Below are 243,793 nucleotides of genomic sequence, written 5' to 3'. Positions count from 1 at the left end.
ACTCGTTATATAATGCAAATAAGGTTGCTTAAAAGTTGGTGGGGACAATTTGATCATCCTAAAAAGTTGGTAGTGTTATGTCCCTACCGTCCTTATACAAACCTAAGCCGTTGCATACGACATCTTTAAAGAGAGAAAGAAAAATATAGGCTGACAGGTGAAATTCAGCCTTTCAAATTCTGAGCTACGTCGTGAAACGACGTCACGACGCACGACAGGCCGACATCATAACATGACTATAATGACTAATTTAAAAGCGCTCATCCAATATTACCGCATTTTGTGTGTTTATCTGACGATGTCATTAAAAAAGCGAGTTTATACTTTTACTTTTGAACCAATCACGTCATAGCGTCGCGTGAATGAAAGACGCTTTCTTCAATAAGATGTTACCGCCACGAATTCAAAGCTGCACTCCTCCTTTAGTTCGTTACGTTACTGCGCACAAGGCATATGGACAGGCTGCAGGTATGATCTAACTTTTTCTGAAATATGGTAAATGGTGTTATACTTGTATAGCGCTTTTCCACAGAAGTTAGTACTTCAAGTGTTTTATTGGTGCCACAAAGGAGTCACGTATCGTAACGTGCAGTTCATTCGCTTGGAACATTATTATGCTGCGTTCAAGAATGCCATAAAATCAGAAATATGGAACTGTGACCTGACAAGCTCGAAAGGTGAGCAATTATTACACCAACCCTAATTTCATTTGACTACTGATGTCCTAACAACAATTTAAGCAGTTTTGTTTATGGGAAATTGGTTTCATGAAAACATATAAGAGTATTGAAATACATTTCAAGTCACTAAGGCTTCATACTGCAGGTCTTTAAGCACAAATCCGATTTTTTTTTTTTTTATATCTTTTTTTGGGGAGCGTGCCCGTTCAGACTGCCTTTTTCCATTGAGCCTGTTCAAGATTTACACATGCGCACTAAGCAAACTGACCCGCATAGGCAGAAGCATCAAAACAAACAACTACCGTATTTTTCGGACTATAAGTCGCTGATTTTTTCATAGTTTGGCAGAGGCTGCGTCTTATACTCTGGAGCGACTTATGTGTGATTATTTACGGTCGGGTCGGGCCGACTTCTCTATCGCTAACTTTTTAAAAAAGAATATATATTAATATATTTATACTAAAACTATGTTTGCCTGGCTCTGCCAGACTATTCTCCCTGTATTTTTCAAACACTGAGAGAAATAGTCTGGGAACCATCCCATTAACGGCCTTTTCGAGCAGGTACAAAATCAATCGACAAATCAGATTCGTTTATTTGCGTGACGTGTTCTTCACGAGCAACGTCACTCTTGAGCGCCGAAAGTCGTCTCCACAACACAGATGGTCAACGAGATAACCGAGAACATGTTCCAATCTGCGGTAAATTCTGTTTTAAATTACCAAAAACACATCGACACGAGTAATTGACAACAGTCTGTCTCGCGCTACACGTTGAATAAACTCCGCTCTCTTCGTATGTTTACTTCCGCGTGCAAGTCCCTCGTCCTTCCGTCGTCAGTTGATAACGTAACGTCTGCCCGTCGCTGATTGGTCCACTCCGCTGTCTGTTCGCTTTGGCTTGCTCCGCCCTGGAAATTGTATCCGTGGGAATGGTGGCCAGACTCAATAGCTGGAACAGCGTTGAGTCTGGTGTACCAGGCAAAAACTATGTATGGATGTTAAATAAAATTAATAATTTGGATAAAACAGAGAAGGCGCTGTGCATGACTGCGCATGTGAACGCAGTGGCCCCACTCTCTTTTCAATCTTCCCCTAACGCCGTGGTGCCTTCCGCGAGCATCCTGGTATTTCCTTTTTGATATGGAGCAGCATAGGAATGAAAAACAAACTAAATACAGGGGAATTGAAAAGCAAACAACTGCGGTAGGAGTGGGATATGGAAAGGATTCAAATTGCTATACAGAAACCTGAGTCGGCTTTGCTGAATGTAAACGAATGTGGCACTTTGGTCTCATACGAGAAATATATTTAACAAAACTTTCCGGCGTTATTTCGTTGTGTAAATGCATTTATAATGATCATAAAAATATGTAGACTATTTATACATTGAGAAAAAAATATTGAAATAAATGTAAAATCCACTATCCGCCTGTTAGAACAGACACGCAAATATAAAAGATATAAATGTTTATTGAATATCCATTTTACAGTCTTGTGTAACTGGGAGAATTCGTTACAAAATACAGGGTTTAATTTGTTATCCTTAATAATAATAATAATAATACATTTTATTTGTAGAGCGCTTTTACCAATGCTCAAAGACGCTTTACAGTAGGAACAAAAACAGGAAACAACGTGAACAGAACAAAACAAAGAAAATAATTATAAGTTAAAAGCTAGTTTAAAAAGGTGATTTTTAACAGTTTTTTGAATGTGGGAAGGTCTGAACAGGTACGGATGGGTTTTGGGAGTGAGTTCCAAAGGGAGGGGGCAGCAGCGGAGAAGGCTCTGTCCCCCCTAGTTCGGTGTGTTTTTTGTTTGGGCGGTGCGAGGATGTTTCCATTAGAAGAGCGGAGGTGACGGAAAGGGGTGTGGGGACAGAGAAGGTCTGTGAGGTAGGGCGGGGCCAAGTTATTGAGTGCTTTGTAAGTGAGAAGGATGATTTTGAACTGAATTCTGTATGAGATAGGAGGCCAGTGCAGTTTGTGGAGGACGGGGGTAATGTGGTTCCTATAGGGCAGGGGTCCCCATCTGCCGGGCCGCGGACCGGTACCGGTCCGTGGCGCATTTGCGACCGGGCCGCAAAGAAAAAAATAATTTAATAACGACCGCATTCTGGCCGAATTAACCCTGTGCCCCTGCTTAACGCACCAATATCTCTGTCTACTCTAGATATAATACTACGGGATGGATTACATTGTTGTCATAGAAGTCCATTGATTGGACTCCTAGCAGTACATCTTGTTTGTGTATCTAATATATCTATGTGCGCTTGTCCTCGATCATAGCGTATTACTAGGCCGCGGCGCAGCACATTTGTTCCCGGAAATAATTAGCCCCCACACGAGCGAAGATAACAGGAAAACAGACGTCTTTGGAAATATTTTTACGGCGAAAAGGATATTTTTACGGCGAAATGGGCACCTGACGAGCCTACAACCTCGAAGACCCACGAACTGCGAAGGAGTGGATTCGTGACCCGTTTGTGAATAAACAGAGAGATCGCAAATGACGGAGACCTTATTAAACGTACCTTTGAGACAACAACTCTACCGAGGTTCTGGATTAAAGTCATTCTGGAATATCCTGACATGGCGACAAGAGCGTTGAAAACCTTGCTACAATTTCTAACATCGTATCTTTGTGTAGCGGGCTTCTTAATTAATGTTTAACGACAAGGCGAAGTCGTTAATGGTGAGCGCGGTGTGCAGCTGTTGTGTGAAGCTTACATGGCAGGATGAATCTGAGGAGAACTTTTCTACAAGTCCTTCCATGATCAAACGTAAGTTAATATTCTTTTCTTTCAAGAAAGTTTGTAGTGTTTACTTTGGAATCGCTGCATTTGCGCATTTTGCGGCTATGTTTAACGTTACGCGCATGCGCAGAACCGCATCGTTGCAATTTTTGATGGGTTGCAAAATTTGTCAGAACACCGGTCCGTGAAAAAAAAGACCCAAATAACACCGGTCCGTGGTGCAAAAAAGGTTGGGGACCCCTGCTATAGGGGGTCCGGGTGAGAAGGCGTGCAGCAGAGTTTTGGATATATTGTAGTTTATTGATGAGTTTGGATGGAGAACCGATGAGAATGCTGTTGCAGTAGTCAAGTCTGGAGGTTATGAAGGCATGGATGAGGGTTTCAGCAGTAGAGAAGGTGAGGGAGGGCGAAGACGGGCTATGTTCTTGAGGTGGAAGAAGGCATTATGCATATATGCACCGGCATAGTCACAAACGTGATCACACAAAACGCAACCATGCATTGCATCCCCGCATTTCCTCCTTCTTCTGAGTCCTCACAAATAAAACATAAAATTTCGGGGTGGGTTTTCGGGCTCGTTCCTACAAATAAAACATAAAAATTCGTTTTTTTTTCGGGCTCTGGGAAGCAAATCAAGTTAATTGATCGGGCTCGGGCCTTTAATACCTGCGGGCCGGTTGGGTGGGCTGGATTTTTTAGGCCCGATCTAACTTCTAGGGTCATGTAATGTTAGCATACCGTACACCTATTCAGCCTGTTGTTCTCTATTGTATTTTAAATTGCGTTTCAAGACTACATATCTGTTCTTGGTGCTGGATTGCGACTTATACTCCAGTATGACTTATAAATGTTTTTTTCCTTTTCATTGCAAATTTTTTGGCGGGTTCGACTTATACTCAGGTGCGACTTATAGTCCGAAAAATACGGTACACATGCTTGCTGTATGTCATTCCAGAGTGATCATATATTGATTTTCTAAAAGAGGACACAAATAACAGACATTAATAATCCCCATTTAGTCTTATATTCAAAGTTTATATGGACTGATAGAACGCATACACGCACTGTGCGTGCATGACACTCGTAGGACAGCAGCAATGACCTACCTGCGCTCTCGCTCTTTGCTGTTGTAATTGCTGCATGAATTCCAATTGGGAGACTTGACAGTTCAGACTGCCGCCACATTCTGGAAAAATGGGGCCCAGATCAGATTTAAACCACATACAAAAGTGATCCAAATCGGATTTGAAATGGTCCACTTCTATGTGACTTGTCACGTTCAAACCGTCAGGTTAATGCCTCACCCAAGTCGGAAAAACACAAAAAAAATCGGGTTTGTGTACTTAAGACCTGCGGTATGAATCTAGCCTAAACTCACAAGTCACGCTGCACTGTTTTCCTAGTAGTTAAGAAATTTCCTACTCCTCTAGAACGTACTTAGGAACAGCAAAATCATTTATTAATTTTGAAAATATGTGTTGAAATATTGTACACTATTATTGAAGCTACATGGTTTCAACAACAAATTGTGCAGCTGATTATTTCTCTTGAGTACATGTTATTAAACTTGAACGACCAATCATACTGCAAGGTCTTTTCTTTCCAAAGAACCCTGTACCTGTGCCTCTACCTGTGTATGATTCCCCTCTTCATCTTCCTCCTCCTCACTGAGGCTTGGAGCCACGAGGCTCCCAGGGAAAAGGAGAATGTTTTTGGGGTAAAACCCTGCCCGGCCTTCCTGATTTTCTTCAACACAGCCTACCAGGCAGGAGCCACTGTGGAGTTGCCCTGCCGCTGCAAACCCGAAAAGGTGAGGCCTTTCAACTGAACACACCATTAGCATTCAATATGATTTACAGTGGGGCAAATAAGTATTTAGTCAACCACCAACTGTGCAAATTCTCCTATTTGAAAAGATTAGAGAGGCCTGTAATTATCAACATGGGTAAACCTCAACCATGAGAGACAGAATGTGGAAAAAAAACAGAAATTCACATTGTTTGATTTTTAGAGAATTTATTTCCAAATTAGACTGGAAAATAAGTATTTGGTCACCTACAAACAAGCAAGATTTCTGGCGGTCAAAGAGGTTTAACTTCTTTTAACGAGGTCTAACGAGGTCTAAAGAGGCTCCACTCGTTACCTGTATTAATGGCACCTGTTTTAACTCATTATCGGTATAAAAGACACCTGTCCACAAGCTCAGTCAGTCACACTACAAACTCCACTATGGCCTAGACCAAAGAGCTGTCAAAGGACACCAGAGACCAAATTGTAGACCTGCACCAGTCTGGGAAGACTTAATCTACAATAGGTAAAACGCTTGGTGTATTGAATTTAACTGTGGGAGCAATTATTAGAAAATGGAAGGCATACAAGACCACTGATAATCTTCCTCGATCTGGGGCTCCATGCAAGATCTCACCCCGTGGTGTCAAAATGATAACAAGAACGGAGAGCAAAAATCCCAGAACCACACGGGGGACCTAGTGAATGACCTACAGAGAGCCTGGACCACAGTAACAAAGGCTACTATCAGTAACACAATGCGCCGCCAGGGACTCAAATCCTGCACTGCCAGACGTGTCCCCCTGCTGAAGAAGTACACGTCTAGGCCCGTCTGCGGTTTGCTAGAGAGCTTTTGGATGATCCAGAAGAGGTCTGGGAGAATCTGTTATGGTCAGATGATACCAAAATAGAACTTTTTGGTAGAAACGCAGGTTCTCCTGTTTGGAGGAAAAAGAATACTGAATTGCGTCTGAAGAACACCATACCCACTGTGAAGCATGGGGGTGGAAACATCATGCTTTGGGGCTGTTTTTCTGCAAAGGGACCAGGACAACTGATCTGTGTGAAGGAAAGAATGAATGGGGCCATGTATCGAGAGATTTTGAGTGAAAATCTCCTTCCATCAGCAAGGGCATTGAAGATGAGACGTAGCTGGGTCTTTCAGCATGACAATGATCCCGAACACACATCCAGGGCAACAAAGGAATGGCTTCCTAAGAACCATTTCACGGTCTTGGAGTGGCCTAGCCAGTCTCCAGATCTCAACCCCATAGAAAATCTGTGAAGGGAGTTGAAAGTCCGTGTTGCCCAACGACAGCCCCAAAACATCACTGCTCTAGAGGAGATCTGCATGGAGGAATGGGCCAAAATACCAGCAACAGTGTGTGAAAAGCTTGTGAAGAGTTACAGAAAACATTTGGCCTCCGTTATTGCCAACCAAGGGTACATAACAAAGTATTGAGATGAACTTTTGGTATTGACCAAATACTTGTTTTCCACCATGATTTGTGATTTGTGTGTGATTTTCTGTCCCCACCCCCCCATTCTTTTTGGTTAAGGTTTACCCATGTTGACATTTACAGGCCTATCTAATATTTTCAAGTGGGAGAACTTGCACAATTAGTGGTTGACTAAATACTTATTTGTCCCGCATTAATTTACGCCATATTCGTGTTGACCATGTGGCAGCTATGCGCTCCTCCGTTGTCAGCCGGTTTGTCTGGCGGTATTCTCCTGCTGCTTCCCCGGCAAGCTCTCCTGTCTGTAGCAGGGGTTTGACGAGCGCCGGGCGGGTTGCCGATCAGTGAAGACAATTGACAACCCCGCCGCCGCGTGACATCATCTGGGCTAGTTTTTTGTGATTTTTTTGCCTCGAAAAGCGAAAATATGACTTTAAGACGTTACTCGATTCTGATTAGCATGTCGGCTAGCTGTCACGCCTCTTGGTTTGTTTACATTCTCCGAAGCCGGGGCAGGGAAATGACAAAAGCCTGTCTAACTATAGTGGCATTAAATATCGTTCGGGAGGTTGGACAGTAAAGGTGAAGTCGACAGTTTTGACCATTATGGAGTAGCCATTATGGAGTAGTTTTGTCATGTCGCACTGAATAAATGCATTTTTATTATTTTATATTCCATTTAGCACAAGACTGTTATTTGTCATGATGATACCAATTAGGTAGCAGTTGGGGAAAAAAAATACTTCGATAAAAAGAATATCCTGTAAAAATATTGGAGTAGAGAGACTGAAACAATGACATGTTGCGACTTTCTTCGTCGCATTTTCCTCTTTCTGAATAATTCCCCCTCAATGGGCTAAATTCTAAATCAGGTGAAACCATGACCCAGCCGAGGTCATCCTCCTGTTGGGGACACTAGAGCCCTATAATGGTAGGCGTGGCTAAACAGCAGATTAAAAAACTAATTTCTCATTATCTGCGCTTTGCCAAATTGTTGTATATAGTTGAATCGTCTCAAAATATAATTAATTCTAATTCACATAATAATCCTATTTAAGACTTTTTTTATAGTGTCGTACGCACTTTAAGCTATACTGCTCTAACTCTTATGCCAATCAAACATTTACGATTTTATGATGGCAGTAATGACACAAAATTAAATAGCTGTGGCAATTAAACGGTCATATTATAGGCTACACTGTTGGATTGTACTTTATGCTGAGCAGAAATACAAAATAGCGTGACATACTGATTGCTAGATGCAGTACGTGCCCAATCCACTCATTAAGTTAAAGTTCAGCTGCTTCAACAAGGTTAGCGCCGCTGTCGGTGGTGGCGACTTCACGTCCCACATAGAGAGCATTTGGTTCAGGCCCTGAGCAGTCATTTCACCCGTGTGGTCGTCTGACAAATGGGCTGTATCCTGCACCCGGGGTTCGCAGCTCCCACTTGTTGTTGATGAAATGGACTGTCAGACTGATGTAGGGCTCCATGGTTAGTCGTCCTTCTCGAATACAACCGACGTCGAGTTATTTTTTGGCACCAACACCACACTATGAGCGTCAACTAATGCTATACTCAAAATACCTGTGGCCTGGCTACCGGTAGCCATTTCACTATTATCCGACTCCATCATGTTCACATGTACTATAGCGTTAGCGTACTGGTTGATAGCAACACACTTGTTTGTTTGATTTCCTGATAGTCACGTAACTTCACTCGTAAGGACACTGGCTGCACTTAAAGACCAAATGTGAAGTAAGGTTGGCCAACCATGTTTTTGAATAATATCTAAACAATTTTTTTTTAATGAAATGGAAAAAAAAAAATCATTTCAGCTCGCTTTGACTATGTGTTGTAAACAAAATGTCTAAACAATTATAAGCATATTTTCGTTATTTTTTTTTAACGCAACCCTTCCAGATTCTTTGTTTAACCCATAGCAAAGTCTTTGACAACGAAAATGCTTTTCTTCGACAATCTTCGGAAATCTTCGGAAATGACGTCACACCGAGAACTGCGAGGAAAGTCCGCCATAGAACAGTATTGTTGCATCGCTTCTCGGTAAGATGCCACGGCAGTGTGTGGCGATATATTGTTTTCAATTTAAAGAAAAGTTGTATGAGTGGCCAAAGGAAAGCAGGGCATGTAAATGGACATCTTTCGTTCGCACGAAGCGAATTTCACACCATCATTGAGTAGTGTTCTCTGCTATAAACACTTGGAAGATTGCTTGCTTCCTCAACCGGTCTGCTTATGATCAAGGATTTGCAAAAAAAGTAAGTTTGATTTTTGGATAGATGATTGATGACTTTGTCAAAGCAGAGCTGCCAACTGTTGTGGAATGAACAGTAGAAGGTAGCGACGTTAGCAGAAAGGTAACTCGAGGCTAAACCCCGATCGTGTTGTGGAATGAACACTAGAAGCTAGCGACGTTAGCTGAAAGCTAACTCGTGGCAGTCCCCGATCATAGTTGTATTGACTTCATTTTGCCTACACTTATAAATTTGTCAAAACTTTTCTTTAATCCCAGGCAATAGTAGGTGGTTTATTTAACTGACATGTTTCGGCGAATACTTCCGCCTTTGTCAGAGGGTCCGAAGGCGGAAGTGTTCGTCGAAACACATCAGGTAAACAAAAGCTAACGTCGCTAGCTTCTACTGTTCATTCCACAACATGATCGGGGATTCGTCAAAACTTTTCTTTTTTCCCCAGGCAATCGTAGGTGGTTTATTTACCTGACATGTTTCTGTGAACACTTCCGCCTTCGTCAGAGGGTCCGAGGGCGGAAATGTTCACCGAAACATGTCAAGTAAATAAAAGCTAACGTTGCTAGCTTCTACTGTTCATTCCACAACTTGATCGGGGATTCGTCAAAACTTTTCTTTTATCCCAGGCAATAGTAGGTGGTTTATTTACGTGACATGCTTCAAATCATGAAAATAATAACAGCCTATATTTCACCAATCTTGTAATCCCGATCGGTCTTGTTTCCATTCCATGTCAGGTAGTCTGGGCACATTGTTTGTATCCTGATTAGTGTCTGGCTAATACATGTACGGTCCAACATAAAATTCCAACCTCCTCCTCTTCCTCCAACTGTTCAAAAACTTGGATCTCCTCACTTGCGCTCCATCTGTCGCTTATATCGCTGTTTGAATCCTTGTTTGAAGGGCTTTGTATGGCGGCCGTATGGAACACTGCCATCGCTGTTCTCGGTGTGACGTATCACTTCCGGGTTCGTCCCCTTTCAGGCTTTAACTTCGGAAACGCGATTATTTTGTCAAATATACAATATACAAATTATTTTTTTCATGCATTATTTCTTGGACAATGTTTAATTACTTTAATTGTGACCCTATTTGGCATTTTATGAAATTACTTCACATTTGGTCTTTAAAGGGGAATGAACATTGACGAACAACACATAGTCAAAGCGAGCTGAAAAGATTTTTTTTTTCCATTTCATTAAAAAAAAAAAGATGGTCAAAATTACGTCGGTTGTCATGAAACATTTCGGTAACGGTAAACTTTCGGTGATTGGCCCAGCTCTAGTTCCCTCAAGTAATTGTTGCACAATTTCACTATTGCTTGTGTTTCAGGTCCAGTCCATTGTTTGGTTTTACAGGGAGCATCATTCTAACCCTGAAGTGACTAGAGCTCTGACCGATGACGATGGAAACAAGCTGATAGACTCCAGTAGAATTCCACACAACGCTGACCTGCGGAGTCGTTTCTCAATTCGTCTCTTCAGCCTGATTATCTTTCAAACGTCAGTTGATGACTCAGGTCTCTACATCTGCGGGTCGACTCAGGGCGACTACTTCTACGCCTACGATCTGGACATCCAGGAGGTGCAGGAGCTTAGCTTCACGTCAAGGTTAAGGGTCATGCTAGAGATTGTCAATTCCAGGCTATAGTTTGTTTGCTGTTATAGTCCCAGAAAATAGTCTTGTTTCAGTAATGTGCTAAGTCAAAACAAATGATACTTTATTGATCGCGAGCGCTGAACAGAAATTTAGTTTTGCTAATTCATTCATCCATCTGTGCTTCTGTGACAATGCTCATCTCAGTTATTAGAATTTTTGAATTTCGTTGTCCAAAAATATCAGTTCGTCACCCTCATTGACGCAGGTTCCTTTTTTTATTCTAGGCCTTCTGAAAGCAAACACAAGACTATCAAAGAAGTAAAGCGACATACATCTGGTCAGCTCTACCAAGTCTTCACCTTTTTCCGTCCGTGGTCCCGTTGCGATCGCTGCGGCATTCAGGGTGAGCAGGTCCGTGTGGGGCTCTGCTACATCCGCTCCAGCTACCTACACGTGCGCTACAAGTGGACCGACAAGAATGTTGTGTCCTGCGGCTCAGGGGCGGTGCCTGAGGCTTTCAGCCACCTGAAGCAAAGAGGCACTGGAGCCAAGCTGGAGATCAGAAACTGTCATGTAACTTGTCGAGCAAAGGTGCCATCACCTTCAAAACTGCACGATAAAAAGAGGTTCGCACACTTGACAATTTTAAACCTTCAACAATTTTTGTGTTAAGCTTTTCAAAGATTCCAGAGCCGCAGTATGCCATATTAAGTCTGGGTGAATGCTTCATAGCCTGTGTGCAGGCTGCAGCCTTATCGATTCCAACTTTATTCCTCCTCTAGTCCGATTTTTAGGGCTGACTGTTTACACTTTTTAGAAAGTGTCAAAATCTGATCTAGTGCTGTTTTGACTGGGCCACGTTATTGACCCATCTGACAGGTTGCTGTGGCAACGAAGGCATCATCCAGCGTAAAGTGACGGCACAGACAATAAAAACGCATCTGAGCTCTTCAGACTGAAAAGCAACTTGTCCATATCAGATATGAAACTAATGTACAGTGGGGTGAACAAGTATTTGATACACTGCCGATTTTGCTGGTTTTCCCACTTGCAAAGCATGTAGAGGTCTGTAATTTGTAGAAGTTCTCTTCAACTGTGAGGGACGGAATCTAATGCAAAAAAAACAGAAAATCACGTTGTATGATTTTTAAATAATAAATTTGCATTTAATTGCATGAAATAAGTATTTGATACATCACAGAAATCGAACTTAATATTTTGGTACAGAAACCTTTGTTTGCTATTACAGATACCAAACGTTTCCTGTAGTCCTTGACAAGGTTTGCACACACTGCAGCAGGGATTTTGGCCCACTCCTCCATGCAGATCTTCTCCAGAGCCTTCAGGTTTTGGGGCTGCTGCCGGGCAACGCGGACTTTCAGCTCCCTCCATAGATTTTCTATCGGGTACAGATCTGGTGACTGGCTAGGCCACTCCAGGACCTTAAGATGCTTCTTACATAGCTACTCTTTAGTTGCCTTGGCTGTGTGCTTTGGGTCGTCATGCTGGAAGACCCGGCCACGACCCATCTTCAGGGCTCTCACTGAAGGAAAGAGGTTGCCAGCCAAGATCTGGCGATACATAGCCCCAGTCATCCTGTACCCTTGGCAGAGAAGCAGCCACAAAAAAAAGATGTTTCCTCCTCCATGTTTCACGGTTGGGATGGTGTTCTTGGGGTTGTACTCATCCTTCTTTTTCCCCCAAACACGACGAGCCAAGTTTAGACCAAAAAGTTCCATTTTGGTCTCATCCGACCACATGACCTTCTCCCATTGCTCCTCTGGATCATCCAGATGGTCAGTGGCAAACTTCAGACATGTCTGGACATGCACTGGCTTCAGCAGCGGGACCTTGCGTGCGCTGTAGGATTTTAATCCATGACGGCGTAATGTGTTTCCGATGGTTTTCTTCGAGACCGTCAACTTGAACTTCTTCCATTTTCTAATTATCACTCCAACAGTTGTTACCTTCTCACCAAGCTGCTTGCTTATTTTCCTGTAGCCCATCACAGCCTTGTGCAGGTCTATTATTTTATCCCTGATGTCCTTACACAGCTCTTTGGTCTTGGCCATTGTGGAGAGGTTGGAGTTTGTTTGTTTGAGCATGTGAACAGGTGTCTTTTATACAGGTAACAGTTCAAACAGGTGCAGTTACTTCCGGTACTGAGTGGAGAACAGGAGGGGATCTTAAAAAAAGAACTAAGAGCCGAAATATTTACTAGTTGGTAATGTATCAAGTACTTATTTCATAAAGTTAAATACAAATTTATTATTTAAAAATTATACAATGTGATTTTCTGGATTTTTGTATTAGATTCCGTCCCTCACAGTTGAAGAGAACTTATGATACAAATTACAGACCTCTACATGGCTTGCAAGTAGGAAAACCAGCAAAATCGGCAGTGTATCAAATACTTGTTCTCCCCACTGTATGTGGTTTCAATCCCTCTTGAGAAAATCTGATTTCTGTGCTTTGTCACTGTTCAAACTACAGAAGAGCAATATAGTTTCAATCTGGATGAGATAAAAATCCGATTTTGGCTGCTAGTCTGAACAAGACCATAGACACCCATAAGCGATTTTTATTGGTATTTGACTGCCGTTTTTCCCAACAATGCACACAAAACCGTCCGCTCTCTGTGTTGCAGTTCTGAATCCATTACAACACAGGACATGCAAGTTTCCTTTGTGAACCACCCAGCCAAGCAAATCCTGACCCTCACCTGTCCAGAGGCCCGGCCGTACATGGCGGTGGCGTGGGACAGAGGATCTAAGCCTATTTATCGATCGCAGACTCCTTTAGGTCAAAATACAAGCTTCACATCTCCGAGGATTCATATTGATGTTGGGAATCATCTGGTTTTCACCCCTGCTAAAGTTCAGGACTCGGGTACAGAATACTTTTGATTTTTTTTTCTTGAATTTTACTTTTGTGTGGTCTATGGTTTGGCCTTCTTGTGTAGAGTTTGCATTTTCACCACATACATGCACTTGCATGGGCTTACTCTGGGTATTCCCGTGCCAAGTAACATGCATGCTAGGGTGACTGAAGATTCTAATTTGTCCAGATGTGTGAGTTTTCAAATGTTAGTAATGAATGGTCTATAGCAGGGGTCCCAAACCTTTTTTGCACCACGGACCGGTGTGATTTGGGTCTTTTTTTCACGGACTGGTGTTCTGTCAGATTTTGCACCCTTATAAAATTTGGCTCCCAAAGCTTTTGAGGCGGTGAAAAAAGCCATCTTTTATATTCAATTGGACTCTCAATGCTATCCAATGGTGCTAAAAAACTCATCATAAACATCATCATACACATACATGTGCAACACGAAAATGCCGTAAATTAATGCTTAACGACACTGCGAAGTCATTAAGTGAGAGAGCTGCGTGCAGTTGTTGTGTGCAGCTAACATGGCAAACATAAGTTAATATTCCTTTCTTTAAAGAAAGTTTGTAGTGTGTACTTTGGAATCGCTGCATTCGCGGTCATTTTTAACGTTACGCGCATGTCAAATTTGTCATAACACTGGCAATGTGCGGCAGAAAAATACAGCAAATATAAAATAACATTTGTTTTTAGCACCGTCGTGTTAAGTGCAGGAAAATACAGCTCACCCTCTGAATCAGCGGGATGCCTGAGTTTGTTTCTTTGAGACGAGATGGTCCCATCAATGTGTGATGGGAGAGTGAGAGAGGCCCGCTTCACAAAGATACAATGTTGGAAATTGTAGCACGGTTTTCAGTGCTCTCCTAGTGATGTCAGAATATTCCGAAATGACTTGAATCCAGAACCTCGGTAGAGTTGTTCTCTCAAATGTACGTTTAAGGTCGCCGTGATTTGCGATCTCTACAAGCTGATATTCCTGCTGGACAGACATGCTCGAATCACTCGGTTTATTCACATACGGGTCACAAATCCACTCCTTCGCAGTTCGTAGGTCTTTAGTGATTGGGAAGTAGCGTAGATTTTGTTTTTTTCGAGGTTGTAGGCTCATCTTCTGGCTCGTCAGATTCCCTTTTCCCCGTAAAAAATATGACCAAAGACTTCCGTTTTTCAGTCATTCTAGTATGGGGCTAATTATTTCCAGGAGCAAATGTAATGGGCGAAGACCTACATCATACGTTATTATCGAGGCCAAGCACATAGATATACAAAACAAGATGTACTGCTAAGTCTAATCAATGCATTTCTGTGACTACCTCCTATCCTGTAGTTGTATATCTGGAGTAAGTTTGGTGTTAAGCGGCACAGGCCAAAGTCAATCGGCCAGAATGCAGTCGTTAATAAATTATTTATTATTTCTGCACGGCCCGGTACCAAATGCGCCACTGACCAGTACCGGTCCGCGGCCCGGTCATTAGGGACCCCTGGTCTATAGCATGTGCCTTGCGATTGGCTGGCAACCAGAAGCTTTTACTTACTTTTTTACTTTTCAGATGTATACTACTGCTGGCTAAAAGGACAACGTGTGGCTGAGATACACGTGCTCATCTACCCCCATTTTGGGCGTGGCATGTCCGCTACGTCACATCCGGACTTGTCATCGGCCATAGAGATAGTTTTTATAGCGTATACTGTCATGACGGCAGTGTTTTGCCTATACATCGTCATTCGGGTTTGCATAAGACACTGGAAGAGGGGCGCGCATCTGGACTGAATCTAATGGAGGTGAAACCTTTTTTGTTTGTATTTTATTTGTACTGAATAACTGACTTAAGTTTTGATAGTCATACTCATTACATACAGTAATATAACTAGGAGTTTGAATGGATTGGATTTATCTTGTGACCAAATGATTCCAATCCACAGCAGGTGGATAAAAAAAGCCAAATGCAGATCTGGCACCATGACTTGTTGGTGTCTACTATCGTCAATTGAAATGAAATATTTAAATTCTGTTTGTATAAAAATGTAACCTTTTTTTTCTTCTAGAAAAGCGCTTGGCTTATCTTCCCATTATGAAAATCAAAGATTTGCCCACCCCCGCTTTAAACACGGAGGTGATTAGTTCGACTGAAGAAGCAGGTGTGCAATGTAGTGAGTGTTTGGGCTCCTGCCACAAGTAGTATCTTTTCAGCAACTCAATCTGACGGCCATTAGCACTCCTAAAGGACTCGTGCTGTCGATTTAGAGGCGGCGAGATGGAGAGCCTAGGGTGAAGAGGGGACCAGCTGTGGAGGAACAAGTGTCGGACTCATGCTATATCTCTGGGTGGTGTGACATCTTAATGAGGACACATCAGAAGCTTAAATCCTGTTTTTTGTCCCCAATGGAGTATTGATTTTTGCTGATGTTTTTCCTCAATAGCACCAAAAATTTCTAGTCTTTCTAAAAGGCAAAGCCCTGGAAAGATCTACCTGTTAAGATTCAAGATGACATGATTTTTATTATTCGTTTTTTTTTTTTTACATAACTAAAGGTTATCTATTGAAAGCAAGTGGTCATAAAACCAAAGATTTACACTGCATATTTTATTTCCAGATGATATTTTTCATATTAAGGAGCATGATTAAATAGAAATCACCAATATCCTCCCATGTGTGTTGCTTTATCCAAGATAGAAAGGAAGAAACACAGGATCAAATGTGAGCACACTCACCAAATTAAACAATGGCCCTCCCAACTTGGCCTAAGAACGCAATTAAAGATGTTTCCCTGTGGAGCCTTCAGATAGAATTAAGAAAACCTGCGTGTATTTTTTCTAAGCGTGACCTTTACATGCCTAATTTAGCCAAGAATTCAGTTTAGGTCACTTTAGCTGATTAACCACATTCATATAAGGGTTATAAAACCTGCATTGCAGCCATACTGTATTTGAGGACTTGGAGGCTATCTGTATTATCAATTATTTTGTCTTTATTTTGATTGCAGATGACATTTTCATTTCCATCCTACCTGCAAATTATCATCTTGGTTTTTGTACCGAATTTTTTGGACTATAAGTGGCACCTGAGTATAAGTCGCACCAGCCATAAAATGCCCAAAGAAGAGGAAAAAAACATATAAGTCGCATTTTGGGGGGAAATTTACTTGATAAAATCCAACACATAGAATAGATATGTCATCTTGAAAGACAATTTAATATGAAAATAGAGAACAACATGCTGAATAAGTGTACAGTATGATGTTACTTGATGCATGAACAACAAAATGCAAATATACTGTCCTCACCAGGACACTACGGCTCGGTCCTGGCTATACAGTGAGCTACACTCCCAAATGACAATGCTGGGCGTCCGTATAATTTGCTGAATCAATTTCGTCCTCGATACCAAACAGGTTCGCATCAACGTAAATAAATGATAATTAGCTGCTATTACAGCAGTGACACAAACGGTTAGCATGCATTCACTAGCATTAGCACATCCTTCAATCAATCACACAACTGGCTCTAAGAGTCCGATCGCAGGTGAAAAACACACAACAACAACAGAAAAGATGATACACACAGGCATTGCCTCTGTAGAGATATTTTACAAGCATAAACAATGAACGTAGGTTCGTAGCCGTGTCTCTCGCCCACTCGCTTAAGGCCGAGTTATACTTCCGCGTCAGACCTACGCCGTCAAGGAAGAATCGAGTTACGACCCTACGCCGTAGCCTGACGCGCACCTCTCGATTTTTCTAACCTTCGCGTCGCGTAGACGCGTTGACGTAGCGAAAACGGACTGTGATTGGTCCGTTCAGACTGTTGTTTCCGGGCGAAAACACCGCCATTGTAGAATAGAATCAAACATTATTTTCTACACGCAAAAATGCACCGAGCCGACGGGAGTATCATCGAAGAGCAAGTCTCGTCAAGAAATTATTATTGTGACTGCCAAATGGCAAGGTTGGCGATCGAAAAAAATAAATAAATGGAAGAACCACCGAAACGTGGGTGGTCGGAATCGAGTGGCCACACGAAGCGGTGACACAGTCGGCCAAAAACTGCCAACTTTTTATCACTTTATGTCGTATTTTTGGTTGGTGCACTTCATCATTTACTGTGTACATATGTTTCAAGTATATGAAGAATAAAGCACAGATTTGGTGTCAAAAGAGTTGTTTTGATCTTTAATTTTCAATAACAGACAGTTCACACACACAATACATCATCACTGATTGAGAGTGTCTCGGTGCTTTTTATGATAACCTTAAAATCAAGCCTCCCAACGCAGTTTGGGAAGTTCCCTAGACGCCAGAAATCTGCTATGGCTACCCACTGGCTGGTTGTAGGACACGGCAAACAAATCAGGCTGGAGGGCTTTGCAGACCTTGAACGCAGTGCTCGACGCCAGTTTGAAGCTAGCCGCCACAGCTAGCTCTCTCCACCCGAGTCTAAAACTCTGTGCGGCATCAAAAGTCGGCCAGACCGCCTCGAAACCGTCTTCTGCGTCGCCTGCCCGTCAACATTTGTATGTTCAATATTTATTCAGTGTTGATGAGCAGAATATTTACTTTCAAGAGTTCCATCTTGCATTGTTTATTTTTTCTCCGACTAGCGGAAGTAGTCTACAATCATGCCCCAAAACCGTACAAACATAACGCCACATCCCTCTAGTGGCTTGGCGGTGAATTACAGAGCAACGCGTTCCCTCACCGCAGAACTATCGAATGTCGAATGACGCCGTAGTCGCTACGCCGTCACCGCAACGCGGGAGTATAACTCAGGCTTTAGAGACGCTGCGTAGCTGCCTTCTGGCCGTGGCGTGTGAGCGCTCTTCTTCGCGGAAAAAAGTGCAAGTGCGCCCCCACGTGGGCGTGGAAGCGCCACAAACTAAAAGCATGCATTTAAATATAAAAAAGTCAATTATACAATTGAACACACATTGCCAAAGGCAGAACGCGAACGTGGCCTTACCTATTAAGAGTTATTCAGATAACTATAGCATAAAGAACATGCTAACAAGTTTACCAAACCATCAGTGTCACTCCAAAACAGCAAAATAACATGTGAAATGATGTCATAATGTGTTAATAATTTCACACGTAAGTCGCTCCTGAGTACAAGTCACACCCACATCCAAACTATTAAAAAACTGTGACTTATAGTCCGAAAAATACGGTACTTGACTCAAAACTGAAGTTATGAGGAAAAAAAGCCAAAACTGTTGCTGCCAAAATCTTTTACCACATTTTGCTGCCAAGGTGATGTACTGTACTGCGTGACTGTTTATTCCTTCTGCTTTGTGACAATTTGCCTGTAGTTTCAGTCTGCAATGAGTTCTGGATTATGCTTGCTTGTTGACGATGCCTCTCTTTGAAGTAAAACTGCTCAATAGAGTTAAATTTTAAACTTTTTTGTCTTTGGATTAGTATGGAAGAACACACAGGCTAGTGCAAACAACTTGCTCAACAAGTATAGGCTAATAGTGATTTGTTAATACTGTGAGAATGCACTGTGCGTGTGATGAAATGTCTCCTTTTTATCGGCATTACCAAACGCATGAGTCAATTTAACAGAGTTTTGAATAAAGAATGCCCTGAAACATTGTAAAGCACTGTTAAGTCTTTTGAACTCATCCCGCATATGCACGGACACACACAGCATCCCCAAAAAATTGTGGGCCTTTTCAAAATTTAAAATACCTCACCGTTGATGGGGCATTGTGATTTTACAGGAATTTTGTAGAAGTTACGATATGAAGTGTAATCACAGTTGTTAATTCCCTGTATAAAAACTTATTTTTGTTGACATTTGCTCTTTCAAGCAAATACAGTGCAGGCCAAAAGTATTGGCACCCCTGCAATTCTCTCAGATAATGCTCAATTTCCCCAAAAATGATTGCAATTACAAACGCTTTGGTAGTAATATCTTCATTTATTTTGCTTGCAATGACGAAACACAAAAGAGAATGGGGGAAAAAATCATTATCATTTTTCACAAAACTCCAAAAAATGGGCCGCACAAAAGTATTGGCACCCTTTGAAAAATGATGTGACGCTTCTGTAATTTGTGTAATCAACAGCACCTGTTACTTACATGTGGCACATAACAGGTGTTGGCAATAACTAAATCACACTTGCACCCAGTTAAAATGGATTAAAGTTGACTCAACATCTGCCCTGTGTCCTTGTGTGTACCACATTGAGCATGGAGAAAAGAAAGAAGACCAAAGAACTGTCTGAGGACTTGAGGAAGCATCAGCAACCTCAAGGCTACAAGTCTGTCTCCAAAGACCTGAATGTTCCTGTGTCTACCGTGCGTAGTGTCATTAATAACTGTAAAGCCCATGGCACTGTGGCTAACTTCCCTAGATGTGGACGGATAAGAAAAATTGACAAGAGATTTCTATGAAAGATTGTGCGGATGGTGGATATAGAAAATTTACTAACATCCAAACGAGTTCAAGCCGTCCTGCAGTCCGACGGTACAACAGTGTCAACCCATAATATCCGTCGGCGTCTGACTGAAAAGGGACTCTATGGTACGATACTCAGGAAGACCCCACTTCTGACCCAGAGACAAAAAAGCCAGGCTGGAGTTTGCCAAAACTTACCTGAGAAAGCCGAAAATGTTTTGGAAGAATGTTCTCTGATCAGATAAGACGAAAGTAGAGCTTTTTGTAAAAAGGCACCAACATAGAGTTTACGGGAAAAAAACAAGGCCTTCAAAGAAAAGAACATGGTCCCCACAGTCAAACATGCCGGAGGTTCCCTGATGTTTTGGGGCTGCTTTGCTGCCTCTGGTACTGGACTACTTGACCGTGTGCGTGGCATTATGAAGTCTGAACACTACCAACAAATTTTGCCGCATAATGTAGGGCCCAGTGTGAGAAAGCTGGGTCTCCCTCAGAGGTAATAGGTCTTCCAGCAGGACAATGACCCAAAACACTTCAAAAAGCACAAGAAAATTAAAGAAAGCACTGGAGACTTCTAAAGTGGCCAGCAATGAGTCCAGACCTAAATCCCATAGAACACCTGCGGAGAGGTCTGAAAACGGCAGTTTGGAGAAAGCACCCTTCAAATCTCAGAGACCTGTAGAAGTTGGCCAAAAAGGAATGATCTAAAATTGCAGCAGTGCAAAATTATAAAAATGATAATGATTGAATTTTTTTCCATTCTCTTTTGTGTTTTTTTCATTGCAAGCAAAATAAATGAAGATATTACTACCAAAGCATTTGTAATTGCAATCATTTTGGGGGAAATTGAGCATTATCTGACAGAATTGCAGGGGTGCCAAATTGCCAATACTTTTGGCCAGCACTGTACATCAGCAAGCCTCATGTTTAATCGAAATATCAAAATGAGTAGGCCAGTAACATGACACCCATTGTTTCAATGTTGTTTTCTATTGTTATTTCATTTACCAACAATTCCACCGCCGCAGTGGCGACCATAACTTGCTTTTCAGAAATATGCCATTGGTGTAGACACTTGTCGCTGAAATATGTCTGGGACATCAATTTAGTTGTACAATTGTGCAATGACAATAAAGGCATTCATTCAATGGGGAAGCGCGATGTATGTGTCAAAATGATTCAATTATAGTGAAAGACTTCAAAACATTTTTCACTGAAAAAACAAACTTCAAATCGAAAAAAATATTTACAATTATAGAAGTAAGGGTTTTTTGATTGAAAAGATCTATCTGGATTGAAGCAATTTACACAGAAAGATATGAATTATTACAAATCTCGAGCTATCTTCTTTCATGTGCATCTGCCCTTGCAAATCCTACACAAAGGGTTTGAACAGCCTCTCGGGTATATTCACTGCTAGTCTGAAATCACAAAAGCATCGTCATTTGCGAGTTTAGCCCGCTGAATAGCCAGGACCGAGCCGTAGCGTCCTGGTGAGGACAGTATATTCGCATTTCGTTGTTCATGCGCTGTACACTTATTCAAAATGTTATTCTCTATTGTATTTTTTTATTAAGTTGCCTTTCAAGATGACATGTCTGTTCTATGTGTTGGATTTTATCAAGTAAATTTCCCCCCAAAATGCAACTTATACTCCGGTGTGACTTGTATATGTTTTTTTTCTCTTCGTTGGGCATTTTATGGCTGGTGCGACTTATACTCAGGTGCGACTTGTAGTCCAAAAAATACGGTACTTCCCCCAAAATGTAATTGTGTTAGTACCTCAGTTACCTGAATGTAAGAGTAATTAGTTACTTGGCAAAATAACTGGTGATAATTTTCATGCCTTCCCCCCCCCCCCCCAAAAAAAAAAGAAACGGGGCACACAATGTGAAGTTTAAAGGGTTTTTGGGACAATTGGTCCAAGCACAATTCTTTACCCTAAACTTAAATAGACACAGGGGTATTGCCAATATTGTGATAACTAGATGGTAACCTTTGCTATGTGTCATTTAATGTTGTGAATCAACCGTTAAACTTGTTCAAATTGCTCCCGTTATTGCATTGGTTCCCTTCTCTCTACTGTCGACGTGTAAATTTTAAAACTGTTTCATCATTTAAAGATAGATTTCAGTTAGGTTTTGCCAATTTAGGAACTTTTTAGATAAAAAGTTACTTAGGTTCGCTAGGAAGGTTCTCTACAACAGAGCATTCCTGAGAAGTCTACTGCTTTAAGATGATGGCTGTTTACTAATTCATCTAGTTCTTTGTAAATGTTGTTAATGCCGCCGTGTCTGTCATTTGCATCTAGTTCTGTATATATGTGATATCTACCGTAGCATTATGTGGGCATAGTTTGTAGGCTATCGGTTACAGTCAGGTATTCTTGGAGCCACCTATAGCATAGTAGCATCGCATTTGCAAAGGCGTCACAACTCCCTTGCATCCTCCCCACTCCTGCTCTGCTCTCTCGTCTCCGTGAGTCCATCTCTCTCAGGCTTTTCTCGCGTCTCAGTCAACCAACAGAGTAACGCATAGTAATGCACACCTTTCCCGCCTCAGTAACGCAGAGGTTGCGCTAGACTTTTTCGTTGTCTGTCATTTTGACTGACAGTGTCATAAAAATCCGGTCATAATCTATTTTTACCCGTCACTTACATTTTTAAAATGATAATAATGACATATTCAATAGTATTTAGTTTTCATTCATTTTTAATTAATATTCTGTCCGAACAAGCTTAACAAGAGGCAAACAGACAGCGGAGTGCACCAATCAGCGACGGGCAGACGTGCCGTTAGCAAAGCGATGAGGGCAGGACGAGGGACTTGCGCGCGGAAGTAAACATACGAGGAGAACGGAGTTTATTCAACATGGCTAGCGCGAGACAGACTGTTGTCAATGACTTGTGTCGATGTGTTTTAGCTCATTTAAAACTGAATTTACGGCGGATTGGAACATATTCTCGGCTCTCCCGTTCGCCATCCGTGTTATAGAAGAGACGACTTTCGGCGCGCAAGAGTGATGTTGCTCGTGAAGAACACGTCACACAAATAAACAAATCTGATTTGTCGATTGATTTTGTACCTACTCGAGAGGCTGTGTCCCAGACTTTTCTCTCAGTGTTTGAAAAATACAGGCAGAACAGTCTGGCCGTGCCAGGCAAACACTCAGTTGCCTTGACATTTTTCCGAGTAAGGCCAACGACGTCATGCATCAAGAGAGACAATAGCTAATTAATATGCTCACTCGCCACCCTGTGGTCTGGGGTGTGAATTGCAACCTGTCAAAATGACGGACGGACTTCAGTTTTGTCCGTCACCGTTTTAAAAAACCGGTCAACGACGGAAAATATTCGGTTAACGCGACCCCTGCAGTAACGGTAACGGCGTTGCCAAGATGAGAAAAGTAATTTATTAGATTGCTCACTACTGAAGAAAATAACGCCGTTAGTAACACCGTTATATTCTAACGCCGTTATTAACAACACTGGATTTGTCCACCTTGCCGCGTCATACCACACTTTGAATCTCTCTTTTAAGGTTGTCTAACAACCCATGACTAGTCTTCATCTGTTCATCTGTAGGTCCACCAGGTTTTTCCTAATGACAACAAGGTAGCGGTATATAAATAACTTCCCTTTTTTGCAAATTACAGCCTCAGAAATTACCCACTCAGCAAAGGGTCCGTTTGGAGATGCACTTTGAGTGCACCGCTACTCTCGGCCACTCGGAGCTTCGTCGAAATGAAATGGAACACTAACACCTCACCCTACATTACTGTCATAAATTTCTGCACAAATGAGCATTATTTATAGTAAAAATGAATTTTTATTTCCAGATCCATTAAGCAGCTGTTCTGTGGCACACCTGACAATCTATATTCACATTTAGTTTTGATCATGTTTTCCTGTACTGTTTAGATTGTGTAAACCATATGCTAGAAGAGCTTTGTTCTTTATAGCAATGATTTTAATGGGCCTGTTCTATCACGTCACACACATCTGAGCCTAGCACCATAGACCTTGAATCCATCCATCCATCCATCCATCCATCCATCCATCCATCCATCCATCCATCCATCCATCCATCCATCCATCCATCCATCCATCCATCCATCCATCCATCCATCCATCCATCCATCATTGCGTTCTGAATGGTGCTGATCTTTTATCAGACAAGGTGTCCTGTTCATTATTCCCCAGAGCTGATTAACTCACATTGCTTACACACAGGCATATGCACACACTGGCTGCGGTTATCCTTGTTAATTACCAAACCTTACAAAACTAACGAGAGCCGACTAATGTGTTTCCAGCTTGGCGATGTCACATCCTACGTACGGTGGTTATGCGTGTTGCTGTGGCAGCGTGCCAATGTCACGGCCATGTTTAAATTCAGCCCTCGTCACGCTGCAGCAAGGTCATTTGCGCTAAGGTAGCCAGACACTACGTCTCATTTTTTACAAAGAGCACATAGAAATCTATAAATCTAAAGGCTATACACCCAGAGACCACTTCATTAGGAACATGTCACATTTCATGCAGGAGCCGGTATTTATGGTAGTATCGTAGTAGTGAAGTGTAATAAGGATAATAATTTCAGTTTGGATTGGCAGGAAGAAATTTATGGATTTAAAATACACTACGGTGATATTTCAGGTGTTTACTCAACCAATGAAATTAATTCTGATTTTACAGCGTGTAAAAAAATAAAGGAAAAAAATGATAATGGAATTATATACATTGGAGTTAAATTAGCTACTTGTCAGATTATTCTGCTTCTCAGAATGTGGTGAGTACAAAGACTTTGCCAGGTCAAATCAGCTACTCGGTTGTCAGATCATTCTGCTTGTCTGAATGTGGTGAGTACAAAGACTTTGCCAGGTCTGCCACGCTCTTGTCACACGGCTGAGCGTGATAACAAGAAAAAGGCCTGCTAAGCACCAGAGAAGACACGTTGACATACGGAACGCCATCATTGGCAGGATGAGTGCCATGCTGACACGACCTGACTCTGGCCATGTGCTCAGCCGGCATCCTTTGATATCACCCACTTAGACACTGCTGGTGGTCACCAGCAATCCTTTGTCCCACACACATGCTGTTTGTCTGTGTATGTCGGGTATCAGTCATCATATGATTCCTCTTGTCCATCTGTGGTGACTTGCTGTAGAGGGATAAGATTTTTTCTTTTTTGATAAAAGTGAATTACACTTTTGGAGTGAATCCTTTCTAATTCAGAGATGGTCAAATTATTTTTTTGTCATTGGAAACAGGGATCTTGAGAAGGCCATTAGAATTTTGAAACCTTATAAAAAAATATAGAACCGCCTCATCGTATTAACATATAGACAAAAATTGAACAACCAGTTTGAAGTTAGGGAAATTAATACCATTAAATGAAAGTGGTCAGTTAATTTTAATGCTAAACTATAATGTGTGAGTGTCCATTGGCCAGTTTGCTTAAGTACTTTTTGCATCACCTCATAGCCAGCCGCACACCATCTCCACATTACTGAACACTAAATATGTGGCGAAAAGTGCGTACGACAGGAGAAAAAAAGTCTTAAATAGCATTATTATGTGAATTAGAATCATTTTGAAACGATTCGACTATATACGAAATACGACTATATATGAAATAATAAAAATGCATTTATTCAAGACGACATGGCAAAATGACTTCATAATGGTCAAAACTGTCGACTTCACTTTTACTGTGGCACCTACCGAACGATATTTCATGCCACCTAAATCGGGCTTATGTCATTTCCCTTCCCCGGCTTCAGAGAATGTAAACAAAACAAGGGGCGTGACAGCTAGCCGACATGCTAACCCGAACTGAGTGATGTTTCAAAGTCTTCGAAGCGGAAAATCATACATAACTAGCCCGGATAATTTCACATGACGACTGGGTTGTCGATTGTCTTCGCCGATCGGCAAACCGCCCGGCGGGGAGCAATTCACAGCTCGTTCCCCTGTTACTACGGACAGGAGAGCTCCCCGGGGAAGCAGTTGGACAATGACCGCCGAACAAACCGGCCGATGTCGGAGGAGCGTGTAGCTGCCAAATGGTCAACACGAATATGGCGTAAAATAATGCTTTACTACACAGCGAAGACGTAAGCAGCGACAGTCATACGAGGGCGGCTGCAGTTGTTGGGCAGCTAACACGTGCAGCTAATGTGTATGAGGAGCATTTTTTACATGCCCATCCATGATCAAATGTAAGTAGTTCTTTATTTAAAGAAAGTTTGTAGTGTTTACTTTGTTATCGCTGCATTCGCGGCTATTTTTAACACAAAGTTGCAATTTCTGATCGGTCGGAAAATTTGACAGAACACCGGGCACATGAAGAGGGCAATAAGCCGAGTATAGTGCTCGCCCGGCGGGGGGATGTGCGACAAGCCGCCGGTCGTCAGCCGAGGGGACAAGGAACATGTCAGCCACAAAATGCAAGCCATATTAAAATGATCCCAGTATTTGACATACCGTAATTTCCCAAATATAAGGTGCACCCGTGTATAATGCGCACCCCAAATTTACTTGTAAAATCTAGGGGAAATTATTGTACCCGTTTATAACGCGCACCCTAATTTTAGCACCAATAAATAGATTAATACAAGAAAACAGCTCGTGTACTGATACAGAAATGTCATTTTACTGACTGGTAAAACACAGCACAAGCATAGCACATTGGTAGTTTAAAACATTACCATTAACTGACAATATTTACGGTAATAATATGAATTGACAACTTCTCCAACTTACCAGAATCTAGGAGAAAACAAAACAGATGTGATCTTTCTTTTAAAGGCTGCTGTATAACTTGCTCGTTTCATCATGATGAATAAATATTTCTTCCATGGATTTATATGGTAAAATGAAAGTGAGAACGTAAGTCGGAAATCCGAGAGAGCTCATCGCTGTCGACACAACAGTAACAATAGGAACTATTGTTATTTGGGTTTGAGTTTCCCGAGGGAAAGATATAGTTGACGGACACACACAGGAAGTCTGTGTTGTTACGTTTGTTATGGTCCGAGTTGCAGAGCTGCAATAAACGTTGACTCAAATGAGTTCAAGAAACTAAATTCTGTGCTTTAGGAAGAGTGAAAAAAGCAGAATTTAACACAGACGAAATCATTCGGCCGATCAGAGTGAAGTGTTACCGAAACAAATTGGTGGCATCATGTATCGTAATGGTCGGCAACGGATCGCCGCATACGTTTCTTCAACACAATGTGGCCGTGTCAATAAAAAAAAAAAAATCACTTTATATAAATATATAATATATACTATATATTTCTGTCTCCATCCATGTACCCATTTATAATGCGCACCATGATTTTACAAGTTGATTTTGGGGAAAACAAGTGCGCGTTATATTCGGGAAATTACGGTAATACAAAACACGATGTTTACTCACCTCCTCATAAGTCCCATGGTCCCACAGTAGTAGGGCTTGTTTTGGCCAATATGCACCGGTGAATGGAAACTTTTTGAAACCCCTAGGGGCACACGCATCTCCCTCGTACAGCAAGATTTTTCTGCAGCCGTTTGGCTGGCGTGATGCGAAAAATAAACGTACTGATCCGCAAAATCAGTTGAATCCTTAGTCCTTCTCATACAACGGTACGGCTGTATAGTGAAGAGGACTCCTACCTCCGCATATGTCACAGCGCCCTCTTCCTCAATGCAAGACCGAAGCCAGAAGTCTTTCATTTTCGTAGCACGGGATTCAAAAAATTGAATATGTATATGTATCGATCGCTTCTTCACACATCCAAGTGGTCCATTTCATTCAGGAGCATAACATACCTTGTGTATTATGAAATTAACATGCTTTTTCGTGTCACAGGCACTTTAAACTTCAGCAGTGTTATTTGGTGTCTTGGCATAACCTCCATTCAAAACAGATTTGCGTCTGTAGTGGCCCTCTGGTCATTTCATTTCCCCTGCCTTGAAGTTAATCCTTTCGGGATCAGTGATTTCCACTTTCAGCTCCTGCAAGACTCTTCAGCCCCAAACACCTCATGTGCGCACATAAACTGAGGCTGTCCACGTGGAAAAGATGCACAATCAAGAGGGAGGGATAGACTGTTGGTTTTGTCAATAGGTTTTAAAGTGCTCACATCTCACCCATAGAGGCTCTTGCATGACAATTACCCTAGTGAGGATAAGTGGTATAGAAAATACAGTATATGGATGGTTTTGAAATACCAAAATATGGCATGTCTCTCTTTTTTGTAGAATGGAATAATCTTGAAAATTAGTTTAAATATTAAAAAGGACATAGCATGGAAAATGGACTGAATTGTTTGCACACCAAAGAATTGATTCTCTGCCGTGCCTTCCCATCCATGAAGTATGAAATTAAAAAACTAGTAAATATATACTCCAAATGGGTCTGCACGAGGACCCTGAAAAACGGGGACAAGAATACAATAAAATCTGTCAAGTATAGGACTTTTGGGGCATGATTATTATATTATTCTGGCAACCCTGTGTTCCAACCAGATGCACATCAAGCTATTCATGTGATGTGGTAAGTACATACAAAGTCACTGCAGTTCACATGTAGTATTTGCTGGGCTCTGTGTCATTAATAAAGATGATGTGATTGACAGCACCTAGTATAAATGATCTTCATATGGAAAAGGGGATGCACATAGCAGGCATGTCATTTCTTAGACCTCTGATAATGGACAAAATAATGTTTAAACACAAGAAAATTATACAGCTTGCTAGTGCAACCATTGTGTGATGAACTTGACGTCAGTAACACCACAATACATAAATGCTTATACACTTGAAATGGGTAAGAAGTAGCTCGGAAAATAAGCACACTCTTTACAGGTAATGTACCTGTTAAATATGTCGCTGTTTTTCTATATTAATGTCAGAGACTTCACTTCTTAGTCCGTTAAATCTTGTTTCCTTCATACACACGAGTACCACAGTGGGTAGCCAATGCGTGACGGGTATACGAGATAATCTGCAATACTCACAATCCATTGGTTTAAAGTGCCTGTGACAACATTAAAAAAAATCATGAATAGCATTTTAATGTGAATTCGAATCATATTTTGAGACGATTCGACTATATACAACAATTTGGCAAAGCGCAGATGACGAGAAATTAGTCTTTTAATCTGCTGTTTAGCCAGGCCTACCATTATAGGGCTCTAGCGTCCCCAGCTGGATGATGACGTCAGCAGGGTCACAATTTCATCTGATTTTGAATTCAGCCTATTGAGGGGGGAGATTCAGAACGAGGAAAATATGACACAGGGCAGCAAAATGTCATGATTGTTTCAATCTCTCTACTCCAATATTTTTACAGGATATTCTCTTTTTAAGTATTTTTCCCCAATTGCCAAATAAATGGTATGTTCATGACAAATAACAGTCTTGTGCTAAATGGAATATGAAATACTAAAAATGCATTTATTCAGTGTGACAGGGCAAAATTACTGCATGATGGTCAAAACTGCCGACTTCTTCCTCTCTCGAACGGTATTTTATGCCACTGGACTTTGTCCGGCTTTTGTCCTTTCCCTGCCCCGGCTTCGGAGACGGAGGAAAGAGCATAAACAAAACAGGAGGCATAACAGCTATAGCCAAAAAGCTAACCCAAACCGAGCAGCTTTTCCAAGACATATTCTTGCCTTTCAGACTCATGTCACACACGGCGGCAGGGTTGATTGTCTTCACCGATCGGCCAACCCGTGGCGGTGAGCAAGTTACGGCTCGTTGTTCCCCTGCTGCAGGCAGGAGTGCTCATTGCCGGGGACACAGCTGGAAAAGACCGCCGGACAAACCGTGCGACGTCGGAGCGGGCAGCTACTCGTGGCCAAGCCAAGGAAAGCGCATTCTAGGCGGGCACGCCTTTATTGGCCGGCGACCATGGTGTGCGACAAGCTGCCGGTCGTCGGCGGTGTGGCCTTCTTGGTGGACAGGGAGTATGTTCACCCACAAAATGCAGGCCACCTTCTTATTGAAACGTGTGCCATGATCCCAGTATTTGAGATAATATAAAACGCGTAGCTTAATCACCTCACAATGGTCCCACAATTGTTGGACTTGTTTTGGCCATTATTCGCGGTGAACGGGAACTCTCTGAAACCCAAAAAGGCTCACACGCCTCTCCCTGGTGCAGCAACAAAAGCCTGCAGCACATTGGGCTGGAGTGATGCATAAAATAAACGAAGTAATCCGCAAAATCAACTGAATCTGCAGTCATTCTGCATACTGTAGTATTGGCTGTATACAGAAGACGATTATCCTGCTGACGTCACATTCGCATTATTCGTCAAATCTAGAAAGTCACTCATTTTCGTGGTGTGGGATTAAAAAAAATAAGATTCTAAAATGCAAGTAGTTTCAGCTGCGGCCCGCAGTAGTCGCCCATGCTACCACGCCGCGTTATGGGCTAGTGCAGTGGTCTCCAAACTATTCCATATAGGGCCGCAGTGGGGGCAGGATTTCACTCCAATAAAACAAGACCACACCTTTTCACCAATCTGGTGTTTTATAAGTGTAATCATTTGATTGCAGTCAGTTGCTGCTTGTTTCAGTAAAAAAACAACATTGGTTAAAAGGTCTGTGCTTGATTGATATGAACAAAAACCAAGGACCCACAGCGGCCCTCGAGGACCGGTTTGGAGACCCCTGGGCTAGTGTGTCGCCATTCTCTATGACAAAAGGAACAACCCATTTTCATTGGTCCATTTGATTCTCAAATACAATATTCCATATCTAATTCCACTGGAATACATTGAATTGGTATTTAAATATACCATGTTCCAAGTCCCAACAACCACCTTCCAATCCCATGTCCCAATCTATTATGAAATTAGCTAGATATTAAATACATTTCCATCCATCCATCATCTAGATTTCATATTTTAGTACTGGGAAGTGCACGCCCGTATGACGCACATATTAAACTTTCATATGAATAGGACTCCAGCGAGATGATTTGGGATCAATCAGTCAAAAGATTGATCGATATCGATTTATAGCATATTCCCCCGTAATTTAGCTCGACTTGCAAAATTTGGGTTTAAAAATAAGCGTTCATCCTAATTAGGGTTAGTTTAAGGTTACGGTCATTGAAAGCAGGGGTCACGGTTGGCGGCTGACAAACGCTTGGTCTGATTGGTCGTTGAAATCAGGGGGCGTATTTGGCGGACGACGAAGCTTGATCTGATTACTCGTTAAAAGCAGAGACAGAGGGCGCGGTTGGCAAGTACTGCGGGCCGCAGCTGGTCCCTTCTCTTAAAATGAGAGCTCGCTTTGCTTGATATTGTGTTTTTTTCCTTTGGTGTACCTCTTGCTGTGGTTCTGGTAGATCAAACAAATCATGCTCTGTTGATCAAATATTCTTGAGTGACATTTAAAAAAATACATTCATATTGAACTTTTTACGACAATCATATATTATTATTAAATTACTATTAGTTTGTTACAACTGTATTTTCTGCTCATTTCCCCCTCAACTCAGGTTATGTCTACGACTGATACTGCAACAAAACACCACCAGTAGACTAATAATAAAATTAGACTTCTCATAATCACGGAAACAATGACATCTGTATTCAAAACAATATTTACTGGTCTGTTGTGGCACCTACGCCAAAAAAACAAAACAAAAAACTGCATCCTTAGCAAGGGTAGTCTAATTAAGAAAAATGTGGAAAAAGCCAGACGTTAACTCACATTCACATCCAAGAAGATTTCAAGAAGAGTCACAGTCATTGTTATATTTTCTAATTTCTCTGTTGGATCATTTCTTTTTACACACGCACATAAAAAATAAATGTAAATGTTGATTTACATTTGATCTACCAATCAATGATGTTTAAAAAGTGGATATTTTACAGAAAAGTGGTTAACCCTTTAACACCGAACGTGTCGGCAGCGACGCGTTTACCCATGTCGTCTTTGAAGCTTCGTCACGCTGTAATTACGTCACCCACGTGCCGCTGGTTGGTCTCATTTGAAAGTACGGAAGTTGATGTCCACACCAGTTTTTATTTGAAGTCAATCGACCAAGAAAAACGGGAGATATTGTCATTTGAGTTTTATCGTTTTATTGCACTCATAAATATGCATTAAAACGCGGCATGGACCATGCATCTATCTCCATATTTCCATCATTTCTTGTCCTTTTTCAAAACCAAAAGAAGCACAAAAGACTACATATCCCAAGAGTCGTTGTAATGTCAAGAAGGACGAACCGAATGTGGACATTTGTTGAAAAAAAAAATTAAATGCATTTCCGAGCGAGGCGCCAACTAAGGAAAAGGAGGCATGCTGAAGCATACAACGGCCAGTTTGAGCGAGCGACTTTGAAACGTGCAGAATGAATCTAAAACTAAATTTAGCGCAAGCTAATGCATTATTTCATTAACTCAAGGAAGAAGATGAGCCGTATTTGCCGTTGTTTTCCTGGGATGAGTCGGCGTTTCTACGCGAAGTGACAGGCTGACAGCAGCGCGCAAACGGGACGGAGTAGGCTGTGTGACGTTGTGTGTGACGCAGCTCCGTGACCTGTTCATGCAGAAGCTTTATTGAGCTCGCAAAAAAAAAAAAAAAAAAAAAAACAACAACAACAAAAAAAAAAACTTTATTGCGTCGTATGCCAGAAAAAATTTGAATTGAACTGAACTACTTGTCAATATTTTTTTAAATACTTTTTTTCAATGTTATATACATTTTTCTTCAAGAAAATTTTATAAAGATGAGTGTTCGAGAAGCTTGATTGCATGTACGTAAATACTTTAGATAAGGTGATGGGTATAATACCTAACTTCACAAAGTTCAAACCCTCCAAACCCTTTTTGTGTTAGATGATATATATATATTATATATTCTTTTCTCACTATTTTGCACTGTATATAACCCGTTTTGACCATAATATGTGTAAAGGCCAAAAGCGCCTATGACCATACTTGCTGTTTGTGTTGAATTGTCAGACATAAAACTATTCAATCTTATTTTTTTCAATTGAATGTTTATCCTAACAAGTAGAATAAATATTATCAAGCTTCAAAATGTTTGGTCGAGCATGTTTGGTTGTCAATGGGACATCAACATTACAAATTTTGAAAAAATATTTTGGATTTTTTTGTTTTTTTGGGTCCAAAATGTGGATTATAATTGGTCAGTGAAGAAAACAACAGTTTGGACATGAAGTTCAAGGTGTCCTTAAAAAAGGGACCCAACTTGGCCATTGTGAACAATTTTTTCTTTGAAATACAAAGGCAACATCAAATGCATGCAAATTCGGCCAAAATAGGCTTAGGTTTTAAAGGGTTAAAATACTCACACGACAGTCAAATCTAATGATTTTCACCTTGCACAATAACTCATTCCGAAATAACCTTGTGTATCTTTTGTGCCCTCATGTGGCGATACGTGGAATTGCATAGCTCATTCAACAGGTGCCTGCCCGTAATAACAATAAACTGTGACGCATGTTCTTGAACGGGGCTGGGATTGTTTCTTGTGCTCGTTTTCCCATCGTATCGGAGATAAAACATTAATCAAGCAACATGCTCACGTCACAGGATATTCATTCAGAATAATCTTCAAGGCGTAATTAGGTCTTTTTACACAACGTTGGAAAAATGCTTAAATGTGGCTTGATTGCATTAATTCGGACAAAAACAAAAACAAAAAAAAAACATGTAAAATATAAGGGGAAAAATTTACTTAAAGTTCAAGTTTCGGAGACAAAGAATCATTACTTTTTTTTTTTTTTTTTTTAAACGTTACGGAATATATATTCTAAAAAAGGGTAAGAGTCAGCACTGTCAACGCAGCACAGTCACATTCAAGCCTATTGATGAATTTAAACTATTCAGTTAAACCAACATGAATATTTTTGGAATGTGGATTGGTCGTAGTTACTCGGAGAAAAACAAAAATCCACACCGAAAAACAAATACGGCACTGTGAATTGCTGAGCTCTCAGTTGTACAGGAGGTCCATTTTCCAAGAGGGGGCGCCAGAGTTCAATGCAGAAATAAAACATGTTTTAGGAGTAAGTAATGTTAGTATTATTAATTTGGCGTTCAATATTAACGATGATAATGCAACACTATTACTATACATGAACGTAATCATTTAAAATACAATACGTAGAGGAAATTGTGTAGGTTGTGGCTCCTATGCTTGGAGGGACGGGAGACTTCTGCGCACGCGCAATAATCTCTCTCCCTCTCTATCTTTCTCTCTCTCTCCTGGTTGGGGAAAAACCCGAGCAGGAGGAGAACCGGTAGCGAGGAAGAGGGGGACTCCTTTCTCTTCTTCCGAAAACATACCTGTGACATTTACGGGAAGATATTAAGGAAAAGGGAACGGAATAAAAGTCCACTGGTGCCGCGGAAGAGAAGAAAAAGAAGGCGGATGTGCCTCCGAACGCGCCGCGGATGCCGCCCTCCGGACCTCCTTAATGCCAAGATTGTAAGTAGTCTATGTGGTCGGCTGAGAGGAGAGGAGGGCGAGCGGTGGGGGCTGCATGGGGTCTCCCAACCGGGGAGTTCGTGGCGGTATCGTATCGCTGCGGTGTGCGGCGCGTGGACGAAAAGGTCGCGTCCAAATTATTCCACGCCCACTTTTGCTTCCTTAATTCCTTCCGAGGAGGGACCCCACCTGGATTTTTTGTGTCCTTCTCCAGGTGTTGTCGTTGTCTGAAAGTGTACACTTTACTTGCACATACTTCGGAAATAATGAACGGTTTCTGAAGTTGTCACGCGAATAAAGTGAGGGTTTTAGGCAGATGTTCCAGTCAAACTCACGTGGAGGATTTTGTGTTACGCCAAACTTTACTTGGAATCTATGACGCTTATGTTTTTCATTGTTGGGATTCCTGAAACTGGCAAGGAAGTGTACAGTACTACAAAGGCATTTACTGTATACAAGTGAAGTAGTTCTCAAATGTTTTCGACAACTCCCACGTGAAAAAAAGTATAGGAGCACCATTTTGAACAGCATTAAAATAAAGTAGCTAGTAGGCCTAAATGTTAACTCACTGGCTGCCAATGATAATGATGGACATCAATCCTTTTTGACTATTCCAATGGATTGGACATTTGTCTCTGTCAATGGCATTGAAACATGATCAGTCACTGACATCCCTCCTACTTCAAATGGATTGGTCATGTATCGTCTTCACTGTCAATGAATGAGTAATAAAACTTTGGAGCAGATGTTCTAAATTCTAATTATTGTCAACCACTTAACAAAGTTAACAGTTTGAACATTAACCCAGTTATTCAAAATTTTACTATCATTAATCATAATTGTATTGTTTATTTAATTTGTTATTATTATTATTATTTTTTTTACATTTTTTCCCCCACTCGTTAAAAATACATTTATGAATTAATATAATTTTTTAATATAAAAACTAAATGAACAAAAACATAAATGCACACTGGTTACGGCCCCAAGTAACAATGCCATCATGCCAACTATTGATGCCAAATCTTTTAAGGTAGGATGACTGGCTGTGAATGGTGATGTTTCAGTACCATTGACTTCCAATCCATTTTGACTGGGAGGAGCAAATGAATTAATGCTAATTAGACCTACACATAGGCCTCCAGATCCAGAAGTACAGTTAGTCCCTGGGTTACGATGTACCCGACCTACGTGAGTTCCACTTTACAACGCTGTAGACTCGTCAGCAACTTTGTCTCGAGTGTTTTTTGTTTTTTTTTAATGTCGTGTAAACAGTACCGAGTTCCCGTTGCCGTTCTTCATGTCAGGATCCCCTCCTCCCCTAGCAGCGTCGCCGCCATTCTGCCGGGAAATCTGCCGCCTTCTTGTTCTCATGCTGCTGCTGCCTCTTCTCCCACGGAACCGACTCCTCTTACAAGCCCCGATCGGGCTTTTTTGTGTTCGAACGGCAGGCTCGCGTTGAGGGAGGCGACGCTGGCGACTTGAGCGGCCATGATATCCCCCCTCTGTTTCCTGCCTACTCTTTCTACAGTTCCCTTTACCCTCAGCAAGGCGACTCACTCGCGAGCAAAGCCCGAACTGTCATTGAATATAACGGCATTTAACACAATGTACCTACCTCACAGAATCGTATTTTTTACATAATTTTATTAATATGACATATAATGCGTGTTTTTGGATAGTTATGTTGATATTTAGAGGGCATTTGGGGGTACTTAAAGGGTTAATTCCGATACACGGGGAAATTTGGGTTACGTCATCAGCGTAGGAACGGAACTCGTTCGTAACCCCAGGGACTACCTGTATATTCTAGGAATGCATTAAGCATGGAATCTCAGAGCCTTAGCATTTGATCAGTTGTTATGCTGCATTAATGGAAAGTATTATATTCATGGAAACTATTATATTGGAAGATAGTTCAGCTTTTAGACACTCGAGTCTGATGTACTCTTCCTGTTAAAGCTTTAAAACTTATTTGTAAAGTCACAGGACTGTATTTGGTCAGAGGGCGACAGTGAGAAGAATGAGAACAAACAGCAATAGACTAGCAAAAGACAGGGAAATAATAACACCAGGACTCTAGGTGTTTTCAGATGGACTGATAGACAAAAGAAAAAAAAGAAACAAAACAAGCAATAACAAAAGACAAAATGCCCTAACACCTGTTGGCCTTTGGTTTGTGAGAGGACAGAATCAGAGAGGAGATGCCTCAAAGAAGTAACAATACCAAACCTGACATTTGTTCAACAAAGTTATGTTGAGGAGCCAACAATTCTCCTCGCATGGGTAATGTATTTCAGTTGCCTAAATTTCAAAGAAACTGAAAAAATTGGATAAAACTTTAAGACAGTGAAGATAGTAAACATGCCGTTGTGCTCTTTTTTCGAAGAATCGTTGCTTAATTCTTGTACATTTGACTTGATTAATTGTCTCCACTGAAATTTGAGCATCATTCCTTTCTAAAAATAGCACATCGGTCATCTTACTTTAAAAGAAAAACATCTTAACTAGTTAATCTGAGCTATTTCTGAAGGCCGACTCACTTTGAATTGGTACCTCGTGAGACAGCCTGACCACCCTCGCATCAGCATTTGAAACAAATGAGGCTTTCTCTTTCGGGTTTAGAAGTTGTAGCAGAGATCAGAACATGGTACATTGTGAATTACCGCAAACAAAGCTGACTAGCCTTGTAATAGAGCTTCACATTCTGTTTAATCGGTTTGGCTTTGCAGTTGACTATAAATACAGTGACACAAATGATACCTCTCATTGTATTCAACCAGAGAGTAGTTGGCATAGCTCCCAATCTTAAACTTAAATTGTGTGAACATAGGAAGAAAAGAAAATACATTTAAGCCATTTTCCATGGTTTGAAAGCTTAAAATAAATCGGAATGTCTTGAGTTTGTCCGGCCTCACTAAAAAGGGAAGGGTTGTTGTAAAAATAGATGTGCAATCTGAGTTTGTTTTCTCCTAATTTTGGAAATCTCACATGCATGGACCATCTGAATTTAAGTTCACAATATAGTTCATTTGATATACAGTATTTGTGTATCAAATAAGATCAAATGGTTCAATTTATAGTACCGTATTTTTTGGACTATAAGTCGCACCTGAGTATAAGTCGCACCAGCCCAAAAATGCGCAATGAAGAGAAAAAAAAAACATAATTTGGACTGGTGTTAGGGTTCTGGGTGAGCGGGGGACCCAAGCGCAGAGATGACAGGCAAAACCGGCAGTGACAACACTATTGACAGGTTTGGCGGAATGTGTTGAAATAGTCAGGTGCGTCTTGGCGGTGGATGAGCAGATGGGCAAGCAGGTATTCAGGAAGGCAAGTATTGCAGGATCTAGGGAATAAAAGAAAAATTAGCAAAGTAGTTTTTTTAAGGTTATCTGACAGGCTGGAGTCACCAACTCGTTGAGCTGAGTTGTTGATCTGGCGATGAGGTGAGGCCAGGGACTGGTTTAAAAACACACACATACAAGAGGAGGAGCAGGGCTCAGGGGGCAGGATTCCTAACAACTGGAGTAGAAGTAGCATTATGGGGGGAAATATACTTGATTAAATCCAACACATAGAACAGATACAGTATGCCATCTTGAAAGGCAATTTGAAATAAAAATACAATAGAGAACAATAAAGGCGTGAAAAATTTCCGATTCCTAGATTATTCGTGATTCGGCCGTGGAAGATTCGAGAACGATTCACAAATATCCAAATTCTGATTATTGAATTATACCAGGTAAAGCGGAAGTAAAACACAGTCAGCGCGGTCTTTGGGACGCAATGAGGAACTGACCGAGAGTAAATATCATGGTCAACTCATGCCGCTAGATAAAAAAAACAATCATCCCTGACTGTGGCTGACAGCTGCTACAAACAACGCCCGGTTGCTAGTTGCTACAAACATACGGCTACAGTAGATATCATATATATGTAGAACTAGATGCAAAATTACAGATGACGTCAGTGTTAGAACATGTATCATTGAACAGAGATGTTCAATGTTCATGTTCAAGAGACTTTCCGGCGTAAGTAAACAGCCGCCATCTTTAAGCAGTAGACCTCTCTAGAAGGCTTTGTTGTAGCGAACCTAACTTTTTATCTTAAATACTCCTAAATTGGCAGAATCTTGTCTTGAATCTATCTTTAAATGATGAAATAGTTTTAAAACTTTGACAAAAGTAGACAGAAGGGAAATTATGGAATAACGGGAGCAATTTTAACAACTGTAACAGTTGATTCACAACATTAAATTAATTGAATGTAGTTTAAAGCTGCTGATACAGAATGGGGACTGGAGTTTTTTATTTACTGTTATTTTTGTATATTTGTTTACTGTTATATGTTAACTTGATACTGAAATAGTAGTTTGGTTTAGCCTGAGAGGAATTTTGAACAATTTTGGAACTAATGTACAAAACATTAATTAAAAAACAAAACAAAAAAAGGAGGGAGGTGCATCAATAATCGTTTTATAATCGAATCGGAGCCTCTGAATCGTAATCGAATAGTTAGGTGCCCAAAGATTCCCTGCTCTAGAGAACAACGTGTTGAATGAGTCTACAGTATGATAATGTTACATGATGCATGAACAACCGAATGCGAACGTGGCCGGTATGTTAACGTAACATAGTTATTAGGAGTTATTTAGATAACTATAGCATAAGGAACATGCTAACAAGTTTACCAAACCATCAGTGTCACTCCAAAACACCAAAATAACATGTGAAACGATATAATAATGTGTTAATAATTTCACACATTAGTCGCACCAGAGCACCCCCAGCCAAACTATGAAAAAAAACAGCGACTTATACAAGTAGTCCGAAAAATACGGTACTTATTTGATTTATTATGACCTGGTAAATACAAGCTAGTTTAATACAAGTTAAACTACGTGCAGAGAAATATATATATTTAATCACTGCTACTGTCTGATTGGTGATAGAAAAGTGACAGTTGAAAAAAAACCCAAGAACTATAATTGTAGTTTGTGGCTTTAGTAACCTTGCTGGTGGTTGATGGCATGTTTATGTATAAACTCACACTGAAGCTTGAAGCTGTGACCGTTTGAAGTAGAACTGCAACGTAGCCTTTGTTTTGGTGCACTTTAGAGCAAGAGAACTCATCAGCATGATATCAGCATGTTTTACTGGTGTTATTATGTAGTATACCAGTTACATTTGGAAAATAGAAAGGTTTAATGTTAAAGTATAAACTTAAAGTTGCAGCAAAACAAATCACCTGACCTCCTTGCTAGATTATTCCATGAATCCCACCATAGACTTAACTTGTACCACTGTAGAGATGATCATAACGTAACATTACACACATAACACTTGTATTATCGTAAACTAGGTCTTGAGAAAACTCCATCTGTACTCAAATGTTTAATTTAGTTAATTGTGTTGAATAAAAAAAAATAATTGCCCTAAACTTTTAAAAAACAAATTAGATGTACAAGATTAAATGTAAATGTTATGAACTCTGCTTAAAAGTCCATCTGATCTGCACTTAAAGTACTGTAATGTAATGTACAGTACTTGAAATTTAAAAATCTACTGTAAATGAAAAATAAACAATATGTTATATTTTTTTCAGATTATATGCATTCTCTTATTAATTTAATTACTTATTCCATATCTACTCGTATTAATTTGCAAAAACTCCAACAGCAGCAATTAGGGATTTTTACAATTCGATCACGTGATTGGAAATAAGGCCCGATCACGTCATGTTCAGAAAATCTGAATCCATCCATCCATCCATCCATCCATTATCTTCCACTTATTCCGGGGTCGGGTCGCGGGGGCAGCAGCTTCAGCAGGGAAGCCCAAACTTCCCTCTCCCCAGCCACTTCAGCCAGCTCCTCCGGCGGGATTCCAAGACGTTCCCAGGCAAGCCGAGCGACATAGTCTCTCCAGCGTGTCCTGGGTTGACCCCGGGGCCTCCCGCCGGTGGGACATGCCCGGAACACCTCTTCAGGGAGGCGTCCAGGAGGCATCCGAACCAGATGCCCGAGCCACCTCAACTGGCTCCTCTCAACGCAGAGGAGTAGCGGCTCGACACCAAGCCCCTCCCGGATGACCGAGCTTCTCACCCGATCTCTAAGGGAGAGCCCAGACACCCTGCGGAGGAAACTCATTTCGGCCGCTTGTATCCGGGATCTTGTTCTTTCGGTCACGACCCACAGCTCGTGACCATAGGTGAGGGTAGGAACGTAGATCGACCGGTAAATCGAGAGCTTCGCCTTTTGGCTCAGCTCCTTCTTCACCACAACGGACCAGTGCAGAGTCCGCATCACTGCAGACGCTGCACCGATCCGCCTGTCAATCTCCCGCTCCCTCCTACCCTCACTCGTGAACAAGACCCCAAGATAGTTGAACTCCTCCACTTGGGGCAGGGTCTCATCCCCGACCCGGAGAGGGCATGCCACCCTTTTCCGGCTGAGGAGCATGGTCTCGGATTTGGAGGTGCTGATCTTCATCCCAACCGCTTCACAATCGGCTTCAAACCGCCCCAGTGAGAGTTGGAGGTCACGGCTTGATGAAGCCAACAGCACCACATCATCTGCAAAAAGCAGAGATGCAATGCTGAGGCCACCAAACCGGACCCCCTCAACGCTTCGGCTGCGCCTAGAAATTCTGTCCATAAAAATTATGAACAGAATCGGTGACAAAGGGCAGCCTTGGCGGAGTCCAATCCTCACTGGGAACGAATTCGACTTACTGCCGGCAATGCGGACCAGACTCTGACACCGGTCGTACAGGGACCGAACAGCCCTTACCAAGGGGCTCGGTACCCCGTACTCCCGGAGCACCCTCCACAGGACTCCCCTAGGAACACGGTCGAACGCCTTCTCCAAATCCACAAAACACATGTAGACTGGTTGAGCGAACTCCCATGCACCCTCGAGGACCCTGCCGAGGGTGTAGAGCTGGTCCACTGTTCCACGGCCAGGACGAAAACCACACTGCTCCTCCTGAATCCGAGATTCGACTTCCCGACGGACCCTCCTCTCCAGCACCCCTGAATAGACTTTACCGGGGAGGCTGAGGAGTGTGATCCCTCTATAATTGGAACACACCCTCCGGCCCCCCTTTTTAAAAAGGGGGACCACCACCCCGGTCTGCCAATCCAGAGGCACTGTCCCCGATGTCCACGCGATGTTGTAGAGGCGTGTCAGCCATGAAAGCCCTACAACATCCAGAGCCTTTAGGAACTCCGGGCGGATCTCATCTACCCCCGGGGCCTTGCCACCGAGGAGCTTACCAACCACCTCAGTGACTTCAACCCCAGAGATTGAAGAGCCCACCTCAGAGTCCCCAGACTCTGCTTCCTCAAAGGAAGGCATGTCGGTGGAATTCAGGAGGGCTTCGAAGTATTCTCCCCACCGACTCACGACGTCCCGAGTCGAGGTCAGCAGTACACCATCTTCACTATACACAGTGTTAATGGTGCACTGCTTTCCTCTCTTCAGACGCCGGATGGTGGACCAGAATTTCCTCGAAGCCGTCCGGAAGTCGTTTTCCATGGCCTCACCGAACTCCTCCCATGTCCGAGTTTTTGCCTCGGCGACCGCCGAAGCCGCAGTCCGCTTGGCCAGTCGGTACCTGTCAGCTGCCTTCGGAGTCCCACAGGCCAAAAAGGCCCGATAGGCCTCCTTCTTCAGCTTGACGGCATCCCTTACTGCTGGTGTCCACCAGCGGGTTCGGGGATTGCCGCCACGACAGGCACCAACCACCTTACGGCCACAGCTCCGATCGGCCACCTCAACAATGGAGGTGCGGAACATGGTCCACTCGGACTCGATGTCCCCCACCTCCCCCGGGACAAGGGAGAAGTTCTGCCGGAGGTGGGTGTTGAAGCCCTTTCTGACAGGGGATTCTGCCAGACGTTCCCAGCAGACCCTCACAATACGTTTGGGCCTGCCAGGTCTGACCAGCATCTTCCCACACCATCGGAGCCAACACACCACCAGGTGGTGATCAGTTGACAGCTCCGCCCCTCTCTTCACCCGAGTGTCCAACACATGCGGCCGCAAGTCCGATGACACGATCACAAAGTCGATCATCGAACTGCGGCCTAGGGTGTCCTGGTGCCAAGTGCACATATGGACACCCTTATGTTTGAACATGGTGTTCGTTATGGACAATCCGTGACGAGCACAGAAGTCCAATAACAGAACACCACTCAGGTTCTGATCGGGGGGGCCGTTCCTCCCAATCACGCCCCTCCAGGTCTCACTGTCATTGCCCACGTGAGCGTTGAAGTCCCCCAGCAGAACGAGGGAGTCCCCAGAGGGGGCACTCTCCAGCACACCCTCCAAGGACTCCAAAAAGGGTGGGTACTCTGAACTGCCGTTTGGTGCATAAGCACAAACAACAGTCAGGACCCGTCCCCCCACCCGAAGGCGGAGGGAGGCTACCCTCTCGTCTACTGGGGTAAACCCCAGCGTACAGGCACCAAGCCGGGGGGCAATAAGTATGCCCACACCTGCTCGGCGCCTCTCACCGTGGGCAACTCCAGAGTGGAACAGGGTCCAACCCCTCTCGAGACGACTGGTATCAGAACCCAAACTGTGTGTGGAGGAGAGTCCAACTATATCTAGTTGTGACTTCTCTGCCTCACACACCAGCTCGGGCTCCTTCTCCGCCAGAGAGGTGACATTCCATGTCCCAAGAGTTAGCTTCTGTAGCCGGGGGTCGGACCGCCAAGGCCCCCGCCTTTGGCTGCCGCCCAAATTGCTACGCACCCGACTCCTTTGGCCCTTCCCACAGGTGGTGAGCCCATGGGAAGGCGGACCCATGTTGCCTTTTCGGGCTGTGCCCGGCCGGACCCCATGGGAAAAGGCCCGGCCACCAGACGCTCGCCTTCGAGCCCCACCCCCAGGCCTGGCTCCAGAGGAGGGCCCCGGTAACCCACGTCCGGGCAAGGGAAACTTAGATCCTGTAATTTTCTCCATCATAAGGGGTCTTGTGAGCCATTCTTTGTCTGGCCCCTCTTCTAGGACCTGTTTGCCATGGGTGACCCTGCCAGGGGCTTAAAGCCCCCAGACAACATAGCTCCTAGGATCATTGGGACACGCAAACCCCTCCACCACGATAAGGTGATGACTCAAGGAGGAGAAAAATCTGAATCAGATTTAAAAAAAATATATATATATTGGGCTTGGAGAAAAAAAAAAGTCCATTTTATCTTTATACAGGTACAGGTTATTTTAATTCTCTCAATGAACAGGAGATGACGACACACAATACGGGAACAAAATGGAAGCAATAATCACTTAAGCTACATACATTTAGACATTAATGAACAATTAAAAGCAGGCCGACCTGGACCTGAGCACCTAGAGTGCCTCAAGGTACCTTCCAGAAGATTACGTCTCGACCTTCCAACACATACCCTTTTTGTTATTTCAAAATGCAAATAGGCACGCTGATGCTAGCCGAAATATTAACCCTTTAAAGTGCGTACGACAGGAGAAAAAAAGTCTTAAATAGGATTACTATGTGAATTAGAATCATATTTTGAGACAATTCGACTATATACAAACACTTAGCAAAGCGCAGATGACGAGAAATTAGTATTTTAATCTGCCAGTTAGCCACGCCTACCATTATAGGGCTCTAGCGTCCCCAACAGGTGGATGACGTCAGCGGAGTCACGATTTCATCTGATTTAGTATGCTGCCCATTGAGGGGGAATTATTCACAACGAGGAAAACACGACGAAGAGAGCCGCAAAATTTCATTGTTTCAGTCTCTCTACTCCAATATTTTTACTGGATATTCTTTTTATCCAAGTATTTTCCCTAATAGCTAAATGTATGGCTTGAGAAGGACCATTCAGCCCGTTGAGGGGGAATTATTCAGAACGAGGAAAACACGACGAAGAGAGCCTCAAAATGTCATTGTTTCAGTCTCTCTACTCCAATATTTTTACAGGATATTTTGTTATCCAAGTATTTTTCACCAATTGCTAAATAAATGGCATGGGTATGACAAATAACAGTCTTGTGCTAAATTGAATATGAAATAATAAAAATCCATTTATTCAAGACGACATGGCAAAATTGCTCCGTAATGGTCAAAACTGTTGACTTCACCTTTACCGTCGCACCTCCCGAACAATATTTTATGCCACCTAAATCGGGCTTATGTCATTTCCCTTCCCCGGCTTCGGGGAATGTAAACAAACCAAGAGGCGTGACACCTACCTGACATGCTAACCCGAACCGAGTGATGTTTCAAAGTCTTCGGAGCGGAAAATCACACATAACTAGCGCGGATCATTTCACATGACGACTGGGTTGTCGATTGTCTTCGCCGATCGGCAGACCACCCGGCGGAGAGCAATTTACAGCTAGTTTATAGCTACTACGGACAGGGGAGCTTGCCGGGGAAGCAGCTGTACAATGGCCGCTGCCAATCAATGACAATGACATGCCAATCCATGATCAAAGATAAGTAGTCCTTTATTTAAAGAAAGTTTGTACTGTTTACTTTGTTAATCGCTGTATTCGCGGCTATTTAAGTTGCAATTTCTGATCGGTCGGAAAATTTGACAGAGCACCGGGCAATTGAATGAAGAGGGGAATATAGCCTAGTATGCTAGTAGTGCTCTCCCGGCAGGGGGATGTGCGACAAGCCGCTGGTCGTCGGCCAAGGGGACAAGGGGCATGTCACAAAATGCAGGCCACCTACATATTAAAATGATCCCAGTATTTGACATAATACAAAACACAATGTTTACTCACTTCCTCGTAAGTCCCATGGTCCCACAGTAGTAGGGCTTGTTTTGGCCAATATCCACCAATGAACGTTTTGAAACCCCAAAAAGGCGCACATGCCTCTCCCTCCTACAGCAAGATTTTTCTGCAGCCGTTTGGCTGCCGTGATGCGAAAAAGACACATATTAATCCGCAAAATCAGCTGAGTCCTTAGTCCTCATACAACAGTACGGCTGTATAGTGAAAATGACTCCTTCCTCCGTACACGTCACAGCGCCCTCTTTCTCAACTCGAGACTGTTGCCGGAAGTCACTCATTTTCATGGCGCTGGATTAAAAAAACTAAATAAATATAGCGATCGCTTCCACACACACCCAAGCGGTCCATTTTTTGTGTCACAGGCACTTTAAGTGGCTCACAAGAAAGTGGAAAGTTACTGGCAGCTGCTGTGTGTTATCTGCTTGCAATAACCTTGCGAGAAAAGCTCCCACTTCTTTCAGACACCGAGTGAAAAACACGATATGGAAATGAATAGACGAATATGATGAATAGATGAATAGAGAGTTAAATGAATAATTATCTATGATATATATTTTAAAATATATTCATTTCTATTTTTAAGTATTAACTGATTGGCTGCCATTAACGGCAATAGACATACAATCAATTTTAACTGGGTTGGCTAGCAGTGATCGTTCATTCGACCCAATCAATCTGGATTGGACGTGTATCATCATCAATGGCAATGTAAAATGGTCACTCAATGTCAGCCTTGCCAGTTCAAATGGATTTCATTTCTTTAACGGTCAATGGCAGTGAGTGAGTTAAGGGCTACAAGCAAGAAAATAATCCAGAGGTAGAACAGGGTTTATTTGGGTCATTGAAAAGAATAAGTAATTAAATGGATTTTGTCAAAATTCAGGCCTTAAAAAGCGTTAAACTAAATGCTCAGGCGTTAAAAATAATATAAGCCTGATGGTTAAATAAAGTTGTTTTCATAGTTTATTAGAGTTGTCCGATATTATTGGGTAGCTGATTATATCGGCCGATAAAAGCATCTTAAAATGATATCAGATAATATCGACATCGGTTTTTCATTATCGGTTTTGGGCCAATATTCGTGTTGCCTTCAAAGTGAATGTAGAAGCCTTCTGCCTTTGATCAAGGGCTGGTCACTGCTTAGCACAGCAGTTATGCTTATTGACCATTAGATCTCTCCAAACTAAAATGCTTAGGATTTGTTAAGTGAGCACACCATTTGGTGGAAAACACTCAGGTGGCTTGAAGTTCCACTCTGAGACCCTCAATTTGGCTGAATTTAAAAATTGTCCTACATGCATGTTATTGAAAAGGTTAAAATCTCTATTTTCTGGGGGAAGAAAGATTTTGAACAGGAGGGCATTTTTGACACCTTAAAAGTAGGTCAAATCAGGTGAGTTAAAAATACACATTTTTGAGACCGTAAAGAGCATACGACAGGAGAAAAAAAGTCTTAAATGGCATTATTATGTGAATTAGAATCATATTTTGAGACGATTCGACGATATACAACAATTTAGCAAAGCGCAGATGACGAGAAATTAGTCTTTTAATCTGCCGCTTAGCCACGCCTACCATTATAGGGCTGTAGAGTCCCCAACAGGTGGATGACGTCAGCGGTAGACTGGGCTCATCGGTTTTACTATTCAGCCCATTGAGGGGGAATTATTCAGAACGAGGAAAACGCGACGAAGAGAGCTGCAAAATGTCATTGTTTCAGTCTCTCTACTCCAATATTTTTACAGGATATTTTTTATCCAAGTATTTTTCCCCAATAGCTATATAAATGGCTTGAGAAGGACCAGTCAGCCCGTCGAGGGGGAACTATTCACAACGAGGAAAACGCGACGAAGAGAGTAGCAAAATGTCATTGTTTCTGTCTCTTTACTTCAATATTTTTACAGGATATTCTTTTTATCCAAGTATTTTCCCCAATTGCTAAATAAATGGCATGGTCATGACAAATAACAGTCTTGTGCTAAATGGAATATGAAATAATAAAAATGCATTTATTCAGGATGACATGGCAAAATTACTCCATAAGGGTCAAAACTGTCGACTTCACCTTTACTGTCGCACCTCCCGAACGATATTTTATGACACCTAAATCGGACATATGTCATTTCCCTTCCCCAGCTTCGGAGAATGTAAACAAACCTAAAGGCGTGACAGCTAGCCGACATGCTAACCCGAACCGAGTGACATTTCAAAGTCTTCGAAGCGTAAAATCACACATAACTAGTCTGGATTATTTGACATGACGACTGGGTTGTCGATTGTCCTTGCGGATCGGCAAACCGCCCGGCGGAGAGCAATTTACAGTTCGTTCCCCGGAGGAGGGTGGCTGCAGTTGTTGTGCAGCTAACGTGCTGCTTATGTGCATGAGGAGAGCTTTTTACATGCCTATCAATGATCAAACGTAAGTAGTCCTTTAAAGTAAGTTTGTAGTGTTTACTTTGTAATCGCTGTATTCGTATTTGACCTAATACAAAACAAGATGTTTACTCACGTCCTCGTGAGTCCAATGGTCCCACAGTAAATATCCACGGTGAATGGGAACCTTTTGAAACTCCACAAAGGCGTATACGCCTCTCCCTCATACAGAAATGATTTTTCTGCAGCCGTTTTGCTGGCGTGATGCGAAAAATAAACGTATTAATCCGCAAAATCAGCTGAATCCTTCGTCCTCATACACAACAGTCCGCTGTATAGTGAAGAGGACGTCTTCTACCGTACACGTCATAGCGTCCTCCTCCTCAATGCGAGACCGAAGCCGGAAGTCACTCATTTTCATGGTGCGGTATTCAAAAAACTAAATAAATATAGCGATCGCTTCCACACACATCCAAGCGGTCCATATCATTCAGGAGCATAAAATACCGCGTGTATTATGAAATAAACATGCTTTTTCGTGTCACATGCACTTTAAAAATTTTCTTAGTTTCTCCTTTCAAAAAAGGTTTTGGACTCCTATGCTGCTATACAGTAAAACAAATAACAAACACTTCAAGTAACAATTTGTAACAGAAACTTTAGCTATTTACATAGTCGTTGGGTGAAAGAACACATTGATTTGTATGAAAAAGAGATATAACCATTACCTTGGGGCCGTGCAATGCTTCACGGACAGGACTTAACCATGTCCTTGGCGTTGCGGAGGTCTTTTTATGGCTGGGTTGAAACAAAAGCAGTTGCGATGTGTCCAAAAACGGGGGTCTCAAGGGTAAAACAGACAAATTAAAAATAGTCCAGGGGCATATTGTGCCATGAAACTGCTGTGGCACCATGTAGACATATTGTTCTGTCAAACACAACAATTCTTTTGGCTTAAAATACAGTAGGTTATTTAAAAGAGGGCTGCACGACCAGAAACTGCTTTTTGAGCCTTGTGTGTGTTTTCTGGTATTTGCATTCATGGTTCAAAAATTTAAATTACAAGAAATGATTAAAAAAAAAAAAAAAAATTCAAAGTCATTACATACCTCATTCACTCTACTCAAGCTGTGTGCCTTTGTTGTTATTTTGAGCCAGAAGCACTGTGCGACCCATATGTGATATGGCAATGCCTAATTGGCACTTTGTACTTATACTTGATCCAAAAAACTGATGCTTGCACTATTTTTATTACAACAGTATAGTGGTGCAATATAGGCCCTTTTTCTATAACCTCAGTTGAAGTTATTCTTTTTTTTCACAGAATGTTAACCGGAATATCTTGAAGTTGTTACATTTATTATTATTAACGTATCCAGTGGGGCATCACAATACAACAAACCATAATATGTTAAGTACATGACCGCATATATCGGTATCGTTTTTTTTGGATTTGGATAATATCAGGAAATCGGTTATCGGTTAAAAAGTCATTATCGGACAACTCTACTTACAATTTGTGTGTGTGAAACTATCTGCAGTTAGGCATGGGCATTAAATTAGTTTAAAGTGACATTAAAATTGGCATTTAAAAACATTAAATGGGATTTGTTGATACCTGTAGAAAGCCTGTATAAGGACATTAGAATATATATATATACAGTATGTTTTAACCTACATTATATACATTGTATTTATATTTACACTACTGAGACAAACAGCAAAAAAAGAGAAAATGTCCAGCGATAGCTAAAAATGTAAGAAAATCACAACCAAAATACCTCAGTTTATTACATTGGATGACCATCTTTACTCTTCTTGTAGGTTTACACTGCTGGCCAAAAGTTTTGGCACCCCTGCAATTCTGTCAGATAATGCTCAATTTCTCCCAGAAAATGATAGCAATTACGAATGCTTTAGTAGTAAGATCTTCATTTTACTTGCAACGAAAAAAACCCAAAAGAGAACGGGGGAAAAAAATTAAATCATGATCATTTTATACAAAACTCTGGGCCGGACAAAAGTATTGGCGCCCTTTGAAAAATCATGTAATGCTTCTCTAATTTGTGTAATTAACAGCACCTGTTACTTACCTGTGGCACATAACAGGTGGTGGCAATAACTAAATCACACTTGCAGCCAGTTAAAATGGATTAAAGGACACTCAACCTGTGTCCTTATGTGTACCACATTGAGCATGGAGAAAAGAAAACTGTCAGCCAAAGAACTGTCTGAGGACTTGAGAAGTAAAATTGTGAGTAAGCATTGGCAATCTCAACGCTACAAGTCCATCTCCAAAGTAGGCATGTGTCGGTATGATATTTTGACGGTACGATAACCGTGAGCAAAAATACCGCGGTTTCACGGTATCACGGTATTGCAATTATAGCTCCAAAAAATTTTGAGATGTATGGGTTAAAAAAAAAAACTTTTTTCCATTGAACAGGATTTTTTTTTCAGACCATAGTTGCAAATTGGAACATGAATATATTGTTAAAATAAATAAATTATCAATAATAAAAAATATATTATAAATAAAATTAAACTAAATATAACTTAGTCTATACCCACAGCCACAGCTCAAGTTGCTCAAGATTAGAGCAAGAACAAAATAATTTCTATAAAAAAGTCAAAACACTTCTGAATAAAAATTTTTAAAAATTTATACTGCATGACGTTTTTTTTTTTTTTTTGAGGGTGGAAAAGCTTACGTGAAGTTTCGCCATTTTCAGCCACTGTGTCAACTCTAGTCTACATGATGTCATGCCTTTGTGTTAAAAAGAACATAAAGCATTCATAAGTTAGTTAAAAATGTATAAGTTAGTTAAAATGTCAATATTGTTGTGGAAAGGTTTCATCTAAAAAAAAAAAAAAAAAACATTGGGAGTGAGACCTCTCCTTGATCCAGCGAACGTGGATTTGTGCTTAGGGCAAGATCATCTTTCGCAATTAGCGATCTTTGACGCTATCACTTTTTCCCCTTCATTCAAGCGAATCAAGCTTGTTTTCTCACTCTGCGGCTGTCACACTCAACGAAGTTGCTCTCCCAGCTAAGCCTAGGCTAACGTTCATCTTTTAAGCTTTTAGTTAGTTTGTATATTGAATTTGAAAGGAAAATGTGTGTTTTGTTTTTGGCGAACTTTTTCCATGGTGCTAATCTGTTGAAGCTACTCACATGGAAAAATCTAATTATACAACATTTTAAATGTACTCATTTTATATATTACACTTACCACGATTTGAGAGCTCAATAAATTGAAGAACAGTACGCCTTATGTTTGGAGTATTTGTTTTTGGGTTAGCTGGCTGGCTAGCCGATAGCGTCACTTTCACACACAGCAACAAACGGGAGGGGGTGAGCGCTGCTGCGCCAAGCCGCTTCTGGCTGCATTTTTGACACAAGAAAAATAGCGAATACCGTACTACGGTCTGACGGAAATTTTTAGTGGTTTTGAAACCGCAACGTTTTCACACCACGGTAAACCATGCAACCGGTAACCGGCACATTCCTACTCCAAAGACCTGCATGTTCCTGTGTCTATTGTGCACAGTGTCAGCTTTGGGGTTGCTTTGCTTCCTCTGGCACTGGACTGCTTGACTGTGTGCATGGCATTATGAAGTCTGAAGACTACCAACAAATTTTGCAGCATAATGTACAATGAAAGCACTGGAGACTTATAAAATGGCCAGCAATGAGTCCAGACCTGAATCCCATAGAACACCTGTGGAGAGATCTGAAAATGGCAGTTTGGAGACCTGGAGCAGTTGGCCAAAGATGAATGGTGTAAAATTCCAGCAGAGCATTGTAAAAAACTCATTGATGGATACGGGAAGCGGTTGTTCGCAGTTATTTTGTCTAAAGGTCGTGTTACCAAGTATTACGCTGAGGGTGCCAATACTTTTGTCCTGCCTGTTTTTGGAGTTTTGTGTAATATGATAATGATTTAAATTTTTTTGTCATTGTCTTTTGTGTTTTTTCATTGCAAGCAAAATAAATGAAGATCTTACTACCAAAGCATTTGTAATTGCAATCATTTTCTGGGAGAAATTGAGCATTATCTGACAGAATTGCAGGGGTGCCAATAGTTTTGGCCTGCAGTGTATTTATGTAAAATCAAATATTTAAAAGTAATTTGTTTGCTATTTATTTTGTGCTGCTCAATTGAGTTGCAAAATCAAATAATTTGCCCCCCCAAAAAGTGATTTGCTATTTTTTTTTCCCCTTCATTGAAACCACTGCTGTACATAATAACCCTAACATATGGCTATAATGTTGGGATAGCTTCAATTTCTTCTTTTTTTTCTTTTCGAATCAGGCTCTGACTCTCATGTAAAAGTATGTGATCGGGACATCTAGCAACAATGCTTCCTGCTTAGCATCGCTATACATTCCCCCTCTTTGCCTAGTATCAGCCCTAAAAAGCAGCACCCAACGCTGTGCTCTCCTCTTCTGTCCACCTCATGGTAAATATCCCATAGACCCTGTGTTGTTGCTTAACCTGAGGTTCTTTTGTGTTGCCGCGACCCCTTACAAAAATCAAGTTGCACTTCTTGGGTGTTAGTGGAGTTGAAAAAGCTCCACACTTTTTAATTGTTCACTAAATGACTTGCTTATTGAGCAGTGTACTAGTTTTCATCTTATCCGCTATTTACAGTATTTATTGTGCACATTTTTCCTCAATAACTTATTCTCGCATATTGAGTGTGTTGTTTGGAATCAGATTTGTTTCCATTCATAACTTTTCCCCTCCGAACTGGATATCTAAAAATAATACTAATATGATCGAGTAACTGTAAAATACCTTGTGATGTTATAACACAGTGGTTATTATAAACCTAACTGCCGGGGAGTGACAGAACCCACAAGATGCAATGGATGGTGGATGGGAAATTTGGGGGGGGGTTAATTACAAAATTTAATTAAAAACTGAGAAATTAGTAACGACTTTCATCAATAAAATGTAAAACTGTTCAGACTTTTCAAAGTTTCATTAAAAGACAATTAGAGTTCGATGCGGTCCATTCTGTGCATAACAGGGATGTCAACTAGTGCTGCAGCTATCGATTATTTTAGTAGTCGATTAATCGATGAAGTAGTTATTCAAATAATTGAGTAATCGGATAAGAAACATGAAAATTTAAAATACCTGAGCTGAGCTTCAAACGGTATAAAAAAATAAATGAGGCTCTATGTACAACAAAAGAACAATTGAATAACTATCTTAAATGCTATAAAATGTTAACGTTTTTTTTTTTTTTTTTACAATGCTCTTAACAAATGGTTCAGACTCATATTCCAACAAAAAAACGGCTAAATATACCTATAAACTAAATTACGAATGCATTAAAAAGCATTAGCCCAAACAAAAACTTAGCTTACGTTGGTCTTAACAGGGAGTAGTTGGATTCAGCCATGCGAAATGAGGCAGACCAGAGGGCAGTGTATTCACCCTAAGCAATCAAACTAAATGTAAACACTTTCAAAATTAACTATTACAACGCCAATTGAATTAAACGAATACTCAAAGCAACAAACTTTAATTCTAATATTTGTTTCTAATCGAATACTCGAGTTCATCGATTAATCGTTGCAGCACTAATGTCCACCTCATTCATCGTACTTGGGGTTTCCTTCGGAGGCCCATTCTGTCTGCCAAAAATGGCTGCCACAATTAATTGAATTAATCGATGATCAAATGAATCAACAGCTTTCTTGGTAATTGATGCATCGTTTATTGACATTTTCGACCTCAAAATGGTCCAAATATTCTTTTTTTTAAAAGATGATTCATTGTAAATATTAACTTTTTTGTATTCTGTTAAATTACGTTGCTGTTTTTTTTTTTAATAAACAAAAAAAGGAAAAATAGTCAATATTAATTTTTTTTTTTTTTTTTTTTATAAAAGTACCAAAACATCTTGAAAAATCTCTTTTTGCTTATGTATTATTTTTTATTTTCTTTTTTCATTTTCATTTTTGCATTATTTTAATTACCGTACCAAAAAAAAAAAAAAAAAGTACTGGTATAAATTATCTTTTTATTATGTTCAGATTTATTTATTTTTTTAAAAGGAAAATTAGGAAATATTTTCTTCATATTTTTTTACATTTATTTTTTAGAATTTGTTTCTTTAGAATTAGAAAACATATCTAATTATTGTATTCGTTTGTCTGCGGACATATTTTAGTCACCAATATTTATCACCAGCTGTCGTTTCCCACACTGGTTAACCATGGTGGTTGCTAGCCTGTTTTCATATGAGTTGTTTAGTAGACTGTTTTTAAAGGGAATAAGAGACACAGCTTGGATTGACTGCGAATTGATTAGCCGCCCTCTATAAAATGCACCTGCCTGTGCGTGACTGCGAAAGTAACAACACCCGGTCTTACCCGCGGCCTCACACAGGACATCACTGTATCAGTCCAAATTCATGCTGGACATGAAAATAGAGCTCCATGTGTTCACAAGTCCACCAGTGTGTTTTTCTTTCCTTCTTCCTGTTGGTACACGCTTCCTGTTCCTGCATCTTTCTTCATTGTACCTGCCATTTGCTGCTTCCTCTTTTTCTCAAGTTGTCCTCGTCCCTTCCTTTGCACTCTTGCTAAATCTGTCTGACTTTTTTCCACTTCACTTTTGTATTCCTTGTCTGTCCCTTTCCATTTTGCTGTGTGTACATTTTTGCATGTATTCAGCAGCTCTGCATACTATTTAACAAGTTTAATATATTAACAACAGCCTTTCCTAGTGAAAAACCATTGGTGACATTTGTACGAGAATTAATTTAGAGCAAGATGCCATTAACTGACTCATCAAAATGTCTCCATATGGACTTAATGAGACATTTCGAGTAGAATGACTTTTTTTTTTTTTTTTTACCGCCGTAAAATGAAAGCTTCAATATTCTGTTGGTCACTATTTTTCGCTGGCTTTCTTTCCTACTGTGCAAATTTAGGCTTAGAGCAATTAAAGTTGATCCATATTTTTCTTTCCACTTAGTTTGCGGGATCGGAAGCATAACACAAGAAAAAATACCACCAGAATTGTGATCTTGGCACACCACGTTTTGTAACAAATTGTCTGAGTGTGCAATGCAATAGCATCTGTGTGAACGAGTGCTACAAATACTCCATTGTCATGTCCTTTCTGAAAGGATGGATGAACAGATGAATGAATATCGCTATAAAATGTAACACAGTCACCATTTTGGGTACCTCCCAGTACGATATGATTTATGATACAGGCCTCAGGATAACAATTATCTCACGATACAGCGATAAAACAGCTATCGATGGGTCAGGAAATTAGTTTACGATATTCTACGCTCATTTATGAATGTGATTGCACTTTAGTTTACGTATTTAAATGTTCAGATATTAAGATTTGAATGAGGCAAAATAATATGCTTTTGCTCTCAAATATATTGTTATAATCATTTGTTTCAGATGTACTGTAATTATTTTCTGTATAAAAAAATAATTTGGTGTTCAAAAATCTTTTTTCAAACTTGAGTCTTGAAAAAGAGGGGGTCGTCTTATAATCAGGGCCGTCTTATATCCGGGCCAATACGGTATATAGTATATATTGTCCACAACAAGTTATTTGATCTAATGAGCTAACAAGTAGGATTAAAACTTTAAGCGAGACAGAAAAATGAAAGGTAAGGCAAGGGAGAGATTAACAAATTAATATACACTGTCGCAATGACATTGGTAAAGCAAAGTGGCATCAAATTCATTTAAAATAGTACTGCCCTTCCCTTATGCGAGAAAAGTACCCTTTCAACTCTCCTTGACCCCATGAGATACATATTCCAACAAAGGTAAAGGTAACAAAGCATGAAAGTTTAAAAAGTGGAGAATCCTAAAAGCGCCATTCACTATCTAAACGTGTGCCCTTTGACAAAGCCTGTTCTTTTCTGTCTAAACTGCATCAAGGGTGATGGCTTTTGAACGGAATTTCGCACATTGAGTGTCTCTCAACAGACACTAATACTGTATGGAGGTAGATTTGTGTCTTTATTATTCAATCAAAAAAAAAGTTGCTTCGATCAAATAAAAAGTTGCTTCAATCAAAATATATACTTTCAATCGAAGAAAACGTCACTTCAATCAAAAAAAAATGTGTTTGAATGCAAAAATAAATTTGAAACTCAAAAAAATATATTTGAAAACTATTTTTCTTTGATTGAATTTTATTTTTTTGATCAAAGTCAAGTTTTTTTTAATTGAAACACCATTTTTGATTGAAGTCATGTAATTTTCCGTTTGGACCACATTTTGGCTAGGACATTTGTGTCTTTATTATTCAATCAAAAAATAAATTGCTTCAAACAAAAAAATATATATTTTCAAAAGAAAAATCACTTCAATCAATTTTTTTTAAACAATCAATCGTAGAAAAAAAGGTTTGAATGTGAAAAAATATTTGAGACTCAGAAATTCGCATTTGAACACTTTATTTTTCATTCAAACTGTTTTCTTTGATTGAAGCAATCCTTTTTGTGTTTGAGCCATATTAGGGGTAGGACATTTGTGTCAAAATCATTCAATCGCAATAAAAGTTGCTTTAATCAAAAAACTATTTTTAATCAAAGAAAAAAATCATTTGCAAAAACTTTTTTTTTCTTTAAATATATTTTTTATTTGAAATATATATGTATATATTTTTATTGAAGTGTCACTTTTTTTGAAAAGCAAAAAGTTTTAAACTTATTTTTTTCAAAGTGGAAAAAGTTTTGAACACTTTTTTTTTTTGAAGTGGAAAAAGTTTTGAAGGCACTTTTTTTCGATTGAATCATTTTGACACAAAGATTCTCCTTCAACGCTAGTTCCGGTGTGTTTGATTGGCAGGTAGCTGAGCCAATGACATAAAAGTATGAAGCAAGCATAATGGCCACCAGGGCTCCATCCAGCCATCGGAGTCTGTTGGAGTCTAAGCCGAATATAGGGCACCGGTACGGGCGTGTGACATCGGCATTTCACCGGAGTACCCGCAACGGTACGGTGCCCTGTCGTGGCACACTGGTCGGACCCCGATATACCCCCCCAGGCGCGGAGGCCGGCTGTCGAGTGGACGCCCCGCGAATGACACGGCACTCATTCAAAGCTGAAGCGATGGGGCTGCCGGCGTAGACGCCGGCGACTCGCCGGTAGTCCACTCGCTTACTGGGCAGGATAGTGTCGGGCCACTCGCCGACCACTCCCGTACCGGCGCGTCGCGGACACTCCGGTTGGAACCAATTGCCAACCGTCACGTCAGGGCAGCGGGTGAAGTTCGTCATGTTAAATCACATTAAGCAACAGGGCACCGTACTCCGGTGAAATGCCGATGTCACACTCCCGTACCGGTGCCCTATATTCGGCTTAGACTCCAACAGACTCCGATGGCTGGATGGAGCCCTGGTGGCCATTATGCTTGCTTCATACTTTTATGTCATTGGCTCAGCTACCTGCCAATCAAACACACCGGAACTAGCGTTGAAGGAGAATCTTTGTGTCAAAATGATTCAATCGAAAAAAAGTGCCTTCAAAACTTTTTCCACTTCAAAAAAAGAAAGTGTGTTCAAAACTTTTTCCACTTTGAAAAAAATAAGTTTAAAACTTTTTGCTTTTCAAAAAAAGTGACACTTCAATAAAAAAAAATATATATATTTCAAATAAAAAATATATTTAAAAAAAAAAAAAAGTTTTTGCAAATGATTTTTTTCTTTGATTAAAAATAGTTTTTGATTAAAGCAACTTTTATTGCGATTGAATGATTTTGACACAAATGTCCTACCCCTAATATGGCTCAAACACAAAAAGGATTGCTTCAATCAAAGAAAACAGTTTGAATGAAAAATAAAGTGTTCAAATGCGAATTTCTGAGTCTCAAATATTTTTTCACATTCAAACCTTTTTTTCTACGATTGATTTTTAAAAAAAATTTGATTGAAGTGATTTTTCTTTTGAAAATATATATTTTTTTGTTTGAAGCAATTTATTTTTTGATTGAATAATAAAGACACAAATGTCCTAGCCAAAATGTGGTCCAAACGGAAAATTACATGACTTCAATCAAAAATGGTGTTTCAATTAAAAAAAACTTGACTTTGATCAAAAAAATAAAATTCAATCAAAGAAAAATAGTTTTCAAATATATTTTTTTGAGTTTCAAATTTATTTTTGCATTCAAGCACATTTTTTTTGATTGAAGTGACGTTTTCTTCGATTGAAAGTATATATTTTGATTGAAGCAACTTTTTATTTGATCGAAGCAACTTTTTTTTGATTGAATAATAAAGACACAAATCTACCTCCATAATACTGACATTGGCACACATAGTGGAATTGTTTGTTCCAGTAGGTAAATTGTTTAAATAGTTTTGTTGGAATCTTGTTCATGAGCAAAAACAAAAATAAACAAACGGCAGCAATAGCATATCTGTTTGGCACGAGTATGCTAGTAAATTACAGTACACATGCAGCTTATTAGAGATGAAAAATAGTGTAATCACATCAAGGCCTTGTTTTGAGTAATTTCTTTCCTAGCTAACAGTGCACGTGTTTAAACGAAATATGTTTTTGGAGCTATTTGCCTAATTTAAGTAGATTTGCTCCATGCAATTTGTCACACAAGCAGTTCAACATCACGATGTTCTAACAGTAGACATGTGCCGGTTACCGGTTTCACGGTTTACCGTGGTGTGAAAACGTCGCGGTTTCAAAACCACTAAAATTTTCCGTCATACCTTAGTACTGTATTCGCTATTTTTCATGTGCCAAAATGCAGCCGAAATGGCTTGGTGCGGCACCGCTCACCCCTTCCCGTTTGTTGCCGTGAGTGTCACTAAACAGCCAGCAAACCCAAAAACAAATCCTCCAATCACAAGGCGTACTTTTCTTCAATTTATTGAGCTCTCAAATCGTGGTGAAATATACAAATAAATACATTTAAAACGCTGTACAATTGTATTTTTCCACGTGTGATTAGGTTCAACAGGATAGCAGTAGCTCCATTAAAAAGTTCGCCAAAAACAAAATACACATTTTCCTTTCAAATTCAATATACAAACTAACTAAAACTTACAAAGACGAATGTTAGCCTAGGCTAAACTGGGAGAGCAGCTTCTTTTATGTCTCACAGCCGCTGAGTGAGAGAAAAGCTTGAATGCAGGAGGGAAAGAAAAAGAATCGCGTCAAAGATCGCTAATTGAGAGAGGAGGTCTCACTCCTCACTTTTTTATTTATTTATTTATTTAGATGAAACCTTTCCTCAACAATATTTACATTTTAACTAATTCATAAAACTAACTCATACATTTTTAACTAACTTATTAACTTATGAATTCTTTGTTCTTTTTAACACAAAGGCATGGCATCATGTACACTAGAGTTGACACAGTGGCTGAAAATGGCGAAACTTCACTTGAGCTTTCCCCCTCAAAAAAAAGTCATACAGTATATATTTTTAATTTTATTTAGAAGTGTTTTTACTTTTTATAGCAATTATTTTGTTCTTACTCTAAAATTGAGCAACTTGAGCTGTGGCTGTGGGTATAGTCTAGGTTCTATTTATTTTAATTTTATATAATATTTGTTATTTTTTGTTAATTTATTTATTTTCACATTATATTCATGTTCCAATTTGCAAATATGTTTTGAAAAAATCCTGTTCAATGGAATTTTTTTTTTTTTTTTAACCCATACATCTCAAAATTTTGGAGCTATAATTGCAATACCGTGATACCGCGAAACCGCGGTATTTTTGCTCACGGTTATCGTACCGTGAAAATCTCATACCGGCACATGCCTATCTAACAGTGTTTGTTCCTTTGTGTCGACGAATATACCTACTCAACAAGTGACAAAAATTCCACTAATCTTGGTCTCATGCTTTTGGCGTGAAAGTCGAGGAAATCACTTGAGGGCAAATTCCAAGCAAATTGAAGGGTATCGCTACAGGAAAGATGCTGGTTAACGGCGCTGCATTTATTGTTTCGGAAACGAGCTCAACCGCAATAAAAAAGCTCCCACTAGGATGTCCGAACTACAACCACAGTAAACATACAGTCTTTTTTAACTTATATTACTATGTCATACAGGGTGACCCCCCAAAAACAGTTACGTTTTAACAATCCAATTAAACCAAGAATGATTGAAGAAATGTTATTTCTAGTAATTGAAACCTTAAAACGTGTCATTTTAGAAACAATGGTGGGATTCTATTTTTTTTTTAAATGACATTCTTTGAATGGTGTCCTCCTGGACGAATGCATTCTTGAAATCTACTGTTAAGATTCCTCACTGATTCCTCATCTGAGCTGGGATACTGTGACTTTCATCCTGAATTCACCATGGTCACTAAAATGGCACATTGTTTACTTGCTCAAGCTCACTATCTCGCAGTGCTGCAACTTGCTCATGTCTGCCAATACGCAAAAATGCATAAATTCCCTTTTTTTTTTTTTTTTTTTTTTCAACAGTGGTCAGCAGCAGATTTCAAGAATGCATTCATGCAGGAGGACACCATTTATAGATAGATAGGTAGATTTGATTTGGATTGATTGATTGATTACTTGATTGATGGATTGATGGATGGATTGATTCAATGATTTGATTTGCTTGATAGATTTGATGGACTATTGCAACGGTATATTTACGGGTCTTGATAAAAAATCAGTCAGGAAGCTGCAGCTAGTACAGAATGCTGCAGCCAGAGTCCTCACAAATACAAGGAAGCTGGACCATATTACACCGGTTTTGAAATCGCTACACTGGCTTCCAGTGAGTTTAAGGATAGACTATAAAATTATATATACTACTGCTCGTCTACAAAACACTTAATGGCCTTGGACCAAAATACATGCTTGATTTGTTAGATTCCTACAAGACATCTAGACCCCTAAGGTCGTCTGGAACCGGTCTCCTGCATGTTCCAAGAAAAAGAACCAAGCAGGGTAAGGCAGCATTTAGTTATTATGCTCCTCACCTCTGGAACAAGTTACCTGAACGTCTGAAGTATGCTCAAACTGTTAGCTCTTTTAAATCAGGGCTAAAAACGCTTTTGTTTAGCACTGCATATCCATAACTGTTTATATATTTCAATGTACTTGCTTTCTATCCCTCTTGTGCTTATCTCCATTGCCGATTTCAATTATTATTATTAGTGGTAGTAGTTTTTGTTTTATTTGTATTTATTTATTTTATTCTTTTTGTGAATAAATGCGATTTTTATGTAATATTTTATTTCCTATTTTGATTGTCTTGGTTTTTACGTTGTATTGATTTAAATGTGATTTTTATGCTCTTCATGTGACGTAAAGCACTTTGAATTGCCTTGTGTTGAATTGTGCTATATAAGTAAATTTGCCTTGCCTAGATACTTCATTGAACCCCATGTTAGCAGCACATGGGTAAAAACATAGGACATGGACAGTAACAAAAAAAAAAGGACATTAAATATTCACAATTTACAGTTACAATTTAATTTACAATTGCAATTTCATTTAATTACATTTTAATTTACTTCAGCCTCCTCAGAAAAGTGAGCCTTGTCTGACCCTTTTTATAAAGCTGCTCAGTATTCATGTTTAAGTCCAGTTTGTAATCTAGCGAACACCTAGATATTTCTTTGTGTGCAGTGCACCTGCTCAATACCTCATTTTTAAATTAACATTCCGTAATTGTTTCTTAAATGGCATATTTTAAGAATTACTGTGAATAAAATATTTTCTTCCATCCCTCTTGGTTTTATTGGATTGTTAAAAAGTCCCTTTTTTGGGTCACCCTGTATTTAAAAATGAGCATTATTTCTCTAAAGGCAGAATTTTTGATACAGCACTAAATTAACCATTTCCCTGTCGCTTCACTTAAGCACTTTAACCTATTTCTGACTACAGTATTCAGTCACCTTAAGTGACTGTTTATGGTCATTGAAAAAAACTTAAAAATTCAAAATTATTCTGATAATATATTTAAAAAAAATACTAGTTATTGTATTTTTCTAAAATATTATTTTTATTAAATTTTATAAATATAAACAAAACTTAAATTAGTGTGATTAAATGAATAAAACAGAAATGCAAACAAAACTTAAATTAGTGTGATTAAATGAATAAAACAGAAATGCAGTACATTTTTTTCATAGTATTTAACTCATTGCATGCTACTGACGACGTAAAATATTAATATGAACTATGCGGTATATAATGTACAGTAGGAGGATGATTGTACTCACATTCGCTAAGCCTTTCTCTCTTTTTCTCTGTTTGTGTGCATTTGTATTGGGACATTTCGTGTATGTCATGTCCATGTTCTTGTAACTTTCATTTCTATATATTTTTACAATCCCGATTGCACTAATACATACTTATACGTGCTTACGTTTTTCTGTGTGTGATGTATGTGAATTTGAATTCATAAAGAAGAGGTCCGGGACCATAGGGGGGATGACATGCATGTGTCCGGCCTGCTAACATCGCTGACGTCTTGCAAACTTACCCAACGGCCTCCCTCACGACATGACGGACATGCTGGTAAAGATTTTCTCTCTTCTAAATGATTGGATTTTTTTCTTTCACCATATGGATTTCCCTTCTGCATGACTTGAAATTGCTTTTCTAAAAAATGTTTTGTAGTGGGCTAGACAAAATCCAAATTCAATCTTATTAAAATCCTGTGGCATGACTTTAAAAAGCTCCTTGAAAACTGTCCAGTGTTGCTGAATTACATCAATTTTGCTCGAATTAATAGGTCGAAAAACCCTTACAGAAATTACAAGAGACAGAAAACTCTTGATTGCATTTGAGGGTGGCCTAAGAAGGTGTTTATGTGCAAATACTTTTTCACACAGGGCCAGGCAGCTTTGATTGCTATTTTGCCTTTACTAGGTCAAATTAATTAATTTTAAAACAGCATCAATCTTATGTTTATATAGGTTAGGACTGAACGATTTTGGAAAGAACTGACATTGCGACTTTTTGGGGCTTTGCTATATAAAAACGAGACGAATTTTCACCAGATGACTTGAATGGCGTACCGCAAGCAACATGTCACTTCTGCTCATTAATATTCATGACATTAGCTACTGTTGCTAAGTAGGGACAAGCCACCGTTCGTCCCTAGTAGGAAATGAATGGAAATCGTGTACGAAGAAGATGTTTAAAGAGCTAAACCTACCAATTCTCTCCGAAAATGATGTGCCTGGTGCCAAATTCACTGGCAAAGATGTGGAAGAACATAAAAATGTTCAGTTAAAGAGATGGCTTGAGTGTCAAAGACTGAAAAAGACGAAAAAAACGAGCCGACCTAAGCATAGCCTTAGCTTTTTTATCGACGCGACTGACAATGACATTCTCCTGTTTCAACAAGCTATCCTTTACCATCCGCCCTGTCTTTATTATATATCATCTGGTTGTCCTACGTCTCTGACAGTTCTTGGGGATAATTTAGTTAGCTTTGAGTAACGGTCGCAAATGCTACTCAGTGACAGCCAACGAACACTTTTAATTTTTTCATTGATAATAAATCTTAATTCTATAATTTATTTACACTTCGCCCTTACTAAAGTTGTTTTTTTACATATACAGTATATATATATATATATATATATATATATATATATATATATATATATATATATACTTAACAGAAACGGTAACAGTGGCAGTCAGATACCATTGTAATTCTTTTCAGGTCATTCATTGTCAGACAGAAGCAGTACGGCACAACGTTACGCTAAAAAAATAAGTTAAAAATATAAAACTGGCTTACCTCTTTGTCCTCTGAAAGACCATGGGTCTATAATGTCCCAGATCAGCTTTACATCCGCTTTACGATGCGACGTCACGGTCTAAAAATAGCATGCGTGCGGTACACCATTCATATTCACGAATTGTATTCATATTGTACCGTCTGATCCAGGCTGAGGGGGTTCATCTGTGAATGATGAGGATTTTAGTATATAAAAAAGGATCAGGCATGGAGCAGCTTGCTGCTTTTATGAAGCAAAACAAAAGTTTGCGTGTTCAAAACAAAAAAAAAAAAAAAACAATAGAGCGTCTTGTGATGTGCGCACATCACGATGGCGATGTTCAAACAATATATCATGCAGGCCAAACGTAGGTTATCATTATCTGATCTTTGATGATATTAGATAAAAGTGTGGAAGAAGAGAAAGAGTCAAATAGTACTTTTTCCTGGAAACATAGCTGACATACTGTATACTGTACTGTACAATAGAAAATATATCTGATTGGACTAAAGTAAATCTGCATACACACCAGTAGAAACTGGACAGACAAGACACAGTCAACCTATGAAATTAAGGCGTAGTCTACACGTTGCAGGGTATTTGGCAAAAAGAATATTTTTTTTCTATGTTTTGGCCTGTCGTCTACACGCACATTTTGGGCATTTAAAACAAGGGTTCTTAAAAACTCCGTCCAAAGTGAATATGTGCAAATTCTGCTTTTGTAGCGCCCTCATGTGGACACTGATAACCAAAAACGTAAGTGTGGAACTTCACTGACTGAGATAAACTTTTTTCCTACGTCACACATGAGACCAATGTTTACATTTGGAGTAAACATGGATGCCTTTGCAGTGGGTTTAGATCTAATTATGAGACAGGTGCCCTTTTGCCTCCATTTATTTACAAACTCCTGCAGTGCTTTATATTGAAGAACACTTGTTAGGATGGGGGTATTATGCATAACTTTTTTCGCGCATTATTATGAATGTACTTAAAAACGAATAAATGCGGTTGGCTGTGGAAGGTTTTTTTTTTTTTTCTACAAACGTGCTGGTGTAGACGTAATTGCTTTTCCAGACCTAGTAGGGCAGGATCCTCGGTTTAAAAAAAAAAAAAAAAAAAAAAAACCCTGCTAGGTGTAGACATGGCCTAAGATAGCCTGCTTGAAATAAATTAAATTGTATTAATTTAAGTTATAAATGATGTTCAATGCTGATGTTCGTGTTTAGTCTAAGAGAGACAATTCGATTGTCCTAGGGGACACCACTGGTTCCTCGACCAGTAGAAGAATGTTGCAACAAAGAACCAAATGAAGAAGAAATCTGACGTCTTAGGGAGCTGACTAATATGACGCAAGAGAGACAGTATGGAGGATTGAATGGCTAAATTTTGGTTAGATGGCTACTCTGAAAGAGATAAAAGCTCAGTGGATGAGCTCTTAAAAAGAATTGTGTAGTGCTAGTTCACAAAAAGCAAGGATTGACTAAGGACACTATGAAAAGAATCAAATAAAAGTACAAAGGAGTTGGTGGGTAAACAGTGCTGTAATGGGTCAAATTGGGTAGATTTAAAATTAAAGGAGAGGACAGCAATGAAAAGGTCAATTTGAACCAATTGTTGCTGAAATAGCAAAAAATAATGCATATGAATGGTGAAGCAGGCAAAGACAAAGAGGCTTTGTGGAGGGAGTCAAACCCGAATTATGATTTTTTTCTCAATAATACAGAATAATTCATCAATCGCCATCATTCTCATCAGACCTTCGTGTTTCACAATATTACCCTGTCCTGGTGACCGAAATTAAAGTAAATTCTAACCGTATGTTGGGTTGCGAATGTCATTTTACCAAACATGGAAAACAGGTTAGCAGACTCTCAGTGTTAATGCTTTGACAACTAGAGTAACTATTAGCTGATTGTATGATAGTTTGAATAATATCTTAATTTCTGTGTTACACTTTCCTAATCCGCAGCATACTTTTTGAATGTAGCCTCGTGTATCTTTCAGCCTTTCGTTTGTTTTTTTTTTCTAATTTTTGGAAAAAGAAAAACAGAAAGCAAGCATTTTTCCATGTTTTTGTTTTATATGTGTTAACAAAAAATGGGGACTAAATCATCTTTTGTTTGCCCTATTCATTGGTAATTGGAGAGAGAAAACGAGCCTTTATCTAATGTTCCATTATTTTGTTTTCCCCAAATTCACTTTCCGTGACCCTGACGACATTCCTCTTCCGATGCTTCTTATGCAGCAGATGCACCGGAGACTTCGAAAACCGTAATAATGTTACCTCGACATACGATTGCTTCGACACACGATTTTTTCGACATCCGACGTAAAATTTGACTTGCCATTTGTTTCTACGTCCGACGACATGCTCGAAATACGACGATTTATGACGGTGCCACAGTTACTTTGTTTTCCCGCAAGACTGACGCTCAGCAGATTTTCATGTGAGAGAAATCAACATGGGTTCCAAGTAGAGGCGTACGAAATTTCCGATTCTTAGATTATTGGCGATTCGGCCGTGGAAGATTCGAGAACGATTCACAAACATCGATGTGGGCAGCAATGCACAGTGTGTCATGTTTCCAAGGCCGGAGGCCTCAAAATTGTTGCACTCGCTAATGCAGTATCAGCACCATGGGGCACAAACCCCAGAATAAGAAGAAACAGAAGACTGTATTGCTTGTCAGGTAAAATTGTGAAGTTGTGGAAAACAAATAATGGTCATATTTTATTTCCCGATTTGTTTTAAATAAACTCATAACTAAACAGCGGATGAAGGCTCGTTTTCTGTTTTTCAATTACTGATTTTGAATCAGGAAATGGAGGCCTATTCATTTCATGTTTTTTGTTGACGCACGTGGAAACAAAATTCTCCGTTTTTTTTTATTTTTTATTTTAAAGGAAAAAGAATGGCCGACACAGACCACGTACACAAACCCTCACCTCACGCCCTGTCGTCTTGCATCTCTGCCTTTTGTCTCTAACTTGAAGTACAAGACCGGTTCATTTTAATACTGGACACGAATACTATTGATTCACGTTTGCATAAAAACCGCTGGTTTTCTACCCCTTGTCACCATTTTTTTTATGATTTTACCATCAAATGTGAAATGAATGGTTTAGGGCACAAGTTCTGCACCTATTTTGTCTTCTTTGGTTACATAGCTACCGTGAATAAGAGATTAATTTTGGAATCAGCTCATTCAAAATCATTGACTATCTTTAAAACGGCTAACACAGGGGTCCCCAAACTACGGCCCGCGGGCCGTATCCGGCATTTGGTCCGGCCCCCTGAACAAAATTTTTTTTTAATTTATTTATTTTTATTTTATTTTTTTCGATAGTGTTATTTATTTCCTGGCTTTTTCTGTGAAGAACCCAGAGAGGGTTATTTGGTTATTATCTATTTAATAAATAGTGTTATTATTATTTATTATTATTATTTTTATTTTATTTACTTTTGTTCCGTGAAGAATTCAGAAAGGGTTATTTGATTGTGGCCTTCTGAAAAACAATACATTTTTACTAGGGCTGTCAAAATTATGGCGTTAACGGGCGGTAATTTTTTTTTAATTAATCACTTTAAAATTTTTGACGCAATTAACGCACATGCCCGGCTCAAACAGATTAAAATGACAGCACAGTGCAATGTCAACTTGCTACTTGTGTTTTTTGGAGTTTTGTCGCCTTCTGCTGGCGCTTGGATGCGACTGATTTTATGGGCTTAAGCACCCATGAGCATTGTGTAATTATTGACATCAACAATGGCGGGCTACTAGTTTATTTTTTGATTGAAAATTTTACACATTTTTTTAAAACAAAAACCTTAAGAGGGGTTTTAATATATAATTTCTATAACTTGTACGAACATTTTTGTAAGAACTACAAGTCTTTCTATCCATGGACCGCTTTAACAGAATGTTAATAATGTTAATGCCATCTTGTTGATTTATGGTCATAATAAACAAATACAGTACTTATGTACCATATGTTGAATGTATATAACCATCTTGTGTTTTATCTTTCCATTCCAACAATAAATTAAAGAAAAATATGGCATATTGTAGAGGTGGTTTGAATTGCGATTAATTACGATTAATTAATTTTTAAGCTGTAATTAACTCGATTAAAAATTTTAATCGTTTGACAGCCCTAATTTTTACATTTAGGCACTCCTGCAATCGTCACACCTTTTCTGTTACAAACTGACCCCGGCCCGGCCGCCATTAGAGAAAGGAAAAGTTATGTGGCCCTCACAGGAAAAAGTTTGGGGACCCCTGGTCTAACATGTAGAGGCCAAACTTTCTTTAACTGATTTACTTTCTGTTGTTCTCCAATGGGGGCTCATAAGTATGATACTTTATATCACAGGACAATACACATAATGTTGTCCAGGCTGATTTTGGCATGATTTGATATAGGTGGGGCTTGTAATGAGGTGAGATAATTAAATAAGGATGTGGTTGGAGACCGTAAGATGGTCTGCAATGAAAATGCCTTTCGGCGAAAGATGGGCTTTTCCATGTGGATGTTTATGAATAGAGCTGTACAATATATCTAGAAACATTGACAATGTGATAATGATATGTTTAAATGTAACTTTTTTTTTTTCAATAAAATGAAACTATATCTATGAGCCATTTATTTTATTGAGTGACCAAGACTCTCTATGAGATGTTTCAAAAGAGCGGGAAACAAGTCAAGACTGGAAGCTGCTTGGGTTGTCGTGATGCAGATATCTGATTCATCAAGTTTCACAGCGAAACCAAGAAGTGTCACAATCAACACCATCTTCCGTACACCTCCCACCCCCCAGAATCTGTTTCCTGTCTGGCAATTCTCTATGTCTTTGATTACGTCCCTTCCTTCTTCGCTCAATGAAGACATGTTGACTGTTGGAGTCTTGAAAGTTTGGCAACAACTGCGAGGGAGATCTGTGTTGTTTGGTTCCATCGTTCAAGTTGACTTATCTTCTCTTTGGTGAGCTCTCCTATTCACTGGTTCTTTTTTAGCTTTAAGTTCTGGCAGGTCTGGAAGAGATGAATTCCCACTCTGGTTGAAGGTTCACTCTTTACCATTTACCATTTGTAACAGCATGCATTTTAGCATAGTTGCTGTGAAAATAAGTGCACTGCAAAGATTTTTCAACGACTCAGTCGTAAATGTCAATTTGAGTTTTAACAGCAAAGGACATGACTTGCATGAATACTTGAATTCTGTTTATTTAATCTTTTTATCTGTGCTTTCAAAAGATGTACTATTTGGACTTTTCTCTCTTAGCAATATCAATATCCGTACATGTACAACAATAAACAGAAAAGAAGCAGAAACATTTCTTGTGGTAGCTGGTGGTAGGCATGCTAAAGGATTTGAGATGCTACATGTCACACTATCACGGTATGCATATAAAGACATTGTGGGTGTTTAAACAAACGTTCAAAAAACGTTCTCAAGAACCTACTGTATGCAAGCTATAGGTGCATTTGTGTAGTTTCTGCTTTGAATCGCTAACTACTGACCTAGCATATATTAAAGAAATATATTAAAGACAGTTCACCATTGAAATTCTGCATGATAGGGAATGGTTTTGAATCTTTTGATAAAGATTCATACTAAGTGCTTCTGATGTGAATGTACTGTATGTCTACAATAGTTGTAATGGTTTTAGTAATTTTGGTTTTTGTGTAGTAAATAGAAGTTAAGTTTACATATTTCTGTTGAGAAAAGGGCATTTTACACATGCATTTGTATGTGTACATAACACTTCTAAAGAAAGGAAATGGGTGTGAAGTAACGCTAAAGCAAATCTAAAACTGGGTGCAACATGTTAGGGCAGGTTCTTGCACAAGTTCTTCCATCAAACCTGTAGCCTGGAGGTAACTGTGCAGAGTTTGTGTGTAGGCCAAGAAATCAACTAGAATGTGAATTAGTAACTTCTTTTAAAAAATGATTTTGATTGAAATTTAAAGTGTTAAACTGGTATTAACGTTTTTCGTTATCTTTGGGACATTGCTGAAATGTGGGCCAGTGAAACCCTTGGCTTTTGGTATGAGTCTACCCGACTATCAACATTTGTTGAGATGAGTCCATATCCAGCGCAAATGCAAACTACTCAATTAAAATTTCTAGGCCCATATCTACCCCTACAGAGTACAGTTACAGTTACATAGCTTGCTATGCCTACATGCCGAAAATGCAAAACAAAAAACTTTCCTTCGTAATGTTAACTTTCTTTGCTTCGCCCCAATTTTACTACATTGCCACCACCAAATTTAAGGTGGGTCTCTATGAAATTGTTCAATTTGGTGTCGATTCAATTAGGATTGCTAAATTTTGACAGCAATCTGCTCTCTCAAGTGTATAGCGCAAAACTGCAAGCTAGCATCAGCAAAACAACAATAATAATGGACAACACACATCTGCTGTTAACTCAGGCCCAAACCTTATTAACTACATTTGACATTTCACTTCCAACTTATTTCCTTTTACTTGCCCGCCAATGTGGGTAATCAGCTGAAATGGTGTAAAAGGAGATAGCTACGTGTCTTCGCATGTCTTTTCCCTTGAGTTTTCAGTATAAAAGCACAGATAGGTTAGATAAGAACATTACTTCGTTGTCATCTTTGTTTTTAGCATTAACTTTACAACACACACATTGCCAAAATGTCTTCTTGAGAGTCATGCCCTTCCGTCAGTGATTTGTACAATATAACATGAGCACACCCCTCGTAAGCATTGATTTTCTGTGGGAGGTTAAAACAGTACAATGCATACCTACCTTTAATTAAACAAAAATTAAACTGTATTTCACCATTACCTGTTAATGAAGAATTTTATTTTTTCCATTTCAATTTTGCTGGAAAGTATCACATAGGCTATCTACTAGGCATGCAACTACAGTTAAGTCACGGTTCGGTACGATTTTCGATACGAGGGACAGGATTTTCGATTCGATTCAATACATTTAATGCTCTGAAACAAAAAATACAAGTGTTTTTCTTTTTTTTTTTTTTAAATATATATATTTTTTAATTTTGCAAGCAAGCAAAAATGACAATGCCATCATATAAACATGCATTATAGTGCATAATATTTATGTGCTTACTTCTTACTGATCTAAAGAAATTTTGTATAAAAGTGCTGAGAACAATCTTTACTGTTTGTAAAGTGAGGCGGGGCACACTGTTGATTAGGAGTGGGAACCTCAGGGCACCTCACGATACGATGCGATTCGCGATACAAGGCTCACAATAACGATTATCTCACGATATCACGATACAGCGATTATCGATATATTGGTCAGAAATTTGATACATTATATTCTACGATATAACTGTTGAAAGGGAAAAAAAATATTTCAAAATAGAAAAAGTACTGTAAAGTACATTTATTAAACAGTGGCACCTTTTCTGTGCAATATTGCTGTAAAATATGAATCTACTGCAAATTGTGTACCTGCACATATAGCGGAAACAAACCACAACCACTGATATCTCTTGGAGAGATCATGATGAATGGGACCCTTAATTTCTTTAAAGTTTTATATCTTTAGAAAAAAAAAATAACAGTGCTGTAGGTGTGAGTCAGCAGTTGAGCTTGGAGTGGGGCAATGATAAAATTGGTGGGTCTTTTCTTCGTATATGACCTTTGTTGCCAAAAGCATTGGTTTGAGCACTTCCACCATCTGCTTCAGCATTTGAGATGTCGGACTCAGTCAGTCACATTCTTCCTCACCTTAAAAACAACAAAATAAAACAAAAAATATTAGTTACTTAATAGCGTTTGAGTTGAAATCCTGATTTGTGTGTGTGTGTGTGTGTGTGTGTGTGTGTTGGAAGTATTGAGTGAATTAATAAAATATGAATTGAATGAATAGAAATTAAAAAATGCAATAATTACCTATTTTTAATATGTAGACTACATTAATTATTATGCACATCACCTTATATATCTTGGAAGCTATTCAAACCATTTTATAGCTTATTGCATCAAAATGGCAGTAATAACAGTTTGTGTAGTAAACTAGATGGAAAGTGGTTCTCAAATAATATCAAATAAATCAGTAAATTCATGTAGGCTTGTTCGATATTCATTTTCATCCAGTTTAAGGTCCTGGTTTATTTTATATCACTCAACACCAAATCCCATCAAAATAATACATGTAAATTTAAAAATCAATTACATTTCAAAACTTTCTTACCTCAAGTGATGAAAGCGAAGCAGTGAAGAAATCCGTGTCCACTTCGTCACCAGCTGCCAGTGAACCTTATTTTTGTTAGACAATTCTTCCTTCCTTTCTTGTTGGTGTAAAATCTAAAGTGTGTCCACTGTCCACATGTGTGATTTGTAGCAATATTTTTGTCACTTTTTCCTCCACCTTTCCCGCGAAGCTTTTTTATTTTTTTCAACCCGCTTGGAGCTTCCTCTCTTCTTCTCTAGACAACTTGTGCGTATTTTACCTTCACCGCCACTCTTGAGCGCCCCTAGTGGACCGCCAAGGAATTGCTCAACAAACGTTGAGCAGTTTACAGCATCCAGTGGCCAATATGTCAAATGAAAGTATCGATACTTGGCGGGAGCATATCTATAATCGATCGGGTTGCAAAATATCGCGATATATCGCTGTATCGAGATATTGTCACACTCTTACTGTTGATTGCTATTACTCTCTTAACAGGTATGTTTACCACATGAGAAAAACATCCTATTTGTGTTCCGAGTCCATCAGTGTTACGTACTGAATTAACATTATTTGCAGCATTATCTATTGTCACTGGTATGGATTGATTTGCTTAACTTCCAGTCATGGTGGTTTTTAATTCATCGATGTAGTGTATGGAATACGCGTCCCATGATCACTCTGGGCTTACGCAGCCAACGGAATGGTAATAAAGTAGCACATCTAAGTTATTTGATGATATCTAGGGTGTGCACGCGAGTGTTGTCGGGCATTAAAAAAAGTTAACAAACGCCACAGAAGGCACATCTGCTCATTACGGCACAACACCAGCATTTGACAACCGACTTTCATAAACAGGACAAGTTTGAAGTTCAGCGCTTTTAATTTGCCACTCATTGTTCATCATGTAACTTTGAGTTAGCTCTCTGTGACCCATGGTCTTAACCTGTCTTTTGTCAAAGCTAGGTTACTCGTAGCAGCCAAATAGGCAACAATTTATAGGCGTACTTTGTTGTACATATCCGTTAAGACAGTCTTTGTTTAATAAGTACGAGTGGGGATAGCATATAAGCTCACCCAAAATACTGCCGAACAACGAATCTGTACGATATTGAAGTCCAATATCCAAAGTCCAATGCAGATTCTTGACTCTTGACACCTTGTCCAATGCAGATTCTTGACTCTTGACAAAGTGATGATGCTGAAACTTTGGTTTGGTGCTGTTCCAGTGAGATTTACATGACTGCCTGAAAAAAACATCAAAATTCCCTCAGTCCTTGATGATATGGAGCTGCATGTCAGGCAAAGGCACCGGGGAGATGGCTGTGGTTAAATCTTCAATAAATGCACAAGTTTACATTGATATTTTAGACAGCTTTCTCAATTGAAAATATATTTGTCATTTTCCAAGATGACAATGCATCATGCCACAGAGCTAAAACTGTTAAAGTATTCCTTGGAGAAAGACTCATCCAGTCAATGGCATGGCCCGCAAATAGCCCAGATCTCAACCCTATTGAAACCCTCTGGTGGAAATTGAAAAAAAATGGTCCACAGCAAGGCTCCGACCTGCAAGGATGATCGGGCAACTGCAATCAAAGACAGTTGGCACCAAATTGATGAAGAATACTCATCAAGTCCATGCCACAGAGACTGCTAGCTGTCATAAAAGCCAGAGGTGGTGCTACTAAATACTAGAGATGGGTTTTGATTGTTATTTCTTTGTTTGTTTCTTATGACTCCATATTTTTTTTCCTCTGAATGGAGTGATTCCATATAAATATCCCTGCACTTGCTCTATAAAAGTAACATTTAATGACCACCACAGTATTTTTTTATTCATTTCTTTTAGTGTTTCTGAATGGTATACAGTTGCACTTTTGAACTAATTTTTTTTTTTTTTTTCAAGCTTTTTATCTGAGTTTGTTCTACATGATAAAATGTCTGAGTGAGTGCTCGTCGAGACTGGCGATTCCATACTTTTTGCTATGGGTTGTAATTTACAAGGTCCCCTTGGGCACTGTGGCCTCCATCATCCATAAATGGAAGATGTTTGGAGTCCCCATGACTGTTCCTTGAACTGGCCCCTTGTCTAAATTAAGCAGTCTTGGGAGATGGGCCTTAATAAAAACATTTTTAGCAAATTTCAATGTCGCTATTTGTTTAAGTCCTCTATTTAAAGTTGCTTCTAGATACGATAGGAAGTGATGTCGATTATCACATGCCTGTAACTTAGTAAATAAGCCACAACAGGTCCTCTGGTTGGTGTGTCTGTCATCTTTAAAGCAATATTGACAATGATGGTGAGCCGGCAAGTTTCTTGTGAACGACTGTGTGCTTGAATGTGTGTGATTATAAAGTATTTCTAAAGTAATCATGTTTAATCAGATTAAGTCGCACACCCAAATCCTGTTCCACGCTTACACATTTGGTTTCACCGCAAAACGAGGACACAGAAAAAATTTGTGCTTTCTTCTCAGGGCAGTTATTTTTTTTTCAAATTGGGAAATGGATCAAATAAAGTCCACACTAATCAAACATGAGCAAAAAGAAAAATCTTGAACATTTGTGTCTGTGTACGTGTGTTCGCGTTAGTGTGATCACAGCTCAATCACATGATGCATCACACTGTCTTCTCTCACTTCCTCTTCTCAACATGTCTCCCTCTTCCTCATAATTTCCTTTCGTCTTCCGCTATAAATATTTCCTATATTCTGTCCTTCACCACTTTATTCATTTTTATTTGAGGCCAGTATTTGATGATTTGCTATACTGAATGTTCAACTGTTGATTTTCCCCAAAACAAATATATATATTTATTATAGAAGACTATAATTTTGTTGTTTGTTCCTGTCAATTCATTTTCACTTGTGACTTAATATCTCAATCTGAAATGCTAGATGTTCATTAATTTACTAGCTGCCATTGCTAAAGATAGACGTCCAGTCCATTTGAACTAGGAGGGCTAATGACAAACTCATTTAAATTCACAGCAGATGGATGAAAAGAGCCACATGATTGGACGTCTGTCATCTCCAGTGGCACTGAAATAGTTAAAAGTCTGTGCATGACAACCTCTATGTTTCTACAGTATACAGGTCCGATCCCGGCCGAGCGAGAGGGTGAGCTCGCCATGGGTGTGGGTCGCAGCGAAACCTCGCCGCTGGGGCAAGGCCATAACACACCCCAGAATTCCCAGCGGCCGAGCGCCTGCTGTTTCTGCTGGTGTTGCTGTTGCAGCTGCTCATGGTAGGGCACAAAAAATGTACAACATTTAATGTAGATTTAATAGCTATTTTCAAGTGTTTAGTTCTATAATGAGTAGGGGTGTGCCATCTTAGGCACCCCACGATTCGATTCGATTACGATTCAGGGTGCTACGATCTGATTATTAAATGATGATGGCGGTATTGACAATGATCGCGGTTATCGCGGTTATCACGATTATCGATATGTCGCACATTACTACTTAATACAGTAGCCAAACAAATTTATGTCCATTATTTATTTAAAATATCCTAATGATTCATCAGGAAAGATGGAAACATGCTCATACAACAAAAAGCTGCCCTTACGCTGCTTATTTATTTATTTATTTTTTACAAGAAAGTGCAAAAACATTGACCATTTTAAATGGAGTACTTATTTCTCTCAACAATACAATAAAATTTACAAACAAAGTGTCTTTAGAAATAAGACTTCTTTTAACCAAAATACTTTGTTTTCACAGAATTCTGTACTATTTCGCATGTTTGTAGTGTTACCGCTGTACTTAATCGTGGTGTTACACGTTCTGCATATGAAATACACGTTAGCGAATTAGCTTAGGGCTCGGTGCTAACTATTAACATCCCAAAAACAACAACAATAATGGCTAAACAGGACAAGAGGGTTCGTGTACTCACCTTTTTTAGATGCACACTGGCCTTAGCAACACACTCAGGACATTTTTCATTTGAAATGCCTTAAAACTACTGCTGAACATCTAAAAAATATCTAAAAAAAAAAAAAACTTGTGCACAAAAGCGCGACCACCGGGTTGCGCTTCTGTACCTGCCTCTGTCATACACAAATTTATTTTCCAGTCTTTTAAAAAGGAGTAAATCTCTCTCTCAATAACCAGCAGCATCCATCATAACATAACCTGTTAACGGTGCCCGGCAGCAGACATGTCTTGAATTTCGTTCTGCTACGAGCGGCTGCCATAAAGTTATGAGGGAAAAACATCGTTTTTGAACCTTTATGAATCGAAATCGAATCGTCACGTGTCGAATCGCGATGCACATAATAATCGATTTTTTGGAACTCGTATAATAATGAGCAAAGACTGTCAGTGCTGGCTCTAGTGCAGAGATCCCCAACAGGGTGCCGGTACCTGGTCCGTGGCGCATTTGCTACCAGGCTGCACAGAAATAATACTGTAAATAATTTCTTAACGACCGCATTCTGACCGAATTAATTTGAGCCTTTGCCTCTTGACACTCCAATTTGCCTATCTACATAATGAAAATAAACCTGGATAAGATGTCAACATATAAATCCATTGGCGCTAGCATCTATTTTTTTGTCAATGATAATGACATAGACGCATTAGATTTATTCCCAGGAATAATAAACCCACACGCTAGTGAAGATGACTGAAAAACAGAAGTCTTTAGAGAGCTTTTTTACGGGGGAAAGGCTACCTGACGGGCCAGAAGAGGAGCTTACAACCTCAAAGAAAACTACCGGTAAAACTTCTTTTAACAGACAATACAAGAATCCTGCCTAAAATATGTATTTGTTGCAACAAGTGACTCTCAGGTGCCAAGTCCACTCTGCATAATAGGTGACCAAAAGCTAGCAAACAAGGCAATGAAGCCTTCAAAGCTGCTTTGGCACATAAGAGACTACCGTAAGCACCTTGGAATAATTTTTTGAAAGAAAAACGCAGGGCAGAAACAATTACTGAGGGCCACCACATTACCAAAAGCAAATGCACTGAGACAAAAATGAATAATCATTAAAAATGAGAAAATAAATTACATTGTTTTGTTTCCTATTTGTTTTTTATTTAAAAAATGATATTAAAGAATATTCAGTATTTTTACCTTAACTTTAAATAAATAGTAAAAATATATACAAATAAGAAGACAATATTTGCTAACACACCCATATTTTTTAAAAATGTAAATAAATTTGAAAAGTAAACATCTAAATAAACAGTTTTCAGGTCAATAGTGTATTCACAACAATTACATTGTATTTACTTAGAGTTCAATGCAATGGTACCTCTACATACGAATTTAATTCATTCTATGACCTAGATTGTGAGTCGAAATGGTCATATGTCAAACGGGATTGTCCCATAAGAATACATTATAATTTGATTTTGTTCCACAGTCCAAATCTACACTAAATCCTTCATAAATACTACAGGTATACAATTACAAATAGAAATTACACACAGCAAAACAAATAAATTATAAATACAAATCGGAATAATAATAAAAAATCGGAAATAAAAAGTGTTGTTATTGTCACCTTGTAGGTGTATATACATAATACACCCGTGGAACAATAAATACGGTTATGATGTCCCGGGGGTATACGTTTTTGGTTCAGGAAAAAGTCAGGAGGTTGTTAGTTTTTACCTGTGTCCATGCTGGATGACTTGTGTGTAATGTTGCTGCTGGAATGTCAATAAAGTATCGCAGTTTGGCTGCTAATTTTGACACACCGCCTCAGAATCCCATCCTTGCGGCGCACTACAACCTTAACTTATAGAGACTGGCAAACGGAGGTCGGAGGAGACAGCGGGTGGGAGTCACTTTATCCTTAATCCATGCCAGCCAGAGGCGTTCCTTCTCCAAAGAAATAGCGTTACGTCGTTTAGGGAGGATAGTCGTCCCCGTTGATGCCTTCACTACACTGATGGCTTCCATCTGGTTAAGGACCGTTGAGATTGTAGACATACAGGTATTCCGGCCCTATTGTGGAACTAGTTCACTGACGCGTACACCACGCTCATATCTTATTATTATTTTCTTCTTAATTTCAATGGGAAGCGTCGCTTTTTCCTTTTATCACCACCTGCACTAACCTTCTTGGGACCCATGTTGATTTTTCTCTCACAATAAAATCCGCCATGCTGCAAGAAAACAATGAAATTGCGACACTGTCATAAATCGTCGTATTTCGAGCATGTCGTCATATGTCGAGAACAATGAAAAGTCAAATTTTACGTTGTATGTCAATGCGTTCGTACTGTATGTCGAGGTACCACTGTACATTTGCATGTCATCTTTGTGGCTTGATTTTTGAAAAAAAAATTATTCAACTTTCATGTGCAAAACAGTATATCAAATGAGTCATTAACTCATTCGCTACCCTTGATGACGATAGATATCCAATTCATATTAACTGTATGGGGGGCAATGACTTAAGTACAATTTTAAATATTTTTCTTACACTGTTGACTGTACTATATTCATATATAATGTGCATCATGTCCCAGTGTTTGATACACTTTTAAGGAATAAGACTTCTGTCTAAGTTTAAACACCCACGCTGTGTTTTTTAACTTATAACCCCTTTATAAGGAAAGTGACTTTTTTTATATGAAATAAAAAAATTAAGATTTTTTTTTTAATTACTGTATTTTGATATTATCTGTACTTTTATAATAAGGTGGGTAATAACGCATTACATTTACTCAGTTACATTTACTTGAGTAACTTTTTGAGAAAAATGTAGTGTACTTCTTAGAGTAGTTTTATCACGCTATACTTTTTACTTTTACTTGAGTAGATTTGTGAAGAAACACTACTCTTACTCCACTACTTCGGGCTACACTAGCGTCGTTATATTTTTCGTCTTTATTCTACATATTGACTTTATTATTTCCAGAGATGCTGACAGTGGCCGTCCCAGTTTCACCAATGAGACGTTGAAACAATAACCACGTAACTCCATTATACAGATCAGAGTTAACTATGCTTTTTTTCCACTAGAGGGTACTCATGCTCTTTTGACGGGTGATGTTTCATATTGTTGTTCCGGTCTGAATTCAATAATTTTTGTGTCATTATTTTGGCCTAATATGGTCATGTAATAGGTTATAATCAGGGGTGCACATAAGTGGTCCGCATGCGCGCATGCGTACCGGACGTAGACAAACGCGCTGGCCCTCAACGACTTCCATACGCTTTTGCGTACCGATGGCTGACCACCGTATTTGCGGCGGACACGAGAAAATAACTTCTCAAAATGTCAAAGAGGCAGGCCACACTGAGTAATTACTTCCGTGTTCCCCCACCCCCGTCAAAAGACAGACGACAGAGACGTCACCGGAGCTACCGAAAAAAAGGACTTTTGCTAAAAAGTAGGAGGTACCTTGGCTAGAAGCAAATGATGCTCGCACAGAAATGGGGTACAAAATGTGCTGTGAGAATCCCAATGTCGCCGATAAGAGCAGCGCATTTTATGTAGGGTCAAAGAATTTCAGCCATCCAAACTTTGAAAAGCACGAAAAAAACAGAGCATGTGGCAATTAAGCAAACTATCGATGTCAAACAGGACCCCGCTCGCCCTATGGACATGTGGCGGAATAAAGGTAATGAACAGCGACATGCACTGACAAACGTGTTTTTGCTCGCATTTTACAAAGCTAAACATGCACGTTCAATAAGGTCTTATGAGGAGGACATCCCGCTTTTAAAAAGGCTTGGAGTTAATGTGGGAGCCGCATAATGCCCTTTATTTTGAATTGGTGCTTTTTATTTCTTTACTAGGGCTGTCAAACGATTAAAATTTTTAATCGAGTTAATTACAGCTTAAAAATTAATTAATCGCAATTAATCGCAATTCAAACCATCTATAAAATATGCCATATTTTTCTGTAAATTATATATATATTCTGTAAAATAAATTGTTGGAATGGAAAGATAAGACACAAGATGGATATATACATTCAACATACGGTACATCAGGACTGTAGTGGGCATTTCACTCTACTGTCATTTAAATCTGTCTATGCTGTCCTCACTCCGAAGCGTCTACTTTTTCCAAAGCTAGACAGCTAGTGAACGACGCCTTAATAATTAGACTTCTTCCTTTTTCATCTGATTTATAAATAAAATGGCCTCAAACCATTGCCCTCTTTAGACCGTCGTAAAACTACAAAATAAAAGTACACAAGCATTGCATTAGCAACAACGTTAGCTTAGCACGCTATACAGGTTCACTAAACATAAACAAAAAGCGTTTCATACAAAAATATAACATTTCACTTACTAACATAATATGTACATTCTTTACAACAACCATACTTACGGACAAATCTTGTCCAAGGATCATATAGCACAACATTATCAGCCCGAGACGTCGTGCAGCCATAATGAAGAAAGAAAAGAAGAAAATTATAAACCATGTCGCAAAGCGACCAATAGAGTTTGCTGTTGGACAGCGCAAAAAGCCTTGCTGTAAAACTTAACAAAAGGCAGAATACTTTCTGAGCGGGACATGTGCGTTAATTGCGTCAAATATTTTAACGTGATTAATTTAAAAAATTAATTACCGCGCGTTAACGCGATAATTTTGACAGCCCTATTCTTTACATTTCAAAGTAATGGCAATTTTGTTGTGCCAGTTGATGTTACTCAAGCATTAATTGTTAATATAATTAATTAAAGTTAATTGGCTCTAAGTAAAGCTTGTCATAAATTTATCGCATCAGGCGGGTTGGCTCTCAAGCTCAATGAGGACCAAGTCACATCTCCAGGTCCTCCTCTGAGAACCTGGGCAAAAAAATTATGTGCACCCCTGGTTATAATACACTATAATAATAACAGTGCATATCGATCAAGTTGTGCTAGGAAAAAAATATACCATGATTAAAAAAAAACAAAAAAACATTGTAAGCACTTACTAACAATCTTACTTATTACTTGAGTAGTCTTTTCAACGAACACTTTTTTTTACTTGTACTTGAGTGAATTTTTGGATGATAACTTTTACTTTTATTTGAGTAATATTATTTAGAAGTAACGCTACTCGAGTCATTTTTTAAGCTATTCTACCCACCTCTTCTAATACTGGACTGTCTCAGAAAATTAGAATACACAATATTCTAATTTTCTGAGACAGTCCTGTATATTGTTCTATGTAAAGGACGTCAGCCAAGGTCGGCCCCCCACATTTTTACCACGCCAAATCTGGTCCCCTTTGCAAAAAGTTTGGACACCCCTGCTTTAAATGGTGGATTAATGTACAGAACTGTCTCAGAAAATTAGAATATTGTGTATTCTAATTTTCTGAGACAGTCCAGTATATAAAGAACTTTGGCTGTGTGTGTGTCTGTGTTTTTTCCCTATGGACTCCGAAACGACTGGGCGGATTTCACACAGATTTACGAAAATTAATTCGAAACTCAAAACATTAGTATAAAATATGCTTTTCACTTTTTCACCAAGCGACACCGGGCAATACTGCTTGATAAATCCATCCAGCACACATTAAAAAAAATCATGGGGAAGCCTTGATTTCAAGGTTTCTTCCGTGTCGATTTAACAAACCTTGGCCTCATCAACCCAGCACAAATAGTCTCCCCGGCAACACCAGGCCATACTGCTAGTTTTTAAGGCATTAATACAATCAAAATGAATAAAAATTAATAAAGACAAACTCTGGTTATGGCCCTCAATTACACTAAAAGTTGACATACTGTATATACAGTATATATTTATATGATTATTATTATTATTTTTTTTTTAATTCAAAGTATTTAGATGTGTGCTCTATAAAGCTGTTTTGGAGGCAGTACTGTACTCGAAAGACATTTTAGAATCACAGGTCTGGAAGTGTGGCTAGGTAGCGTTGTGTGTGGTTTTGTGCATGTGTGTTTCCTGTCTGAGAGCCATCTTATCATGTTAGTCTTACCATCAGGAATGAAGATGAGAGGAGGAGGCGTCGGAGGAAGAGGATATCACAGGACAACACGATGAAACCAATACCAAACTGTGAAGCTTGGTGAGTTCACATTCAACATGCTAATGCGGCGTGGCAGGGTCAGTAGTAATTTTGTAATGGGTTAAATATGGATTAAGCGAACGGTCATTAATTTTAACGGGTAAAAATTGATAAAAGGCTGGACCCTAACTTGCCCCCAATGGGTTGGCAGCGCCTTGCATGGCAGCAGCACCACTGGTGTGTGAATATGTGTGTGAATGGGTAAATGCGTGTGCTAATGTAAAGTGCTTTGGGCATTGTGATAATGTAGATAAAGCGCTATATAAGTACTCTCTATATAGGAACTCAGTTTAACCATTTGACTCACTAGTAATGAAAGCATGTTATACATTATACCTATTAGTGGTCTACTCAGTAGTCTATAAAGTGAGTTAAGAGAAGTTTGAAAAGCTAGTTCAGAGTTTGTTTTGGGGGGAATAAATCATAATTAATTATGTTAAGTTGGCAACAATTTTGTTATGTGTTATTATACGCTATAAATTAACAATGCTCAAATGTAGAGTCTTGCAAAAAGGCACAGTCTTGAAATACAGTTTTAAAAAACTTAAATACGATGCAATTCAGTGCAGCGTCAGAAATCTGGGACAGTTTTGTTCACATATCGACCATAAGATGTTGTTAAATATGTATATGTTTTAGACTTTCTTTTGTAGGACTGCTTTAGCCTGGCGGCCCACCAAGCTTGTTACGCACTGAGAAAATTTATATCATTGCTCAAACTTGGTATACAGACAGTATCTTTCACCAACGTTTGAAGGGGAGGTTTTTATGTACACATATTTTCAGAATAATAGGGGTGTGCCATCAAAGGTTCCCCACGATTTGATTCGATTACGATTCAGGGTGCTGCGATTCGATTATAGAATGATTATCACGGTATTAACAATGATCAAAATGACCACAATTATCTCAATTTTCGATGCAATACCCCCCCACCCCACCTTTCAGGGTTTCTTTTTTTCTGACTTTATGGCTTCTTCATACTTTTAAGGAAGGTGTATTTGTCAGTATTCAGTAATTAAAATAGTCAACTTACAACACCTGGGGAAATGCTAATTTTCCATCATTTATCAATAAACGCATGCCTTTTGGATTCATATCATGCCACTTCGTGTAATTACACACATCGCAACACCAAGAAAATGATAAAAAATTTAGATCGATTGTCAAGCTAAAACGACCAACGACCGGAAATCTAGCATATTGTGTGCGTGACGTCACAACTAGGAAACACCCGGCTCAGTGCTTACTACTGAATGGCGGTGATGATGGCGGACAATTTTGTTTCTAGTTGCGGCGACGAATCCGATGTAACGAACGTCCTTCTAATGGTGACGAGGGGAGTTATGAAGGGGAGCATTCACACTGATAAAACACCGGCAACAGATCGTGTGGGAAACACCGAATGGTTTGTTTTGCATTTCTTTTTGTGAAGATGATACACCGTGACAGCAAAATAAAATAATGTATAGAATAATTATCATTTATTGTACTATCATAGGTTTTCGCTCTGCCAACAGACACAAATATGAATGGGATTAGAGGATTTGTTGTATATATTTTACGAGCGATAATTTATACATGTGTCCTATATCCAATGCGTGATATGTTTTTTATTATAAAAGAGTACTCACTCGGCCATTTCGAGCTTGGCTGCTCCCCTCCTTTGCTTAGCCTGGGGTGTTGGGGTGGTCTCATCAGTGCCAGTCATCGTCTTCTTTCTTGAGAACTCAGGACATTTAGGTGGCTGCGCATGTATGGTGGGCACCGAATCTGCTTTCAGCAGCAATTTCTTAGCAAAACCTGATTTCATTTGTCCATAGCTCGAATAGGTTTCAGGTGTAAAATGTGCACCACACAAAACCGTGCCGGAGGCTGTGTCTGCAAAATTAGCCCTCTTTACACAGACAAATTTTACTCATTGTTTGGTAGTCCAGCTCTTTTTCTCGCGTTCGGGAACTCATGGGTACTACATTGCGACAAATGGCTATTTGTACACCACATAGCACGACAGGTTTGAACCATTTTAGCGATTTTTTAATAAAACACGAACGCAACTTTCTCGTCGATCAACAACGATGGCACCTGCCTCGACCTTTTGTTTCCTTGCTGTGACGTCAAAGCCCCATTCGGCTGTTTCCGGAATACTTTTGGAAATGTTCGTAATTTTCTATCTATTTACACTAATTGCTCATGAATGTGATTTTTTTTTTTTTTTTGTTAACTTTATTAATATTTGTTATCTTGCCACATAACGGTTCTATTGATATCTCACAGCCCCTTAGTATTATAATTCTCATCAACATATAATGTAAGTGCAACATGGAGGCAAATCATCATCATTGCGTTCTTCACTATCACCATTGCTGTCATCAGTCTCAGGACGTAAATCCTTATCGATCAAGGTTGCGATGAATGATGAGATTCATTTCGCTCTTTCAAAGCTGCGGGAAAGTTTTGACAGTCTTTTTTCCGTTGTTCGCTGGTTAGGAGAAACATCTTGTGGATTCATCTCTAAACCGGGGTGGAAACACAAGAGGTGCTGTAGCATGGTTGTAGAGTTACCGTTGTACTTAATCCTGGTTTTACATGTTCGACATATGGAGTAACTTTTGTCAATACCCTTTCCATCGTCATGTTGATAAAAAACGAAATGCTTCCAAATGCTAGCTTTTAATCGTAAAGCGTAAATCTCTCGCTCAGTAACTTCTGCTGCCATAATCCTCACTTTGTGCGTTCCTTTAGGTGTCCGGGCGGCAGGTGTGTCTTTTACTTTCGTTTCGCGAGCAACGATAATGTTCCTGTCATTAAGTTAATATGTAAAATAATATGTTTTGAACATTTATGAGTGTCAAATCGCAACAAATCTAATTATCAATGTATTGGCACGCTGCTAATCTCTAATTATGTTCGATAGGGTTCAACAAATATGGCTCGTGATCATCAATAGTAGTGTTGCGTCGTAGAGGTGTGTGAAATTTCCGATTCTTAGATTATTCGCGATTCGGCCGTGGAAGATTCGAGAACGGTTCACAAACATCCAAATTCCGATTATTGAAATATGTCAAGTAAAGCAAAACTAAAACACAGTCAGCGCGGTCTTCGGGACGCAGTGAGGAACGGACCGAGGGTAAACATCATGATTGTCATTACCCGGGTAATGACAATGCTCAACTCACGGCTCTGGTTCAACTCATGCCGCTAGATAAAAAAAACAATAATACCTGACTGCTGCTGACAGCCACTACAAACTACGTCCACATAATGCAACGGTAGATATCACATGGATAAAGCCCTAGATGCCAAATGACAGACTCGGCGGGGTTAGCAGCACATGTATAGAAAACTAGATGCGAAATGACAGAGTTGCCGGCGTTAGTAAACAGCCGCCATCATAAAGCTGTAGACTTCCCTGGAAGACTGTTGTAGCGAACCTTCCAAGTGAACCTAATTAACTTTTTATCTAAAATACTCATAAATCGGCAAAATCTTAACTTTAATCTTTCTTTAAAACAGTTTTAAAACTTGCACATGTCGAAAGTAGACAGAAAGGAAATGATGGAATAACAGGAGCTTTAACGGTCGATTCACAACATTAGATTAATTGAATGTAGTTTAAAGCTGCTGACACAGAATGGGGACTTGAGTATTCCAATTACTGCTTTGAACTGTTAACTTGATACTGAAATTGTCGTTTATTTAAGCCTGAGAGGCTTATGTACAATTTTTGTAACTACAGTGGTACCTCTACATACGAAGTTAATTCGCTCCAGGACCTTGTTTGTAAGTCCAAATGTATGTCGTCATGCTCTGAGACCCCCAATTTAGCCAAATTTCAAAATTGTCCGATATGCATGTGTGATACATCATTTGGAAAGCTTAAAATCTTTATTTTCTGAGGGAAGAAAACTTTTGAGCAGGAGGGCATTTAAAAAAAAAAAGTTGTTTTAAACAGAAAACCCCTATTTGGAGGCGAGAGCACGCGAGAGCAGAATTACAGACGCCATGACTTTAACGAGATATTATCGCGTACTTACCTTGTTTCGATCCAAAAACTCCATGTCGCATGTACCACTGAGTGTCAAGACACAGTTGTGAATACCCACAGCTGGATTTTGGATTTTGGGGGGATTTTATGGGTGAAACATGGCAATATAACAAGGGTCGCGATGAAGTAATCGCAGACATCAAGGAGTGGTCGAGATTTTCTTTTTCATGTATTTACCCCTTTAAACGTTTTTTTTTTTTTTTTTTTTTTTTCTTTGTTTGGATCGATTATGTATCATCTAACATATTGGAGAAAATGTGACTAACAAAAAAATACAATTAAGCGATAGTTATGAGGTAGATATCTGTGACTTTTTTACAGACGCCATTTTTTTCATTGTGACGTAATTTGTTTAAAAGTTCAAAATAATGCGAGTGAATAATTTTTTTAAAGTCTTTTTTTTTTTTTAAATGAAATATTAGACATCAATTAATGATTCTAAGCTAAAAATGACAGACATTTTGAATGATAAATATAATTAATTACCTTAGTTTTATGGCTAGGTTGAAACAAAAGCGGTTGCGCGACGTCTGTAAACGGGTTTTCAGGGAAAAACGGACAAATTAAAAATAGTTTGGGGGCTTAATGCGCCATGAATCTGCTATTGCAGCATATAGACATATTCTTCTATCAAACACAAGTTGTTTTGACTTAAAATACAGCAGTTTCAGAGGAGTGCAAGAGCAGGAACTGCTTTTTCAGTCTTGTCTGTGTTTTCCGCCATATACGTACATAACACAATAAAACAGAATTGTTGTGGAACTCAAAATGTTGACTGAACAGTTATGGACTATGCACATTAAATTATTAGTTACATCAAATATTAAACAATACACCAAACTATATCAGCAGCCGTGTCCTTAAGTCTTTCTGATAGTTTTTCCCCTGACCTTTTTACTGCAATAATACAGGGTGACCCAAAAAAAAGTTTACACTGCCATAATACAACTTAAATGCCATGTTTATTCAGCTTAGAATTAGAATTTAATCACAAATTATACATTATTGTAAAGAACATGTACAGTACACTCTATTTTTCAATGTGTCCTACCTTAAGTGTCACAACAGCCTCCAGGCGCCTGCGAAACGCTTGACAGTTCTTTATGTAGGATGCTGTCAAGCAGTCAACTGAGTGTAAACTTTTTTTTGGGTCACCCTGTATAATGAAAACCTGAAATTTTGGCTTTCAGTTTTGGTGTGCCACCTCAAGATTTTAATTGGCCCCCCCTTGAAAAATTTCTGGAGGCGCCACTGCTTGTTTCACCAACTGTACCAAATTTTTTTGAAACCTGTGTTGATTTCTCACACAAGAAAATCCGCCGTGGGTTCTTTTGCGGTGCTGTCATGTCATCTATATCGAGCATGTCGTCGGATATAGAAACAAATGGCGAGTCAAATTTTACGTCGGATGTGGAAAAGATCGTGTGTCGGAGCAGTCATATGTCGATGTACCACTGTAATGTACAAAACATTAAAAGCAGCTAATAGCTTGGGGGGGTGGGGGGTCATCAATAATCAATTTATAATCGAATCGTAGCCTCTCAATCGTTATCGAATTGTTAGGTGCCCAAAGAGTCCCACCTCTATCGCCTCGGTTCCAAAATTATGACTTTGATGTCATTCTATACCTGCTAAAGGATACCTCGGCAAAACTATAATCGTCTCATAAAACGATAACAATGACATTTTCATCATTTTGGAAAAAAAAAAGGAAAACAATACACTGCATATTTGTAATGCTAATCAACATTTTACAGTTAGGGGTTGATTACATCACAATCAGCTGAATGGTGTATCTACAGCTATATTTAATTTCTTCTATAGTAAACAATACATTTACACCATCATTTTCAAGCAAGTGGCTTTATTTAATTGCTAATGACTCAGCGCAACTGCAAAGAAGCCCAAGACTCAACTCTGTTAACAACAGTAATTATTAATTACCCTGTCAAATAAAACCACTCAGTGGCAAGATTGACGATCAAACTAATCCACTTTAAAGGGAGTCTTTGACATGAGTCACATGCTACCTGTTACTCTTTGAATCTGACATATTCAAAATGTATATAACAAAGTCTTTTTCTTGGCTTTTTGGGGCTAGCACCAAACCTTCTGTGGAGGAAATGCAGCTCTGGTCTCAGTCTTTTGACAAGCTGATGAGGAACCCGGCGGGTCGCAATGTTTTTCGGGAGTTTTTGCGCACAGAGTACAGTGAGGAGAACATGCTCTTCTGGCTGGCCTGTGAAGACCTCAAACAACAAATTAGCAAGAACAGCATCGAGGAGAGGGTGCGCTCCATCTACGAGGAATATATTTCGATACTGTCGCCAAAAGAGGTAGGCATTAGTACCAGGGAAATATTTGCAAACTAGTGACTCTGAATCCGTGCGTGCGGGTATTTGGGTGTGTGCGCACATCTGTGTACAGGAAAGGAAGTGGTTAATAATTGCTTTCATGGCCCTCGGGCATTAGTCTTTTTATAAACACATTCATTCACAAGGCTTGGTTTTCCGTCACACACATCTGACCTTTCTGACATGACTATAACTATGTGTCATGCCTAAAGGTGCAAAGACAAAACTTGACAGCATAAGATTGTTCTATAGACGTCTCCTGACCAGAGCACGGGAGTGTCTTGGAGTGTTAATGGAATGGTAAATGGATGCATTCAAGCACCTAGAGTATAGGAGATTATATTGGCTGTGATTGGCGATCATAGACATCCAATGTATTTGAACTGCATTAGTTCATTTTGAATGATGACATCTTTTGAATTTCAATTTGATATGATCAAAATGAGCAACTCCTTACACTGTAAAACTGTGTTCCTTCCGGGAAAGAAAGAAAAGCAAGCAAGCAAGCAAGGAAGGAAAGAAAAAGAACGCTCAAACTGCTTATTCTAAATCAGGGGTGTCAAACTCATATTTATGATGGGCTGCCATGATTAATCGACAACTAATTGGTGATCAAATCAATCAAATATTTTTTCATTGTTGACCTAAAAATGGCCAAATCCTATTTTTTGAGCCTCAAAGTACCAAATATTCTCCATTATATTGTTCATTTTTTTATTCATCTATTGAAATTTTACCTTTAAAAATATAATTTAGAGGCGCACTTTAATAGAGCAGACCTGTGCCCAAGCAGCCAAATTCAACCCATATCATCACCATGCCGCGTGTATTCATGAACTCTTTTACCTTTCGCCTCCTGCCCCCAAAATGTCATCACGCATTCTCTTTTCATCATATCTTCTACCCTGCAAATTTGAGTAAAATTTATTCTAAACTAAAAATGAATAAAAATAATTGTTTTCTTTTCTTTTCATTGCTGACAATGATAATAAAGACCTGTTCTATTCTATTTGTGACCTTTGAACTTATGACCGCAAATTTAATTACCTCTTACATTTCATATTAAAAGCATATCCTGCAAGTTCGATAATGGTCCCTTCATTCGTTCTTCAGTCATACTGAAAAGTAAGACACCAAACAAACAGACCGAATACTTAACCCACACTGTAATTTTTTTCCCCCCTCAAAATTATGTTTTTTCCTTTTTTTTAATTAATAAAAGGAATACTGAAAATATTTTTTATTTTCCATTTATTTATTTTGAATATTTGAAAAAATATATGTACAGTATATTGTTTGTATTCTAAATATGTCTGTTGTCCTCAATCTTAAATTTTATTTGAATTTCATTTCATTCAAAGTGTCGGTTATTGACTTTGGAGGCCACACAAAAAACCCAGCAGGTCGGATCTGGCTCCCAGGCCTTTAGTTTGACACCTGTGTTCTAAATGCTTGTGTTTGTACAATAGTGCCATGATGACTGCCTTAATCAATCATGTTGACATAGTAAAACACATAAGGTAGCTAAGCAGGTTTAAAGTGCTGCATTACACAACAAATATAAAACATTGAAGTGGGAAGAAGCCATCAGCTGTCAGTGTAAATCTAGATAATGACACAAAAATGTTTCTTTTCAACATTTTTTTTTTTTATCCATCATGTATTCATTTACTTGATTCAGTCTCTGAATTATTAATGGTTGCTAGAGGGTACTAGTTTGTAGAAGACTTCCTCAGCAAGCTTGTTGGTTTTCCTTCCAGGTGAGCCTGGACGCTCGCGTACGGGAAGTGATCAACAGAAAAATGCAGGACCCGACGCCTCACACTTTCGAGGACGCTCAGTTGCAGATCTACACACTGATGCACAGGGACTCCTACCCACGATTCCTCTCCTCCAGCATCTACAAGTCACTCCTTCACGGCAACTCATGCAGCTCCTCCGAGCCCTAGTCCAGCATTGTCCTTTACGTCTCTCTTCCAACCATTTCAGATCCATACAGGTGAAACTGCCTTCATCCCAAATCTATGCCATGACTGCTGAAACCTGGCAATGGCACTTTTTGTATTTCACCATCCTAGCTTCCTTTTTAATGTATCCTCAACCCCAAATGAGACTTTGGCCGAAAGGTTAGGTGCACCCTGAACTGTTCGCTAACCTCAGAAAAATGTATTTATATAGAATTATATTAACAGTATAATATTTGAATGGTATTCTTCAATATGGGTAGAGCGGACTGGTGGTTAGCACGTCTACCTCATAGTTTTGATGTTTGGGGTTCCAATCTCCTGTGTGGAGTTTATGTGTTTTTTAGTGCTTGTGTGGCTTTCCTCTTGATAAATTGGTGGCCAGGTAATGTTAGGCTATTTACAAATTCCAAACGCTTTGCAAATGAAAAAAAAACACGAATGCAAATAGTTGCAACACAAACACAAATAGCCGCATGAAAGCATAAAAGTGTTGTTTTTGGCATCCCTTCTAATTTGGCATGCTAATTTTGGCATCCCGTATATTTTCGGTATCGTCTTGTTGACGAAAACAACGATGCATAAGCATCACAACGGAAGTTTACTTAAGCCGCAACATGAATGCATAAGCATCACGACGGAAATAGACTTACAAGTTACCACGGTAAATACAGTTTGGTAGATATTAGGGCTGAACGACATTGGAAAAAAACTGACATTGCGACTTTTGGGGGCTTTGCGATTTATGTTGCGATATTAAAACTAGAGGAATTTTCACTACATGACTTGAATAGCTCTGTTTGGGAAGACTTGGTTGACTCACTATGACCACATTGTATTCAGAACAGATGTCCTGATGTTGATCACGTGATCGGAAATCGGGCTGATCATGCCATTTCTCAGAGGATCGGAATCGGGTGAAAAGGATCAGGTTTTATGTTTTTCTGCTTCATGCTCTTGTACAGCCTTTCACTTTCCCTACTGCTAAGCAATGTGACCAAACTGTTTTTTTTTTGGGGTCACCAGTGCAGCTGGCGTTTGTTACTTAAAGTTAACGATGATTGACAGGTTTGTAGCTTTAATCTGGCCAGAGACACCTCAGTAGCTCTATGATCAAAGGCAATAATGTGTTACTCATCATTAAGCTTGGTGCACACTGCAGTGCCAACTCATTGTGTAAGTGGGAGGCTGTTCATCCAAGCAAAAAACAACTTTTTTTTTGTATCGGATCCGGGCTGAGTATCAGCAGACTCTCAAAATCAGGTGACTCGAAATCGGGTGCAAAAAAATGCAATCGGGACATCCCTAGCATTCATGTAACCCGATTAATCCAGGCTAAGGGGGTTATCTGTGAACGATGAAGATTCGTGTATATAAAAGGGATCCAGGAAGCCTTGTCTCTCTACAATTGCTGCTTTTGTGAAGAAAAACAAAAGTTTAATTTAAAAAAAAAAATTGGGGGAAAAAAAATTGCACGTCCTCTGATGGGACTATTGCGAATGCACATATTGCGATGGCGATGTTCAAACGATATATATTCTGCAGGCTTACTAGTACATAACGTTTTTATATAAAATATAATTGTTGGTTCCACTGGTAACAATGGTATCCTCGGCCAGCCTGGTCTGCTTGGACCATCCAGCTAGGTTTAATATCACATTCAATATCATAATCACCTTGTTTTTAAAATCCAGGCCTTGTTACAACATCTTGCAAGGCTATACTAATTGTGTTGTTCTCATGTGTGTCCATAGTAACAATCAGTGAGACTTGGGGGAAAAAAGACATTTTTACAGATTTTTCCTGAATTAATACAAGCTAAGACAAAATTGTGACAAAGCACAGAAGGAGACACAAGAAAGTTCTTCACTACTAACGATAGCCAGTCATTAAGTGTGTGCTTAACCCGTTAACACCTAAGCCTATTTTGGCCGAATTTGCATGCATTTGATGTTGCCTTTATATTTCAAAGAAAAAATTGTTTACAATGGCCAAGTTGGGTCCCTTTTTTCAGGACACCTTGAACTTCATGTCTAAACTGTTGTTTTCTTCACTGACCAATTATAATCCACATTTTGGACCCAAAAAGACAAAAAAATCCCAAAATCCTTTTTCAAAATTTGTAATGTTGATGTCCCATTGACAACCAAACATGCTCGATCAACCGTTTTGAAGCTTGATAATATTTATTCAACTTGTTAAGATAAACATTCAATAGAAAAAAATAAGATTGAATAGTTTTATGTTTGTCAGTTCAACACAAACAGCAGGTATGGTCATAGGCGTTTTTGGCCTTTACACATACTATGGTCAAAACAGGTTATATACTGTGCAAAATAATGAGAAAAAAATATATATATATATATATATATCAGCTAACACAAAAAGGGTTTGGAGGATATCTCCTTGTGAAGTTAGGTGTTGTACCCATCACCTTATCAAAATATATACGTACATGCAATCAAGCTTCTCGAACACACATCTACATAAAAATTGAAAAGATTGTAGTGAAGAAAAAAATATATAACATTGGAAAAAAGTATTTTAAAAAATATTGACAAGTAGTTCAGTTCAATTCAAATTTTTCAGGCATGCGACCCAATATTTTTTATTTTTTTTATTTTTTTGCGCACTCAATAAAACATCTTGAACAGGTCACGGAGCTGCGTCACACACAACGTCACACAGCCTACTCTTTCGCCGTTTGCGCGCTGCTGTCACTTCTACTCGCCGAGACGCCGACTCATCCCAAGAAAACAACGACAAATACGGCTCATCTTCTTCCTTGAGTTAATGAAATAATGCATTAGCTTGCGCTAAATGTAGTTTTAGATTCATTCTGTACGTTTCAAAGTCGCTCGCTCAAACCAATCGGCCGTTGCTTGCTTCGCATGCCTCCCTTTCAATAGTTGGCGCCTCGCTCGGAAATTTATTAAAAATGATCACATTCGGTTCGTCCTTCTTGACATCACAACGGCTCTTGGGATATGTAGTCTTTTGTGCTGCTTTCGGTTTTGAAAAAGGACAAGAAATGATGGAAATATCGAGATGGATACATGGTCCAAGCAGCGTTTTAAGGCATATTTATGAGAGCAATAAAACTATAAAACTCAAATCACATTATCTCCCGTTTTTCTGGGCCGATTGACTTCAAATAAAAACTGGTGTGGACATCAACTTCCGCACTTTCAAACGAGACCAACCAGCGGCACGTGGGTGACGTAATTACAGCGTGACGAAGCTTCAAAGACGACATGCGTAAATGCGTCGCTGCCGACACGTTGTTAAAGGGTTAATTAGGTTGTAAGGCTTAATACCAAAGTCACCCACACATACCGTATTGGCCCGAATATAAGACGGCCTTGACTATAAGACGACCCCATCTTTTTCAAGACTCAAGTTTGAAAAAAATACTTTTTGAACACCAAATTTAATTTTATACAGAAAATAATTACAGTACATCTGAAACAAATGATTATTACAATATATTTGAGAGAAAAAGCATGTTATTTTGCCCCATTCAAATCTTAATATCTCAACATTTAAATATGTAAACTGAAGTGTAATCACATTCGTAAATGAATGGCTTCTGGTTTTTGAAATGTAAATAAACCAATCTATTGTGATTAAACAACAAAATTGCAATGACTGGATTAACCATCAAAATGAAGTCTAACTGTAACTGTAGTCTTGAAACAAATCTGAATAAGGAAAAACATTGCAATAAAATAATGCATCTGGTTAAACTTGAGAGTAGCTGAGATCTGTCGTGACAGAACATCACTTCAATGATATCTGGCGCCATCTAGCGTCGTGAATGGGTATAATGTCTGGACCGCGAATATAAGACGACCCCCACTTTTTCAGTCTTATTTCAATGCAAAAAACACCGTCTTCTCTTCGGGCCAATACGGTACTTCTGTTGGAAGGTAACAAAACATGGCATACACTTACACAACCGATAGCGTCATACAAAAATCTCTACTAGATAATGTTAGCCAATCAGACGTAAGGTCGCACACGCTTACTTAGCAGCTAACATCATACTACGATCTCTACTAGATGATAACGTTAATTAATTTTAACGGCTAACATCACGAAACAATCTCTACTGGATGAGTACTTATGAAAAGCCAGAAGGAAGGATCATCACAAGGCGATATCTACCTAAATGTATCCACCAGTTTAAAGTGCATGTGACACGAAAAAGCATGTTTATTTCATAATACACGCGGTATTTTATGCTCCTGAATGATATGGACCGCTTGGATGTGTGTGGAAGCGATCGCTATATTTGTTTAGTTTTTTTAATCCCGTGCCATGAAAATGAGTGACTTCCGGCTTCGGTCTTGCATTGAGGAGGAGGGCGCTGTGACGTGTACGGGAGAAGGCGTCCTCTTCACTAAACAGCCGTACTGTTGTGTATGAGGACTAAGGATTCAGCTGATTTTGCGGATTAATACGTTTATTTTTTGCATCACGCCAGCCAAACGGCTGCAGAAAAATCTTGCTTGAGGGAGAGGCGTGTGCGCCTTTTTGGAGTTTCAAAAGGTTCCCATTCACCGTGGATATTGGCCAAGCCTTACTACTGTGGGACCATTGGACTTACGAGGAAGTGAGTAAACATCTTATTTTCTATTATGTCAAATATTAATACAGCGATTACAAAGTAAACACTACAAAATTTCTTTAAATAAAGGACTACTTACGTTTGATCATTGATAGGCATGTAAAAAGCTCTCCTCGTGCACATTAGCTGCAAGTTAGCTGCACAACAACTGCAGCCGCCCTCCTCCGGGGAACGAACTGTAAATTGCTCTCCGCCGGGCGGTTTGCCGATCCGCGAAGACAATCGACAACCTAGTCGTCATGTCAAATAATCCGGGCTAGTTATGTGTGATTTTCCGCTTCAAAGACTTTGAAACATCACTCGGTTCGGGTTAGCATGTCTTGGTTTGTTTACATTTTCCGAAGCCGGGGAAGTGAAATGACATATGTCCGATTTAGGTGTCATAAAATATCGTTCGGGAGGTGCGACAGTAAAGGTGAAGTCGACAGTTTTGACCATTTTGGAGTAATTTTGCCATGTCGTCCTGAAAAATTGCATTTTTATTATTTCATATTCCATTTAGCACAAGACTGTTATTTGTCATGACAATGCCATTTATTTAGCAATTAGGGAAAATACTTGGAGAAAAAGAATATCCTGTAAAAATATTTGAGTAGAGAGACTGAAACAATGACATTTTGTGGCCGTCTTCGTCGCGTTTTCCTCGTTCTGAATAATTCCCCCTCAATGGGCTGAATAGTAAAACCGATGAGCCCATTCTCCCGCTGACGTCATCCACCTGTTGGGGACGCTAGAGCCCTATAATGGTAGGCGTGGCTAAGCGGCAGATTAAAAGACTAATTTCTCGTCAGCTGCGCTTTGCTAAATTGTTGTATATAGTCGAATCGTCTCAAAATATGATTCTAATTCACATAATAATGCTGTTTAAGACTGTTTTTCTCATGTCGTATGCTCTTTAAGTCTGCTTTCATTCCAAGTCTTCTTCTGTTGTTGTCATTTTGCATTCGTGTCGCGGCATTTAGCATTCATTCTTTTGCAAAGCCTTTGGAATTTGCAAATGTCCTAACACTTCCGGACACAGTAAATGCAACATTTTCCTTTTACATTCCAAAAAGATTCATTGAAAACAACATTTACTTAATTGTCCAGAGGTATGAATGTGAATTATTTTTCTGTATGTTCCCTGTGATTGACTGACGACCAGTTTATGTAGATCCATCACATCCAGAACCCGAGTGATAATAAGAGTAACAAAAATGGATTGATGGATGGCCAGAATTTTATTTCAAGAAAAAAACATGGTAATCGTTATTATCGGCCCTTTTGGATATTTTTCCATTCCCTCTTCCTCATTGTTTGTCTGTCTTCTTCCGCCTCACTTGCGTTCCCAGCCACCTCAATTTTCAGGCAGCCCGCCGACTGCAGGAGTTCAAATCCCTGAGCTAGTTAACCAGCCAATCACCTTTATGAGCCAATGAAAGGAGGGTATCCTTGACTGCCCACCTTCATGCCTCGTTTGCCTTCAGGAGTTATCTTTCCTTCCTTTTTGCCAACTGGAAAGCACAGGACAATTCGTCTAACCTGTTTCTTCTCACAGTTATGATGGACTACTGATTTACAAACTCAAGACTTTTTTTTTTTTTTTAAACAGTGGCTTTTGAACCATTGGACATTCATATGAGTTTTTTCCCCTGGTGTGTTACATTTTTCTTTTTTTTTTTTTTTTTTTTTTTTTAATGCAAAAAGACAAACATCCTTTGTGGACCGAACTGATCCAACACATGATGCAACATACTCACACTGCAATAAAAACCGGAGTCGGAACACACATGCACAAACACACACACAGCATTTTTATCACCATATTTAGGAGGGTATATTTAAAACTGAGCATATTTTTAGTACAGGAAAAATCTGTCTTCACTGCTAATGTTCGGGGGGGGGGGGGATATATATTGGGTGGGCTGCAAGACCTTAAGTGGAGTGATGTTGATACATGTGCATACAGAGATGCCAAGTGTTCAGATGTGTCCTTATTTATAAAATGTAACAATAATAATAAGAATAAATATTAAGGTATAGTAAAAAATGTCCTGGAGAAGATCAAATGGCTGACATGTCTAGGCATGTGCCGGTATGAGATTTTGACGGTATGATAACCATCAGCAAAAATACCGCGTTTTCACTGTATCACGGTATTGCAATTAAAGCTCTAAAATGTGTTATTTTAAGATGTATGGGTTAAAAATTAATAATTTTAATTAAACAGGATTTTTTTTTCAGACTATATTTGCAAATCATATCAACAGGAATATGTTAAAATAAATAACAAAAAATAAATATTTTAAATAAAATTAACATAAATAGAACTTAAACCCACAGTCACAGCTCAAGTAGCTCAACATTATTTAGAACAAGAACAAAAATATATTTTTTTTACCATAAAACAAACACTTCTAAATAAATTGAAAAAATATATACATATTTTTGCAGACTCTTGAACATTTTGAAGACTTGCTCATTTTCTCCATATTTCTCACTCAGTCCAAGTTATGATGCAGGAATGTGAACATATTCACCTTTTCTGGGTTAAGTTTGGAGCGGTGAGGTGAGAGGATGTGTCCACTACGACTATAAATATTAATTAGTTGAATGTTAATGGAGAGCAAGAGTGTGATTCGTATCATTATTTACACAGTATACACCCACACGCCCTCTCAACACAGAAATTGCCAGAGAAAAAACATCATAGGCTGTATTATGAAAATGTTATCTTGAACAGATGTTTACAATAGCGAAAGAATTACGGTTGCCAACAGTCCCGGATTGTGCGGGGGCAACCCGCAATATAGGAAGTCCAGATTGGTCCCGTCTGGGTTCGGCAGTGGCAGTACCAATCAGAACTTCCTATATTCCGGCTTGTCCCGACTCCTGCACAATCCGGGACTGTTGGCAAGTACTCGAGTGCAGAAAACTTTAGAAAAGTTGGCTAATGGTAGAGAGGAATCCGGTTAGCCGTCTTGGCATGCTAACTAGCCACATTGTCTGCCTCATTAACAAGCTAGTTACGTATTTAATATTTATTAGGGCTGTCAAACGATGAAAATTTTTAATTGAGTTAATCACAGCTTAAAAATTAATTAATCGTAATTAATCACATTTCAAACCATCTCTAAAATATGCCATATTTTTCTGTAAATTGTTGTTGGAATGGAAAGATAAGACAAGACAGACATAAACATTCAACATACTGTACATAAGTACTGTATTTGTTTATTATAACTATAAATCCACAAGATGGCATTGGTATTAACATTAACATTCTTTCTGCTAAAGGGATCCATGTATAGAAAGACTTTTAGTTCTTAAAAAGATAAATTTGAGTACAAGTTATAGTAATTTTATATTAAAAGCCCTCTTAATGTTTTCGTTTTAATAAAATTTGTAAAATTTTCAATCAAAAAATAAACTAATAGCCATTGTTGACGTCGCCAAGTGGCGACGTCACATGGGAAAAAAGTGTAAAGTCTTTAAATACGTAAGGTAGTGATTGAAATACACCACAAGCTGTCAATGGCAAGTTTTAAATTAATTAGAGATCTAGCCAAGCAAAGTCTGAGTAAGCTTTATGTGTATTTTGCATAGCTATTTTGAGTGGGAATGCAAGTTCGCTTTGCATTGAGCGTTTTCTTTTTGTGAACATTATTTGAGAGATAGGAATATTATTTTTGTTGTGCTTTCACTAAATGATACTGTATTGACTTAACTGTTCCGCACAAATGCATGACGGGAAGTTGGGAAAGCATGACTGTCAGTGGTGGCTGCAAATGGTAGACAGTATGTTCTGCGTTAGGTTAAATTAAGCGTGTTAAGAAAAGATAGTCTTCTGTGAGAGAGAGGAATATTATTTTTCTAAATGATACTATACCGACGCAACTGTTCCGCCCAAATGCACGATGGGAAGTTGGGCAACCATGAATGTCAGTGGTGGCTGCAAATGGTATACAGTATGTTCTGCGTTGTGTTTATCCAACGTGCTAAAACGGCGTCACTGTAAACTGTTTGAGGCAACGAATGAACGGGTCATTCCGTGCATGCATTAATTGCGTCAAATATTTTAATGTGATTAATTTAACAAATTAATTACCGCCCGTTAACATGATAAATTTAACAGCACTAGTATTTATATATAGTTTGTATTTGTTTTACCATCGCTAGACACACTAAACACACTGGAGAGAACTCTCGTAGCTAGTGGGAAACGTAAACGACAGCGTTTACTTACCTTCAATTTTGTATAAAGTGACGGATGATAGTTCCGTAAATCTGAAATCAAGTTGGAGGTGTTGCCCGTCCTTTGCAGCCACCCTTCACACGCAAGTCTTGCACGTGGGAAGGCCTTCCTCCTCTAATCCACGGCCGTCTGCTTCTTTTCAGTAGCCGAAATACTCCCATACAAGCGATTTAGTTTTTTTTTTTTGACAGAGAAAAAAGCTCACCACCTTCAGCCATGGTTTCAACTCTAGTCTATAGCACAGAGTAGTGTCACTGGTGGACATACCAACAACCGGAGGAGGAGGGGTGAGCGCTCCAGCTCCATTTCTCGCTGCATTTCGGTACAAAAAAAATACGACCGTATTACGGTGTGACGGAAAATTTTAGTGGTTTTTAAACCGTGACGTTGTAATACCTTGGTAAACCTTGAAACGGGTAAACGGCACATGCCTAATGGTGTCATCATAACTTCCTCTGAGAAGCGTGCTCCACAGCCGCAGCTGACTAGCTAGCATGGCTAACATTCTTGACTGTAAAATTGTTTCAGAATTCCGTACTTTATCTCATATTGTCAACAAATGAATTTAGCTCCGTTAAAGGACCATAAAACACATTTGAAAATAATTCCAAAATCATGGTTTCTCCCAGAAAACACACCATTGGCCAATATTATTATTTTTTTGTTAGATTGACATGAATTTTGAAATTATGACTATGTTGTTATTAGTTGTCATTTATTAACAATAACTAAAATGTCGAATCTCACAAAAAGGAAGTCTTAAAATGCAATTTTAGCAAACAAAAATACAGTGCAATGGCAGAGTTGGGACATGTTTGTTCAGATTTTAGCCAATTGTGGATTCAGCGGGATCTCCAGATGTGGTTAAAATATGTATGGTTTTTTTTATACTTTTCTTGTACCAATGTTTTAGTCGGGGGGTCAATAGAACAGTAAACCTGATAACTACTCTCAAAACTACATTATTGTACATCAGAGTGTGAATATAGTAGCAAGACCTTGCATTTAATTTAAAAATAAAAACAATATTTTGTTGGTTGATATTATCCAAATTAAGAATATATATTTACAGCGTAGAGAAAATAGTTGTGTCTGGGGTCGTATGTTAGTTTTGGCTTATACGCAAACATAATTCATTATGTTCCTGAGAGGTGATGATTGGGTTGGCATCTCTGTGCATATTATTGATATCACTTATTTAATTATCTATTTGTAAGAACACTGGAGCCTCTCAGGTCATAAGGAATAGCGCTAAACCACCAATTTGAAGTTCAAAACTTTTTTTTTTTTTTTTTTTTTTAACAAAACCTCACGTAACCTTTTAACATTTTCACTGGTTACACAGCTGTTAGATTGTTAAGCACTGCAAAAATCATTATGGACAAAAAAACTAAGATGTGTTAGTTACACATTTTTTAACATTGAGCAACAGTGATATAATGGGGGCAAAAGTTGTCCAACATTATTTGTAAAATCATTACATTTGCCTTGTTTTTGTTTTGAGGATATTTGACCTTAGAGGTTCCAATGTGACAATTTGTATCTAAAGCCCATTAATTTCTCGCTGTGATATATTGGGCAGTGTCTTAATACTTCACGAGATGATTAAAAAAGTATAGTTGTTTGGTTTGATACATTTTAGATAATGCAAATACACACAACAGAGTGGCATACCAGGTTGCTGCTGCTTCGGAACTCTGTCTCTGTGACCTCTCACTTTTGACCTCGCCACTGTTTGCTGCCGGGTCCTGATTGGCTCCTGGAGGCCTCTGAGTTTAACTGCGGTTGGTCAATTCAGGAAGTAGGCAGAAGGAAAATTCCCAGGAGCAAAACTTAAAACACACGGTAAAGCCACAGTACTGTATTGTGAAAATTTGCATCATGTTATCATCAATGAAAAGGCTGTATCAAATAGTGTTCTGTTATTTGAGTTCATTATGTTATGCCATAGTCATAGTACTGGGACTAGCTGGTGATGCTATGTGGATAGCCAAGTTGGAGTCAAGTCTATGGGGGCAAAAAAAATGAAAAGCTTTGTTTTCAACTAAACTGGTCACTAAACACGTTTATCTTCGTATTTTTCATGTTATTTATTTCATATTTTTTGGTAAAAACAGTTTTAAGTGTACATAAACTGCAAGCCTTGAACATCCAACAGCAAGCTGCCTTTGTGTGCGTTTATTTTTTTTTTTTTTACTTTTCATGGTTAAATCTGAACACTCATGTCAGATTTGACACAAAATTGAACATGTGTGAGCTCAAATGATATATGATACAGTTGAGCCATCGCATCAATGACAGTGTAAGTGTAATAATCCCATTATGAATGCGTTTTTCTTTTTTTGCCATCCCAATTGCAGTTTACGACGAAAGTGAACATGACTTGAGGAAACACACTGTTGACAAAACACCCGCACACTGACTTACTAAACGCGAAGTCAAACAGTCAATTGGTAGTTCAGCCACCTATTTTTTCCCCCCACAGTTCACTGTAACTTGAACTTTGTTTGGGATTCACACTCTGTTATAACGCGCACACACACGCACTTACACAAACGTGCAATCACAGAGACATTTTGGATTCAGTCCCTACATCTATTCTAGATGCTAAAACAGACCAAGATACAACTAAACACCTGTTTGTTTAGTGAACAGGTTAATTTAAAAAGTTGTGTGTCATGACTGGTTATAAAACAAGCATCCCTTGAAAGGCTGCATTGTTCACAAGCAAAGATTGGGCGAGGTTCACCAATTTGTGAACAACTGTGTGAGCAAATATATGTTTTAAGTTATTAACTTACATTTCCAAGTAAACTCATGCATATTATATGTTGTCATCGATTATTATACAGTGGGGCAAATAAGTATTTAGTCAACCACCAATTGTGCAAGTTCTCCTACTTGAAAAGATTAGAGAGGCCTGTAATTGTCAACGTGGGTAAACCTCAACCATGAGAGACAGAATGAGGAAAAAAAAAAAACAGAAAATCACATTGTTTGATTTTTAAAGAATTTATTTCCAAATTAGAGTGGAAAATAAGTATTTGGTCACCTACAAACAAGCAAGATTTCTGGCTGTCAAAGAGGTCTAACTTCTTCTAACGAGGTCTAACGAGGCTCCACTCGTTACCTAACCCTAACCAAAATTGAACTTTGTGGTAGAAACACAGGTTCTCGTGTTTGGAGGAGAAAGAATACTGAATTGCAGCCGAAGAACACCATACCCACTGTGAAGCATGGGGGTGGAAACATCATGCTTTGGGGCTGTTTTTCTGCAAAGGGACCAGGACGACTGATCTGTGTAAAGGAAAGAATGAATGGGGCCATGCATCAAGAGATTTTGAGTGAAAGTCTCCTTCCATCAGCAGGGGCATTGAAGATGAGACGTGGCTGGGTCTTTCAGCATGATGATGAATGATGAATGATCCCAAACACACAGCCAGTGCAACAAAGGAGTGGCTTCGTAAGAAGTATTTCAAGGTCATGGAGTGGCCTAGCCAGTCTCCAGATCTCAACCCCATAGAAAATCTGTGGAGGGAGTTGAAAGTCCGTGTTGCCCAACGACAGTCCCAAAACATCACTGCTCTAGAGGAGATCTGCATGGAGGAATGGGCCAAAATACCAGCAACAGTGTGTAAAAAGCTTGTGAAGTTACAGAAAACGTTTGGCCTTCGTTATTGCCAACAAAGGGTACATAACAAAGTCTTGAGATAAACTTTTGGTTTTGACCAAATACTTATTTTCCACCATAATTTGCAAATAAATATTTTAAAAATCAAACAATGTGATTTTTTTTTTTTTTTTTCACATTGTCATAGTTGAGGTTTACCCATGTTGACAATTAAAGGCCTTTCTTAAATTTGAAGTAGGAGAACTATTATTATTTTTGATTAACACTTTTTTTGGGGTGGGGGGTTAGCGTTTCCAATGTGGAAGCGTAGCTAGTATGGTCTGATTTTGAGTTTAGCACTTCCAGAAATCCACTACTGTAATACCATATTTTGAACACAACTTAACACTTGATAGTGTAAATTCTTCCCAACCAGCCGGCCCGGTTCTGTCAGAGCCAAGTGACCTCCAGGTTGTGCTCCAAGACATCTTCCTGACATCGTAAAAAAAACTCCAGTACCCGCCTCTTCCCCATGCTCATGTATGGCAAGAAGCTCAGCCGTGTTTCCACAACAAACACAGACAAAGAACTGTCACCTGGTCTCATCCAGTAGTCATCCACTTGCACTTGTCATCAACAAGATTTTTGGTGCTGCTAGTCTGACATCGGACCATTTCATTTCCATTAACTCAACATCAAGTGATTGCAGGAATTGAGGAGCAATTTTATTGGGCACATTTGTCAACAATGCAAAACAAGACAAGAAGAATACATCTTGCAAATCCACAAAGCCCTAATAGCTTAACAACTGGAGGAAATTTTACATGCAACAAACTACTCCATACAAAATTATATTGAGAAAAGAAAAAAAAAAAAAAAAGTTTCCTCCAAATATTCCATCATCTCTTTTTTTTTTTTTTAAATATATCATACATATTTGTATATATTACTATGAGAATGTTACAAAAAAAAAAAAAAAAAGCGACTTCAAATCCAAAATTTGGCCGGTTGCTTTACATCATGGTGGCACAATAAAACAGGACTCCTCAGCAGAACTGAAAAATATAATGTAGAATATTACATATAATTAATATAAAGCAATTATAGATTTTTTTTAAACCACATTCTGTTAACATTTAGAAATGTAACCATTTTTCATTATTAGATATTATTTATCGTATAATTATTGTTAATCTGAATAGCTAGGGGGACATTTTATAGCAGCCCGGTGCAAACAAAATTAATTGACAACCATTGTCTGCCTGCACTGTACTGTACTGACTTACTTTCAACACTGTTAACATGGCAGGTGAAAGTAAGAACTCCATCCTAATCCTTGATTCCCACCAATGAAAAAATATTAGGTAAAATGACTTGACTGATATATATATATATTTTTTTAAACTGAAATGGAAACCATATTACTGTAGCAGAAAGTAGTGTTAGTTGTGTTTCATTGCTCAACATCAAGATCGGTTTCGTTCAAATTTATGAATGATTTAATATCAAATCTTTGAATTTATACTTCATCGCCAAGCTAATACTACACTGATGGGATAGGCTCCAATTCGCATGTGCAAAGTGCTACAGTAAACAAACCGGGGGGATTATGGTGATGAAGGTGGCATTTAATCACACAAAGAGGAATTTAGAGAAGAGTACGTAACATAAGAAATAATGCTTTGGTCTCTGCTGCCACCTGTTGGGGAATATGGCCTTGTCTTATCAATAACTTGTTTTAAAATTGAAAGGACATACAGGGTTCCCTCTTATATCGCGGTTAATGGGGGTAATTAATTCAATTAATTCAATCAATTCAAAATGACAGACATTTTGAATAATATAATTACCTTCGTTTTATGGCTGGGTTGAAACAAAAGCGGTTGCGCGACGTCTGTAAACGGTGGTTTCCAGGGTAAAACGGACAAATTAGAAATAGTTCAGGGGCTTAATGCGCCATGAATCTGCTATGGCAGCATATAGACATACAGCGGGGCAAAAAAGTATTTAGTCAGCCACCAATTGTGCCAGTTCTCCCACTTAAAAAGATGGCAGAGGCCTGTAATTTTCTTCATAGGTGTACCTCAACGATGAGAGACAGAATGAGAAAAAAAAATCCAGATAATCAGTCTGATTTTTAAAAAAAATATTTACAAATTATGATGGAAAATAAGTATTTGGTCAAGAACAAAAGTTCATCTCAGTACTTTGTTATATTCACTTAATTGATAATGACAGAGGTAAAAACGTTTTTTGTAGGCCTTCAAAGATTTTCAGACTATGTTGCAGTTATTTTGGCCCATTCCTCCATGCAGATTTCCTCGAGAGCAGTGATGTTTTGGGGCTGTTGTTGGGCAACATGACTTTTAACTCCCCTCCAAGGATTTCACATATGGTTGAGATCTGGAGACCGTCTAGGCCACTCCAGGACCTTAAAATGCTTCTTACGAAGCCACTGTTTCCTGGCCAATATATTTGGGATCATTGTCATGCTGAAAGACTCAGCCACGTTTCATCTTCAATGCCTTTGCTGATGGAAGGAGGTTTTCACTCAAAATCTCACAATACATGGCCCCATTCATCCTTTCCTTTACACGAATCAGGTGTCCTGGTCCCTTTGCAGAAAAAATTCAGTAAAGCATGATGTTTCCACCCCCATGCTTCACAGTAGGTATGGATACAATTCAGCATTCTTTCACCTTCAAACACAAGAAGTTGTGTTTCTACCAAAAAGTTCAATTTTTTGTTTCATCCGACTATATGACATTCTCCCAGTCCTCTTCTGGATCATCCAAATGCTCTCTATCAATCTTCAGATGGGCCTGGACGTGTACTGGCTTAAGCAGGGGGACACACCTGGCACTGCGGGATTTGAGTTACTGGTGGCGGAGTGTGGTATTGATAGTAGCCTTTATTACTTAGGTCCAAGCTCTACCCAGGTCATTCACGGGCTACCCCCGTGTGATTGTGTGATTTTTGCTCACTGTTCTTAGGGTCATTTTGACCCCACAGGGTGACATCTTGCGGGGAGCGCCAGATCAAGGCGGATGATCAGTGGTCTTGCATGTTTTCCAATTTCTAATAATTGCTCCCACAGTTGATTTCTTCACACCAAATTGCTTACCTATTGCAGATTAAGTCTTCCCAGCAAGATTCAGGTCTAGAATTTTGCTTGTGGTATGTCCTTTGACAGCTCTTTGTTCTTGGCCATAGTGGAGTTTGGAGTGTGACTGTTTGAGGTTGTGGACTGTTGTCTTTTGTACTGAGAATGAGTTCAAACATGTGCCATTAACAGAGGTGAAGGACAGAGAAGCCTCTTAAAGAGGTTACAGCTCTGTAATACCCCTTTCCCACTGAAACTAGTGGGTCAACGCGCGTTTTTCCAAGCCGATGCAACCCGCTAGCAATTGGCATTTGGCACCTTTCCCACTGACAAAAAAAAGCCGTGTCTTTTTATTTTTTTTCCACCCGTCTAACCCCCAACCCCTCCTCAGCCGTGCGTAAGGTTCGTGACAAGTGCGACCGAATTCATTCAGTTCAAGGAAGTAAACAATGCAAAGCAACATGGAAGCTTCCTTTCCGTTTGTGTTCTCTGTTTTCATGCTTTTTACTGCCCTCAAAATGGTCGAAATGTAGCAAAGGATCAACACTCTGCTTGTGCTGAGGCAACGTAGGCGACGTGAATTTTGGCTTGAAATTGAAAGGAGTCGTGTACGTCACAGAAGGAGGAGAAGAGCCTTTGTTTCATCTGTTATGGCTATTGCTAAAGCTGCTACACCGACTGTTCACTGTATGTGGATCCGGGCTAGAGCACATGGTTTTTGTTTTTGTTATGACGCATCACGTACTAGCCTACGTCACCACGTAGATTAGGGTGTTGACTGTTGACCCGGGGTTTTGCTTTCACACTGCATGGCGATCAGAGCCGAGGTGATTTTAACGCGGGTTGCTTGGCGGGTTGATTGACACGAGTCGAAGCGGGTCGCTGCACCTTTCCCACTTCCACCAAAAGCCGATTGTTAGCGGGTTGACACGGGTTTTTTGGCCAGTGGGAAAGAGGTATAAGAGACAGAAATCTTGCTTGTTTGTAAGTGAACAAATACTTCCTTTCCACCATAATTTGCAAATAAATTCTTTAAAAATCAGACAAAGTGATTTTCTGGATTTTTTTTTTATTATTCTGTCTCTCATCGTTGAGGTACACGTATGAAGGAAATTACAGGCCTCTGTCATCTTTTTAAGTGGGAAAACTGGCACGATTGGTGGCTGACTAAATACTTTTTTGCCCCACTGTATTGTATCAAACACAACAGTTGTTTTGGCTTAAAATACAGCATTTTCTTTTAAAGATGGGGGCGAGAGCAGAAACTGCCTTTTCAGTCTTGTCTGTGTTTTCTGCCACATATTTTTTTAATGAATAGGATGCTTTTACCTTCCATCGTTTGCCACAGTCATTACACACCACAAAGGTGGTCATAGGCTCATCCGCACTGCGAGTTTGCACCTTTATAAAAAAAAAAAAAAAAAATTTAAAAGCACACAAAAACGCACAGCTCTAAGGTTTTGCGATTATTATAGTGTGTTCCTGTATAAGAGTACCTGTGTGTAAGTGCAGTTCTTCCCCCGACAATTTTTGCACACAAACATGTCTGTTTTGCTCCCGCTCACTTTGGAAAGCTGATGCTCCCGAATGGACTCCTGGGTTAGAGTCTCTCTGATCTTCTTAAGTTCTTCACTCGCCATCTCCTGCTCGAGCACAAACACATGTACAATAACTCACAGCCGTGACCTAACATTTCCTGAGAGGCAAGCAGACCTCAGAAGTCATAGAGGCAATGCGCCGAGTGGATATGTTTCCACTCAGGACGTTCCGCCGCAGGTCTGGGTTTTTCTGGTCCTTCAGGTTGGAGATTCGACTGCGCAGACGTGCTTTGTACTTAATGTCTGTTGACTTGAAATCCTCAAAGATCTGTGAGCACGGCTGACTGTTAAGAACATCTCACACATTAGGGGACTCCAAGTTTATGATAAAATAGAAATATCTGAGGTTTTGAGGTTGCAAAGAGCACACAAACCTATTTCCACAGGGGACATATAAAGATATGCTCCATTGCTGTCATACTTTCCATTTTTCTTATGTTTGATTTATTAACAGTGTGTCATCCAGTAGTTTGAAATATGTTGTAATAAATGCCACTGGCTTATGAAAATATAACTGGTCTGAGTTGACACACTGCTCAATGTGCCTTGCTAGTATAGGTGTTTAAAAAAAAAAAAAAATCGATTCTGAGATATATCGCGATATTGGGTCACGCGATTCTCCTATCAATTCAAAATACGTCTGTATCGAGCCTTACACTTGTGTTTGGTGAAAATAAACAATTCAGTGGCTGCACTTTTACTCCTGTCCAGTAGTTGGCAGCGTGCAGCAGCATTGCCTTGCAGTCTGCTGAAGTAACAGCAACATTAGACCAATCACAATAGAGATTTGTGTACGTCTGCTGAAGTAACAGCAACATTAGACCAATCAGAATAGAGATTTGTGTACGTCGCTCTCTAGTGGTTGGCTGCCATTACTGGGGTGTTTACACACAATAGCAGCCTAGCTCAGTCAATGTAAACAGTAACATTAGCTGCTGTTGACTGTGTGCTGCAGGCGGCACACCTCAGCAATGGCGGACGGGGTACTTCCGGTCGTTTTGCTTGGATTAGTCCTTTTGTAAATCTGAATTTTTGCTCATTTTGGCTTCTACTACAAAAACGGAGGCATGGAGTATTTAGAATCCTGCATATATGCAGATTTGGACTAAAGCAGGTTTGCACTAAAAAAAGAAATGTTACAATGAAAGCTACAATATGTTGTTCAAACATAAAACATTTTTAAGTGCTGGATGAGGTTTCAAGAATAAATTACTATAAATTAGGGCTGTGAAAATTATCGCATTAACGGGCGGTAAATAATTTTTTTCATTAATCACATTATAATATTTGACGCAATTAACGCACATGCCCTGCTCAAACAGCTTAAAATGACAGCAAAATGTCGTGTCCACTTGTTACTTGTGTTTTTTGTCTCCTTCTGCTGGCGCTTTGGTGCAATTGATTTTATGGGTTTAAGCGCCATGAGCATTGTGTAAATACTGACATCAACAATGTTTATTTTTGATTGAAAATTTTACAAATGTTATTAAAACGAAAACATTAAGAGGGATTTTAATATAAAATTTCTATAACTTGTACTAACATTTATCTTTTAAGAACTACAAGTCTATCCATGGATCGGTTTAACAGTTACAGAATGTTAATGTTAATGCCATCTTGTTGATTTGTTATAATAAACAAATACAGTACTTATGTACAGTATGTTGAAGGTATATATCCGTCTTGTGTCTTATCTTTCCATTCCAACAATAATTTGCAGAAAAATATGGCATATTTTATAGATGGTTTCAATTGCGATTAATTACAATTAATTTTTAAGCTGGGATTAACTCGATTATAAATTTTAACCGTACAGTACTTATGTACAGTATGTTGAAGGTATATATCTGTCTTGTGTCTTATCTTTCCATTCCAACAATAATTTGCAGAAAAATATGGCATATTTTATTGATGGTTTCAATTGCGATTAATTACGAATAATTAATTTTTAAGCGGTGATTAACTTGATTATAAATTTTAACCGTTTGACAGCCCTACTATAAATGTAGTTTAATGCATATGTGGAGATTGAGGGGAGGCAGGCTGAGCAGTACCCCCCCCCCCCCCCCCCCCCGAAAAATGGCCGAAAAATGTCATTGTATGTATGTATGTATGTATGTAATTGACATTTCTATATACATGTAGTCCCCAGGTTATGACTTACCCAACTTACGTGATTTCGACTTTAAGAAGCCGGAGTCTCATCCGTCGTTGTCTCCTTTCTTTTTTTAGTCGCAAGGCAGTGTCTTGTCGGCCATCTCTCAGCATTAATGGTAAGTACAGTATATTAGTCTCTTTTTTTTAGTTATTGATTAAATGGTTGATCTCTAATTGCTACATATATCTGATATTTCATTATATGCGCGGTCTGCTTTCCATTGTTGCACTCGGGACTTGTTTGATTTCATGGCAGCGCTATTTTCTGTTAGTTTCTAGCGTTGCTTTCACATTGGGAAGCGGGGGTGAACGCTAGTTAACATTACAAAGTAGAGAAAGAGTAAACGGCGCAGGCTTGGCGATGCCCCCTGTTAACCTGCTAGCTTGTTAAGCAGCGTTCGTTTTCACCGCTAGAACGGTGCACTAATTGCTGCAGTTCCCTTGTTGAATTTCCCCAAGAGTTGGACCTTATTTCCCTCGGTATTATTGTGTGGCCATTCAGGTATGTTTTTTAGGCAAATACAGTAGGTCTCTGATTTACTTTGTAACATTATTGTACGCGCTGTCATGATTGTATTTTGTAAATGTGTGTTCATAGTTTGATGGTGAAAAATAAATGTCAGTTGTAAGAGCTACTGTGTGATCGATGTTAAGCAAGGGAAGAAATATATCTTATATTTTTGACTCCATTTTATTAATATGACATACAGTATAATACATGTTTTTGGATCGTTATTTTGAGATTAAGGGTACCTAAAGGGTTAAATCCGATTTGCACGGAAATTCGGGCACGCCACCCATTTCCGACTGAGGACCGTGGTCTCTGATTTGGAGGTGGTGATCTTCATCCCGACCACTTCACACTCGGTTGCGAACTGCTCCAGTGACAGGAGATCACGGCTTAGTGAAGCCAACGGCGGCACCACATCATCTGCAAAAAATAGAGATGCTATGCTGGGGCCACCAAACCGGATCCCCTGAACGCTTCGGCTCCGCCTAGAAATTCTGTCCATAAAAATTATGAACAGAATTGGTGACAAAGGGCAGACTTGGCGGAGTCCAACCCTCACTGGGAACGAATTCGACTTAGTGCCGGCAATGCGGACCAAACTGACACCGGTCATACAGCCCTTACCAAGGGGCTCGGTAACCCGTACTCCCGGAGCACCCCCCACAGGACTCGCCGAGGCATACGGTCGAACTCCCATGTACCCTCGAGGACCCTGCCGAGGGTGTAGAGCTGGTCCATTGTTCCACAGCCGGAAAGAAAACCACACTGTTCCTCCTGAATCAGAGATTCGACTTCCCGACGGACCCTCCTCTCCAGCACCCCTTAGTAGACTTTAACAGGCTGAGGAGTGTGATCCCTCTATAATTGGAACACACCCTCGATCCCCCTTCTTAAAAAGGGGGAGCACCAACTGTCCCTGATGTCCACGCAATGTTGTAGAGACGTGTCAGCAAAACAGCCACACAATATCCAGAGGCTTTAGGAACTCCGGGCGGATCTCATCTACCCCGGGGCCTTGCCACCGAGGAGCTTTCCAAACAACGCAGTGACTTCGACCCAGGAGATAGCAGAGCCCACCTCGGAGGGCACAGAATCTGCTTCCTTAGAGGAGGGCGTGTCAGTGGAATTGAGGAGGTCTTAGAAGTATGTAAATGTTTATCCGTGATAATTGTATGTTTTTAAACTGTCCCGTATGCAAGCATCTTGATTCGACAGCATAGCTTTTGTTTTTGACATTTTTTACTAATGATGCACAGATACCGATACTGGTATCGGCAGGGGGCGCCGATCCAGCCCGAAATGGTGGTATCGGTATCGGCGAGTACCAACAAAGACGGCGCCGATACCATTTACCGGTCCATTATTATAACATTTGACCGCAGCTTTTCTTTCCCTCCTGGAGCTCACTACACTCTGTCTCTGCGTTGTGTGATGACACGTGAACACCAAGCAGCTATCGCTATTGGCCTGCTCCAGACCAATGAGAGCGGGCCAATAGCCACTCCTAACCAATGACAAGGCCGCTTTTTCATATGGAGGAAAAACAAACCAGGACAAATGGCGGCGGTCGGGAAGTATTTCAAAATAGAAATCTCGTCGATTAAAATAAATGGCTGCATGCAAGATTTGCGGCCTTACAGTTTCCAGATGTGAAGTTAAATCGGCCAATTTCAATACCTCGAGCCTGATAAAACATTTGAAAACGAAATGTGAACGAACACAAAGAGATTGAGCCTGCAAGAGCAGGACTGGTATCCAGAGGAAGGGCGTTGGACCGCAGCAACAATCTCTGGTCAGTTCACTACGTCTACTTTACTTTTATTGTGTTTTACTGAAAGAAATGCCGCAGTAATTTGGGAACCGTTTCCAAAGTAGGGTTGCCACCTTTCAGAAATAGAAATAAGGGACTCCCCACTCCCAGAAAAAGGAGGCTAATGGAGAGACGAGATGCTGTGGTCAATTATTATTACTTATAATTGTTAGCGTCCGCAAATGCGGAAACAAGGTTGGAACTCGAAGCAGACCACAAGCGGGGGATACGTACAAGGGTTTAATGATTGCAAACAAAAAATAACACGCGATCGCGGGATAGAAGAAATAACAAAAGAAGTCCATGACAGTAGGTCGACGGAGCTCAATACTACAAACTCGAAGGTTAACCAAGATGACAGGCAGCGAGCTAAAAAGCCAAAATAAAAACACTCAAATACCTGCAGAGGGTAGAGCTTACAAACGAGAGCAGAACACTAACAGAAAAAAACCCAATGCTGGGGCGTAACAAGCAAATGTAGCGAGACTATAGTGCGAGACGTCAAATGGCGATCAGCAAGGCAAATATCTTTGAGATCACCAGTGCTTAAATGCTGCGCTGATGAGCCTGCATTGGATTCAGGTGCGACGTCAGGAAAGCCCCCACGACCAGCCCAGCAACAAGACGCAATCTAACCAGCAGCTGAATGTTACAATAATTTCATGAAAGTTGCACTGTTTGGCCTTTGAGAGGTTTAAAAAGGTTTATTCAGTTAATTCTGAGTTTATTATTATGAATTTATTTTTACTTTATTACTGTTGGGCTAGCATTATACATGTTTTATTAATTTCACAAATGTAGCACTATTTTGGCCTTTGAGAGCCAAAGGTTTATTCAACTATTGTCTACTAGGGTTTAGTAGACTATTCACTTTGTACTAGTCTTTTTCCTATTTTGCAAAGGTAAGCAACAGCCTTGATAGCAATGATTTCACATCCAATTATGTAGCTCTTTGGAAAAAAAAATATATATACAGTACTGTGCAAAAGTTTTAGGCAGGACTCCTGCCTAAAACTTTTGCACAGTACTGTATATATTCATTCATTCATTCATTCATTTTCCATGCCGCTTTTTCCTCATGAGGGTCGCGGAGGTGCTGGAGCCTATCCCAGCTAACTACGGGCAGTAGGCAGGGGACACCCTGAACTGGTTGCCAGCCAATCGCAGGGCACAAGGAGACATACAACCATTCACGCACACACTCATACCTACGGACAATTTAGTGTTCAATCATCCTACATTGAATGTTTTTGGGATGTGGGAGGAAACCCACGCAGGCACGAGGAGAACATGCAAACTCCACACAGGAAGGCCGAAGCCCAGGATTGAACCCTTGATCTCAGAACTGTGAGGCAGACGTGCTAACAGCTCAGCCACTGTGCCGCCACTGCGTGTATTATATATATATATATATATATATATATATATGAATGGGGTGGTATCGGTATGGTATCGGTATCGGCTGATACTGCACAGCCAGGTATCGGTATCGGGGCCAAAAAATGGTATCGGTGCAACACTATTTTTTACGAAGGGTAATTAAATTCACTTTGAACTACTGGACATCCCAATTGCAGCTACTAGCTACTCTATCTACACCACAGCTGTTTAATACATATTTTGCTGTTATAAATATAACCAAGTCAATGGATTCAAGGAAAGGATATGTTCCTCAATTTGCGCCGCAAGCAGGCTGCAGTCAACTCCAAAGGTCTTGTAGTCATCTGGAACATAGAACAGTTGTTGTAAACAAATTTAACACTCAAATTTCGCTGCCTTTTACCATTGCATAGTTATTCCATCCAAAACAATGAATCAGGGAACAGACACCTTTTTGCCAGCAATTCCTGGTGTGACATCACAACCAGAATTGATTATCAGGCCTTGATTTCTTGTGCTGCGCTAGGTAGTACATGTTGACAGAATGACAGAAAAGACACAGAACAACAACAAAAGAAATCTATAGCTCGTTCTGTTGCGACATCAACCTCTGTTTGGCACTTTTTTTAGTGAGTGGGATAAAAGCAGCTGAGAAAGGAAGACTAATTAGAATCTCCTTTCATTGTCAAGCCTTTTCAGACACTTTTTGATGGATCTGTATCAAAAATACGGTCTTCTGGCATTTTATATCACCTTTTTCTTCCACTTTCCTGGCATTTTGCTCCTTGTTTTTTTGCAATTACAAAATGTATTCTTTTTTTAATTTGTATATGCACAATCCATTGTATAACATGCTAACAATATTACAAATGAAATTTTGCAAGTAAGATTGGTCCTCACCAGCAGTTTGCAGGGCACCCACCAGCAACTCTCGACATTTATTCCGAACATGGTCTGTGGTGAGGGGTATGGCTGGGAAGGACATAACCAGAGAAGGCGCGGCAGCAGGGGACTTCACTGCAGTTGTGCTGTTGTTGAAAAATTTCATGAAAACAACATAAGCAAGCAATGACCACTATCACACGGGTCCAGATTGTGTCCCAAAATATGTGCCGTAACTGCTTGATTTGCACTGCATGACAAAGTGACAGTTATTTTATATGGATTTGATGGACTTTGGTTTTGACAACAATTACAGCAAGTGTTAGTAGAGCCTAAATACAACAGATGCATACAACGTTCCGGGTTCAGTCCAGCTACGGCAAAAAAATAGCGCCGGAGCCAATCCGTTCCCATTATATCCTGTTGCTCAACGTATACCGGACGCGTCAGTGCTCCGGATTGACTGTAGACCATCTCCGGCGTACCGCAGCCTGCCGGATGGTTTAGGCTATTTTCTATTTTCGCCGGAGACGCATTCGACAAAATGGGCAGAGCCAGGCCTGGAGTCAACAGCCCAGTTGCCTATTCACCATTAAACAGCAGCGAAAATGGACGAAGAACGCGCCATCATGATCATGGAGGTGGAAAGTCACAATTTATGATGCAGCAGATCATTATTATAAGGACAACTTTAAAAAGGAAGCTGCATGTGTACTATGATGTTTTTCTGGCAATGATATCAAACACACAACCTGCTGACTACTTTGTTTTTTATTAACACACGGCGCTAACAACACTTCCTCAACTTGTGGCTCTCGGCAGCGTGTCTCTTTCTCACTCTGTGTCACATGAACAAAACAAGATCACTGTTGCATGCGCTTCAGGGTGCCTCGGAAAACCTCCAATCAGAATATTACACATGGAACGCCATAGCAGAAGCTATGAGGGGAAAGTGAGTTTTTATGCAAGTTGTGTAATTTAAAACAGTAATTACATATTACAGAATGGTCGGGTGTCACAAACGCAACTAAACATCATTAGTCGATGTGGTAGGCTATACAGACTAGACATACAAAAAGAGCGGGGGAAAAAAATGCAGTATATCTGGGAGTGTTTGCACTGCAGAAATTCTCGTGCCCAGCGCACAGACAATGTTGGTTTGTATACAGAGTCGAGAGGGGAAAAGTACAAAAGAGAATAAACAGACGCCTACAAGTTTCGACCTGGTGGTCTATTCACGACGTTTCTTTCCTACATTTTACTTGACTTTTCATAGAAAAACCAACAGTTTGCGCTGCAGTGATGCGACACCAATTCCAAGTACGCAGTTTTTTAGTTCGTGTAGGATATAATTCGCTATCCATTTTATAAATATTTCAGATTATTTAACAGTTGTTTAAAAGAGCTCTATGAGATGTTATGTGCCATAAATTTTAAAATGTGCACAAAGATATACAGTTGTGGTCAAAAGTTTACATACACTTGGGAAGAACATAATGTCATGGCTCTCTCGAGTTTCCAGTTATTTCTACAACTCTGATTTTTCTCTGATAGAGTGATTGGAACAGATACTTTGTCACAAAAAACATTCATGAAGTTTGGTTCTTTTATGACTTTATTATGGGTGAACAGAAAAAAGTGATCAAATCTGCTGGGTCAAAAATATACATACAGCAGCGCTAATATTTGGTAACATGTCCCTTGGCCATTTTCACTTCAATTAGGCGCTTTTGGTAGCCATCCACAAGCTTCTGGCAAGCTTCTGGTTGAATCTTTGACCACTCCTCTTGACAGAATTGGTGCAGTTCAGTTAAATTTGATGGCTTTCTGACATGGACTTGTTTCTTCAGCAATGTCCACAAGTTGTCAATGGGGTTTAAGTCAGGACTTGGGAAGGCCATTCGAAAACCTTAATTCTAGCGTGATTTAGCCATCCCATTACCACTTTTGATGTGTGTCTGGGGTCATTGTCCTGTTGGAACACCCAACTGCGCCGAAGACCCAATCTTCGGGCTGATGACTTTAGAATTTGAAGAAAATCCTCCTTCTTCATTATCCCATTTACTCTCAGCAAAACAGCCCCACAGCATAATGCTACCACCACCGTGCTTGACGGTAGGCATGGTGTACTTGGGGTTAAAGGCCTCACCTTTTCTCCTCCAAACATATTGCTGGGCATTGTGGCCAAACAGCTCGATTTTTGTTTCGTCTGACCACAGAACTTTCCTCCAGAAGGTCTTATCTTTGTCCATGTGATCAGCAGCAAACTTCAGTTGAGCCTTAAGGTGCCACTTTTGGAGCAAGGGCTTCCTTCTTGCACGGCAGCCTCTCAGTCCATGGAGATGCAAAACACGCTTGACTGTGGACACTGACACCTGTGTTCCAGCAGCTTCTAATTCTTGGCAGATCTGCTTTTTGGTGATTCTGGGTTGAATCTTTACCCTCCTGACCAAATTTCTCTCAGCAGCAGGTGATAGCTTGCGTTTTCTTCCTAAACATGGCAGTAACAAAACAGTGCCATGCACTTTATACTTACAAACAATTGTTTGCACTGTTGGTCTTGGGACCTGGAGCTGCTTTGAAATGTCTCCAAGTGACTTTCCTGACTTGTTCAAGTCAATGATTCGGTTTTTTTAGATCCATGTATGTATATTTTTGACCCAGCAGATTTGATCACTTTTTTCTGTTAACCCATAATAAAGTCATAAAAGAACCAAACTTCATGAATGTTTTTTGTGACAAAGAAGTATCTGTTCCAATCACTCTATCGAAGAAAACCCAGAGTTGTAGAAATAACTGGAAACTCAAAAGCCATGACATTATGTTCTAAAGCGCTTTGAGCGCCTTGAAAAAAGGTGGAAAAGCGCTATATAAGTATAACACCATTTACCATTCACAAGTGTATGTAAACTTTTGACCACAACTGTAAGCCCACCGACACAACCAGGGGCATAATAAGCCCTCGCCCCCCCTAGCCCCCACACATGGAGCCCTGATTTCAACATGATGCAGTCAATCTGGAATTAAGAGACAGACACAACTAAAATACCAATATGCAAGGAAAAATGTGCTCTCTCTGCTTCTCTGATGAGTACAGACTCCGTTGTGTTTGTCGTTGTTTTAAATGCCTCATTATCGTACGCAATCACGCGAGAGCTCACGAGGGGAAGGAGTTGCCGGACTGCAGCCGTGCGCAGCGGGTATGATTTGCCTGTTTATGACGTACTGCGTGGCACGCAGTCAACACAGAGCCGGACCGGACCCGGAACGATGATGCATCTGGTGTTTTTGGCCCCTTACCCTTAGCTAATGAAGTTTGAATCTCTAACATCAAGTATTATCCTGTGCAAGAAGACTTTACACAGTAAGCATAAGAGTAGAAACACCTTTTCTCACTACTGCACGAGTCCTTGGATGTCATACTAGCAGGGGAGCCGTCATTTTTCTGTGATTTAGATCCATCTGACACAACCACAAAAAACAATACAATAAAGCTTCACCTTCTTATAAATGCGGAGATGTAAAAATTTTAAACAAATACATTGAAACCTAAAAACTGGAATGCTTTAAATTACTAAACTAATATTATTTAAAGACTAAAATTAAATACTGGACTGTCTCAGGAAATTAGAATACACAATATTCTAATTTTTTGAGACAGTCCTGTGTATATATACAGGACTGTCTCAGGAAATTAGAATACACAATATTCTAATTTCCTGAGACAGTCCAGTACATGTTTCATGATTTGCAATGTTTCAATTAACCAAATATTTAATGCGACATTAATAAGGAGTCACAGAAAGCAATGCCAGTCCAATTAACTCAAAAATACAGACCTATTAATTTCTTCCAGGACTTGATGAGCGTTTTTGCCAGAGTCTGTACTTCCTGGTCAGAACTTTGCTTCCTCACAGCATTTACTGACATTCCGACTCTGGTGGACTGGACAAATGACATTTCATAATATATGTTATAGCATTTGGTTCGCTCTCAAAAATCTATTTGCACTAAAACAATTATAAGGAGTCATTAGGAATAAAATTCTAATTAACCTGAAGCGTTTCCAAAGACATTGTCATGTTCTTCAACTCCCTTAGCAGGTCCAGTGCTCCATCCTGCAATACAACATTTTGGACATTAAATTCAACATATCACCTTCATATAGTGCATTTTAGATTGCTGGAAATACAGATATAATTAAATAAAAAATAATAATTAAGTAATTTGCTGATGTGTAAGTATAGGCACAATAATCTGACCCTCACATTTACGATCACGGCAAAAACTTGGCTTTTTCAACATCAAAAAGCCCACTTCATTTCCAATGGTAAAACATTTCAAATTTCAAAATGTATCTTGTTGTACATTTAATATACAGTATATGATTATATCGATATATTTTTTGCCAATAATGTAATGTTCTACCAAAATTTGACAAAAACATCCCCATTTTCTGTACTTCCAAAGTGCCAATTCATTTCAATTGGGGAAAAAATGAACTGCCCCAAAATCTACAGGAAGTGACGAATGATGTGGAAATGACCCAGAAATGCCCTAAAATCAAGGAAAAAAAGCTCTCTCCCAGACACCCCTGAAAAATGTTGAACAACATAAAAGCGCAAGAGTTGAAAAACCGCAACAAAAGGTAAATAAAATCCTGTGAAAAGAGTGGGGGAAAAAATGCAACCAGAAAAATATGCCAAAATGCCTGGGAAAAAACAGTGCAAAACCCAGAAAAACTGCAAAAATTATACAAAAAAAAGTTAAAATCACGAAAAATAAAAAGTCATGAAAAACTAGGGCAATTGTCCCCAACATTTTTTGCACCACAGACCGATGTGATGTGGGCCTTTTTTTTTTTTCACGGACCGGCAATGTTTGGCAGAAAATTAAAGTAAATATGAAACTACACGACGGTGCTAAAAGCGAATATTAGGTGCAGGGAAAATGTAACTCACCATACGCTAAATCAACCTTTTTTTAACAGTGGCCTCTTCTAAAACTTGACGACAAATGTCCTTGGTCGCAGGCATAAGGAGTTCCTCTCCAATCGTGAAAGGTTCCTTGGCTTTAGCAATATGATTCGCCACAAGGTATGATGCTCTCAGTGCATTTGCTTTTGTTGCCTCGTTTGCTTTTAGCTACATATTATGCAGAACAGACTTGGCTGTAAGCTCCTCTTCTGGCTCAGCAGGTGGCCTTTTCCCCGTAAAAAGCTGTCGCCGCCCTCAGCACACAGCGAACAGCAGATAACATTACTGTTTACATTGACTGACGCTGGGCTGCCAAAGGTGTGCAAACACCCCAGTAATGGCGGCCAACAACTAGAGGGCGACGGACAGAAATCTCTACTCGGATTGGTGAAGAGGCACAGGCCAGATTGCGGTCGTTAACAAATTATTTGTTATTTCTCTGCCGCCCAGTAGCAAATGTGCCACAGATTGGTACCAGTCCCCAACCTATTGGTTGCTAATGCACGCCAGCGTCACATACTCTTGTCGTTAAAACAGTCCATTCTTTTAAAATTGTTCTTTTGCAGTGGCATGTAACATTTTTGTTTTTGATGAAATCTTATGAAGCTTTTGGGAAGCTTTGTCAGTGTCACATTAGCAGCTGAGAGCCATGTCATGGCAAATTTTGGATATCCATTCTTTAATTTATGTATAATTATCCATGACTATACTTAAATGACTCTTCCGTCGTGGCAGCAAGGGTCTTCTCTTAACAATAAGTTGGTATGTACCTGAAATTAAGAGCCTATGGAGCTAACTAGCTAAGGGTGCGTTTGGAGAATAGAATACAGGTAGTCCCCAGGTTACCAACAAGTTTTGTTCCTACGTTGGCAACTTAACCGGAAAATCCGCGTAAATCGGAATTAAAACTTTAAGTACCCCTAAATCGCAAAATAACTATACAAAAAGTCCAATGTAATGTATTTTGTTTAATGATGGAGAATACACTGCCCTCTGGTGGCAGCGTTGGGTCTGGCCGTACTGTCGCCTTGTAGGACTAAGCAGCAGACTCATCTGACATGGATAAAGGAGAGCTGCACTCTGGTTTGGACCACATCAAGTTGTAAGTTGTTTCAGCTAATATATGTTTGTGTATACGTACACCGTAGTGCACTGGTGTCAAACTGACTCCATAAAGGGCCAAGTGGGTGCAGGTTTTCTTTCCAACCAATGAAGAGGACACCTTTTGACCAAGCTGATCTCTTACATGGGTAATCAGTTAAACTTTGTCAGGTGCTGCTTGTTTCAACAGAAAATTTATTGGTTAAACTGTTTGCGCTGTATCGGTTGGAACAAAATCCAGCACCCACTTGGCCCTTTGTGGAACTGGTTTGACACCTATGCCGTAGTGTATCTACTACACAAATCAACAATCCTTGATTGCAGGTCTTCAGACAGCTCTTTAGACCGAGCCATGGTGCATATCAGACAATGCTTCTCATCAAGACATTTTTTTTTTTTTACTAGGTGTGTGTTTTATAGTGGGCAGGGCAGCTTTAAACCACTCATCAGTGATTGGGCACACACCTGACTTGAATTGTTTGGTAAAAAATGGTTTCAATTGCTCTTCAAGTCTCCTTAGGTAGAGGGTTTACTGACTTATTTTCCCCCATTCTATCATTATTTGCAAACTATCCTCATTAAAATATGAAACCTATAAATGTTTGGGCGGTTTTACTTAAAGCAAAGTTTTTTCATCTGTGTGATTTTGACAAAGATCAAAACACATTTGATGGTGATTTTATGCAGAAATGTGAGAAATTCCAAAAGGTTCAGATACTTTTTCATACCACTGAAGGTCATTTAGATTGCCTTCCCATATGTTATAAGGCTAGAATTGACCCTACCATTATTAAGTGAATTATTTTCACTATGTTCAGATTTACATTTAGCACTTTTCACTTGCTTAATATGCCGGTCTATTTTTTTCCCCTTTCAAAAGCATGTTTGATAACTTGCATTTATTTAAAATGTAATGATTTATTTTCTACATTATTTATTTTAAAAATGTTATTTGCATCTTATGCAGATGTTTTTCTCAGATAATCATACATTAATCATAATCGAGGTGAAAAGCTTTCATTTTTTTGTTGAGTTTGGTTGTGCATGTGGATGAAAGCAATAGTTTTTTACCTGAAGGAAGGCTCCATTTTTATTTATTTTTGTTATACGCTAAGAATTTTTTTTCCCAGTTATATTTAACTTATTTATTTAGACAGACAAGGTTGAGTGGACTTAAGACAAACGTTTCTTTTTAGCAATCCTAGTTAAGAGATTATTAACAAGTTTGTATTTATTTTGTGTTATTTTGTGTGTGTTAATATAATTTTATGTTCAAATACTGCAATTTCAATTTGTTAATAAAATCCAGACATTTATTCTGTAAGTTTTCCAAATGCATCTTTAGTAGTTTTTTTTTAAAACAAAGGTTTAAATCGAACGGTGTATCACCTGAACCGATACATGTGATTTATTTTTGCATTTATCATTTAGCCTATCAATTAATTAGGTTCCTATTTGTGAGAAATGTAGCCTTGACCCCCGTTCACCCACTCTGTTTGGTCTCATTAATGTCCCGTCCCCAGCAAAAAGTGTAAATGCAGGTTATGCCGTTATATCGTCCCTACCAATGTTTAGACCAAACTTACGTCCTTGTATTCAACCATACTTTATTTACTACTTATATGATTGATAAAATAAATAAATAAATAAATAAATAAATTTAGTCAACGAACTATTGACATTTCCAATTTTTTAAAAAGCCGCCTTTTTTATTTATTTATTTGTTTATTTTAAATCTGGTTTTACATATCTGTGTATTTTATTGAAGTAAATAAACTTGATTTTCTTTTGGGTATAAATTGATCCAGGTGCAAGTGATTAATGCACGGGGTTTCTGACCAATCACAGCTTTGATTTAGCTCCCTATGTGACAAGTGTTTTTGCTTCCCTAAGCAGATGCTGACGTCAGCTTTGAATTTTGGGGGGAAGGTGTTGGGGGGGCGCTGGATACCGACTCACCGTGTTGTTCTTATGAACCATCTTGTCAAGTTTTCTGCCGATACGTTCCACTTGTTGGTTCTCGGCCATGTTGAGAGGACGACCAACTCCAGTGGTTTCATGTGAACGATGAGAACGTGTGTCCACGGCGTCTCCTCTTTTGGCTGGCCGGGTGCCTCCTCGCCCCCAGCTGCGGTTTTGTCGTATAAGCACCAGCGGCATGATGGGAGTTGTAGTTTATTTCCGGCTTCTGCCAGCGACTCGCCTGTTTTCTTTTTAACGTCTGCTCGGTTTGAAGTCAAATTTATTAAATTACCACAACTGCCTGTACAAGTGCCAGTAGTGTCATTATTGTTTTTACAAATGCCTATTGTTACGAGTTGCGTTTTTGTGACGTTATTAATGTGACGAGCGCGTTTAGGATTTGCGCATACTCGCTATATCCGCTGGATGTCAGTGTTAACACTTTTCTGATTGTGAATCGAATCACTGTACAAAATGCATACAGTACATCAATTGTTTAGTTTTTTTGAGGTGGTGAAATGTGCTAAATCATTTTTTCCCCAAATGGATTTCATTTGGATGAAGTTCAATATTGATGAATCAAGGTTCATGGGTTTGTAAATTAAGATGTAGAAATGTTTGAGAAGTTTTATACAGATTTTTTTTTTTTTTTTTTTTTTTTTTGCATGTGGCGGAAAACACAGACAAGACTGAAAAAGCAGTTTCTGCTCTTGCACACCACTTTAAAAGTGCTGTATTTGAAGCGAAAACAACTCTTGTGTTTGATAGTACAACATGTCTATATGCTGCCATAGCAGATTCATGGCGCATGAAGCCCCCAAACTATTTTAATTTGTCCGTTTTACCCTGAAAACCCCCGTTTACAGACATCGCGCAACTGCTTTTGTTTCAACCCAGCCATAAAACAAAGGTAATCAATTATATTTATTATTCAAAATGTCTGTCGTTTTTATCTTATAATCATTAATTGATGTCTCATATTTCATTTAAAAAAAAAAAAAAACGACTTTAAAAAATAATCACTCGCATATTTTAAGCTTCTAAACAAATTATGTCACAATGAAAAAAATGGCGTCTGTAAAAAAAGTCACAGATATCTACCTCATAACTATCGCTTAATTATATATTTTTTGTTACTGTCGCATTTTCTCCGATATTTTAGATGATAAATAATCGACCCAAACAAAAAAACATGGGAAAAAAAGTTTAAAAGGGTAAATATATGAAAAAGAAACTCTCGACCACTCCTTGATGTCTGCGATTTCTGCATCGCGACCCCTGTTAAATTACCATGTTTCACCCATAAAATCCCCCAAAAATCCAGCTGTGGCCATTCACAGCTGTGTCTTGACACTCAGTGATACATGCTACATGGAGTTATTGGATCAAAACAAGGTAAGCACTCGATAATATCTCGTTAAAGTCATGGCGTCTGTAATTCTGCTCTCCCGTGCTCTCGCCTCCAGATGGGATTTGCTGTTTAAAAAACTTTTTTTTTTTTTTTTTAAATGCCCTCCTTTTCAAAAATTTTTATTCCCCCAGAAAATTGAGATTTTAAGCTTTCCAACGATACACATGCATATCGGACAATTTTGAAAGTTGGCTAAATTGGGGGTCTCAGAGCGGAACTTCAAGTCACTTGAGTGTTTTCCGCCATATACATTTTTGGGACAAGAATGCTCATCGTTTAGTGCCATTGAAGGCAGTAGACGTACAATCCATTTTGACTTAAATTGGAACACGAGAGAACAATGTGTCAGCACTTTGGACCCACCTGGAGCAGGAAGTGTTCTAGTTATCAGTGGCACAATTCAGGAAGTGGACTTTCCTAGTGATCTATAGAGTCATTAAAAGTAACCTCTGACGCCAGGAAGTGCTTCTCTACTTCAACTAGATCTATGTAGTCTCTGCCATTGACCCTCCCAAGCAGGAAGTGTCTGCTGTCCTTCATGTGCCGCCGCCAGAGCAGAACCTGGGCACCAGGAATTGTCCCACACCCAAACCCCACCTCAGCCACAGGCTATTCAGGAGCTTGTGCTTATGATGTCAGACAGGAAGTGTCCTCTCTGGAGGATGGATGGAGCCATTCTAGCTATTGTGGCCTGCATTCTTCATCTCTGATGGTAAATGAGTCTGGCAAAGGCGCTCTGGATGTCACATGACCAGTTTTCTAGCACAAGAAACAAAACATCAATGCCTCCAAGTCACCTCACTTGGCTAAAATGTTCAACACGCCTTTGAAGTGCATTAATTTATGACAATTATTTACAGTATGTTTCCTAACATCTGATCAAGCTTCTCTGAACCTGGATATTAAGCTGCTTTGCAACACGTTGTTGACCATGCCAACCCAAATGAGGCTCGCTAAACATCTCTGAGCATTGCACCAGGCCTGTAAAACACAGCAAAACTGCAATTATTTGTACCAAAAACACATGTGTAGAAAAAATAAAATAAAATGGGAGGGTTCCCACTTTCAGGATGATTAGGCTGTGATTAATCCCAAACATAAGGTAATCTAAACTATGTTTCTCAATCTTTTTTAAGCATAGCCTACTTGTCAACTCAAGGCCGTTGGCAATCTTACAAATGGTGACGTATGCCCTTACAAATTGGTGACTAATCTTACAACGTCGTATATAGCGTGCAATATGAAACAAAAATAAAACCAATTTTTTAAATAATATGAATTTATTGGTAATATTGTAACATATAACCTGGTGCAATCCAAGAAAAATCAAAATCTTCAGCTACATCATAATTACTAAAATTTAACAGTGACTTTTGTTATAATTGTATGTAGCACTTTTGGCAATTTCTATCATGTCTTTTGATGGCTGCACTTCAGCTCGCAATTCAGTTTGACTTGAAGGTAGTTTGTTAGTGTGTCCAATTATAAATGAACTTACCGATGCAATCTTTGAGTCAGGTAACATTTCTTTTGCTAATTCTGAGAAGTGATCAGCAATAGTTGCGGGCAAATTGTGTTTGGCAACAAATTGGCAGAATAAAATCTCCGCTTTTGTCACTTTTCATTCTGCAGACTTCATCTTTATGACCAGTGTTGTTAATCTTACTTTTAAAAAGTAATTAATTACAGTTACAAATTACTTCCCCCCAAAAGTTATTAAGTTAGTAACTCAGTTACCTGAATGTAAGAGTAATTAGTTACTTGGCAAAGTAACTGGTGTTACATTTCATGTTTTTTTTTTTTCATTTAAAAAAACAAAAAAAAACATAGTAACCTTTGCTATGTTTGGAAGTCATTTAATGTTGTTAAAATTGCTCCCGTTTTTGCATTAGTTCCATTCTGTCTACTTTCGACATGTGAAAGTTTTAAAACTGTTTCATCGTTTAAAGATAGATTCAAGTCAAGATGTTGCCGATTTAAGAGTATTTTAGATAAAAAGTTACTTGGGTACGCTAGGAAGGTTCACTATAACAGAGCCTTTCTGAGAAGTCTACTGCTCTAAAATGGCGGCTGTTTACTAACGTCATCGAGTCTGTCATTTCACATGTAGTTCTATATGCATGAGATATCTAAGCGTAGATTGTAGGTTGTCAGCTACAGTCAGGAAATATTAGAGCCACCTAGCCTAGCATCGCGTTTGCAACAGCGTCACAACAAACACTTCGCTCTCAGTGTCTCTAACTTTTCTCGCGTCATTCAACCAACGTAGTAACGCATAGTAACGCACATTGTCTCGTTGCCGAAACGGTGACAAAATCCGAACGGAGAAAAAAAAACGTAATGCGCGAAAAACATACAGATTTTGAACATACGGCGTACACATTTAAAAATCAGTGCTCACTTGTACAAATTATGCCGAAACCGTACAACTTATGGTTAAGTGAAGGGGCATCTTTCACATTGTAAACCTGTTAATGAAAATATTACAAAACATAGATAGTATAGATAACAGGTTAATTTGGTACCTTCTAACATATAACGGAGGAGGATTAAGATGAAGGATTGATGCAACATTGGGATCAAAATGCGCAAAACCAAATGTTACAGCGAGGAAGGCTGGTTAAATTATTTTTGACCAAAAAAGATGAATTTATAGACAACTTTCCGAGGTACTTCCGCTTTACTTTCGCATTTCTGCTCGCGACTTCCGTTTTACACTTTCTCCATCCAAAACAACAGTGGAGCTAGAGTGGCATTATCAAAATCCCTCAAAAAAGACAATTTGGAAATATAGCATCCATCTGCCGTCATCAGAACATGGGAGGACAACATGTTCATGAAAGCAGATGTGGAACCAAGCCCATGTCACCAAAAAGACCGGGTATTTATGTAGCCATATTGCCGCTGGTGTTATGGGAGGCACAGTATGTTCATCTTATCCCTGAATTTTTATGTGTCCGGTGCTCAAAAAAAAACACTCAAGCACAATTATGTAAACGCATGAATGCATGTAACAAGTTTTTTGTTTGTTTACTGGTGGAAAACGCTGTTAGGCAAGCGAAGATGAGTTGATATGCCTCACAACACTTACTGTGCGTTGATGGAGATACTGTATATCAAGACTATGTGCGTTCTACTTTGATGAGGGACGGCTCGATCTATGTTCCACCTTCGTTAATATTTTTCTAATAATTTTATAAATTGTGATTTATTGGCCTGTTTTGCACATGCACCAGTCGTTTGAAATAGAACAAGAAATGGAATCATATTGTCCAAAAGTTATATTGCGATCAATATCTGCAATAAAAAAGAATGACATACTATTTTTGTTTATATGTACATACCTTGTAATGTTTTTTTGCTCCCGATCCGATCCCGATCGTTTTAGTTTGAGTATCTGCCGATCCCGATATTTCCCAATCCGATTGCTTTTTTTTTTTGCTCCCGATTCAATTCCAATCATTCCCGATAATTTTTCCCGATCATATACATTTTGCCAATGCATTAAGAAAAAAAATGAATAAAACTCGGACGAATATATACATTCAACATACAGTACATAAGTACTGTATTTGTTTATTATGACAATAAATCCTCAAGATGGCATTTACATTATGAACATTCTTTCTGTGAGAGGGATCCACGGATGGAAAGACTTGCAATTCTTAAAGGATAAATGTGACTTTGTATATTGTGACTAAATATTGCCATCTAGTGTATTTGTTGAGCTTTCAGTAAATGTAGCCATTTAACTGTTCTGCCCAAATGCATGATGGGAAGTGCAACCATGACTGTGCGTAGTGGTACCAATTGATATATCTTCTCTGCGTTGGGAAATAACATAGGGTGTTAAGAAAAAGATCAATTAATACCTTTCTTCCCCACATTGCTTCCCACGATATTTCTACTCGTAGGGAGAGGGATTGTAAGGCTTTAGCCAATTAAAAAAAGGCTCCAAAGGCTGCCAAAATTCACTCTACTCATTTTACGCTGCCTTTTAGCTCTATATATAGGTAAAACGGCGCCATTACAGATTGAACGCGACAATGTGTGAGTGGGTCGTGCAGCGCATGCGTTAATTGCGTTAAATACTTTAACGCGATATATATATTTTTATTTTAATTAATTACTGCCGTTAACGGGATCAATTTGATAACCCTTCCATAAGCCTAAACTAAAGACTCTGGATGAGTGTAACATATTATGTCTGTAACATTAAATACAATTAGAAAACGATTTAATAAAAAAATATATATTAAAAAACGGCATGTCCGATATTTTTTTGCCGATTCCGATACTTTGAAAATGACGTGATCGGACCCGATCGATCGGGGGACATCTCTACTTGTAATATTTCCTTGCAACAACAAAATCCGTGTCAGCCATTCTACATTCGGCAACTGTAATATTATTTGTAATTTCATTTAATTTTGGTCACTCAAGTGGCCGGCATATCAATATACACCTAACATTAACACAGGTTGCATAGGTTGTTATAATTTTGCCCACCAATGATCAACGAAGTAAACAGAACAAACATACAATCTTTTAGGTGGATCCTTAGGTTTAAAGCACATCCTTAACTTATTGTCTGCAGCTGGTTTTGATTTAAGGCTTATGGCGAGGTAGATCCACACTGGCGCATTGATCAAAACATTCCACTTCTAACCATATAAAAAAGGCGCTTCCAGGAGTTCATGCACAGCACAGAAAGTCTCAGAGTCCCATCTACATCGTGCTGAATCAATTTTTGGAGATTCTGTGGGTTCCTATGATCCATTTTTGGAGATTCCGTGGGTTCCTATGGTTTGATTTTGCAGTTTTAACTTAACTTCGTCAATACACTGCTTACTTCACCCGTACTTCGTGTTGTTCTGTCTAAACCGGAAGTTCTGAGCAGTAATTGTCAAAGATGGCGCTGCCCATGTTTCGCTCAGGGAACTTGTCTATACGAAAGCAAAAAGCAGCAGTCAAAATGGTGTCAGTGTATTTTCCAGTGAATTAGCGTAATTTTCAAACTACAAATCATTACTTTTTCCCTCTACTTTGAACCCTGCGGCTTTTCGTCAAGTGGATTTTTACATACTAATGAGCATGACTTGATATTCCATGATACATGGACACCTTCAGCTTATCGTCTAGTGCAGCTCAAATACGAAAAAATATCATTTTCCTTTCCAATTTGGTGTGGCTTAGAGTCAGGAGCACTTTATAGTCTGAAAATTAGGGTAGTTTAAAAAAAAAAAAAAAAAAGGGAAAAAAAGAGGCTTAAAAAGTTCTTGGGCTCTGTCAGGAGAAAGTACAACATAAATGCAATCACTTAACAATTTAGATCAAATTGTAATTTGCATTTGTTGGGTTCGCTGTTTTTTTTTATTTTCAAATTCATTTGGACTGTCAACATGATCTGCAAATTGGGATTTAGGGTACGAGTCCAAGCTCTAAGTATGAACAAATAAGTTGACCAGCATCTCGAAACGGTTCCACTATACATCGAGCATGCAGCAGCTCAGGCGAGTGTTTGTCACTTTCAATCAAATTCATCTTCAAGAAACAGCCTTTGTCCTTTTTCAGCATGCCTGCCCTCATTATTGTGCTTTAGTGTGTATTGGCAAGCAAAGTTGCATATAGGTCAAATGAGGGTGTGGGCTTTGTGGGACTTGGGTTGGAAAGCTGCTCCAAACTCATGTATATACAGTGGGGAGAACATGCATTTGATACACTGCCAATGGGTTTTCCCATTGACTGTGTATCAAATACTTGTTCTGTTGTTGTTGTTGTCCACTGTATATAAAAAAATAATAATAATAATAAAAAAAAAATAAAAAAAAAAAAAACTGTAGCAGCAGCACAATTCCCAGAAACTACCTTTCAATCACACAACATATGCACACCCACGCTCTATAGATTTGTATTAACTATGTCAACGCGGGCGGACACTGCATGTTTTCCATGTGTTGACTTGTAAGTGTATTTATACTGTGCAAACTAAGTGGGGCAGGACAATGGTGGGATGCAGAAAATGTGGCTGATTTTATATAATGTGCACTCCATCTGTCAATCAAACATACACTTACCAAGGGATTGTTTGTCTGTGTGGGGCACTTTGTGTGTTTTGTGGATAGTGCTGAAGTCAGCTGTTTTCTTAAATAGATCATTATCTGTTTACTTTACCTACCTCAATGGCATTTAAAGCACATGGGCACAAATGAATTTTCAAATCTGTGTTTAGAGGCTGGGGGACAGCAAGACGGACACCAGAGGGAAGCAATTTGTATTCCTGGTTGAGAGGGTGGATCGGATTCATCTGGATAGACTTGGCTTTTTTGAGCATGTGGGTTTTTTTAAAAATTGTCCAGGAGCATAAATTCCATCACAATAACTTTCAATGCCACACTCACGATACTCCGTACGGCAGAGGTCTCCCAACTTTTCCACGAACAGTAGGGCAGTAGTGGGTGCAGGATTGAATTCTAACAAAACAATACGTCTGGTACTGCTTGTTTTTCGTGGAAACCTCTGAGGTGCTCATTGTTTTTTGCTCCAAGATCTACTTTTCAAGGAGACAATCTTCCATGATCGACCATAACAGCTAAGGGTGTGTGGGGCAAAATAAAAAACTCATTTTTATGAAAAGTTTACATAGTTAATTATGTTGTGTAAGCAACATACAATATTAAAGTGCATGTGACACGAAAATGCATGTTTATTTCGTAATACACGCGGCATTTTATGCCCCTGAATTATATGGACCGCTTGGATGTGTGTGGAAGCGATCGCTATATTTATTTAGTTTTTTGAATCCCGCGCCATGAAAATAAGTGACTTCCGGCTTCGGTCTTGCATTGAGGAGGAGGGCGCTGTGACGTGTACGGTAGAAGGCGTGCTCTTCACTATACAGCGTACTGTTGTGTATGAGGACAAAGGATTCAGCTGATTTTGCGAATTAATACGTTTATTTTTCGCATCACGCCAGCCAAACGGCTGCAGAAAAATCATCCTGTATGAGGGAGAGGCGTATGCGTCTTTTTGGAGTTTCAAAAGGTTCCCCATTCACCGTGGATATTGGCCAAAACAAGCTCAAGGACTACTGTGGGACCATTGGATTTACGAGGAAGTGAGTAAACATCTTGTTTAGTATTATGTCAAATATTAATACAGCTATTACAAAGTAAACACTACAAACTTTCTTTAAATAAAGGATTACTTACGTTTGATCATTGATAGGCATGTAAAAAGCTCTCCTCGTGCACATTAGCAACACGTTAGCAGCACAACAACTGCAGCCACCCTCCTCCAGGGAACGAACTGTAAATTGCTCTTCGCCGGGCGGTTTGCCGATCCACGAAGACAATCGATAACCCAGTCGTCATGTCAAATAATCCGGGCTAGTTATGTGTGATTTTCCGCTTCGAAGACTTTGAAACATCACTCGGTTCGGGTTAGCATGTCGGCTAGCTGTCACGCCTTTTGGTTTGTTTACATTCTCCGAAGCTGGGGAAGGGAAATGACATATGTCCGATTTAGGTGTCATAAAATATCGTTCGGGAGGTGCGACAGTAAAGGTGAAGTCGACAGTTTTGACCATTATGGAGTAATTTTGCCATGTCGTCCTGAATAAATGCATTTTTATTATTTCATATTCCATTTAGCACAAGACTGTTATTTGTCATGACCATGCCATTTATTTAGCAAATGGGGAAAATACTTGGATAAAAAGAATATCCTGTAAAAATATTGAAGTAAAGAGACAGAAACAATGACATTTTGCAGCTCTCTTCGTCGCGTTTTCCTCGTTGTGAATAGTTCCTCCTCAACGGGCTGACTGGTGCTTCTCAAGCCATTTATATAGCTATTGGGGAAAAATACTTGGATAAAAAGAATATCCTGTAAAAATATTGGAGTAGAGAGACTGAAACAATGACATTTTGCGGCTCTCCTCGTCGCGTTTCCCTCGTTCTGAATAATTCCTCCTCAATGGGCTGAATAGTAAAACCGATGAGCCCAGTCTACCGCTGACGACGTCATCCACCTGTTGGGGACGCTAAAGCCCTATAATGGTAGGCGTGGCTAACCGGCAGATTAAAAGGCTAAATTGTTGTATATAGTCGAATCGTCTCAAAATATGTTTCTAATTCACATAATAATGCCATCTAAGACTTTTTTTCTCCTATCGTAAGGTCTTAAGTTATCATTATTGTTTCCTTTTTCTTTTATGACTGAGGTGAGTTACCCACACTAGCGTTGTGATCATCTGAGTCGATTGACGGAATGGGTAATAGACGATAGACATCCAATTCATTTATTCCGGGAAGACTGGATGTGAATCCTCATGTTTCATCGCCATTGAAAGCCCTAGACCAGGGGTCCCCAACCTTTTTTGCACCACGGACCGGTGTGATTTGGGTCTTTTTTTTACGGACCGGTCTTCTGTCCAATTTTGCACCCTTATAAAATTTTGCTCCCAAAGCTTTTGTGGCGGTGAAAAAGCCTCTTTTATATTCAGTTGGACTCTCAAAGTTATCCAGCGGTGCTAAAAAACTATTTGAATCATAAACATACATGCGCAACACGAAATTGGCATAAATTAATGCTTAACGACACGGTGAAGTCGTGAAATGAGAGCGCTGCGTGCAGTTGTTGTGTGCAGCTAACATGGCAAACGTAAGTTAATATTCCTTTCTTTAAAGAAAGTTAGAAGTGTTAATTTAACATTTGTTTTTAGCCCCGTCGTGTTAAGTGCAGGGAAAATATAACTCACCTGCTGAATCAGTGGGAGACCTGAGCTTGTTTCGTTGAGACGAGATGGTCCCATCAACGTGTGATGGGAGAGTGAGAGAAGCCCGCTTCACATACATACAATGTTGGAAATTTTCAATGTTTTGTCAAGTTTTCAATGCTCTCCTAGCGATGTCAGGATATTCCGGAATGACTTTCATCCAGAACCTCGGTAAATTTGTTTTCTCAAATGTACGTTTACGGTCGCCGTCATTTGTGTTCTCTAAAAACTGATCCTCCTGTTGCACAGACATGCTCGAATCACTCGGTTTATTCACAAACGGGTCACTAATCCACTCCTTCGCAGTTCGTAGGTCTTAAGTGACTGGGAAGTAGCGTAGATTTTGTTTTCTTCGAGGTTGTAGGCTCATCTTCTGGCTCGTCAGGTGCCCTTTTCCCCGTAAAAAATCTGACAAAGACGTCTGTTTTTCATTCATTCAATAGTTGAAGGCAAATAATTTCCGGGAACAAATGTGATTCGCCCGCCCTACGTCAGACATTATTATCGAGGACAAGCGCACATAGATATACAAAACAAGTCCAATCAATGGATTTCTATGACGACATTCCATCCTGTTGTATTATATCTACAGTAGACAGGGATACTGACTGGTGTGTTAAGGGGCGCAGGCCAAAGTTAATTTGGCCATTATGCAGTCGTAAATAAATCATTATTTCTTTTGCGGCCCGGTACCAAATGCGCCACGGACCGGTAGCGGTTCGTGGCCCGGTGGTTTTGGACCCCTGCCCTAAACGTCCAATCCATTTAGACTGGGGGGGTGAACGAACGGTAGTCAATCAGCTAAATGAGTACCCTGTAAGGGTTAAAAAGAAATGCTCATTGGGCTTGTACAAGGAAATGAGCCAATTTAGCAGGTATTTTCTATTTGTAATTTATGTATTGCATTGTATTGTATTGTTCATTATAATTGTGTGTTCTCCCCCAATGCCTGCGTCGGTTTTCTCCGAGCGCTCCTGTTTCCTCTGGGCCCACATCCCAAAAAACATGCATCATCATGGTTCATTGTTTACACCTAACATTTTATAGATCAGTGGGCTGTGATGGTTGCTTGTGCAGCATTTGGATGCACCAATTGGTCCGAAAAGGGCTATCGTACGTACGGTTTCTCCAAGGCAGAAAGAAAAAAGGCAGCAGAAAAAAAATGGATGGCAATGGTCAGCCATCAAAACATGAGTTTCAAAGGCTTTTTTTGCAGTTTAGAAAGGTCTCAGTGACCCCAGCCAGCAGTCACCATCAGCTGTCCCCAGCACAAGCTGCAAATGATGTGTATCATTATAATGACTAAGAAAATGTATATACCAGTATATATTAAATTAGTTTTCTATTATAATTTTGTGTCTATTATCTGTTGACATATCTTTTCCATCAATGCACATCCAACATTACTCTACGATGGGGATGATACCTTCAAAGCTTACAAAATTGAGCTATCAAGCAGATGAAAGCTGCTCGTCTATACCAATACAGTACTTATAAATACAGATAAGTTTATGAGTCACAAAGGGTCTCTAAAGAGTTGACAGTGACTTAATCAATGTAGCCCTGGCGATACCTTCCCAGTTAGCAGAGTCAGCTTAAAAAGAGAAAATCGCTCGTTAACCAAGATAAAACATATATATGATTATGCCATGCACATACAAATTAAGCTCAACATATACTGTGATCCTTCGTGTTTCACAGTTGATGGGGACCAGAACCCGCCGCAATAAGTGAAGAACTGCAAAGTAGCGCCCCCCAATTATTTTTTTTTTTTTGTATGTGTGTGTTCAATGTATTTATTCAGACTTAGCATTGGAAAGAGATACATATAAGACATGTTTTTTTTTCACTTTTTTTCCCCATAGAATAATTTTAAAACAACTTTTATGTGTAGACAGTATATTTTAATAAACGTTTTTTAGCACTTCAAATAATAATAATAGTATTAATTCTAGGCGGCACGGTGGCTGAGTGGTTAGCACGTCTGCCTCACAGTTCTGAGATCAAGGGTTCAATCCCGGGCTTCGGCCTTCCTGTGTGGAGTTTGCATGTTCTCCCCGTGCCTGCGTGGGTTTCCTCCGGGAACTCCGGTTTCCTCCCACATCCCAAAAACATGCATGGTAGGCTGATTGAACACTCTAAATTGTCCATAGGTGTGAGTGTGAGTGTGTGCGTGAATGGTTGTGTGTCTCCTTGTGCCCTGCGATTGGCTGGCAACCAATTCAGGGTGTCCCCTGCCTACTGCCCGAAGTTAGCTGGGATAGGCTCCAGCACCTCCGCGACCCTCGTGAGGAATAAGCGGCATGGAAAATGAATGAATGAATGAATGAGTATTAATTATCATAAATTTTAAAAATGTTACTGTCCCACCAAGTTACTTTTAAATAAAAATATAAACATAAAAATGCCTGTCTTTCTTAAATGCTTCATTGAGTGAGTCCACTCTAATCCGCTCAATTACACACAATGAGTTGCCACAGCAACTGTTTAAAAAGCTAAATGATGATTGACGCATGCAGTGCTTTGAAGTTACGGCTTCCAAGCATCTCTGGCATGATCAAACCTTAACGTCTGTCAATCATCGTTAACTTTAATAAGAAACTCCAGTGCACTGCCAGACTAAGAAAAGCAGCAGGAGAGAGCGGGAGACTACGTGACAGCTCGTCTGCATTTTTTTTTTAATTGAAAAAAAGTCTGTGATGGTCAGAGGATGTGAAGTTTGAAGTACGAAGTAGCAAGGGATCACTGTACAGTGTATCACAAAAGTGAGTACACCCCTCGCATTTCTGCTGATATTTATGTATCTTTTCATGAGACAACACTGACAAAATGACACTTTCACACAATGAAAAGTAGTCTGTGTGCAGCTTATATAATTCCCCCTCAAAATAACTCAAAATATAGCCATTAATATCTAAACCCCTGGCAACAAAAGTGAGTACACCGCATGGGAACTACGTACATCCCTAAATGTCCAAATTGAGTACTGCATGTCAATTTCCCTCCAAAATGTCATGTGACTCGTTACAGGAGTGCTGTCAGCATTGCTGCAGAGATTGAAGAGGTGGGGGGGGGGGGGGGGGGTCAGCCTGCTCGTGCTCAGATCATACGCCGCATTCTATATCAAATTCGTGTGCATGGCTTTCACCCCAGGAGGAAGCCTCTTCTGCAGACGGTACACAAGAAAGCCCGCCCGTCTCATCAGACCGTAGGACATGGTTCCAGTAATCCATGTGCTTTGTTGACATGTCTTCAGCAAACTGATTGCGAGCTAACCCTAACCCCTAACCTCTTCAGAAGAGGCTTCCTCCTGGGGTGACAGCCATGCACACCGATTTGATGTAGAGTACGGCGTATGGTCTGAGCACTAATAGGCTGACCCCCCACCTCTTCAATCTCTGCAGCAATGCTGACAGCACTCTTATAACGAGTCACATGACATTTTGGAGGGATAATGACAAGCAGTACTCAATTAGGACATTTAAGGATGTACGTATTTACTAAGGGGTGTACCGTATTTTTTGGACTACAAGTCGCACCTGAGTATAAGTCGCACCAGCCATAAAATGCCCAACAAAGAGAAAAAAAACATATATAAGTCGCACCGGAGTATAAGTCGCATTTTTGGGGGAAATTTACTTGATAAAATCCAACACATAGAACAGATATATCATCTTGAAAGGCAATTTAATATAAAAATACAATAGAGAACAACATGCTGAATAAATGTACAGTGTACACTGCATGAACAACGAAATGAGAATATACTGTCCTTACCAAGCCGCTACGGCTCGGTCCCGGCTATACAGCGAACTCCCAAATGACGATGCTGGACGTCTGTATAATGTGCTGAATCAATTTGGTGCTTGATACCAAACAGGTTCGCATCAACGTAAAGAAATGATAATTAAGTGCTCTTAGAGCAATGACATTAAACGGTTAGCATGCGTTCGCTAGCATTAGCAAATCGTTCAAACAACCACACAACTGGCTCTAAGTGTCCGATCGCGAGTGGAAAACACACAACAACAACAGAAAAGATGATACACACAGGCTTTGCCTCTGTAGAGATATTTTGAAAGCATAAACAATGAACGTAGGTTCACAGCCGTGTCTCTCTCTCGCTAACTCGCCCACTCACTCACACCTACGTAGCTGTCCGTCTTCTTCTGGCGTGTGAGTGCTCTTTTTCACGTAAACAAGTGCGAGTGTGCCCCCACGTGGGCGTGAAAGCGCCACAAACTAAAAGCATGCATTTCAATATAAAAAAAGTCAATAATACAATTGAACACACATTGCAAAAGGCTGAACGCGAACGTGGCCATAGCTATTGAGTTATTCAGATAACTATAGCATAAAGAACATGCTAAAAAGTTTACCAAACCATCAGTGTCACTCCAAAACACCACAATAACATGTGAAATTATAACAATGTGTTAATAATTTCACACATAAGTCGCTCCTGAGTATAAGTCGCACCCCCAGCCAAAATATGAAAAAAAAAACGCGACTTATAGTCCGAAAAATACGGTACTCACTTTTATTGCCAGGCGTTGAGATATTAATGGCTATATTTTGAGAGGAAAATAAACTAACTCTATTATATAAGCTGCACACAGACTATTTTTCATTGTGTCAAAGTGTCATTTTGTCATTGTTGTCCCATGAAAAGATATACTTAAATATCTGCAGAAATGCGAGGGGTGTACTCACTTTTGTGATACACTGTATATCATAAAGCACCTCTGATAATATACAGACAGTTTAAAATTCAAAAGAGGTTGTTTTTTGATCAACTCACTGCCGAATATACTTGACAGCCAGCCATTCAAATGAATTGGGTCCTCCCTCATCGAAGCCATGTTTGGAACTACAGTATTTGAGGCTCCATTACCCAGAAGTAAAATCATATAATGGATCCATATGGGAGTGTCGCAACTCTCTTTCTACATGGTTCTGGGTATAAGTGTGTGCCTGAATAGTTGTTTATCTGTGTGTGCCCTCTGACTGGCTGGCAACTAATTCAGGGTCAACCCTTCCTTATGCCCATAGTTAGCTCGGATAGGCTTCCAACATCCCTGTGACCCTTATGAAGATAAGCAGCATGGCAGATGATTGAAGGAATCTTTTGTCTGTAGCATGAAACTCTTTTGTATAATATTTTGTTGACGGTCGGTTCCTTTAAATATTGCTTCCATTAAGTATTATGGGTAATATTGACTATGAACGATCAAACCTCCAATTATTTCAGGTTCATCTCGCTCTGATAGAAAAGGAAAAGAATATTAAAGTGCATACGACAGGAGAAAAAAAAGTCTTAAATAGGATTATTATGTGAATTAGAATCATATTTTAAGACGATTCGACTATATACAACAATTTAGCAAAGAGCAAATGACGAGAAATTATTCTTTTAATCTGCCGGTTAGCCAGGCCTACCATTAAAGGGCTCTAGCGTCCCCAACAGGTGGATAACGTCAGCGGAGTCACGATTTCATCTGATTTAGTATGCAGCCCATTGAGGGGGAATTATTCACAACGATGAAAACGCGACGAAGAGAGCCGCAAAATTTCATTGTTTCAGTCTCGCTACTCCAATATTTTTACAGGATATTCTTTTTATCCAAGTATTTTTCCCCAATAGCTAAATAAATGGCTTGAGAAGGACGAGTAAGCCCATTGAGGGAGAATTATTCAGAACGAGGAAAATGCGATGAAGAGAGACGCAAAATGTCATTGTTTCAGTCTCACTGCTCCACTATTTTTACAGGATATTCTTTTTATCCAAGTATTTTTCCGCAATAGCTAAATAAATGGCATGGTCATGACAAATAACAGTCTTGTGCTAAATGGAATATGAAATAATTAAAATGCATTTATTCAAGACGACATGGCAAAATTTCTCCATAATGGTCAAAACTGTCGACTTCACCTTTACTGTCGCACCTCCAGAACGATACTTTATGCCACCTAAATCAGGCTTATATCATTTCCCTTCCCCGGCTTCGGAGAATGTAAACAAAGCAAGAGGCGTGACAGCTAACCAACATGCTAACCCAAATCGAGTGATGTTTCAAAGTCTTCGAAGCAGAAAATCACACATAACTAGCCCGGATCATTTCACATGACGACTGGGTTGTCGATTGTCTTCGCCGATCGGCAAACCGCCTGGCGGAGAGCAATTTACAGCCCGTTCCCCTACTACCACGGACAGGAGAGCTCGCCACGGAAGCAGCTAGACAATGACCGTTGAACAAACCGGCCGACGTCGTAGAAGCGTGTAGCTGCCAAATGCTCAACACAAATATGGCAAAATAATGCTTTACTACACGACGAAGTCGTAAACAGAGAAACTCAGTGGAGGAGGGCGGCTGCAGTTGTTGTACTGCTAACATGTGCAGCTAATGTGTATGAGGAGAGCTTTTTACATCCCCTTCCATGATCAAACGTAAGTACTCCTTCATTTAAATAAAGATTGTAGTGTTTGGTTTGTAATTGCTCTATTTGCGGCTATTCTTAACTCAAAGTTGCAATTTCTGATCGGTTGGAAAATTTGACAGAACACCGGGCACATGAGCACAATAAGCCGAATATAGTGCTCTCCCGGCTGCATGATGTGCGACAAGCCGCCGGTGTTGTGCCGAAAAATAGCCACCCCGCATGCATGTCTGCCACAAAATGCAAGCCATCCTATTAAAATGATCCCAGTATTTGACATAATACAAAACATGATGTTTACTCACTTCTTCGTAAGTCCCATGGCCCCACAGTAGTAGGGGTTGTTTTGGCCAATATCCACCGGTGAATGGAAATCTTTTGAAACCCCAAAAAGGCCTCTCCCTCTTTGTTGAGGTAATTATCGAGGGTTGATTGATTAAATATTTGCTTGATTGATTGAATATTTGCTTGTGCTCATATGTACCATAAATAATACATATTGCCATATTTTTCTCTTATTGATATAACCAGTAAATGATTATTGCTTGCTATACTAGGTTGTAGTATAATGTTTAAGAGTTACAAAGAGTAAAGAGGGTCGAGATGACAACTGCCTTGCTTCATGGCCGCATCATTGCGTAACTAGACCTTCCGAGACATCTTCAGCACCTGGCGTCTGGACTTTCATCTAGACCTTCGAGGACAATTTTCCATTCAAGGACATCTTCCATGGCCGCAGCGTTGCATAACTGAAGTGTCTGGGTCATTTTGACCGTTGTTTACTGTTTACATGTGCCTTTTGCTTACACACGTGTATTTAGTTAGTTCCACCTACATGCTCACACATAGCCAACCAAAATCACATGCGTGTCTCCAGCTTGCTCTCCCCTCCCTCAGGTCGGCACCCTTTCTGTGTTAGGACAAACCCCTAAATAAAAATAGCAAGGAGGGTTTTTCCTTAGATCAATTTTGGGGACTATACAGCGTAATCTAGCATTTCTCTGTCTAGTCCCTCTTTTGCTCTCCTTGGCCAAGAAAACTGAGTGTCTTCTCTCCTTATTTTTGGGTAATTTTACATATGTCTACCTAAGGGTCTATTTTTGAACTTGACACTCCTACAGCAAGATTTTTCTGCAGCCGTTTGGCTGGCGTGATGCGAAAAATAAACGTATTAATCGGCAAAATCAGCTGAATCCTTAGTCCTTCTCATACAACAGTACGGCTGTATAGTGAAGAGGACTCCTTCCTCCGTACACGTCACAGCGCCCTCTTTCTCAACTCGAGACTGTTGCCGGAAGTCACTCATTTTCATGGCGCGGGATTAAAAAAAAAACTAAATAAATATAGCGATCGCTTCCACACACATCCAAGCGGTCCATTTTATTCAGGAGCATAAAATAACGCGTGTATTATGAAATAAACATGCTTTTTCGTGTCACAGGCACTTTAAATAAGATTAATTTATTGTGAACTTAAAATTGCTACATCTCTGTTATGCATGGACGGACCGCAAGAAGTTTGATATGTATTTTCTAGGGATGTATCTGTTGTATCAAAGTTGTGAATGTGAATGTTTTGTCTTTACAGTATGTGCCCTGTAAGTGGATGGCAAACAGTAAATAGTATACGCCGCTTCTTGCCCAATATCAGCCGCGATAGATTCTAGTCCACCAAGGTCTCAAATGAGGACAAGATGAGAAGAGATGTAAATAAATAAATTGATAAAGTCCAATGAAGTAAGCTCATTTCCATTAGTTTCATTTGTTTTGGTTTATTTTTTTCCATACGATATGGCAATGCAATGCACAGTGTTACATTTAGGGAGTCTAGTCTGTCTCTTATTTAATAGTATATAGTTATGGTCTATTATTGTATGCCTATGAACATATTTTTTTCTATATGTTTAACCCACATAGACAGACATATGTAGTAGTGATAAAAAACCACCAACATCAACATGAACATTATACACTCAGTGTGGGGTCACATACATGAGCACTTGCATGCAAGCTTACCGACCTCACACACGCACTCACAGATACACACACAAACACTCAATCCTTGACATTGTCTGCATACTTGCAGCGACCACAAGAAAACGTGTGTGCCAAGTGTGTGGTGACTCAAGTGGAGCCTTTGAGTTCGCTGTCACTTGCTTGTTGTCCTCAGTCAACTCTACTTTCAACAATGCTGGAAGTTGAGTGGGAATTCATGCTCAAATGTTGAGAAGATGTGTTGCTTGTTGGTTTTACTAGTACAAGTTGACTAAAAGCTTCTAGTCCGTGGTGTTCCACATCACTTGCCTGTGGAGGTAGATGTGTGTCTTTATTGTTCAATCAAAAAAAAAAAAAGTTGCTTCAATCAAATAAAAAGTTGCTTCAATCAAAATATATATTTTCAATCGAAGAAAAAGTCACTTCAATCAAAAAAAAAAAAAAAATGTGTTTGAATGCAAAGATAAATTTGAAACTCAAAATAATGTATTTGAAAACTATTTTTCTTTGATTGATTTTTTTTATTTTTTTTATTTAAGTCAAGTTTTTTTTTTTTTATTGAAACAACTTTTTTGATTGAAGTAAAGTAGTTTTGCGTTTGGACATTTTGGCTAGGACATTTGTGTCTTTATTATTCAATCAAAAAAATAAGTTGCTTCAAACAAAAAAATATATATTTTCAAAAGAAAAATCACTTCAATCAAAAATTAAAAAAAAAAAAAAAATCAATCATAGAAAAAAAGGTTTTAAATGGGAAAAAATATATGAGACTCAGAAATTCTCATTTGAACGCTTCTTTTTTCAGTGATACTTTTTTCTTTGATCGAAGCAATCCTTTTTGTGTTTTGAGCCATGTTATGGGTAGGACATTTGTGTCTAAATCATTCAATCCCAATAAAAGTTGCTTCAATCAAAAAAAACTATTTTTAATCAAAGAAAAAAAATCATTTGCAAAATTTTTTTTTTTTTAAACATATTTTTTATTTGAAATATATAAATTTTTTATTGAAGTGTCACATTTTTTTGAAAAGCATAAAATTTTAAACTCTTTTTTTTAAGTGGAAAAAGATTTGAACGCACTTTTTCTTTTAAGTGGAAAAAGTTTTGAAGGCACTTTTTTTCGATTGAATCATTTTGACACATAGATCCAACTTCACCACTACTTCCGACATGTTTGAGTGGCAGGTAACTACGCCAATGGCATAAAAGCATGAAGCAAGAATAATGGCCACCAGGGCTCCATCCAGCCATCGGACTCTGCTCGAGTCCAAGCCGAAAATAGGGCACCGGTACGGTGGTGTGACATCGGCATCTCACCGGAGTGCCCACCAACCAACTTTTTTTTTTGATTGAATAATAAAGACACAAATCTACCTCCATACTTGCCCAAGTATATATATATTTTGTTTGACATAATAATATGTCTATATGCTGCCATAGCAGATGCATGGCGCATTGAGTCCCCGAACTATTTTTAATTTGTCTGTTTTACCCTGGAAACACCCGTTTACAGACGTCGCGCAACCGCTTTTGTTTCAACACAGCCATAAAATGAAGGTAATTAATTATATTTATTATTCAAAATGTCTGTAATTTTTAGCTTGGAAACGTTAATTGACGTTTAATATTTCGTTTAAAAAAAAAAACGACTTTAAAAAATTATTGACTGGCATATTTTAAACTTTTAAACAAATTACGTCAGAATGAAAAAAATTGGTGTCTGTAAAAAAGTCACGGATATCTACCGCATAACTTTTGATTAATTGTATTTTTTTGTTACTGTCGCATTTTCCCTAATATGTTAGATGATAAATAATCAATCAAAACAAAGAAAAATTGAAAGAAAAAAAAAACGTTTAAAAGGGTAATTATATGAAAAAGAACATCTCGACCACACCTTGATGTCTGCGATTTCTGCATCGCAATCCTTGTTATATTACCATGTTTCACCCATAAAATCCCCCAAAAATCCGGCTGTGGCCGTTCACATCTGTGCATTAATGAATGCTTATGACAGACATCACTTTGTGTCATCCGGAAAATTAGCCCACTTTTGAACGGATGTAAGAGATCGGAGCTGGAAATAGATGGAGTTAGTGACATAATTATCTGGATGACACTTAATGACATCTGTCATAAGCATTCATTAATGCCCATGATAATGTCATGTCATAATTATGACCGTCTTATGGCAGTCTTATGACGCCATCGTCAAATAAAGTGTTACCGATTAACCTAAATAAATCAACAAATACACTGCACTGGACTATAAGCCACAGGATTCAAAATGAGGGGAAAAAGTAGTGGCTAGTCCAAAAATTTCTTTTTTTTTCTCATTCATTAGAGAAATGTTCTTGCTTGGATGAGCTTTCTTATTTGGATGAGTATCCTCTTTTAGGCTTTCACCCACGGACTGACACAACTCCATTCTACTCATCGGTGGGCCACCCCCAAACTTCATCATTTGAGTGTTCACCATTTCTGTCCATCACATACAGTATATACAGTGGGGCAAATAAGTATTTAGTCAACCACTAATTGTGTTTTCCTACTTGAAAAGATTAGAGAGGCCTGTAATTGTAACATGGGTAAACCTCAACCATGAGAGACAGAATGTGGGAAAAAAACAGAAAATCACATTGTTTGATTTTTAAAGAACTTATTTCCGAATTAGAGTGGAAAATAATTATTTGGTCACCTACAAACGAGCAAGATTTCTGGCTGTCAAAGAGGTCTAACTTCTAACGAGGTCTAACGAGGCTCCACTCGTTACCTGTATTAATGGCACCTGTTTTCACTCATTATCAGTATAAAAGACACCTGTCCACAACATCAGTCAGTCACACGCCAAACTCCACTATGGCCAAGACCAAAGAGCTGTCGAAGGACACCAGAGACAAAATTGTAGACCTGCACCAGGCTGGGAAGACCGAATCTGCAATAGGTAAAACGCTTGGTGTAAAGAAATCAACTGTGGGAGCAATTATTAGAAAATGAAAGACATGCAAGACCACTGATAATCTCCCTCGATCTGGAGCTCCATGCAAGATCTCACCCCGTGGCGTCAAAATGATAACAAGAACGGTGAGCAAAAATCCCAGAACCGCAGGGGGGGGTCGAGTGAATGACCTACAGAGAGCTGGGACCACAGTAACAAAGGCTATTATCAGTAACACAATGCGCCACCAGGGACTCAAATCCTGCACTGCCAGAGATGTCCCCCTTCTGAAGCCAGTACACGTCCAGGCCCATCTGCGGTTCGCTAGAGAGCATTTGGATGATCCAGAAGAGGACTGGGAGAATGTGTTCCACCATGATTTGCAAATAAATCCTTCAAAAATCAAACAATGTGATTTTCTGGGTTTTTTTTCCACATTCTGTCTCTCATGGTTGAGGTTTACCCATGTTGACAATTACATGCCTCTCTAATATTTTCAAGTGGGAGAACTTGCACAATTAGTGGTTGACTAAATACTTATTTGTCCTACTGTATAAGATAATATTAAAAAATATATATATATCAGCACAATCATGACTTTAAAAGAGGGCATTTTTGAGGAAACAGCTGAAACATTTTTACTGAGCCAATTGCCAAAACACATGATCTAACAATTTCAGATTATAAAAAGGATATAGAAACTCTCAACCTCTTTACGATATGACCAGCAGGAGAAAATGACCTTTTACAGAGAAATAATTCTGCAGGTCTGATAATTATCTATGTGCGGAGGAGGAGGAGGCAAGACTGCTGTGTGAGCATTGTACATGTGTCTCAAAGTCAACATTTTTTACAAGTGGCATAGATATAGGAAATAGTCACCTGCAAAAAGGGAGTAAACTTTAACAGAACATTATTGATTGTTGCAACAGTTACATAACCAAACTTCAACTGAAACAGTCATGCTTCATTAAGTTTTATTTGATTGACTGTTTTAATCTTTTGGAAGTCCCTTTGCTGCTGTGGTTATATTGTGATGCGTTGACAATATCGGCAGCGTTTATAGAGCTGAAACATTTGTCTTTTTATCCAAATGTCAAAAGCAATTGGATTTCTTCTTTCACATGTTCTGATGAACATTCCCCCATCTGGCATGTAAGATGCTGTTATTTACTGCCTGAACAGAAATCATACAGTAAGTGTGACCAAAACATCATGGATTATTCTAAGTGATTGTTACCGCAGGATGCCTTTAAAGGAGGAAACTGAAAGGAAAACAAAGTGTAGCCTTTGGGAAGTGGTGGGCCAAAAGTTCTAACACATTTCATTCGTGTCCAATTAGCCACAGCATGTAAAGAGCCCACAGGAACGTCTTGTGAGACCACCTAGCATGTTGCGACATGATGAAGCAATTAAAGAAAGATTCCCAGCATTCTTCTCGTCTCGCCTTCTTTCAATGAAAGACTATCAAAGCCACTAAACACTAAATCTTGACACTCATGCTCGGTCATCTGGTGCACAAGTTTAGGTTGTAGCGGGTTGTCCAATGAATTGTGGGTTATTTTAGGCTTTAAGTGTTGCATTTGAATATAAATGTCTGCCTCTTTACGCACTATTAGTAGCTAGATAGTTTAGTCATCCAAGAGGGAAAAATTACAAATGTTTTTAAGCTATGCCATTTGATTGAAAAGTTTAAAGGGACAGACAACATCTAGTATGAAAGCTCTTCATGTAAAACTTAAAAATCTGATTCCATTCGATCCACTTGTTCCACTCATTCCTTCACCAACTGGGAAGTCCACGTCGATGGAGGCTGATGTCTGACAAAACGAGATATCTTTCTGATTCATTTTAACATTTGAGGCTTGGTTGAGCTCTTATGATTTAAGAATCTAACATTACAAAAACATAAAAGCCCTGAGTGGAATGAAGGGAATAGTTACCTTTCTCGCACACGACATATAACTGCTTGCATTACTCTAACACACGTAATATAATCAATCAGGGAATAGTATCATTTCTCATATTTACTGTAGGACTGTTTGTATTACTCTAACACACCTAATATAAAATAAATAGCACTTACACCATAGTTTAATGAAAAGAACCCAGAAGAGAGGGCATAAAAGATACACAACGGCATCTTATCACAGAAGCCCAACGCGTCATGAGCAAGATTGACACACCAACTCTTGCAATCAGTTGTCCTGGGCACTCCAGGACAAAGAGCAGGGCGCTCTGTCCTAAAACAAGTAGCATCGGCCGCCCAACCAGGATAACAAGTTGATAGCGCGGGCGCTTTGGACGTCAAAACCTGTGTTGGTCGCCGTAGCAACCACGTCCCAGCCACGAAAGATGATACACGAACCTGACCTGCCACAGAGGGATGATCCCAAGACAACACCCAGCCACGCCTTCTCAACCACTCCACCGCAGCTTTCAAAAATAACTGAACATTTCAATAACACGGTCACTGCTCGGGAACATTTCTATGTAGCCTTGTTTGCCGACCCTGGATCCAGCAGGGTCCCTCCGTCATCTGTTTTTGCCTTGTTTTTGACCACTGTCGACGAATAAATTGTCAACCTGTTTTCGATGAGCCTTCTTCAAACTTTTGGAACATGGAGTCAGTACAAAGGGTTAACATGGGAGTGAACACGCGGAATTTTGGCCCCCACCGGTTGGCTTGCGGGAGCGGTGCCAGCGGAACAGCATTTCGTTCGGCTGGCGATGTTTCCGTGGCTTGGCGGGGGGGGCCCGAATTCCTTCAACATCAGTGTTGTAATGCTTTATCATTGTTGAGATCTTGAATGTCTTAATACAGCTATCTCATCAACCGCTTATCTGAGGATGTGCAGGTAAGACCGACATTTCCTATCTACTACAGTTAGGATATTGAGGCGATGGTTCTTAGTCGGAAAATAGTGGATTCTGAAGTTTCTGCCTTATGTCACCCAACACATCCCTCCATAGATATTGTCACAGTGAAGCCAAAACCATTGTTTGTGAGACAGTCGTGGTTGGAATAGCTCCAGCTGTTGTTAAGCAGTATAAACTGTAATTTTTGGACAAACAGTTATTCCCATAACTACATGTATAGCCTAAACAACGCAACATAACTTGTTTACCAAATTCTCCATCTCACACCAAATCACTATCGAATACATTAAAAGTTGTCATCTTCAGTGTCACTTTCGAACCAATTTGCCAATTTTGGAAGTAGACGGCATGCCTAGAGCGCCTTTATTGAAGCTGTTAGTGCGGGGGCAAGAAAACATTTAAGTTGCACCTGAATATAAGGCTAGGTTCACAATTCAGATTTTTTTGTCATATCTGTTTTATTGACGTGTCCGTTCAGACTGCCTTTTTCCGCTGAGCCTGTTCAAGTACCGTATTGGCCCGAATATAAGACGACCCTGATTATAAGACGACCCCCTCTTTTTCAAGACTCAAGTTTGAAAAAAGACTTTTTGAACACCAAATTAATTTTTATACAGAAAATAATTACAGTACATCCGAAACAAATGATTATAACAATATATTTGAGAGAAAAAGCATGTTATTTTGCCTCATTCAAATCTTAATATCTGAACATTTAAATATGTAAACTAAAGTGCAATCACATTCGTAAATGAATGGCTTCTGGTTTTTGAAATGTAAATAAACCAATCTATTGTGATAAAACAACAAAATTGCAATAACTGCTTTAACCATCAAAGTGAAGTCTAACTGTAACTGTAGTCTTGAAACAAATCTGAGTAAGGAAAAAAATTGCAATAAAATAACGCAAACTAGTTAAACTTGAGAGTAGCTGAGATCTGTCATGACAGAACAGCGCTTCAGTGATATCTGGCGCCATCTAGCGTCGTGAATGGGGAGAGTAGCTGAGATCTGTCATGACAGAACATCGCTTCAATGATATCTGGTGCCATCTACCGTCGTGAATATAAGACGACCCCCTCTTTTACAGTATTATTTCAATGCAAAAAACACCGTCTTATATTCGGGCCAAAATGGTATTACGCGTCCGCACTAACTCGCAGTCCGACACGCCCTGAGCAAACTGAACCGCACGCGCTGAAGCATTAAAACAAATTAAACATGCTGGCTCGACGTGATTTTGAAAAAGAGGACACAAATAACAGATACATATAATCCCTGTTTCGCCTTATATTTAAAGTTTCTATGTATGGATAGAACACATGCAAGCACTGTGCGTGCATGATACACACACATACGGTCAGTTTGCTGCAGAATTCCAATTTGGGAGGCTTGAGAGTTTAGACCGCTGCCACATTTTGAAAAGTGTGGCACCAATCGGATTTAAAACAACATACGAAAGAGACCTGGATTGTATTTCAGTGGTCCACTTTTATACAACTTGTCCCATTCAGACTGTCAAGTTAGTGCCTCACTCCAGTCGGAAAGACAAGAAGAAATCTGATTTGTCCAGTAAGGCCTGCGGTATGGACCCAGCCTTAAGCCTGGTTTATGCTTTTGCATCAGGCCGACAGCATAGCTATGGCGTCGACCATACGCCATCAACGAGCATTTGAAGCTCTGTGTTGTGACACATTGCGCTGTCATGCGCCGCCTGGTCACAAGGTGGGTGTATCCTTATCTTTGTGTGGTTTTGCAGGCTTTTGCGAGACTTCACATGGCACTCCTTGGTTTCTTTAATGTCAGAGACTGAGCAGCTCTTCCTTGAGCTGGAGCTCATCGAATTCGAAAAATAATTGCTTTCACTCCAAATGTTGAAACACAGGAGACGCAGAAAACGTTTGCGGAGGTGATCTGTCCGACCACCAGTGTTGTTAATCTTACTTTAAAAAAGTAATTAATTAAAGTTATAAATTACTTCTCCCAAAAGGTAACTGCGTTACTAACTCAGTTACCTTGATGTAAGAGTAATTAGTTACTTGGCAAAATAACTGGTGATAATTTTTTGTATTAAAAAAAAAAAAAAAAAAAAAAAAGGTCACACAATGTTAAGTTTAAAGGGTTTTTGGGACAATTGGCCCTAGCCCATTTCTTTACCCTAAACTTAACTAGACACAGGGGTACTGCGGATATTGCGATAACAAGACAGTACCCTTTGCTATGTGTGGAAGTCATTTAATATTGTGAATCAACCGCTAAAGTTGTTAAAATTGCTCCCGTTATTGCATTAGTTCCCTTCTGTCTACTTTCGACATGTGTAAGTTTTAAAACTGTTTCATTATTTAAAGATAGATTCAAGTCAAGATTTTGCCGATTTAGGAGCATTTTAGATAAAAAGTTACTTAGGTTCGCTAGGAAGGTTCTCTACAACAGAGCCTTCCTGAGAGGTCTACTGCTTTAAGATGGCGGCTGTTTACTAACACATCTAGTTCTTTACACATGTTGCAAATGCCACCGTGTCTGTCATTTGCATCGAGTACTATAATATGTGATAACTACCGTAGCATCATATGGGCGTAGTTTGAAGGCTATCGGCTACAGTCAGGTATTATTGGAGCCAACTAGCATTGCGTTTGCAATGGCCTCCCCACTCCTGCTCTGCTCTCTCGTCTCCGTGAGTCTCTCTCAGGCTTTTCTCGCATCATTCTGCCAACATTGTAACGCATAGTAACGCACGCCTTTCCCGCCTCAGTAACGGTAACGGAGTTGCCAAGATGAGAAAAGTAATTAATTACATTACTCACTACTGAAAAAAATAACGCCGTTCGTAATGCTGTTATATTCTAACGTCGTTATTAACAACACTGCCGACCACTGAACCAGTCAAGGCAAAGAACGGGTGAATTTGCCACACTTGTTTACCTACTGAGGGGCATGGACGAAGAGATGCGGAATTTAACCTTTAATATCACACCAGCAAACGCACAGCATGCCATGAAAATAAAATGAACGCAATGACATTTTGGCTAGGTTCATACCGCATGTCTTACTGCACAAATCCGATTTTTTCGTGTTTTTCCGACTCGAGTGAGGCATTAACTTGATAGTCTGAACGTGACAAGTCGCATAGAAGTGGACCATTTCAAATCCGATCTGAGGCACTTTTGTATGTGGTTTAAATCCGATCTGGGCCATATTTTTCCAGAATGTGGCTGCGGTCTGAACCATCGAGCAGAGGTTGCGCTAGACTTTTTCGTTGTCTGTCATTTTGACTGACAGGGTCATAAAAATCCGGTCATAATCTATTTTTACCCGTCACTTAAATTTTTAAAATGTTAATAATGACATATTCAATAGTATTTAGTTTTCATTCATCTTTAATTAATATTCTGTCCGAACAAGCTTAACAGAGAATCCACACCGCGCCATCACACATCAAGCAGCTGTGCGTTATTAGCGCCTAGCTTGCCTTGAACACGACTTTTTAGGAAGGGTCGGACTTGTCAAGTCATTTAAAAAAAAAAAAAAAGGGCTTGAGGATAAGCCTGAGAATGATCGGTTTTCTCTCTGCTCCATATAAGCAATATTTCAACATTGCATACACGGCCGAGAGTCGGGGCAAACTGCCCGTATGTGTGTGTGACATGCACGAACAGTGCGTGCATGATATCGATCCATATACTTTGAATATAAACCTGTACAGGGATTATTTATGCCTGTTATTTGTGTCCTCTTTTTAATAAGCAAAATATGATATCCCTGGAATGACGGATGACAGCCAGCATGTGTGATTGTATGGTCATTTGTTTTGATGCTTCTGCGCATACGGGTCATCTTGCTCAGCGCATGTCGGACTGCGAATCAGCGCGCATGCGTAATACTTGAATGGTCTAAATGGACAAAGGCAGTCTGAACAGGCACGCCAAAAAACCAGATATGACAAAAAATCGGATTCGTGCATTAAGACCTGTAGTATGAACGTAGCCATGGGCTTGTTGCTGTTAAAAAGAGGACACAAATAACAGGCATATATAATCCCCATTTAGGCTTATATTCAAAGTATATGGATCGATAGCATGCACGCACTGTTCGTGCATGTCACACACACATACGGGCAGTTTGCCCCGACTCTCGGCCATGTATGCAATGTTGAAATATTGCTTATATGGAGCAGAGAGAAAACCGATCATTCTCAGGCTTATCCTCAAGCCCTTTTTTTTTTTTTTTTTAAATGACTTGACAAGTCCGACCCTTCCTAAAAAGTCGTGTTCAAGGCAAGCTAGGCGCTAATAACGCACAGCTGCTTGATGTGTGATGGCGCGGTGTGGATTCTCTGTTAAGCTTGTTCGGACAGAATATTAATTAAAGATGAATGAAAACTAAATACTTATCCTCAAACCTATTTTTATTTTTTTATGACTGTTGTCAAGTCCGACCCTTCCTAAAAAGCCGTGTTCAAGGCAAGCTAGGCGCTAATAACGCACAGCTGCATCGCTACCGTACCGTCTCTCGCTTTTTGATGACGTAATTGCTGCATTAAATCCGATTTGCGGGACTGGACAATACAGACCGCCGCGACAGTCTGGAAAAATGTGGCCCAGATCGGATTTAGACCACATACGAAAGTGACCCAGATTGGATTTGAAATGGTCCCGTTCTATGCGACTTGTCACGTTCAGACCGTCAAGTTAATGCCTCACTCGAGTCGGAAAAACACGAAAAAATCGGATTCGTGCATTAAGACCTGTAGTATGAACGTAGCCTTAGTTCGGACGCTCAGTTGCCTTGACATTTTTCCGAGTGAGGCCAACGACGTCATGCATCAAGAGAGACAATAGCTAATTAATATGCTCACTTGCCACCCTGTGGTCTGGGGTGTGAATTGCAACCTGTCAAAATGACGGATGGACTTCAGTTTTTTCCATCACCATTTTAAAAAAACGGTCAACGACGGAAAATATTCGGTTAACGCGACCCCTGCCATCGAGTCTCCTAATCAGAATTAATGCAGCAATTACGTCGGCAAAGAGCAAGAGTGGCAGGCAGGGCGGCATCGATGTAGCTGTGCATTAGCGTTACTGCCTAGCTTGAACTCTGCTTCTACACAGGACGCGGGCTTGACCACAGTCATAAAAAAAATAATAATAATAATAAAATGAAAATGGCTCGAGCGCCAAACGAGCAATGTTTCAGTACTGTAATGCTTAGACTGGCTCAATGGACAAAGGCAGCCTGGACGGGCACGCCAAAAAAAACAAAAAAAACACAGACATGACAAAAACTCGGAATTGTTCATTAAGACCTGCAGTATGAACATAGCCTTTGTGTGGACCAATCAAAGTCCTTGCCGTTCACGTAGGAATTTTGGGTGACGCCCGTCAGGCTTCGGTGAAGGGTCCAAGCAGGATGCGCCATCGACGGCGTAGGTACGATGTCGCCCTGACGCAGAAGCATAACAAGCCCTTTAGTCACACGCCCAGCTAAACTATGAAAAAAACTGCATCAAAATATCTGTTTTATTTCTTACAGCCAAAGATTTTCATGGAATACATATGTAATATGTATGGAATACAGTGCTGCTCAAAAGTTTGTGAACCCCCTCAACATTTTGGAATTTTCTATTATTTCAACCTGATTTCCTAATCAATCAATTCAGTAGTTTTTTTTTTTTTTTTTTTTTAACAGTTGTGTTGTCGAGACTAAATTAAAAAGAGTTTTCATCAACTGATGTAGGTGCAAAATTGAACTGTTTGGTCACAACCAAAACCGCCATGTCTGGCGAAAAGTCAACACTGCATACCACCAAAAGAACCTTCTCCCAACAGTGAAGCATGGAGGTGGGAATGTCAAGATCTGGGCTTGCTTTTCATCCTCAGGACCTGGACAACTCCACATAGTCCAGGGAATCATGAATTCTGAGGAATATTGTCAAATCCTAGAACATAACCTGACGCCATCTGTTTTGAAGTTAAAGCTTGGCAGAAGGTGGATCATGCAACATGATAATGATCCAAAGCATTCCAGCAATACAACCAAGGAATGGCTGAAAAAGAAGAAGATTCGTGTTCTGGACTGGCCCAGTCAAAGTCCTGACCTAAATCCCATTGAAATGCTGTGGCGGGACCTGAAGCGAGCAGTTCATGCCAGACGCCCATCAAACCTCTCTCAACTGACTGCGTTCTGCAAGGAAGAATGGGCAAAAATCCCCCAAAGTAGATGTGAGAGGCTGATTAGTCACTACAGAAACCGTTTGGTTGAGGTAATCTCTGCAAAAGGAGGCGCAATATCCTATTAACTGAAGGGGTTCACATACTTTTGCACACATGATATCTGAGTTTTTCTTAAATCAACCACTTTTGTTAAATAAAGAATGACAATATAACTATTTCTTTTGTTTCAGTTCATTATTTGGAATGTCAGTATTGTGGATTTGGGTATAACTTAACATTTAATAAGGTTATTTTAGTTTTTTTTACAAAAAATCTGACCATCGCTGTGGGGTTCACAAACTTTCGAGCAGCACTGTATACCGTATTGGCCCGAATATAAGATGGTGTTTTTTGTATTGAAATTAGACTGATAAAGAGGGGGTCGTCTTATATACGCGGTCTAGACATTATACCCATTCATGACGCTAGATGGCACCAGATATCATTGAGGCGATGTTCTGTCATGACAGATCTCAGCTACTCTCCCTATTCACGATGCTAGATGGCGCCAGATATCATTGAAGCGATGTTCTGTCATGACAGATCTCAGCTACTCTCAAGTTTAACCAGTTTGCATAATTTTATTGCAAAGTTTTTCCTTATTCAGATTTGTTTCAAGACTACAATTACAGTTAGACTTCACTTTGATGGTTAATGCAATTATTGCAATTTTGTTGTTTTATCACAATAGGTTGGTTTATTTACATTTCAAAAACCAGAAGCCATTCATTTACGAATGTGATTGCACTTTAATTTACATATTTAAATGTTCAGATATTAAGATTTGAATAAGGCAAAATAACATGCTTTTTCTCTCAAATATATTGTTATAATCATTTGTTTCAGATGTACTGTAATTATTTTCTGTATAAAAATTAATTTGGTGTTCAAAGTCTTTTTTCAAACTTGAGTCTTGAAAAAGAGAGGGTCGTCTTATTATCAGGGCCGTCTTATATTCGGGCCAATATGGTATATGTGGTTGACCAGTTTAAAGGACTTAACCATATGTTGTATTTGACCTCAGAAATTCTCCTGTAAATTCTAAAAGTCAGACCCGTCATGAAATGTTTTGGTTGTCGCTTTAGGTTGGTATCAAGATTAAGTTTCTTTTGACTTCCCGATCCCAAACCCACCAATGTATCTCATGATGTCCTCTACGTCCCGCCACCACTGTTTAAGTGTGTCTCAGTCTGATAGCATTGACTTGAGGAATCACTCCATCTCATTCAACAGTTCCCAGAGGCTGGCCACAAAAGAAAAAAATAGACTTGACTGGCACACCACAAAAAGAAAGAGAAAAAAAACTGTTCACCTCCCTGCCTGATTCTGTCGTTGCACTGAACAATCCAATGTCTCCCACCCCCTCCTCCTCATCACTCCCATCCCACTTTCTCTTCTCTTTCGGAAACGCTTGCTTGATGGGCCACAGATATTTGCGTGGCGGCGGAAACCAAACAGGAGTGAGAAATGGAGGGAGTTTACAAAAAGTCGAGCCTAGAGCAGAAAGTTGGTGAAATAAACGATAAGTGGGCATGTTCAGACTAAACAAGCTGCAGCTTTTTTGAGAAACAAAGAGCAAATACGTGAAATTTTACACGCCTGCCAACGCCATTTCGATGTGTACGTGAGCAACTTAATCTACATGACGTTAAACTGTGTTCAATACAAAAGAGTCAATACGCATTTCCTCACAGAAGTTTAACAAAGATAAGACATTTTTACAATGTGACATTTGCCAATACTAGAGTTGCGATCTATTAGAATAAAATTGTAAAGCAGTTGTCCCCAGCCACTGGAATGCGGACGGGTGTCCGTCTGTTATATTCAATGTGAATTTATATCGCGGTCAGCCTTGCTCAGTGGCGCGGGAAGCTGGGTGCTGAGGTTGCTGCAGCACCCCCTGGTATTGGAGAAAAAAAGTTTTGGTGTATTTTTTTTTTTTTTTTGGTTAAAAATAAATTAATAAATAAAACATATTGACACAACAGCATAATTAACTTTGGGAATTAACTAGGTTGAAAGTTTTCTTTTTATTAACTCTTTCACTCCCATTTTCACCGGAACAAGGCCCTTCGCTCCTGGCCGTTTTACTGGATTTTGACTGATTTTGCAAGGCCCACAGAAAATTCTGTTCTATTGCTATATAAACATGGACCCCACCAAAAGAAAGATTAGACTCTCTTCTTTCAGCAGAAAAATCTATCTTTTTCCATTCTTTAGAAATCAGCATTAGAAAACAGCTTAGTTTGAGCAATTTTCCAATTTCTGATGAAAAAACGGAGGAATTGAGCTTTTTGTGAAAGCATACATTTCAAACATCTGAATAATGTTTTCCTTTTACAAAATAAGATAAACAACAAGACAAATAGAGTTTTTGATCGCAAAGTAACAATTTATTTACACATAACTAAACTATTGAACTGTTGAACTATTTGCGCACATAAAAACGGGGAAGGCTCTCGGCTGCTCCATGGCTAATCTGATGAGTCCGGATCAAGATCGATCTCACTTTTTTCATCATCTTCATCGTTGGTTTCAACCTCTGGCTAAGGAGTAACGCGACATGAGCTGCGCAGAAGGCGTGTGGAACCTGACGCTGTTGTGGACTTCACCGTCTGTCTCATCAAGATAGATTTTTTTGAATCCTCCTTTGACAACGGTTTCGTTTTCTTTTCAAAACACTCCCCCAGTGTCGTTTGCCTTTTTTTCCCCCGATCGTTCTCCACATTTTTCTCAAATTCTCACGCGTCTTCACAAGATCCCTCCAACTTCTGTTTCCTGACGATTTTTCTTCACTTTCTTTCTTCTAGAGAAGTTCTTACCAAATACGATACTGACCTCCAGTGGCCAGTTTTATTGCTTTAAAATGGGTTTTGAGCTTTGTGCATTGTTTCTTAGATACATAGGAACCTATAGATGCCTCTTGTAAAAAAAAAAAAAAAAAAAAAAAATTTAAACGCGAAAGAGGTATAAATATGTTTTTGGGACACTGAAGCATTTAAAAATAAAATGTATTTATACGTTTTTGGGAGCAAATTAGTTAATAACATGGTCACAACCTGACACCTTGCTCGCTAACACGTACCACTTTGAATAAGGTGCTATTGGAGTGGAAAAGTTAACTGTTGATGGAGGAGGTGTAAACATGGTGCAAAAACGAATTAGCATTTTTTTTTTTTTTTAACTTTTTTACAAAAACAGCAACATTTTCTAAAATTCAATTGGAGGTCCAAAATGAAGATGATAATAATAGTTTACAATAGTGCCCAGCGAGAAAAGGTTACCTGCAGATGTAGACCGTGGAGAACTTCAAACAGCTTGCATCGTAGCCACATTATTGTTTGTTGCTGCTTGTGAGCTGCTGCCGTGCAGAGGGCTGTTGGATATTCACGTGGAATTGAGTGTTGTGAAAAGTGGGTGTTAAACCGCGGTTTATTGGACCTTTTAATTTTCAGATGTGTTTTTGTGTCATTGCGTCATCTAGCTGCGGGGATATGCATTAAAATACACTGGCGCTTTTATTTTCAATACAAAAACTCCAACACACACTGTAGGTGAAAAGAAACGCTGTCTTAGTAGTAGCGTAGTAGTAGTACGTAAACTATCCAACATGCGCGTCTACTGCCATTGTGCACGCCTTGTATGGAGAAAAAGCGCGAGCATGACAAATTTGGTCAAAAACGGCTGCTTTTGGATGGGAAAAACAAAATAAGATCCTCAGCACCCCCTGCTGTGAGTGACTTCCAGCGCCCCTAGCCTTGTGTAACTCATCGCCTCAGTTCTTCTTTCAATTATGAGACTAAATGACCAGCCTGTGCATGCAGAGCTCAGACTAATTACAAATATGTTCCATGTCGGGGTGGGACAATACATCAGTATGATGATATATTGTGATACTTTGCATCCCAATAGGTTATCGATATGCTCCCGCCAAGAATCGATTATTGTTTTAAAAAGGTTTCACTGAACTAACAGGTTGCTAGAAAAAAAATTCCACCCCAAGTGTCTATGTTAACCCATTGACGGCAGGAGACAAACTTGCTCTATTTATATGATAGTGCTCATCATGCATTCCGTCAATACTTGATTGTCGCAAGCACGCTTCAAACATAAGCAATCTCAGAGAATGCAATGGAACAAAACCTCAGAGATCCCAATTTCAAACTGCATGAATGACGACATCAAATAGGACAAATGATCAATATTTAACAAACAGTCAAATGCCAAGGATTCATTTGGTTGTAATGTAATATGTGCCTTGTCTAGATAGGGTTTGGTAAACAGTGATTTAAAGAAAGCTTTTCCTTCAAAGAGAAGTGTTGTCAGTAACACGTTACTGCTTAAGCTTCTCCTTGAAAGAGAAGCGTTGTCAGTAACACATTACTGTAATCTGATTACTTTCTTTCAGTAACGAGTAATGTAACGCGTTCATTTTTCCAAACCAGTAATCTGATTAAAGTTAGTTTCCCTAGTGTCTGTGTGTTACTACTTTTTATTTCCTCATAATATATGTAGAATGAAGACCATTGTTGTCATGTACGGAGAGCATTTCTAATAGAAAATGTTGGAAAGGTTCCCATCTTATCACTACGGGTTCGTTTCCATGGTAACTGCTCACCATTACTTCCTGTATTGGTCTCAAGTCACATGCGCTAAATATTTTGGGACTGAGCGAGGCGTGAGGAATGTGGGGTGCACATTCTAGCGGAGTGCAGCCAACTGTTGAGGTGTGCGAGGGAATGTTGATCTGTGTGCGACCAATAATGAACTTGAGTATTTTTCCTTCATTCTGGAGGGTTGCAGCGATAGGTTGAAGCCGCTACATGCGTGGCAGTTTCGTAGCTTTGCCGTTTGCAACGGCGGGTAGTCATCGCTCCAAGTCAGCAAGGATTGTTTACATCATATTCGTGTTTCATATTTATGCCTTGAGGTGACGTGTTCGTTTAGTATCGTTGGGATGTGTTGTGAGTCTGATCGAGTGTACAGTAAAGTGCTTAGTTGCCGCCACGTTTTGTGGTCAAATTGACCACGTGTGTGTACGCCGTACTCCCGGGTTGTGCACGTGCATTCGCGCCTGCCGCCACCTTTGTGTTTATTGCACTGTTTATTGCACAATTCATTTGTGTGTTGTTCATTATTGTGCAGTCAATTTGCGTTGTTTTACATTGGCACTGAGATGCTGTTAACCTTAAAGTGCATACGACAGGATAAAAAAAACTCTTAAATAGCATTATTATGTCAATTCGAATCATATTTTGAGACGATTCGAGTATATACAACAATTTGGCAAAGCGCAGATGACGAGAAATTAGTCTTTAAATCCGCCGTTTAACCATGCCTACCATTATAGGGCTCTAGCGTTCCCAACAGGAGGATGATGTCGGCAGGATCATGGTTTCATCTGATTTAGAATTCAGCCCATTGAGGGGGAATTATTCATAATGTACGCACTTTAAACCTTAAACTCTAACAAATAGTTCAGAATTTTTGACATTAGGGTTAATCTTTGAGTTAGCGGGGGATTAATTAGTTGGTGGAGTTGATTTTAACAAGTTCCATACAGTTTGTCAGTTATTTGTTAGTTTCAGGGCTCCTGAATGGATAGGGTTTAGGGTGGGTAAAATCAACTCCATCGACTAATTAAACCCCCTCTAACTCAAATAATTCTGATCTTCCTCTTTAAATTCAACTACATTACTTTTTTGAGGCATGATCAGTAATTAGTTATTAAATTATTTTTTTTCAAGTAATCTGTGACAACACTGCTCTTAGGTTACCCACAATACATTGACAAAGTCTGGCTTCTTTGAATAACATGAGTATTACAAATAATTCTAATTAAGTTACATAAATTACTATAATTTTGCATGTTACTGTAAATAACATTAAGATAAAATCTAAAAGGTTAAAGAAAAGCTGGAAATTGACCAGAAGTCTTAGGTGTAATTGAATGATTTTCTATTTCACTATCAAGTGACTATATTGGATATCAAGTAAGTTACAAATCGTGTGTGAAACAGACAGCAGTAGCTAGAAAAATGTCAGTATTTCATGATGCAATGCAAATATCTCCCTACTCCACTTAATCTACTTTCATTGCCTTTGCTTTTACTGCATTAACTTTTATCATAGAATTGTTTACTTATTTTTTTCACTTGTATGGCAAAGTAGGAGCTTCCACTGAAGAACAATGTGCATGTGTCAGTGGGTGATAGCGTTGGGGGATTCCCGTGGTGACCTGTGTGTGCATATGTAGGTGTGTGTGCGTCCATCCATCATCACACACACTTCCCACTCTCAGTGCATTCAAAAATAGATGTGTGTGTGAACATGACCTCTCCCACACATAAACACGTTCACACTCACACAAGTAAACACGCCTGTGCTTGGCAATGCCATTGTGTCCCTGCGTCCGTGTGTGTGTTGTATTACCACATGTCGGCTTTTTGTTTCGTCCTCCCTCCTCGATTCTGTCTTCTCCCTCGCCAGCGAGTCTACGCTCTTTGCCAAATTTCCTCGATTTAAAGGTGTGGTTCCATCTTTCGCACACAAGTGTGCACACACAACTACGCACACACCGCTGCTTGTGTCGGCACAAGAAGTGATAAAGTTTGTCTTGTCCTAATATAAGAAACAGACTTTGTTTGAATCACTGCATTTGTTGGGGGTAACAGGTATGTAGTTGTTATGGTTTCCTTCAGATTACTGTTATGATTGAAACTTTATAAATGCATTATCTTAATATAATGAGGGGTGAAAGTGGCTAGAATTTCTTGCTGGAACTCCCTGACATAAAGGTTGCCACAGAGCGGGAATTTTGGGAGGTCAAACACCCTGAAGCCACTGAAATGCAAATAAAACAGTTTTTGGCAGTTATACAGTGGGGCAAATAAGTATTTAGTCAACCACTAATTGTGCAAGTTCTCCTACTTGAAAAGATTAGAGAGGCCTGTAATTGCCAACATGGGTAAACCTCAACCATGAGAGACAGAATGTGGAAAAAAAAAAAATCACATTGTTTGATTTTTTAAATAATTTATTTCCAAATTAGAGTGGAAAATAAGTATTTGGTCACCTACAAACATCAAGATTTCTGGCTGCCAAAGAGGTCTAACTTCTTCTAACGAGGTCTAACGAGGCTCCACTCGTTACCTGTATTAATGACGCCTGTTTTAACTCATTATTGGTATAAAAGACACCTGTCCACAACATCAGTCAGTCACACTCCAAACTCCACTATGACCTGAGCTGTTGAAGGACACCAGAGACAAAATTGTAGACCTGCACCAGGCTGGGAAGACTGAATCTGCAATAGGTAAAACGCTTGGTGTAAAGCAGGGGTGTCCAATCCCGGTCCTCGAGAGCCCCTATCCAGCTTGTTTTCCGTGTCTCCCTCCTTTAACACACCTCAATCAAATGATCAGCTCATCAGCAAGCTCTGCAGATAACGATCCTGATTAGTTTATTCAGGTGTGCTAGAGGAGGGAGACATGGAAAACAAGCTGGATATGGGCTCTTGAGGACCGGGATTGGGAACCCCTGGTGTAAAGAAATCAACTGTGGGAGCAATTATTAGAAAATGGAAGACATACAAGACCACTCATAATCTCCCTCCATCTGGGGCTCCATGCAAGATCTCACCCCGTGGCGTCAAAATGATAACAAGAACGGTGAGCAAAAATCCCAGAACCTGGTGAATGACCTACAGAGAGCTGGGACCACAGTAACAAAGGCTACTATCAGTAACACAAAGCGCCGCCAGGGGCTCAAATCCTGCACTGCCAGATGTGTCCCCCTGCTGAAGAAAGTACACGTCCAGGCCTTTCTGCGGTTCGCTAGAGAACATTTGGATGATCCAGAACAGGACTGGGAGAATGTGTTATGGTCAGAAGAAACCAAAATAGAACTTTTTGGTAGAAACACAGGTTCTCGGGTTTGGAGGAGGAAGAATACTGGATTGCATCCGAAGAACACCATACCCACTGTGAAGCATGGGGGTGGAAACATCATGCTTTGGGGCTGTTCTTCTGCAAAGGGACAAGAACGACTGATCTGTGTAAAAGAAAGAATGAATGGGGCCATGTATCGAGAGATTTTGAGTGAAATCTCCTTCCATCAGCAGGGGCATTGAAGATGAGACGTGGCTGGGTTTTTCAGCATGACAATGATCCCAAACACACAGCCAGGGCAACAAAGGAGTGGCTTCGTAAGAAGCATTTCAAGGTCCTGGAATGGCCTAGCCAGTCTCCAGATCTCAACCCCATAGAAAATCTGTGGAGGGAGCTGAAAGTCCATGTTGCCCAAAACATCACTGCTCTTGAGGATATCTGCATGGAGGAATGGGCCAAAATACCAGCAACAGTGTGTGAAAAGCTTGTGAAGAGTTACAGAAAACGTTTGGCCTCTTATTGCCAACAAACGGTACATAACAAAGAATTGAGACTTTTGGTATTGACCAAATACTTATTTTCCACCATGATTTGCAAATAAATTATTTAAAAATCAAACAATGTGATTTTCTGTTTTGTTTTTTTGTTTGTTTTTTTTTTCACATTCTGTCTCTCATGGTTGAGGTAGACCCATGTTGACAATTACAGGCCTCTCTAATATTTTCAAGTTGGAGAAACTGCACAATCAGTGGTTAACTAAATACTTATTTGCCCCACTGTACCCACTTTAACACATACATACACATACACACAAAATGTAACACATACTGTCACGAGGCATACATGAGAGACTGATTTTCATTCAAAATTTAAAAAAAATTTCTATGTTTCACAAAATAACAGTTAAAAAAAACATGTTACGCCAACCTCCATCTCCTAATTTTTATTTTACCTCCTTTCCTTATTCAGCTACATTATCCTACCTAATAATACAAGTTTTATTCTCGTAGTAATAGTACGAGAAAAAAAGTTCTTCAAAAAAGTCGAAGTATTACTACAAGAACAAATGATAAATTAATAGTACGAGAATAAAAGTCGTATTATTACGTAGGGCTAATGTAGCTGGATAAACAGCTTCGTACTTTACGTAGCGTGTTGCCGCTTCTGTTAAAATCATTGAAAGCATCTTTTTTTTTTTTTTTTTTTGTGGAATCGGTTTTACAAATAAGGAAATCCTTAATATTTCTGCTCATCTACATCAAATTATTATCCATTTATTTATTTATTATCCATCGCATAGATTTATAATCTAATGCTTCATCGTAGCGCCCAGCTAAGGTAAAGTACATGTACACAAAGTGCGTAGTGGCTAAAAGCTACCCCTACATAATAATACGATTTTTTTTTTTTCTCGTAGCAATAGTACAACTTCCTCGTAGTCCTTTTTTCCCCCCTTTATTTGGCCCTAATACTCTGTTGTAGTAAGTAAATCTGACGTTAGGAGAACGTTAGCTTCTTGGAGAGCTTTTTTAACGTGGGGTTTTGACAGTTCGGAATCAAAGCACTGTTCTGGCCCCAAATCTTTTACCACAATGGCGTTCTGGGCCGTTTCGGCCCACTTTCACCCCTGGATATAGCAGTTTAAAAAATTAAAATACAAGTATTATTGCAAAAGTCTTCATTCATTGTTCATTCTTAAGGGTTTGGTAATCATTTTTGCAATTTTTAAAGTTATCAAAAGTAAGGACAAATTGCAATTTCAGTACAAGAAATATGGTGTAATATAATTCACATTATTGGACACTATAAAATAATTAAGCATGACAGATCTTACCTCTATACCTTGAGTTTGACACAATTGCTATTAGATATTTATTTACTTTATTTGTTTATATTTAGTCGGAAAGTTCTTGTGTTTTTTGAGATGAGCTTGCAGATTTATATTTAATGGGAAAAGACTCAAAATTATCTTCTGTGCATTTGAATTACTTGGCAGGACAGTGAGTTCACACAAAGATTTACTTTCTGTACTCTGACATGCACATGCACACACACCCCCATGCATACACTCAGGACAGTGGCAGTTAGGAGGGGTACTTCCTGGTGGTCAAGCAGGAGGCTACAAGACGCCACTGCAGCACCCCCTGGAGCCGTGTGTGTGCGCGTGTGCGTGCACACATGCGTGCGTGTGCCAATTCATTGTGGTTAAGGGTGGGGGAATGTCCATGACAAGTATACAAACATATCCTGTCATATTCAACATGAGTGGTCAACCACGCGACAATAATCTACTTCACATCTTGAGAGGCATGTAGCACTACGTGCGAGTGTAAGAGCCTGAACTGGTTGCCAGTCAATCACAGGGCAAATGTTTTGACAAAGAGCCTTTCTCACCGACGGTCAATTTAGAGGTCAATTAGCGATTATATGGTGACAAGTAGGATGTTAACGTATCAGTGGTCACAGGTAAGTTATCCCAAAACTGAGTTTGCTAGTACACATCGCTTACATTGTTTGCATTTTTATCCTGCACTATCACACTCATATCTGAATTATGTTCCCTCTTCTTATCCCTTTGGTTACCAGGTGTATCCTCTGCCCACATGGTGTCCTCTTGGTAAGAATAGTCATATCGAACTTGCAATGCGGCTTAGGTTTCTGTGTGGTTATCAGCAGTGTTGTCAGTAACGCGTTAGTTAGTAACGCGTTACTGTAATCTGATTACTTTTTTCAGTAACGAGTAATCTAACGCGTTCATTTTTCTACACCAGTAATCTGATTAGTTTCCTTAGTGTCTGTGCGTTACTATTTTTTCATTGCCTCATAACGTTGTCTCATAACGTATGTAGAATGAAAAATATTGTAGTCATGTACGAAGAGCATTTTGAATAGAAAATGCTAAAATAAAAGGTTCCCGGTATGTGTTTCCATGACAACCTCTTAGCTATTTCCTGTTTGGTCTCTCGTCACGTGTTGTGGGATTGAGGCGGGTGGACATTCGCGCCGAGTATTGAGACGTTACGAGGGAATGTTGATCTGTGGATATCCATGAATGAAGGTGAGTATTTTTCCTTCATTCTGGAGGGTATCAGCAAAAGGTTGGACCCCTTATATGCACGGCCGTTTCGTAGCTTTGCCGTAGCAACGATGGGCAGTCATCGCTCCAAGTTGGCAAGCTTTGTTTACATCATATGCGTGTTGCACATTCATGCCGTGAGGTGATGTGTTCGTTTAGCATCTGTGGGATGTGTTGTAAATCCGACTGAGTGAAAAGTGCTTAGTTGCCGCCACGTTTTGTGGCCAAATTGACCGAGTGTGTGTTGAGAGGAGTACTTCCGGGTTGTTAATGTGCACGGCTGCACGCGCATCCGCGCCTGCCACCACCTTTGTGTTTATTGCACTGTACAATCCACTTGTGTGTTGTTGATTATTGTGCCGTCAGTTTGCGTTGTTTTACATTGGCACTGATATGCAGTTAACCATAACCCGAAATTCAGAAATTTTGACATTAGGCTTAATCTTAGAATTAGTGGGGTTTAATTGGTCAGTGGAGTTGATTTCAACAAATTTCAAGCAGTTTGTCAGATATTTGTTAGTTTCAGGACTCCGGAGTGGCTAAGCTAGCGCAAAATTCTGATATTCCCCTTTAAATTCAATCATCGGAAAGTCAATTACATGTGATGACATTTTTCTGTTGTCATTCTTATGTTGAGGCGGCAAAGGGAGAAAAATGGGTAAAAAGTAACTGATAGATTACTTTTAAAGTAACTTAGTTACTTTGATAATGAAGTAATCAGTAAAATAACTAGATTACATTTTTGAGGCGTAATCAGTAATCAGTAATTTAAATTACTTTTTCAAGTTATCTGTGACAACACTGGTTATCAGTGCTGTCACTAACACCATTGTAATCTGATTACTTTCTTTCAGTGACGAGTAATCTAACGAGTTCATTTTTACAAACCAGTAATCTAATTAAAGTTAGTTTCCTTTGTGTCTGTGCGTTACTATTTTGTCTCATGTTTGTAGAATGAAGAATGTTGTAGTCATGTGCGAAGAGCATTTTGAATAGAAAATGTTAAAAAAAAGGTTCCCGAGACATGTTCGTTTCCAGGGTAACCGCTCATAGTTACTTCCTGTTTTGGTCTCGAGCAGTGGTTAAAGTGGCTAGAACATCTACTCGACGTGAAGGTCGCCATGGAGCCAGAAATTTTATTGATTTATTTATCATTCAAAATTGTATATTTTCAATGATTTGCAAAATGAAAGTAAACAAAAAAAGCAATAACCCATTTCCTAATTTTTATTTTCCCTCATTTCCTCACATAATAAATGCCAAATCTCAATTTTAACTAAACTTAAGAACATGGATGTATATTAAAATTGAAATTAATGTAAACATTTACTTTTTTTTTTTTTAATAATAAAGATATAAGTAACATACATTCAGAAAAATAAGTACAAATGACTTATATTATGCAATGTGAAATGGAATATATTTTGAAGATCGCGCAAACATTGACTTTTTTAAATCATATGGAAATGATGAGCTGAAATGCATGTGTGGCAGCTTAGCATTTTTTTTTTACATAGCATTTTGACAGTTGCTGTCATATTTTCGGAATCAAAGCACCGTGCACCGGAACAGCATTCCGGCCCTGAATCTTATACCGGAACCGCGTCCTGGCCCTGAATCTTATACCGGAACTGCGTTCCTGGCCGTTCTGACCCACTTTCACCCCTGGTCTCAAGTCACACGCGCCAAGTGTTTTGGGACTGAGAAAGGCATGTGCCAGCGTGAGTGCACATTCGAGCCGAGTGTAGCCACCTGTTGAGATGTGCGAAAGGGATGTTGATCTGTGTGTGTCAATGAATGAACGTGGGTATTATTCCTTCATTACATTCTGGAGGGTTCCAGCGATAGGTTGGAACCGCAACATGCGCTGCCATGTCGTACCATTGCCGTTCCAATCCCGCTTGTCCTCGCGAGGTCGGCAACTGTTGTTTACATCATATTCGTGTTGCACAATAACGCCGTGAGGCAATGTGTTTGTTTAGCATCTTTGGGATGTGTTGTATGTCCGATTGAGTGTAAAGTGCTTAGTTGCCGCCTCGTTTTGTGGCCAAATTGACAGTGTGTGTGTGTGTGTGTGTACAGCTTACTTCCAGGTTGTGCGCGTGCCTCCACGCCCGCAGACACCTTTGTGTTTCTTACACTCTGCAATTTATTTGTGTGTAACCCTTAAACCCTAAACCAAAATTCATGATTTTTTTTTCATTAGACTTAATCTTCGAGTTAGCGGGGTTTAATTAGTCAGTGGAGTTGATTTCAACAAATTCCATGCAGTCTGTCAGTTATTTGTTAGTTTCAGGGCTCCGGAGTGGCTAAGCTAGCACGAGTCAATAGTGGTTGAAATCAACTCCATCGATTAATTAAATCTCTGCGAACTCGAAGATTAAGCCTTATGGGAAAAATTATGATCTTCCCCTTTAAATTCAATTATTGGAAAGTCAGTTCCAGTGGTACCTTGACATACGATCGCTTTGACACATGGTCTTTTTGACATCCGACGTAAAATTTGACTCGGCATTTATTCCTACATCCGACGACATGCTCGAAATACGACGACATGATAGCACCGCAGACGGTGTGAGAGAAATCAACACAGGTTTCAAAAAGGTTGGTACAGGTGGTGAAAGAAGACAAAAGGTGACGCTTACCATAGAAATGAAGATGCAAATTATAGAAAGATATGAGCGTGGGGTGCCTATCCGTGAACTGGCTCAACAATACATCTCCACCTCCTCCGACCACCGTTCGACAGTCTTTATAAGTTAAGTTGACATCACCAGCTTCGTCAGGTCTTCATCGTTTATTTCAGAACTTATCCAAAACAAAATGCCTACTGTCCCCCGCAGTTGACGGTGTTCTCAAGAAAACATTGAAAGCTAAAGTAACTCTCAACTGCTTCCTCTCTCTGTCACGTCAGTCACGCGGTGCGTTCAGGTACAAAAAAAAAAAACGGAATGATTGGATTTTTATATATATACTGGACTGTCTCAGGAAATTAGAATACACAATATTCTAATTTTTTGAGACAGTCCTGTGTATATATACAGGACTGTCTCAGGAAATTAGAATACACAATATTCTAATTTTTTGAGACAGTCCTGTGTATATATACAGGACTGTGACACACAGGACTGTCTCAAAAAATTAGAATATTGTGTATTCTAATTTCCTGAGACAGTCCAGTATATATATATATATATATATATATATATATATATATATATATATATATATATATATATATATATATATATATATATATATATATATATATATATATATTAGGGCTGTCAAACGATTAAAATTTTTAATCGAGTTAATTACAGCTTAAAAATTAATTAATCGTAATTAATCGCAATTCAAACAATCTATATAATATGCCATATTTTTCTCTAAATTATTGTTGGAATGGAAAGATAAGACGCAAGATGGATATATATTTTCAACATGCGGTACATAAGGACTGTATTTGTTTATTATAACAATAAATCAGTTCTAAATCAGTTATAGAAATTTTATATTTAAACCCCTCTTAATGTTTTCGTTTTAATAAAATTTGTTAAATTTTCAATCAAAAAATAAACTAGTAGCCCGCCATTGTTGATGGCAATAATTACTTACACTATAAAATCAGTCGCACCCAAACGCCAGCAGAGGGCAGCAAAACTCCGCAAAACACAATTAACAGGTGGGCCTTTCACTCTAGTGACATTTAAATATGTCTGAGCTGGGCAAGTGCGTTAATTGCGTCAAATATTTTAACGTGATTAATTAAGAAAATTAATTAACGCCAGTTAACGCGATAATTTTGACAGCCCTAATATATATATATATATATATATATATATGTAGAACCACAACAAAAGTACTTTGGCTAAAATATGACACGCCTAAAATAATCATTCAAGTCATCTATAGGGTATTAAGTTTATAAAATATCAGATCAGATTTAACAAATCGAAGGTTGACATGCATCCTGGTTTGGATTGCAGAAAACATTTCTTAACCTTTCCCATAACCTAAGTATGTTGTACATTAGGGGTGAAATTTAAAAAATGATATCAAGCTCACCAAAAACAACTGAGGGTAGAAAAACAGAATCCCTCCAAAATCTCTGTTTTACATTTTTGGAAATGTTCATTTAATATTTTTTCCTTGTCATATCCAAAGTGTGAACCTATTTCCTCTGTCATGATCCGGTTTAGAGATGACGCCTTAGTTTCTATGTCCAAGACATTTGACACGTCGGACAATTCCTCTCCGAATGACCTGTATCCGGGTGGCTTTCATTTAAGCTGATTGGCCACCGAAGACTCACGTCTAAAATATCGACTTGTTTATGCTTACAGAACAGGTGGTTTGATACCTTCATCTCTTTGGATTTGTAGCAGTGAAGCCTTTCTTGGCCTCCACTGCTGTTCTGCCAAGCACTAGGCCCCAACGAGTTCTGAGGAACCTTCAACACAGCGGGAGTGCCGCCAGCGACATTAAAATAGAGACATTGTGGATTTTTACTTACCGACATTGTCAATAGACTTATGAGAAGCTGTCATCATTATTACATTATAACAAGTGGTAATGCCATCTACAAATCGCAACCAACTATTGTTGATATCCTCAAGCTTCAAACGCTAATCCCTGCAGTCAGAACACACAGACTGTCAGACTGTGCTAGCATACAACATATGAATGATTGCCAAACGCAATCTATTTTTTATCAATTACTGGTCAACATTTGAATTGTTGGGATTTAATAAAACAAGAAACTAAACTAATCAGCTCAAGGTGTACCCCGCCACTAGCCCGAGGTTAGCTGGGATAGGCTCCAGCACCCCAGTGACCCTCGTGAGGATAAAGAAACTCATCTGCTCTGTGGTCAAGATACCATGATAAATCATTGGTTAGTGTGTCTGGCTTTACAGTATTGGGGCTCTAGCCTTTAATCTGGCCTCTGGCCTTCTATGGAGTTTGTATTTTTCGCTATACAGTCCTTGACAGAAGTCTTGTCGCTTATCCAGTTCGTAGAAACAATTGCTAATAACCTGACTTTTAATTATTCAAATAGTTTCAGAAATGGCTCATATGAAAGCTAAGACCCTCCCAAATGATGTTGAATGAGCAAAAATATATTTTGTTCACTGAAAAGAAAAATTATCATTTAATGAAGACATAAAGGTCAAATTTTGGCAAGACAAAAGTTTTGTCGTCTACAGAAAGTAGTGTGAAAATTGAACAAAAAATGTACTTCAAATACAAAAATATGTTACATACCATAAGCGAATTAAGTAGTGGTGCTGTGAGATCCAAATTTAATATTTTGTATGACTTTCATGGGCTTGAAGGACTGCATCCATGCGGTTCGGCAAGGGTTCATACAATTTATTGATGAAGTCATCAGGAACATCGAAGAAAGCAGTCTTGCATGCCTCCCAGAGTTCATTAACATTCTTGGGTTTCATCTTCCATGCTTCCTCTTTCATCGTGTTCATGTCTGGTGACTGGGCTGGCCAGTTCTGGAGAATCTTGATCTCCTTTGCTTTGAGGAACTGTGAGGTAGGAGATTGAAGTATGCGATGGAGCACCATTCCGCTGCAGAATTTGTCCCTTTTTATGGTTAGGAATGTAAGAGGCAGCTAAGATTTGTTGATATTTCAGACTATTTATGTTGCCTTCCACCCTGCAGATTTCTCCCACACCCCCATACTGGATGTAACCCCAGACCATGATTTTGCCACCACCAAACTTCACTGTTTTCTGAGCGAATCTTGGATCCATGCGGGCTCCAGTAGGTCTCCTGCAATATTTGCGGTGACTGTGGTGTAATTCAATGGAAGATTCATCTGAAAAATCCACCTTTTGCCACAAAACAGTGACAGAGCTGTTTAATTACCACACTTTCAAGGAATTTCTCTCCAAAGTCCTTGAAAGAGTGGTAATTAAACAGCTCTGTCAGCACCTACAGGACAATAGTTTATTTGAACAGTTCCAGTCTGGCTTTCGAGCTCATCATAGCACTGAAACCGCATTAGTTAAAGTAACTAATGACTTGTTACTTGCCGCTGACGTTGGATTAGTCTCGATCCTGGTTCTGCTGGACCTGAGCGCAGCCTTTGACACAATCGACCATAATATCTTATTGCAGAGATTAGAATGTGACATAGGCATTAGAGGAGCAGCCCTATGCTGGTTTAAATCATATTTATCTAATAGGTACCAGTTTGTCAATGTAAACCAGCAATCATCATCGTACTCTAGAGTTAGTTATGGTGTGCCGCAAGGATCTGTCCTCGGGCCCATCTTGTTTACGCTGTATATGCTTCCTCTAGGTAATATCATCAGAAAACATAGCATTAACTTTCATTGTTACGCTGACGACACACAACTGTATTTATCAATTAAACCTGAGCAGGTCAGGCAAGTAGAAAATCTAAGCGCCTGCGTCCGAGATATAAATACCTGGATGAGCACTAACTATCTTCTACTTAACCCTGAAAAGACAGAAGTCCTTATAATAGGCCCGAAAAGTGTTAGAGACTCTTTATCTGCCCAGATAGTCACTCTGGACAATGTAAGTGTAGCCTCCAGCGCCACAGTTAAAAACCTAGGAGTTTTATTTGACCCTGACTTATCGTTTAAAGCACACATTAAACAAACCTGTAGAACGGCTTTCTTTCACCTGCGCAACATTGCCAAAATTAGAAATATTTTATCTAAAAGCGATGCAGAAAAATTAATTCACGCGTTCGTTACATCGAGATTGGATTACTGTAACTCCCTACTTGCAGCTTGTCCTAAAAGCTCTCTAAAAGGTCTTCAGCTAGTCCAAAACGCAGCAGCAAGACTTTTAACAGGAACCAATAGAAGAGAGCACATCACCGCTGTGCTCCAGGCACTTCACTGGCTTCCAGTCGAGTTTAGAATTAAATTTAAAATACTCCTTCTTACATTTAAGACCATTAATGGGTTGGGGCCATCTTATCTCACCGATGCTCTGGTTCCATACCGCCCCAACAGAACACTCCGATCTCAGAATGCAGGTCTACTGGTAGTTCCCAGGGTTTATAAAAGTACTGTCGGAGCTAGAGCCTTTAGCCACCAAGCCCCTGTTTTATGGAATCAGCTTCCAGCTAGTATTAAAGAAGCCGAGACAGTCTGCACATTTAAGATTAGATTAAAAACGTTCCTATTCGACAAAGCTTATGGTTAGGCTAGTTGAAGTCGGAGTAGACTCACAGTTTAGTCTAAGCTGCACTAGAAGCTATAATGCTGGGGGCAGTACAGCCGCTGAGTTCTATCTCCATTTCTTACTCTACCTACCACTTGTCTTACTTTATTTCTATTTTCCAATGTTAATATCTAGTTGTCTAGTCTCTTCATCACTAGTCACCCGGTGTCCCCTTTCCCCCCTCCCCTCTGGGAGGGGCTATTTTTCAGCTGCAGCTTCCTGACTGTCCGGACCCCTGGCTGGATTGACGTCCTCGCTGCTACCCCCGTCTCATCTGACCAGAGGGACCTCTTCTTGCTCCTTTACTCCACTGTATTTTTACGGACTATAATTTCGCTTGCTAATTCCCATTAGCCGTTCTGGGGTTCCTGTCTATCCGTCCTGGGAGTGGATCTCTCCTGACTGTGGTACTCCCCAAGGTTTCTCATTTTTCTCCCAATTGACTCTGGAGTTTTTGGAGTTTTTCCTTGCCGGCATGGAGGGTCTTAAGGATAGGGGATACCCAGGACTTGAACTGTATCTATTCATCTTTGTTGCTTCATTTCTAATTGTGTATCATATTGCCTCTGTAAAGCCCTTTGAGACCACTGTTGTGATTGAGGGCTATACAAATAAAATTGAATTGAATTGAATTGAATTACATCTTCGCATGGTATGAAGGAGGAAAAATTATTTTGTGCACCTTTGTCTGGCATTGCTCGTTCACGTCTGTTGTTTGTTTTGTCAAACAGTGAGGCCATTTTTCACCCGTTCATAAGGTATAGTAGGTCACATGCATACAGACAGGGCTGGCCCAGGCCATTTGAGGGCCCTAAGCAAAATAATGCAAAGGGGCCCTATTTTTGGCCCACCATTTCGTCCCAGTGTACTGTGAAACCCATACATGCAATCCAACCCATACGTCCATATTTTGCATATTAATCAAATTTTGTTGCACTGCATACTTCAAACTTCTCACCCCAAATGATTGTTAGTACTTACAGTAGATAGCGCCAAACCTTTTTCTAAAGGAGGAAAGAAAGAAGTTAAGGAAGAACTTTTATTTTTTTAAGTTTGTAATCAAGTATCAAAACTCACAAAAGTCAAATAAAGCAAACTGTAGTAAACAAAATAGAATATAAATTAAACAATTGCCAGATTGGGGGCCCCCTTGTGGTCAGGGACCCTAAGCAGCTGCATAGTCTGCGTATAGGCTGGGCCGGCCCTGCATACAGATCACGTTCTTACTGCAAGAGGCATCAGATAGTTTTATCCGATTCAAATCCACATACAAATGGGCCCAGCTCAGATTTGAAAGAATTGGAATTTAATTCTTCACAATGCGTGAAAAAATTTGCTATGTGTCGGATATGGGCAAAGAAATTGAATTTGACTTGCGTGTGTAACCCAAATTTGTCTTTGTTTTGTTTTGTCGAACTGTGGTGATGTATTTCACTTGGTGATGATGTATAGTTAGCATTCCTACATAATTGCGTTTATACTGTAGAGGCTTTGATAGATTTATGATTTTTATCCACATACAAAAGAGCCCGGGTAGGATTACAAAAAAAAAATTGGGCATGGCTAAATGCTGATGCATAATGGTTTTAAAATTAATACTTTATGCCTTTTTTAAATTGGTTTTAGACTTTTAGAAATGTTTTTTTAAAAGTCGAACAGATTTTGACTCCCTTTTCTGATGGTGGAAAACATCTCGATGTAAAAAGAACCTCTAAACTACTGTGACATTTTTGCCGTTGTCAGCAGGATATCGACTCCACCGTTAGAAAAGGGATAGGACACAGCAGACCTTTTTTGAATGGTCGGGACAACAATTGTTAAAGGCGGGGAGAAATCTCAAAAATGGACCAATGATCTAAGCTGCCAATTTATTTTAATGATCGTCCTCCATACCATACAGGTTCACATTTCACATAACATGTGAAATGATATCAAAATGTGTTAATAATTTCACACATAAATCGCATCTGACTATAAGTGGCACCCCCAGCCAAACTATGAAAAAAACTGCGACTTATAGTCCGAAAAATACAGGTGACTCAATTACTGCCATTAAAAGTACAGTGGGGCAAATAAATATTTAGTCAACCACCAATTGTGCAAGTTCTCCTACTTGAAAAGATTGGAGAGGCCTGTAATTGTCAATGTGGGTAAACCTCAACCATGAGTGACAGAATGTGGCGAAAAAAAAAACAGAAAATCGCATTGTTTGATTTTTAAAGAATTTATTTCCAAATTAGAGTGGAAAATAAGTATTTTGTCACATACAAACAAGCAAGATTTCTGGCTGTCAAAGAGGTCTAACTTCTTCTAAAGAGGTCTAATGAGGCTCCACTCGTTACCTGTATTAATGGCACCTGTTTTAACTCATTATTGGTATAAAAGACACCAGTCCACAATTTCAGTCAGTCACACTCCAAACTCCACTATGGCCAAGACCAAAGAGCTGTCGAAGGACACCAGAGACAAAATTGGAGACCTGCACCAGGCTGGGAAGACTGAATCTGCAATAGGTAAAATGCTTGGTGTAAAAAACATCAACTGTGGGAGAAATTATTAGAAAATGGAAGACATACAAGACCACTGATAATCACCCTCAATCTGGGGCTCCATGAAAGATCTCACCCCGTGGCGTCAAAATGATAACAAGAACGCTGTGCAAAAATCCCAGAACCACACGGGGGGACCTAGTGAATGACCTACAGAGAGCTGGGACCACAGTAACAAAGGCTACTATCAGTAACACAATGCGCCGCCAGGGACTCAAATCCTGCACTGCCAGACGTGTCCTCTTGCTGAAGCCAGTACACGTCCAGGCCCGTCTGCGGTTCGCTAGAGAGCATTTGGATGATCCAGAAGAGGACTGGAAAAATGTGTTATGGTCAAGATGAAACCAAAATAGAACATTTTGGTAGAAACACAGGTTTTCGTGTTTGGAGGAGAAATAATTATGAATTGCATCCGAAGAACACCATACCGACTGTGAAGCATGGGGGTGTAAACATCATGCTTTGGGGCTGTTTTTCTGCAAAGGGACCAGGACGACTGATCTGTGTAAATGAAAGAATGAATGGGGCCATGTATCGAGAGATTTTGAGTGAAAATCTCCTTCCATCAACAAGGGCATTGAAGATGAGACGTGGCTGGGTCTTTCAGCATGACAATGATTCCAAACACACAGCCAGGGCAACAAAAGAGTGGCTTCGTAAGAAGCATTTCAAGGTCCTGGAGTGGCCTAGTCAGTCTCCAGATCTCAACCCCATAGAAAATCTGTGGAGGGAGTTGAAAGCCCGTGTTGCCAAACGACAGCCCCAAAACATCAGTGCTCTAGAGGAGATCTGCATGAAGGAATGGGCCAAAATACCAGCTTGTGAAGAGTTACAGAAAATGTTTGGCCTCCGTTATTGCCAACAAAGGGTACATAACAAAGTATTGAGATGAACTTTTGGTATTGACTAAATACTTATTTTCCACCATGATTTGCAAATAAATTCTTTAAAAATCAAACAATTTAATTTTCTGGGGTTTTTTTTCACATTCTGTCTCTCATGGTTGAAGTTTACCCATTTTGACAATTACAGGCCTCTCTAATATTTTCAAGTGGGAGAACTTGCACAATTAGTGGTTGACTAAATACTTATTTGCCCCACTGTATATGTGTACTATTGACAGCATTAGTGTTGTGGTCGTTAGTAAAAGAAGAAAATGCATTATTTTCTTTATTAAAAACTCATTGATGGCGCTAGATGTTCAAACCATTTTGACTGGGAGGGGCAACTATATGTTAGGTGATTCTATTCTATTCTATTGCTGTCAATGGCAGTCAAAGAGATAATTCTATGGGCACTATTTTTAAACAGCATCTCACACTGCGAATCTTTGCCATCACTTGTTCATTTTTATGATGCTATAAAAAATGCCCTAAGTCTACTGTAAGTGTTAGTGGAAGTCCATATACGGTACTTTAAACGGTGTTGGACAGGTTCCACTGTACATCCGTGTGTGTTTGCGCATACGTGGTTGAGTTTCTGAGTGTGTGTATGCATGAGTGGGTGTGCACTTACATGCGTGTCTTAAATGTGTGTATTGAAGTGTGTGAGAGAATTCTCAGTTGGGCAGAAACAATGGAACCTCTCTGATTACATCTCCCCTGTACAACGGGCAATGTGTGTGCGTGTGTTAGTGTGTGTATGGGATGGAGAAAAGCAGGGTGTGGGGCAGGGGGGCGCTTGGAAGAGAGGGGGTACTGGTGGTCCTAAAAACTTTGCCTCCCCCTCTTTCCTCCTCTGTGACCGCCACCGTTTCCTCGCACACACACACATCTCCTCCCAAAACAGTTGACTGGAATCTCATTGGTTAATTTCACATCTATGAGTGCATGTCATTGGACTCGGTGTGTGTGCGTGTGCGCGAATTTGTGTATCTATGTATATATATAAATATGCGTGGGTCGGCGAACTCTGGCCACAAGTTCTCAAAAGTTCCTAGCGGGAAAGACAGACGTGAGCCACTGAGTTAGACGGATCAGAGCAAGCGAACCAAAAGAAAGACAGTGAAGAAAAGCAGAGATTTTGTGGAATATCTTCTGAGGAATATTTTGGTTTCTTTCCCATTGTCACGCCCCTATCGGATCTCCATGTTTGTACGCGGGATTTGTGGTCCAAATCTATCACAGTCTTGCCTTCATCTGAAAGAGCTGGTGCTTATCTTAGAAACTTTGCAACCCAACACACCGAGAGAGACGTTTGCAGAATTCTACTTGGACTAAAATCAAAGGCCAAGATTAAGCCCAGTTCTGGGATGAATTTAACTGAACCAAGCTTGTCCCGGGGGGCTCTGCTGCATCCTGCCCAGGTATCACTTGTGAGCCCGTCGTGGGCCTCGAGGACCCCAAGTCCTGCTTCTGATCTCGAAATGGGTTTCGAGCAGAACATATCCAGAGACTGTAGCTCTCCTAATGATAATGGCACCAGAAGAGCAGAACCCAGGGGCTTTCCCACGGAAGGTGGCCGGAGTCCAGATATGGTGGGATGCTCAGGTAATGGTAAAGGCTTGGGGGGTGAGCAAAGGATCCGAAGGCCCATGAACGCTTTCATGGTGTGGGCAAAAGATGAGAGGAAACGACTCGCCTTGCAGAACCCAGACCTTCATAACGCCGTGCTCAGTAAGATGCTCGGTAAGAAGACCCTCACCTCTCTATTGTAGTGAAAGCAGTGCTGGACGATTTATCGATTTGATGAAATAATCCAAGTTTAATGCAAACGACTCAAAGCATATTTCATTCAGTTTTTTGTGGGGAAGGGGGGGGGTCAACCTGTTATTCAATAGATTGTTGCATGAGAAGGAGTTTCTTTCTTTGCATATTTATAACTTCATAACATGTGGCTGACAGTGCAAATGTGGGAGAGAAAAAGATTATATTTGGCTGCAGTTTTGCAATTTATTTACAATACTTTTGTCGGACATTTAAATTTCTAAAAAGCTGTTTTGAACTTTCGCTCTCTTTTGTTCTTATTATTCTATTGTAAATGTAGAGTGGAGAAATAAAATCGGAAAAAGTTGGAAAAAAATCGAAGATTTTAATTTCAGGCCATATCAACCAGGCCTAAGTGCCCTCACTTAGGGGACTTTTCATTTATAATAAAACCATTTTAAAATTAATTGATAGTGAAAATTCATCAGATATGGGTTTGTTATAATAAAACAATCTTTTGCAAAATGCCGTATAGCAGGTATTTTCTATATTGTAAAACTAGGTCTCAGTAGTCATATTTAAGCTTATTTAGTAAAAGGTGCATTTAAGAGTGCATTATGTAAGTCATCAAGAGAAATAGCACAAATGCATGTGTAAAAAAACATTATTGTAAATACTGCGCATAAAAAAAATCAAATTCAATCAAAAATCATAACAAATCTTTGAAACTATAACTAAATAATAACTTTTTATCGTTTATACTTAAATTACCCAACCTCCACTGCAGCCTAGTGTTGAAGTTTGACATGAACTTTTTACTTTTTTTTTTAATTCTCCTTCATAATCAGATCGAATAGGCTTGTAAAAATGACAATTGCAATATTGCAATATTACAATTAAGCCCTTGTTTGATCAGTTTATGAATGAGATTTTTTTTTTTAATTACATAATTGCTACAAGCATAATTTTGAACAAAACTGTACATTGCCCAGACAATGCCAGATAGAATTCATTATGACAAAGGTGCATTTTCACTTTATTTGTTTTCTTATTCTATTTCATTTCTACAAATGAAAATGATGTACACAGAACAGTATTTTACAGTACACAGCAGTTTACCACGTTATTTAAATCTCGATGTGTAGTGCTGCTGTCACTGCATTAATATTTTCTGGATAGCATTTAGTGAATAGAGAGGAAAAAATATTCAGAAAATACTGTTTTCTTTGGAATGTTTCGATAATATTACACTCATCTACGTATCAATCATAAACCACCGCACAGAGGCAGTGTGGAATGTAAAGTATGTATATTTATTTAAGGGCTGGGGGATTTAGACAAAAATGTATCTACATAATCAGCTATCATTATAAAGATTTTTTATCATCCCTCGCAATAAGTCTGACATGCAGCAGCAGAGCCTCAATTAACTTTGTGCAGCGTCCATGTGCTCATTATGTCATAAATGTCAGAGTTTAGTCAAGGGCTTGATCCAAAGTGACCGCGAAACTGCTGCAAACTGGAACTCCGCTGGCGTCAGGACGCCGTATGAAATATGGTGCACTGTTGGATGTCACCTTTATGAGATTTGTGCCATTTGCTAGACGTAACGTTGAATGAACCCATTTAACCCTATATAGAGCACTCATTTAACTTATTGGCTACCAGTGATAGCTCTAAATGTCCAATCCATTTTGAATGGAAGAGAATGGCAGCGATCATTTTCCTTTTGCTTTCATGTCTCATACTAAAAGAACTTTGAATACCTGAAAAAATTACTTTAAAACTTGGTATGAGGAAATATCAGACACTTTAAGACATTTTACTTCAGTAATACCACACACAAGCTCTAAACTCTACTCTTAACTCTAATTTCTAATATTATTGTATGCCACAATCACTCTTTGGCTGCCATTGACAACGATAGACGTCCAGTCCAATTTGAATTGCATCGCTGCCAATCCTTCCCAGTCAAAATTGTTTGGACGTCTACCACCGTCAATTGGATTTTTAATATACATTTTAATAACTACCACAACACATACTCTGTGAATGGTTGGCCATGAAAGAGTTAAGATACTTTTATACAATTATCACTTCAAGATGGTACTTAAGACTCGCTGTATTGATTATTGATGTTCCAAATGTTGCCATCATAAAACCGTTTGTTCCCGGTCAAACTGGATTGGACATCATCCTTTTTTTTTTTTTTTTTTTTTTTTTTTTTTAGATCAACTTTAGGCCCCTTTCACACACTTTTAAACTCCGTTTAAATTTAAACATGGAGCACTTATGTGTGAAAGCAATTTCCCGGGTCGACTTACATGGAGATGACGTGGACATTTACCGAGTCGCGTCTTAGTACAATGTCCGGGACTTTCTTATGTGTAAAAGCAGGCATTAAATTCCCGGGTCACAGCGCGAAGACTGATGCCGTAAATTCCATGGCTGGCCGATCGTCATTTCCTCTTTCTTCGCAGTAAGACGAAAACTGGTGAACAAACATCGCAATTATTAACATGGCAAGCTGGGAATAGCCAAATGAAACTGAAAAGATAACGAAATTAAATTGCTATTGGATCGTAAACACGAGGAACAGAATCCATCGTCCATTTTTGGAAATGTGTGTTTTATTTTGTTGCTAATGTCGACCAAAAATGATGTAATGTCCAGGTTATAATATCGCACCAGTTGCCCTCCCCGCACAGAGCGCGCCGAGTCAGCAACACGGGTCTGTGAACGTGTCCAGCCCACGTTATTCCTGGGATATCTCCCCATGTCTGAAAGCCATGACACAATCAAATCCCGCGTCACTTTACACGGGAATTTACCGGGATAAAAGTCTGAAAGGGGCTTTAGAGTGTTAATGGGGGTCATACACAGTGTATTACTGCTTTTCTGTATTTAAATTTTCTAATTCATTTATCATTAAAAAAAAAAACTAAAAAAAATAAAATGTTAAAAATACAATCATGATTAACCATTAAAAAATATCATATATAATATAATTCAGACCACATAATGTGGACAATTTTGGGTCATGTAGTCACATTTGTATACCAAATGTTAATAGTTTGGCTTACATGAACAAAATGTGATGTCCATGTCTGTGGATTCCTGGTCTTTATGTTTATTTTATTTATTTTTTTTTATGACCAAAATCACTTGCGCTATAACGTGTAAAAGTTAACACATCAATGAAGAAAGTCTTCTTGTTGATATCACAATAACACAATATTACTTATTATTACATGAAAAAACAACATTTCTAAGGATCATTAATTAAAACAAACAAATAAATTAAAAAATAGTTCATTTTAAGCAACTCCTAATTTGGATCATATTAGTGAATTCTCATGCAATGCAACACAGAGGCTTATCTAGAGAAAAAGGCACAGTTTTGTCTTTACCAAATTCATAACATGTATAAATGATTGCCAACCAAGAATGTAATAAATCCAAGGTTGTGTGCCAAATCTACATAAAAAATATTTGCATGTTGAGATATGTAGTCAAATCGTTTAGAGAAGTGATTCATAAATCCAACAAACATTTCCAAATCAACGTATTATGAGTGTAATCAATGACAATAAAAGCCAATCGGTTCTGCTGTAAAGACTAAAAATGAAATTCAAGAATTAATAAACCCATAAAGGGTGAATAAAATCATTCATAAGATAGCAATTAATGTCCCATCTTTTGTAAACACTACAATAAATATTTCTAACACAAACATATGCCCTATTGGAATTTATTGAATAACATAATATCAACCACAAATAAATCAGAAACACGTTATGTGAATGAACTCAACAAGACCTATTAATGAAAGGTAGTTCAATGTGGACAATGTTACAACATGGCAAAATGCCAACACACAAACTAGCTAGCTGCACAAGCGCAATGGGGGGTATAGCCTTAAGATAAACTGTAAAGAATTTTGTGAACCAACTGGTGGTTGCCATAAGATTGGATGGAGTTAAAGTGGATCTTTGAGCATTTCTGTCAGCATTCCAAATAGGAAATCAGATGACAGATAGCTTGATGCTTAGAGGGCGGATGAGGAGGTCAACAAAAACAGCTGATTTTGCTAAGGGGATCACAGTTCAATCAACACTTTCCACTGAGGTCCACTGTGTTGTTTTCCTGCTTCTAATTTTGCTTTGCCCGAGTGCATTTTTACAAAAGCCAAACCAACATCTTTCCCAAAGCCTTAACTAGCATAATTTTCTCTTAACTTAACCAAATGCTTGTCACTTTGCATATCAATCACGGCACCAATTTTAACCCTATGCTTTCCATGTGCATCAGGTCAGTCATGGAAGGCGTTAAATTCAACAGAGAAGCGTCCTTTTGTTGAGGAAGCAGAACGTCTGCGCCTTCAGCACCTCCAGGATCATCCAAACTACAAGTACCGCCCCCGCCGTAAAAAGACCACGAAGAAACTTAAGCGTGTGGAGCCGGGGCTTTTGCTTCACAGCCTAGCCCAAAGTCATGGCATGGGTCCCGCTATCATCCCAATGAGTGGAGAAAGCGGCCATGGAACCTCTCCTTATGGACATGCGCCTCACCACCACCACTCCCACAACCTGCTGGGCCACTTCAGGGACCTCCAGGCACACGGACACCAAGACCTAGAGAGCTACGGCCTGCCTACGCCTGAGATGTCTCCTCTGGATGTTCTGGAAAATGGTGTTGGTGAATCAGTTTTCTTCCCCCAGCATGCACAGGAAGATGCAGGAATGGGGGGCTGGAATAGCTATCACCACCCTCACCACCATAACCCGCATTACAGCCATCCCTATGGCAACCACCACAACCCTATGCATAGTGTCCCACCGAGCCATAGTCCTGGAGGGAACACTTTGAGTGGAGGCCGGAATCCGAGAATGGCATCGGTTGAATCGAACAGTACTCGGATGAATACAGCACAAACATCAGGCCGCCATATTGCCTTGAGGAGTCCTATGAAATGTCCCCCACTTCCACATGACTCAGTGTCCTATCCTCAGTCCTCACTCAGCCTCCATGAGACTGTCAAACCCCATCAAGGCTCCCTTCCTGCCAGCTACTATGGCCAAATGTACAGCAATACAGCCCCCAATTTCACCCCGGCTCATTTGGGCCAACTTTCTCCTCCTCCTGAGACCTCGCCCACTTCTTGTTCATCCTTCCTCCCTCATGTTCATATAGCAGACCCATCCAATTCGGAGTCAACAAGTCATTTGGGGTCTTCTTCCGCTGAATTCTGGTCTGAGGTGGACAGGCATGAAATGGACCAGTACGTGAATACCGCAAGAAACCGAGAAGATGTCTATGGACATGGTGGGGTCGGGTCCAAGGTCCTGGTCTGGCGGGGTAACGCTGATCGAGATGGCGGGAGTGAGGAAGGAGTCAGTCCTCTTATATCTGCGCTTTCTGATGCTAGCAGTGCTGTCTATTATAGTGCTTGTATCACTGGTTAACACTTATATTTTAGGTATCGTCCTGCTTTGTGTTTATCTGAACTGTTTTAGGATTCATCTGAACTCTTGATAGATTATGTTGAGCTCACATATTGCTTTAACTCTTGCTTATACTCCTGTGATCCATATTACACACTTGTTCAAATGATGGATATCAATATGCAAAAGAAAAACCCACGGAGGACAGAGAAACAACTTCAAATTTAATAATTTATTGAAAATGTTTATCTCTAAAATCTAATTGTTTTTTAGTTTGGTTCAACAGAATTATTTGAAATCATAAAAAGAGACTGGAATTTGATAAACTGCCTGGTGACGAGCCACAATGCCTCTGGAGGAATGTGTTATACAAAATAAGTTGTCACTTTATGAAGTTTAGGGTTTTTTTGTTGGGTTGTGTTTTTTTTTTATTCACACAAATATGCTAAAAAATGTTAGTACCCTTCCATTAAGCCTACAGAAGTAATAGAAAAGTACACTGTCCAACTGAGAAATATGAAAGTGTCTTGGTCATGTTTTGGGGGTGCTTTGCTACAACATGCACTGGTCGATTTGAATATTTGTGAAGTTGCAGGTCCTGTGGCTTAACCATTTCAGGGACAGTAGTCACTTTAAAACATTTTTGAGCATATACAACTTCAAATAATATTTTTAGAATGTGAACGTTAAAAAAAAAAAAAAAAAAAGGTATGTCTTGGCTAACAACATTGGCTAACTTAACATCAGCATTGCCCTGTAAAACCCAATATCAGCACTTTTGAGTCTAAAAACAAAATTTTGTCATACTCTTTGAATAATCGGTTAAAAATAACAATTATAGGTCTTTTTTGCATGGTTACTGAAAATCATTCATGACGATATTTTTTATTTAGAGTATGTACCATCTATGCCAAAACCGTGCAGCATTGGCAAGTATTTTCTCTTTTGAAAAGCAAGTATAGATAATGTTTCCATAGTTAATATAAAAAAAACAAACTGATTTTTCTTTTATCTATCACAATATCTGGATTTACTAATCCAAAAGTATTTATAAGAATTCATCATTTAGGTGCTGCGACTCCAACAGTGACAACACAACAATAAAGTATATCACTACCTAACTGGAAGACTTCAACTTAAAACTGGAGGACATTTAGGAGGGTCAAAGTCAAATACCTCGCGGTTTAGATGAATTGAAGGCGCTTATTTAATGGCCGCATGAAGGCCAAACTCAGGCGAAAAGGAGGCTAATGGGAGAACTCGATCCAACCTCCATGTGCGTGTTTCCGGGAAAGCCTCAGCCACAAAGCTGGGGCGGACCACTGAGGTCTCCCACAAACTATTCGGATGTTTTAGACAAGACTGCTTTAGGTTTGTTCTTGAGCAGTATTGTGATATATTCCTTATTTCCTCTCTTCATGCCAACGTATTTCTTGGCAAATGTGACCCTTGTGCGGATTAGGAAGTCTTTCCTTTTAATCAGTAGACGTCTCAAACAAGTCTCTTGTTAAGCTTTATGTAAGAAAAAAAGATAGAGCTTTAGGCCTCTCTCTGAAGATCACGGAAACTTGAAATTCCATGATCACAATCAGCTCTGGGATTTTTTTTTTCTCTTTTTGGCAGTGGGGTTACAAGCCAGAATTGGCCACAATGTGAAAGTAGTACAACAAAAACATGGAAGTACAGCTAATACAAGGTCAGTGATTACTGTGATCACGTTTTTCATGGTCTGTAAACCGCACTGTTCACATTGGCCCCTGGTGCTCATGCTAATACATATTGTAAGAACAGTATGCAGTGTATGCAACATTATATCTTAGCGTGAGCCACATCCATTCTTATGTCTGGCTTTTACATCCCCTAATACAAGAAACAATGTTACGTCATAAATCTCTCTTTAAAATATATATACTAGTGTATTAATATATACAGTGGGGCAAATAAGTATTTAGTCAACCACTAATTGTGCAAGTTCTCTCACTTGAAAATATTAGAGAGGCCTGTAATTGTCAACATGGGTAAACCTCAACCATGAGAGACAGAATGTGAAAAAAAAAAACAGAATATCACATTGTTTGATTTTTAAAGAATTTATTTTCAAATCATGGTGGAAAATAATTATTTGGTCAATACCAAAAGTTCATCTCAATACTTTGTTATGTACCCTTTGTTGGCAATAACGGAGGCCAAACATTTTCTGTAACTCTTCACAAGCTTTTCACACACTGTTGTTGGTATTTTGGCCCATTCCTCCATGCAGATATCCTCTAGAGCAGTGATGTTTTGGGGCTGTCCTTGGGCAACACGGACTTTCAACTCCCTCCTAAGATTTTCTATGGGGTTGAGATCTGGAGACTGGCTAGGCCACTTCAGGACCTTGAAATGCTTCTTACGAAGCCACTCCTTTGTTGCCCTGGCTGTGTGTTTGGGATCATTGTCATGCTGAAAGACCCAGCCACGTCTCATCTTCAATGCCCTTGCTGACGGAAGGAGATTTTCACTCAAAATCTCTCGATACATGGCCCCATTCATTCTTTCCTTTACACCGATCAGTCGTCCTGGTCTCTTTGCAGAAAAACAGCCCCAAAGCATGATGTTACTACCCCCATGCTTCACAGTGGGTATGGTGTTCTTCGGATGCAATTCAGTATTCTCCTCCAAACACGAGAACCTGTGTTTCTACCAAAAAGTTCTATTTTGGTTTCATCTGACCATAACACGTTCTCCCAGTCCTCTTCTGGATCATCCAAATGCTCTCTAGCGAAATGCAGACGGGCCTGGATGTGTACTGGCTTCAGCAGGGGGACACGTCTGGCAGTGCAGGATTTGAGTCCCTGGCGGCGCATTGTGTTACTGATAGTAGCCTTTGTTACTGTGGTCCCAGCTCTCTGTAGGTCATTCACTAGGTCCCCCCCCCGTGTGGTTCTGGGATTTTTGCTCACCGTTCTTGTTATCATTTTGACGCCACGGAGTGAGATCTTGCATGGAGCCGCAGATGGAGGGAGATTATCAGTGGTCTTGTATGTCTTCCATTTTCTAATAATTGCTCCCAAAGTTGATTTCCTTACACCAAGCGTTTTACCTATTGCAGATTCAGTCTTCCCAGCCTGGTGCAGGTCTCCAATTTTGTCTCTGGTGTCCTTCGACAGCTCTTTGGTCTTGGCCATAGTGGAGTTTGGAGTGTGACTGACTGAGATTGTGGACAGGTGTCTTTTATACCAATAATGAGTTAAAACAGGTGCCATTAATACAGGTAACGAGTGGAGCCTCGTTAGACCTCGTTAGAAGAAGTTAGACCTCTTTGATAGCCAGAAATTTTGCTTGTTTGTAGGTGACCAAATACTTATTTTCCACTCTAATTTGGAAATTAATTCTTTAAAAATCAAACAATGTGATTTTCTGTTTTTTTCCCACATTGTGTCTCTTATGGTTAAGGTTTACCCATGTTGACAATTACAGGCCTCTCTAATCTTTTCAAGAACTTGCACATTTGGTGGTTGACTAAATACTTATTTGCCAAACACACACACATGTACATATATATATATATATATATATATATATATATATGTGTATATATTTACATACTGTATATTTGGCATGTGTAATATTTGAAAATGAAGCTTTGATGTCAATATCAGCAGTGTACAATATAGGGAATTCATAAATAAATCTGTAAATCTGTGAAGGGGAAATTGAAGTATGAAATGTTCTCTTTGCACTGGGTTTAAAGTCTTTGCTGTTTAGAATTCAAGAATCGAAATGTTCTTAGTTTTACATGTTTGTACAAATAGGACTGTGTTTTTATTAATTTCTGTTTTATAATAAAGAGTTGAGAATTTATTTGCTTTATTTGCCTTGACCAAGCTACGCCTGTTAGCTTTAATGCTAGCAGTTTAGCTACGGGTCAGTCAGTCAGTCAGTCAGTCCTGAATGGATGACTCTTCCCAAAAGTGCATTCTTAAAAATTAGCTAAAAAATATTACACGACTTGAAATATGAATATGGCGGAAAACACTGAGGTGATATGAAGTTCTGCTCTGAGACCCCCAATTTGACCAAATTTCAAAATTGTTCTATATGCATGTGCGATACATCATTGGAAAGCTTAAAATCTCTATTTTCTGGGGGAAGAAAATTTTTGAACAGGAGGGCTTTTTAAAAAAAATTTTTTAATGTTTTTTAAAAAGCAAAACCCCATCTGGAGGTGAGAGCACACGAGAGCAGAATTACAGACGCCATGATTTTAATGAGATATTATCATGTACTTACCTTGTTTCAATCCAAAAAGTCCATGTAGCATGCATCACTGAGTTTCAAGACACAGCCGTGAATGGCCACAACTGCATTTTTTGGAGATTTTATGGGTGAAACATGGTAATAGAACAAGGGTCGCGATACAGAAATCACAGACATCAAGGAGTGGTGATTTTCTATTTTTATATATTTACCATTTTAAAAGTTTTTTTTTCAATTTTTCTTTGTTTGGTTTATTTATCATCTAACATATCGGAGAAAATGCGACAGTAACAGAAAAACTACGATTAAGCGATAGTTATAAGGTAGATATCTGTGACTTTTTTACAGACACCATTTTTTTCATCGTGACGTCATTTGTTTAAAAGTTTAAAATATGATAGTGAAATAATTTTTTTTAATCGTTTTTTTTTTTATTTTATTTTTTTATACAAAATATTAGACATCAATTAATTACCTTCGTTTTATGGCTGGGTTGAAACAAAAGCGGTTGCTTGACGTCTGTAAACGGGGGTTTTCAGAGTAAAACAGACATATTAAAAATAGTTTGGGGGCTTAATGCGCCATGAATCTGCTATGGCAGCATATAGACACATTGTTTTATCAAACACAACAGTTGTTTTGGCTTAAAGTACAGCAATTTCTTTAAAAGAGGAGTGCAAGAGCAGAAACTTCTTTTTCAGTCTTGTGTGTGTTTTCCGCCATATATGAGTTACTACATGTCCTTGGCATGCAAAATTAAATACGATTCATGAAATGATGTAGGCCTATTTCTTTAGGCCAAGTGTCCTAATTAGTGGGAGTGAAAAAAAATGCACACTGCTGCCAGTAAAATATAAATAAACCAACATTTTAGGAAAAACCTGTATAATATTGATAAGGTGTAACTCGGTGTAACTAAGGTGTAATGTTAATTTGCCAAGGTGTATGATCGACCAAAAAAATGAATAACTTGATGTCAAAAATATCGTGTTGCGCCCACACGTGCTGAATTTTAACGCATTTGTAGCAAATAACTTTCATTTGATTCTGGCCTTATGCTAAGCTAAGATAGCGTGTTAAGCTAATGTGTGTATAATGAATGTGATTCTAATTGAAGATGACCCAGCAAATCTGTAACAAGTTCCTCTTTGCTCAATGCTATAAAAGCTCCGCTTCCAACCAGATTTGCTGTTTTACTGGGGGGTTCAGTGGGAATTTGAGGTTTTGTCCGTGCTGGGAAAAATGACAAATCAACCCTTTTTTTCTGGTAGATGTTTATACAACTTGTAGTTTTGTTGCAAGCGTGATCTTGAATGTGATCTTTCCTTACATCTGTTGCGCATTACAGCTACACACAATACATTTTTCTCCATGACAGAGTAGAAGAATATCAAGTATGTTGTACGATATTTACCACACTGTTCCTTGTGGCCGAATTCATCTTTCCAAGTCCTCGGAGGGTTGAAGTTCATTTGGAGAAGCAGCATTATGAAAAAGTTCTTCTTCTTATTCTTATTCTCCTTCGCCAGAATTTTGTTCCCACTTTGATTAGCTGTGACACACAAAGAACATCAGAGGGGCATTTCTTTGGAATCATGCAATAACTCTGAGGCTTTTGGTTATAATTATGTGCAGTGGGGTTGGTGTGGCGGCACAAAAAAGACCCATAACATTTGAGGATTGATACAAAGGACATTTTCTCAAGCAGCATAAATAAATTATGAGCTGTATTTTCCCCACTGATTCACAATCTGTTTGGCAAGGACGTTTTGTAGATGTAGTTCTTTTGTTTTTGTATTGTTTTCTTTTTTGGGATGTTTGGGTGGTCTGTATATGCTTCTGTAATAGTTCATGGTGAGTTTTTAAAAAATAAACACCTCAAAACGCAACAGCCTCATTTCAGACTCTCTCGATCACAGGTGTCAAACTCAAAGCCAAGCCAAGGGATCCAGATCCAGTCCGCCACATCAGTTTGTGTAGCCCGCAAAAGTAATTCATGTGCACAGGTGATTCCTCGCTACTTCGCGCCCTCAGTCCATCGCGTTTTTTTTTTTTTTTTCTTCAATTAAAAGATCAAATAAATACAGTATTTTATAGAGATGTCCAGATCCAATCACGTACAGACTTTCACCCTTCCTCCTTCTGCTGTTCTTACTCACCAGGGCAGCTGCAGTTTGTTTGTGAAAGTTAACGATGAGTGACAGGCATACAACCTTTGCTCTTGCCAGAGAAGCTTGGGAGCGCTGCGCTTCAAAGGAGCCAACTCGTTTAGCCTGTTAAACATGTGGCAACTCATTGTGTGTGTGTGTAAGTGAGCAGCTTGAGCGGATTTGAGTGGACTCACTCAATTAAGCATTTAATCAAGAGAATTGTACTTTGGGGGACAAATGGGATAAACATGTCTTATATGTATCTTTATGCAATGCTAAATCTGAGAAAATACATTGAACGCACACACAAAAAAAAAAATGGAGGGGGGGGGGCATTCACCATTAACCACGAAAAACGAGAGATTACTGTATGTCACAACAGGAATTAGAGAATATTTACCAGAAAAGTTTTTTTCCTTTGTCTTTTTGAAACTAAAAATAAATAGCAAAACTTAAAAGAAAATTAAAATGAATAAAGTGTCACTAAAGTGTTGTTTCTACATTTTTTTATGATAAAATTGGATGTTTTTTTTTTTTTTTTTTTTTTTTACAAAATAATGTAAATGAAAAACAAAACATTAATTTAAAAAAGTTTTTGTCACAACTCGATCGTGACAGGCTACCGGATCGAGGCGGATTGCTACTGTGCAAGCGCGAACCAACGCCATTTTCTCTCAAGCGATGACGGGCGATACAGATATTTATGTGATAGATTGAACAATAAATTTGTAATTTTTTGGATGGGGAGGGTGGTGATAACGGTCTCTGAATGGTTTACTTGGGATGAGAGGAGAGGAAGACTGATGAAACTGCACTGTTTAAATTCTTGAAAGACATTAAGTTTATATATAGATTGTAAGGGTGAAGGCATGGGCGCTGCATTCTTGTACACTAAATGGCAGTATGCACATAAAAGTTGCTTGCAATCCGTCATTAATCAAAAGAAGATTTTTTTTTTTACATGCCGCGGTGTCCCGAAGGTGATTGATGTTAAATTCAGACTATGAAAACATTATCATTTAACCCACATGCTAGACTATTCAAAAAATAATTAATTTATATTAGGGCTGTCAAACGATCAAAATTTTGTATCGAGTTAATTACAGCTTAAAAATTAATTAATTGTAATTAATTGTAATTAATCGCAATTCAAACCATCTATAAAATATGCCATATTTTTCTGTAAATTATTGTTGGAATGGAAAGATAAGACACAAGATGGATATATACATTCAACATAAGGTACATAAGTACTGTATTTGTTTATTATATAACAATAAATAAACAAGATGGCATTAACATTAACAGTCTGTTAAAGCGATCCATGGATAGACTTGTAGTTCTTAAAAGATAAATGTTAGTACAAGTTATAGAAATTTTATATTAAAACCCCTCTTAATGTTTTCGTTTTAATAAAATTTGTAAAATTTTCAATCAAAAAATAAACTAGTAGCCCGCCATTGTTGATGTCAATAATTACACAATGCTCATGGGTGCTTAAACCCATAAAATCAGTCGCACACAAGCGCCAGCAGAGGGCGACAAAACTCCAAAAAACACAAGTAACAAGTTGGCATTGCACTGTGCTGTCATTTTAATCTGTTTGAGCGGGGCATGTGCGTTAATTGCGTCAAATATTTTAGCGTGAGTAATTAAAAAATTTAATTACCGCCCGTTAATGGGATAATTTTGACAGCTCTAATTTATATGTCCGACTATCATGTTAATAAGCATAAAGCCAACGGTGGAAGTGACGTAGAACAGTCACGTGCTCAGCCGGTCACAATTGGGTAGCCGTACTGCCCATGCACATTAAAATTCTTCCCTTGTGATTAATGGCGGATTGTAAGCAATTTTCATGTGCATACCGCCACCTGATGTACAAAAATGTGCAGCGCCCATTCCTCCACCCATACGATCTATATCTCAACTTAATCCTGTCTTCCTCTGCCCTCACACTAATTAAAAAAAAAATAATTAAAAAAATTAAACCACAACCTTTATTTAAATGTTACAGACTTTGTTACAACATACAAGATTTTTCAGATATCTATAGCTTAACTAGCCTTTATAGTAAGTCTTTGATAAGACCCTCGTGAGGAAAAGCAGCATGGAAAATGATTGAAGAAATAAAATATACAGTATGTAAGAAACATTAAAGTGCTTATGATATGACAAAAAAAAAAATCTTAAATAGCATTATAATTGGAATTAAAATCATATTTCGAGGCAGTTTAACTACAGTGTATTAGAGCAGGGCGGTAAACCGAAAATTTACTGTCACCGAAATTCTTCACGATGACCGACGTAATTTTGACCATGTCGGTAAATTCGGTAATTTAATAAAACAAGAAAATATAGTCTTTTTAATCCCGCTTTGACACTGTGTTGTTCGGCTATGTTCATTCCCCTTTAACAAAGCAGACAGTGTGCTTACGTATGGAGTCACGTGGTTTTCAGGAAGCCAATCAAACAGAAGCCCGGTAGGCTAACGCTAGCGGCTAATGCTAAAAGTAAACGGGATGGAGTTAGCTTCTCCAAACTTTCACCCGACATTAAGTAAACTCTTGGCGGGTTCCAGACGGGCTTTCACCCGCTGTCCTCCCTGGTTCTCACGATATTAGGAGAGGATGCTTTCAGTGCTTTCTTCTGGTAGCCAAGCCACAGGCTAACGCTAGCAGCTAACAACGGCTACAAATGAACGTGAAAGAGTCGGACAGCGGCTCTAACCTTGTCGAAACGGCTGAAATTAATGAGTGGACTGGGCACGGACTTCATGTAGCAATCATCATGTCGCGTAATTTGGCATCACTGTGTGATTTCTCTGAAAGCTTTCAGATGGTAAAGCACTCAGCGTAAAGTATAATCCAACAGTGAAGCCTATATATAATATGACAGTTTAATGGCCACAGCTATTTTTCTGTATGTGTTTGCTTTATTCTGCCATCATAAAAACTTAAATGTTTCATTGGCATCAGAGCAATACAGCTTTAATCTGATTGTGTCTGTGTGGGGGGTGCATGTATTAAAAAATGTTTCGGAGAAAAAAAAACAAAAACAAAAACCTGAAACCTTGACGTAAACACTTGTGTTGAATAATTATGTCACAACAGCCATTACCAATAAGTTGTCTGAAGTGTACTGTTAAAGCTGCAAGTCATTTGTGTTAGAATGACATGTTTGCACAGTCGTCATATTGATTTTTATAATGTACATTTTTCAAGTCATACATGCTGTTATAAATCTTCACACTAGAATTCTTATTGTTTACAAGATTTTTTTTTAATACTTAATGTTTAGACTGCATGTGCAATTGTTAAATTGAAAGCTGGTTAAATAAATTTAACGAGAAATGGTTAATTTGTATTCCATGCATTGATTCAAATTTTCAAATTATATAACAGTGCTTGGGCGAATTTATCGTCATTTATCATTATCGAGGTAAATCTGCTCAATTTATCGTGATACATGCTTAAGGCCATATCGCCCAGCCCTACAGTGTATCACAAAAGTGAGTACACCCCTTGCATTTCTGCATATATTTTAAGTATATCTTTTCATGGGACAACACTGACAAAATGAAACTTTGACAGAATGAAAAGCAGTCTGCGTGCAGCTTATGTAATACAGTTTATTTTCCCCTCAAAATAACTCAAAATATAGCCATTAATATCTAAACCCCTGACAACAAAAGTGAGTACACCCCTATGAAAAAATGCACATCCTTAAATGTCCAAATTGAGTACTGCTTGTCATGTGAGTCGTTACAGAAGTGCTGTCAGCATTGCTGCAGAGATTGAAAAGGTGGGGGGTCAGTCTGTTAGTGCTCAGACCATACGCCATACTCTACATCAAATTGGTGTGCATGGCTGTCACCCCAGGGGGAAGCTTCTTCTGAAAACGGTATACAAGAAAGCCCGCCCGTCTCATCAGACCATAGGAAATGGTTCCAGTAATCCATGTGCTTTGTTGACATGTCTTCTCAAACTGTTTGCGGGCTTTATACAGCCATTTGATGAAGCGCGGATGACAAGAAATGCATCTTTAAATCTGCTGTTTAGCTCCTTCTGTATACCGCTCTGGCACCTCCATCTTGGTGGTGACTTCAGACAATTGCCACGTTTACATGGAGCCAAATATTCCAATTACAATCGGAATATTTGTTCAAACCGAATAAATGTGTTCCATATAAACACCTCATTCGGAATGAACAGGCCCAAACCGAATGGAATTTCATTCCGATTCACAGGGGTGGAATATTCCTTTTCCCAAACCGATTAGAAGTAAAATTATATCATGTAAACAGAGAAGCGGAATGGTGTCTGGTTGCGTTCTTTCTGCACATGCTCCGTACTGACGTGGTGACGTCACTTTGTGACGTAGGTAACGTCACTTGCAACATGGCTTCCAAGCACAGCGCACCTAATTGGAGTCCGGCGGAAAGATTGTATTTCATTCAAACTTTAAAAGAATTGAATATAATTAATCGCTTAGACGGGCGTAAAACGAGGAACTGTGAACTATTTAAAAAAGTTCACGAGAGGTTACACAAAGCCGGAATAGACCGGAGCGTTGACCAGATTAGAAACCGGTGGAAAACCGGCTACTACAAGGCAAAAGAGCAAAACAGCAGAAGCGGATACGACCCCACAAACACAACAAGTGGGTTAAAATTAAAACAGCAGCACTCCGACGATCGATCTCTATGTTTTGCAACGTGACGCTTTGTTTTGATTAATCTGCGCATGTCAGACGGCAATTGTCAAACGTCCTTTCGGAATAAAGGCAGTCACATGTAAACGCTGGATCGGAATAGATGAAGTGACATGTAAACAGCTGATCTGAAATTTCCATTCGGAATGATTTGAATCGGTATGAATAAAAGTCAGCATGTAAACGTGGCTAATGAGAGATTTCAGCAGATTTAGCGTTGAGCCCAATGGAGGAGGAAGCGTTTTTTAGCAATTCTGGTTCAAGTGTGAATTTTTCTAACGTTATTATCGATCCAGAGGAAGTACGTGACTTACAGCATATATGTTTGAGTCGTATTTGGGGAAGGAAGATTCAGAATGAGAAAAAGGCGACAGAGACAACAAGCACGATGCTAATGACCAGAGCAGACTGCATGGGCAACACAAAATGTCATCATTTTTTTATCTCGCAACTACAATATTTTTACAGGATGTTCTTTGTATCTAAGTATTTTTCCCCAATTGCTATATAAATTGTATGGTCATGACAAATAACAGTCTTGTGCTAAAAGCAAGGGCGTAGGTTTGCATCGGGACATTAGGGAAATACTGTAACACTACCAATTTTTCAAGCTCAAATTGTCCCCACCACCTTCAAGCAATCTTATTTGCATTATATAGAGAGTTCAGTTATATAGGTAATTTAGATTGTCTTTCCATACATCTTAAGGATAGAATAGACTCTACCATAATTAAGTGAATTATTTTCATTATTTTCCGGACTTACAATAATCATTTTTCACTTGCTGAATGTGCCGGTCCAGTTTTTCCCCCCCTCAAACGCACATTTGATTGGCTGATAACTTGACAACCCCCCCCCCCCACACACACACACACATGCATTCACAGCCCGACAGAAATACAACATTCCGCTTCCTCCGTCCCCTTCGAAGACGAGGGATATGAGAAGTTTTTTTCCCGCCAGCAGCAGCCAGAGTAAGTAACGTAATGAGACGTCAATGTTGTGGAGGTGGGGAACACACCACTAATTTTTCTACTGAAAGTCCGACCTGCATCAGAGTTAGCATAACATTAATCTGTGTAAATTTCTCGAACTTGAGGAGGAAGCTGCTTTGAAAGAAATATCCTCCTGTATGTTTACTTTAAGTGGAAGAATCTGACGCATTAATCTGTTAACTAGCCTTTAACACTCAAAACAAGAGGGAGAAAATTATTGGACTAAATTAAAGAAAAAAATTTAATTAAGACATTATAATTTTGGATTTTGAAAGTTAGTACAAGTCAATACAGATTTATTTGCAGTAATCATTTATAGGGTTGTTCCGATCATGTTTTTTTGCTCCCAATCCGATCCCGATCGTTTTAGTTTGAGTATCTGCTGATCCCGATATTTCCCGATCCGGTTGCTTTTTTTTTGCTCCCAATTCAATTCCAATCATTCCCGATAATTTTTCCCGATCATATACATTTTGGCAATGCATTAAGAAAAAATGAATAAAACTTGAATATATACATTCAACATACAGTACATAAGCACTGTATTTGTTTATTGTGACAATAAATCCTCAAGATGGCATTTACATTATTAACATTCTCTCTGTGAGAGGGATCCATGGATAGAAAGACTTGTGACTTTGTATATTGTGACTAAATATTGCCATCTAGTGTATTTGTTGAGCTTTCAGTAAATCATACTGTAGCCATGCCCAAATGCATGATGGGAAGTGGAACCATGACTGTGCGTAGTGCTACCAATTGATATATCTTCTCTGCGTTGGGAAATAACATAAGGTGTTAAGAAAAAGATCAATTGCTACCTTGATTCCCCACATTGCTTCCCATGATATTTCTAATTGTAGGGAGAGGGATTGTAAGGCTTTAGCCAATTAAAACAAGGCTCCAAAGGCTGCCATAACTCACTCTACTCATTTTACGTTGCCTTTTATCTCTCTACATAGGTAAAACGGCGCCCTTACAGATTGAGAGCGACAATGCGTGAGTGGGTCGTGCAGCGCATGCATTAATTGCGTTAAATATGTTAACGTGATACATTTTTTTAAAAAATTAATCACCGCCGTTATCGGGATAAATTTGATAACCCTACCTTAAGCCTAAACTAAAGACTCTGGATGAGTGTAACATATTATGTCTGTAACGTTAAATACAATTAGAAAACGATTTAATAAAAATATATATATATATATATATTAAAAAAAGGCATGGCCGATATTTTTTGCCGATTCCGATACTTTGAAAATGACGTGATCAGACCGACATCTCTAATCATTTATTGTTTCCCTGATCCCCGTTCACCCAATTTGTTTGGTTTTATTAATGTCCCGTCCCCAGCAAAAACTGTGCATCCAGATTATGCTGTTATATCGTCGGCACCAATATTGAGACCAAACCTATGCCCTTGGCTAAATGTAATATGAAATATTTAAGAAATGCATTTATTCAGTACGACAGGGCTAAATTACTGCATAATGGTCAAAACTGCAGACTTCTTAAACCTCCCGAACTGTATTTTATGCCACCAGAGTTAGTCAGGCTCTTGCCATTTCCTTGCCGGGGACTCGGAGACGGACGAATGAGTGTAAACAAAAGAGGAGGGTAAGAGCTGGGCGATATTTTAACCCGAACTGAGCGGTTCTTCCGAGTCTCTTCCTCGAATTTCGAACAAGAAAAATCACACAAAATATAATACAATATACAAATAAATAAATAAATAAAGCCTTCTTCGTTGTTTAAACCTACTTTTTTAAAAATATGATTTCATCTAAGTTTCCCTTGTTGAGTATCCTCCGTTGTTGCAACTTTTCCTGAAAATGTTTGGTCAAATCCGGATCGTACGACATAAGCGAGTCAACATTAGACATTCTAAGTCATCTCCTTTCCTGTGGAACCTTCTCAATTAAAGCCACATTTTCAGCCACATATGCAAGCTCATATGGCTCACAGATGAGTAAACAAATTAATCCTCTTATCAGAAAAAACAGATCAATATTCAAATATAGATTACAAAACTTACTGCAGTCTATCATTTTAAGATGTTTGGCTGAAGTACTTTCAGGAATTTACTTTCATATCATCCCCAAAATTACAAATCAGCTGAAGCTCTGATTATCCAATCATAAACCAAATAAAACAAACAAACAAACAAACACATCAACATTTCGCTTGCCCCTTCAAGCTCATCTGCAGGTGCAGATACTAAGATCACAGAGTATGAACCACACAAGCTTGTCAAGTGATAGTAAGAGCCACTTAGGAGAGATTTCACATCCAATCCAGTGGTGTCGGATCACAGACAACCTCGAAGAAGCTGAGTTGCAAAACCGCAGGTTCTTAGAGGAAACCACATCAGAGCACCAAGTGTCAGGGGAACTGTGGTCCTAGAGAGAAAGGATCCAAATCCTGAATCCAAATGATTTGAGGTTTTCCATGAAGAACACAAATGTCATCATTCCCTTGATGCTTCATTGTAATTCCTCCAACAAACCATATGGAATGTTGAATGTACAAGTTCACACCTTGTTCTGTTTGAATGAACACAACCAAAGAAATATGTTCAGCCATGATTCACTTTGTTGGGGTATTTGTATCAACTGTTTTAGCCCTTTTTTTAACCCTTCGCAGGACACTCATTTGACTCATTGGCTGCCAGTCAAGATAGATTGGATGTATTGCACTGAAACATGAGCATTCACATCCAATCTTTCCGGTTTAAATAAATTGGACTTCTATCCTTGTCAATGGCATGCAATGAGTTGGATACGGTAGGAAAAAAAAAAAAAAATTTGCGCGTTACTTGGGGCCATAACTAGAGTGTGTTTATTCATTTTAATTTTATTGATGTACTTATTAAAGACATTGTATTAATCTATACTTATATATATATATATATAATTTATATTTATACCTATAAAATGCTTTCTTGCTTACACAATTGGGCATTTACTTCAGACATTTTTTTTTCAAAATCTGTGCAATTTAAAAAAAAAAAAAAAAATTCTCGTTATTTTAAATCTAGCAAAAATTAATGACTTTGGTCATCTGATTTTTTTTTTTTTTTTAATTTTCCATTCAGGCCTGACAAATCCAAACCATACAGCATTTATATGTGTTTACAATTAATTCAACCCGAAAAGAAAAGGGCAGACGGGAGAAGCCGAAGCTTATTGAATCCCGCCCCCAGTATACCATAGAGGACGCAGAAAATATCAAATAACAATATTTGAATCAGTTTCCGTAGTGTAGTTGTTATCACGTTCGCCTCACACGTGAAAAGTCTCCGGTTTAAATAACAATTTTTGAGATTTTTGATTGACATAGACATTGAATTAATTTCAATTACAAATTACTTCTCCCAAAAATTAATTGTGTTAGTAACTCAGTTACCAAAATGTAAAAATGTTTTTTCTCAAAAAAGAAGAAAAAAAAAAAATCACATAGGTCAGACTATGCGAAGTTTAAAGGGGTTTTGGGACCATTGGCCCTAGCCCAATTCTTTACCCTAAACTTAACTTACTATTGCGATAACTAGATAGTAACCTTTGCTATGTTTGGAAGTCATTTAATGTTTTGTATCAACCATTAAAGGTCTTAAAATTGCTCCCGTTATTACAGTAGTTCCCTTCTGTCTACTTTAGACATGTGAAGGTTTTAAAACTGTTTCATTATTTATCATATAGATCATCATATAGATTCAAGTCAAGATTTTGCCAATTTAAGAGTATTTTCGATAAAAAGTTTGCTAGGAAGGTTTTCTACAACGGAGGCTTCTCGAGAAGTCTACTGCTTTAAGATGGCGGCTGTTTACTAATGCATCTAGTTCTCTATACATGTTGCTAACGCCGCCGTGTCTGTCATTTCGCATCTAGTTCCATATATATGTGATATCTACCGTATCATTTGGGCGTAGTTTGTCAGCTATCGGCTACAGTCAGTTATTATTGGAGCCACCTAGCATCGCGTTTGCAACGGCGTCACAATTCCCTTGCCTCCTACCCTCTCCTGCTCTGCTCTGTTGTCTCCATGCCTAACGCCCATATATTCTAACGCCGTTATTAAATACACTGGTCGCAGGCTATGACGCAAATCTTCGTTGACAGAAATGCTGAAATGCAATATTTATTCTACACATTTTTACAGCATTGGAAAATGTTAAGAATGTTTGTGTCATTTTTACCCTCCTACAGAAACCATATCAACAGAATATATAAACTCACCGGCCACTTTATTAGGTACACCTGTCCAACTGCTCGTTAACACTTAATTTCTAATCAGCCAATCACATGGTGGCAACTCATTGCATTTAGGCATGTAGACATGGTTTAAGACAATCTCCTGCAGTTCAAACCGAGCATCAATATGGGGAAGAAAGGTGATTTGAGTGACTTTGAACGTGGCATGGTTGTTGGTGCCAGAAGGGCTGGTCTGTGTATTTCAGAAACTGCTGATCTCCCGGGATTTTCACGCACAACCATCTCTAGGGTTTACAGAGAATGGTCCGAAAAAGAAAAAATATCCAGTGAGCAGCAGTTCTGTGGGCGGAAATGCCTTGTTGATGCCAGAGGTCAGAGGAGAATGGCCAGACTGGTTCGAGCTGATAGAAAGGCAACAGTGACTCAAATAACCACCCGTTACAACCAAGGTAGGCAGAAGAGCATCTCTGAGAGCACAGTATGTCGAACTTTGAGGCAGATGGGCTACAGCAGCAGAAGACCACGCCGGGTGCAACTCCTTTCAGCTAAGAACAGGAAACTGAGGCTACATTTTGCACAAGCTCATCGAAATTGGACAATAGAAGATTGGAAAAACGTTGCCTGGTCTGATGAGTCTCGATTTCTGCTGCGACATTCGGATGGTAGGGTCAGAATTTGGCGTCAACAACATGAAAGCATGGATCCATCCTGCCTTGTATCAACGGTTTAGGCTGGTGGTGGTGGTGTAATGGTGTGGGGATATTTTCTTGGCATTCTTTGGGCCCCTTGGTACCAATTGAGCATCGTTGGAACGCCACAGCCTACCTGAGTATTGTTGGTGACCATGTCCATCCCTTTATGATCACAATGTACCCAACTTCTGATGGCTACTTTCAGCAGGATAACGCGCCATGTCATAAAGCTGGAATAATCTCAGACTGGTTTCTTGAACATGACAATGAGTTCACTGTACTCAAATGGCCTCCACAGTCACCAGATCTCAATCCAATAGAGCATCTTTGGGATGTGGTTGAACGGGAGATTCGCATCATGGATGTGCAGCCGACAAATCTGCACCAACTGTGTGATGCCATCATGTCAATATGGACCAAACTCTCTGAGGAATGCTTCCAGCACCTTGTTGAATCTATGCCACGAAGAATTGAGGCAGTTCTGAAGGCAAAAGGGGGTCCAACCCATTACTAGAATGGTGTACCAAATAAAGTGGCCGGTGAGTGTATATTTCCCACAACCATCTTTTTTCCTTTTTTAAACATTTTTGAAAATGCTCCAGGGAGCCGCTAGGGCAGCGCTAAAGAGCCGCATGCGGCTCTCAAACATGGGTTGCCGACCCCCAGCTTATAGACCCTACTCACCAACGTCACAGAATGACGTGTCGCTGTATCCGGCCGCCATATTGTCCGTCTCTGTTTAACCCTATTCTCAATGGTTTCAATTCGTCGTTCAGTTTATAGAGCAATTCATGGAAGCCGCGGTGCTTTCAGACGCTGTAAACTCATTGGATGCATTGCATAAAAGGCGTTATGTGGAAAAGCTTCAGTCTATCCATTCGCCAGATCCATATTTGATGCCTAAATCGATATTTTTCGACCCGCTGTCTTTGCCCTCTCTGCCTGACATCTGCTACCCTGATATCTACAACTAACTTGTCCACACAAAATCAGCCTATTCTCACGAAAGTTTGAAAAACTTTAAGAGCAGCACTCTAAGCAACATTACCCCGTGTGACCCAATTTTCTAAAATGGCGACAATCAATAAAAAAAAAAAAAGTTGACTGCGATGGCCGACGCTTCAAGGATAGGTGGATATTGGACTATTTCTTCAATAAAACACGCAACAACTGTGTCTGCCTCATTTGCAAAGAGACAGTCGCTGTTTTTAAAGAGTTCGATGTGACGCGATAATATTACCGAACAAGACACGCTGACATGTACGACATTACAGGGAAGATACGCAGCGAGAAATTATAGCAACTTGAAGCTAATTTAATTTCACGGCAGCAGTATTTCGCAAGAGCCCGAGGGTCGAAAGAGAACGCCACAAAGGCGAGATTGTTGAAATTATGAATTAAAAAATAATAATAATAATAAAGCAAATGTGACACACAGAAGGGCTTGCTAAAATTTCTTTAAATGTATTGTTCTACGTAAATCAGCCCAGGTAGCCCCCCACATTTTTACCACACCAAATCTGGCCCCCTTTGCAAGAAGTTTGGACACCCCTGTTTAACCAATGATCCGTAGACGAGGCCAGCTTCTTTCACTTGTTACCAGCTAAATACAGTGCCTTGCAAAAGTATTCGGCCCCCTTGAATCTTGCAACCTTTCGCCACATTTCAGGCTTCAAACATAAAGATATGAAATTTATTTTTTTTGTCAAGAATCAACAACAAGTGGGACACAATTGTGAAGTGGAACAACATTTATTGGATAATTTAAACTTTTTTAACAAATAAAAAACTGAAAAGTGGGGTGTGCAATATTATTCGGCCCCTTTACTTTCAGTGCAGCAAACTCACTCCAGAAGTTCAGTGAGGATCTCTGAATGATCCAATGTTGTCCTAAATGACCGATGATGATAAATAGAAGCCACCTGTGTGTAATCAAGTCTCCGTATAAATGCACCTGCTCTGTGATAGTCTCAGGGTTCTGTTTAAAGTGCAGAGAGCATTATGAAAACCAAGGAACACACCAGGCAGGTCCGAGATACTGTTGTGGAGAAGTTTAAATACAAAAAGATTTCCCAAGCTTTAAACATCTCAAGGAGCACTGTGCAAGCCATCATATTGAAATGGAAGGAGCATCAGACCACTCCAAATCTACCAAGACCCGGCTGTCCTTCCAAACTTTCTTCTCAAACAAGGAGAAAACTGATCAGAGATTCAGCCAAGAGGCCCATGATCACTCTGGATGAACTGCAGAGATCTACAGCTGAGGTGGGAGAGTCTGTCCATAGGACAACAATCAGTCGTACACTGCACAAATCTGGCCTTTATGGAAGAGTGGCAAGAAGAAAGCCATTTCTCAAAGATATCCATAAAAAGTCTCGTTTAAAGTTTGCCACAAGCCACCTGGGAGACACACAAAACATGTGGAAGGTGCTCTGGTCAGATGAAACCCAATTGAACTTTTTGGCCACAATGCAAAACAATATGTTTGGCGTAAAAGCAACACAGCTCATCACCCTGAACACACCATCCCCACTCTCAAACATGGTGGTGGCAGCATCATGGTTTGGGCCTGCTTTTCTTCAGCAGGGACAGGGAAGATGGTTAAAATTGACGGGAAGATGGATGCAGCCAAATACAGGAACATTCTGGAAGAAAACCTGTTGGTATCTGCACAAGACCTGAGACTGGGACGGAGATTTATCTTCCAACAGGACAATGATCCAAAACATAAAGCCAAATCTACAATGGAATGGTTAAAAAATAAACGTATCCAGGTGTTAGAATGGCCAAGTCAAAGTCCAGACCTGAATCCAATCGAGAATCTGTTGAAAGAGCTGAAGACTGCTGTTCACAAACACTCTCCATCCAACCTCACTGAGCTCAAGCTGTTTTGCAAGGAAGAATGGGCAAGAATGTCAGTCTCTCGATGTGCAAAACTGATAGAAACATACCTCAAGCGACTTGCAGCTGTAATTGGAGCAAAAGGTGGCGCTACAAAGTATTAACGCAAGGGGGCCGAATAATATTGCACGCCCCACTTTTCAGTTTTTTATTTGTTAAAAAAGTTTAAATTATCCAATAAATTTTGTTCCACTTCACGATCGTGTCCCACTTGTTGTTGATTCTTGACAAAAAATTAAAATTTTATATCTTTATGTTTGAAGCCTGAAATGTGGAGAAAGGTTGCAAGGTTCAAGGGGGCCGAATACTTTTGCAAGGCACTGTATTATTCAAAAAATAAAAATGGTGGAAGAAATAAGCATCTTGAATTTGAAACGGTATGTTGTCGGCGATTAGCCTAGCAATGATCTTAATTGTGGTTGTCAGCCCAAAACCCTCTAAATATATATTAAATGCATCTTACCAGATATAAAATGACTACTACATAATCTGTGGTAATCGTTTGGAGCCCAGTTTTCTCGTCGAATTGCAGCAGTCCATTTCGCTCTCCTGTCCGGGTCTCTCGGAATACGGTAGAACCTCAAGTCTCTCCGTCTATCTTCTCTGTTATTGCAACCGACCGCCACACCCCCCTCATCATTTTCATTATTTATGTTAACGAGCAGAAAAACACGCCATAATAGGTGGAATTTACGTAGCGGTAATGCATCAACAACGACGAGTTGACAGACAATATGGCGCAGGGGCGTGGTTGTGACGTCATGTGAGTAGGGTCTATAGAAATGATAAGCACATCCTAAGAACTCGCATGCCCTCTACTGGGAAACTCAGTACCAACAGGCAACAAGAAGTCCCCAATTAATCAGATCTGAGGGAAAAAAAATAAATAATTGTGCAGCGGTGATTGATGCGCATACGTCCCTTAGAAATACCTACCAAATTTCATTCTGGTCCATCTACGAATAACAGAGTTGACATTTTAGTTAAAGTCAAGACGAGAAAGAAAAACAACAAAGCGAGTGAGAGTGTCTTTTTATTGTCTCTAAACTTCTGGTTTAAGCCATATAAAAATATTTAATTTCTTTGCCTCCATTTGAAAGGGTTGGGAGATACTGTTTAATTTCCCTCGGGAGTCACATTTGTCCAACACTTTTTGCTCTTGGTTTTAAAATGATTTGCATCAGTCACTGATGGTATAGTGATAAAATTGGGTAAATTGGGACCAGGCAATGCGGGTTCGGTTCCCACTCCGTGATGGAGTCAATGCAGTTGTCTGTCATAAATTGCTCCCTGCAACTAAGGGTGTACTCGAGGTCAGATGGAATTGGCTCCAACAACAACCATAAAGAGGTTAAGTCAGGGGTCCCAAACTTTTTTTGCAACACGGACCGGTGTGATTTCGGTCTGTTTTTTTTTACGGACCGGTGTTCTGTCAAATTTTACACCCTTATAAAATTTTGCTCCCAAAGCTTTTGTGGCGGTGAAATAAGCCTTCTTTTATACTCAGTTGGACTCTTAATGTTATCTAACGGTGCTAAAAAACTATTTACACATTAAACATACATGTGCAACACGAAAATGGCATAAATTCATGTTTAACGACACGGCGAAGTCGTTAAGTGAGAGAGCTGCGTGCAGTTTTTGTGTGCAGCTAACATGGCAAACGTAAGTTAATATTCCTATCTTTAAAGAGAGTTTGTCCTGTGTACTTTGGAATCGCTGCATTCGCGGTCATTTTTAACGTTACGCGCATGCCAAATTTGTCAGAACACCGGCAACGTGTGGCAGAAAAATACAGCAAATATAAAATAACATTTGTTTTTAGCCCCGTCGTGTTAAGTGCAGGGAAAATGCAACTCACCCGCTGAATCAGTGGGAGGTCTGAGCTTGTTTTGTTGAGACGAGATGGTCCCGAGATGGGAGAGTGAAAGAAGCAAAGATACGATGTTGGAAATTGTAGCACAGCTTTCAGTGCTCTTCCTAACCCTGTCAGGATATTACGAAATGACTTAAGGTCGCCATGATTTGCGATCTCTACAAGCTGATATTCCTAATGCACAGACATGATCGAATCACTCGGTTTATTCAAATACGGGTCACGAATCCACTCCTTCACAGTTCGTGGGTCTTTAGTGATTGGGAAGTAGCATAGAATTTGTTTTCTTTGAGGTTGTAGGCTAATCTGTCCAAAGACGTAAATTTTTCAGTCATTCCAGTGTGGGGCTAATTATTTCCGGGAACAAATGTGATGAGCGACGACCTACGTCATATGTTATTATCAAGGTCAAGCGCACGTAGATTTACAAAACAAGATATACTGCTAACAGGCCACTCAATGCATTTCTATGACGACCTCCTATCCTGTAGTTGTATATCTAGAGTAGACAGGGATAGTGGTGTGTTAAGCAGCACAGGCCAAAGTCAATCGGCCAGAATGCAGTCATTAATAAATTATTTATTATTTCTGCGCGGCCCGGTACAAAATGCACCACGGACCGGTACCGGTCCGCGGCCCGCTTGTTGGGCACCCCTGGGTTAAGTAATATAGAAAATATATAAATGAATGGATGGTCATGCTTATCGTTAGGGCTGTCAACCATAATGACAAGCATGCTGTACAATGTTGTGTTAGTTTAAAAAGAAAAGCGGGATCATAAAATGCGTTCAAAGAGTGCGACATCCACTTGATGAACTCATCACAAAATTCTGTGAGGGTTGGGGGTTGTATGAAATGGCAAACAATAGGTCTCAGAATTTTTGGGAGAAAGCCCACATGGGTGGAGTTTGGATGTCCATGTGCTCAAGAGGGAGAGAGAAAAAGAGTGAGCGAGAGAGATGATAGGCGAGGGACAATTGAAGAGAGTTGGAGGGATTTTCCCATGTTTTCTATTTGGACATGTGGTCATATAATGTGTGTGTGTGGCATGGCAGCTGATGCTGTCAAGGTACTGGGAAAGTAGTTGATCCAATGACGTGGGATTTCCTACTTTAGCGGTCAATAACTTTGGTACATAGCTTAATTGGATGAGTTTCATCTTGTGCTAGTGCTACTGGGCTAATTGTCACGATGCTTGATAGAAATTACAAATTTCGCTAAATTTAGTTTTGAGGAAGCTGTTGTGTAGTCCCTTGAGTTAGTGGAAGAATAATGAGTGTCAGTCCTCTGCAGCAACCAGCAGAGAATGTAATTAGCCAAACAAGCTAGCTTGCGAAACAGAGTAGATCTTGGAACTGACTGGAAAGACCAAAAGAACAAAATCCTTCTATGGTTACCTGATTAGAATATGATGGGTTTGCTGTATTCTTATTGCTTCAGCAACACATGGACCACCGCTTAAACTCTGCCTGGGCTAGATGTTGTCACGAGGGCGTTCCACACGCCTTCTCACTTATCCCAGCCCTCACCACTTCCTGTTTCCTGTCCCAGCAGGAAGTAACCCTACACTAACTTCCTGTCAGTAGTTAAGGAGTTTACATGACCGTGTGAGTAAATTTGAGACGAAGGATGAGGTCATGGAAAACAAAGGATATTCCACATTTATTTCAAACACAAAAGGAAATCTGAGCGTGCTCAGAACAAGGACTTATACAAATATTCCAGCATGATGGGAATTGTGCAGTATAACCTGTTGTCTGTTAAGCAGTCTAAAGAAGTTACAAAGCTGTATTCTTTATTTTGGTTCAAATCAAGGGCATAGGTTTGGTCTCAACATTAGTAGGGACGATATAACCGCATAATATGCATGCACACTTTTTGCTGGGTATGGGACATTAATAAGACCAAACAGATTATTGAACAGGGGTCAGGGCTACATTTCTCACGAATATGAACCTCATTGATAGACTAAATGAGCAAAGCAAAAAACTTTCACGTGTATCGTTCATGTGATACACCGTTCGAGTCAAACCTTTGTTTTCAACAATGACTAAAGAAACATTCTTGAAAACTTCCAGAATGAATGTCTGGATTTTATCAGCAAATTTAAATTTCAGTATTTGAACATAACTTTAATTACATGAACATTCAAATTAAATACAGACTTGTTAATAATCTCCTATCCAGGAAAGCAAAAAAAAATAAATAAATAAACATTTGTCTTAAAAGGACTCCACATTGTCTAAATAAATAAATATAACTGAAAAAACCTCTTAGGATATAACAAAAGAAATTAAAATGGAGCCTTCCTTTAGGGTAAACAATACTGATTTTGTCCACAAGCACAGCCAAACTCAACAAAAAAAAAAAACAACTTTTTACCTCAATTATCATTAATTTATGATTAATGAATGAATGAATGATTCTGAAAAAATGTCTGCATACGCTACAAATAAAAATATTTTTAATAGTGATGTCCCCGACCCAAAATGGGGCCGATCGGGCAATTATTCATACGATCAGAATCAGATGAAAAGGATCAGGTTTTTAATTTTTGACATTTGTTTTTTATTTTTTAAAGGCTAAAAAGTGACAAAATAATCAAGAAATACTATGGCATTGACAAACGAAGCAAAAATGTTTTGTAGTCCGCAACAGTCCCGGAAAAAGTGGAAGAATAAGTACTGTAACATGTTTGGAACTTTTGTTCAAATAAAAAAATTAAAAAAAAGAGAAAATAAAAAGTTTTTTTTTTTTTTTTTTTTTTTTTTTTTTCGGTATCAAATCAGGACTCATAAATGTAAGTCTGAACATCAGGGAAATAATTCACGTAATAATGGTGGATTCAACTTTATCCTTACAACATTTGGGAAGAAAATGTATTTTATCCATATAACTGAACTCATTGTATGAAGCTGCTTAAAAGTTGGTGGGGACCATTTCAGCATCCTGAAAAGTTGCTAGTGCTATGTCCCTTCCGTCCCAATGCAAACCTATGCCCTTGGTTCAAATGTTTATTAAAGGGACAGACAACACTGTGAATAAATGCTCTTAATATGAAAGATGGTTACTCAAAGTATTTAGGTAGAAAAACAGCAAATTTCTTAGGCCTCAGATAATTTAAAAAAATCTAAATTAAAATAAAAAATAAATAAATAAATACACCACGTACACGGCAGGGGGTTTGTGATGTCAATTATGCTTACGCATATACACTACGAATAGATTTGAGTGCAGGTACATGTGATTTTGGGTATTAATGATGAAGGGAGGGGCGGCAATTTGGGATACTCGCATTGATTAGCTGAAATTGTACCAGCATTGATTAAATGCTCAATTCTATCTCACTGGATAGTCTTAATGTACAGTAGGTCCGTTAGTTCAAATATGTATTGCCTAATCTAACATTTGTATGAAAGAATGTGACTAAATAAATTGTTAAAAACACAGAATTTTATTTTTCTGATGTGTAATAGTAATAGTTTGACCAGAGGTTGCGCTAGACATTTTCGTTGTCTGTCATTTTGACTGACAGGGTCATAAAAATCCGGTCATAATCTATTTTTACCAGTCACTGAAATTTTTAAAATGATAATGATGACATATTCAATAGTATTTAGTTTTCATTCATTTTTAATTTTGTAACACTTGCTTAGCAGCGAAAAATTAGACTCTGAAGTTGTATTTTTCTCCCTCTTTTTACTCTGCTTACCGCCAACAACACCAACAAAACAACTCCACTCCCAAAGAAAAAGAGGCAACTATATAGACCCCAATCACCAACGTCACACAATGATCTTAATTGTGGTTGTCAGCCCAAAATCTTCTAAACATATATTAAATGCATCTTACCAGATATAAAATGACTACTACATAGTCTGTGGTGATCGTTTGGTGCCCAGATTTCTTGTCGAATTACAGCAGTCCATCTCGCTCTCCTCTTCGGGTCTCTCAGAATACGGTAGAACTTCAAGTCTCTCCGTCTATCTTCTCTGTTACTGCAACCGACCGCCACACACGCCTTCGCCATTTTGATTATTAATGTTAACGAGAGGAAAAACACGCCATAATAGGAGGCATGTACGTAGCGGTAATGTGTAAACACCATGAGCTGACGGACAATATGGCTGCTCCAGTCAGAGGGCGGAGTTGTGATGTCATGTGATTGGGGTCTATAGACAAGTTTCCTGAGCGAAATATGGGCGCCGCCATCTTGGAAAATGTCTGCTTCGCACTTCCGGTCCGGTTGAGTAGCAGTGTATTAGCAGTGTATTGACGACTATAAAACTACGAAATCAAGCAGGAGCAACCCATGGAATCTTCAAAAATTGATTCAGCACGACCTAGATGACACGTAGATGAGATTGGATAGCAGTTCGTGTCACTTCGTTGATCATTCATGGACAAAATTATTAACAACGGTCAGCCTGTGTTAACGTGAGGAATGGATTGATACTACGGCCATTAGTGACCAAAATGTGGTGAAATTACAAGTTATATTACATTTGCCGACTGCAGAAGGGCTGACATGCATTGTTTTGTTACAAGGAAATGCTACAAGGTTATGTACATATGATGTTAACACAAATAGTATGTCATTCTTTTTTTTTTATTGCAGGCATTGATCGCAATAAAACATTTAGACATGATTCCATTTCTTGTTTTTTTTTAAATGATTGGTGCACTCCAAAACAGGTCAATAAATCACATTTATAAAAGTATTGCAAAAATAGCATACGAGAATGTGATATCAGACCGCAGAGCTCCGGAGCCTCGTGAACAAATAGCGACATCACGGAGGCCCTCGGCGGCATTTAGATGTGCTTTTTTCCCGTCCTCGGTAATTCCAGCTCCAGTAGCATATATTTAAAGATGCTGCCATTCACAAGTTCGTAGTTGGATCACGGCGATCTCGGCGAACCACAGTCTGTCACAATTCCTGCCTCTCTCTCGGCCTCTCCCGGGAGTCGAGCTGTCATCATCATTGTGGAACGCAAACGATATATGTTCGATATATGTCCATCAACGTACAAGTCAAGTTGTCTTCCCTTTTATAACAGCGTTTCCCAGCTGTAAACAAACGAATAAAAACTTGTAACACTTGGATTTATGCGGTGCATTCAAACACGATTAGCAACAGGCGGATAGCAGCAGTAGCAGAAGCTAGTTGTTGTAAAAACAATTAAACTTCGTAATTACAATCATCATCGTAATATCAATAGCAAAGGCAACAAGTCGTTTCATGCGCCAGATTTTAGGTTTCGTATTTTTAGAGCACATTACCTTCCATAACAGCGGGGGCATGACTGCAGGAGCTGTCAGTTTTGTACATCTCCTTCCCTCCCTCCTGTATGACGAGTACGAGCACCCATGGTTTGGAAATCGACATGGTACGAAGCATGGAGGCCTTGGCTTGGTTCTCCACCCGCCTACATCAAAATAACATTCCCGGGATCTTGTATAAAGACCTTCCAACTTCGATTCCACCGCCATTGACTTCAATGGTAAACAGGCGGAAACGGAAGGGGAAGGAAGACATAAGGAAGTAAACCGGTGTTCGGCCATTCCTTACTACGCGGCGAAACGTCCTACACAATGTTCAGGGCGCTTGCGCATGCATCCACACGCATGCGCACATCGGTTAGAAGCGGCGAGTATTCACTATTTTTCTTTTTATTTAGTTATTTAGAACCTTTTCACTGCCTCAAAGATACTTTTTGCATGTATTACCCTCTCATACTTTTAACCATTGTGTTTTTTTGTGTTAGCTTTGAAGCAATTGACCACATTAGCCATGTAGCGTATTTAAACCGTCCTTATTTGATATAACTACATTTAAGTATTTTCTGCAGGCATTTTTTTTAGTAAGTTATTCCTGTATGCATCTAAACAGAACAAGTTTAGACCGCACGGTAGTACTTTAGGTGTCAAATTCGACTAATGTAGACGTTTCGCCGATGTAGCATATTTTGGCAGAACACCGGTACCTCGAAAACTTGTCTATACACAGGCGGCAATCTAGTCCACCAATTGGATCACGCGCTGGCACACTGGGTGCACCAATAAGAACCTCGCGTTGATGTGTCAATCACGGTGCTGCCGCCAGACCCCGGTGACGCTACAATATTCTGACAGAATAGCCAACGACGTCATGCATTAAGAGAGACAATAGCTAATTAATATGCTAACTCGCCACCCTGTGGTCTGGGGTGTGAATTGCAACCTGTCAAAATGACGGACGGACTTCAGTTTTTTCCGTCACCGTTTTAAAAAAACGGTCAACGACGGAAAATATCCGGTTAACGCGACCCCTCAGTTTGACATGGTGGCACACATTTAAATGTCAGTACTATTTTAAACAACCAAATGTGAGATCACAGATTGCCTGCTCTTCATCACATGCATTTGTGCTCGACTTTATGAGTGTGTATATACATAGCCATAAATGACATCACAAAATTGCCGTGCACGTAAATAATGTTATCTGTTTACATGTTTTTTACATTATCAGAGGTTGCAGAAATTCTCTATTTGCATTAATAAATACTTTCCGCTACCGTTTTACACTTTCACATGAAGGTCTTTTATAGTTGGTGTTGTCTCACTGGCTGCCATTAATGGCAGTGGATAGGAAAGGGCGACTGAACAAATATATTACATATTCGTTCATTCACCCATCCCAAATGAAACGGATTGGACGTCTAGTGCCTTCAAAGGCACTGAAAGATGAGCATTCACAGCCAGTCCTCCCAGTTTAAATAAATGTGATGTCTGTTGTTGTCAGTGGTAGGCAATGAGTTAAAATGGCTTGCTCTCTGATGATGCAATATTAATGGGTCGAGAAAAGAATAAGGTTTTTTGTGATGGTTGATTTTCTTTTCAGCTTACCGTTTTACAGCACTTCTTTTAATATGTATTTGGTCCACATTTAACATAAATGCATAGGTCCTGATTCCCAAATCTCTACTTCTTCTCCTCTTTCCCTTATTGCTTGCTCCCTTTTTGCGCTGTGAGCCAAGGTGTGGGTGTCAAACCTCTGAGCTTGCCTGGTTTGGTGGCCTTGGCTCCCAAGGCTTCGTGGGCTGCGGGTTGAGACCTCGGGCCCAAAGAAGCCACTGACTAGTGGAGGCCATCTATCACAGTGGTAACAACCAGCCAAGCAGCCGGCCAACATTTCAGTCAGCATAAAGTTTATTTCTGGTCTTGTAGAACAAGTAGAGAGTCAAGGGTGCATTTTATCCCTTCGACGCTTGCTTGGCAAAATACATTAGATTGTATATCATTTCAAGACCTATGAATATGAATTATCTTGGGCTCTTGGCACTTCATTTTTTCTTTTTTAAAACTTTAATTTATTACTCTATTACTATTATTCTGAATAAGGGATTTGTATCTTTTATGAATTTTCGTAATTATTGTTGAATAACATTAATCTCAAATCTAAAAAAGCAGACAGTATATTTTTCAACAATAGAAACTTAAAGGGTAAACTTAAAGGTAATATTTCAATCTGAGATTCAGGGTGAAATGTTTTCACATTCAAATACAATCCGTACGTCCATCCGTCCGTTTTTTTATTGCCTCATAATGTATGTAGAATGAAGAATATTGTAGTCATGTACAAAGAGCATTTTGAATGAATGTTAGAAAGGTTCCCGGTATGTGCTTCCATGGTAACCACTCACAGCTACTTCCTGTTTTGGTCTCGAGTCACACGCGATCAGTAATTAGATTAATTTTTCAAGTAATATGTGACAACACTGGGAGTGTAGGAATGTAGAACGAGTGGTAAATCGAGAGCTTCTCCTTTCAGCTCAGCTCCTTTTTCACTACCGGTGCACTGTTGGCACAGTGATGAGCACAGACGTCCAATAACAGAACACCACTCGGGTTCTTAATTGGGGGGGGGGGGTTACTCCCAATCATGTCCCTCCAGGTCTCACTGTCATTGCCAAAAAAAAAAAAACTCTCCTGCAAAGGTTTGGACCGTTTTTGTGAGCATGCATACAGGTCCCCAATCGGCTCATTGTTTTCATTATTTCAGCGACGACAGCTTTGAAAACCTACATTGCAACCTTGGTTTTACAAAGACGTAAGTAGACCCTCTGATTCTAAAATTTTATGCACTTCTGTTGATAAACGAGGGAGACTCCTTGTGACGGCCACTGGCCGTTTAATAGTTAATTTTCTGAGGTTCTTCCAGTCAGATGATCATCGCCGCCCCCAGCTGGCTGCTTCCCCTCCCACTGTGACCACAGCTGATCGACGCAGGATGGACCGACGACGTCACCGCCGCTGATTGGCCACGGAAAAAGGCGCCAAGCTTCTTAAACCTGCCGCTGTCAACGTTCTATGAGGTCGCATTTGACAGCATTCTGCCGCGGTCCTCCTCGTCAGCTATTTGCTCGCCATTCACTCGTTTGCATTTGATCGCTACTTTGATACACTTCCGCTTTTTTCGGTGAGGTCTTTTGTGTTTATTCGTTATTGGATCGTTTTTGTTCACCACTGTAAATAAGAGCACTGAAGCAAGTAAGGGTAAGTCGCCATTTCTGTTCAACCCGTTTTTTCCTGTTTTGTATAGAGTAGGAAATTAGGTTAGAAGCTGTCTTTTCTTTGTTCCTTTTACATGATCAGGGTTTAGTTAGCGGGTGGGGTTTAAGTGTAGTTCCTTTTGTTTGTTGTTTTGGCCTGGGCTTACCCTGAAGTCACGCTTCGTCGGCTTTCTGTACATATTCATTGCGAGTTTGATTGTTCTGTAAATAAATTTGTGTCCACTCGTACATTTGTGTGGCTTGTTTTATGTTACGCCCTTCGCGAGCCGTCTTTGGCACGTAACACTCCTACTGCCTGTTTATCGAAGTGCGACATTTTTTTGTTGTTGCTGTTGCCCTGTCATAAGTATATAGATTTGCTGACAGGTCGTCTACTCATGTGATTTTATTGTTAAATCAATAGGTATTATGTAAATTCAAATGTTCCCAGCAACAGATAGGTCCTTGGTTAGTTATTTTTTGGCCTGCCACAGGGTAAATATAAAGCCTATACAGTATATATAAAACAATCCACCTGCTAGGCCTTGATGTACCAAATACATCTCAATAGAACAAAAACTATTGCACTACAGCATCAACATCAAGGTCTGCCTATTTGAAGAGGGAACAATACCGTCAAATAGATGCTGCTTTAACTGAGGCATTATTATTTGATCCCCAAGAAATTATTAATACAAGTTATTAAATTAAAATTAGGATTCATCCTATATTTCATGTTGCTGCTGTGATGTTTTTTTTTTTTTTCCAGGAAGCCAAACATAAAAAATTTAGCGGCGGACACCCTCAGCACGATGAAAAAAAGCATTGCAAGTCATTCGCCACCCAGTTTTCCAAAATCAAGAGAGAGTGGGTCGAGTCATATGATGACCCAAGTGATGTGGTGTCCAGCGATGACAAAGGAAGAGATCCCGAGGCCCTCCAGATGCTAAATTTCTTCTGTCTGTGACATCAGATGACGACGACTTAGGAGAAATAAATGTAGCAAATTTTGATTACCGTATTTTTCAGACTGTAAGTCGCAGTTTTTTTTTCATAGTTCGCCTGGGGGTGCGACTTATACTCTGGAGTGACTTATGTGTGGAATTATTAACACATTATTACTGTATATCATTTCACATGTTGTTTTGGAGTGACGCTGATGGTTTGGTAAACTTGTTAGCATGTTCTTTAGCTATGTTATGTTAACATATCAACCATGTTCGCATATCGTTGTTCATGCATCATGTAACATTATTATACTATACACTTATTCAGCATGTTCTCTATTGTATTTTTATTCTAAATTGCCTTTCAAGATGACATATCTGTTCTATGTGTTGGATTTTATCAAGTAAATTTCCCCCAAAAATGCGACTTATACTCCGGTGCGACTTATATATGTTTTTTTTTCCCTCTTCGTTGGGCATTTTATGGCTGGTGCGACTTATATCAGGTGCAACTTATAGTCCGAAAAATACGGTGATTGAAATCATAAACTACTCATATATACAGTACACATTTTTAAAAGAAAAATCTAGTTACCATCATATTTTATTAATTAGAATGGTTTATCTTTGTATAGAGAAGACACTTAATGCTACAGAAAAGAGTACATTTTTTCCCACTCTAAACTGCTTCTCAGTCTATTGCTATGATAATTTTTCAATGTTGCGCTAGTCCATTGCTATCCTAACTTTGTGTTGCTTACTAAGTTTATGTTCTTTGATGTGTGCCATTGTTTTACTTAGCTTTCTATGTTGTGTCACAATCTGACAGTGAAAGCTGATGCTGATTCAACATAAATCTGGTGGTATTGTTATTATTGTGGCCTATTGAATATTGTTTCAGAATGTAATATAATTACAATGTATTATATACAATTATAATACATTAATCAGTCAACAAAATATGTCAATGTCGTTTACAATTTATGGTTTTATTATTTTTTTTATGTAATTCATGCCCCTGTCAGTGCTTCAGCCTCATCAAGTTTGGCTGTCACATCTGGGATCTCCTGACGACACAGGCATTCTCTTGGAAGCGTAATTACTTGAAGGTTTACAGCAACACCGGGAAAATAAAATTGTTTTGTCATTTATTTTGAAAAATCAATACCATGAATCATTTATTTAGCCACATTTGGGCTAGCTGTACCATATTTGGATGGGTAGGAGCTGTCCCATAACTTAATATCCAGTTTCAGCTATGTGGTGAGCAAATTAAATCTAACTCTCACAACCTGAGACAACTGGTCAAGTAGACATAGCCTACTGTACTTCAAATATTTTCACACAACAATAATATAGACCAACTTGAAATAGTGTTTATATCTCCACCTCTTAAAGGACAAATTTTCCTCTGAATGCTCTGCCATCATATCCCTCTGCATCCGTTTTGCGTGTGTGTGTTTGCCGCACGCGCCGTTCCGGTTTGTGTGTGAAAACACCGGCTCTGATTGGCTTACCATGACACATTACTCTAACCCTCAGCCAATCACAATCACTTCCATCGCATCTATCCAGGGGGTGCATTCAGGTAGCCTCGTCCCCCTACTCCTCCCGTCACCCTCAAAGCGTCTGCCGTCCTCAAGATGGAAGCAGCATTCTTGCTGGCTGACAGTGGAGGATGGGAACGAGGCTAGCATTCAGGTGTAGTAAACACAGAAATGTTAGCAAGCTTTGGAAAGCATTGTCTAATTGAATGAGCAGGGACAAACATCCTGGAGTCATAAGAAGTACGTGCGCTATTCTCGAGTCTTGGATGACAAATAAACAGAGTAGAATAGACTCGCTACGGCTGGTAGTTTCTTCAATTTATTCAGAGTAAGTAACACACCGCTTTTGATTGTCAGTAACGGTAACGGCAGTGTAACGGCGGAAAAAATAATTCGTTAGATTACCCTGTTATTGAAAAAAATAACGCCGTTATGTAACAGCGTTATTTATAACGTTGTTATTCCCAACACCGGTGGCGACACATAGGAATTGAGTTGCAATCAAGTGACTGTTGCTAATTCAATGTAGCTAACTCCTTTTCAAACACCACTGAAAACTTTCATGAACCTGAGTCACGCTCATTTGTACTGTCCAGGGATTTCGGAAAAAGAAAAAGAAGAAGAAACTAGGGCAAGAGCTCGCATGCTCCACAAGCAGTGTTGGGAGTAACGCCGTTATAAATAACGCCGTTACGTAACGGCGTTATTTTTTCAGTAACGGGGTAATCTAACTAATTACTTTTTCCACCGTTACAACGCCGTTACCGTTACTGACGGTCAAAAGCGGTGCGTTACTTACTCTGAATAAATTGAAGAAACTACCAGCCGTGTCGAGTCGAATCTCTGCTCTGTTGATTTGTCATCCAAGACTTGGGGTGCGTTCAGGTTCGAGAACAGCGCACGTACTTCTGACTCCAAGCTGTTTGTCCCTGCTCATTCAATTAGACAATGCTTTCCAAAGTTTGGTAACGTTTCTGTGTTTGCTACACCTGATGCTAGCCACGTTCCCATCTCCTACTGTCAGCCAGCAATAATTCAATTCAATTCAATTCAATTTTATTTGTATAGCCCTCAATCACAACAGAAGTCTCAAAGGGCTTTACAGAGGCAATATGATACACAATTAGAAATGAAGCAACAAAGATGAATAGATACAGTTCAAGTCCTGGGTATCCCCCTAATTCTGCTTCCATCTTGAGGACTGCAGACGCTTTGAAGGTGATGTGAATTGTCGGGAAACGGGCCTACCTGAATGCCCCTCGAGAGATGCGATGGAAGTGATTGTGATTAGCTGAGGGTTAGAGTCATGTGTCGTGATAAGCCAATCAGAGCCGGTGATTTCACAAGCAAACCGGAACAGCGGGTGCGGCAAACACACACACGCAAAACAGATGCACAGGGTCGGGATGGCAGAGCATTCAGAAGAAAAAGTGTCCTTTAAGAGGTGGGGATATAGACACTATTTCAAGTTTGTCGAAATTAAAGGAAAGAACCTGCATGTAATGTGTAATTTATGTCCCGGGGCAAAGCTTTTGTCGACATCTGTGGTAAGCAATTCAAATCCGCTGAAGCACCTAACAAGTTAACTACCTGTCTGTTCTTCTCTATTCCACTGACTCGAATACTGCTCAGAAAATTTCAAATTCTTTGACATACAACAAGTTCTTTTTAAAGTAACGGAAATAGTTACTTTCCCTGGTTACTAGTTACTTTTACTATAGAGTAATTCAGTTACTATCTCAGTTACTTTTTGGAAGAAGTAGTGAGTAATGTAACTAATTATTTTTTTTAAGTAACGTGCCCAACACTGTCCACAAGCAATAGACAACATCTACTGTAAATGACCTTGATGTGAAACATGGATGTAAAAAGTAATAAAGTATGCAAATCATGCTTTACTTAAACCTCTGATAATGGGGAAACAATGTTTAAACGCAAAAAAATGGCACAGCTTACAAATGCAGCCATTGTTTGACGAATGTGATGAATTGTCACGCAACATAAGTGCTAATACACTCGAAACAGGTAAAATGTAGCTGAGAAAAAAGCCACACACTCTTTTCTGTGTGTACCTGTTCAGTCTGTCGCTTTCCCCTTTGGACGTCTGCAAGAGACACAAAGCCCGCTTAACTTCCTGGGTCCGTTAAAGCAACTTTAGGTAACTTTTCAACCTTGGAAATATTTTTATCATATTTGCGATAATATGTCGACTGACAACTAGTTCAATGAATGTTCTTTTATATCTTGAGGGGGTCTGTATCACATTTACATGCAATAATTAACTTTGAAGAGGGTGGCAGGAACCGTGCCACACAAAAAACTAAAAATGTGTTGACTGTTTTATGGCATATGTTACTTCCCCCTTTCCCCATTCGATATAAAGACGGAAGTCCATGTGAATGCTTGCGCACAAATTCTACAAGGGTCGCAGAGCAAAAAAAGAGACAAAAGTTATGTCGGAGGAGACAAAAAAAAGGGAGGCTACCAGGATAAAAAGACACTCAAGAATAAACATTGGCCCGGCTTTTACTCGCTGGCTGACTAGTTCGGATGGGTGGGTTCGGGTCAAAGGGCTTGTGGGGGAATACGGTACAAAATCAAACGTTTCTTATTGTCAGCATGGTCTTATGGTATTGTTTAGCCACAACTGGATAATTACCTCATTACTAGTCATCCTTCACACAGCCGCTGGAAACACAAATGTCGTTTAATCCATCTGCAGGCAGCCGGGAGGTCATGATTTTACGACACTGTGAGCTCGTCCCCATGGGAAACTTAATGTCTTCTTAAGGCAAACCACTACCGCTTTTGTCCACCTGCGTCGCTAAAATCAACCAAAACTGAAAAGTTTTGCTTGAAAGCTTGTTTCCCTCATAGAGACCCGTAGCACAATGAGTAGCCAATATATGACGTGTAGGTGGGACAATCTGAGATACTCGCATTTGATTGGCTAAAATAGTACTGACATTAAAAATGTCTGACGATGGCTATAGACTACACTCACATGACGTCACAACCACACCTCAGCGCCATATTGTCCGTCAGCTCGTCGTGTTTACGCATTACCGCTGCGTAAATTCCTCCTATTATGGCGTGTTTTTCTGCTCGTTAACATTAAGAATCAAAGTGGTGAAGGCGTGTGTGGTGGTTGGTGGCAGTAACAGAGAAGATAGACGGAGAGACTTGAAGTTCTACCGTATTCCGAGAGACCCGAAGAGGAGAGCGAGATGGACTGCTGCAATTCGACGAGAAAACTGGGCACCACACGATCACCACAGATTATGTAGTAGTCATTTTATATCTGGTAAGATGCATTTAATATATATTTAGAGGGTTTTGGGCTGACAACCACAATTAAGATCACTGCGAGGCTTATCGCCGACAACATACAGTTTCAAATTCAAGATGTTTATTTCTTCCGCCATCATTATTTTTTTAATATTTAGCTTGTACCAAGTGAAAGAAGCTGGCCTCATCTACGGATCATCAGTTAAACAGGGGTGTCCAAACTTTTTGCAAAGGGGGCCAGATTTGGTTTGGTAAAAATGTGTGGGGCTACCTTGGCTGATTTACGTAGAACAAAATATTTAAACAAATTTTAGCAAGCCCTTCTGTGTGTCACATTTGCTTTATTATTATTTTTTTAAATTCAGAATTTCAACAATCTCGCCTTTGTGGCGTTCTCTTTCGACACTCGGGCTCTTGCTTAATACTGCTGCTGTGAAATTAAACTAGCTTCAAGTTGCTTTAATTTCTCGCTGTGTATCTTCCCTGTAATGTTGTCATACATGTCAGCGTGTCTTGTTTGGTAATATCGCGTCACATCGAACTCTTTGAAAACAGCGACTGTCTCTTTGCAAATGAGGCAGACACAGTTGTTGCGTATTTTATTGAAGAAATAGTCCAATATCCACCTATCCTTGAAGCGTCGGCCATCGCAGTCAACTTTTTTTTTTTTTTAATGATTGCCGCCATTTTAGAAAATTGGAAGTATAGGGTCACACGGGGTAATGTTGCTTAGAGTGCTGCTCTTAAAGTTTTTCAAAGTTTCGTGAGAATAGGCTGAGTTTCTGTGGACAAGATAATTGTAGATATCAGGGTAGCAAATGTCAGGCAGAGACGGCGAAGACAGCGGGTCTAAAAATATCGATTTAGGCGTCAAATATGGATCTGGCGAATGGATAGACTGAAGCTTTTCCACATAACGCATCCAATGAGTTTACAGCGTCTGAAAGCACCGGGGCTTCCATGAATTGCACTATAAATTGCACGACAAATTGAAACCATTGAGAATACGGATAAACAATGACGGACAATATGGTGGCCGGATACAGCGACACGTCATTGTGTGACGTTAGTGAGTGGGGTCTATTTCACCTATTTCTGGGAAATGTTGGCTTTTATAAAGGGTTTTCTCCACTATTACACATTAGAAAACACAAAACAGAAATTCAGTGTCTTCACTGTATTAAACAAGATTCCTTCAACTGGAATGCACATTATCAATGTGTTGTGTATCCCTTTAAATTTTATGTTAAGTAGGGCGCCTCAAAGTACTGTCCTGCAGGCCACAAGGTTGGAACCCCTGCTATAAAGTGATCGTCAATCCAGTTCATGAAAATGCAAATGCACCATGAAGTTATTATTGTACTAACTTCATCAGCCAAGTTATAACACTATGTGTTGTAAGTAGGGTTTGTGTGGGTTGTGTGTGGGCAGTGATAATGACAATAGAATAGGAACTGCAATTTACTGAAACGTAGCAAATGGTTGTACTGCTAATAAAAATAAGAGAAATGAAATTGATTTAATTGTTTCCATACATAGAGAAACAAACAGTGCTCGACACTCTCTGTAATGTGTTTGAAATACAACAACTTAGAATTATTGACATAGCTTTTGTTGTAGGTTTAAGATTGATTAAATACTTTCATTGTAAGTAATTACAACTTCCATTTCTATTGTTTTCCTGACTGATTGGCTTGGCTAAACCTATTGGCGCAATGCCTTGGAGTCAGGCGTGGGATGTTTATTTTTAATGAGGATTCCAAATACAGTGGTACCTCTACATACGAAGTTAATCCGTTCCAGGACCTTGTTTGTAAGTCGAAATGGTCGTATGTCGAGCAGGATTTTCCCATAGGAATACATTATAATTCCATTAATTCGTTCCACAGCCCAAAAACCTGCACTAAATCCTTAAAAAATACTGCTGGTGCTATTACAAATGGCAATTACACGTAGCAAAACAAATAAATTATAAATCAAAATTGGAATGATGTAATAAAAAGAATAATAATAATTCCTGTAATAGTGTAACGAATCGGGTTCTAATAAGGCGGACGTTTTTTTGTGTACCTGAACGCACCGCGGGGCTCACGTGCCAGAGACAGACCGGTGAGCTTGAGTTTCACTTTCACTTTGAATGTTCTCTTGAGAACACCATCAATTGCGGCAGACAGCAGGCGTTTTGTGTTGAATAAGTTGTAAAAGAAATGATGAAAACGTGGCGAAGCTGGCGATTTCTTTGGAGACAATAAGAATTGTCAGCTTAATTTATAAAGACTGGCGAACGATGGTCGGAGGAGGACCGTGGAGATGTATTGTTGAGCCATTTCACGGATGCCCACCCCACGCTCATATTTTTCTGTCATTTGCATCTTCATTTCGAAGGTAAGCATCAACTTTTTCCTTGTTTCACCACCTGTACCAACCTTTTTTTAAACCTGTGTTGATTTGTCACACAAGAAAATCCGCCGTGCATTCGTCTGCGGTGCTGCCATTGTCGTCGTATTTCGAGCATGTCGTCGGATGTAGAAACAAATGGCGAGTCAAATTTTACGTCGGATGTCGAAAAGTTCGTGTGTCGAAGCGATCGTATGTAGAGGTACCACTGTATGTGTCTTTTGTTAATGTTTCTGGATTTTGTCGTAATTTTCTTAACTTGTGTGCCCTGTTTTTTCTACTATAATATATTTTGATGTCCAAAGATGGGTAAAAGTAAGATAAAAGTGAGAGATGACTGACTTTGGGGCATATCTAGGAATAAAGAATCTTTGTAATCACTAGAATCTATTTCTAAACCCTCAACTTAAATCTCCTTGCTATTTGCGTGTCCAAACTTTCTGTTATAGTTCAGAATATTTATCTTTCTGGCTGGCTTGGTTTCCCTGAATCGACATGCGTGGGTCTAAACACTGGCTTTGCGAGCACAGCAACGATGTGGAAATCTGACTAAAATTAAATGGAATTTCAGCCCGTCGTTCTATATTTGTGCGTCGCTGGTTTTGTCACTATAAGAGGCCCTGACGCCACGTGGGAGGGTGTGCAGCGTGGCGACCCAGCATGACGCCGCGGTGAGTGTGCACGCCTGCCAGCAGACGCAAAGAGAAAGTGTGGGAAACTGAAAAAAGAACAGAAGAGGAAAAAATATCTCAGAGAAGAGTCATGCTAAAAATAAGTGCTTCGTTTTATGTGTTTGTACTTATTTTTATTTTTCATGTCTGGAATCGGATGAGTAATTACTTGTTATAAGGTTTCTAAGTCAAAATATAAAATGAAAGTTAATCACTGTACATAGTCAATTTGATATAAATAATCAAACAAAAGGGGATACGATTAGTTTGCTTACTAGTAACAGAAATCTGCTGCTTGCAATTGTGACATTTACAGTATATGTCACATAACTTTCTCTAGACTTTTTTTCCCTTCAATAAACAAGTTTCCGAGATACTTTAGTTTACTTTCGCATGTCTCCTAGCAACTTCCGTTTTAGAATTTCTCCATCCAAAAAAACAGTGGAGCTGGGGTAACATTACTCATCAAAATCCCTTAAAAAAGACAATTTGGAAACACCGCATCCATCTGCCATCATCACGACAGGGGAGGACAAGATGTTCATGAAGGCAGATGTGGAAGAAAAGCCATGCCACCACAAAGACCGGGTGTTTTTGTAGCCATGTTGCCACTGTGTTATGGAAGGTATGTTCTATGTATCCCTGCAATTTCATGTGTCCGGTGCTCAAAAAAAAAAAAAAAAAAAAAAATCTTGCGCACGAAATGGCTTGTTGGCTTTGATATTGTTATTATGATGATCTTTAATATTATTTACTACAACTGCTACTACTATTTACTACTACTGCTGTGGCTGCTAGCCTGTTGCTAGCATTAGCATTAGTAAGTGTAGATGACACAATTATTTCAATGAATAACTGGAAGTGTAACAATTTTTTTGTTCGTTTTTTTTACAGGTGGAAAACGCTGTTAGGCAAGCGAAGATGAGTTGATGCCCCTCACAACAAAACTTACTGTACGTTGATGGACATACAGTATATCGAGACTACGTGCGTTCTACCCTGGGACGACCGAGAGGCTGGGTCTGGAGACGGTGGCTCGCCTCACGGCAGACCGTCAGCTCGATCCCGACATCCACCCACGAGCTTTTTAACTGCAGCAACCTTAGGATACGCTATTGAAGATGGAATTACCCGCCCGTCTTGAGTCCGCCAACGGTCTGTGTGATGTTGGGTGAAAGTTTGGCAATGCTCCCAAGCCACTTCGGGGCCCTGCTGTCTGATATCACATTCTCGTTTGTTATTCTTCTAATAAATTTATAAATTGTGATTTATTGACCTGTTTTGCACATGCACCAATCGTTTTAAATAAAACAATAAATGGAATCATGTCGTCCAAATGTTTTATTGTGATTAATATCTGCAATAAAAAAGAATGACATACTTTTTTTGTTTATATATATATATATATATATATATATATATATACAGTGCCTTGCAAAAGTATTCGCCCCCCTTGAATCTTGCAACCTTTCGCCACATTTCAGGCTTCAAACATAAAGATATGAAATTTAATTTTTTTGTCAAGAATCAACAACAAGTGGGACACAATCGTGAAGTGGAACAACATTTATTGGATAATTTAAACTTTTTTAACAAATAAAAAACTGAAAAGTGGGGCGTGCAATATTATTCGGCCCCTTTACTTTCAGTGCAGCAAACTCACTCCAGAAGTTCAGTGAGGATCTCTGAATGATCCAATGTTGTCCTAAATGGCCGATGATGATAAATAGAATCCACCCGTGTGTAATCAAGTCTCCGTATAAATGCACCTGCTCTGTGATAGTCTCAGGGTTCTGTTTAAAGTGCAGAGAGCATTATGAAAACCAAGGAACACACCAGGCAGGTCCGAGATACTGTTGTGGAGAAGTTTAAAGCCAGATTTGGATACAAAAAGATTTCCCAAGCTTTAAACATCTCAAGGAGCACTGTGCAAGCCATCATATTGAAATGGAAGGAGCATCAGACCACTGCAAATCTACCAAGACCCGGCCGTCCTTCCAAACTTTCTTCTCAAACAAGGAGAAAACTGATCAGAGATGCAGCCAAGAGGCCCATGATCACTCTGGATGAACTGCAGAGATCTACAGCTGAGGTGGGAGAGTCTGTCCATAGGACAACAATCAGTCGTACACTGCACAAATCTGGCCTTTATGGAAGAGTGGCAAGAAGAAAGCCATTTCTCAAAGATATCCATAAAAAGTCTCGTTTAAAGTTTGCCACAAGCCACCTGGGAGACACACTAAACATGTGGAAGAAGGTGCTCTGGTCAGATGAAACCAAAATTGAACTTTTTGGCCACAATGCAAAACGATATGTTTGGCGTAAAAGCAACACAGCTCCACACCCTGAACACACCATCCCCACTGTCAAACATGGTGGTGGCAGCATCATGGTTTGGGCCTGCTTTTCTTCAGCAGGGACAGGGAAGATGGTTAAAATTGACGGGAAGATGGATGCAGCCAAATACAGGAACATTCTGGAAGAAAACCTGCTGGTATCTGCACAAAACCTGAGACTGGGACGGAGATTTATCTTCCAACAGGACAATGATCCAAAACATAAAGCCAAATCTACAATGGAATGGTTCAAAAATAAACGTATCCAGGTTTTAGAATGGCCAGGTCAAAGTCCAGACCTGAATCCAATCGAGAATCTGTGGAAAGAGCTGAAGACTGCTGTTCACAAACACTCTCCATCCAACCTCACTGAGCTCGAGCTGTTTTGCAAGGAAGAATGGGCAAGAATGTCAGTCTCTCGATGTGCAAAACTGATAGAAATATACCCCAAGCGACTTGCAGCTGTAATTGGAGCAAAAGGTGGCGCTACAAAGTATTAACGCAAGGGTGCCGAATAATATTGCACGCCCCACTTTTCAGTTTTTTATATGTTAAAAAAGTTTAAATTATCCAATAAATGTTGTTCCACTTCACGATTGTGTCCCACTTGTTGTTGATTCTTGACAAAAAATTAGAATTTTATATCTTTATGTTTGAAGCCTGAAATGTGGCGAAAGGTTGCAAGGTTCAAGGGGGCCGAATACTTTTGCAAGGCACTGTACATACCTTGTAGTATTTCCTCGCACAAAAAAATCCGTGTGTCAGCCCTTCTGCATTCGGCAAATGTAATATAATTTGTAATTTTACCTTATTTTCAATACTCAAGTGGCCGGCATATCCATCTACACCTGATGGCAACACAGGCTGACAGGTTGTTATAATTTTGTCCACGAATGATCAACGAAGTGATAAGAACAATCATACAATCCCATCTACATCTCATCTATGTCTCATCCACGTCTCATCTACGTCGTGCTGAATCCATTTCTGGAGATTCAGTGGATTCCTTTGCTTTGATTTTGCAGTTTTGACTTTGTCAACACACTGCTTACTTCAACCGCAATTCATTATGTTCTTTCTTCACCGAAAGTTCGGAGGAGAAATTTTCTAAGATGGCGCCGCCCATGTTTCGCTCAGGAAACTTGTCTATACTCGATAGATGCGAGATGTTAACTCTTTCAGGGACAGTGCTCACTACAGTGGACAGCTATTCAAATGTTTACACTTAAGACATTTAACCCCTTAGAGAGCAAGTGATTTTTTTGGGTCATTTTGAAAAGGAAAAAAAGATGTTTTTTTTTTTTTTTTTAATGATCATTATAAATATGATTATTACATTAGTTTTTTGTGTGTTTTTTTAATATTATTCATTATTGTAATTTTATCATTTTAATTCTTTTATGATTACAAATAGATTTTCTTAGGGCTGTCAAAATTAATGCGTTAACGGGTGGTAAGTAATTTTTTCAATTAATCACGTTAAAATATTTGACGCAATTAACGCACATTCCCCGCTCAAACAGATTAAAATGGCAGTAGTGTCATGTCTACTTGTTACTTGTGTTTTTTTGTGTTTTGTCGCTCTCTCCTGGCGCTTGGGTGCGACTGATTTTATGGGTTTCAGCACCATGAGCATTGTGTAATTGTTGACATCAACAATGGTGAGCTACTAGTTTATTTTTTTATTGAAAATTTTACAAATTTTATTAAAACGAAAACATTAAGAGGGGTTTTAATATAAAGTTTCTATAACCTGTACTAACATTTATCTTTTAAGAACTACAAGTCTTTCTATCCATGGATCACTTTAACAGAATGGTAATGCTAATGCCATCTTGCTGATTTATTGTTATAATAAACAAAGACAGTACTTATGTACAGTATGTTGAATTTATATATCCGTCTTGTGTCTTATCTTTCCATTCCAACAAAAATTTACAGAAAAATATAGCATATTTTAGAGATGGTTTGAATTGCCATTAATTACGATTAATTAATTTTTAAGCTGTGATTAAATCGATTAAAAATTTTAATCGTTTGACAGCCCTAATATATTTATACATTTGTTTTTATTTATTAAGTAATGCAATGTTAATAACTCAATTAACCCTTTAACACCGAACGTGTCGGCAGCGACGCGTTTACGCATGTCGTCTTTGAAGCTTCGTCACGCTGTAATTACGTCACCCACGTGCCGCTGGTCGGTCTCATTTGAAAGTGCGGAAGTTGATGTCCACACCAGTTTTTATTTGAAGTCAATCGACCAAGAAAAACGGGAGATAATATCATTTGAGTTTTATAGTTTTATTGCACTAATAAATATGCATTAAAACGCTGCATAGACCATGTACAGGGTGACCCAAAAAAAAGTTTACACTCAGTTGACTGCTTGTTTAAAACCCATTGAAACATATCTAAATAGGTTGTCATGGTTAAGTGATACATTAAGGTCACTCAATGCAGCTGGTAATCTCTCGTCTCTACAATTCCTGTGCTTCTGCTGAAAATGAAGAAAACTTTAGCTGTACCTGAATTGCTGCGTGCCGGTCTGACACCTACTGAGATTGCAGCAAATCTGAGAATATCCAGATGTGCAGTCTACAAAGTTAAAAAGAAGCTGAAAGATACTGGAACAGCCACACGAAAACCTGGGTCTGGAAGTGACGATCTGTGCGTACCTAAAAGTTGATTGACAAGGTGATATGTGGCCACCCCAGAGTCCAGATCTCAATCCCCTGGATTATAGCATATGGGCAACTGTGGAGGACAGTGCCTGTAAAAAGCCACAAACTTCTGTGGCAGCCTTGGAGAGGTCCATTGTTAGATCTTGGGAAAAGATGACAGCATCCTTATAAAGAAGCGTTCCGCAGGCGCCTGGAGGCTGTTGTGACACTTAAGGGAGGACACATTGAAAAATAGAGTGTACTGTACATGTTCTTTACAATAATGTATAATTTATGATTCAATTCTAATTCTGAGATGAATAAACATGGCATTTAAGTTGTATTATGGCAGTGTAAACTTTTTTTTGGGTCACCCTGTACTCGCCGAGGCGCCGACTCATCCCAGGAAAAGAACGACAAATACGGCTCATCTTCTTCCTTCAGTTAATGAAATAATGCGTTAGCTTGCGCTAAATTTAGTTTTAGATTCATTCTGCACGTTTCAAAGTCGCTCGCTCAATCCAACAGGTGTTTCGGCACAACACCGGCCGTTGCTTGCTTCGCATGCCTGCTTTTCCTTAGTTGGCGCCTCGCTCGGAAATTTATTAAAAATGTCCACATTCGGTTCGTCCTTCTTGACATCACAACGGCTCTTCGGGATTGGGATATGAAGTCTTTTGTGCTGCTTTCGGTTTTGAAAAAGGACAAGAAATGATAGAAATATGGAGATAAATACAGGGTGACCCAAAAAAAAGTTTACACTGCCATAATACAACTTAAATGCCATGTTTATTCATCTTAGAATTAGAATTGAATCACATATTATACATTATTGCAAAGAACATGTACAGTACACTCTATTTTTCAATGTGTCCTCCCTTAAGTGTCACAACAGCCTCCAGGCGGCTGCGGAACGCTTCTTTATGTAGGATGCTGTCATCTTTTCCCAAGATCTAACAATGGACCTCTCCAAGGCTGCCACAGAAGTTTGTGGCTTCTTACGGGCACTGTCCTCCACAGTTGCCCATATGCTATAATCCAGGGGATTGAGATCTGGACTCTGGGGTGGCCACATATCACCTTGTCAATCAACTTTTAGGTACGCACAGATCGTCACTTTCAGACCCAGGTTTTCGTGAGGCTGTTCCAGTATCTTTCAGCTTCTTTTTAACTTTGTAGACTGCACATCTGGATATTCTCAGATTTGCTGCAATCTCAGTAGGTGTCAGACCGGCACGCAGCAATTCAGGTACAGCTAAAGTTTTCTTCATTTTCAGCAGAAGCACAGGAATTGTAGAGACGAGAGATTACCAGCTGCATTGAGTGACCTTAATGTATCACTTAACAATGACAACCTATTTAGATATGTTTCAATGGCTTTTAAACAAGCAGTCAACTGAGTGTAAACTTTTTTTGGGGTCACCCTGTAGAAGTGACAGCAGCGCTCAAACGGCGAAAGAGTAGGCTGTGTGACGTTGTTTGTGACGCAGCTCCGTGATCTGTTCATGCAGAAGCTTTATTGAGTGCGCAAAAAAAAAAAAAAAAACTTTATTGGTTCGTATGCCAGAAAATTTTGAATTTAACTGAACTACTTGTCAATATTTTTGAAAATACTTTTTTTCAATGTTATATATATTTTTTCTTCACTATAATATTTTCAATTTTTATAAAGATGTGTGATCGAGAAGCTTGATTGCATGTACGTATATACTTTAGATAAGTTGATGGGTATAATACCTGACTTCACAAAGAGATATCCTCCAAACCCTTTTTGTGTTTGATGATATATATATATTTTTTTCTCACTATTTTGCACTGTATATAACCTGTTTTGACCATAGTATGTGTAAAGGCCAAAAACACCTATGACCATACTTGCTGTTTGTGTTGAATTGTCAGACATAAAACTATTCAATCTTATTTTTTTCTGTTGAATGTTTATCTTAACAAGTTGAATAAATATTATCAAGCTTCAAAACCGTTGGTCGAGCATGTTTGGTTGTCAATGGGACATCAACATTACAAATTTTGAAAAAATATTTTGGGATTTTTTTTTTTGTCTTTTTGGGTCCAAAATGTGGATTATAATTGGTCAGTGAAGAAAACAACAGTTTAGACATGAAGTTCAAGGTGTCCTTAAAAAAGGGACCCAACTTGGCCATTTTGAACAATTTTTTCTTTGAAATATAAAGGCAACATCAAATGCATGCAAATTCGGCCAAAATAGGCTTAGGTGTTAAAGGGTTAATGAAATATATACCGGTTACAGCTCCACATAACACTCTAAAGTTGATTCTTCTCTTTTCATGGTATTTAACTCATTGCATGCCATTGCATGCCATTAAGTGCGACAGCGTTCCAATTCATTTAGACTGAAAGTACTGGCTATGAATGCGCATCTTTCAATGTTATTGACGGCGCTCCGTTTTGACTGTTCAATCCATTCAACATCGATTTGACATCTAGCCCCATCAGTTGCCACGTTTACATGGAGCCAAATATTCCAATTACAATCGGTTTAGATGTTCAAACCGAATAAATGTGTTCCATATAAACACCTCATTCGGAATGAACAGGCCCAAACCGAATGGAATTTCATTCCGATTCACAGGGGTGGAATATTCCTTTTCCCAAACCGATTAGAAGTAAAATTATATCATGTAAACAGGGAAGCGGAATGGTGTCTGGTTGCGTTCTTTCTGCACATGCTCCGTACTGACGTGGTGACGTCACTTGGTGACGTAAGTAACGTCACTTGCAACATGGCTTCCAAGCACAGCGCACCTAATTGGAGTCCGGCGGAAAGATTGTATTTAATTCAAACTTTAAAAGAATTGAATATAATTGCTCACTTAGACGGGCGTAAAACGAGGAACAGTGAACTATTTTAAAAAGTTCACGAGAGGTTACACGAAGCCGGAATAGACCGGAGCGTTGACCAGATTAGAAATGGTGGAAAACGCTGACAACCGGCTACTACAAGGCAAAAGAGCAAAACAGCAGAAGCGGATACGACCCCACAAACACAACAAGTGGGTTAAAGTTAAAACAGCAGCACTCCGACGATCGATCTCCATGTTTTGCAACGTGACGCTTTGTTTTGATTAATCTGCGCATGTCAGACGGCAGTTGTCAAACGTCCTTTCGGAATAAAGGCAGTCACATGTAAACGCTGGATCGGAATAGATGAAGCGACATGTAAACAACTGATCTGAAATTTCCATTCGGAATGATTTGAATCGGTATGAATAAAAGTCAGCATGTAAACGTGGCTAGTGGCAGCCAAGGAGTGATGAGTGTACTGTAAGGGTTTTAGAAAATAGTTATTGGTGCATGAATGAGTTAATAAAGTCTTCTTCGTATACAACATTTTTCAAATGAGATATCGAGGGGTATTTGTCCATTGTGTGAACCCATGCAATGCAAATGTCCGGGGTTTTTTTTTTGTCCGTTTTTCTATTTTATTTTATTTTTTCTAATCTTATGTTTCGCCCCACAAGTTATTACCAACATATCACCAGTGGCGCTACGTGTGTGTGCGTAAGTGCGTTTGTTTATATGTGTGTCTGGAGCCATGAGAAGGAGTGTGTGGTTAGCCACTGGTGTGTTCAGGGACTGAGGGGCACCTCGCTCGCTCTCTCAGTTTGCCGCTGGCTCTCTCACTGTCATTTGGCCGCCTGTAAAGGTCATGTGACTACCATGTGTAAAGAATTTTGTTTACCACAATTCATACACCGATGCTTCATATCCAACCTGATTATTCCTCATCACGTACTAATAGAAGTTAAAAAATTTTTTTTTTTTTAAACCTTGCTTGCATTATTTGGAATTTTAAGCAACAATTTCTCAAAATGTTCTGAAAACTTCATAGCTTGAAATGCTGTCAAGTCGAATTGATATACAGTACAAAGGAGCACAGCAGCGCACACAGTTGAAATGCATTATAGTAGGCCTAATTTCCAATGTCATCGTATGACAGGTAAATTTTATGATGTTTCTGTCAACGTGCTAAGCTTCTGTTCCAAGTGAAGTGTGAAAACAATGCTGGGATACTTCCTTCAGGGGTGAGACATGGTTTACATAGGATGAGGGGGAAGAAGGTGTAAGGACGATGGGAGAGTGAGAGAAGGAAGAGTCACAGGAAATGGAGGAAATCCCAACTGTAAACATCCTGTTGGAGAAAACCCCTCTGATACCCCAGCAGGTGTTTTTTTGACTTTGAAGGAAGCACATAAACGCACAACTGTAACTTCAAGTGAATCACATAGCAGGGAGGAAACAGCAGCTGCGAAACATGTCTCTGCTGTTGTGCATTTTGGACTGACAACAGGTAAAAGTAAAGTATATACAAAATGTCTTCTTCCAAGAAAAGGTTTTGCAGAGGTGGCAACAAACCATTTCTATCGCGTCATCATTCCCTGAGGTCCTAAGAAATGATGACAAATGTTAAAAACAAAAATGATTGCACTAATGTAATTTTACATGTAGAAAACAAATTTGACAATCAAGTCTCATAGTTTCATAGTAATTCCATCCAAAGCAATGCATCAGGAAACGCCCACTTTTATTTGATGAGTCAATATTAAGTCATGCCAAGCTTTCTAGAGCTGCGCTAGCTAGTACATTTTGACAGAATAACGGAACGGTCAGATGGCAAGAACAGAATAGAAAGCCTACGGATAGTATGCTTTCAGACTGCAAAAATCTGCAGCTCATCCTGGTTTTGACAACTTCCGGTTGGAGATTTTTTTTTCTGGGCGGGGCAGAAGCAGCTGAGAAAGAAAGACTGATTAGGACTTCCATTGTTAAGCCTTTTCTGTCACCGTTTTTGATAGGATAATGTCAAAAAATATGGCCTGCTATCATTGTAGCACCACTTGCTGTTCTATTTTATAGCATCTTTAAGTGCAATATTACATTAGCTTAATTGCAAATATTTCAGTACAAACATGTCTCATTTCTTTTTACTTAAAACGCAAGGCAAAATCTTGTGTAAATTGCATTCATGGAAAAGACAGTTTCTCATATTACCTTGAAAAAATGCAAACTGCGGATTTCTTAAACCTCTGATAATGGAGAAAATAATGTTTAAACACAAAATATGGGAGTTTCAGGGCTCAGCCATATTGTGACGTCAGTTATACCCAGACAGATACACACTAATGGACTCAAGCACAGTTGCATTTGATCATGGGCATTAATGACAAAACAAGGAGGGGCAGGTAATTTGAGATACTCACATTTGGTTGATTAAGATAGTACTAGCATAGATAGATTGTCTCCCCCCATGTCAGGCAGCCATTTCCTGTAAATACTTGGCTTTTGCGCTACCATTACACTCCAGGAAAATGAAATTGTATGCCTTTTCAATTTCAATTTCAAAACAAGATTATTTCCACCGGGATGAACTTGATAAAGATTTTGACTTTCCCTTTAAGGCAAATTTCAGTCTGCTCAAACGAGAGAAAAAAAAATGTATAGTAGTTTTACTTTAAAATCAAACCCAAGGTATTTAAGTCATGTGACTACATAATGTCATACCAAGTTGATAATGCATCACTTTCTCTTATAATGTCTTTGTTTTAAATGGGTAAGTGTCTTTTTCTGCTCATTTATAGTTACTGGTATGATAGAAAGCTAATTTACAGGATGTGTTTTGGAAAGAAAAGAGGGAAAAATAAAGCATGGACAGAGGAGGAAGGCAAAAATAAATCAAAAAAGGAAGCATTGTATTTAATTTTGAAAAAGAAAGTAAATTTGCTCTTAGTAAAAATAAATGAAAATTAAGCAAAATAAGGCAGGTGAAGAATGGTAAAAGACAATTTTGTAAGGATTTTTTGTTTCTGTTTTAACACAGTACTGCATTGCTTGTTCATTCTGGAAGGGGGTTTCCTCCATCTGTGTTCCCTGCTTGGGCTTTCTCTTTCTTTTGTCATGTTTGTTTTTTACAGAAGGAATTATTGCCATATAAATCAGCAGGATATACAGCGCATCTGCCAGATTTTACTGAAGCAATAAAACTTGAAATCGCTGTCCTGCAAAATGACAGAAAAAGTATGCTGACCCATTTAGCTCTTTAGTGCTCAATATCTAAAAATATATGTGATTCAATTACTTGTACCAAATTAATGTGGGTTTTGTTTTATTAACAGTCTGCCAATGGCACATCTGTTCATTATGTTAAGACTAGACACAGAAAATGGCTAAGTCTACATGGACAAGGGTTTAATAATAAAGCAACGAGGAGCACCTTTGCTAGACACGAATGGCTTGGGGCATGCTGATTACACCATGTTACAGGAAAAAACAAATAAAATTTTGTTCCTGTCTTGTAATCATTATATTTGTGTTGCTTGGGTCCAGACTAAATAAAAAAAGTGCCACTAGAAAGGGTAAACGTTTGCAAAAATTAGAGGCTATATTCAAAATTTCCAATTTTCCGTTCTAGTTATGCAGAAAATATTTGTTAAATGTCATTTCTTTGTGTTTCAGGTCCAACTACAGTGGTATGACAAAGTATCTGAACCTTTTGGAATTTCTCACATTTCTGCATAAAATCCCCATCAAATGTGATCTGATTTTTGTCAAAATCACATAGATTTAAAAACAGTGTCTTCATTAACTAAAACCACCCAATCATTTATAAGCTTTGATATTTTAATAAGGATAGCATGCAAACAATGACAGAAGGGAAAAATAAGTATGTGAACCCTCTGCCAATAGAGACTTAAAGTGCAACTAAAACCAAATTTTAACAAACAATTTAAGTCAGCTGTGTGCCCAATCACTGATGAGTGGTTTAAAGCTGCCCTGCCCACTATAAAACACACACCTGGTAAGAATTGTCTTGATGAGAAGCATTGTCTGATGTGCATCATGGCTCGGTCAAAAGAGCTGTCTGAAGACCTGCGATCAAGGATTGTTGATTTGTATAAAGCTGGGAAAGGATACAAAACCATCTGTAAAAGTCTGTATGTTCATCAGTCGACAGTCAGAGAAGTTGTCTGCAAATGGAGAGATTTTGGCACTGTTTCTTCTTTCCCAAGGATGGGGCGTCCACCAAAGGTGATGCCAAGAGTTCAACGCAGAATACTCAGAGAGGTAAAAAAGAACCCTAGAGTGTCTGCTAAAGACTTAGAGAAATCACTGGCATAGCCCAGTATCTCTGATCAACTATATGTAAAACTATAGTCAAGAATGGCGTTCATGGGAGGACTCCACAAAGGAAGCCACTGCTGTCTAAAAAAAACAAACAAACAAACAAACAAACAAACAAAAAAACATTGTCGCTCGTTTAATGTTCACAAAAAGGCACTTGGACACTCCATAGAAGTTTTGGCAAAATATTTTGCGGACTGATGAAACTAAAGTTGAATTGTTTGTGAGTAAGACACAACGTGTGGGGTAAAAATGGAACAGCTCACAAGCATCAACACCTCATCCCCAACGTGAAGCACGGTGGAGAGAGCATCATGATTTGGAGCTGTTTTGCTGCCTCAGGGCCTGGACAACTTGCAATCATGAATGGAAGAATGAATTTAAAAGTTTATCAGGATGTTTTGCAGGAAAGCCTGAGGCCGTCTGTCAGACAGTTGAAGCTATTAAAAAAAAAAAAAAAAATTTTTTTAAGTTTATCAGGATGTTTTGCAGGAAAGCCTGAGGCCGTCTGTCAGACAGTTGAAGCTATTAAAAAAAAAAAAAAAAAAAAAAAAAAAAAGGATGAATGGATGGATGGATGCTACAACAAGACAGTGATCCAAAACACAGAAGTAAATCAACTTCAGAATGGTTTCAGATGAACAAAATACACGTTCTGGAGTGGCCAAGTCAAAGTCCAGACTTCAACCCCATTGAGATAGTGTGGCATGATCCAAAGACAGCGATTCATGTCAGACATCTCAGGAATCTGACAGACTTACAGCGGTTTTGTGGGCCAATATGGGCCTAGAGTACTCTTGATCAATATGCCAGACTGATCTGCAGCTGCAGAAAGCGTCTGGTTGAAGATATTGCTGCCAAATGGGGGGCCACAAAAAATAAATGTGATGGTTCACTTGCTTCTATTTTTCCCCTCTCTGACATTATTTGCATCCTATTCTCATTAAAATATGAAATCCCATAAATGTTTGGGTGATTTTTGTCTGTTTTTTCATTTGCGAGATTTTGTCAATGATCAGATCACATTTCATGGTCATTTTATGCAGAAATGTGAGAAATTCCAAAAGGTTCATACAGTTTTTCAAACCACTGTGAGTCTATAAAATAAGGATGAAAATGTACATAAAAGTATTAGAAAGTACAACAGTAAAGAAAGGTGAAAAATAGAATTTCCGAGTCGTGACCCTAAACCCATATGTCAACTAGGGCTGTCAAAATTATCGCATTAACGGGGGGTAATTAATTTTTTTAATTAATCACGTTAAAATATTTGACGCAATTAACGCACATGCCCCGCTCAAACAGATTAAAATGGCAGTACAGTGAAATGTTCGCTTGTTACTTGTTTTTGGTGTTTGGCGCCCTCTGCTGGCGCTTGGGTCCAGCTGTTTTATTGGTTAGTACCATGAGTGAGCATGGTGTAATTATTGACATCAACAATGGCGAGCTAAAAGTTAATTTTTTTTTATTGAAAATTTTACAAATTTTAATAAAACGAAAACATTAACAGGGGTTTTGATATAAAATTTCTATAACTTGTACTAACATTTATCTTTTTGGACAATCCTGGTTTAGTAAATAAATTGGATTTTGGTTTTTTTCAAATTTTTTCCCTCCTTTGTTGTACATTCCTTGCCTCAGATAACTCTGGGAAGTGTTAAATTGTGTACATATACAAAACAATATCTATGATGATTAGGTTTAGAATGCAATTTGCTGAAACCCACAGAATTTGCTGAGCAAAATAAGTAGTGCTGGAAAACAGCGACATCTGTACTTGTCTGCAAGCTAAATATTTTAAAATGCCGAGATTTCAATCTCGAGTAATCGGCCCAGAATTGTGCACTTACAAAATTTGCACGACAGATGGCGGCAGCTAACAGTAGAGTGCCACTTCAAACCCAGTTGTTCAGGTTTGAAATCCTAAATCTCTTTAAAGTGATTGTTGAAATTATTGTCTGGGTGACTGGATCAACAATTACGCCAAGAGTTCTGGGTTTATTTGTAATTGAACTGATATTGACGTGATAAATGTAATCAATACTGTCTCGCTTGGGTCGATCTGGCAAAATTTCTGTTGCATCGCTTCATTGCTTTGATGAAAACACATGATCAGGTTAAAAGAAAATCATTCTTAATTGTCACTGTCAATTAATTTGAAAATGTAATATGTTTATTCCTATGATTGTAATTTCCAGAGTTGCACAACTCTGGTCTAAAAAGCAGTACATTTATAGTAAATAAAATGGAATTCACGAAAATCTCCAATTGAGCACAAAAAAGGAGTCATTAAAATTGAATATTTTAGTATGTGTGAGAGGAAATATGGTCCACCATAGTCATCCATCTTCTCACGCTCTCGTTGGGGGTTCATTAATATCATAATGAGACGGGTACCATTTTTGGACAAGAGTAATTCATCCTCACTACTAAAGCTAAATAATTAAAACCATGGTGACATTTCAGGAAAAAGGCCAGAGGCGATGTTTAGACAGCATAACTTATGTTTAGAAAGCAGCTCTGACTGACAATAATACCAACAACATACATTATATCATTGTTGTTCAGGTACCTTACGAGTCCCATTTATGATGAATTTCAGTTTTTAGATTTCGTGTCCCTTGCTTGTACTGTTCACATTTTATGCCATAGACTCCACAACAACAAATGTAAAACATAGATGGCGCCCTCAGTGAGGGCTGTGGAAAGAGAGATTTATCCCTTCTTGTGATAAATCTGTTTTATTGCAGTGGTGTATTTTTATGAGGCATTATACTTTGCTGTAAAATCATTTTTAGTCCTCCTTTGAAAACAGAAATGTCATACATACGGACGTCATATGTCAGCATTGATTGTTAGAGCCCTCTGCCTGTCTGCGATGTCTATTACAATTAGGGGTGTGACAAAATATTGAAATGGTAATATATCGTGATACTTCGTATCCCCAAAGGTTATCGATATGCTCCTGCCAAGAATCGAGATATCGTTATAAAAAGGTGTCAATGTCTAAAGAAAATAGATAAAAATGAACCAACAAGTGGCTACCAAAATCTTCCACCATAATAGTGTCTCAGTTAACTCTGCTCGACGCCCAATCCATTTAGACTAGAAACATTCAATCATTCGAAACCAGAGCATTCAAAGTAATTCTGTCCGATTTTCAGGGCATTTACAGGTCACATGCTGTTCATTTTAGGGCATTTACAGGTCATTTCCTGTTGAGTTTGAGTCACTGCCTATTCATTTGGGTGATTCCCAGGTCACTTCCTGTTATGTAAATCAAAATAAACAGGAAGTGACCCATAAGAAACCCCAAAATTAACAGGAAGTAACTGAAAATCAACAGGTAAATGACCTTAATTGGCCCAAAATTACCTCATTGCCGGGCATTGGCTGCCACTGACGGCCATAGACGTTCAATCCGTTTGAAGTGGGAGGGATGGCAGCGAATGAACGAATGTTCATTCGCTGCCACCCTCCCAGTTCAAATGGATTGGACGTCTACTTGTGATAAACTCATTCCAATTCACAGTAGAAGCTTGTTTTCTGTTTATGATTGAATGAAGACCAATGTATCAAAATGTATCCTGACCAATGTATCAAAAATCGTTGTATCGCCATATTGTCAGATCATCATTATCGTGAGCTTTGTATCGCAAATTGTATCGTATCATGAGGTACCAAGAGGTTCCCACTCCTAATTACAATAGCGTACCGCACAAATGCTATTTTTAGACCGCGACGTCGCATCGTAAAGCGGAAGTGGGACATTATAGACACGCCCTCGCATACAAACCATTATAATTCTGCTAGTTTTCTCCGGTAATCTTTCAAAAACGAACATGCCGATCAAACTAGAAACGACTCTTGACATTACGAACGTCCACATATGAAGATGTTTTATTCATACATTTCCCGAAACCAAAGACTCAAAGGAAAAAATGTGAACAATTGATTAGCTTGTGCGGACGTCCGAAAGACCAGTTTAACGCGAGCCAGGTGAAGTCATTCACCTACAAATGACAATCCGGATCTATTGCCTGCCACAGCTTCCCCCGAAGAGGTAAGCCATTTTAATATTTTTGCTAATTTTTTAGCGTGGCGTTTTGCTGTGCTGCTTCTGTCTGACAATGAATGACCTGAAAAAAATTAAAGTGGTATCTGACTGCCACCGTTGTTACCTTTTCTGTTGTCAAGAAACAACTTTAGTAAGGGGGAAGTGTAAATAAATTAATAGAATTAAGATTTGTTATTGATGAAAAGATTAAAAGTGTTTGTTGGGTTCACTGAGTAGAATTTGCGATCGCTACACAAAACCAACAATATAAATTACCTCCAAGAACGGTCAGAACGTAAGACAACCAGAGGATATAATATATAAGAAAGACAGGGAATATGGGGGTAAACAGGAAACAGGAAAACGTCATTGTCAATGGAGTAAGGAAAAATGTGTGGATCAGCTCGGCTTTTTTCAGCCCTCAACACTCAAGCCATCTCTTAAACTGAACATTTGTATATTCTTCCACATCTTTACCAGTTAATTTTGCACCAGGGACATCATTTTCGGACAGAATTGGTAAGTTTAGGTCTGTAAACATCTCCTTCGTACACTATTTCCATTCATTTACTATTGGGGACAAACGGCAGCGTCCCCCCCCCCCCCCCTAGCAACAGTTGCTAAAGTCTTGAATAAATAATGAGTGGAAGTGACGTGGAGTGTGCGGTACGCCATTGTAGTGCTAGTTTAAAATACAAATTTTCAGTTTTGGGGTCAGTACACATTCGGGCTTCAGAATTCTAAAAAAAAATGTGGCTGACTTACAGGGAAAAAAGTGTATAATATGGAACTCTGGCTCATCATGATAGAGGGGAACACAGGCTCGTTTGGAGCTCACGAGTTATATTTTTCCTTTGTGTTGGTGTTAGCCCTGGTGTGGGGAGTGTGAAAATTAAAAATAATTTTTTTTAAAAATTATATGTATGTATATATATAAATATATACATATATACATATATATATATATATATATATATATATATATATATATATATATATATATATATATATATATATATATATATATATATATATATATATATATATATATATATATATATATATGTATTAGGGCTGTCAAACGATTACAATTTTTAATCGAGTTAATTACAGCTTAAAAATTAATTAATCGTAATTAATCGCATTTAATTGCAACTCAAACCATTTGTAAAATATGCCATATTTTTCTGTAAATTATACATATATTCTGTAAAAATAAATTGTTGGATTGGAAAGATAAGACACAAGATGGATATATACATTCAACATACGGTACATAAGGACTGTAGTGGGCATTTCACTCTACTGTCATTTAAATCTGTCTATGCTGTCCTCACTCCGAAGCGTCTACTTTTTCCAAAGCTAGACAGCTAGTGAACAACGCCTTAATAATCAGACTTCTTCCTTTTTCATCTGATTTATTAATAAAATGGCCTCAAACCATTGTCCTCTTTAGACCGTCGTAAAACTACAAAAAAAAAAAGTACACAAGCATTGCATTAACAACGACGTTAGCTTAGCACGCTATACAGGTTCACTAAACATAAACAAAAAGCGTCTCATACAAAAAATATAACATTTCGCTTACTAACATAATATGCACATTCTTTACAACAACCATACTTCCGGACAAATCTTGTCCAAGGATCATATAAGCACAACATTACAACGTGGGCGTCAGCCCGAGACGTCGTGCAGCCATATTGAACTGACAAGAAAGCAATAAACCATGTCGCAAAGCGACCACAAGAGTTCGCTGTTGGACAGCACAAAAAGCCTTGCTGTAAAACTCACCAAAAGGCAGAATACTGTCTGAGCGGGATATGTGCGTTAATTGCGTCAAATATTTTAACGTGATTAATTTTAAAAATTAATTACCGCGCGTTAACGCGATAATTTTGACAGCCCTAATATATATATATATATATATATATATATATATATATATATATATATATATATATATATATATATATATATATATATATATATATATATATATATATATATATATATATATATATACATATATAAAAAAGCCTTCTCTTTTCATATTCATTATATTCATCGCTCATACATAATAAGTTATCAAAGGCTTGATTATCTCAGCTCACTGGCATTGTTACGTCTATTTTAGGAGGGCTTCAGGAAGGCCCCCAGGAAAGACGTTAACGTTTCGCACCCACCCAACTCTCTGCCGCCACTGTAAATAATATCATTTGTCTATGAAATTATCATTATTATACATTCATGTCTGCCTAACAATGTGTCCTTTTTTTTCTATTAAAGAAAACAAAATATTATACATACACGTCTGCCACGTCTAGCCTTTTTTTCTTTTAATGAAAAAAGTAACACAGATCAACTTACAATAAAGTATAACTTTATTAACATTGTTTTGTTTGTAACAGAAAAGTCTTATAGCGCATCAATTTGCCTGAATTAAAAAAAAAAAAAGTCACATCCAAACTGCAAAAATACACTCATGGTAAATTATCTGACTATTTGATACTGAAAAATAAAATTTAATAAAATCAATAAATCAATCAATAAATAAATAAATAAAAATTCTAATTGATTAGTGACATTAACTCATGAGGACAATATGCCAAGCAATTTGACTGAAAAATAAAATATATGAATACAACAAAAACAACAGTGTCACAAAGGAAGTTTTTAATTTTGCTGCTCGCAGCATCATCTCCTTTGCAATGGTGTGGGCTTATTTAGCCCTGAGCATGCTAAACAGTGCTCGCTGGTACTGATATAACATTGACCAAGTGGGACGATTTTTGGCAATATTCAGTACGTTCTAGTTGAAAAACAACCAAGCAGCTTATCAATGAGATTAGGCTCTAAAATCTTTAAGAGACATCTTAATCGATTTGGCTTTCCGCTGTCCGCAACAAACATTTTGAGACACAGTAAACAGAGTGTTCTTTCCTCCTCCGTCTCGCACTGTATTAAAAGTGAAAGCCAAAAGTCAAATGACCCGAAAACCGCACATTCTCAGCGACCGGGGGGAGAACCGGAGGTGAAAACGGTCGTTGTGATGCTCCCAAGCCAAACATGGCACTTCTCGGGCAGATATGTGGGAACCGGAGAAGACAGTGAGCCCAGCCCGATTACGGCACGCAGCTCCTCATACCGCTTTGCTGAGTGCTCTTATTTGGTTCAAAAATACTGTGCACACTCTGAAAATGAGAGCTCCACTGCCACCCACTGAGTTGATTTGCAAGTACACTTCATCCTAGTACGGCAAAAAAAAAGATGTTCCCCGAGGTCACATGCGCCACCCCTGGAATCGCTCTGCTCTGGGTGCGCCCCACTATTAGAGAAGTACTGGTTTAAATCAATAATCATGTAACCTGTCTTTATTAATTTAAAATATGATTATAAATCTGTCAGTTTCCCCTCACTGATAGAGTGCCATCAGTGCGTACTTAGCCAAGCCATTCCACTTGTTCATATAGAAAACGTCCACATCCCTCATTTATCCATTCAATTGGCTGACATACAGTACTGAAATGTGATCACAAGAGATAATTAGCTCTGATTGGTTCAAATGTGCATGTTTTCTGAAACAGCAAAAAAAAAAAGTGTTGAATTGATGTAACAAAAAAAGGTCGATACAACAGAAAATGGATCAAATCTTTAAGAGCAAGGCAAGAGTTAAAGAGGCTTATTTATCATATTTAGTTTTATTTGCTCTGATGGGGAGGTTCAAAACATCTTAGCTGTCAATGTGCACTTTGGACTTACATTTGTTCATTTACAGTATGTTAAGCTACTTATTCATTTCCTTATGATTTAAAAAAGTCAATGTTTGCGCAATCTTCAAAATATATTCCATTTCACTCTGCCTAATATCATTCATTTCAAGTCATTTGGACTTATTTTTCTGAATTTATGTTACTTATATCTTTATTATAAAAAAAAAAAAAACAACAACAACAACAACAAACAGTAAACGTTTTTGTTAACTTATTTTGCAAATCATTGAAAAAGTACAATTTTGAATGAAAATCAGTTTTTGTATGTGTTATAGAAATAACTGACCAAAACAGTTGTCTTTGCATTTCAGTAGTTTTGACACCCCCGCCCCCCACCAAATAAATAAATAAATAAATAAAATTTCTGGCTCAGTGGCGACCTTCACGTCGGGGAGTTCCGGCAAGAAATTCTAACCACTTTCACCCCTGCTAAAAATCCAGTCCGCGTTTTCCCTGCGACTTGCTTGTACGCACTCTGTGCGTGTGTACCTCCGATGCCAACAGTCTCGAGTAGAGCATGGACGAGAATAGATGGCTGAATGATGGACATAAGACGGATTTCAAGAAAGTGAGAATTTGTCACTACTGGGAGTAACAGGTAGTTAGCTCCAACCCGCAGCTAACAGCAGAAAGTCCCATGTAATTAATAAACCAAACACTCCCTGTTTTACAAATAAAAAGCTGGCTTCCACACGACAGGCAATCTCTACGCACGTCATTTTTTGTTTGTTTGTTTGTTTGTTTGTTTGTTTTGCGGCCAAAAGTTACATCCCGGCGCTAAGATAACACTGCTACTTAGCTACTGCTAGATAGTTAGTCTGAAACGCATTGTGACGGTCCAGGTTGTTAATAGAGTTTTTTACAACTGTCTTTGGGTGACTTGCTTTGAATCTGGGGCATCAGCTGTTTCTCATTTTACGCATAGATGAGTACAGGAGCTGAGCTCATTCACGTACAGTAAAGGCAAAAAGTTTGGACAAACCTCATTCAATGAAACACAAATGAAGGTCCCAATCCCAAATGGCGAGAGTGTGCAAAAAAGTTATCAGAGCAGAGGGTGGCTACTTTGAAGATACTAGAATTCATATTTTCACTAGAATTCATTCATTTGTAGTTTTATTAACTTTAGTGAGAATTCACAATGTAAATAGTCATGAAAATAAAGTAAACGCATGAATGAGAACGCGTGTTCAAACTTTTGGCCTGTACTGTATGATTATCATCAGTGGATGGTCATAATAATACACTAATGATAATCACTCCACCACCTTTATTGACATGAAGGGATCAGCGCAGAGGAGCAAAGAGGGTGAGAGGAGAGACCTCTATTGTAAAGGCGAGTAGCAGAGTAATGATTAGAAAGAGGAGAAAGCCAAGAAGATGATTATATATAGCATACACAACCTCCCACACACACCTACACTATATACTATATAGTATGTATGTAAAATATTTTGATATATACAGTATTTGTGTGTGGGGTTGTGTGTGTGTGTGCCTGTGCGTGTAAGGCAAATTAGCCTGACCCAGATATTACTTCAAGAAATTTGAAATCAAGAAATTAGTAGTATTTTTCAGGCTTTGAAATTAGACGCTTATGTTACATATGTGCCCAAAATGTAATCTGTACGATTTACAAATATTTGGGAACAAACAATTACTGTGTTGTGAGCGAAGGTCATGGTATTAGCTTCTATGACTAAACATATCGGAAATCGGAAAGACGCCCAACCCATTTTTGGGGGAAAACTGTCTGACAATGCCAAATCCAGAAAATCATGGTTTCCTTTTCTCCCATGATAAAAAGGTTATGGTAACATGGTTTCATATTTTGTTGAACACCCATTCTATGAATAATAGCTAATATTTAAAATATTGCGTGGATTAAAATATAACTTCCCGCAGCTACAACAGACAGCAATGAAGCAAATGAAATCTTGATTTTACTTTAACTGTTTTGATTAGAGGGGCAAGGTGGATGAGTGGTTGTTCGCACGGTTCTTAGCTTAAGGGTTCAGTCTCAGGCTCCGCCTATAGGCGGAGTTTGACTTTTGTGGCAGGTGGGGCATAAATGCTGAAAACCCCGAAACTCAGTGTCAGCAATAAAACTAACTTACAAGATATATGCTCAGATAGTCGGTTAGCCCATGCTCGTACATACAGGCATTCCAGCTGTCTATGTGTGCCTGCGTGTGTGAGCGCGCGTTTTTCTGTCTTACCTAGTGGAGAAGTAGACGCTGCATCCGTTTTGACTGAATTTTCCAGCCAGGAACATTTATAACACTACGTTGAAAATTAGCGGGGTTTTTTTGTATGTTTGTTTGTTTCCCATCATTTTTTAGGGTTCACGTCTTTATTGGGGCAAACTGAAACTCCGCTCACCATTTTGAAGATGCTCTCCGGCGTTTCATGGTCCACATCTTTAATCCTTGGTTCTCGCTCAGTAGTTGTTGTCACTTTTGAAAGCTTAGGTTTGAAAAAAATTACGTATGCTAATCTTGCCTCTTTGGTCCTCAGGTGTTTTTTGTGGCGGGGCTAAGCAAAGCAAATGACTGTCTCTAAGGTGCTAGTCACATGATCTGTTAAAAAATAATTTTGACCCATTATAATTTTTCTTTTTTTTTTTTTTTTTTTTTTGTTCATTTCATTCATTTTTTTGTTGTTTTGTTTTTTTATTGCTTTACAACTTACACATTTTACCGGCAAAGTTTTAATTTTAAATTCATGTATTGGAAAGTCAATTATATGCAATGACATTTTAGGTCACAAGGGGGACTATGTCCCCCGGGCCTCCCTTAATCTCCGCGTATGGCTCCGCCCTTCCTGTGTGGAGTTTGCATGTTCTCCCCATGCCTGTGTGGGTTTTCTCCAGATAATCCGTCTTCCTCCCACATCCTAAAAACATGGACGGTAGGCTGATTGATCACTCAAAATTCTCCATAGGTGTGATTGTAAGTGTGAAAGGTTGTTTGTCTATGTGTGCTCTGGAATGTCAGTTCAGGGTGTACCCTGCCTCCAGCCAATAGTTAGCTGGGATAGTCTCCAGCGCCTCCAGGACCCTCTTAAAAATAAGCTAGACAGAAGATAAATTTATATAATTGTTTTATTGAGATTCACTTTGGTTATTAGGGGCTTGGACAAGAGAAAATATGCATTTCAGGGGGTACTCCATACTTATTTTGTATTTCAAATATATTTTTCAATCATTCCTTTCTCTGCATTTTTAGATTTGGTCTCAAGGCAATTTTGTCAGAAACTGAAGGTTTTAGCATTCTGTATGTTGTTTATTTCAAATGTGAAGGTTGAGATGGAAAACATCTTCAAATTTCAGATTCGCCTGAATAATAAACTGGCAGCAAAATGAAAATGATTGGAGGGCACTTGACAAAATTCCTCAAGAGTAGATATTCACCCCATCATTGCCAGACTGCAAATGATGGAGATTGCATGAGGTACCTGTAC

The 243,793-nt window shown here is 39.2% G+C and overlaps 4 protein-coding genes across 8 annotated transcripts; 3 read left to right on the top strand and 1 right to left on the bottom strand.

Annotated features, from left to right (window-relative positions):
• The first annotated feature begins 549 nt into the window (after positions 1-549).
• LOC130912369 (Ig-like V-type domain-containing protein FAM187A) lies at positions 550-15,716 on the top strand. Its single transcript, XM_057830417.1, has 7 exons — positions 550-677; positions 5,046-5,247; positions 10,288-10,570; positions 10,841-11,180; positions 13,202-13,443; positions 14,991-15,222; positions 15,487-15,716. Exons 2-6 carry the CDS (start codon positions 5,074-5,076, stop codon positions 15,209-15,211), a joined length of 1,260 nt encoding a protein of 419 aa, XP_057686400.1. The 5' UTR covers positions 550-677; positions 5,046-5,073; the 3' UTR covers positions 15,212-15,222; positions 15,487-15,716.
• Positions 15,717-34,101: 18,385 nt separating this feature from the next.
• On the top strand, positions 34,102-96,257 carry rgs19 (regulator of G protein signaling 19). 5 transcript variants are annotated; one of them, XM_057819031.1, is made up of 6 exons: positions 34,102-34,312; positions 61,872-61,979; positions 74,473-74,630; positions 81,294-81,389; positions 87,539-87,773; positions 89,552-96,257. In XM_057819031.1, the coding sequence occupies exons 2-6, from the start codon at positions 61,965-61,967 to the stop codon at positions 89,738-89,740; spliced, it is 693 nt and encodes a 230-aa protein (XP_057675014.1). In that variant the 5' UTR covers positions 34,102-34,312; positions 61,872-61,964; the 3' UTR covers positions 89,741-96,257. The 5 variants fall into 5 exon arrangements, with proteins under 5 accessions (XP_057675014.1, XP_057675005.1, XP_057674999.1 ...); XM_057819022.1 differs by having other exon boundaries at positions 61,869-61,979; XM_057819016.1 differs by lacking the exon at positions 61,872-61,979 and having other exon boundaries at positions 81,306-81,389.
• Positions 96,258-103,186: 6,929 nt separating this feature from the next.
• On the bottom strand, positions 103,187-121,914 carry tcea2 (transcription elongation factor A (SII), 2). Its single transcript, XM_057818994.1, has 10 exons — positions 121,707-121,914; positions 117,726-117,788; positions 117,510-117,615; positions 117,057-117,132; positions 113,689-113,816; positions 113,078-113,132; positions 107,046-107,202; positions 106,829-106,975; positions 106,662-106,733; positions 103,187-103,284 (listed from the first exon to the last, which is right to left on the bottom strand). The coding sequence occupies exons 1-10, from the start codon at positions 121,905-121,907 to the stop codon at positions 103,276-103,278; spliced, it is 1,014 nt and encodes a 337-aa protein (XP_057674977.1). The 5' UTR covers positions 121,908-121,914; the 3' UTR covers positions 103,187-103,275.
• A 53,136-nt stretch (positions 121,915-175,050) lies between these two features.
• On the top strand, positions 175,051-181,579 carry sox18 (SRY-box transcription factor 18). Its single transcript, XM_057818983.1, has 2 exons — positions 175,051-175,721; positions 180,051-181,579. The coding sequence occupies exons 1-2, from the start codon at positions 175,346-175,348 to the stop codon at positions 181,202-181,204; spliced, it is 1,530 nt and encodes a 509-aa protein (XP_057674966.1). The 5' UTR covers positions 175,051-175,345; the 3' UTR covers positions 181,205-181,579.
• Positions 181,580-243,793: the final 62,214 nt, after the last annotated feature.

This window comes from Corythoichthys intestinalis, chromosome 2 (genome assembly GCF_030265065.1).
Source record: "Corythoichthys intestinalis isolate RoL2023-P3 chromosome 2, ASM3026506v1, whole genome shotgun sequence".
NCBI classification, from domain to species: domain Eukaryota; kingdom Metazoa; phylum Chordata; class Actinopteri; order Syngnathiformes; family Syngnathidae; genus Corythoichthys; species Corythoichthys intestinalis.
The sequence above is the reverse complement of the archived record's forward strand: the minus strand, read 5'-3'. Positions and strand labels throughout refer to the sequence as shown.

Excerpts from the sequence above, each read along its gene's own strand:
- rgs19 (XM_057819007.1), top strand. The coding sequence starts at position 34,256 with ATGTGCCTCCGAACGCGCCGCGGATGCCGCCCTCCGGACCTCCTTAAT. Across the intron at positions 74,631-81,293 it reads TGCTGTTGCAGCTGCTCATG|TCTTACCATCAGGAATGAAG; the intron begins GTAGGGCACAAA and ends TTATCATGTTAG. Across the intron at positions 81,390-87,538 it reads ATACCAAACTGTGAAGCTTG|CACCAAACCTTCTGTGGAGG; the intron begins GTGAGTTCACAT and ends TTTTGGGGCTAG.
- sox18 (XM_057818983.1), top strand. The coding sequence starts at position 175,346 with ATGAATTTAACTGAACCAAGCTTGTCCCGGGGGGCTCTGCTGCATCCT. Across the intron at positions 175,722-180,050 it reads CGTGCTCAGTAAGATGCTCG|GTCAGTCATGGAAGGCGTTA; the intron begins GTAAGAAGACCC and ends CATGTGCATCAG.
- tcea2 (XM_057818994.1), bottom strand. The coding sequence starts at position 121,907 with ATGCCGCTGGTGCTTATACGACAAAACCGCAGCTGGGGGCGAGGAGGC. Across the intron at positions 117,789-121,706 it reads TGGTTCATAAGAACAACACG|GATGGAGCACTGGACCTGCT; the intron begins GTGAGTCGGTAT and ends GTTGTATTGCAG. Across the intron at positions 107,203-113,077 it reads CTTGCGGCGCAAATTGAGGA|ACAGATCTTTGAGGATTTCA; the intron begins ACATATCCTTTC and ends TCAGCCGTGCTC.
- LOC130912369 (XM_057830417.1), top strand. The coding sequence starts at position 5,074 with ATGATTCCCCTCTTCATCTTCCTCCTCCTCACTGAGGCTTGGAGCCAC. Across the intron at positions 5,248-10,287 it reads GCCGCTGCAAACCCGAAAAG|GTCCAGTCCATTGTTTGGTT; the intron begins GTGAGGCCTTTC and ends CTTGTGTTTCAG. Across the intron at positions 10,571-10,840 it reads TAGCTTCACGTCAAGGTTAA|CTTCTGAAAGCAAACACAAG; the intron begins GGGTCATGCTAG and ends TTTATTCTAGGC.